A 253,142-nucleotide genomic window follows, 5' to 3' on the forward strand; every position below is an offset into this window, starting at 1 on the left:
GTTCCTCTGGGCGGGGGGAGGGGTGTGCAGGTTCAGTTTAAGTTTACTGCACGAAACAACAAAATGGCTATTTAACCTAGATGGAGTTGCTCTGGCTAAGTAGGCCCTTACAGAGTTTCCCATTTTACTAGCATTACACCTGAGGGCAAGCCACAAGCCAGAGGTTTGTGGTGTCACTAAAACCTAGAAAACCTGTAGTCTTACTTTAAGAACAAGAGGACAGAGTTCAAAACAACCTCACAGCTGGAAAAGTATGAAAATTTCAAAAAAGACCTAGAGAGAAATGGCAGTAAAATCTGCATATATCTACTCTGCCCAAATCTCTGACTGACCTCTGTAATATGCATGTATGAAGCATACTCCAAGCAGCCGAGCCCCCCCCAAAAAGAGTGCCCCCCCCCAAAAATAATAATTAAGCCCTGAAAATTTTAGCTGCCTCTTACCGAAGAGGAACCAGAGTTTGAGGCTTGGGTACAGCCAAGTTATACTATCTGCTAAAACAAACAAAATCAATACTTTTCAAAGGTTCAAAATAGAGTCGAGTCTCTACAAATCAATCACAATGTCCAGGATACAAATCCAAAACCACCAGACATACAAAGAAACAAGAAAATATGACCCACACTCAAAAGAAACCTAATCAACAGATAGTCCCCGAGATGACTTGGTTGCTGAAATTATTGGACGAGGACTTTAAAGCCGCTTTACAGCTATGCTCAGAGACATAAAGATGACTCTGCACATGATAAATAGGAAATCTCAGGAAAGACACAGAAAGGGGCGCCTGGGTGGCTCAGTGGATTAAGCCTCTGCCTTCGGCTCAGGTCATGATCTCAGGGTCCTGGGATCCAGCCCTGCATCGGGCTCTCTGCTCGGAAGGAAGCCTGCTTCTCCCTCCCTCTCTCTGCCTGCCTCTCTGCCTACTTAAGATCTCTGTCAAATAAATAAATAATCTTAAAAAAAAAAAAAAAGGAAAGACACAGAAACTTTAAAAATAATCAAATGAAGAGTTCAGAACTTTAAAAAATAATATCAAAGCAAAGGGGGCAGGGGTTGCCTGGGTGGCTTAGTCGTTAAGCATCTGCCTTCAGCTCAGGTCATAATCCCAGGGTCCTGGGATCAAGTCTCCCATCCAGCTCCCTGCTTCTCCCTCTCCCACTCCCCCTGCTGGTGTTCCTGCTCTCGCTGTCTCCCTGTCTGTCAAATAAATAAAATCTTTTTTAAAAAGAAGATAATACCACCAAAATGAAAAAAGTCACTGGACAGGCATAACAGCAGTCTGGAAATGAGATGGGAGAAAGTATCAGTGAAATATGAAGACAGACCAACAGAAATATTCCAAACCTGAGAAAAAGAAAATAGATATTGGGGGAAAAATGAACTGAACATTAGAGACCTATCAAACAGTATCAGTCTTTGGAGACTCACAAAGAGAATGGGTCAGAATATATGCCTGAAGAAACAGGGGAAATTCCCCCCAAACTTGATAAAAGATAAATTTACAGATTGAAAAAGGTCAAAACCTAAGCAGGATAATACAAAGGATGTACATTTAAATACATCATAATCAAATCACTGAAAAGCAACTAAAAAGAAAAAAAAATCTTGAAAAAAGAGCCAGAAATGGGGCAGTTGGGTTGCTCAGTCAGTTAACTGTCTGCATTTGGCTCTGGTCATGATCCCAGGGTCCTGGGGTCAAGCCCCATGTAGGCTCTCCACTCAGCACAGAATCTGCTTTTCCCTCTTTCTCTGCCTGACGTTCCTTTCCTGCTTGTGCTCTCATTTTATCTCAAATAAATAAACTGAAGGAAGGGATGAAGGAATAAAGAGAGAAAGGAAATGTTAGAAAGTAAAGAAAGGAAGAAAAGAGCCAGGAAAAAAAAATAACATACTACATACACAGGAAAAAATGGAGGTGAGAAGACAACTTATGAAATACAAGTATTGAGGGGTAAATGAGATTCATGTGTGCAGACTTCTCTCAAATAATTCATGAAAAGAAATAAAGAGAAAATGATAAATATTGAGGGAGTTTCAATAAGGATATATGGCAGTGCACTGAACTATTCTTGAGACTTTTCTGTAAATCTTAAATGATTTCAACATAAAGTCATAAAAGCAGATGGATAAAGAAATATAGATGCATGGGTGTGTTATTTTAGATATATATACATATATCACATATATATATAATTTCCTGATTCTGTCAGCTGACAGAATATAGAAGCAGTAACACCCCAGCAAGAATGAGCACACCTGACACCCAGATCTTGGTTTCTAAATCTCATTCTCTATAAAGTCAGGGCTCCTTGGAGAAATAATTGAATTGAGGGTTGGGGAAGAGAAGTTACAAGACTAGCCTGGAAAGCCATATGTTGCCAGAAAAGGAAATGCTCAAGAAACGATATGAGCATATTGAAAGGTTACAGCAAACAACTTAGAGGAGCTCTCAATTACCAAACTGGAACAAATTGAGCAACAAAATGACTGTAATATATTAGAGCCTATAGAATTAAGTATCCTTGTGTTCTGATATAGCTGAATAAAATAAGTAAATTGGAGGAAAATAACTCTTCCTACAGTAAAATTCCAATTTTAGAATTAAAAGTAGAAGAGAGAAATAGCATATGAGCAACAGCCAAACATCACAATAACTGCTGCAGGCAAAAACTGATGATGGATGCTAAAATAGCATAAAATCGCATAGTTTGAGTATCTCCTCTCACAAGATGCTTAATTAAAAGTAGAAAATGGGTGGGGCACCTCGGTGGCTCAGTTGATTTAAGCATCTGCCTTCAGCTCAAGTTATGATCCTGAAGGCCTGAGATGAGCCCCCATTCGGCTCCCTGCTCAGCAGGAAGTCTGCTTCTCTCTCTCCCTCTCCCTCTGCCCCCTCCCCTCCCCTCCCCTCTCCGCCCTTATGCTCAAGCTCGCACACAGGGACACTAATAAATAAAATCCTAAAAAAAATAAAATGGGGAGACACTTGGCAGACACCACTTTAATCAAATGACTATGGTTAAAACCACTATGACTAGTTAACTATATTAACATTTCATACCTCATGTGATAAAATGAATGAAAAGGGCACATAGACTCTATAGTATTCTTAACAAAATATATATAATCAGAGTAAAGAAAAGGGAGAACAAATACGAAATGGGAGAGGCAAGGAAGAACTCTGAAATTGGATTAAAAACTGAAGTGTCAGTATGTACTTAACAATTTATAAAATGTAGTATTTACATATAAATGTTTCCTTGGTCTGCCAGCTAAAAGGGCCTAGGATGTGGTATCGCAGAATTAATAAGTATACCCACTTACCAAATTTAAGTTTCTAAGGACCATTAAAAAAAAAAGTTCCTTGGAAAAAGGGCTGATTCTATGGCTCTGGAAGGATTTACTATAAAGTAAGAAAGTGCTCAAAACATATTCTGGTACATCTGAAGGAGCTAGATCTGATGGGGCTCCCCTAAGCCAAATCTCAGACATTTTAACATCAACGTACATAAGTATAGTAACAGATTATAATCCAATAAATAAATCTGAGAGTCTATACTTAAAATACTGCCACATGAATGATAGATGACATAAAGATATACAGAGGATTCCTTACAATAAAATGGTGATATACGGGGGTGCCTGGGTGGCTCAGTGGGTTGAGACTCTGCCTTCGCCTCAGGTCATGATCTTAGGGTCCTGGGATTGAGCCCTGCATCAGGCTCTCTGCTCAGCAGGGAGCCTGCTTCTCGCCGCCCCCCCCCCCCCCGCCTGTCTGCCTCTCTACTTGTGATCTGTCAAATGAAAAAAAAAATTTTTTTAAATGGTGAAATATGTGTATCATGTAACAGAACTGAAAAATGAGTATTTTGTAGCCATCATAATAAAAATTGGTTTAGACAAATATCAAGTGTTGCAAAGTCGGGAGGGAAATGGGATGTTTGACAACAAGCAAGATACTTACACGATCTTAAAGTTTCTCTCCACAGATTGCTTATTTCCCCACAAGGGAAAAAACAAACACTACAAGGTAAAGCCACAGAATACTACTTCGACCAACTGATCAAAATCAACAATGAGTTCCTCAGATGTGATCTCCTCAAAAAGACATCACTTTTGTAGTATTTTGACTGGCAATACATAACCTTATTCTAATATAAATTTATCTAGAAAACACGAGATAAACCCAAACTGGAAAACATTTTATCACACACACACAAGGCTGACTATTTTTGTTATGGAGAACTGATTTTCATGATATCTGACAGTAGTCTTTCACATTACCTGATAATTAAAGTTTAATAAACACTGGATGGCTACTCCCTGCATAGACTAAGATGCTAAGTCCCAAAGAGTATCTTTATTTATCTGTTTTTGGCCCTAATTCACAGTGAAGACACAAAGCTGAGTGGTTGGAAGAATAATGAATTTTTAAACTAAGTAACTAGAATTTGTTGGGACACCTGGGTGGCTCAGTTGATTAAGTGGCCGCCTTCAGCTTTGGTTGTGATCCCAGGGTCCTGGGATCAAGTCCCGCATTGGGCTCCTTCCTAGTGGGGAACCTGCTTCTCCCTCTCCCTCTTGCCTACTGCTCCACCTACTTCTGCTCTCTGTTAAATAAATTTAAAAATATTAAAAAAAAAAAGTAAATAGAATTTGTTTACTAAGTTACATAACATTTCACACTCTCAACTAAGTTTCTGAAAGCAAACATTTTTCAAAACTTTTTTTTTTTTTAAGATTTTATTTATTTGACAGAGAGAGATCACAAGTAGGCAGAGAGGCAAGCAGAGAGAGGGGAAGGAGGAAGCAGGCTCCCTGCCGAGCAGAGAGCCTGATGCGGGACTCGATCCCAGAACCCTGAGATCATGACCTGAGCCGAAAGCAGAGGCTCAACCCACTGAGCCACCCAGGTGCCCACATTTTTCAAAACTTTTTAACACTCTATAAAACCAGAGAATTAGAGAAATTTAAATGATCACTTCAAATACATAGTATACACTATGAAAAGCCTTGTTTTCTGGCCCCCCAAAAAGAAAAACCACCAACAAAGTAAGTTGCAATAACAAGATTTATAGTACACTGCAGTTAGAACCCAACTTTATTGTTACAACCAATTTTTATTTACAGAATATAAATCTCTTCAAAAAGATACATTCCTTCATTTAATCAATGGTAAAAGGCCTTATTAAATGGAAATAAAGCCTAAACATCACTCATATTCAAACAGAAATACAAACAACTTCATTAAAAGTTTCTGAACATACAGCAAAAATGTATTTTTACTTAAGCAGTTACATGAATGAGGCTGTTTTTAATTTTCTTCACCGGCAACCCCATTTTTATCCACGGAACAAATTTTACACTTAAATTAACAGTAGTAAAAATGTAAAAATTAAATTTTAAACATGAAAATATGCAACAAAAAACAGGAAGTATCTCCATTACCAAACAGATTAACAAGTTCTCAGACACTCAGATACTTTCTGAGGCATATCAAAACACCTACATCAAAATTTGCATTCATTTGAGAGGTATCAATACATTTTCAGTGCTGAGACTATTTGTAGCACTTACAGTATATACAAAGCAGCATTATACTACTATGGTTCACATTTGATAAACACAAATTTAAGCTTTATGCCACAATTTTTCAATTCAACACACAGCTAACGCAGTGACAATTATTCATTTTGGTTGTTTTTTTTTTCTTCTGAAACTCAATCAAGGAAATTATCACTTGAGAACATGGAATAACGCCATGTGCTATTTCTTAAGACAACAGTATTATTTTAAAAGTCAAATACTTCATATCATGGAAACTTCACCTAGCTGTAAAAAAGATTCCTCAATACAGTACAAAGTTTCCTCTTAGCGGATTCTACCAATTTATAGTTAGTTTTAATACACATAAACAACAGGAAACTTCTTCAGATTACTGGATAAAAAAATTTCAGTGTGTCACTACCTAAACTGAAGTAGCAGCACACCACAACCATGCCAAGTAAATCCTCTTGGCTCCTCCACTGTTTTGGGGGGGGTTTTCTCCAGGTCACAAAAGCTAGTTTACATGGACACTACCAGGTCTCAACCTATCTCTGAAAATTCCTTTAGTAAAGAGTTTTGAAATTTAATTAATGAAACAATTCAAACCAGCCAGCTTCTTACCCTTCACTAACTAGTTGCAATACAACATGTAATGTCTTCAATTTTTATAAACATCGTGTGTTTTATAAAATGATTAATGGTATTTATACCATTAATGGGTAAGATGTAAACAAAAATATGACTATATTTAGGGATTAAGAGTATTTTACAGAGTAATTTTTCATAACTAGGAAAGCTGAAAGATTCATAATGAACACAGATTTTACTTTAACCACTTGTTTGATAACATCTATAGAATAGCAAGTGCATTAAGTACAGGAGAAAAGAGAAAGCAGATTTTAGGACAGAAACCTACAAAAAGTTTAATTTGGGATGCCTGAAACACAAAAGGATATTTTTCTGTAAGCCTGTCATTTTTGCTCATTCAAAGAGTTGAAACCTTCTATTTCAAACTATGATCCAGAAATGAAAGTTGTTTGTATAAAAACTGTGCTCAGAAAAATCTAATTCATTATTTAAGACACCTTACTGATTTCAGTTTTCAAGTGTTCAAGTAATGCAAACCCAAGTATTTTCTTTTATATCAACATAGTTACAGACTAAGCTTCAAAGATGAGGGGAAAAAATCATTTAAAATAACTGATAGGCTTTTCTGTCCAAAGACATCAAACCCAAAACATAACACTGTAATCACACAAGTGATATGTAACTGGAAAAAAAGTGGTTCTATTTAACTGACGTCTTTTTTTTTTTTTAAAGAAAATAAAAGCAAAACAGATTGCCTTAATATGTAGCTAAGTTTCCAGTCAAAGGACATTCTAAAATCTAGTAAACTAAGGAAGAAAAATCAAAGTAAATCAATTCTGAAATGAAGCGAAAGCTGCTTTACCACATATTTAAAATTCATTTCCTTCTTGCATAATAATTACTTGTGTTTGCCTTTTGAGGAAAGTAGTGTAAGTTGCTGCCAGTAACAAAATTCTCTTCCTAGCATAAAGCATTGGTACCTTTGTCTATCAACTGAATGACTGATTAATATTAGAAGCTTAAGTCTCTATCACTTTGGAATCCAACTAAAATGCTTATTAAAAGCAATTTAAAGCAGAAAATCAAACAGAGTATTCACAGTCTTATTATGTGTAATGATAGAGAAATGTAATGATACAGAAATCTTCATATAATATATAAAAAATAAAAATCTATATAATTTTTAAAGTGAAGGTTTTTAATTTTTTAATTGAGAGTGCTTGGGGAAACTTTTTTCCTTTAAATCTGGAAGCTTAGTAACATATTTATAAGCTAAAACAAATATTTGTAGTTCAGCAAAGATGAAAATAGCAGTCGTTAAAAGATTAGTCATGACTTACATCTTTTTTGTCTTTTACAATCCCCTAATGAACAACTTTATATTTAGAGAAGCCAAATGAGAAGTTGAACCAAGAGAAGCCAAATGAGAAGTTGAACCAAGAGCTATTATATCTCTCATATATGGGATTTTGATTCACACAGAGTTATGCAAAATTTCAAGGGTTTTTTATTTTTTGTTTTTTTTAGAAAAAGGTTAACAACCTTGAAAATAGGAAAGGATAATACTTCAGTCTGCAATCATCACATTATATTTTTAATTTGCTTTAGCTTAGAATCGTGACTCAAAAAAGTAGCTCTAGCCGTTTATCAATTTACTGCTCATAGGAATCTAATCTCACAAAACCTAATGGCCAACTAAAGAATGAAGAAAAGTCGTATTAGGCACTGAGAGGCTAAATAAATAAGTACTGACATTAACAAAAACTGATAAACCCTATTTTTCCAGTTCCCCTTGTTATCCCACTATGCAGCCAGAACTTTTGGCTATTTCCAGTCTAAAACCAAAGAGCTGAATCATTTCCTTACCAAAAAAAGAAAAAAAAAATCTACAAAAGAGAATGGAAAACAATACACAATCTCATATGCAAGATACAATTCACACTAGTTTACAATCTTTATTTACACTGTTTTATATACATTCCAGGCAGACCTAGTTGAGTTTTGTGCTCATGTTGATCTCAAATGACCATGTGAACAGTATGATTCACTACCACATCTCTCTGACTTCCAGATAATCAGGTGGTAGCATGGGGTCAAGAGGGGGAAAAAAAAATATTACTGGTCAGGTAAGATCATATAAGTACATAAGGAACAAAAGGAAAAATTGAGGAATTTTGCTTGTTAAAGCATCCAGGCCACTATGGTCTATTGACTAACAACAATGAGTACACATGAATGCCACTCCTCTAACAACCATTTTCATATTTACAAAATGAACTTACTACCAGCTGAGTTATTAGGTAAGGCATTCAAGTTCCTTAGCGTAACATAAAAAGGCAACAGACATCTCAGCAAGCCAAAGGACAAATTTTAGAGGGATGTTTTTCCTTTAGAATCCTTAAATGGTGGATAAAAAGAAAAGCAATTTTGAACCCACTTATTAGTCTGCAGCATGATACCAAAGACCTGTACAGGATGTGGTAGCATCATGACACCCAGTATCTAGCCAAGAGTGGGGAAAATATCTTACATGTCTCATTTTGTTTCCACTTCCACTGCATACTCCCAGGGCTAAAGTGAAAGCCTCTATTCCCCTTTACATTCAGTTCTATATGAATCTCTCTGAAAAACAAGAGTATCACAGCTAGCAGCTACGCACAGTCTACCAGCAAAGGCTCAGTGAATCTCTACTCAAGATAGTTGAAGACTATGGAATAAGGTAGAAAACTGATCTTCTCTCCTCCCATAGTTTTCCAAGATATATATTGTTGCACTTTAAGAAGTCAGAAAGAAAAAAAAAAAAGAAAGAAAGAAAACAAGGGTTTTTTAATATATTATTCATTGTCCTAAGAAAATGTTCCAATTGCAGATGAAAATTCCACCAAAAACAATTCTTCAAGCTCACTCTAACATTATGTAAAAAGCTATCAATTAATTGGTTCCATTCATTTAGTCAATTAGGTAAAATTCTACTGATCCTATAGTAATATGATTTATAAAAACAGAAGTGAACATTTTAACATTGGGGAGGTAGAAAACAAATTTTAGTCTAACACTGTTATAGACACAAGCAGATTTTAAGATTCTATTTATGTAACTAGAATTTACCATTTAAAATGGCCTTCAAGTGTTTCTACTTACTTTATTAGCTTTAAACATCTTGAGATAATCCAAGTATTTTAAAGCACTTATCTGAGAATATAAGTCATTTGGAATAATACATCAAACTCCCCAGAAGATTTCTCAGAGGATATATTTGTAGTTGCATATTCTGAATATGCAGATTCATTAAGTCAACTTTGTACATGGGCACTTATGTGACCAAAGTGCAAAGCCTGTCAGACTAATTTTCTAAGTTAACCATGACTGCTCAACTCCACAAACCATCAGTCCTCAAAACTTGAAGACTACTGATTGCAAAGATCTAACTTCCTTCCATATAGTAACTGCCACCCTCTTACTCTCAAAGAAAAAAATACAAACAAAACCAAGAAAACTAAAACAGAAGCCCGCCTACCATGAATATTTCTGTTTAATTCACATTTTGTTAGATTTTAAGTGTATTAGATCAATGTGCTAAATGTTATTTCTTTTAACTGCTTTTAATTTATTTCTCTGAAGCTATATATATCACGTAATCATTTGCTATCATTCTAAAGACACGGAGCCAAACTGAAACATGAAACAAAGTGTTAAGGAATGAATCTGGAAAGGTAAAGAAGAATCTAAATGCTATTTTCTTGTTCCCAAATATGATAACCTTTCTATCTTTGTTTCAGAAATTAGCATTCATTCTACTAGCTAAACAGAAACAAAGAATATTTCAATAGTAAATTTTTGGTAAAAAAAAAAAATGTGATATTATCAAATTTTAAGAACAAACTAGCAACTTAAATGACTGTATTTTGTATGTGAAAACATTATTTAATGCAGATTTTGGTAACCTAAAATCGTATCTATTCCAGGATTATAGGTAAATATTAATATTTATACTGCCAGACTATGTATGAAAGGATAATTTAATTTTAAGATATATTCCCCCCCAAAAAACATTTTCCAATATTCAATTCAAAAAGAAGTACCACTAAAAGTAGACAGTAAATGTAATTTACCCTCATATACAGGTATTTTTCTATGACCACCCTAAGTTATCTATACTAGTATCTGGCATTTTAAGAGTGAATGATTCATATTTCTTATAGTGTATCAAGATAAAAAGGTTACAATGAACACCTAAATTGTTTGCTAAAATTAAAATTACTAAATTAAAACTTTAAAAAATTTTTCTCTGGAATATTTCATTGCTTACACTCAAACCAACAGATGAAACAGATGAAAGCAGTCACAGAATTATGTTAAATTTATAATAAATAATTCACATATAACATAGATTAAATTATCAAAGAAAGGATTAAACTGACATATTTATACCTTTTTGCAAATTTAACAAACTTCTAATCCACCACATACTGATAGCAGTAGGTACACTTCTTGACATCATTCAGTCATTTAAAAAATAGATTGGTTGTTTGGAGGCATAATTTGTAAAGCAAGATAACCAAATTAAACAACAGAATTTTAACAAACATTGGCTTTTCAAAATTTCTTAAGAAAAGATACACAAGCATTGTTCAACCACTTGAGAATAATCAAATCTCTTCTTTACTCAGGCACTTTTAATGCAGTAACTTCAGGCTTCATTTTAAAGTACTGGTTAAAACGAACAATTGCATACCTAGTGAGAAAAGAGTAACAACAGAATTAATAAAAAAATGAAAAACTTAATCCTTCCTTCATTTTCCACTCACTCTTCTAAGCTGATTTTTTTTTTTTTTTTTAAGTTTTAGGATTTTTCAAAGGATGTATTTTTAGTTTATTGCACCATCTACTGGACACTTTTCTAATATAGTATTTAATCTGTATTTAAATCTGGTATTTATACCAGATTTCCTTGCAGACCAATTATTTAAATGTATGCAACCCTTGTAACATTTGACTGAGAATAATAACTATGGTATGTATACTCTATGAGTCCTATGTGTACATCAAAAAAAAAAAAAAAAAAAGTAAAGACAAATGTAATACATACAGCACAATTAAACTTACCCAAGGAAATCAAAATCAATAGTCGAGTATTTGGCTTGAATCAAAGCCCACAATCCCCAAAAGAAATGAGAAGCCTAAAAAGGAGAAAAGGAAAATCAAGAATTATAATACACTTCTCTATTAAACAATAATCAAATAATGTTTCCCTTTTTTATCAACTCAATGCAGAATACTGTCTTGATGCTTTTTTTACACAAAATACTTAAAATACAGGTAATACTGAAGAGTACAGTAACCTAGATGGCTACAGATCACTTCTGTCCACACCAAAAGAGGTTAGACTGTATTATAACTTCTTAAAACACAGAGCCCAGGGGCGCCTGGGTGGCTCAGTGGGTTAAAGCCTCTGTCTTCACCTTGGGCGTGATCCCTAGTCCTGGGATCGAGCCCCACAACAGGCTCGCTGCTCAGCAGGGAGCCTGCTTCCTCCTCTCTCTGCCTACTTGTGATCTCTGTCTGTCAAATAAATAAAATCTTTAAAAACAAAAAAACACAGAGCCCAATTCCTGTAACTGTTTTGTGAAGACAGAGTTCAGCATAAGCCCTAATAGATATTGATTATAATTGCTAACAGGCTTTCCTATAAAATACATAATTACCAAAAGACTTTGTTTTTTGACATAAAAATAAAAACAAAAAGGGAAATCCAAATCTCAAAAACAAAAATTATTTAAATATTTAATTTCATATTTAAATGTGAAAAATGTTCTAGACATGACAAACACCTGAAAACAATTTTTATTAGCCCAACAATTCTGCATAAACAACCATGTTACATAAAGTAACGTGATTTTACTTATGTCAGAGAAAAATGCGTCTTAATACTTTAAGAGAAAAACAGATGACTGTGTAGGAGCTGTAAAATAACTACTTGTGTGTGTGTGCTGTACAATCTATTTCCAGTTAAACATGAAAATATTTTAAGATTCTGATAATAACTAATAAACCTTCACTTCCCTCAAAGCAGTCTACTCCAACTAGAAAAATTCCAACTAGGAAAAAAGTCTTAAAGATAAGGGTTTTATTTCAGCTAAATTCCCTCTAGTAACAACAAAAGGTATCTAAGAAGAAACTTGCTCCACAGCTGTGATCTTAGTATTAAAACAACCAAACAACCCAATTTGACAGGCGAACCAACAAGGTGTTATGAGAAAGGATTCTTAATTTGAATTGAGAACTGTGGGGGTTCAAGTCCAGGTCCTGCCACTAACTCCTTTTTTCAACTTTCAATAAGTCACAAATTTTTAAAGACCAAATCATCACTTTAAAAATATGAGAAACTACATATTAGCCATTCTGTATTCCACACAGGATTGTTTTAATGATTAATGGAAATTACAGATTGATGGATAGATAGATATAAATTTTTACCCTCTAAAGAGCTCTTTAAAGTATGTTGTAAAAATATCTATTTAAAAATTAATAATGCGCTTTGTGTTTAACTTCCTCAAAAAACCACTATCAGGATATATAACTTCCCATCAAATACAGATACAGAAAAGAATAAACAATGCAGTAAAGAGTAAACAGAAAGTACACGCACATGAAGCCTAATGGTTAACTTAAGGGGAAAAAAAAAAAAAAAAAAAGCTGATCTCTGGAGTCAAGCTGCAAAAATTACTAGCCGAATGGCTTTGAGCAATTTAATTAACCCACCTATACCTCTCTTTCCCCATCTGTAAAACGAAGAAGTGATACTATGCTTTATAGTAAGAATTATGTATTGGTCTTCAACTACTGTTTCTGGCTCATAGTTCCCCAAATCCTTAGAATTTCATATTAAGAGCAACGGGAACATATTTTTGTTATAATATTTGATCTTGTATCTTAAGTTTCTGGAACAGTTCCAGAGCAATAAAAGTAAAAGGAAGTATCTTGTTATTCTTAACAAGCCCCTTTCAACTACACCTGTTTATGTTAATGAGGTGACTTTTGGAAACCCCCTCCAGAGGAAGACTGGTTGCCAGGGGAACCAACCATATGATCAGAGAGATGATCTTCCAGCCCCACCATCTCACCACCTTCAGGGAGGGGAGAAGTGAGACTGAGTTCAGTCTTTCAATGGCCAATGTTTTAATCAGTCTTGCCTAGGTAATTAAGTCTCTATATAACCCAAAAGGAAGGGGTTCAGAGAGCTTCCAGGCCCAGTGAACCAGAACACATCTACAAGCTAGAGGGTGGTTACACCTTAAGCTCTTAGAGAACAGCAGTTTCTGTGCTTAGAACGCTTCTGGACCTCGCCCTATATACGTCTTCATCTGACTGTTCTCCTGCATCCTTTATGATAAACTGATAAACATAAATAAATGCCTGAGTTTTGTGAGCCACTCTAGCAAATTATTTCCACCCACAGACGAAGTTTTGGAAACCTCCACTTTATAACCAGTGGGTAGGAAGGATAAGGAACAAGTGAGACTTGAGACTGACATCTGAAAAGGAAGATAGTGGGCTTGTTGAGTCTGAATTCTTAACCTGTGGGATCTGACACTTACACAGAATTGTGGGACACACAGTCATGGCTGAGAATTGGAGAACTACTCGGTGGTGTGGAAAAAACACACACTGGAACCTAGTCTTTATATCCAGTATGTAACAAACATTCAATAAAATGCTAATTAATATTATATAAAATAAAAATGATAAAAATTTTCAAAAATGGTCTTCTACCTGAGGAAGTCTCAGGTATCGAGAAGTGAATTACGAGAAAAAATGAACCTTCCTTCTTTTTAAAGTATAGAACAGTGGTTCTCAACCATGGGAAATTCCTGAGGACCAAAACTATTTTTTATAGTATTATTAATGTGTTACTTGCCTTTCTGACTATTTTAACATCTGCACCGATGGTTTAAAAGCAATGGTGGGTGAAGCTAATGGTACCATACAGTATGTCAAGGCAGTGGCACCAAACATACACACACAAACACACACATACATCATCACAACACACAGTAAATAAAAGGCCAGTCTCACTGAAGAATGTCTTTTATGAAGCCATTGAAACTATTAATTTTATTATATTTCTACCCAAAGGAGGAAGATTCTTTCAAGGAAAAACATTTATAACTGAGCTATGAGCTGAACTTGCTCCTGTTTAATGGAACATCATTTTTACTTGAAAGAATAACTGATATTCGAACTAGTTATTAGACTTGGGCATTTGGCAGATACTTCTCAAAGAATTTGTCATTTCAGTGAAACTAATTGACAGTGGCTGTTGCCAATCACAGTCTTTATGTATTCAACCTAAAATTAGAACTTTGGAAAACCTATATTTGACTCTGTGAGTTTCACGGCTTCTCAGTACAGTACTCAATACAGTACTTTTTCTAATGATACTAATTGTGATACCAATGGATGTGATATTTTTATATCCCATAAGGAGATGTATCAACATTTGTAAGATCTGTACAACTCAAATCCATATTTTCCAAATAATGCTTACTAATTACAAAATCACACACTGCTAAAAGAGCCATTGGAAGTACATATAAAGCAATGGTTTATAATGTACTGAAGTACAAAAAGTTAACTGATGTTTTCAGACTGCACATTAAAACTAACCTTTAAGAAATGATTACTTGCTGAGTTTTGGTGAAGTATCAAAAAGAATATCCACAATTATCTGAAAAGCCAAAATATTCATCTCTTCCAACAACACATATGTGAAACAGAACTTTCTTTATATACTTTAACCAAACCAGTATGTTGCAACAGATGAAATCTAAAAGTAGATATAAGAATCTAGCTTTTATTAAGCCAGACATTACAGAGCTTTGTAAAAGTCTAAATAATGCCATTCTTCTGTTTTCGAAAACAGTCATTTTTCACTTAAAATGCATTTTTTTTTTAACTCATTTCTTTTTGGGGGAAAGAAGCAGGAGGGGTAAACGGAGAGGAAGAGAGTATCTCAGGTAGACTTCACGCTGAGCATAGAGCCCAAATGCAGGGCTCAATTCCACAATCCTGAGATCAGAACCTGGGCCAAAACCAAAAGTCAAATGCTTAACAGGCTGTGCCACTCAGGCATGCTTCTAAGTTTATTATTTTTAAAAATATTTATTTAATATATATTTTCAATTTGTTTTAACTTTCAATGTGATAAATTTTGATAACTAACCTAAATAAACAAAAGCTCAGAGGTCTTCAAAAAAATCTGGATGTCTAAAGGGGGAATCCTGAAACCAAAAAGTTTGAGATCCACTAGTCTAAATCACCTAGACATACTTTAAGTGATACAAAAATATTCTGTGGATGCTACTGTAATCTCTTCCTCTTGGGCTAGTTCTGTAAGTAGAAAAGACTGAAAGTGGGAAATTCTAAACCTAAAAATAATATCAAACCAGCTCTTCCCACCATCTCAAGCAACATTCATTCATATAAATAAGTGATTCTACACTAGAGGGGGATTATGTATAAAACTTCACAAAAATATCATTTTGGCAGAGAACACCTTTTATAGGGTGAAAAATGAAAAGTTTATGTGTAACATTACAGTCTTAAATGGATGAAAAAGAAATGCAGGAAACAGTCCGTTAATTATTTGTACTCCCCAAAGAGAATATTTAAGTCCAAATAAAATAATGTAATAATGTTGTGTGATTTACCTACTTCCTTCAGATTTGGAAACTAGAGATATTTACGTCTATCAAAGGGCATTTTCATTTCTAGGTTACTCATCTCTGCAGCAAATAAAAACTCAAGGATTTTTATGATGAAAAAATAACTAAAATGTATCCTTTCTTAAAAATCCCTAAACACTTAGAAATTATCCAAATTCTAAAATTTCCAAAGTCTAAAAACAATGTATTTAAAGACTCTGGGGAAAAAAAAAAAAAAAAAGGGCGCCTGGGTGGCTCAGTGGTTAAGCTGCTGCCTTCGGCTCAGGTCATGATCTCAGGGTCCTGGGATCGAGTCCTGCATCGGGCTCTCTGCTCGGCAGGGAGCCTGCTTCCTCCTCTCTCTCTCTCTCTGCCTGCCTCTCTGCCTACTTGTGATTTCTCTCTGTCAAATAAATAAATAAAATCTTTAAAAAAAAAAAAAAATTTTTAAAAAAAAAAAAAAAGAAAGAAAAAAAAAATAAAGACTCTGAATAGCTTTAAAAACCTGTATGTATACTCCAGTTGATTTTATAGTGCAAATACCTTGTTTGCCATCTTACATTAGTTACAGTAAACAATCAGTGAGACGTGAAGTATTCGGCAATAAACATTTAATCAGCCATTTTCAAGGGCACCTGTGTGGCTCAGTCGGTTGAGCATCCCATTTGGCTCAAGTCATGATCTCGGGGTCATGGGATGGAGCTCTACACTGGGTTCCATGCTCACTAGGGGTGAAGTCTACCTGGGATTCTCTCCTCTTCCCTCTCTCCCCCTTTCCCTGCTTCTGTGTGCATGTGTTTGTGTACATGCATGTGAACAAACACATGTACTCTCTCTTTCTCTAAAAATAAATAAAACCTTTAAAAAAAAAAAAACAAAACTCTTTTCCCCACTTATCAAATCAGTTTTGTAATATATGTATATGCTGTCTTCGTGACAAGTCATCAAGGAAGGAAGAGTCCCCAAAGAGGAAAGAGTATTTAAGACATGTCCAAATAGACCAAGAGGAACTTGCTAGAGGATGCAGGGAAAGGGCATTCTAGGTAGGAAGAAATAACTATAAAAAAGGATACAGGCTTCAAACATGGAGTGTACAGAAAACAACATGACTCTGCTAAAGCAGAAATGGGAGGTAAAAAATGGGAAATAAGAATTTGAAGAACGTTATCATTTGGATTTCACTCTGAAGATCACAGGGGACCATAAAGATTGAAAGTGATACAATTAGATTCATGAATTAGATCTAGTTATTAAAAAGATATCTTTTTAGGTGTATAGGATGAAATAAAGACCGAAAAAAACCTGGAGGCAAAGAGACTGGCAAAGGCTAACACAGGTGAGAGATTAAGAGCTTAATCGAAGGTTATACAACTAAGGAGAAAGGGTTAGAATTGAGAGAATTTTAGGAACTGGGAGTAACAAAACTTGGAAATAAGAAAAAATATGAGAATGAAGAGGAACAAAAGACATAAAAGAAAATTCCTTCTTCCCTGGTTTCAGAAAACAGAATTCAGATAGTATTTTAATTTCATCAAGATGGAATAAAGAATAAATAATGGGACAGAGGACAAGGTGCATGAAATAAAATTCAAGTTTGGACATACTCCACTCAATTACTAAAGGAACACCAGACAGAGACAGATAGATACTGATTGGGAGATTGACATAGGAAAGAAATTCTACTTGGGCTCATTAACAGAAAGGACAGTAAAAGTCATGGAATTAGGGGTGCCTGAGTGGCTCAGCTGGTTAAGCATCTACCCTTGACTCAGGTCATGATCCCAGGGTCCTGGGATCAAGCCCCAAGTTAGGCTCCCTGCTCAGGGGGGAATATGCTTCTCTCTCTCCCAATGACTCTACCCCTGCTCCTGCCCTCACTTGTGCCGGCTCTAATGAATTTTTAAAATCTTAAAAAAAAAAAAAAAGCCACATAATAATTAGATTACCCAATGAAAGTACATGAAGTGAAAGGAGAGGGGAGAGGAGCCCAAATTCAGGACACCAGAAAACACCAGTATTATAAGAGGATCAGGAGAAGAGGAAGAAAAGGAAGAGTCAGGGAAGGAAACTGAGCAGAAAAACACAAATGAGAAGAACCAAGGAAGAATAGTTATCACAAAAAGTAATGAAAGAAAAAACTGTAAACATCAATGGTAAATACTGTTAAATGATATGGGCAGAGCAAGTAAGATAAATTAAAAAAAAAAAAAGACAAAGTTTAAACTGGACTTAGTAATTATGTCATTAACTGGCAACCCTGACATGAACTTTTTTTTTTTTTAAATAATGATGGGAGAAGACAAGACAGCAGTGGTATGAGGAGGAATGCATAAAAGATGAAAAAAAAAAAAAAAAAGATTGAGGGTTTGCTTTTACTTCCCCCTACCTTCCCAATTATTTACTCATTCAAACACCTGAGAATGTGACAGACATTTACTAAATGATTATGGGATGAAATTAAGAGTTGGTAAGAGAATTACATAAACTGGCTAGCTTAAAAAACAAAAAAAACCTATAAAAACAATCTTGAAAAAGAAAGGCAGATACGGGGCGCCTGGGTGGCTCAGTGGGTTAAGCCGCTGCCTTCGGCTCAGGTCATGATCTCAGGGTCCTGGGATCGAGTCCCGCATCGGGCTCTCTGCTCAGCGGGGAGCCTGCTTCCCTCTCTCTCTCTGCCTGCCTTTCCGTCTACTTGTGATTTCTCTCTGTCAAATAAATAAATAAAATCTTTGAAGAAAAAAAAAAAAAGAAAGGCAGATACATCAAATCTCAGGAGAATTAGTAATCTCAATAAGAGGTGCTGATGAAGCCAAATGTGAGCATTCATCTAAATTCTGCTATATTGTTTCTATTCTGAAGATGGCAAAAGAGCCCCTGACACAAGAAAGTAACGCACCTCAAAAGAGAGAGGACTCCAGCACAATTTAAACTAGAAGAGGAACTCAAACCAAAGTTGGCTTCAGAACTGGTTCTCAATGGTTTCTTAATGAGGAAAAACTGGAAAATGGTATGAGAATCTCAGAGCATAATACACTTACTATATAATGATTATATAAAACTAAAGATTGTGTAAATTGACATGCTAAATGAGAAGTATTATTTAAAAAGTATTAAAGTTTTGTATCTCATTAACAACCCTCTAATTCTTTTTCTGTAAGATCTTCTACTGAACATGTGACGTTTCATGAATGTTTGCTGTACATTTCATACATTCTTTTTTTTTTTTTTTTAAAGATTTTATTTATTTATTTGACAGAGAGAGAGGCCACAAGTAGGCAGAGAGGCAGGCAGAGACAGAGAGGGGAAGCAGCTCCCTGCTGAGCAGAGAGCCTGATGCGGGCCTCGATTCCAGGACCCTGAGTTCATGAACTGAGCCGAAGGCAGAGGCTTAACCCACGGAACCACCCAGGCGCCCTTTCTTTTTTAAAAAATCAGGTTAAATACTGGTTTTTTTTTAATCAAGTTAAATAAATTTCCTTCGAATTCTAATCTGCTAAGAATTTCAAATAGCGATGGGTGTTAAATGTTACCCAAAAAGAAGTATTTTGTACAAATTATTTGCCCTTCCAAATTATTAATACATTGAAGAGATGCACTGTTTTCTTCTTCTTTTAAGCCTCAAATATATATGAACCAAAGTAATAATAATTAGTAGATATCTGATTAATGGATATGTATAAAAAACTTGATAATCAAACCAGAAGTAATTATTTTTCAATACCATGTATATTTAACAACTACAGTACCCAATGCTACTAATTTTTTTTTTTTTAAAGATTTTATTTATTTATTTGACAGAGAGAAATCACAAGTAGATGGAGAGGCAGGCAGAGAGAGAGAGAGAGAGAGGGAAGCAGGCTCCCTGCCGAGCAGAGAGCCCGATGCGGGACTCGATCCCAGGACCCTGAGATCATGACCTGAGCCGAAGGCAGCGGCTTAACCCACTGAGCCACCCAGGCGCCCCTAAATTTTTTTTTTAAAGATTTTATTTATTTGTTTGACAGACAGAGATTACAAGTAGGCAAGAGAGGCAGACAGGCAGAGAGAGGAGGAAGCAGGCTTTCTGCTCTGCAGAGAGCCCGATGCAGGGCTCGATCCCAGGACCCTGGATCATGACCTGAGCCGAAAGCAGAGGCTTTAACCCACTGAGTCACCCAGACGCCCCCAAAGCTACTAAATTTTTATCATCAAAAGTTTATAAGGGAACCCCAGTTAGCTCTCTTAATAGTCAGCAGTGGTTCTGTTTGACTAAGAATTTATAAGCTATGTGGACTTTTTGTGGAAATTAATAAACTAATGCATTAGAAACAATTTATGTTAATGGGTACATTAAAAAAATGTAAATTATAGCAACAATAATATTCCTCCTGTTAATACAGAAATTGGCTAAACAGAACTATTACAGGGATTCTCAAGTTCATTAAATGACCTTGTGAGAATAAAAACCTTACATTCCCTGCTTTAAGATCATCCTTAAATAGAATATATAGAAGCAGCAGGCATCCTAGTACCAGCTGGAGAGCATGCCATTAATTTAGTCAACAGTTCTACTGAAAGTAGATCCCAGAACAGAAGATGAGTCAAGTGTCAGCACACCCTCTTACCTGAGATGTATTCTGAATGGCTCTGGGAAAATGCCGCTCTTAAGACAATGCAAACAGTAACCCATGAGCCATCAACAGAGTCTATTTGTAAAGACAATACAGCAAATATTCCCCATGTCAACTGTACCAAATTATATTAAAACTAAAAATAAATAATTAAAATATCTTCAATCTAGTATTCACTTGTGTAACACCTTAGCTGAAAGCTCATTCTAATTCATCACATCAATCTCCAAAGGTGATTTAAATGAACTATTATTTAAAAAATAAATGTGCTTGAGAGTACAGAGAAGTAGGTCTAGAAATAACTGCTCATCAAAAGAAAATGAAGACAAAATACCGGTTACGTTATGAAACCATAATTCTACTGGCTCTTCCAATCTACTTTAAAGATCTAAAGATGTGATGATTAAACATACTGTGGAAAATCTCATTTCCCATAAATCTGTTTTTGATTATATGCTTTTTGTAACATAAAGAGAATAGATATAATATAAAGAACTGTTTCACAATTAACCTTAACTCCTACTAGAATCAATTCATTAAATAATTATTGGGCACTTACCATGTGGATATGCACTATTATTCTAGAGGTTAGGGATACATCAGTGAATGAAACAAAATCTCTGTCCTCAAAAGCATTACAACAGAGAACTATAAACAATAGTGTTTTGTTTTGTTTTTAAGATTTTATTTGTTTATTTGACAGACAGAGATCACAAGGAGGCAGAGAGGCAGGCGGGGAGAGAGAGAAGGAAGCAGGCTCCCGCTGAGCAGAGAGCTGGATGCAGGGCTCAATCCCAGGACCCTGGGATCATTACCTGAGCCGAACTGAGCCACCCAATCGCCCCAACAATAGTGTTTTGTCCTTATTTGAACAAAAATGTTCAGAACTCAAAAAGGGAAACTTTTAGAAGATGATGAAAATTAATTTAAAAGCTTTTTAAAAGTGTATTAAGAATCTTAGCAAAAAAAAAAAAAAATCTCTCATTGTTTATATTTAAACTTACCAATGCAAACTGATTGACCTGAATGAAGAGTACTTCCACCTCCTTTTCAGTAACTTCAGTCCCAAAGCCCTTAAATTCTTTGTATGCTTCAAGGTAAGAACGCAGCCACTGGCCCTGTAGTTGTCTGTCTGGATAGAGACTATAGTCTACATCACTCACACCTGAAATGGAAAAAAAGTAGACTAAAGATTTTAAAAACACATTATCTCTTATATACTTTAATAATCCCTAAAGGAATCCTAAAATAACTAGATGTTAATCACATTTACTAAAATAATAAACCAAAAAATCATAACGTATTCCAACTTAAATTCTAACGCACAATACATTTCATCATCATAATCAATTCTTACTGCTTCAATTTCTCCTTAAAGTGTGAAACCTTCAACCACCCACAGAAGCCCCAAATCTTCATTTTAAGAAGCAATTCAGGAAATTCTTTTGCACACTAATAATATTTAGAGCATTTCCTAGAACTGCAGCTCTAAAAACATTTTTACCATTACTCACAGAGTAAGAAATACATTTTATATTGAAACTTGATACACTCCCTTACCATTAAGTTCTACAAAAAATATGTACCCTAACTATACCTTCAACTCTGATATTTTCTAATTCTTTCCTTCTCCATTCCCTGCTTTAAAATAATTACCCCACAAATTTGGTTTTAAGATGTGCAGTTTGAGGAGCACCTGGGTGACTCAGTGGGTTAAGCTACTGCCTCTGGCTCAGGTCATGATCTCAGGGTCCTGGGATCGAGTCCCGCATCGGGCCCTCTGCTCAGCAGGGAGCCTGCTTCCTCCTCTCTCTCTCTCTCTGCCTGCCTCTCTGCCTACTTGTGATCTCTCTCTGTCAAATAAATGAATAAAATCTTAAAAAAAAAAAAAAAAGATATGCAGTTTGAAAAATGCTAACTTAAAAAATAAAGTTCATAGTATTTTGCCTAACACTCAACGTTCTTCATAAGTTGATCGAAACTTTACTTACTTGGTCTTATAACCCAACCCCTAAATTCTCCTTCATGAGTTTATATCCTACAAGCAGGCACATTCACCCTGACATTTTCTTCCTCCTTCCTGCAGTGCCTTCCTTTTGTTCTACCTGCACATCTCAAATTCTACCTAACTTGAAAGCTTTAGCTTGATTTTTTTCCTACAGAAAATCATACTAGGATCACCGTAGTTTCCTCTTTCAGATCCACAGCAGTGACTACCCATCATACTAACAAGGATATGGTGGTATCTCATACACGCACAGCTCTCTTCCCTCCCTACAGATACATGAAAATATATACAGCACATGAGTGGAGATATTAGCATGCGTATGAAAAGTCTGGTATAGGGAAATAACTGAAAACGTGTCCAATTTTTTCCTAGTCATCTCATATACACACAGCTCTCTCCCTCCCTACAGATATGTGAAAATATATACAGCACATGTGTGGGGATATTAGCATGTATATGAAAAGTTTGGTATAGGGAAATAACTGAAAACATGTAAATTAAAACCCCTTCTAATTTTTTCCTAGTCATAACTTAAAGTATATGAAAATATAGAAATGCATGAATATATACAAATACAAATTCAGCAATGAAAAGTTCCTACTAAGTATAAACCATATAGGAGAATTTCCTAATCTTTAGTTTTAGAACATTTTGTGTGTTTCCAAATATACTCATAAAATGTATTTTAAATTAATTCTCTTTAAAATAAACCTGAAACTTCTATACTTGAGAGTGATAAAAGACTAATTTTCAGGGGTAAAATGGAAAGCTTTACAATTATTCATAGCCAAAGACAAAAAAAAAAAAAAAATTATTGAGCTTCTTATTCCTAAAGTTCAGGTATACCATGAAAATAACAAAGTCTTTGAAATAATTTTGTAATTTTAATTCCTAGTTCTCTGTATTTTACTGTGATCTTGGTAAATTACTTTCTCCATTTGTAAACTGGGAATAACCCAACTTACAGGAATGTGAAGGAAAAAACCAGATGAGATTTATGAAGCACCTTATACTACATCAGGTCTTACTCTAAGCCACAAGTATTATTTCTTTTCTTATTTTCCTTAAGGAATTAAGGAAAGAGTCATCTCTTCTCCTTCCCCCAATAATAAAGAAAAACAAAGAACAAGGTCAGAAAAAGGTTAAAAAATATTGTTCCTACTCCCAGGTGAACTTCTCTAAGGAAAAACTTCAAACCAAAAAAACAATTCTAAAGGTATCATTTCAAAGTTATATATGTTGCTCCACTAGTTAAGCTTGGATTTTACCTGCAAATTCATTGAAATGATTTCCGATATCATATGCCAAGTAGTTGTATCCAGAATATTCATAATCAATGAACTGTACATCACCTATGTGAGACACAAAAACAAAGACATAAGAAATCATATATAAGATGAGAAAATCCCTATGCTATTTGTAATTAAACAGCTTCCAAAATTTTGTCTCATTGTATGTGCTTGGTTACATGCACTTCTGAGACAATACAGGGTAAGGCTGTGAATTTTATGGCAATGAGCTTTACAAAATTCAAATTATATATTGTCAACAGCTTCTCTGTGAACATTAATGTCCACTATATTAAAGAAAAGTCAAAATAATCATTCTCCAAATTCAAACAAAACCAAAATATCTCTTTCACCACAAGGGGGCATCAGTCACTTAAAAATTCAAGTTTAATTAGAAATGAACAGTTAATCTTTGAAAACTGTTAATAAGCTATCGCAATTTTAACAAAGTATGATACTCTGAAAGTAAACTGACAAGCTACTTTACATATATAAATCAAATATAAACTTTAAAAGACTTAAATTCTGTGAACCCTGCAATTACACTATCATACTTGATTACAAACTTAACAATATACCTAATTTAAGAAATTAGTTGCTATAAATTCTGATTTTCCTGCAATGCTACGTAAATAAGATTTCTAATAGCATACCTGAGCAGCATTAAGGTGGTTGTTTTATCTTTTAAAAAAAACAAAGGTACAGTCATTTATAATAAACTTTTTTTAATTTGAGAAATTTTTACATAAGCTAGATTCCTATTCTAAATTAATGCTAAATATATATGCATATTTCATTATATTTCTCCAAAGACAATCCTGTTCCACCAGCCCAAGAGACAGACTCCTGCTCAGGAACATTCATTTTTGAGTACTAAGTATTATAGAGGGTTTGTCTCAACAAAGATGTAGGTCCTTCTTAAAGAGAGATAAGAGAAAAAGTTTGAGAGAGAGAGAGAGAAAGTTAGAGACGTTAAAAAAATAAAAATAAAAATGGGTCACTGTCAACACCAGGCATCACAAACTCAAAGGCTTACAGGGTCATACAGTTAAAATGGATACACGAACAGAGATGGCTGTAAGAACAGTTTCTAAGCAGCTTATATTGAGAAAATGCGTAGCAAATGCCTAGTTACACTGTCTTTTAAATATCAAACTAAAGGAATGAAACAAACTCCTGGTCTGCACGAAATGGCATTTCCTAAATAAAAGAACTCTTGAACTATATCATCTTGATACAGATATATATGTTTAATTTAGGGGTATATGTTGATCATATCCAAACTCAGAAAAAGAGAATTACATAACACAAAAATATCATGGCAAATGGAGTATTTTACATAAGCAAAAAAGTTTTTAATGTAATTGCATTAGTATGTAATTCTGAATTTGTATAAATAACAGTCAAGTCTAGAGTAAATTAAGTGAGCATCTCCAGAGTATCAAAACCGTTATCAAAATCTACACACTGACAAAATAAATATAAAGTTTTAAAATGTTGGTGACTATAATAAATCACTGCTATTCAACCATCACAAGTATTATAGTCTTGAATTCGAAAAACTATCCCACAGAAAGTCTTAAAGTTAACCAACTCACTTTACTAAATTGCAGAATAGAAGTGAGAACATGTTTTAGAGTTTGTTCTAGATACCACTGGGAATAAGAGGGTGAAGACCACCATCGTGATTAAATACTCTGCACCCATGAAAAAAAGTTTCATTTTCAAACTTAATCTTAGCCAAAAGGCCGAGAAGTGATAAAAGTTTCATTTTCAAAAATTATTTGGTGACCAGGAAAATTACAAATGTTATATGAAAAAAAGATACAAAAGAGTAAACACAGTGATCCAAATTATTAAAATATTATGCCTGGAGAGAGAGAAAAGAACACATAATGCATAGGGGGGAAAAGATGAATGGAAATTAACCAAAACAATACGTTTCAACTGGTTTCTTTACAGGTGAGAGACAAGTGACCTTTTTTCCCTTGTATTTTAAACTACTTACAATAAACATTACTTTCAGAAGGAAAAAAATGACAGTTTAAAAAGATTATGAATTTCCTAAACAAAATTGTCAATAGATAAGAGACTAATAATAAACAGTGATCTGGGATATACCTATCCAGCCAGCCTTAAGAAATCAGGATTCAAGAAGATTCAACAGGTTGCACAGCTGAGCCAACCAAACAGTTTTAATACACAGGTTTTTTTAAATTGCAGCTGTTGATTGCTTTAACTCTTTAAACACAAATTCTTGTAGAGCTCATATTAACTGTTACATGCCAATAAAAATACACAGCCCAGTCCTGAAGCTTACTTTTGCCACATAAAGAGAAGCTTCAATTTCAATTTTCAAAATTATATTTAGAGTTTGGCAAATACAGTTAAAATGGCAGGTAAAAATGCCTGCTTGTAAATACAATTTAAATAAAGCATAGATCATTTTAACAAAAGCTAAAAATCTGTTTCAGTATGAAAATTTTAGCAATGACTTTTTGTAGTAGCATTAATTCATTAAAACTAGCCTTTATTTTTAAATGCAATGTTGAGTTTATAAATAATGAAATTTAAAAAATAAGAAAATGAAGCTAACAAGATACAGATGAGGCTGTTACCAGGCTCCGTGCATGTGAACAAGTGATGCGATAAACCTCCAGTCAGTGCGTTTAAGAAGCACGGGGTGCGCCGCCACATGGCAGCAACAATGGCATACCTAATCTGTAGCAGATGAAGAAAATTTGGCAAACTCACATTTTACAAGACACAAAGCTTAAAAGGAAAATTGTTTTTTAAAAAAATCTGTATTAACTATTCTTTTTTCAAACTATTGCAAACAAAGTGGAACTCAACCTTAAATTTAATCTTCTGCAACAAAATAAAATTAAAGAGGCCTACTTCACTTATTTTGGGTGCCAGAAAAATCAAATTACTGGAAAATGGTTTCCTACTAACAGAAAACTTTTTTCCTTGCATAAATTTAACTTCTGATTTCTTAAATTTCCAATTGTTTAAAGGAACATCTACATCACCATTAATAATTAATTGCTCATATGAGACAACTACCTTGTTAAATTCTTTAAGACATGAATTTTTAATTGAGGTTTCAAGGATGGAAAAAAATGAGACTCCCTAAATTTTTTTTTACAAAATTTTATATGTATGTTCATTTTCTGAGGGCCTTCTCAAATTTCTAGATAACTCAAGGGATCCCTGACCTCTAAAAAAGTAAAGAAGCATTGCTTTAAGGGTTAAGACTATGTATTATTTATATTTATATAATTAGCACACTGAATGCACATAATGGGTAAATCGTAAGATTAAAGAATAACATTATATCCCAATTTTTCAAAAGCTACATTTTTCTTTTCATTACTTTATTTCCTGTGTATCTTCACAGAAATGAAATCCACACATTACTGAGTTTAGTTGTTCAAATCTTAGTACAGCTGAAAACAGCCAATTTTTAAAGTACTTCAAAACCCCCAACATTAATTTATTAATTAAGGCTATAAAATTCACATGCTACATTTGTTTGGATTCCCTTATTTTGTTAAGGAGAAAGGGATAAAAATAAAAACTAAAATAACCAATATGAGAACTTGAAAACCTTTTCGACTCACTCTACTTACTCTGCAGTGTTAGGTAAGGCAGAAAGAGAACAAAGAGAAAAAATAACCAATTACAGTACTGTTAGCAAAATGCTTTTTCCCTCATACAAAGAAAGGGAATATTCTGCTCTGAGAAACTTTCCCTTCCCTCACTCTGGTGGTCCAGTAGTACCTGTGTATACCTTCACCACAATGCTCATCATTCTGAACATAAATATCTGTTTCATGATCTGACTCCTCCACTACATGGAATATGGCTTCCTGGAAGGACACTAGGTCCCTTTCATTGTTCATCATGCAGTCCACACAGTAATCTCTAGCAGACAGTAAGTATTTAAATGCTTATAAATGGAGGGTTTTGCACAGAATGCTAGACACAATCATAACACACATATTTAAATGGGTAGTGGCAAAGAAGGAATAAGCATTAAGAAGGAATAAGCATTAAACACTAAGAACAAAGTATGGCATTTCTGACATTCTTATCCACGTATATGCTTGGACATATAGTGGGATGAATGAATGAAAGAACACTGAGCTAGTAACTATTTTAGGCAGCTCTTCCTTTATAGTTCAGGTTTTTATAGTCCATTTAAGCTTTCGATAACTTGATTTTAAGGGTATTTTATTTGATGGTAAACAGTAACCAGAATACACGTTAAACAAGGTTAAGACTATCCTTCATAAAAACTTCACCTTGGAAAGTACAGGTTACCAAATACAAAAATAAATTTGTATTTACTTAAATTTAAAAACAAAACCAACAACAAAAAACCTGTCATTAAAGTATCAATGAGACAAGCAAACCACAATATCTTTCATGAATACTAACTAGAGTGGGAAGATTTAGAGCCAATCAAGTGACTGAGAATGGTGCCTCACACATTTTTTATTTATAATGTGTAAATGTGTAAACTCTAAAGAAAAACCTGATTTACATTATAATTCCCAGAAAAAGCTTTCTTTTTCTTCCACTCATGTATATTTCTTTAAAATAGCTGTAAATCAGCATCTTGTATTTCATTGATAGTGAGAGAAAAAAAATCAATGACTACCATTACTAAAATTTAAATTTCCGTATTAGATCTTTATATGACCTTTTAATGAAGAAATGAGGAGAGGGAGAGAAATGAAACAGCTACCAATAAACATTCAGACAGAGCACCAAGACATGAGAAAACATACTCAAAAGCTTTAGCAATTAACTTCTAACATGGCAGCAGTTAAAAGGGTTAGTTGAAATTAAAATATTAGAATTGAAGTCAGTTAGTCTAAGTTGAAATTAAAATATTAGAATTGAAGTCAGTCTATAAGCAATACTACAATTCATTCTACTTAATAAATTCTTTTTAAAAATAATGATTAATTTAAAACATGACTGACAGTTCTGGAAGCAAGAACACTGCTTCCGGTTCTCTTACTATGTAATAAATTCTATCATCATATCATTAAGTATTCTTTCCTTACCTTTTTAAGATGTCATTTCACTGAAGGCAAGGAATGGGCCGTTGTTTACCAACCACCTAATTCCTGGCACTAACTTTTCAAAAATCTTGACAGCTACCATCACCTTCAGAAAGGAAGCTCACTCTTCTCCCACATTCCTGTGTCCTGTCAACTGACATGGTGAGAACAGGTAGAGGCAGTATTTCTTCCTGTGATGCCTACCATCTCCTGTAACATTCACAGGTGCAGAAGCCTATATAAACTGCAGGTGCTCACAGTCTTTGTGTATGTGTGTGTGTATAAATATGTACTTACACATTCATACACACAAACATATATACATATTTAAACTTTAGTCACTCAAGTTAGACTTAAGATAAAATCTGGAAGCTGCACTTGAAGACAAACTGAATTGTCATCTCATACCTGTAAGCCATAATTGCCCTAGTTATGAGACACAGTCAACCACTGGCTTTTAACTATTTTCACTTTTTCAGAATCAAGTACATTTTGTAAAATGCATCCTATAAACATAATAAAGAGGTTGGCAAACTATGTACGCTCAGGCTAAACCCAGCCCACTGTGTGGTTTTGTAAATAGTGTAGAACACAGTCACATGCATTTATTAATGTATTATCTGTGGCTGTGTTTGTGCTACAATGGAGTTGAACAGTTTCAAAAGAGGCTGTAATATGGTACACAAAGACTAAAATATGTACTATCTTCACCTTAGAGAAAAAGTTTGCCAACCCCTATTATAATAACAGCAGCTGTGAGCTACCAAGTACCTACTCCAATGCTACATACTTTATATACATGATCTAAAATTTTGTCAGCAACCATTTTAAGTAGGTATTACCTCTAAATTAGAAATAAAGCAAATTAAAAGTTCTAAATTATTAAAAAGTATAAAAACTGCATGGAAACCTGTTAAATATGCAGATTCCTAAAACCATCTATAGAAATTCTTGTTCTTAGATGGAATCCAGAAACCTCCATTTTTTCCAACTACCTTGGGTGATTCTGGTGCAGAAAGTCAAGAATCAAATATAAGCACTTAATAAAGAGATACAAAGCAGGTGCCTGGCTGGCTCAATCAGTGAAGCATGTAGCATGCTAGACCTCGCAGTTCTAAATCCAAGCCCCACATCAGGTGTAAGAGATAACAATAACATCTTACAAAAAAAATAATAATTTGTCTAGTATCACCTAGTTCTGTATGTGATTGAGCAAGAATGTGAACCTAAGTGCACCAGTTCCAACATCTACATTCTTTCCAACTTCTCTTAATTGTAACTAAGCTCTAAGACATCTGCTTTTAAGAGTTACTTAGAAATGTTTAATCTGGTGACAATATAAAAAATCTAAGTTATTATGGTTGAAAGTTACAGTGGAGACTACAAGTTGATCCAGTATGAATTCATGAAGTTTAACTAAAATCTGCACTTCTGAGAAATGAAGGGTCTGAAACATACTACAGAGAGATACTGAGCTTGATGATGTTAAAAAGCCCATCTCTCGGCTTTCATCTTATTATATTTATATATTTTTAATTCAAGTGGGTACAAAATAGTGAAGTGCTGAACTCAAACCACATGAATGACTTAACAAGTGATAACAAATTAAACACATCTGTGAATATAATATGCAACTTACTTATTCAACGTAAAAATTATTTTAATCTCAAAACACTTCACCCTTAGCTTATAGATACTGTAACAAGTTAACCAGTTAAGGTAAAGAATTTTTGCGGTTCCTAGTTCTAATTATAATTAACCTCGTTGAGACTGCAGCTGTAAGTACTAAATCTATAGTCTAAACTTTGTTCATTAATAACTAAATTTATAGAGTTTATAATTTCTTAAGCACAAGGAATGCTATCTTCTCCTTATAACTAAAGGCAAATATGTCATAGTTTTATTATTTTAAACAATTAGCTCCTAATTTGAAACACATAATAATACACGGAACAAAGCTTCTGCCACACTCTCATGAGTTTTAGATTCTACTTGAACATTCCAACTGTATTTTCTTAATGCTATGTATCAACTAATCACATAGCAATTGATTCTTTTTTTTAATGGATGCCATAAAGTCCAAACTTGCCTTCCTAAAAGACACTATAAAACCACTGGTAAGGAAAAATAACAGAAACATATCCATAACTAACACACAAATATAACCACAAAGACAAGAAGAAACAAATGGTACACAATAGACTCTTGAAGAAAGGAAAACTCTAAAAAAAAATACACAAAATAGTTACATTTGTTGAACTGTGAAATTCATTCTTCTGTGTAGGGAAGAAAAATTAGGCACAAAAATATGATTTAGGTAACTCCTGGTAAAATAAGCAAATGACAATCTTAAAATCTTAGCGTCAAACTGAAACAGAAAGATTCTGTCTGAAAATATGAGAACTTTTCATATCACTGATCAATAGTTTAGATAGGCAACTGATTGAAAGTAAAAATGCATTTTTTTAATACCTAAGACAAAGTAATCTGATTTTTTTGGTCCCTTATATTTTAGTTTTATAAATAAGTTTGCTCTGTGAAATGAATATGCAAAAGAAACTTATAAAATAAAAATATGAAAAGTTAAAATATATTCCAAAGGAAATAACAGATTCTCTTTGATTAACTTGCAGTTAAAAATAAAGCTGAGTGTCCACTTCAACAAGATGAAGTCCCTCACTTGAAATTCCATTATATAGGATGTGTTATTTGGTCTTGCACTGAGCTTAAAAGCTAATACATCGTTTTAATGTATAACTAATACCTTTCTCTGTCTCACAAATGGCATTGAGATTTGGTTACTAGTATATAACATATTCTATACATAACAATTATATATAATTTATGGACAATAAATAATAAAGAACACTGTCAAGTACACCATGGTTTAGGGTACACCGGAAGATTTTTTTTTTTTTAAGTTTCCATACAAAGACTTCACAACATTCAAAATAAAGATGTCAGCTCAATGTATTTTTAAAAAATAGAATCTCTAATCCACACTAAAATATAAAATGTATTCAAACATATTTTTAAGAATAGGTGCTTCAATCTACCATCCTTGACAGTGCTCTTTGGTTGATTTCTTCAAGTTAAAGTTAGTTATAAATATAAGCCACCTTTGCATTAGAACAGTAACAACTTAAAATCTATTAAGAATGGTCACAATAGTAATTTCATAGTATTATGACCACTTAATCAAACTGTTTGACTTTAGTATCCTTACAAAAGCACAATTTTGAATGAAAATAGTCTTCCAACTATAATGCCTATTCTCAAAACTGGTTTCCTTTAAAATGCAAGTTTCACAGTTTCAGACTTTTTGAATTAATACTAATAATCCTTCAACCAAAACTGTATTTTCAAATTTCAATTCAGCATTGAAGGGGCATCTACATTTTAGCAACCAAACCTCAAACCACTTTATCCAATAATATAATACAACCAGTGTCTCTTAAATACGGAAACAGAGAATTTGAATACAACAAGATATGAACAATCACAGAAAACATTTCACCAAAAACTATCACTATCTGTATCTCAAAATTACTAAAACTATTTCCAAAGCTTCTTGATTACTTCTTTAACAGATATAAATTTCAATAAGTACAAATAACATTTCCTCCATATGTGGCTCTCTCCTTAGCATCAAAATATCTAACAAATCAGAATCAACAGGTAATAGAAAATCTGGAGACATATTTGCTTCTAATACTGTTGTCCTTCCCAATACTGAGAAAATTCTGTATTTATTAAGAGCAGTGCAATGTCAGTTGGTTTTTCAATAACCCCCATTACAAGCAGGTACATTTTCAAACCACGAATTACCAAATAGGTTTCACAGTTAAATTTAAAAACAAAGTCATTTCATCATTTTTCATTTAAAACTCTTAACAAGAACCACAAATTTTCTAAGAAACAATTTATACAAATATATAGAGAATATATATTCCTAATTTAACAGTTACCATGACTTTACAACCTAAAAGAAAATCTTTTAGACTTCATGTTTTTAATCCTTACATCTGAATTAAATTTAGCAGTATAAAGATCAAAGGACCATTAAGAACATCAAAGAAATCAACTTTACTTACTGCTAAGGTCAGATACCTACCTTGTTTCTCATTGTAGATTATATTCTTACACAATAGGTCATTATGGCAAAGCACAACAGGTGAGCCCAGGTTGGAAAGAATCTCCTTCATCCAAGTCATTTCTTCCTGAAGAATCTGAGAGCTTGGGATATCACTTAAAAACCTTTTAGTTAAAAAAAAAAAAAAAAAAAAAAGTTATATATTGCTTATATTAATGACTTTTTTCACGTTTAAAGACTAACATCTATTTTTAATGAATTCTTTCCATTCAATTACATAGACTCCTGAATTAAACCAAGCCAATTATTACAAAAGCTGGAATAAAGGAAAATCTTTACTTAATGAACTTAATACGAATAAAACAAACTAAGCAAGTTAAAATGCAGGGCAGTAAAGTAAAAAATCTGTTATTACAAAATTGGAGGAGAAAAGTAATATATATACTTAATAGATAACATTTAGTAAGCACTATTCTAAATGTTTTACATTTGTCTCCAAGACAAAAAAAGTTCAATAAAAAGAAGTTTAAGTATATTATTTAAAGCTACAAGACAGTTTATTAAAGAACTAAAACATCTATTTCAAGCTTTGAAGGGTGAATGCAGTACAAATCAGCTAAATTTACCTATCACAGTCAACAGACAACTACTATTGATAAACCTTATCAATTCTATGACAATCATAGACATTATCTATGATAATCATATCATAGAATACTCCATGATCTATTATAGAAACTGTCTCAGAATAGTGAGCCTGGGAAGTATGGTAGGTAGAGTGGCAAACAGGACTGGAAATCATGGCTTTTTAATTCTTCGGTCTTCTGAACTCTTCATTACACCACATGTATATTCATTTGATAAAAGTAAAATGAAACAAAAATATGGTGCTACCACTCATTCCTCAATAGCACCATCTGGCTTTAAAAATTGCTGTTAATTTATTCTTTCTCTCCCTTTAGCACTGTTTTCTTCATTCTCAACAGTCTCTCAAATTGCAGCCTTTTCCATTTTACAATATAATAAAGATTCTCTATCAGTGAACTTAACTTTAATGAATTTGCCTATTGAGGTGGTTGCTGCCTGTTATTATTCCACTACTGTATTCTTCTTTACATACAGCTACCAAAAATAACCCTTATATACTTTTTTCAAGATGGTGCAATGGTTCAAGAAATCTATCTGAAAGGTACAGAGTTGACTAGAAGTAACAGAACTGAAAGGACTGAACATGATAATTACAATCATATACAAACAAAAAGGAACAGAATGTGAACAGATTTTTTAATGTTTTAATTGTTTTTAAACTTTTAGTTTTAGATTATCTATTAGGGCAGGATGCTTTTTGCATGCTGTTCTACTATGTTGTATATACTAACTCAATTAACCCTCATAAAAACTCTAAAAGGTAAATATACTACTCTTATTATTTCCATTTGAATTTTGCCTAAGATAACACAGCAGAACTATTTTCTTTTTTAAAAGATTTTATTAATTTATTTGACAGACAGAGATCACAAGTAGGCAGAGAGGCAGGCAGAGACAGAGGGGTAAGCAGGCTCCCTGCTGAGCAGAGAGCCTGATGCGGGGCTTGATCCCAGGACCTGGAATCATGACCTGAGCCAAAGGCAGAGGCTTTATTAACCCACTGAGCCACCCAGGCGCCCCATCACAGCAGAACTATTCAGTGGCAGAATTACGGCTTCATCCTAGGCAGTCTGGTTCACAGTCTTGTACTCTTAACCTACACAATACTATACTGATATATCTCAAAAAGTTGAGAAAACCATACATTCACTACTGTCACCTACTTCTTCATGATTTTTAAATTTTTCAATAAAATAGTTACTTCAAAAGAGAATTTTGTCACTTCCTGGGTATCTAGCACAACTGACACATTTGCAGATGTCTGCCTATCTCAGTTTTAAAAGGGTATACTATTCCTAACAAATTCAGAGTTTGATAAACTACCTACAAATAAAAACATATTCACTGAGTGAATCAAACTAAACTCTGAAATAATAACTCAACAGAGCAATGAATTATAAGAAGTAAAAAGAATTATGAATTGTAAGAAATAAGAAAAACTCTATAGGTCCTGCCTGTCTCTATTATTCTTAAAATGAAAAATTCCTCAATACAAGAGTTGGGAGTATGTTTTGGATATAAAGGAGAAAACAGAATTCCTAATTTTTGTACCAATAATAATCACACTATAAAAACATGTTCATATAATTTAGATTCTAAATGCTAATTTATAAATTTTTTAATAAAAAATAATGAATTACCTTACTTGGAACCTGGGGAGTGAGATTTACAAAAGCTGAGTAGGACTCCAGTAATTGAATTTTCAACCTCATAATCTAGGACTTGAATAGTCTCAGTAAACTAAGACAACCTAAACTTTTTCACTCTCTAATATTACTATACTGCCCCAAAGCAAATCTCTAGGTCTATTTAAAACAGCTTTGAAAAAAAAGAATTCTTATAAAAAGGGCTCCATGGCCAACTCATTCTATGCAAAAAGTACCATTCATAGCAATCACTGTATTTACTTCCAAATAAATGTTCTATATTTGTTTCTTGGCTGGTCACCTCTACCCACTCCCCACCTCTATCCCACGCTTTTGTAGAGTTTTGTTGTTGTTGTCCTGTTTTGTTTTTGAGTTGGCTGAGGTAGACAGTCATATTAACGCAGTGCCACCTGAGAGTCAAATGAAATCAGTGCAAACTTAATCAAATGCAAAGACAGCAACCTAACCAGATTATATATACAAAAACCTGTAAGCATTCTCGAAAACTTCATAGCAAAACAAGGTAAAACAATTTCAAATGTAATAGTAAATTTACCTTTTATTAAGGTCTTCATCTGCAAATCCTGTGGGAATGAGAGAGAAATATTTTCCCATCTTTAGCCATAGATTAGATTTGGGAATCCAGCCATTGTGTGCATGGATAGCATGGATTTTAGCAAGCTGACGTGCTATTAGCCTGTTTTAAAACAAAGCAGCATAAAAAGAAAATGTTAAGCATCATAGAGTTCGTGTCTATTCATGAGTAAACTAACTTAGTGTGCATTCATTTTATAACATGATTGCATTTTTACCTAATATAAGAGTCAAAATAATTTGTCAAGTCAACTCTCACAAAGGCAAGGCAAGGAAATGTTTAAAGCATTAGTAGGAAGAAACACCTACAATTAATTTAGTGAATAAATACTGTGTCCAAAAGAGGTTGAATGTCTGCAAGTAGGTGGTCTATTCTGATTACATAAACAATGGTTAGGACCAAAACACAATTACAAATAATTTCAAAGCCCATATTAGACATTAATCTGAGATACATTTAAAGTTTGAGCCTCGTCAATGAGATTAAAGGACAAAGGGGACTAAAGTAAAAAGGTAACTGGGAAGAAAAATGGGTTACAGAAGTTCATTCTTATAACTGTGTTAAAGACAAATTTCCTGAACAAACATTAAGATTCTATGATGTCAGAATTAATCTTCTTTATTCAACAATAAAATAATTTGAAGCTGTATGTACATATATCCATGCTATCTTTGTATCTGTAGAACCAGCAACAGCAAACATTAACATAAGAATAAGCACACAAAACAGAAATAAGGTGGATCACGAGGGGGGAATAAAAGATCAATGATATCATAGGTGAAATAATATTTGAATAATTGGGATCCAAGAAGAAGAAAGAGAGAGGGGGGCAGAAGGTATACTGCAGCAAATTATGGCAGAGAACTTCCCTAATTTGGGGAAGAAAACAGGCATCAAAATCCAGGAAGCCCAGGGAACCCCCTCAAAATCAATAAAAATAAGTCAACACCCCAACATCTAATAGGAAATCTTAACAAATCTCAAAGTAAAGAGAAAATCCTGAAAGCACATTGGGAAAAGAGGTCTGTAACCTACAAGGGTAGAAACATTAGATTGTCAGCAGACCTCTGCACAGGGACCTGACAAGCCAGAAAGAATTGGCATGATATATTCAGGGTACTAAATGAGAAAAATATGCTAAGAATACTTTCTTCAGTTAGGCTGTCACTGAAAATAGAAGGAGGGATAAAAAGCTTCCAGGACAAAACAGAAACTAAAAGAATTTGCAATCACCAAACCAGCTCTACAGGAAATATTGAAAGGTATCCTTCTAAGCAGAGAGAAAGCCCAAAAGTAACATAGACCAGAAAAGAACAGACAATATACAGTAACAGTCACCTTATAGGCAATACAATGGCATTAAATTAGTATCTTTCAATAGTTACCCTGAATGTAAATGGACTAAATGCCACAATCAAGACACAGGGTGTCAGGTCGGTTAAAAAGAAAAGCAAAGACCCACTGATATGCTGTCTGCAAGACACTAATTTTAGATGCAAAGACAGCTCCAGATTTAAAGTGAGGTGTTGAAAAAACATTTATCATGCTAACAGACATCCAAAGAAAGCTGGGGTGGCAATCCTCATATCAAATTAGATTTTAAACCAAAGACTGTAAGAGACGAGGAAGGACACTGTATCATACTTAATGGGTCTATCCATTAAAAAGATCTAACAATTATAAATATTTATGCCCCTAACATGGGAGCAGCCAATTATATAAGCCAATAAATAAAAAATCAAAGAAACATATGGACAATAATACAATAATAGAAGGGGACTTCAACACCAAACCCTCATTGAAATGGACAGATCATTTAAGCAAAAGATCAGCAAGGAAATAAGGGCTTTAAATGACACACTGGCCCAGACAGACATCACAAATATATTTAGAACATTCCATTCCCAAGCAACAGAATACACATTCTTCTCTAGTGCAAATGGAACATTCTCCAGAACAGATTACAACCTGGGTCATAAATCAGGTCTCAACCGGTACCAAAAGTCTAGGTCCCTGCATATTTTCAGACCACAATGCTTTGAAACTGGAACTAAATCACAAGAGAGAAGTTGGAAAGAACTCAAATGCATGGACGCTAAGAGCATCCTACTAAAGAATGAATGGGTCAAACATAAAATTAAAGAAAGAACAATTTTAAAAATTCATGGAAACAAATGAAAATAAGAACACAACTGTTCAAACTCTTTTGGTTTCAGCAAATGCAATCCTAAGAGGAAAATACAGAGCAATACAAGTCTTTCTCAAGAAACAAGAAAGGTCTCAAACACAGAACCTAACCCTACACCTAAAGGAACTGAAGAATAGCAATTAAAGCCTAAACCCAGCAGTTAAAGAGAAATAATAAAGATCAGAGCAGAAGTCAATGAACCAGAAACCAAAACAACAGTAGGACATCAATGAAACTAGGAGGAGGTTCTTTGAAAGAATTAGTGAGACTGATAAACCCCTGGCCAGGCTTATCAGAAAGAAAAAAGGAAGGACCCAAAGTAATAAAATCATGAATGAAAGAGGAGCGATCACAACCAACACCAAAGAAATACAAACAATTACAAAAACATATTATGAGCAACTATACACCAGCAAATTAGACAATCTGGAAGAAATGGATGCATTCCTAGAGACATATAAACTACCAAAACTGAACCAGGAAGAAAAAGAAAACCTAAACAGACCCATAACCAGCAAAGAAATTGAAGCAGTAATCAAAAATCCCCACAAACAAGAGCCCAGGGCCAGATGGCTCCCCAGGGGATTTCTACCAAACATTTAAAGAAATAATACCTATTTTTCTGAAACTGTTCCAAAAAATAGAAATGGAAGGAACACTTCCAAACTCATTTTATGAAGCCAGCATTACCTTGATCCCAAAACCAAAGGCCCCACCAAAAAGGAGAATTACAGACCAATTACAGAGAATTACAAAATTACAGACCAATTACAGACCCATGCTAATGAACATGGATGCAAAAATTCTCACCAAAATACCAGCCAATAGGATCCAACAGTACATTAAAAGGAATATTCACCAGAGCGAATGGGATTTATTCCTGGTCTGCAAGATTGGTTCAATATCCACAAATCAATCAATGTGATACACTACATTAATAAAAGAAAGGACAAGAAAGTGCAGAAAAAGCACCTGACAAAGTACAGCATCCTTTCTTGATTAAAACTCTTCACACTCTAAGGATAGAGAGTATACACCTCAATATCAAAAAAAAGCCATCTAAGAAAAACCCAGAGCAAATATTATTCTCAATAGAGAAAAACTGAGAGATATTCCCCTAAGTTCAGGAACATGGCAGAGATGACTACTATCACCACTGCTATTCAACATTGTACTAGAAGTGCTAGCCTTAGCAATCAGACAAAAAAAAAAATAAAAGGCACACAAATCAGCAAAGTAGTCATCACACTCTCACTCTTTGCAGATGATATGATACTTTACGTAGAAAACCCAAAAGACTCCACCCCAAAACTGCTAGAACTTATACAGGAATTCAGTAAAGAGGCAGGATATAAAATCAATGCATAGAAGTCAGGCTCTCTGCTCAGCAGGAAGCCTGCTTCCCCCTCTCTCTCTGCCTGCCTCTCTGCCTACTTGTGGTCTCTGTCTGTCAAATAAATAAATAAAATCTTTAGAAATCAGTTGCATGGGGCGCCTGGGTGGCTCAGTGGGTTAAAGCCTCTGCCTTCGGCTCAGGTCATGGTCTCAGGGTCCTGGGATCAAGCCCCGCATCAGGCTCTCTGCTCAGCAGGGAGCCTGCTTCCTCCTCTCTCTCTCTCTGCCTGCCTCTCTGACTACTTTTGATCTGTCAAATAAATAAGTATCTTTAAAAAAAAAAAAAAAGAGAAATCAGTTGCATTTCTATAAATCAACAAAAAGACAGAAGAAAAAGAAATAAGGAGTCAATACCATTTACAATTGCACCCAAAACCATAAGATACCTAGGACTAAATCTAAACAAAGAGGCAAAGGATCTGTACGCAGAAAACTACAGTGTACTCATGAAAGAAACCAAGGAACACAGAGAAATGGAAAAATATTCCATGCTCATGGACTAGAAGAACAAATATTGTGAAAATGTCTACGCTACCTGGAGCAATCTACATATTCAACACAATCCCTATCAAAATACCATCTTTTTTTTTTTTCCCCCACAGAAATGGAACAAATAATCCTAAAATTTGTATGGAACCAGAACAGACCCTGAATAGCTAGAGGAATGTTGAAAAAGAAAACCAAAGTTGGTGGCATCACAATTTGGAACTTCAAGCTTTATTACAAAGCTATAATCAACAAGACAGCATGGTACTGGCCCAAAAACAGACACATAAATCAATGGAACAGAACAGAGAACTCAGAAATGAACTCTCAACTCTATGATCAACTACTGCTCGACAAAGCAGGAAAGAATGTCTAACAGAAAAAAGATAGTCTCTTCCACAAATGGTGTCAGGAAAACTGGACAGCCACATGTAGAAGAATGAAACTGAACCATTTCCTTATACCACACACAAAAATAGATTCAAAATGGATGAAAGACCTCAATGTGAGAAAGGAATCCATCAAAATCCTTGAGGAGAACACAAGCAGCAACCTCTTTGACCTCGGCCGCAGCAACTTTTTCCTAGGAACACTACCAAAGACAAGGGAAGCAAGTGCAAAAATGAACTATTGGGACTTCATCAAGATGTAAAGCTTTTGCACAGCAAAGGAAATAGTCAACAAAACAAAACAACAAGTGACAGAATAGGAGAAGGTATTTGCAAATGACATATCAGATAAATGGCCAGTATCCAAAATCCATAAAGAATTTATCAAACTCAACACCCGAAGAACAAATAATCCAATCAAGAAATAGGCAGAAGACATGAACACACATTTCTGTAAAGAAGACATCCAAATGGCCAACAGACGCATGAAAAAGTGCTCAACTCGGCATCAGGGAAACACAAATCAAAACCGCAATGACATACCACCTCACACCAGTCAGAATGACTAAAATTAACAAGTCAGGAAACAGACAGGTGTTGGCAAGGATGCAAAGAAAGGGAAACCCTCCTACACTGTTGGTGGGAATGCAAGCTGGCACAGCCACTCTGGACACCATATGGAGGTTCCACAAAAAGATAAAAACAGAGCTACCCTAACAACAGAGCAATTGCACTACTGGGTATTTACCCTAAAGATATAAATGTAGTGACCCAAAGAAGCACATGCATCCCAATGTTTATATACCAGCAATGTCTAGAACAGCCAAACTATGGAAAAAAGCCCATATGCCCATCAACAGATCAATGGATAAAGAAGATGTGGCATATATATACAATGGACTACTTCTCAGCCATCCAAATAAATAAATAAATAAATAAATAAACCTTGCCATTTGCAACAATGTAAATGGAACTGTAGGGTATTGTGCTAAGCGAAAAACGTCAATCAGAGAAAGACAACAGAGAAAGACAATTACATGATCACACTCATATGTATAACTTAAAAGGAGCATAAGAAAAGAGAGGAAAAATGAAAACAAAAGAAATCAAAGAGTGAGACAAACCATAAGAGATTCTTTTTTTTTTTTTTAAGATTTTATTTATTTATTTGACAGAGAACACAAGTAGGCAGAGAGGCAGGCAGAGAGAGAGAGAAGCAGGCTCTGCACTGAGCACAGCCCAATGCGGGGCTCGATCCCAGGACCCTGAGATCATGACCTGGGCCGAAGGCAGAGGCTTTAACCCGCTGAGCCACCCAGGCGCCCCCATAAGAGATTCTTAATCATAGGAAACAAACTGAAGGTTGCTGGGGAGGAGGGGGAAAGGGGGATTGGATCACTGAGTGATGGGCATTAAGGAGGGCACATGATGTAAAGAGCACTGGGTACTACTTATGAGTGATGTATCACTGACCTCTACCTCAGAAACCAGTAACACATTATATGTTAGTTAACTGAATCTAAATTTTAAAAAACTTGCCCCCCTAAAAAAATAATAAATAAGGCTTCACTGCACTAACATCCAAGGCAAATGCTACTTTAAAATCCCATCAAAGCAAAATCCCATCAGTAAAGTAAAACATTTAAAAATTTCAACACTTCAGAGAATTTTCTTAAATATCCAGTAATACTAACTGTCCCCACTCTTGGAGGCTTTTAAAAAATTAAGAGCAAGAGGCACCTTGGTGACTCAGTTGGTTAAGCAGCTGCCTTCGGCTCAAGTCATGATCCCAGGATTCTGGGATCAAGCCCCATGCTGGACTCCCTGCTCCCCACACATCCCCTGTGTTATCTCTCTTCCCCAGATAAATAAAATCTTTAAAAAAAATTAAGAGCATTATAACAATAAAAGGAATTTTTTAATTGAAAAATAATCCCTAATCCTACCACTCCAATAGTTTACTTCATTTTTAAATACACCCTTTGGATTTTCATATAAGCCAATTATTGTGATTATAGCCACAGTTCAGCAATTAAGCTGGTTTCTTCCATATTAATCCCACATCAGCCATTCTGCGTACTTTAGACAATAATCAAAATTATCATTTCAACAAGTAGCATAGTATTTGTGCTGATATGCCTTGGTTATATCTGAATATGAGCACTGTCATGACATAAACATATAACTTCTATGAATTATTATATATTGCCCTATTAATTTCTAAGAGAACATTACCAGTATTACTTGTAACTCACAATGTACCAGTTACACTACAATACAATCCAGCACTGGAAGTCAGTATTTTCTACTTATGCTTTTTGATAAATGTGCAATAATTAATTTTAAACTGCATTTTGTCCCATTATATCTGTTGCTGGGTGGTTTTTAATTAAACTGCAGACAGGATTCCTAGCAAAAGGTTTAAAAAAAAAAAAAAAAAGTTTCAAAGAAATACCAGATGAGAAAATTCCTAAACTGTGAATTTTGAAAAATTTTCTGAATATCTCTGTGGAGCTTGATTGCCACAGAAAGTTCAAATAAAACAAGTCATGATAAATTTCCTTAAGCTGAATTACTCGCTAATCGTTAACCTGGTAGTCTTTATCATAGCATTCCCTCACTGCCTCTTCCATATGCTCTGCCTCTTCCTTTAAACTCCAGTTCAAATGTGATCTCAGTGGAACACTGCCTAAATTCCCACAGTTATTTTTTTTTGAAAACCTTTTCTGTTCTTCTGTGTATACTATTTGCTTACTTTTTTCCAAAGATTATTGTCTGTCACACACTGCAAATTACTTGGAAGAAGGGTAGGGACTACCTGAATTCTTTTTCTTTCCCTAGACTAAACATAAATACATGTCAGATTTTTAATAGTCAAAGCAGATACTCTAGAATAATCTAACACAGGCAAGTAGCTATGTCTGAATAAACCATAGCAAGAGAGCACTGTGGACTTTGATCTAAGGCTCAATCAACATTTACTGTTGGCTGTGTATCAGTTCATCTAATAACAATGGCTCAAAATGTGATACCTAACTAATCCAAAATTAGTAATAAGCCCTATAAATTGATAAATGAAAGATCCTTTTTATCATAAATATATGAAATTCATTTTTTAAATTTTTAAAAAATTTTAAAGATTTTATTTATTTATTTGACAGAGATCACAGTAGGCAGAGAGGCAGGCAGAGAGGGCAGGGTGGGGGGAAGCAGCTCCCTGCTGAACAGAAAGCACTATGCAGGGCTCCATCCCAGGACCCTGGGATCATGACCTGAGCCGAAAGCAGAGGCTTTAACCCACTGAGCCACCCTGGCACCCCAAAATTCATTTTTTAAAGGAGAAAAGCTAAATATATAAAGCACATTATCCTATTATTTACATCCCTAACCTCTTCTTGGAGCTCTAGAATTGCCATTCATTCAATTGCTTACTTGGTATTTCTTTAAAAAATACTTCACTGTACATACTCAAAAATAATAAAACATTCCTTTTGAAATCATTTATTATTTACCTATTTTATTAATATGCCCTTCCATCAATTAGTTCCTTCTGTATTTTGTTTTACAGTAATTAGCAAAACTGTATGAACATTTAACTATCCCATGGGAATTATATTACCTGAAATAAATTTAATTGCAAAATAAATAGGCAGTATTAACTACTCAGTGTCAACTAACTATATCCTTACTGTCATCTTTTTTTCCTTCCTTTCTCAAACTCTATTCTGCTTTTTTTCCAAAATTGTGAGTCAACTCAGTGCATCATTCATTTCAAGTCAATTATAACAGAACTTAATTAGTATTGCTATTTGATCTCAGCATTTTTTTTTAATGAAAGGTGTATATGCCTGTATTAGTATCATATACTCTAAACAAGTAGATCTAACAAAGTATAGGAAAAGGCTACTTGTAGTAGACTTTTTAAAGCAGTTTAGGCTCACAGCAAAATTGAGGGGAAGATTCAGAGTTTTCCCAAATTCCCCCTATCCAACACTAGCATCACCTCCTCCATTATCAACACCAGAGTAGTGCATTTGTTGCAACTGAAGCACACACACTGACACCCAAAGTTCATAGTTTACATCAGGGTACACACTTAGCGGTGTACATTCTATGGGTCTGAACAAATTTATGACAGGTATCCACTATAAAGTATCATACAGACATTTTCACTGCCCTAAAAATCCTGTTTCACCTATTCTCCTATTCACCTCCTTCACCACTAACCCTTAGCAATCACTGATCTTTTTAGTGTCTCCACAGTTTTATCTTTTTCTGAATATCATATAGTTAATTTAATGCAAACAAGTTTATGACATGGTATCAAATACCTAAGTGAGCCTTACCTAAAGTGCACTGTTCTTGATCAAACACTGTTAATTATTCGGGCATCTGGGTGGCTCAGTCAGTTAAGCACCCAACTCTTGAGGTTATGATCTCAGGGTTGAGATGGGAGTCCTGTGTGGGGCTCCACGCTCAGCAGCAAGTCTGCTTGAGATTCTGTCTTTCCCGCTCCCTCTCCACTGTCCCTTCCCCATCTCGCGCTCTCTCTCCCCCTCTCTAAAATAAATAAACCTTTAAAAAATTTTTCAAAAAATACTATAATTATTCTTTGTACTTAAGATTATTTAAAATCAATTATGCAAAGCTTTCCTTTTAAAACAGAAATTCTATAGTAAGCTTAATAACAATTATTTAATTATATAAAATAATCAGAAGTCAATAAATGGGAGAAAGTCTACATTATTTTCTTCTTGAGTCTTTTCACTTCAATCCTACAAATTTTCATAATATTTTTTTTTATGTGATTAACAAAGGCCTTACTATTTTTCTTTATATTTTATGAGCTTTTCTCAAGTAAAAAGATACTCATTAGTATCTTTAGGATATACTTTTCCTAGCCATGTGACCTTCAGCAAATTACTTAAAATCTTTGTACCTTATTTTTCTCATCTATTAAAATAGGATCTTAATATTACCTATACCCTGGGATTATTGTGAGTTGAATTTATTAATACACAACAGGTAAGTTTTGAAGCACCTGGCTGGCTCAGTTGTGTAGCATGCAACTCTTGATATAAGGGTTATGAGTTCAAGCCCCACACTGAGCACAGTTTACTTAATAAGAAAATATTAAAAAACATATATAGAAGGGGCGCCTGGGTGGCTCAGTGGGTTAAGCCTCTGCCTTCGGGTCAGGTCAGGATCTCAGGGTCCTGGGATCGAGCCCCGAATCAGGGTCTCAGCGGGGAGCCTGCTTCCCCCCACCCTGTCTCTCTGCCTGCCTCTCTGCCTACTTGTGGTCTCTCTCTCTGTCAAATAAATAAATAAAATCTTTAAAAATATATATATATATAGAAATGCCTGGGTGGCTCAGTCAGTTGAGTGTCTGACTCTTGGTTTTGGCTCAGGTCACAATCTCAGGATTGTGAGATGGAGCTCTGCTTCAGGCTCCATGCTCAGTAGGGAGTCTACTCGGGATTCTCTCTCTCCCTCTCCCTTTGCCCCTCCCCTCCAATTCCTCTCTCTAAAATAAATCTTTAAAAACAAATACACACATACACACACACAAAGAGGTATTTAGAAGAGTGTCCAGTTCATATTTAGTGCTGAATAAATATTAGCCTCCATCACTTTAATATATTATTTCTCTAATAAGAATTGTAAATATACCTATTACTACTTTTTTAGTATCAATTAAAAATAAAATCTTGACTTTTTCAATTTTTTAATAAACATATGCACCTTTTTTTTTTTTTTAAAGATTTTACTTATTTATTTGAGAGAGGTGGGGTGGGGGGAACAGGCATGCGCGAGCATAAGCCAGGGAGAAAGGCAGCCGGATAGGGAGAAGCAGACTTCCTGCTAAGCAGGAAACTCAATGCCAGACTTGATCCCAGAACCCTGGGATCATGACCTGAGCTGGAAGCAACCACATAACTAACTGAGCCACCCAGGAACCCCAGCTTTCTTTTCTTAAGATTTATTTATTTGAGAGACAGCAAGCACATGAGTTCAGGGGAGGAGCAGACGGAGAAAGTCTTCAAGCAGACTCCCCGGAGTGTGAAGCCCAATGCAGGGCTAGATCCCATGACTTAATGAGATTATTACCTTAGCTGAAACCAAAAGTCAGACGCTTAACCAACTGAGCAATCCAGGTGCTCCTAAAATCTTGACTTTTTAACATAAAATGGTTTCTCAGAAGAAGTTAAAATAAAAACCAAATCAAGGGACAACTCATGGGTAGTAATTACCCAAAATCACTTAGTTAAGAAATATTCCGAAATCTCATCTATGTTCAGAGGTAAAGAGCTTCAAGACTGGTTAGTTTTGTCTGTCACAAACAAGAAGGGGGGTTTAGTGATGGCAATAATTACTTGCTATGTCACATCTATATGCTGCTAAGGTTCACCTTAAGGAATACTACAGAATATGTTATAATAAACAGTACATAATAGCAAAAAAGTCTATGAATTTTAAAGTTCAGAAAATATGCTTCTACAAGCACAATAAAGGATGCCCAGGTGGCTCAGTGGGGTTTAAACGTCTGCCTTTGGCTCACGTCATGATCCCAGGGTCCTGGGATGGAGCCCCACATCAGACTTCCTGCTCAGTGGAGTCTGCTTCTCCCTCTCTCCATGCCTGTGCTTGCACACACACTCTCCCTCACTCAAACAAATAAAATCTTTAAATAAATAATAAAAGCATAATAAAGTCAACTGATTAGTAATATCCTAGTAATATCTATAATTTGCCTAAGTACTTTAATACCTTAATGTCCAAGTTATTGTAAGATCTGCCCAAGTCAAATAAAATGTGAAAAGTCTTTAGGAAAAAAAAAATTATAATAATTATAAAAGCTAACATTTACATAGTGTTTAACATATGTCAGGCCTTGTTCTAAACATTTTACATATATTAACAACGTTAATCCTTACAACAGCCCTAGAAGTAGGTACTATTATTATTCTCATTTTTTAGATAAGGAAACTGAGGCACAAAATATTTAAGGGCTATACCCAAATTCACATAGCCTGTAAATCTGAAGCAGTCTGGTTCCACTGTGTGTCCTTTGTGATGAAGATATAATGCCATATATAAAATTTCACAAGGCTTTAGATTCCATAACATTCCACAATCACTCAAAGAGAAAAAAACCTGCCCTAGGCATCCAGTTTCCATCATGAGACTACAGAGTAAACAGAAGGGAGAAATCTGAATGCGAAACTCTGACCAACAAATAGTAACACTGGATAGTTCATTCAACTGAAAGCTGAAATTCGGTGTGTTAAAGACAGTTTAGGAATATCAACGTCAAATCCATGGAAGTATGGGTTTTACAAAGGCAGTTAAGACTGCTACACCAGTAAAGGTGGTATCACCCTTAAGCAACTTTCTTCTTACATCTTTTGGACACTGACTCTTAAAAACTAGTATTCTTCTTCCTGCTTTAGTTTCCAAGAAGCTAATATGGCCCTTCTCTAACAACCTTATGGAATATACTTCTTGTATCTGAATCTAACTCCAGCTTTTCCTTTGGCCTAATTTCACCTAATCTCTTTTAATCCTGTTATATATATGTATCTCAAACTCTGACCAACAAATAGTAACATTGGATAGTTCAAACATCTGCCTACCACTAAGGTCATGATCCCAGGGTCCTGGGATTGAACCCCATGTGGGGCTCCCTGCTCAGCTGAGGAGTCTGCTGCTCCCTCCCCCTCTGTCTCTGCTCATGTGCTCGCTCGCTCTCTCCCTGTCATTCTCTCTCTCAAATAAGTAAAATATTTTTTAAAAAAAGGCTGAAGATTTATAAATGTATCTGATATACACAAAACTGAAGACCACAAAAAATTGTGACACAAAAGAAAAAAAACTATCTATTAATCGGAGTTCTTCAATAAATTCTAAACTACACTCACATAAGGGAAGAGATTCTTATCTCATCAAAAACTGGGGTTTGGGGGCACCTGGGTGGCTCAGTGGGTTAAAGCCTCTGCCTTTGGCTCAAGTCATGATCCCAGGGTCCGGGGATTGAGGCCCGCATTGGGCTCTCTGCTCAGTGGGGAGCCTGCTTCCTCCCCTCTCTCTCTGCCTGCCTCTCTGCCTACTTGTGATCGGTCTGTCAAATAAATAAATAAATAAATAAATAAATAAAACCTATGGCTTGAGTAGACAGAATTCTATGCCAAAATATTTTTAAATATTATTTGAAGTCAGTTTAAAATAGGCAAATAACTGTGGCACCTGGGTGGCTCAGTGGGTTAGGCCTCTGCCTTTGGCCCAGGTCTGGTCTCAAGGTCCTGGGATTGAGCCCCGCATCGGGCTCTCTGCTCAGTGGGGAGCCTGCTTCCCCCCACTCTCTTTCTGCCTGCTGCTCTACCTACTTGTGATCTCTGTCAAATAAATAAAATCTTAAAAAAAAAAAAAATAGGTAAATACTGGGCCATTTCATTTTCATCAGTTAATGAAGCAACTCTTAAAATATGGTCCAGGCTCTCTCTAATAAATAAACATATTTAAAAAAAAGAAAGAAAGAAAGAAAGAAAAGAGAAGGGGGGGTGTCTGGGGCCTTGGTGGCTTAGTCCTTAAGCAACTGCCTTCGGCTCAGGTCCTGATCCCAGGGCCCCGGGATGGACCCCTCCATCAGGCTCCCTGCTCTGTGGGGAGTCTGCTTCTCTCTCCCTAACCCTCTGCCCCTCCCCCTGCTCATGCTCACACTTGCTCTCTTTCTCAAGTAAATAAATAAAATTTTAAAAAATATATATGAGCCAGGAACCCAAGAGATTCACTTTGTTTAAGTTTAACTCAAAACCTTCAGGTTTATGAAGTTAAAACTACTTTCTTAAGATATTATTTACCTTTTTCACTCTAATTCTCTCATGAGTAAATGCTGTAGTTTTCAAGAAGCTACATGAAGTGGTGTGATAACATTATCACCCTGACAGCTAACAATGTGTGCTTGTACTACTCTTGTACTCAAAAAAAGTTGTTTTCATTTCTAACATGGTAAATACTGATAGATAAAACTCACAGAAACTCTTTCAGTCTTCAATAACCTTTAAGAGTTATAAAGGGGTCTTAAGAAAAAAATATTTAAGAATTTTTGCAGTTTTCAAATTAAGCTCATACACTAATTTTTAAGAGCAGAAAAAGAACTGTAAAAGACAATAATTTTGAACAAATGATCTAGCATATTCAAGAAATTATTCTTATAGGAAATATAATGTACTGAATTAAAGTTTAATAAAAAGACATAACACACTAAATTAAATAACAAGTTTAAAAAGTAACAGTGTTAAGAGAATTTAAAGAATCTTAGTAAGCAGAAACTCTGAAAATACGAGCAACTGGCTTATAAAAGTTAGCAATAAGAAATGTGTAATTCTTTAGTCTAAGTACTACTTTAAAAAATTAAGGGGACCACTTCACAGCAGTCAGAATGGCTAAAATTAACAAGTCATGGAAACAACAATTGCTGGAAAGGATGTGGAGAGAATGGTACTTTCTCACAGTGCTGGTGGAAATGCAAACTGGTGCAGCTACTCTGGAAAACAATGTAAGATACTTCAAAAAGGTAAAATGAGAGCTACCCTATGACCCAGAAATTGCACTACTGGGTATTTACCCCACAGGTAAAATGTAGGTGATCTGAAGAGGAATCTGCACCCCAATGTTTATAGTAGCAATGTCCACAATAGCCAAACTATGGAAAGAGCCCCGATGTCCATCGACAGATAAAAGGATAAAGAAGATGTGGTACACACACACACACACACACACACACACACACACACACACACAGGAATATTACTCAGCCATTAAAAAAGCAGAGGGGGCGCCCAGGTGGCTCAGTCGGTTAAGCTACTGCTTTCCGCGAGGGTCATGATCCCGGGTTCCTGGGATCAAGCCCCACATCAGGATCCTTGCTCAGTGGGAGCCTGCTTCTCCCTCCCTCTCTCTGCCTGCTGCTCCCCCTGTTGTGCGCTCACACATGTGCATGCTCTCTGTCAAATAAATAAGTAAATAATTTTTTTTTAAATGAAATCTTGCCATCTGCAAAGACATGGATGGAACTAGAGGATATTAGGCTAAGCAGAACAAGTCAATCAGAACAAGATAATTTTATGATCTCACTCATTTGTGGAATTAAGAAACAAAGAGAGGAACATAGGGGAACGGAGCAAAAAATAAAACAAGATGAAACCAGAGAGGGAGACAAACCATAAGAGACATCTTAATTACAGGAAACAAACTGAGGCTGGCTGGAGAGGAGGGAGTAAGAAACAGGGTCACTGGGTGATAGGCATTAAGGAAGGCATTACAATGTAATGAGCATTACAATGTAATGGGTGTTATATACAACTGATGAACCACTGAACTCTACCTCTGAAATTAATAATATACCATATGTTAATTAATGGAATTAAAATTTAAAAAAACAAAATAAAGTAAAATAAATAATTAAGGGGAAGCCTTGACACTCTGCAGACTAATCCAAAACCATATCTCACAGTCTTTTTTTTTTTTTTTGCAATCAACGATGAACAGTAAACAGGATTTTTTCCTTCAACAAAAATAAACAGAACCCTAACTAAACAAAGTTTCTAAGATAACCAAATAGTTGCTTAAAGAAAGAAAAGGCAGTTTTAAAAAATAATTTCTTTAGCATACTTAACACACATACTTAAGAAAAAGAAAAATTATTTAGAAAAAGAAATGTACCTGAAAATGGCAGGGTTGCAGACATGCTTTGGATCCAATGCTTCTCCCTGTATAAATTCATAGCATAGTCCATTATTGAAGGTACAGTAGAGTTGTGGTGCACAGCCATGAGCCTGCAACACTCGGAAACTCTTCACTTCCTCATCTCGATCAACTAACAACTCAGTCTTATTGCCATAAATTCGCACCAGGACTACATCCTCCATTGTATTACTCACATAACAGCCAATAAGTTTATTTGTGATTCCATCTGTGAAAAGCTGCCAAAAAAAAAAAAAAAAAAAAAAGAAAAGAAAAGGAAAGAAAAAATGAGGGGAAAAAGCAATTATTTAATGAATGAAACAGCAGATAGGTTAAAATAATTAATTACTAATTAAAAGTATCTACTTTTTAACATAAAAAACTTTAAAATATAATTTTATCTAACATGTCTATAATTTTAATTCTAGATATAAAGATAAAGGAATGCTGTAATTCCTATAACATTATATCTTTCTTGATCCAAAAGTGTTAATTATTCAATCTCCAGTGCTTCCACACAATGTTTTGATACCTACTATATCACCAAGTACGCTTGTACTGCAATCACTGCAAATGTGTACATATACACACACACACAATTTCTCCTATGTCTAATAAACTCGAAAGTCTCTGAAGACAGAGACACTGCTCTCCTCCAGCATGGCATATAACATATAAAAGGTATTTAATAATGTTTACAAGTGTAATATACAAATATAAATCTACCATAAGTTACATATTGTGGTAAATCTCCAACTTCTAAAATTTAATTTTAAATGTTAATTTTAAGAGTTACTTAATACAACATGCATTAGAAATTGTTTTTAAGCATTCAGGTTCTAATTCAAACTTGAATGCTATGGCTAAAAATGCACAACCCTAATTAGAGGAAGTGAGAGGTTAAGTAGACATTTCTACATTATTTTCTAAAAGGGACTTTTGGGACTTTTCAAGAGCTAAAGTCAAAAATTTCAAGTTCTTTTTTTTATCTGAGCACAAATGGTACCTTTAAAAAGCAAACAGATGATCAGCAGTATTAGTTCAAATACACTAAAAAATTGAAACTTTCATTTTCCTCTGATACCAAAATTAATTTTTCTATTTGCTCAATTATAATCTAAAGCTTTTGGAGGCTCTCGGGTAGAATGAAGGGACAAGAGATAAAAGTGTAACCAAGACTTAACAACATTTTTTCCCCAAGAAAATTGGCAAAAAGCAAAAGGAAAAAGGGCCAAATGAATACATATTTACCTAATGCCTGAGAAAGAATATAAATGTTTCTCTTTCAAAAAGACTATTGTAATGATAAATGACACCGGAAAAGGCTTTACATCTTCAGATGAAAATTTTAAAGGTATTTCTTAAGGTAATACTAGTTACTAGTTACTAGTTTTTATATAAATTTTTTTATTGTATACAAGACTTGTACAAGTATCCCTTTCAACCCAGATTTCACAAAAATAGTATATAGCATTGACAAGAAGCATATTCACTTAAATTAAATGTTAATCAATTTATTAAAAACTGTGTTGAAAAGCATGTTGTTTATTACAAAGCCGTATCAATTTACACAAGTTATTCTGTAACTTTTTCAGATGTCATGTACAGATAAAATATTTCAATTTACTGTAACAAAGATTGAGAAACTAATCCTAATATTCTCTATTGTACAACAGTCACATACTTCCAGTGAAATGACAGTCACAATAAATTCTTTAGAGTAAAAAACAAATACATGAACACTAAAACTTCGCATCTATAAAAATATTTTATGTATAAATAAGAGATAAAAACTCCTGCAAAGATATTCAACAAAACTTTAGGAAAATTAAATCTTGTTTTTTTTGTTTTCTTGTTTCTCTAATTTAAACTTTTTTTTTTTTTTTTGGCTTATGTATGTTTTCTCACTTTCTTTTTCCTGCAACGAAGCCCAAAAGTGAGGAACTGACCAGGCCTACACAGTATGGCCTTGTGGTTCTGCTGAACATAAATAATTTTATACAACACCAACATCAGATGAGGCCACTCTGACCACAATGGACCAAGACAAAAACAAAGCCACTTTGTAATCATGTCTGAACACAGACAAAATTTTAAAAATTTTCAAGACACAAAAATGACTAAATATCCCCCTATTGGCGTTAATATGAATGACTGCTGTTCCTTTTCCAGCCACAGCTTTGGCCCTGCTTCATTCCTTCAGTCTTCTAGGTAAGATTAAGATATCGGTCACAGACTCGGCCCACTTCCTGACAGCTCCAATCCAGAGGAAAGCCTGCTTCCTTGAACACTCTCTCAAATCAGCAAACCCAAATTCTATATTAAGTCCCTTCTAACACCTACTTACTAAGAGCCCTACCATTCTGAGTGATACACATTCTCTCTTATACCCAACTTGTTCACCTATCAGTGTGTTCCTGATGGTCCGTCACTGGCTTTAGAGATGTATGGATAAATGATTTTTGCCCTTGGATGGTTCCCACCTCATATATACACCTATAAGAAATTCAGTGTGCTGAACCTTCTGAAACATACAACAAAATACACTCGGTATTTATTAGATACATACAGTGTACTAGATATATACTAAAAATATAGAGTTTAGGGGAGCCTGGGTGACTGAGTCGGTTAAGCATCTGCCTTTAGCTCAGGTCATGATCTCAGGGTCCTGGGATAGAGCCCCAAGTCAGGTTCTCTGCTCAGTGGAGCATCTGCTACTCCTGCTGTCCTCCCCCACTTTACCCTGCTCATGCTCTCTCTCTCTCTCTCCCCCAAATAAATAAAATCTTATGGAAAAAAAATGTAAAATTTCATCTCAATGGAGGTGGAACAAAACTAACACAAATTTCACAGAGCTCTTTTTCTCAAGGATTATCCTATACTGTTTATCATGTATTTAGGATAGTACTAGCTCAGAGGAGGAGCTACAAAGCAAGACAGGAGTCTGAATTCTAGCTGTGTTATCTATAAGCTGAGTAACCCTGGGCAAGTCACTTACCCCCTATGTGCTTCATTCTTACATATAATATTAACATACTGGAATCTATTTCACAGCATTATTTGGATTAATGAATTAATTAATATATATAAAAGCATTTAGAACAGTGACTGGCACACACTAAGATCTTAACATGTATGTAGAGAACTACATTTTTCACATTTTAACAAAAAACAGCAAAATAATTCACAATAAAAGAATGAATTAAGATAAAACCTATGTTACAGATTTATAGATTAGCCCTAGACTCTTAAGCTACACTGGTCCCACATAGCATACCTTAAAAGCAAGACCCAAGAGTCTCAAACTATTCCCAAATAACTACAAAAACTATTCAGTGCCTAAGAAGGTAAAAATTCACAATGTCTGACATTCAATTAAAGATTACCAGGCATATAAAAAAGGAAGAAAAATATAATCCATAATGAGGGGGAAAATCAATTAACTGAAACCAACCAGAACTGATGTTAGGATCAGCAGATGCTAGGATCAGCAGACATTAAAACAAGTATGTTCTGCATTCTATAACAAAAACTTATGCAGAAACACTGAATATAAAAAGACAAAAGTCAAGCTTCTCAAGAAGCCTAAGGAGAAAAATACACTAGATGTATTATTTTTTTTTTCCACTAGATGTATTTAACAGTAAGTTAGATACTGGCCCCCAAAAAAGCAAACTTGGAAAGAGAGCAATAGAAACTATCCAAAACAAAACACAGGCGGAAAATTAGCTAAATGAGAGAACAAGTGAGCATGAGTGAATAAGCAAAGTATCCATGAGCAGAGAGAATCTGTATCCCCTAGAAGAGGAAAAGAGAAACAGTATTTTTTTAAATGGCCAAAATTTACCCAAATTTGATGAAAAACTATAAACTCAAAGATCCTAGAAACTCAATAAGCCTGAACCCAAGAAATATAAAGAAAATGATACCAACACATCTCACAATGAAACTGTTTAAAAACCAAAGATGAATCATCTAATGGTGACAGTACCCATTCATCTTACTTTCCATCTACTCAGGCAAATTTCAGAGAGCCATCCTTGAACCCTCTCCCTCCATCCCCCACATAAATAGATAATTCTTGAAACCTAGATGTAATTCTTAAAACCTCTGTTTCTGGGGTGCCTGGGTGGCTCTCCCTGCTCAGCGGGGAGTCTGCTTCTCCCTCTACCTCTGTGCACATGCACACGCGCTCTCTCTCTCTCAAACAGATAAAATTAAAAAAAAAAAAAACAAAAAAAAAAAACTTCTGTTTCTTGGGATGGCTGGGTTAAGAGTCTGCCTTTGCCTCAGGTCATGATCTCAGTATCGGGTTCCCTGCTCAGTGAGGAGTCTGCTTCCTCTCTGCCCTTTCCCCCTACTTGTGCACACACCTCTCCCTCTCTTCCTCACTCTGCTCTCTCTCTCAAATAAATTTTTAACAAAATAAATAAATAAATAAAATACAAATATGAACATGATAAATCGGAATCTTCAAATGGCCCCACACTGCTCCGAGGATAATTTCAAGCTCCTTAGGGCACACAAGTTCCTTGATACCTCTGCCCTCAAGTTATCTAGCAATCTACCCCACAATTTCACTCTTCTTTATTCTTCACTTCACCAACGTCTAACCTCTTCTAAAGTTCTAACATGAGGAGCATTTGGGTGACTCAGTTAAGTGTCTGCCTTCAGCTCAGGTCATGATTTCCTACACTGGGCTCCCTGATCAGTGGGGAGACTGCTTCTCCCTCTCCCTGCTCCCCCAACTCATCTCTCTTTCACTCTCTCTCTCTCCCTCTCTCAGAATCTTAAAAAAATAAAACAAAACAAAATAAAATTCCAACACAAAAGAGGCACCTGGGTAACCCAGGTGGTTAAGCATCTTACTCTTGATTTTGGCTTAGGTCATAATCTCGGGGTCAAGTATAGAGTCTGCTTGTCCCTCTCCCTCTGCTCCTCCCCATGCCCATGCTTGCTCGCGTGCGCGCTCGCTCTCTCTCTAATAAATAAATAAATAAATAAATAATCTTCAAGAAAAACATCCAACACAAGAGTTCTCTTTTCTAGGACAGAGTCCCTAAACTCAGGTAAGGCATAAATACTTCTCAGTGGTTAACTGGTACCCTATACATAGCATTTACTAAAATGCACTGAAATTGCTTAATTATATTTGCCACTCCATGTTCTACTATAAGCTCCTCTGAGATTTGGAACAAACTGAAAGAAGGAAAAACGAAAGTTAAAAACAAGAATATTTGACAAATAGGTCAAACAAAAAAAAAAATGATTATTTTGTGAGAAAACTCTGTAAGTAGTTACACTAAATGTGAAAGAACTAAATCCAATTAAAACACTATGTGTGAAAAATATATATTTATATATGCTTCTTTTACAAAAGACATGCAAAAGAAAGTTGATGTAGTTATACCATATTAAACAAAATAGATCTTAGCAATATGTTCTGAGAGATAAAGGGACATTTTATAATAATGAAAGAACGGATCATTAAGAAGATGTAACAATTCTAGATGTGTATCCATCCAATAACACAGCTTCAAATATATTTAGTAAAACTGACAAATTATTTCATAACTGCTTGAATCTTCTTTTTAAAAAGATTTTATTTATTTATTTGACAGACAGAGATCACAAGTAGGCAGAGAAAGTGGGGGGTGGGGAGCAGGCTCCCTGCTGAGCAGAAAGCCTGATGCGGGGCTTGATCCCAGAACCTTGGGATCACGACCTGAGCCGAAGGCAGAGGCTTTAACCCACTGAGCCACCCAGGCGCCCCGTAACTGTTTGAATCTTGGGCACAGTTCTCAAGAGCTGATTTTTTAAAAACAGGAAAAAAATCATTATGTACACAAGTGATCTCAACAATAGAATTAAAAATCTAACTTACCTGACATACACAGAATGATGTATCCAACTATACACATACTTTTCAAGCCTACACTAAATATTACCAAAATTGACTACAGGCTTGATTATAAACAAAACACCAAAGATTAAATCATTCAGAGTACTTTCTCAAACTACAAGAGAATATGTACTGGACATCAATAACACAAACTGCACATAAACTTATACACCCCAAATAGATTAAGATAGTAAATTTTATGTTGTTTTTCACCACCATAAAGAAAAAGACTTTAAAATTCTCCCACTCATCTGAAATGAAGCCATAATGGATGTAAGCAATCTATGGAATGAAGGAGAAAAAGATAATTAGAAAACATTCTGAACTGAATGATAATAAAGACATTTCAAAACTTGTGGGTACCTGAAGGGTCACGTAAAAGAAAATATAAAAATAAAAAAGGCAGAAAATTAGTGATCTAAGCTTCCAGCTCAAGAAACTAGAAAAAGAACAGGCAATTAATCTTAAAAAGATAAAAGAAAAAGTTAGAAAGAAAACAAAGGGGAAAATTATCAATAAAACAGAAAAACTCAACAATCAAAAATTGTTCTTTTTAAAGATGATGTTGATTACTTCTGAGCAAAACTATCAAGGAAAAAAAAAAAGACCACAAACTATCAGTAAGATACCAAAACATGCCAAGGGCATTACAAGAAAATTATAAAGACCACTCTTCTCATGAACATAGTTGCAAAATCTTAATCAAAATATTATTTACGGGGGCACGGGGCTGGCTCAGTCAGAAGTGCATGAGACTCTTGATCTCCAAGGTGGTGAGTTTAAGCCCCAAGGCAGGTGTAGAGATTACTTAAATAAAAACTTAAAAATATATATTAATAACTAATACAATATTTTAAAAAAGAACATCAGAACCAAATAGGACTTACTCTATGAAAGCAAAGGTTTTTAACATTCTAATTTTTTTTTAAAATCTATGTTATTCTGCTGAATAACAAAAAGTGGAGGCAAATCATGCAACCATCATTAGATGCAAAAGAAGCACATGATAAAACTCAATGCTCATCTATGATGAAAACATTTGCAAACTAAGAATAAAATGAAAACTCAGAATCCCTAGCTGGCTCAGTCCATAGAGCATGGGACTCTTGATCTGGGGGTTCTGAGTTCGAGCCCTACACTGGGTACAAAGGTCACTTAAAAAATGCATACATACCTAAGTTAAAAGAGGCAACTTCCTTAATCTGACAGAGTAGCCAAAGAAAACCTACACACATCATACCTCATAATAAATTATTGTAAGTGTTCTCCCTGAGACTGGGAACCAGATAAAGATGCCCACTATCACCTTGTATTTCAACACTGTGCTGGACATCCTGGCCAGTGCAGTAAGGCAAAAATAATAATAATGATAATAATAATAATAATAGAATAGGAATAGGAAAGGGAAAAACAAAACTGTCATTATTTGCAGAGAGAAAAAATGCAAAAAGCATACATATTAAACATTAGTTAATGTCTGAAAAATTCAATACAGGAGCGCCTGGGTGGCTCAGTGGGTTAAAGCCTCTGCCTTTGGCTTGGGTCATGATTCCAGCGTCCTGGGATCAAGTCCCACATCAGGCTCTCCGCTTAGCAGGGAGCCTGCTTCCTCCTCGCTCTTTCTGCCTGCCTCTCTGCCTACTTGTGATCTGTCTTGTCAAATAAAAAAATAAAATTTTTAAAAAAAGAAAAATTCAATACAGAACAATCAACTGAATTTCTATATACCGACAATCCATTTTTTTTTAAATTAACCTTTTATAATATCAAAAAAACATCAAATTCCTGGGCAGGAGATCAAATGAAACATGCAATATCACTACACTGAAAACTTCAAAAGTCTGAGAGAAGGGTGCCTGGCTGGCTCAGCCTGTAAGACATACAACTCTTGATCTTGAGGACATGAGTTCGAGTCCCACAATGGGAGTAGAGTTTACTTTAAGAAAAAGTTTGAGAGACATAAAAGGACTAAATAAATGGAATATACTTTGTTTATGGATTTTAAGACAATATTATTAATGATTTTACTTCTCAAATATCTATAGATTCCACAAAGTATCAAACTGTCATCCAGTTTCTTTCGTGAAAACTGAAAAGCTAAGTGTGCAATTTATATGGCAATTTAAAAAGTCAAGAACAGGGGTGCCTGGGTGGCTCAGTGCATTAAAGCCTCTGCCTTCAGCTCAGGTCATGATCCCAGGGTACTGGGATTGAACCCCACGTCGAGCTCTCTGCTCTCTGCTTGGCAGGGAGCCTGTTTCCCTTCCTCTCTCCCCGCCTGCCTCTTTGCCTACTTGTGATCTCTGTCTGTCAAATTAATAAATAAAATCTTAAAAAAAAAAAAAAAAGTCAAGAACAGTCACAGCAATTTTAAAGAACAAAGTCAGAATCCTATACCAAGGACTATGGTAATTATATCACATACCAATACCCATAGTATTTCATCAGGTTCTATGCTTAATGATGTATGCTTTTTATTATCACTTATCAACAAACAGATTTTTATTAGAAAACATTAATGTAATATTCAGATCAGGAAGAACATACTTTCATAGTAATCTTCTCATAGTATTCTCAGAGAAAATTCCCCAAAGCTTTATGGTTTTTAAAGCTAAAAAGAATTATACAGGTCCTCTGGCACTTCTCTAACTTCTACCTTAGTATTTTTTTCCATTTTTTTTTTTAAAGATTTTATTTATTTTTGCGAGAGAGAGAATGAGAGAGAGAGCGAGCATTCACATGAGTCAGGGGGAGGGGCAGCGGGAGAGGCCAGCTCCTCACTGAGTGGGGAACCTGACTGGAGACTCCATCCCAGGATCCTGGGATCATGACCAAGCCAAAAGCAGACACTTAACCAGCTGAATCATCCACCTTAGTAATTTAGAGAGGAGATACAGATATGAATATATACAGATGGTTCCCAACTTACAATGGATGGTCCAATTTACAATTTTCCAACTTTACAATGCTGTAAAAGCAATATACATTCAGTAGAAACCATACTTTGAATCTGAATTTAGGGCTGGCAACATGCAATATGATCCTCTCCCATGATGATGGGCAGCAGTAGCTGCAACTCTCAATCAACATGATCATGAGAGTAAACAACTGATACACTTACAGCCATTCTGTACCCATACAACCATTCTATTTTTCACTTACAGTATTCAATAAATTACATAGAATTTTCAACACTATTATAAAATAGTCTTTGTATTAGATGATTTTGCCCAACTGTAGGCAAGTATCACTGTTTGGGCACATTTAAGATAGGCTAGGTAGGCTAGGCTAGGGAAACCCTGGTGGCTCAGTGGGTTAAGCCTCTGCCTTCGGTTCAGGTCATGGTCTCAGGGTCCTGGGATCCAGCCCTACATCGGGCTCTCTGCTCAGCACGGAGCCTGCTTCCCCCTCTCCCTGTGCCTGCCTCTCCACTTACTTGTGATCTCTGTCAAATAAATAAATAAAATCTTAAAAAAAAAAAAAAAAGATAAGCCAGGCTATACTAACGATGTGCAGTAGGTCATGTGTGTAAAATGCATTTTTGATTTAGGATATTTTTTACTTACACTGGTATTAGGATGTAACTACAACCTAAGCCAAAGGATATGAAATGAAATTAAATTTCTCAGCCTAATGCATGTATTCTCAACACAGATCACCACCAAAGGAGCAAAAAAAAAATCTTAGGTATTAAAATAGTTTGTGGATCACCAAAACTCAACCCTGACAAAATCCTATTCTTTGGTACATAATTTCTGCTAGGTAGAAAAAAAATTTTTTTAATTAATTTAAACTTTCTGTTTAGAGAATAATTATTAAAAGGGTTGAGAAACAATGGCCTAGAACATAGACATATTCAATAAATGTTTGCTTATGCAGAGACTGATTGTAAAATACCTTGGAAATGATCAATTTATGGAATGAGAACACTATGGCCTAGATAAGTTCCCTTATTTTTTTTTTTTAAAGATTTTATTTATTTATTCAACAGACAGAGATCACAAGTAGGCAGAGAGGCAGGCAGAGAGAGAGGTGGAAGCAGGCGCCCTGCTGAGCAGAGAGCCCGATGTCAGGGCTCAATCTCAGCTCCATCTCAGGACCCTGGGATCATAACCTGAGCTGAAGGCAGAGGCATTGACCCACTGAGCCACCCAGGTGCCCAGTAAGTTCCCTTATTTATCCAAAGTTATACAATGGCAGAACAGGTTAAAAAGCTGGTATCGTGACTCTTATCTGCTTCAAGGATATCAATCAAGTTCACTACCATGATCCTAGACTCACTGTAATATTGCTAAGACATTATTTGGGGAAAAATATAAAGAAGCGATTAGAGGATGATAAATTCCTGATGCCAGCTGTTTGCCAAATCACCCACAGTATTAAACAGTAGGCATGCTGCCATCTGTTACAGGAGGTAAAAGTAAATGAAACCTAGCAATGACAGACCTAACCCCAGGAGTTTAGTCACTGAATCCACAGTAAGATGCAAAATGAGAAATTGGCTAAATACACAATTCCCTGGCTATTGTTAGCACAGTACCTAGACAGAAAACTAAAGATATGGGGTGCCTGGGTGGCTCAGTGGGTTAAGCCTCTGCCTTCAGCTCAGATCATGATCCCAGGGTCCTGGGATCAAGTCCCGCATCGAGCTCTCTGCTCTGCAAGGAGCATGCCTCTGCCTCTCTCTCTCTGCCTGCCTCTCTGCCTACTTGTGATCTCTGTCTATTAAATAAATAAATAAAATATTTTTAAAAAAAGAAAACTAAAGACACTTTTACGGTGGATTGTGACGTTACACAGACCCAGATTCCAACTGGTCCAATGTAACATCAAGATGCTAACCTCAAAACCAACACAAAAGAGAAAAATCATGCTGAATAGTAGAATTTAGAGCTGCTTACCAAAATGATTCAGGTGGCAAGGAGACAAAATCAGGAAACTTCTGAAACCACGGCATATAGTGTAAAAGTCTCATTCAGTGGCTCAAGCTAGCTTCCTAAAAAAACTGTATTAATATGGCCCATAAAGATTGTTAAGTAAGAAGGAGTCTATGGTTTGAAGACCCTGGCATGTTTGCATTAATGCAGGACCCACACCTCACTAATGATCGTTCTTAATGGCAGTGACTAACCCAAACAAGAGTGCTAGTCCGGTACAATGAATCAAAGTGGCTAGAAAGTTTGTTTATCCTGAGAAGAGGAACAGTCCTGTCCTTTTTTTGTCCATGCAAAGTGGAATAGTCCAGATAAAGTAGCTGATATGTTAAACATGCAGGCCACACTAGAAACTTGCTTTATTAGGTTTATTCCTAGGTATCTTATGGTTTTGGGTGCAATTGTAAATGGGATTGACTCCTTAATTTCTCTTTCTTCTGTCTTGTTGTTGGTGTAGAGAAATGCAACTGATTTCTGTGCATTGATTTTATATCCTGACACTTTACTGAATTCCTGAACAAGTTCTAGCAGTTTTGGAGTGGAGTCTTTTGGGTTTTCCACATATAGTATCATATCATCTGCGAAGAGTGATAGTTTGACTTCTTCTTTGCCGATCTGGATGCCTTTAATTTCCTTTTGTTGTCTGATTGCTGAGGACTAGACTTGCTTTATAGTGACCAAGATATTCAACCACTTAATATGTCCCACCCCAAGTCTTGGTGAATGAATACTGTGATAAAGTTTGCTCCTACTACATGGGTCCCCCATATACCTTTACTGTTACCAACACAAGAAACTATTCAGGATATTGGATCAGATTTGCTGTCTCAAGCTCTCTGTCATGGATCTTAGGAATTAATACCAAGAAAATTAGAATGCCTCACTAGCAAGTGGAAAAGATAAGGGAGCTGGCAAATCTTCTTGTCCCAACAGAATGTCAGTTTTCCGTGGTATCAAAAAAGCAGATAAAGGGGCGCCTGGGTGGCTCAGTGAGTTGAGCCGCTGCCTTCGGCTCAGGTCATGATCTCAGGGTCCTGGGATCGAGTCCCGCATCGGGCTCTCTGCTCAGCAGGGAGCCTGCTTCCCTCTCTCTCTCTCTCTCTACCTGCCTCTCCATCTACTTGTGATTCCTCTCTGTCAAATAAATAAATAAAACCTTTAAAAAAAAAAAAGGCAGATAAATAAAGCAGATATCGATGAGGTTGAAGCAAAAGTTTTTAATCAAACATTATCAGAGACTTGGTGGACTGACAGGAGCTGCTACTAGTCTCCCAGCATTGAAGGGCCCCTAACAAATTCACTCTATTTACTCTAGTTTGGGAGACCTCAAAAAACCAGAACACAAAGAAAATACAAAGATGATAATAAGAGTGTGCCATCAATGTGGGGCACACTCTTATTCAAGATCTTAATCAAGATGAAAAAAGACTATGAAGGTAGGATCCTGACCCTCAGTAGCCAGGGATCCAAGACCAATGCACCTATGTGGGTAAAATGGCCTAGAGTTGGAGAGAAGAAATCTTTTTGAGATTCCTTAATATGGAAGCCGAGTGCATTGAATCTAACACCTACATGAGAGATTCTAAAAGGACCAACAATTAAAACTAGAGATATGGGGATGCTACTGTTGATGGGAACCTTTGGACGCAAATTAAGTGTTGGTATTATATGAGGTAGTTTTGTCTCCTCTGCCAGAATGTATTACTAAATAGATTATTTTTATACGAATGCTTCCGTTATTTACTATTGTAAAACAGAAGACACATAAATTCACCCTTCAGTCTGGACTTATTGACCATATCAATTAGAAACTTACAGAATTGCCCAAACCTACCATGGATGATATTTACAGCAATACAGAATACCTGGTGGGCAAAAAGAGTTGATAGCTTTAATGATACCTTAGAAGCTAAATAAATATCAATAAACTTGAAGATCATCTTAAGACCCCCAAAAGATTAATCCACTCCTTTCAGTATGTGGCACTGTCCTGCAACTACAAACCCTGAGATGATAAAAATATTAAACTCTACTGAGCCACTATGAAACTTCTTTAGTCCTAAGGATGATTTAAGATACCAAGGAGGGAACCTGTTTTGACATGTATTTATGGCCTAGAATTTAAATGAATAAACTCTCAGGCCAATTAAATAATAAAGATAACCTACAATTAAGATAATGATTACTAAACAAACCATAAAGCCTAGAAAGGTAAAAATTAATACATATCAGTTAGAAGAAACCACCGGATTCCATCATCTTCCAAAACAACAAAATTAAAAAGAATCTAATAAACAATACCATTTTCGTGTCTCCCATTGGCAAAAATTTTTTAATTTGGTTATCAGGGATTGGATAAGGTATAAGGAAAAAGATACTCTCCAACACTGTGTTAAGGAGTATAAATTAACACACCTTTCATGACAATTAGCAATATTAAAGTGAGAAACAGCCTGATAGTTTTATGTGTCAACTTGGATTGGCTATAATACCCAGTTACTCAAACACTAATTTAGATGCAGCTGTTAAAGTATTTTGTAGATGCGCTTAACATCCACTATTAGTTACATGGGTGGGCCTCATCCAATCACTTTAAGGAATGTAAAGGTAAAACAAGTTTTAAGTGTCCCTGAAGAAATTCTGCCTTAAGGGGGCCTGGGTGGCTCAGTGGGTTAAGCCTCTGCCTTCTGCCCAGGTCATGATCTCAAGGTCCTGGGATGAGCCCCGCCATCAGCCTCTCTGCTCAGCAGGGAGCCTGCTACGCCCTCTCTCTCTGCCTGCCTCTCTGCCTACTTGTGATCTCTCTGTTAAACAAATAAACAAAATCCTAAAAAAAAAAAAAAAAAAAAAAGGAAAGAAAGAAAGAAATTCTTTGTAGCCTTAAGACTACAACCATGGGGGGGTGCCTGTGTGGTTCAGTCAATTAAGCATCTGACTCTTGGTTTTGGCTCAGGTAACAGTCTCATGGGTGGTGGGGCTGAGCCCCACATCAGGCTCTGCACTGGACCTCCATGCCCAGCAGGGAGTCTGCTTGAAGATTCTCTCCCTCTGACCCTCCCCTGACTTAAGTTCCCCCCCTTCCTCCCCACCGCACCCCCCCTCACCCCTGCGCACGTATGCGCACACACACAGGCTTTCCCTCTCTCTCAAATAAATAAATCTTAAAAAAAAAAAAGACTACAGAATCAACTTCTAAGTTTTTAGCCTATTACCCTGCACTACAATTCAGACTTAATCAGCCTCTACAACTGGTATAAGCCAATTCTTTGAAATAAAGCCCAGATACCACAACCATAACTGGCAGCTTTCACCCTTTTAATTCCACTAATAAGGTTTAAGGGTGCCTAGAAGGTTCCATCAGAGGAGCATGTGACTCTTGATCTTAGGAATGTGATTTCCAGTCCCATATTGGGTATAGAAATTACTTTAAATAAATAAACTTAAAAAAAAAGAATTTACTCTGAGGACACATTTAGAAAAGCTTTCCAAAATATACATATAAAAGCAGTTTATGCAATACTGTTTTTAATCTGCAAAAAATAAAGACAATTCAGTTGTTTTGAAAATATGGGTGGGGGCACCTGGATGGCTCAGCGGTTAGGCCTCTGCCTTCAGCTCAGGTTATGATCCCAGGGTCCTGGGATCAAGCCCTGCATCTCTGAGCCCTGGGATCAAGCCCTGCATCTCTGCTGAGCAGAGAGCCTGTTTCCCCCACTTCTCTCTCTGCCTGCCTCTCTGCCTACCTGTGATTTCTCTCTGTCAAATAAATAAATAAAAATCTTAAAAAAAAAAAAAAATATGGGTGGCTCAGTCAGTTGAGCCTCTAACTCTCAGTTTCCACTCAGGTCATGATCTCAGGATCATGAGATCGAGCCCCACATCAGGCTCCATGCCCAGAAGAGAGTCTGCTTGAGATTCTCCCTCTCCCTCTGCCCCTCCCCCGACTTGAGCAAGCATGCGTGCAATGTGTGCACAGGCTCTCTCTTTCAAATAAATAAGCCCTTAAAAAAATATATGGGTGGGGCGCCTGGGTAGCTCAGTCGGTTAAGCATCTATCTTCGGCTCAGGTCATGATCTCAGGGTCCTTGGATGGAGTCCCGCACCAGGATCCCCGATCAGCCGGGAGTCCGCTTCCTCTCTCTCTCTGCCCCTCCTCCTCACTTATGCTCACTCTCTCTCAAATAAATAAATAAAATCTTTTAAAAAAAAAATACACATGGGGCAGACTACATATACTGACAAAAGAGAATGGCTAAGATACATTATTTTAAAACGCAAAATACAGAATAACTTTGTTGTGTATACAAAAGGAATATAATTATATTTACTGATATTTATTAACACATGTAGGTATGTGCTGTAATAAATCTCTATCTGCTAATTTTTTAGAAATTCAAAAACTGTTCACCAAATTGCTGTGAGGAGAATGAGTGACTTGGAAGTTGAAAGAGTTAAACTTTTTACCTTTCATCTTATAGCCTTGTATATGTTTTAAATATTCTGTTCAAAAGAGCATATACTATTTATGGGTTTTTTAAATGTTTTTTAAATAAAGTCAACAGGTTTAGATAGGCTATGAACCTTTCTAATTTTCGACTTAACACTCTCCAGAATTTTTTAAATTTTAATAATTAATTCACATGATGTTTAACATAACCAAATACTATGTTTACAGCTATCAAACACTAAAGTCAGTAACACACCAACACAGGAAAGTGAAAGAAAGGCAGCATGAAAAAAAGGAATACAAAACTGTACATATGGTGTGATAATAACTATGTAAAATATATATGGAAAAAATAGATAATAAAAGAACAGTTGATTTTTTAAATGAAAAATGGATAGGAAATGGTTTTTCTTCCTAGTCAGTTTCAATATTATGATATCTTTTTTAGTAAAACTAAATTATTTCATGTTCATGTCCCTTGTGAAAGGAAATACCCTTAATATATTATTTTCTCATACTACTGACTTGCAAAAAAAATGACTAATTCAAAATAGTCTATTAGTTTTAAAAAAAAAAACAAAAAAACTGCTATTGTTACTACCACTAGAGGGAGGGAGAGATTAGGACCAGGAAGGAAAATGGGAAATATTCTGGGTTGCTGATATTTTCTTTGCTAGGGTTTGGGTTACACAGTATTTATTTTACAAAAAAAAAAATTTATGTTTCATGTATTTTCCTGTATGTTTGTTCTATCTAACAATTTTTTAAAGTGTGATAAAAATGTATTTATGGCTCATCTGTTATATCAAAGGGCAAAGTAACTCCTGAGAAGACAAAATCATGAAAAATAACCTGATTCCTTAAACATGGGTCTTCCATTATTTCACCATCAGAAAAAAAAAAAACAGAAAACAATAACAACAACAACAACAAAAAGCTTGGGCTTCCCTTTTCCCTCACCTGCAAGCAATTAACTCCTGCATATTTATATTCTAAAATATCAAATCTGTCCTTTATTTTCAACTCCAAAGCCACCGTCCTAATTTGGATCGCAGCACCTCTTGTCTGGACTAATATAACAGTCTCTCCTAGGCAAACATTTTTTAATGTGATATTCAGACCAAAATATATATTTATCATCTAATTCAGTACATACTTTCATATGAAACTAAAACAAGCTTCACCAATCAGTCCTTACCTTATTATATGCAAGACTCTCAGATCTATCCTATCACATCCTATTTTAACTCATCTTTTTAAACTGTAGTGGTTTCAACCTACTATATTGATTTTAAGGGCGCCTGGGTGGCTCAGTGGGTTAAGCCGCTGCCTTCGGCTCAGGTCATGATCTCAGGGTCCTGGGATCGAGTCCCACATCGGGCTCTCCGCTCAGCGGGGAGCCTGCTTCCTCCGCTCTCTCTCTCTCTGCCTGCCTCTCTGCCTACTTGTGATCTGTCTGTCAAATAAATAAATATATTGATTTTAACATCCTATTAGTGTGGGGTAACCACCAGTTCAAAACCAATGTCCTAAGCAATCACATTCAAAACATCTCATTCAAAACATTCAACTACTGCTGCCTGCAATACAGCCTGCCACTGCTCTAAAAAATACACAATATAACTCATCTGCTTAAAAATATTAACTGGCTTCCCATTATATCCTAGATAATAAAATATCACCTCCTTAATGAAGCACAAAACCTTCATATGTAACACCTCAGTTTCTCAAAAATCAGTCCCACTTCTTTTCTGGTTTATACTCCATTCTGCCCAAAATACTTATGGCCTCGCTGTGTTTTTTTTCCCCTCACAATCTAACTTTGTGAACGTATTTTTCATTGACCAGAAATGCTCCCCCACTCCATCTGACCATATCTTTCCTTCAAAACTCCGCTCAGGTATCCCCTCCTCTATGAAGCCTCCCCTCCTACATCTTCCCATGCCTACCTTCTGTTATGGTTAGTTGTACAGAAGAATGCTACTTAAAATAAGCATCATACCTGCTACAAAAAATATGTATCAGGGGCACCTGGGTGGCTCAGTAAGTTAAGTATCAGGCTCTTGACTGTGGCTCAGGTCAAGGTCTCAGGGTGTGACATCAAGCCCTGCATCCAGCTCCTTGCTCATCCAGAGTCTGCTTTTCTCTCTCTCCCCCCCCACCCCCTCTTCACTTGCCCTTGCTCATGCTCTCCCTCTCTAAAATAAAAAATAAATCTTTTAAAATAAATAAATACATATATGTCAGAATTACTGAATTTTAGGAGTTTACAACTGCTTCTGATCAATTATTTCACTTACAAATGGAGGGGTTTGCTGAGGGAGATGGGAGGCGGCAGGAGGCACATAATACTAAAATATACTACATATAACTTTATGTATTTCATTTCTCAGGATATTCTACTATTAGTAGTAAAATAGTAAAAACTGATGCTGATAGTAAAATTACTATTAGCAGTAAAGCAATATTAGAGTAGTAGCAAAATCCTATTATTTCCTGCTAGTCTACTATTTCCAAGATTTAAAACTTGCCAAAGGTTACAAATAGCTGGTATCAGGATTCAAAAACCATCTTCTTTCCACCACATTGTGCTGAAGCCCCAAAAAGCTCAAGTTATTTGCTTAGACCAAGTCACACAGCCATTAATACTTAAAAATGAACTAGTGTGTGAGGCTTATAACTTTTTAGTCACATCTCAGTAAAAGACACAGGAGCTTATTATATCTTTGGGGAGCCTACCTAGCTCAATTGGTAGAGCATCAACTGTTGCTGTCAAGGTCATGAGTTCAAGTCCCACACTGGGTATAGAGATTACTTAAAAAATATGTATTTATATATGTGTATGTATACATCTTTGATAGCAACCTATCAAACATACACCTCTCTTAGCTATATTCAACAAAGTTTTAGGGGCTACCACCCATCAAATATTTTATTATTATAAAACACTGAAATCAAAAAGAAGAGGAATAACAAATGGAAAACTGGACATAAGCGCTAATATTAAAAGCTGTGTTGAATAAAAACTATGACCCCTTATATTTATCTACAGGATTCAAGATTCCTATAAATATCATATCCTTTTGGCACACTTAATACATTACTTAAACCTACGTAAGACTTTTCAGAGACTTCTATCACTTAAAGTAAGGAACAAACTGTTTTTGTTTTGTTTTTGAAAGATTTATTTATTTATATATTTGAGAGACTGTGTGCCACAAGCCAGGGTAGGTGGGGGAGCAGGCACAAGAGGGAAGCAGTGTGTGCAGAGGGAGAGTAAGAGAATCTCAAGCAGACTCCACATGGAATGGAGCCTGGAGCCGGAGATCATGACCCAAGCTGAAATCAAGAGTCAGACGCTCAACCTACTGAGCAACCCAGGCACCCACAAACTCCTATTTCTTAAAACAGGGAAAAAGGGTACCTGGGTGACTCAGTTGTTAGGCATCTGCCCTTGGCTCGGGTCATGATCCCAAGGTCCTGAGACTGAGCCCCACATCCGGCTCCCTGCTCCTCAGGAAGCCTGCTTCTCCCTCTCCCACTTCCCCTGCTTGTGTTCCTGCTCTCTGCCTGTCAAATAAATAAATAAAATCTTTAAAAAAAAAAAAAAAAAACCTCACCTGAAACTAAGGTAACCTTGTGGGCCAACTATACTTTAAAAAGGGGGGTGAGGGGATTATTAAGTTACAACACTAAAGGAGATATAGTTTAAAAAGAACTATATATATTTTGGGTTTGATTCTTCATTTAAAATATTATTAAAAAGAGCTACCTGGGTGGGTCAGTTGCTTGAACCTCTGCCTTTGGCTCTGGTCATAATCTCAGGGTCCTGGGATTAAGCCCCTCATCAGGTTCCTTACTCTTCAGGGAGCCTACTTCTTCCTCTATCCCTGCTTGCGTGTGTGCATGCACACTCTCTCATCAAATAAAATCTTTTTTAATAAATAAAATATTATCAAATATCAAATATCAATATTAAAATAAGAGGGATTCTAGATTTATTAATAGGATATTTTAGTGACTATCTCCAACACAGCTGAATAAAGAGAAGGTAGAGGGTATGAAAACTGCTATGCAGCTACATAACCAAACACAAATACTGGTTTCCGAGATAGCATATGTATGCTTAAAAAATAAAGGAATATCAAAGCTATGCATCCAGAAACATGAAGAAACTTGTAGTACAGCAAAAATAGTAATGATTTTTTAACATTCTTCTGTAGTCTCTGCACATGAATATGAATGTTCATTCCAAAAACACTACATTGTGATTGTTTTCTCTTCCCTATTATACTAGGAATTTCAATAAATTATGAAACAAAAAGCACTGTGACTGGTACAGTTGTTTCTGATCTAGTCTGCCTACTCTAAGTAGGATACACTCCAAAAAGCTTACCACCCCTTTTATACTTTATTTTTTCAATCTTGTGTGAATAGGAAAACCAAAAAATTAACTTGTTAAAATCCCATCTAAAAAGAGATACAGCATTCCATGTGTCTGTAAGTTTTGAGCAAAGATTGGGCCCTGTATCATTCTGACTGCATCAAAGTCTTTTTTGCTTGCTTCTGGATTTTCCAGTATGTTCTGAATAGTTCAGCTCAGACATAATCACCAGGTAAAATAAGTACTACTACACTAAGCTTCTAAGGTATGTTTAAAGCAAATTTTAAGTACATAATCTCTGAAAAAAATGGCTACATACCAGTATTAATCTGTTGAATATATGATACATACTTCCCCTTCTGAAATGTTAAGTATTATCTTTATACTTCAAAGGAAATAAAAGCAAATCTCAAAAGAAATATTCCCACTGAGAATTACAAAAGAAATGCTGAAGCATCATAAAGAAGAGTATGAATGACAGATTATGGGAGTCAGATTTTCTCAAGTTGAGAAACCACCAATGAATGACCCCCAATTCAGAATAACAGCTGTCAGCTTCTAGATCAAAAGCATTGTTTGCATAGGGAAGGATTATATTTCTAACCTATAATCATCCTTAGAGCAAAATAAATGGTAGTATTTACCTTCACTGAAAAATAAGTATATTACAAATTTGGATTTGTATGAGTCCAAAGGCCTTCAAGTCAAAAGCTGCTGCATAATAAAAGGTAAGACTCAATCACAAATACTTTCTGACAATCAAAAAGTTTGACATTACCAAATTTTGTCCCTTTTTTACCTATATCATGGCTTTATTTCACTGAGTTTCACTTCTAAATAAATAAATAAATATCTACCTAATACAGTTGTTTGTAGAATTAAATGATAAAATATATACATGACCTAACTCACAACCTGGAACACTGGTACCTAAGGGTAGCTATTATTCCTGTTCTACAGACAAATACACCATCAATGGAAACACAAGTCTTCAAAGCTTCAAATTTTAAAGTCTCTACTTAGAAAAAAGTAGCATAGTCTGCCAGGACCAAAGTTTCCCAGGAAGCAGCACTGCCTTTAGTTAGCATCTGTTTAATTTTAATTGACTTCCAGAATATAAATCATTTTAATAAATACAAAACTCTTCTGTAGTAAGAGTTAATGAATAATAAACCAAAGCTCAGAGTTTCAATTGGGAAGTTTCAAGTAATTTAACTTTCTTAGCCATACTATTTTTTCAAATTACACATGAGAATCATTCTGGATTCACTATGTCCTGTTTAGCTAGCTAATACTCCCTTAAAACTTCAAAATTTTTGTCTAACAATTTTTTTTCCTAGAACATGTGAGTCCTTTCAATATGCTCAAAATTCTTCTAGGCAACAAGAACCGAAACTAACACTTCTGAAAGCCGAAGTGTCAGGAACTGTTCTGGGCCCTAGAGCACTACTCATGTTTTATTCATCTTTGTATAGGTGACTACTTTAGCAAAGAATCTGAGATACTGTTAATTCAGTAACACTGCTGAATAAATTAGTCAACAAAATAAAGCAGATAATTTGGCTACTTCTTACATTACTGCTCAGATGTGAAACAAACCCCGAATATCTCAGCCTTCAAAATTACTGACTTTATTTAGAGTATGCAAGGAAAATGGAGGTTCACTGTCGTACACCCTGAAACTCTGAAAGTTAAAATATTCAAAATAAATATCATCTATACTAAATCATAACTTATTAGAAATAAGGTATTAGAAAACACCTAGATCCGTAAGGATTTTTTTCGCCCAATTTTTATTCTACGAATACAAAGGCACACTGATTGACCTAACATCAAATAGGGTTAATTTTACTAATACGAATTTAAAAATTCAGAAATATCGATTCAAATAAAAGATGTGGAATGCCACACAAGAAGCCAATCGAGTGAAGCATGGCCATGGTTAGGACTTTGAAATCGAGTACTCTCACCCATCCGAGGATTTAGGATACAACGCAGGGTGAGACATCAATGGGAGTAAACCGCCGGGGAGGGGGAGGGGCGGGAAGGGAAAGGAAAGGATCACAAGGATTCATTCCTACATTATGTGTGGCAGGCGAGAAGGTACCTAGGGCCGACTGAAGAGGACCCCTTGCAGGGGGGAATGGAAAAGGTTCCTCTGCAGTTAGAAGGAACCGGAGAGTGGGAGGAGGGGCAACCATCAACAGGAATTTTCCCGGGGTGAATGGATGCGTCACTTACGTAGCTGCTTGCAGAAAGAAAATCTGCCCTAGGGACAACCTCTATCAGCAATTGTGAAGGAAGGGGGGAGTGACCTTCGCAGGTCTGACGAAGGAAGCACAGGGCCCCTTGCTCAAGGGCTCCCGTCGGGTCTGCCCCATCATCCGGGAACTGAAGGGACTGAGCGCCCCCGCCCCCCCCCCCCACCGGCCGAGTCCAGGTTGGGAGAGACCCCGGGCGAATATGAGGGCGTTACCTGCAGGGTCACCTCCTGAGGGTCCCAGTGCGGCCGCAGGTGCTGCAGGAGGCTGAGGGCGCCCTCCCGGCAGCGCTGCTCCTCCTGATCCTGAACCGTGACGTCCAACTTGGGCACCTCCGGGGAGCCGTGCGGAACGTGGATGTAATTGGCCATGGCCCAGGCGACGGCAGAGACTACCACCACGACGACGGCGACGGCGACCACGAGCACGGCGGGCGCCGACAGGCTGGTGGACCCTTCCGTCCCGGGGCGCCCTCGCAGGAGGGCTAGGGGCGCTCCAACGGACGGCCGAGCGGTAGGAGAACGGGGGGACACGGCACTCTCGCCGACCCGGGTCTGGACAGCGGCTGAGCTGAGCAGAGCAGAGGATGTTCACGGGAAGAATTCCGCTCGTCTGCGCTCCACCGCCAGCCACCGCGGAGCATGCCGGGACTGGCCTGACGCTGGCGTCATACGCGGGGCGGGGCCTCCTTCTGCGTCACCGGCTGACGCCGGCTCTCCAACGCCAGCACAATGGGCTGGCTGCCGGGAGTCTGGGGGCTGTTGGTCCTAACAACAGCCCGCGGGGCGTGCTGCTAGTCTGAGAACGCAGGCTCCCCATGAGGCACGAGCCTGAGCTCCGATAGGACCCGCAGGGCAGTGAAGCTTTAGCTCGGCTGATCAGGAGCGTTTGGGGGCTAGGTCGTTTTGGGAAGCGAGGGGCCTGTCCTGAGATAACCCCCGGAAAAGTCTCTGAATTTGGCCTGAGGATGGACGAGGGGGGAGGCACTGGACGGAGCTGCCCTGTACTGGCGACTGCACAGCTGAGTGGGCAACCACATTCCCATCAGCTGTATACTGAGATCACGGTATTTGGGGCAAATGTAATTCAGATAACTTGTGTAACACAACGACAGCACTTCAGGATTTATTTTTAAGGCCAAATGTTTGACCATACTGAGAATTATTCAGAGCCAGGAAAAACAGGTTGTAGTCTAGAATGAAGATGAAAGGGAAGGAAAGAAAAATAGTTTGGAGACTCAGCACTGCAGTGGCTCCCTGCCTGTTTCAGGGTATCCCTACATGGACCTTAAAATAGCTACCTTAAAGATTTGTAGCTTACAAGTTTTATAACAGCTATTTCCACTGCTAACATAATACTGGAAACTGGATAATCCACAAGGAATGTACTGGGGCCTCCTAATTTTCTTTAAGATTTAGGAAAATGGTTTGAGATGTGCCTTACTAATCTGTCTTCCCTGAAATACTTAGGACATGGTGAATATCTTTATTAGTGGCAAATTAAATCACTAACTCAGCGTAACTAACATTCAAATGCTTAAATGCCTCCTGAACATGGCGTTCTGATTATTCAAAATGAACATAGTTTGGTAAATCATAAAATAAACCGCTCACTATCAATGAGAGTAAACTCATAAACTAAAAAGAGCATGAAGGGCACCTGCCTGGCTCCGTTGGTTAAGCTTCCAACTCCTGATTTTGGATAAGGTCAAGAATTCAGGGTGGTAAGATGCAGCCCCGCAGGGAATCTGCTTGAAATTCTCTCCCTCTCCCCATCCTGCCCACCACATGTAGGTGCGCTCGCTCTCTCGCTCTCTCGCTCTCTCTCAAATAAATCAATTTCGGGGCCCCTGGGTGGCTCAGTCAGTTAAGTGCCTCCTTTGACTCAGGTCATGATTTCAGAGTCCTAGGACTGAGCCCCACCTTCAGCTCCCTGCTAAGCAGGGAGTCAGCTTCTCCCTCTCCCTGTGCCCCTGTCTCTGCTCATGCTCTCTCACTCTCTGTCTCCTCTCAAATGAATAAAATCTTTTAAAAAGGAAGAAGAAGAAATAGAGTTATATTACAGCAAGGAACTTGAATCAACATTTTCTAGACTTTGGCTTTTTTTTAAAAATCATGTACTTTAAAAAACATACATTCCTTCCAATTTGGAGAGAAATAATACACTAATGCTTTCACATTTCAGATACTATCTCTTGTATTTTTGTACAATTTGTATTTTATACTAAACAAACAGTTGATGTTTCAAAAATTTAAAAATTATATTTTGAATTGTGAAATAATTTAATAGCAAATTATTAAAAAATATATATTTTGAGGGGCATCTGGCTGGCTGAGTCAGTAGAGCATGTGACTCTTGATCCGGGGCTTTTGATTTGACCCCCTTGTAGAATATAGAGATTACTTAAAATTAATTCTGGAAGATTAAAAAGATTAATGTTATAAGCAAACCTTTACATAAAAGGGGTGTCTGGGTAGCTTAGTTGGTTGGGGGTCCAATCCTTGATTTAGGTTCAGGTCATGATTTTGGCGGCAGCAGATTGAGCCCTGGGTCAGCGTCCACAGTCAGCGGGAAGTCTGCTTCTCTCCTTCTCCCTCTCCCTCTGCCCCTGCCCCAGCTATACAAATGCAAGAACTTGCATTCTCTCTCTCTCTCAAATAAATACATTAATCTTTAAATACATAAGAAATGTCTATTCTTATCAACTTGATCTATATGTTCAATGCAGTTCCAGTCCAAATCCCAACAAGTTATTTTTGTGCATATTGACAAACTGTAAAGTTTATGTGGAGAGAAAGGGACCCAGATTGGCCAATGAAATACTGAAGAAGAACAAAGTCAGAAGACAGACACTACCCATGTTCAAGACTTACTATAAAGCCACAGTGATTAAGACAGTGAAGTATTAGCAAAGAATAGACAAATCCGTGTAACACAATAGGCAGTGCAAAAAAAGATTCATATAAATATAGTTAACTAATCTTTGAAAAAGCATGAGGCAATTCAATGGAGAAAGGATGATTTTTTCAATAAATAGTGCTGGAAGGACTTGATGTCCACATACACAAAAAGAGGAATCTAGACATAAACTTTATATCTTTCCCGAAATTAACTCAAAATGGATTATATACCTAAGTGCAAAAAAAACCTATTAAATTCTTAAGACAAAACATAGGGGAAAATCTAAGTGACCTTGGGTTTGGCAATGACTTTTTAGATACAACATCAAAAACATAACCCATGAAAGGAAAAATGGTGAGTGGGACTTCATTAAAATTGAAAACTTCTGCTCTGTGAAGAACAGTTAAGAAAATTTGAAAAGCGGGGCGCCTGGGTGACTCAGTGGGTTAAAGCCTCTGCCTTCAGCTCAGGTCATGATCCCAGGGTCCTGGGATAGAACCCCGCATTGGGTTCTCTGCTCAGTGGGGAGCCTGCTTCCCTTCCTCCCCCCCCATTCCTCTGCCTGCCTCTCTATAAAAAAAAAAAAAAGAAAGAAAAGAAAAGCCAAACTACATGACTGGGAGAAAATATTTTCAAAACACATATATGATAAAAGACTTGTGCCCCAAATACACAAAGAACTCTTAACAATAGGGAAAAAAAAAACAATTTCAAAATGGGCAAAGGAGGCGGTGTCTGGGTGGCTCAGTCGACTAACCATCAGACTCTCAGTTTTGGCTCAGATCATGATCTCAGGGTTGTGAGACTGAGCCCCATGTTGAGCCTACTTAAGATTCTCTCTCTCCCTCTCCCTCTGCCCCACTCCCCAAGTACTCTCTCTCCCTCCCTCTTTCTCTCAAATAAATAAATAAATCTTTAAAAAAAAAAAAGAAAGAAAGAAAGAAAGAAAAGAAAAGAAAAGAAAAAGACCTGAGCTGAGATCAAGAGTCAGAAGCTTAATTGATTGAGCCACCCAGTTAACACAGGACAGATACTTTTTTTGTAATATAATAGTCTATGTAATATAATCAAAAAAGAACTATTACTCAGAATACTGCTAATAAGAAAGCCAAACTACTCAATAGAAAAATGGGCAGAGAATATCAATTCTCAGATGAAATCCAAACAGTCAATAAGCTTATGAAAATAAAGTAACTCCAAACAATAATGAGATACCATTTTATATCCTTTAGATTAGAAAAAAAAATGAATTCCTATAATCCTAATTTTACATTATTATTTTCTTTCCAATTGTACATTATTGATGGGAAAGTAAATTTATTTGGGAAAAAAGCTCTGGAGAGCAATATTGCAATATTTAATAAAGATGAAGATAGGTGTTCTTTACCACCCACAAATTTCAATTCCAAAATTATACAAAAGTCCCACATATACACATGAAAAAGTATGTAAGAATGTATTCTGCAGTATTGTTCAAAATAGCTAAAACTATCGACAACCTAGCTATCTTTCATTAGGGAAATGACTGGATGAAGATAAGTAGGTAGGTGAGAATATCCTACAAAAAAATAAAGATGGCAGGTGAAATAAATGCATGTATATATGCATATATTTAGGAGATAACAGTGACCCTAGAAGTCAGAAATCAAGCAGAAGCTCTGGGAATCCAACAGCACCTCTGTTTAGTTTGCAAACAGTTGGCTTCTCTGTCTTTTCTCTCTCCACCTGTTTTTATCTGTATTTTGCTTCTAATTATCTGTTTGTGCTTCCTTGTGATTTCTTCCTACTGGGTTTTCTCCATATATGTCCCTATCATTCAGATCTTACCCAAAAATTGTTCCCAGGGAGGCCTTCCCACTGCTTCCTTTATCACAACAAGCTTTTAAATTTTTTTTCTTGAGATTTTATTTATTTGAGAAAGAGAATGTGTGTGTGAATCAATGCGGGGAGGGGCAGAGGAAGAGACAGAAGCAGACTCCCTCCTAAGCAGGCCTGGATCCCAGGACCCTGAGATCATGACCTGAGCTGAAGTCAGACACTTAGACAACTGAGCAACCCAGGCACCCCCAAGCTGTTTTATTTTTTAGGTATCACTTATTACCATGTAAGTTGTCTTGAAATCAACATATTTACTTTTTTAGAATCTATCTTTTGTACTACAGTGTTACCCCCAGGAGAGCAAAGCCACAGTCTATCTTGTCTGTTGCCATACTGACTGGCATAGTGCCTAGAGCATAAAAGGTACCCAATAAATAAATGTTTAAGCCCACCTAGTTAGCTCCTGAAATTCTGCCAGTCTCACATAAGAATAGCCCTCAGTCAAGGGTTGTATTTTCTCATCCCCATAGAGTACTCTGATTATGTTGAGCTGTTCTACCTGATTACTTCCTAGACCACAGGCCAGCCCATAAATTATCTTTGGCTTTGGAACAAATTCTTTGCTGCAGGGTAAAATATAACATCGAAGCGCACCTGGGTGGCTCAGTTGGTTAAGCATGTGCCTTCAACTCAGGTCATGATCCCAGGGTATGGGGATCAAGTCCCACATCAGGGTCCCTGCTCAGCAGGGAGTATGCTTCTCTCCCTCTGCCTGCTGCTTCCCCCTGCTTGTGCATGCTCTCTCTCTCTCTCTCTGGCAAATACATACATACATGCATACTTCACTGATATAAAATGTCAGACATGTTTTAATCCCCTTCCCACATTTAGCATGACATTGGGGTCTCCAATACCTGCCTCCTATCTCTGATTCTTAAAGTCCCACTCATTTTTCAGAGTTTAACTGTCCAATGATCAGGTTGATTGAGCTGAAGGGGAGCAGAATTTACCATCTCAAAACATGTCACTTTGGCATAAGGATTATTTTGAGCTAAAGGCAATCAAAACCCAGCAGATTCAGGAAAAGCTCTTTACCTCCCCCTCAACTGCCTAAATTTACATTGGAAGGGGGGCTGGAAAAAGAGCTATTCCAGAGGTACCTTTTTCCCTAGGAAACTTATCTGCATAGCAGGGCAAACTTTGTTTTCTAAACATCTCCTCTGACTACCTACAGACGGTCTTCCTCCCCTTCATATTCCCAAACCATTACCCCTTTTCTTAGCTCAGAATGTTTCATGAGCTTCAGTTACCTGGCTGTCCTTTGAGTATCCCCATCTTTATAGGACTTCCACATACATAATTTTGTTTGTTTTTCTTCGGTTAACCTGATTTATGTCAATTTAATTTAGACCAACCGAAAAAAACATAGAATGGATGAAGGGAAAATTTTTCTATCCCTATAAAAACCTATCTGGATTTCCCTAGTCCAAATTTACTTTTCCCTTTTATACCTCTTTTAGAACACCTAACAAATTCTGTCATATGCCACCCACATTGTAGATGTAAGTCATAAAGATTGTGTTACACATAAAAGACTAGTAAAACATTTATAACCTGTTACATAATGAGCATTTTGTATAAGGGAATGAAAGGATCGTTGAATATAATTCCAGAGGCTCTGGTCATAAATTTTTTAATAACAGTGGAATTAACTTCACAAAGAATTTGCAGAAGAAAATATTCTGTGACAAGATTATATGGTGACATCTAATAGCTAAATCAGACATCAAATTGAAAACATATTTAGGGGCGCTTTGGTGGCTCAGTGAGTTAAAGCCTCTGCCTTTGGCTCAGTTCATGATCCTCGGGTCCTGGGATCGAGCCCCACATCAGGCTCTCTGCTCAGTGGGGCACCTGCTTCCCACTCTCTCTCTGCCTGCCTCTCTGCCTACCTGTGATCTCTCTCTCTCTCTCTGAAATAAATAAATAAATAAAATCTTTAAAATGACTCATTTTTGGGGCACCTGGGTGGCTCAGTGGATTAAACAGCTCGCTCTTGATTTCGACTTAGGTCATGAACTTAGGGTGGTGGAATCAAGCCCACATTGGCCTCTCATTCAGTGCAGTCCACTTAAGAGTCTCTCTCTCCCCTCTCTCTCTGCTCCTTCCACTTCCTTCCTCTGAAATAAATAAATAAAAATCTTAAAAAAAAAAAATCACTCTTGTGTGCCCAACAGAGAATCAGAGTTATTTAATGTCATTGTAAAGTGAATTGAAAATTCAGAAGTCAAAAACTTCTGTGGTACTTGACATTAAAGGATGTGGTAGTGGGGCATGGCTGGCTCAGAAGAGCATATGACTCTTGATCTGGGAGTGTGAGTTTAAGCTCCACATTGGGTATAGTGATTACTTAAATTAATAAATAAATAGGGGTGCCTGGTGGGCTCAATGGATCAAGTGTCTGCCTTCAGCTCAAGTCATGATCCCAGGGTCCTGGGACCCACCCCGTGTGGGTTCTTTGCTCAGCTGGGAGTCTCCTTCTACATCTCATTCTGCCTGCCGTGCTGCCTGCTTCTATCCTCTCTCACTCTCTATGTCAAATAAATGAAATCTTTTTTAAAAATTAAACTTTTTTAAAAATGTAAAAGATATGAATACTCTGTTCTTCTATTCCCCCACCAAAATGAAAAAGGAAGACCTTCTACATGCTTAGATTTTCAGAGATGCTGCATAAAAATGAGGCTACACCTGTTCTGCACTTCACAATTTTAAGACAGCCTAAGGGGTCTGGGCATGTTTAAAACTACAACAGCCACATTAAGCATCGGAGAAAGGCTGTGCTACTTACACATGTTATACACAGTTATAAGAGCTAATTAATATTTAATTCTATAAAACACGTCTATTAGTGCTTGTTCTAGCTTGCTTCTCTTTCATATTCCTAGAATCAGATTATTACTCCATTATTTCACACAACAGATGAAGTCCTTGAGAGCAAGAATTCTATCATTTTCCTCTTTACATCATCCTCCATGATTTCAAAGCAATGTCTTGCATATTGTAAATTCAATTATAGATTTAATTGAACAGAGAAAGTTTCATTGTAATTTTTACCATCTAGGGACACCTGGTTGGCTCAGTCAGTTAGGCGTCTGTCTGCCTTCAACTCTGCTCATGATCCCAGAGTTCTGGGATTGAGTCCCACATTGGGCTCCTTGCTCAGACGGGAGCCTGCTTCTCCCTCTGCCTGCTGTTCCCTTGCTTGTGCTCTCTCTGTGTCTCTGACAAATAAATAAAATCTTTTTAAAAAAATTTTTTTAACCATCTGAAATACATAAGTGGAAAACTTTTAAAAATCTGCATAAGAATGAAGCACTTCACTGGCTCAGCTGGTAGAGCACGTGACTCTTGATCTTGGGGTTGTGGGTTTAAGCCCCATGTTGGGCAAAGAGATTATTTAAAAAAAAAAAAAAAAAAAAAAACCAGGAGCACCTGGGTGGGTCAGTTGGTTGAGTGTCTGCCTTCAGCTCAGGTCATGATCTCAGGGTCCTGGGATCAAGCTCCTCCATGTCGGGCTCCCAGTTTAGCAGGGAGTTTGTTTCTCCCTCTCCTTCCTTTCCCCTTGCTCGTGTTCTCTATCTCTCTCTCTCTTTCTCTCCCTCTCTCAAAATAAAATATTTTAAAAATTAAATAAAAGACTATTTGTTTAAAAAAATCTTTATAGGAGTAATGAAAGGGGATGCACCTTACCGAATGTTGAGTCATTTCATAAAGCCATAAATTGTGAGGTCAACACAGGAACAAATAGATCATTCATGGACTAGACCTAAGGAAAAAAGAAGAGAAAGAAAAAAACCAAAGTATATATGGGTAGTTAATTGCAATAAAGGTAATATTCTCAATCAGTGGGAAAACAATAATTTAAAAATCATATTGAGATCATATTTTTCATGGAATTTGATGAAGTGGGTTTAGCAGTGATTATTATTGTTCTTCAAGTGGTATTAATTAAAAGTTCACAAGTGTTGATCAATACTTAATCGTAATTCTATATAAATCAGTGGCAAAAAACATCACCTTACAGGTAAAAGAACAAATATTTTGCCTATTTAAACCCTGTGTTTTCTTTTTAAATTCATTTTTCCGAGGATTTAGCTGATGATTGGCATTTACTAGGCACTTAATAATCATTTGTCAAATGATGAAATGGGTGATAAGATAAATATGTTCTACATTATAGTTTGAAACAATTTTTTAGGGACGCCTAGGTGGCTCAGTCCGTTAGGTGTCTGTCTTCGGCTCAGGTCAAGATCCCAGGGTCCTGGGATAGAGTCCCCATCGTGTTCCTTGCTCAGCAGGGAGCCTGCTTCTCCCTCTGACTGCTGCTCCCCCTGTTTGTGCATTCTCTCTCTCTCTCTCTCAATCTGACAAATAAATAAATAAGATCTAAAGAAAAAAATTTTTTTTCAGACTCCTAAGGCATACTGATTTGAATAATCACTCTATATTATTTTACTACCATTCTAACTTTACCAGATGTACCTAATTGCTTTAACATTGATTCCGAAGTTAAACATTTAATATCTCTCTTCTTACGCCTATTCCATATCACTTAAGGAGTGTTTGAAACAATATTTTGATAGTCGTAGGTAAGGGTTTCAGAGCAACTTTGTGTGCACACAAATTACAAAAGGCCATTGTCTACTACCTGTGTAACCGCCACATATGAAAAACACACATCAAGTAATGACCACTTACTGCAGCTTCAGATTTTATTCTATCTTGTCCAAAACATAGTTTTGCTTTCTAGCTCTTTAAAACATATTACACAGAGATTAGAGAGGTAATGAAGGAGTTTAAAAGGATTTGAGATTTGTAGTTAGAATTCCTGCTATAGAATTTGAGAAACTTATGTAATCTTTTTGAACCTCAGTTTCCTTATCTGCAAAATAGTGATAATAACAGGGATGTCAAGAAGATTTAAGTAGATGGTTGTCGGATATTCAGAATAATCGCTGGTCCTAATAAGGGCTCAAATCTCAAATTTTATGAGTCCTTATTACTAAATGTTTATCCAAACTAAATGAAATGGTACATAATAAATAGTTATTATTAGTTGAGATTGTTCTGGGCACCTAGGTGGCTCAGTTGGTTAAATGTCTGCCTTCAGCTCAGGTCATGATCCCAGGGTCCTCGGATAGAGTTCCACAGGGGGCTCCCTGCTCAGCGGAGAGTCTGCTTCTGCATCTCCCTCTGCCTGCCATTTCCCCTGCGCGTACCCTACCCTCTCTCTCTCTGTCAAGTACATAAATAAAATCTTTTAAAAATTTTTTTAAATGAGATGGTTTTATTATTAATAAACCATGGAAGAAAAAAGGCTTTCTTAACTTAACCCAGGGAATTGTTCCAATGTTTTGACATTAGTTCAGTAAATGAGTTTCAAAACCCAGAACTGAGTCACAGCTTTGGGGTCTGCCTATCCCAAGGATATTTCTTTCTTCTTTTCTAGGGATAGATTTAATGAAGCTTAAAGGAGAATATTCTGGAAGAACAGTGAGGGGAATATCAAGGACCTGCTTTCACTGGCCCTTTGTAATCCACTACTTCTGCTCATGTTACTCTCCTTTTCTTCCCATGGTGTATTTTAAACCTGCCCTGAGTAACATGACCTGGAAAGAGAGAACAATAGCAAGGAATGAGGACTGACACAGTGTCTGCAAGTCACCTAAACTCAAAGCAGATGCAGAGAGATTGGCAATTGTTTTGTTGGAGGATTTATGGATATGAAAATTCTGAAGATTACTGCTGAAGAGTTAAGTGAAATACCAGTTGTTTTTTTTGGTTTTGGTGTGTTTTTTAAGTGAAGATGGGTAGTATGAGCCCTCTTCATTATAAACTGGCAAGATAAACCAGGATGCCTAGGTAACCACTAGATAAGACCTTATCAGGCAAAGCAGTAATATAACAATCCCGCAGAGCTTTAAGCATAGCAAGGCTAAATCCTGATGGCTTAAAAAGGACAAAGCCTACTGAACTAATTAATTAACTTTTATGATGGTGTCAGGCCATTAGTGACAATGAGGAAACACTGGATTTCATGTATTTGGACTTTGTTAAAATGTAATTCTTCTTGTCAACATGTTAGGACCAAAAGGTCTAGAATCTGGTATTATGCAGTAGAGAGAATTATATAGTAAAGAGAAAATTGACTGGATATCTTGTCCAAATGGTTTGCAGTACCATAGCTGACGAAATGTGCCAAATGGGACTGCTAAAGGATCAGTCCCAGGGATTTTCAATCTGTGACAAGTATGAGACATTTTTTTAAAAAACAGTAATAGTTTCTACCTACTCCTACAACTTTGAGTCAGTGTCCAGAAATAATAGTAGTCAAACCAAATTATACCTTCTTGACCCAAAGCCATATGTCTGAAATAAACATATAAGAGGTGACAGATACACAGAAAACAGATGGAAATAAAATTAAAAGTTGGGTTGGGGGGAGAAGAAGAGGCAGAATGGAAGAAAAATCCAATTAATATAAAGTGTCCTAGCTACTCATAAAAGAAATTTAAAACGTATGTATTATATAGATACAAATTGATTCTTTTAATATAATTGTACTTTGTGTTGATCATAAAATAATCAACATTAAAATAGGACACATGTTAAGTCATACAAAATCAAAATTATTAATCTATGGTTGAAAAGAAGGGTCAGAAATTAAGAAACAAAGAAACATTCCTCTAAATAAAAACTGAGTGGAAAAGGAAATTTAAATTCATTAACATTATTTGGGAAATAATTGATATGAAAACAATATATACAAGATGGGCTGCTGCCAAATCAGAACTTATACTTGTGGGTTAATTTATGACTGTTTTGTCATCAAAATAGGAAAAGAATTAGTAAGCACTGTGTTTATAATTTTAAAACACCCTGGGGGGGGGGGCATCTGGGTGGCTTAGTTTGTTCAGCAACCGACTTTTGAATTCAGCTCAGGTCTTGATCTCAGGGTCATGAGTTTGAGTCTAGAGTCGGGCTCCACATTGGGCATGGAGCCTACTTAAATAGATGAATAAATAAAATTAAAACACCCTAGGGAAGGAAAGGTGGGGACATGATGAGACCCATAAAATCAATCTCTTTTTGAACTCAGCCACGGCTACCTTAGTTATAATAGAATATAAAATGTATGGGCTGGGGCGCCTGGGTGGCTCAGTGAGTTAAAGCTTCTGCATCGGGCTCTCTGCTCAGCAGAGAGCCTGCTTTCTCCTGTCTCTCTCTGCCTGCCTCTCTGCCTACTTGTGATCTCTGTCTGTCAAATAAATAAATAAAATCTTAAAAAAAAAAATGTATGGGCACCTTGGTGGCTAAGTCAGTTAAGAGTGTGACTCTTTCTTTTTAAATTATTTTATTTTATTTTTTAAAGATTTTATTTATTCATTTGACAGAGAGAGAGAAAGAGAGATAGTGAAAGAGAGAGCACAAGCAGGGGGGGCGGCAGGCAGAGGGAGTGGGAGAAGCAGGCTTTCTGCTGAGCAAAGAGCCTGATGTGGGGTTTGATCCCAGGAACCTGGGATCATTACCTGAGCTGAAGGCATCCGCTTAACTGACTAAGCCACCCAGGCTCCCCTTAAATTTTCTTATTAGAGATTTCATTTATTCACTTGAGAAAGAAAGAAAGAGCACGAGTTGGAGGGAGGTGCAGAAGGAGAGCAGGCTCCCGACTGAACAGGGAGCCCAGCATGGGGTTTGATGCCAGGACCTTGGGATCATGACCTGAGTTGAGGCCACACTTAACCTACTGAGCCACCCAGGTGCCCCTAGAGTCCGACTCTTGATTTTGGATCAGGTCCATGATCTCAGGGTCGTGAGATTCTGCCCTGCATCAGACTCTGTGTTGGGTATAAAACCTGCCTAAGTTTTTCTCTCTCAGGGCACCTGGGTGGCTTAGTTGTTAAGCAGCTGCCCTCAGCCCAGGTCATGGTCCTAAAGTCCTGCAATCAAGTCCCGCATCAGGCTCCCTGCTCTGCTGGAAGCCTGCTTCTCCCTCTCCCACTCCCCCTGCTTGTGTTCCCTCTCTTGCTCTGTCTCTGTCAAATAAATAAATAAAATCTAAAAAAAAGATTCTCTCTCTCTCTCCCTCTTCCTCTGCTCCTCCCTGCTTCCCTCAACCCCCCACAACTCACACATGCTCTCTCTTTCATGCTCTCTCTCTCAAAAAAAAAAAAAAAAAGTAAATGGGATCTATACACCTCCAATAACTAATGTGGAAGAAAAAATATTTTCTAAAAGATTATATTGGCAATTGCAGCAAAAAGAATAAATTACCCAGAACTAAAAATGTGCAAGGATTTTTTTCCTATAGTACATACTAATTTTTTTAAAAACTATAAAATATTAATATATATAAAGAAAAAAATCCTGTATTTTTTTTCTGCTCAGCAATAATTATCAGTAACATTAGCATCAGATGATTTGGTTAAAATTATTTAATCAAAATGGCAATTGACCAAGACATATTCCCAGCAATTTTAATTTTCTTTTTTTTTATTAACATATAATATCATTTGCCCAGGGGTACAGGTCTGTGAATCATCAGGCTTACACACTTCACAGCACTCACCATAGCACATACCCTCCCAAATGTTCATAACCCAGCCACCCTCTCCATACCCCACCCCACCCTCAGTTTGTTTTGTGAGATTAAGAGTCTCTTATGGTTTGTCTCCCTCCCGATCCCATCTTGTTTCATTTTTTTTCCTTCCCTACCCCTCAAAGCAATTTTAATTTTCAAACATAATGTCCCATTTAACAATTTGTCAGTATTTATTTATATTTTTTTCCTTTTTTTTTTTAATTTAAAGACTTTATTTGACAGAGATCACAAGTAGGCAGAGAGGCAGGCAGAGAGAGGAAGGGAAGCAGGCTCCCTGCTGAGCAGAGAGCCAGATGTGGGGCTCAATCCTCTGGGATCATGACCTGAACTGAAGGTAGAGGCTTTAACCCACTGAACCACCCAGGCACCCCTATGTATATTATTTTTATTTATTGTTTAAACCATGGTGATTTGGGAAACTATATGTTAACTGCAATAAAACCCAGTCTATTCTGAATGATAGTTGTGACTTAAGTTTTCAGATTATTGCACCAAAATGATTAAGGTTTAGGAAGTATTAAAATGGTATTTGAGACTTCATGGCACAATATAAAATCTAAATATGAATCAAATTCTTTGTATTGGGGGAGCTAGTCAAAATTTTACAATGATTTAAAATGTCTTGGAATCTCTGAAATGGAAACACAATTAAGACCTTTTATGAAGCAGATAAAATGAAATTGGTTGTCAAACAATATCACTGTTTTGAATTCTGCCAAGTACTGGTAGAATTTACATGGGAAATGTTCCTTTGAATTCCATTTGAAATTCTAAAGCCTAAAGTAAAAATGATTCTGACCAGGGACGCCTGGGTGGCTCAGTTGGTTGGACAACTCTGCTCAGGTCATGATCTCGGAGTCTCGGGATGGAGTCCTACATCGGGCTCCCAGCTCCACAGGGAGTCTGCTTCTCTCTCTCCCCCTCTCCTCACTCATGCTCTCTCTCCCTGTCTCTCTCTCAAATAAATAAATAAAATCTTTAAAAAAAATGATTCTGACCATTATGGATAAGGCTATATAATTTAGTTATTAATAATAGGCACTTTACCAAAATTCTCAAATCCTAAAAGCTCTAAAAACCAAAAGTTCTTTTTGACATTTGCCATAGACTAATTAACAATTCAGAGCTAACTGAAACCAAATTACTTATTGTCCTCATTCATTCCACTTTGTGTGAATTCATAAGTTTAAATCAGTTATATTCATTTCTTTGCTTATAGGTAGATTCCCAGACTCTGCTGGAAATGTTATACAAATTTGCTGTATGCTCTGTTTTATCTTTCTAAAAGTTGAAAAATTCTGAGTTCCAAAACACATCAAACCTCGTGGGTTTTGCTAAGGGGTATGGGCTTGTAATATTTAAGGTTTTTTTCCTAATGTATAGTCCGTACCAGACTACTCCAAATGCTTTATTTATCTTAACTTAACTCATCTCACAATACTTAGAAGAAGAGAGGTACAGTGGTTATTTCTATTTTATAGGTCGGGAAACTGACACAGAGAAAGGTGAAATAATTCACAAAGCTAGTAAGGAGTGAAACCTAGATTCATATCACCGCTATATTCAGACAGCGGGCTCTTGAATCAGAGGTCAAGCCTTGCTTAGCAGGGAGGTAAAACAAAGCTAGTTTAATGACTATTCATATTTAGTTTTCTCATTGTAAAATGTGAATGATATTACTAATTAGCTCATCAGATTATTACCTCGATTAAATAAGTCATATAAACTGTTTAACACAATGGCATATAGTATCTACTCAATATGTTTGCTATTGTTAACAGAGTAGTCAGCTAATGTCAACCTAAAATACTTATCACAACGCGGACCTTGAAATACTTAAAGGCAACGAAGATTTTGCATCAGTAAGAAGAAAATATCTGGGGTGCCTGGGTGGCTCAGTCAGTGTGTCTGCCTTCAGCTCAGGTCATGATCTCAGGGTCCTGGGATAGAGCCCTGAGTCAGGCTCCCTCCTCAGCAGGGAGTCCGCTTCTCCCTCTACCTCTGCCCCTTTCCCCTCTCCCCCATTCATGCCTGCTCATGCTCTCTCTATCTCTCTCTCAAATAAATAAGTAAATAAATAATATCTCTTTTTAAAAAGAAGGAAAATATCTGTCTGGAGTACATAGGACTGTATTTATAACTTTAAAAAAATAATATATCCGAATGAAACCCATTTTTTTCTTGTGCTGTGGTTTCCATAACATGGTGACATGAGTAGGTAATCAATAAATGTTTCTTGAATGAACAGTGTTGAAAAGTTATAAAGAGGCAACCACATGCTTCAAACTGTGAAATGTTGATTCTAAGTCCATACAAGATATATATCACTGAAAGCCTTGGTTGGTAATGGTAGATAATAAAATGTTAATGAGTTCATTGACTTCACATAAACAAACAATAGAGTCCACAGTACATATTTCATTAGGGTTGTACTGAAGAACATCTTACCATGCTTACCTGTCAAGATGTGCAATAAAGAGCAAAAGGAACAGAGCTTTCCTTCCCATTCTAAATCCCTCAGGCCACAAACTGGCTGACGTAGAAGAAGGGAGACACTCTGGTGAGCTGAACGCAGACCCTAGCAGGTCTAAAACTAAGTTGAACTTTAAGTAACTGAATACCACTGGAAAGCTCTGGGATCTGACTGAGATGTCAGTAAGAGATGAATCAGGGGATTTTGATAGAAGAAGAAGTCATTTAGAAAAATATAAGTTTTATGTTTATACCATACTAAGGGGAGACTGCTTATTAATTTAATTATTGTATATTTTTCTGGTAAAAGGGCTTTGAAAACCTTTCAGAGCCCTTAAAAATTTTAAGAGCCCAGAAGATACTTCAGAATAACTTATAATACATATGAATCACGTGATACCAACATTCTTTTTTTTTTTTAGATTTTATTTATTTATTTGAGAGAGAATGAGTGAGAGAGAGCATGAGAGAGGAGAAGGTCAGAGGGAGAAGCAGATTCCCCAAATAGCTGGGAGTCCGATGCAGGACTCGATCCTGGAAGTCCGGGATCATGACCTGAGCTGAAGGCAGCCACCCAACCAACTGAGCCACTCAGGCACCCAATATTCTTAACAAATAACTTATATACCAAAACTGTTACATCATTTATTTCACTTAATTTTATCATGCTAGAATGCCACTTGTGAGTTGTGATTAATAATTTTTCATAAAAGTAGTGGAACACCTAAAACATGTCCTTCCTTTGGTTTGTACCCCCCAAACTCCTACTCATATTTCAAGATCAGTTCAGACTAGTAAAATGAAAAGGCACAGGTGTCTGGTTGTTTCAGTCAGTAAAGCATAAGACTCTTGATCTTGAATTGTGAGTTGAGCTCTACATTGGGTGTAGAGCTTACTGAAAAATAACATCTTAAAAAAATTAAAATAAAATGAAAAGGCAACCTTTCGAAGGGTAGAAAATACTTGCAAACTATGTATCTTGTAGAGGGTTAATATCCAAAGAGCAGATTGGTCAGTTCTTGGAAGGAGGGGGGATGGGGAAAGAATAAGTGAAGATGATCAAAGACCACAAACTTGTAGTTTTAAGATGAACAAGTTCTGGAGATCTTATGAATAACAAGGTGACTATAACTAACAATACTGTTTTATATACCTGAAAATTGCTAAGAGTAAATCTTGAAGTTTCTTATTACACAAAAAAGTAACTTTATGAGGTGATGTGTGTGTTAACTAATCCTATGTATGTTAACTAGCCTCCTCTCATATACCTACACCGAATCATCACATTGTGCACCTTAAACTTACATAATATTATATGTCAATTTATATCTCAATAAAGCTATGAAAAAAGAAAAGAAACTTTGGAAATAGATAGAGATGGTCAATGCATAACATTGTGAATGGGCTAAATGTCACTGAATTGTTCAGTTGTTTGTTTTTTTTTAAGATTTTATTTATTATTTATTTGACAGACAGAGATCACAAGTAGGCAGAGAGGCAGGCAGAGAGAGAAGGGGAAGCAGGCTCCCTGCTGAGCAGAGAGCCCAATGCGGGGCTCGATCCCAGGACCCTGAGATCATGACCTGAGCCAAAGGCAGAGGCTTTAACCCACTGAGCCACCCAGGCACCCCTGAATTGTTCAGTTTTAAATGGTTACTTTTGTTATGTCAATTTCATTTTAATGAAAACAGAAAGTAAAAGACCAGTAGAAATGTCGTCTTTAGTAAAGTCACAGGTAATACACTTCCATTTCATCCTATGTGATAATTATCTGTCCATGCTTCTTTTCCCCTAACTGGATGTATGCTCTGTAAAGATAGAAACTACGTTTATCTGTTTTTGTATTCCCTACCTAGCACAATGCCTACCACATAGCAGGCACTTAGAAAATCACTGAGTTAAAAAGTAAGTTGTAATTGTGATAGAAATAATCTACAAGAGGCATTTTTAAACAAAATTTTATATTGGTGGCAAAATAGTACCCAATTATATGTCCTGTACTGTTTCCATTTTAGACCTATGACAGATGAAAACGTCTTTTCTAGATGAGATAATAAACTGTGTTCTGTGGTTAACAAGATTGGAGGAATAAACAAATCAATTTGGTTTTAATTGTAAAAAAAAAAAAAAACCTTCCTTTTATGTATTTCTTATCAAGAAAGTTGAAGTTAAGTTTTGGATGGCTAGCACATTTTGGAAAAGTCACCGATGCTCCTGAGCATGACATGCTGAAGGTGCCAGGTTATTCAGACCTTTCTCATAAGATTACAGGAGATTTCCTTGACAGAGCTGATAATTGAGTTCATTTCTCACCAAATTGCTGACACTAATATACCTATTAAAATCATGAAGAACATCTAACATTTGTTGGCTTTTTAAAGATCACTTTGTTTACTTCAGGCTGTGACGAATTTATTACCATGAAGTCAGTGAAACAGTTCTAAGAGATCTTAATTTCCCGGTAACGTGAGAGCGAGTTTGATGGTGGAATATGACCTAAGGCTTGCAATTCTACACGATTGCTTAACTTCTTCAAGTAACTCATTAACTATTTGTACTGTGAATAGGAAATGCATGATGATTTTGAAGTAACTAAATAGACTAAAAAATGTTTATGGAAATAGAAAATTCTTCATAATTTTATGCTCTCAGAGGGCTCCATTGCTTGTGAGTTGTCTTTCATTCACTGGTATATTCCCTCAAATATTTCCTTTGTATGTAACTATTACAGCCTCAAATGTGGTGTGATTAGGGTTGTAAAGCCCTCATTTGAACTTTGTTTTGTGATTCATTTCTCGTAACAATGGAACTTTCAATTTGGCACATGCTTAAATATGTGCTTGGAAATAGTCTTCAAAGAAATAAACATAGTGATGCAGTGATGAATGAAAAAACATTCTAGTAAGAAGCAAAGTTAATATTGTTTAGTTTAGGATCTTATACATGATGGTGTACCTTTAAAGTAACATCGGTTTTAATATGGCTATTTTCTCAGCTTTACAAGTCTGGCTACACATCTCCTATCTGTTGACTTAGATAAATTGTCTAATGTAGACATAAAATTTCCTCAAATAATTTGGAATATTTCCATCTTTTGTTTCCTGACAAAGAAGGGAACCTGACTAATTATTTTACAATTTAAGAGTATTTGAGGGGCTCCTGGGTGGCTCAGTGGGCTAAGGCCTCTGCCTTCGGCTTGGGTCATGGTCCCGAGGTCCTGGGATGGAGCCCTGCATTGGGCTCTCTGCTCGGCGGGGGGCCTGCTTCTTCCTTTCTCTCTGCCTGCCTCTCTGCCTACTTGTGATCTCTGTCTGCGAAATAATTAAATAAAATCTTTAAAAAAAAAAAGAGTATTTGAACTGAACTGCAATTAAAGAATCTTCTTTGTTTCTGATACATAACTGTTTTCCACATGGATGAGTATCTCAATGAAAGAAAGTAATAGTTCCCCTGAACTGAGTTAAAATCAGACCCTTATAGGATTGTTAGTAATTTATAATGCCATTAAAATAAAGACAAAAGAATAAGTACTCTTAGAGAGGATGTGGATAAATATAACCAGAAAATCTAGGCTGATTATATGTGTGCCTCCTGGGAGTTAAAGTAATAGGTCAGGTACTAGTATACAACTAACGTTTATTGAACATGATTCTATGCCAGCCAGTGCTCTGCACATTTTATGAACATCACTGATCTTCACAAGCACTCTGTGAGAGAGAAACATGATGAGATACATAGCTCTCTTCAAGGAGAGAAAAACTTTTCACTAAAACTTCACAATATTAGGCAACTGAATCTATTCTTAAAAGATACCTCCAATTCTTTTTTTTTTTTTTTTTTAAGATTTGGTTTATTTATTTGTCACAAAGTCAGACAGACAAAGAGCACAAGCAGGGGGTGCACCAGGCAGAGGGAGAAGCAGGCTCCCTGCTAAGCAAGGAGCCCCAGGTGGGGCTCAATTCTACAACCCTGGGATCATGACCTGAGCTGGCCAGGCATCCCTCCAGTTATTTTCAGTTGTAGTTTTTGTAGAACCTGCTTTTAGGCAACAGGTTTGAGCAATGGATGTTTGAGCAGGGCCTAAGGGCCCACAGGGACTGCCAAGCTGAATGCAAACGAGCTCATTAAGTAACCTAACCAATGTAACTACTTAAAACCAAGCACAGTTGCCAGAAAAGGGAAAATTACATATGTCCCCATACTTCCTCACTCTGCCCTATAACTGGGGCCCCTCACCACCGTCTTGGGGCAACAGTCTCTCTTTGGCTGTCCTGCCTGCCAATTGTTTGTGGTATATTTGATAAACTTCTATGTTCTTCATTCTGCGTTTGGTGAAGACTTCCACCGACCGTGCCACCAGCCCCCATCCGATCAGAGCACCCCACAGTTTTACAAATGATGTGTAATGTTGCATCTGAAATCCGGCTGTCAGTTCGGGAAAAGAATGATGAAGAGCATGGTTGAGAAGAAGAGAAGTTTGAGCGGGTTAATGAAACATTTCCAAACGCTGTTCCTTATGGAAAAGTTAACGTCACTGTAGCTCCGGGGCCCAGGGAAGAGATAACTTCTATAGCTATCTTTAGATATTTGAAGGGCATTTTGTACAAAACAAATCAGATCTCATTTTTGTGTTGCTCTGAGGCACAAACAAGTTAAATGAGATGAGGAAGGTAAAGGGAGAGTGTGTGGATGAATGGGCTCCCTTTACACGCCTGAAAGCACTCAAGATTAACATGGAGGGGAGAGTTTGTTTTTGTTCTTTTCTTTTCTTTTTTATTTTTTTTTTAAAGATTTTATTTATTTATTTGACAGACAGAGATCAGAAGTAGGCAGAGAGGCAGGCAGAGAGAGAGGAGGAAGCAGGCTCCCTGCTGAGCTGAGAGCCGGATGTGGGACTCAATCCGAGGACCCTGAGATTACGACCTGAGCGGAAGGCAGCGGCTTAACCCACTGAGCCACCCAGGCGCCCCTGGATTGCCGTTTTAAATGCTACAATTGTTTTTGTATAATTTGTGATCTTTGACTTTGGAGATTTACAGAGACATTTTGAGGAAAAAAGAACAAAGTGGGTCTAAAAGCAGAGTTAACAGGGCCAAAGAGGCATAAGGGGTCACTAGGGGTTCTATAGTCCTTCACGGAGTCAGTACTGAAGATTCCCCCACCCCGCAAATCAATAGGCCCAGCTTCCTGCCTCTGGGTCATATTGCCAATATCAGTGGTCACATCAGCTCTCATCAAGATAAGTGTACTCTTAATCCCTTTCACTTCTTTCACTCATTCCCTCACCCACCTCCATGCTGGGCAGGGGGTCTGCTTAAGATTCTTTCTCTCCCTTTCCATCTGCCCCTCCCTGCTTATGCTCACTCTCTTAAACAAAAAAAGACAGTAAGCCACTAAGCAATAAAATACATGGGAACTGCTATCTTCCAGTAACTCGCAAAATAAACAACACAGAGGGAAAGAGGAGCCCCCCACCCCCCATTCCCTAGGCCTTTTAGAAAACATGGAGTGGTACCTTTGGCCACATATATGCAAATCTACAAGAAAGGTGATATTGTGAACATCAAGGGAACAGGCACTGTTTAAAAAGGAACACCCACACATGTTCCTGTGGCAAAGCTGGAAGAGTCTACAATGTTACCCAGCATGCTGTTGGCAATGTTGTAAACAAACAAGGGTAAGACTGTTGCCAAGAGGATTAATGCATATTAAGCACTCAAGGAGCAGAGAGAGTTGCCTGCAAGGTATGAAGGAAAATGATCAAAAAAAGAAGGAAGCAAAAGAGAAAGGTACTTGGGTTCAATGGAAGCTCCAGCCTGTTCTACCCAGAGAAACACACTTTGTGAGAACCAATGGAAGGGAGCCTGAGCTCCTGGAACCCATTCCCTATGAACTCACAGCATGATAAGTATAAAAAACAAACAAACAAAAAACCCTCAAGACAGTAAAAAAAAAAAAAAAAAAAAAAAAAAAAGAAAGAAAAAAGAAAAAAAAACTGACAATATAAAACATTTATAACTTTCATTCTATAATTTCTGTGCATCTATCCTAGTGAAATATTTAAAACAAGAAAGAAACCATGATTACAAATATATTCATAGCAAGGGTTTGTAAGTAGTAGAAGAATGGAAATAATATAAATCCAATAATAGAACAATGTTACATTAACTACAATATATGCACTTGGTAGAAGCTTAAGCTATTAATGAAGGATTGTCGGAAGAAAGGCAAGCAGGGTCAAGGGGCCCCCGTTCTAAGAGGAAAACTGCCCTTAAAAGGAAAAGAGCCCATCTGTTATTCTAGGCTCTTTACTCAGTGCCCAGCTTTGAGACATCCTCTTGGGGGGACTTACAACTTGAATGTGACAGAAAGGAAGGGAATGGTCTTGAGTGTCCTAACCCAGGCCCAGGGTCAGTTCAATAGCCAATGGGATATTTAAACAAAGAGCTTGATCTGGTGGCCTGTGCCTGAGGGCAGTGGTAGCCACTTTCCACTTGATTCCTGAGGCTACAAAATACCACACTGGAAAGAGCCCTCCACCCTTTCCCACAAGACTGGTAGAGAAAAAATACCTGATTAGGTGTGACAGGTGCATGAAGGGTTAATCAGATTAAAACAGCCCACACCAAAGAAAGCCCATAAAACCCCCATAGATTTAAACAACAAACTGGCAACCCCCTGGCGTCCCCTCCCTCTACCGGATCTTTGTACTATCGCTTAATAAGCTTTGCTTTGCTGCCCACCACTCTTCATCTGGTCTACCTCTTCATTCTTCAGTGTAACCAAGAACAGGGAATGCTAAAGAAAAAGAAATCCTGCAACCCAATCATCCAAAAGGTGTTTTCAATAATATGTACCAGCATAGAAAAATATTTGTTGATAAATGGAGACATTCTCAGAGATGTGTAGTTCAAATAGCCAAAATATTTTTAAAGGAATTCTAATAATTTACTTGGCTCTCTTCTAAAGTTGTTAATAAACTCAATTCATAAACCCCACCAGAGCTTCCCACATTTCTTTTTCTTTCCTTTCGATTTTCTGTAACACCATGTTATTCTGGAGCCACTTCTGGAGAGTATTTTGCAATATTCTCTTCCCCTTTTTTGTAGCTGCTTTCCTTTTCTCTTTATCACCTCTGTTTTATTTATTTATTTTTTTAAAGATTTTATTGATTTATTTGACATGGGGGGTGGGTAGAGAGCAAGCACAAGCAGGGAGAGCAGCAGATAGAGAGAGAGAAGCAGGCGCCCAGATGAACAGGGAGCCCAATGTGGGACTTGATCTCTGGGACCCTGGGATTATGACCTGAGCCAAAGGCAGCCACCCAACCAACTGAGCCACCCAGGCATCCCTCTAGCGCCTCTATTTGTAAATGACCCTGATCAATTAGCTTTTTCTTTTCTTCCCACCCTTCACAATCTTGAATTTTACATTTCAAAGGTCCTTCAATCCAGTCTGACAGAGTGACCTTTTCTCTGGAGGAAAAATGTGGGAAGCTGGAATGAGGTGGAGGAGAAAAAGCAGTCAGCATTTGCATTCTATCTTTCAGCAGGGGAGGGTCGTTTCCACATTAAGACTTTTTCATCCTGTTCAATTATGAACAGGGTAACAGAACTATAGATGCCAAATATTGAAACTTGGTTTTCAGGTATTATTATCAAACTAGGTTTGGGTTTCAATGTATCAACTTAATTGTACTCCCACCAAAAATTCATCATCTACCTTCCCCTACCTTCATCAACATTGGGTATTTCTTCATCACTTTCTTCATGTGAAACGAAGTAAAATTGTTTTAAGTTACTGTTATACACTTAAATTAATAGTAACCTAAATGGAAGTGTTAAAATGAAAAGGACTACAAAGTTCTCACAGACAGAAGGGCCGGGATTTTGCTATAAAAATAAAGACTTCTATTTGAACTGTGTCCTAGGATCCTGCCAATTCCCTGATGGTTTACATAAGTATGATTACGTACATCTTAGTTACACTGAGGAGCAGAGTGCCAAGAAGTAGCCAGTTAACAGGGAATAGGTCAAGAGGAAGGAAAACAAGTAAAGGCTTAATATTGCTTCCTTGTTTTTGATCTTTTAAAAAATTTCCATTTCTAAATATAATGATATTACTAGAGCCCTGCTGCTCTCTTTGATTAAATGAGAAAAGATTAATTGCTACACTTGGCACCTCACTAGATACTTCCTGTAATATCCTGTTTTCTGTTAACTACTTGATAATTCAATTAAAAGTCAGTAGAATTATAAGTAGGTGAGATGAAGTCTCATGAGGTCTTGAATTTACTTTAAAATATTTTAGCAACAAAAAGAAAGAAAAGGATGGTAGATGAATCTAATATGGCAAAATATTTATAACTTTTAAATCTAGGTGTAACATGTATTAATAAGCATTCAGTGTACCAGCCTCTTCACTTTTGTGGTGTTAAAAATTTTCATAAGATTAAAATCTATGGTTACATTGAAGGCAATCAAGCTCTTAGTTTTAAAGAGTAAAGGTTCATGTTCAACCAATGAAGAATTTGATTGGTTGCATCTTAATTTATCCAGAATACTATTGAAAATTTCTGATACCTGAAAATTTTCTAACTTTCTAAAGATGAAAAAAAAAAAAAACCTGTTCAATGATAAATATCAGACTCAAGACATTTTGACATTCAGCGTGCTTAACAGTAACACCAATTTATACTTGTCACAAGTAAAAATCCAAATGCTCCCAATACCCAGATTCTTCCATGTTTCCCACCTCCCACCCCACCCCTCTTCTTGTATTTTAGTCTTGGATTTAGCCCTAAACACACTTTTATTTTACTTTATTGATCTTATTGACTTACTTGAATAAAAAATAAGCTACATAACATCCAAGAGAAAAAGACTCTTGGATCAAAAAGAATTTTAGAAGAACTAGGACTAATGATAAGAGTGGTGGTAAATAAAGAGAGAGGGTTTCAAGTCCTCTACTATGGACCAAGGCAGTATTATGGATATTTTACATACAGCAGAGTAAGACACTTTCTGATATTGTTTGCGAGAAATATTTGTTTTTTATTTCTTGAGAGTCACTAGAATGGCCCTATTGGTTATTCAAATGTCAGGCAGATAGAGACCTTTAGAGGTGTAATGCTCTTGTGATAAGAGTAGAGCAAATATCTTTCATTGTTTCGTCAAGTCTGTCACTAACTGTGACTCCTCAAATGTAAATCTGGTTATGTAGGGCAGAAGTAGATGAATTTACATAAAGAGTTTAGGACTTTCTGGGAGGAAATAAATCCTAAATATTCTCTCTGGGGATATCCTACGTTCTCCTCCCTGACTTACAAAATTAGAGAATGCTACTGGAATGGAGAAGACAGACTTCATTCAACCAGGCGCCAGTAGTAGGAAAAGGCAGCATGTCTCCTAAAATACAATGAATGTAGAGAAAGGAGTTTATCTGTACTAGCAGGTCTAACTCAAGATGCATAAATAATACAAAAGTAAGTAGAGAAAGGGGCATCTGACTGGCTCAGTCAGTGGAGCATGTGACTCTTAATCTCTGGGTGTTGGGTGTAGAGCTCACTTTAAAAAAGGAAAGAAGCAGAGTAATAAACATATTTATACTGTTTTACACATTAACCATTAATTGTTACTTAACATCCTTTCCTTGAATAAGACAAAACTTTTACCTCTCTTTGAATTTTCCCATCCTTCCCCATCTACTGCGTTAAAATCATCTGGAAATTCAGCTCTAAATTACCTTTTTCACCATATCTCTATTTTCTTGGAAAAATTACCTATATATAAACTAATGTTGCTTTTATTTTAAAATTAAAGGAAAATAATTTGGAGTCCGTTGTAGTGGACAAAGCAAGAGGTATTCAAATTTCATCCAATCTGCTCTATGGTCCCCAGCTTCTTCATCTTAAACCCTGACTTGGTTCCCAACTTGCTTCCTTATCCGAATAGTTCTCACCCTTGATTTCCCATGCAAGGCCCCATTTTCCCCTTGAAAGCTCACCAAGCATCTCACTTCACAAAGATACTTTTCTGCCTCTGAATTCCTATTTCCTTTACCATTCATTTTCATACTCTTCTCTATTACTACATTTTAAGTATATATGTGTGTGTGTGTGTGTATGTGTGTGTATACACTAAAATTGAGCTTATTTGAGAGCAATGACTGCATTCTAGATCTCTCTGCACTCTTCAAGGGCTTACTGTGGTATTTTAGATACGGGCTAAACATTAGACTACAACTCTAATTCAGTCAGAACACACAAGTTCTTCCCCTACCTCTCCATGGTTCTTTTTAGCTTAGTAACAGTCACGGACAACTGATTGTGAGTCTTAGGGCTTTTATTAGTCTACCTAGCAACCAGGAGGGTTCCCAAGGATACAAACCCTGAAGATACATGCTTTTGAAATGGTAACTAATGGAACTAAGGAGGTAGTATTAAAACAGAGTACATTTCCATATAAACTGAAATCATATGTCAATATTAGAACTACTGTATAATTAACTGTGGCTTTATGGTCTCGGTAGGAGCTATTATTGCCCTCTTTATAATCAAACATTTTTTTTTAGTCACATCAAGCAAACGTCTCTAACTTTCACAAAATGAAGTAATGAAGACTGACTAGAGGAATACCAAGAACAATGTTACAACCAACCATGTGCACATAAGGCAGATTTAACAAATGCTAACATTCAGCCATCTTTCCTAAGAAATAAAACAGAGACAAAGCCCTCCTGCCTTGTCTTTTCTCTTTCCCCAGAAGAACAGCTATCTCAAAGGTGATATGTATATATGTATATATGTATATTTTTCCTCCCCATGTTTGTATATGTTTTACCATACATGTATATACCCATTAACACTATATAAGATTATTCTCCACGTTTACAAATATTACACAAATGTTATAGCATACACAGTGTTCTGCAAACTTTCCTCATTAGAAATTATCTGTTTGAGATTTAAGCATACAAATATATATAGTGGATTCCCTTAAACTGCTGCATATGATTCCACAAGATATTTCATAATATACGATTTGTTTATCTATTCTCTTATTGAAACGCATTTAGTTTATTTCCAGTTGAGGGGGGCACTAGACTGACTCAGTAGGTAAAGCATAGGACTCTTGATCTTGAGGCTGTGAGTTTGAGCCCCATGTTGGACATAGAGCTTACTTAAAAAAGAAAAAAAGATTGGGGTGCCTGGATGATGTAGTTGGTTAAGTGTCTGACTCTTGGTTTCATCTCAGGTCTTGATCTCACGGGTTATGGGAGCAAGCCGCTTTGGGCTCTGTGCTCAGCGGGGAGTCTGCTTGAAGATTATCTCTCTCTACCCCTCCCCCCTCACGTGCATGTGCTCTTTCTCTCTCTTTCTCTCATTTAAATAAATAAATATTTAAGAAAAAAAGATTATTTCCAGTTTTGTAAATTAAACTAAAAGAGCTGCAGTAAATATCTTTGTACCTGACTTGACATGTATGCAAATCCCTTTAGTGTAAATATTAGAACATGAAATAATGTTAATATGATAAAACATTACTGATTTTCTGATGTTAGATAAACCATGCTTATGTTCATGAAATAAGCCTTATTTGGTCATGACTTTTTCAGTTTGTTTTTTTTTTTAAGATTTTATTTATTTGCCAGAGATAGAGAGAGAGAGAGTACACACAAGCAGGCAGAGAGGCAGGCAGAGGCAGCGAGAGAAGCAGGCTCCCTGCCAAGCAAGGAGCCCGATGCGGGACTCGATCCCAGGATCTTGGGATCATGACCTGAGCCAAAGGCAGCAGCTTAACCAACTGAGCCACCCAGACGTCCCGTTTTTTTTTTTGTTTTTTTTTTTTTAATGACTTTGACGCTGCATTCATAAGTGAGGTTTGTCAGCAGGAAAGAATGTCCAATGAAAAAAAGACAGTCTCTTCAACAAATGGTGTTGGGAATATTGGACATCCACATGCAGAAGAATGAAACTGGACCATTTCCTTACATCACACACAAAAATACACTCAAAATGGACATAAGACCTCAATGTGAGACAGGAATCCATCAAAATCCTTGAGGAAAACACAGGCAGCGACCTCTTCGACCTCAGCCACAGGAACTTCTTCCTAGAAACATCACCAAAGGCAAGGGAAGCAAGGGCAAAAATGAACTGCTAGGACTTCATGAAGATCAAAAGCTTTTGCACAGCAAAAGAAACAGTCAACAAAACCCAAAGACAACTGACAGAATGGGAGAAGATACTTGCAAATGACATATCAGATAAAGGGCTAGTATCCAAAATCGATAATTTATCAAACTCAACACCCAAAGAACAAATAATCCAATCAAGAAATGAGCAAAAGACATGAACACACATTTCTGCAAAGAAGACATCCAAATGGCCAACAGACACAGAAAAAGTGCTTAATATCACTGGGCATCAGGGAAACACAAATCAAAACCTCAATGAGATAACCACCCCACACCAGTCAGAATGGCTAAAATTAACCAGTCAGGAAATGACAGGTGTTGACAAGGCTCTGGAGAAAGGGGAACCCTCCTACACTGTTGGTGGGAATGCAAGCTGGTATAGCCACTCTGGACACCAAATGGAGGTTCCTCAAAAAGTTGAAAATAGAACTCCCTTATGACCCAGCAATTGCACTATTGGGTATTTACCCCAAAGGTACAAATGTAGTGATCCGAAGGGGCACAGGCACCCAAATGTTTATAGCAGCAATGTCCACAATATCAAACTATGGAAAGAGCCTAGATGTCCATTGACAGATGAATGGATAAAGAAGATGGTGTGTGTGTGTGTGTGTGTGTGTGTGTACATACACATAATGGAATATTATGCAGCCATCAAAAAGAAATATTGCCATTTGCAATGAAGTGGATGGAACTAGAGGCTATTATGCTAAGAAAAAAAAAAAAAAAAAAAAAAAAAGAAATCAATCAGAGAAAGACAATTATCCTGTGATCTCACTGACATGCAGAATTTGGGAAAAAAGACAGAGGATCACAGGGGAAGGGAGGGAAAATGAAATAAGACTAAACCAGAGAGGGAAACAAACCATAAGAGACTCTTAATCTCAAAAAAACAGAGGGTTGCTGGAGTGGAGGGAGGTAGGTGGGGGGGCTGGTTGATGGACACTGGGGAGGATATGTGCTATGGTGAGTATTGTGAGTTGCCCAAGACTGATGAACTACAGACCTGTACCCCTGAAACAAATGATATATTATATGTTAATTAAAAATTTTTAAAAAATAAGTGAGGTTTGCCTATGATGTTATTTTCTTTTTTTTATGATGTTATTTTCTTATAATGTCCTCGATTTATTACCAAGGTTATAGAGCCTTCTAAAATAATTTGGGGAGCTTTCCCTCTCTTTCTATTTCTAAAACAATTTGATTACAACAGAATTTATCTCACATTTTAAAAACCCTGAAGTATTCTTTGTTTTGTTGATATTTAATATTTTTCAAGTATTTTTTCAATAAATATTGGAAAGTTTTAATTTTTTAGAACATTATCCATTTCATCATATGTTTATATTATTTGATATAAGTGGAACATATTTCCCTTATGATTTTAACAATCTAAACTGTATCTATAATTATACTCTCTTTTCACCCAAATATTATTTTATATCTTTATTTTTCATTTTCACTAAATGAAAAACTATTTTATTAATTTCTTCAAACATTCAGCTTCTCAACTTGTCTTTTTTTTCTCCTTTTTCATTATTTTCTACTCTTATTAGTTCTTTCTATTCTCTTTGGCATGCTTTATTATTCTTTTCATAAGCATTCCATGTGTGCTTAAAATATATACATATTCTCTGATGGTTGTATATGGGTATATTTAAAAACATGTTCAATTGTACTACTCAAATGTTCTATATTGTTTCAAATCATTAGTCTGATTCTTGAGTTTCTGGTAGAGTTATCAGAGATGTAAGTTTTTCTTGAAACTATATTGTTAGGAATATTCCAATTCATCATTATTGTAACTCCATGAGTTGATCCTTTCTCATTATGCAGCATTCATTTTTAACTGTGCTGATATTTTTGCCTTACACTTTTATTTGCTGTTAATATTTCTATATTATTCATCTTTTGTGTAGTATTTTTCTTTACTTGACGTATCCTTGTTTAATTTTTTTCACTCTTTTATTTTCAGCCTTGTCATGTTGCTTTGCTTTTGAGATGTCTCTTTTAAAGCAGCATATATTTGTATTTTAGGAATTTCTATTTTGAAATAATTTTAGACTTGCAAGTAGTTGCAAAAATAGTACAAATTATTCTTATATACCTTTCACATAGCTTCCCTCAAGTGTTTACATTTTAAATAGGTACAATACAATGGTCAAAATCAGGAACTCAACACCAATACCATATTATTAATTAATATGATATATTTAAATTTTTCCAATTGCCCACTCATGTCATTTTTTTTAGGCTCAGATTCAATCCAGGACATTGTCAAATCTCCTTTCTTCAATCCTGACAAATTTTCAGTCTGTCTTTGTATTTCATGAGCTTGACAGTTTTGAAGAGTACTGCACAGTTATTTTACAGAATGCCCTCAATTTGGGTTTATCTAGTTTTTCCTTATGATGACACTCAAGTTATTATTTTTTTTTAAGATTGTATTTATTTGTGAGAGATAGAGAGAGAGAGCCCGCACAAGCAGAGGGACCTTCGGGCAGAGGGAGAAACAGTCTCCTTGCCCAGCAAGGAGCCCAATGTGGAGCTTGATCCCAGATCCTGGGATCATGACCTGAGTAAAAGGCAGACGCTTAACCAACTGAGCCACCCAGGCATCCTAAGGGTATTTTTTTTCCATTGAGGTAAAATTGGTATATAATCTTAAATAAGTTTCAGGTGTAAAATGCTATAATTCAATATTTGTATAAACTACAAAGTGATCACCACCCTAAGTGTAGTTACAATCCATCACCATACAGTTAAGCCCCTCACCCACTATGCTTACCCCCAATCCCCTTCCCATCTGGTAACCACCAGTATCTAGGAGTTTGTTTTGTTATATTTTGTTTGTTTATTTTGTTTTATGATTCCACATATAAGTAAAATCATATATTTGTCTTTTTCCATCTGGCTTATTTCACATAGCATAGTGTCTGCAAGGTCCATTTATGTTGTCACAAATGGCAAGATTTTCTTCTTTCTTATGGCTGAGTAGTATCCCTTTGTATATATACCACATCTTCTTTATTCATTCATCCATTGATAAACACTTAGGTTGTTTCCTTATCTCAGCTCTTATAAATAACACTGGAATAACCTAGGAGTGCATATCGCTTTTCAAATTAGTGTTTTCACATTTTTTTTTTATAAATAACTGGAAATGGAAGAGCTGTACCTGGTGGTTCTCTTTTTAATTTTTTAAAACATTTTAAAAGATTTTATTTATTTATTTGACTGAGAGAGAGAGATCACAAGTAGGCAGAAAGGCAGGCAGAGATGGGGGGGAGAGGCAGGCTCCTGCCGAGCAGAGTCTAATGCGGATCTCGATCCCAGGACCCTGAGACCATGACCCGAGCCGAAGGCAGAGGCTTTAACCCACAGAGCCACGCAGGCACCCTTTTTTAAAATTTTTTGAGGAATCTTCATACTGTTTTACATTGTGACTGCACCAGTTTACATTCCCAATAGTGTACAAGTCTTTGAGCCAAAGGCAGTTGCTTAACCAACTGAGCCACCTGTGCACCCTGATAATAACCATTCTAACAGATGTGATCAAATTTTGTACTTTTGGGGCACCTGGGTGGCTCAGTGGGTTAAAGCCTCTGCCTTCAGCTCAGGTCATGATCCCAGAGTCCTGGGATCAAGCCCCAAGTCAGGCTCTCTGCTCAGTGGGGAGCCTGCTTCTCCTTCTCCCTCTGCCTACCTCTCTGCCTGCTTGTGATCTCTGTCTGTCAAATAAATTTAAAAAATCTTTAAAAAAAATTTGTACTTTTGAGAAGGATATGATATAAACGATGTTTTGTCCACCTCAGTGCATCATATCAGAAAAAGCACAATGTTGATATCACTCTAGTTTCTAGGTTAAGATAATGTCCACTATGTTTCTCCACCATAAAATTATTTTTCCCTTCATAATTACTAAGTATCTTATTGGGAGATCCTTTATGGCTATGTAAATATCCTGTTTCTCATCATATATTTGCCTACTAATTTTAATATCCATTGATGACGGTTGTGTAAAACAATTATTACTATAGTGTTTGCCAAGTGGTTTTTTTATTTTTTTCTTTTTTTTATTTTATTTATTCATTCAGGCAGAGAGAGAGGAAGGGAAACAGGCTCCCCGCTGAGCAGAGAGCCCAATGCGGGGCTTGATTTCAGGACCCTGGGATCATGACCTGAGCCCAAGGCAGAGGCTTTAATCCACTGAGCCACCCAGGTGCCCCTGCCAAGTGGTTTTCTATTTGCATAATTCTTTGTATATTTATTAATTAGACTTCTACTGTAAAGAAAAGCTTTCCCTCTCTACCCATGGGATAAGAAAGATACTTGGTCTTTGTTCCCGGTTCCTGGCGCAGAGCTCCTAGGAAGAAGAAGGCTATTTGGTCTTTGTCTCCAGTTCCTGGCACAGAGCTCCTAAAGCCTCTGGAAGTTCCTGAGTGATAAAAGCAATAGGAGTGTCTTTTCTAGATAGCTTCAAGATGGGACTTGGGCACCAGAAAGACCAAACCTTGATTAGAAGCTTGGTACTTTCAGACCCACCCCTCACCAACTGAAGAGAGAAGAGCTGAAGATTGAATTAAGCACAATTGACTATAATCATGCATATGTAATGAAACTCCCATAAAATCCTGTACATGATGAGGTTTGGGGGACTTCCAAGTTGGTGAATACACCCATGTGCTAGGACCATGGTGCACCCAAGCTCCACAGGCTCCTGGGCTCGGGACTCTTTGGAACCTTGCTCTTGTACTTCATTTGGCTCTTCATTGATATACCACTTTATAACAAACTGTCATAGCAATTAAAGCATTTTCTTGGGTTGGGGGGTGGGCTTGAGGAAACCCCTGAATCTGTAGCCAAGTCAGACAGAAGTGTGGATGACCTGGCACCGGAACCTTCTGCCTGGCGTATGAAGTGAGGTCAGTTTTGCGAGGCTGAGCCCTTAAATCTGTGGTGTTTGACATTAGTACTGGGTACTTACTGTCCACATTGAATGGAATTGTAGCACTTAGCAACTTTAGAGTTGGAGAAATTGTATTAGGAAAGACACATTTGGTGTCTGGAGGAAAAAAATCTCTTGCCAGCATTGTGGAATTGTATTTTATTTTAGTTACAATCAGTGTTGTCCTGGAGCCAGATTATACTGACTCAGAAGAGTCATTTGTTAACTTTCATGAAATTTGTGGGATTTTTTTTTTTAAAGATTTTATTTCTTTATTTGACAGACAGAGATCACAAGTAGGCAGAGAGGCAGGCAGAGAGAGAAGGGGAAGCAGGCTCCCTGCTGAGCAGAGAGCCCAATGAGATCCCAGGACCCTGGGATCATGACCTGAGCCACCTAGGTGCCCCTGTGGGCTGGAGACACACACAACATACACCACCAATGGTAGCAGATTTTGTTCTTTATTTTGACCTTGCTTTTTTCTTTTGTTTTCTTTTTTTAAAGATTTATTTATTTGAAAGAGACAGAGAGAGAGGGAGGGAACATGGGGGTGAGGGGCAGAGGGAGAGAGATAATCTCAGGCAGACTCCCCAGTGAGCAAGGAGCCTGACATGGGATTTGCTCCGACCCTGAGATCATGACCGAGCTGAAATCAAGAGTTGAATGCTTAACCGACTGAACCACCAGGCACCCCCATTTAATGCTCTTCTATGTATCAGCCCTGAGGTGAGGCCAAGTTTTCTGGCTGGTTCTGCTCTAGACAGTCATTAAATGGATTTTATACTTTCCATCTAGTGTCCTCACCATTGCCTAAGGCAAGAGGTGGTTTTGTTTGTCTGTTTGTTTAACTGAAGAATAATTGGCATACAATATTATATTAGTTCCCAGTTAGGACAAGAGTTCTTAACCATTTTTGTGCCATAAACCCCTTTGGCACTCTATTCAAGCATATATACTCTCTCTCTCTCAATATTATATATAAAATAAAATACATTTTAATGCATAAAATGAAATACATTTGGATTTAAAAGAAACAGATTATACTGGATTATAGTTATAAAATAGTTTTCTAAGTAATTATATAATAATAAATACTACTTAATTCATTAAACAACCTAACAGTGGGTCTAGTTACAACCATAACTTTGAAATATGTTTGAGCATAAATGACATTTAGAGAGATCTGAAAAAACTGTAATATAATTTTTTTAAAGATTTATTTATTTGACAGATAGATCACAAGTAGGCAGAGAGGCAGGCAGAGACAGGAAGGGAAGCATGCTCCCTGCTGAGCAGAGAGCCCAATGTGGGCTTGATCCCAGGATCCTGGGATCAGGATCTGAGCCAAAGGCAGAAGCTTTAACCCACTGAGCTACCCAGGCACCCCTCTAATATGATATATATATTTTTTTAATTTGACAGACAGAGATCACAAGTAGGCAGAGAGGCAGGCAGAGAGAGAGGAGGAAGCAGGCTCCCTGCTGAGCAGAGAGCCCGATGTGGGACTTGATCCCAGGACCCTGAGATCATGACCTGAGCCAAAGGCAGAGGCTTTAACCCACTGAGCCACCCAGACACCCCTCTAATATGATAATTTTTTAAGACTTTATTTATTTGATAGAAAGGGAGAGAGAGCAAGAGAGAGAGCACACAAGCAGGGGAGAGGGGCAGAGGAGAGGCAGAAGCAAGCTCCCCACTGAGCAGGGAGCCTGATGCAGGGCTTGATTCCAGTATCCTGGGATCATGACCTGAGCCTAAGGCAGACGCTTAACTAACTGAGACACCCAGGTGCCCCATGAAAATATTTTTTTGAGTGGCAAATTCATAGATATTACTAATACCACGGTGTGGCTTGTTGTCTACATTCATAATTGATGAAAATATTAATTTCAGCTAGAGACTAATGAAGACAAGGATGTACTATTTTCCTACCCAAATTTATGAATCTAAGATTAAGAACCCCTGCCCTTGGGTGTGTCTTTCATTTGAAGCTGAGTCCTAGGCAGTGTTCTCATTTACAAAAAGGGGAAGAACATGAAAAAGTGTACACTTAGGGTTTTATTATTTTTTAAATGTTTTTTTATTCACTCCGTGGTTTGTTTTTTTGGTTTTTTGGGGTTTTTTTAAAGATTTTATTTATTTATTTGACAGGCAGAGATCACAAGTAGGCAGAGAGGCAGGCAGAGAGAGAGGGAAAAGCAGGTTCCCTGCTCAGCAAAGAACCCAATGCAGGACTCAATCCTGGGACCCTGGTATCATGACTGGAGCTGAAGGCAGAGGTTTTAACACACTGAGCCACCTAGGCGCCCCTACACTCAAGTGTTTTAAAGTTCTCTTCTGAAAGTGGCATATGTTAGTCTGTTCACTAGAGACTTAGTCAGTGGTCACTGCTAGCTATAACATAAGCTGGGAAACATAGTCTTTGACTGGGAGCCACATGTCCAAATATAACCATATTACCTAGTAAATTAACAACTGGCAATCTCCTTCATGCTCTTGCAAGAAAAAATAATTTTTATAAGTCTTAACTTATAAATAGATATATGGGAGGGTGGGTTTCCTCGAGCATTTCTCTTTTTCTAAAATTAAATTAAATTAATTTGTGAGAGCAAGAGAGAGCACAAGCAGTGGGAGTGGCAGGCAGAGGGAGAAGCAGACCCCCCACCAATCAAGGAGCCTGATGTGGGGCTTGATCCCAAGACGCTGGGATCATGACTTGAGCCAAAGCCAGACACTTAACCAACTGAGCCACCCAGGTGTCCCTCTCTGAGCATTTCTTAATATGTAAACTTCATAAGCATTTTAAGCATTTTTACATGTTTTAGTTAGATGAAATATATATGTTAGATGAAAGATATATATATATTTTTTTTATCTAACTAAAACATGTATATATATTTATTTATTTTAAGGATTTTATTTATTTATTTGACACAGAGAGAGAGAAAGAGAGTGAGAGATGGAACACAAGCAGGGGGAGTGGGAGAGGGAGAAACAGGTTTCCCACTGAGCAAAGGGTCTGATGTGGGGCTTTATCCCAGGACCCTGGGATCATGACCTGAACCAAAGGCAGCCACTTAACCTTCTAGGCCATACAGGTGCCCAGATGAAAAATATTTTTAAATTGCAAACCTAAAGCACATAACCTAAACTAGGGTGGAAATAGGGAATTAGCTCACCACAAAGTTGTGAATTAGGAAAACTATTTCTGTCTTTATAGTATTTTCATTTCTACCCACTTTTTTTTAAATAGCCTCTCCTCTCCTCTCCCATTTTAGCCTTTATTTCCATTTTATTTTGAACATTTTCAAACATACAGAAAAGGTTTTAAAAATAGTATAATATCTATATGTCCTCCACCTAGATTCAAAAGTTGTTAATTGTTGGGGCACCTGGGTGGCGCAGTTGTTAAGTATCTGCCTTCTACTCATGTCAGGATCTCTGGGTCCTGGGATCGAGCCCTGCAGCTGGCTCTCTGCTCAGCAGGGAGCCTGTGACTCCCTTTCCCTCTGCTTGCAGCTTGGCCTACTTGTGCTCTCTCTTTCTGTCACTGAATAAATAAAATCTTTTTAAAAAACTGCAAATTGTTAACATTTGCTTTATCTCTCTTTAATTTCTATCTATATGTACATTTGTGACAAGTACACTATGAATGTGCAGATACGAGTTGTGTCTTTCCACAATGTCAGTTTCATTAAGTCATAAAGCAAGGCTAACAATTATAAAGCAGGTTCAGGATTCCCAATTCAATGACATTTTGTTACACATTTAACTTGGTTTCATACACATTAAACAAAGCAAAGCACAACACAAAGTCCTACAACAAAGGGGGAGAAGTTAAGAAACCAAACATGAGGTCAGTCCCTGAGCACACAGTTGAGATGAAGCCTCGGTCCAGTGCGGGTCAGCTCTCAGTGTATGCTGTGTATTATGTCCTAGCAGTGGAGGATCTCTATTATGTTCAGAGATCAATCAGGCAGAGCCTTTGCCACCAGTTGTCTCTTCAATGTGGTGAGATGTTAAAGGGTCAGTATCTGGAGAGTCTGACGGTTTGCTGCAAAAGCCTTCCCTTTTTAAACGAGTTTAATCAGTCTTGGGCCTTTGGTGGCCTCTTCAGTTTCTGCTGGTTATCAGTTCTGGGCATGATATGGGCATCTGTGCTGGTTTCAGCAATATCCGGTCTTAAACACTATGCCCTTGGCTGCTTGTCATGCTGATGTGACTGACTCCATCTTGCTCTCTACAATATTTTTAAGCAATTTGAATGTAAGTTACAGATATTATGAAACATCACCCCTAGATACTTTAGCATGTATGTTCAAAGAAATAAGGACATCCCTCACATAATTACATTATCACAGGAAAATTAATAATTCTCTAATATCTAATATACTTTCCATATTTAAATTTCCTAATCATTTTTTAAAGATTTTATTTATCCTTTTGAAAGAAAGAGAGAGAGAGAGAGAGAGCATGAGTAGGGGGAAGGTGAGAACCAGACTCCCACGCCAAGCAGGGAGACCTACTTGGCGCTCAATGTGGGGCTTGATCCCAGGACCCTTGGATCATGACCTGAGTGAAGGCAGTTGCTTAACCCACTGAGCCACCCAGATGCCCCAATTACCTAATCACTTCAAAATGTTTTTCATAGGGGTGCCTGGCTGGCTCAGTTAGTAGAGCATGTGACTTGATCTCCTGATCTTAAGGTTATGAATTCAAGTCCCAAACTGGGTGTGGGGCCAACTTAATTTTTTTTTTTTTAATGTTCTGTATAACTAACTTTTCCTCTAATAAACATCTTTTAGTTTGGCAATAGACCTTTTCAACTTTGAACGACACTTTTTCTCTTTAAGATTTTATTTGTTTGTCAGAAATACAAAGAGAGCACAGGCAGTAGGAGCAGCAGGCAGAGCAGGCAGAGAGAGAAGCAGACTCCCTGGCTGAACATGGAGCCCGATGCAGGACCCTGGAATCACAACCCGAGCTGAAGACAGACACTTAACCGACTGAGCCACCCAGGAATCCCTTGAATTCAACTCCTTAACATCTAAGTAATATCTGCGTTTATCCAGACTTTTTATTTGTACTTGTGTAATTAAAGATTTTGTGTCCAATTAAATGAAGACAGGAGGGGAGAAGACTTGGGTTTTTCCATTCTATTAAGTGGATATTTTGCTTGTACCTAATATAAATCAGACCTAATGCTGTTGCTAAAGGGATATAGGTCTTAGTGACTTTAAATAGGAAGGCATGGGGGCGCCTGGGTGATTAGTGGGTTAAGCGTCTGCATTCAGCTTAGGTCATGATCTCAGGGTCCTGGGATCGAGCCCTGTATCAGGCTCTCTGCTCGGCAGGGAGCCTGCTTCCCCCTCTCTCTGCCTGCTGCTCTGCCTACTTGTGATCTCTCTCTCTCTCTCTCTCTCTGTGTCAAATAAATAAATCTTAAAAAAAAAAAAAAAAAAAGGAAGGAGTGGATAATGGGATATCCTGGGACCGTCCCTGTCCATTTCAGGCCACATTTGACCTCTTAGCTTTCTTTTTAGTTTCTCAAGATTTTCAAGATTCTACCTATGTTTACTGATTAGTCAATATGTTCTAGGGACGTATAATTAAGATAGATATGTTCTCTGTGCCCAAGGGAGAAAGATCACTTAACAGTTTCAGTTAGAAGGAAACCATCATGTTTATTTATTGAGAGTGTACTGTGCAAGAGCTCAGAACTGGTATTCCCTTTAATCCCAGCCTGTAATCTTTTTGCCTTCTCTGGCCCTGAGGTCTCCCACATGACACACCTGGGTGTCATTATTCGACACCATCTCCTCCTCTGCAGTGCTTTAGCCTGGAGCTCCAACTCTCCAATCTTGCAGCACCGTCGTCATGTTTTCATCCCTAAAGCACCAATATACAAGTTCAAGGGAAAGAACTCTAGGGAAAAAGCCTCAAGCCCTTTGCTGCCAAGACTCCTGAATTATGACCAGGGAAAGAGGAGTAACTGTCCAAATATCCTACTCAGCCACTGATGCAATAATGTTGCAGAATACACTACTCCAAGATCAGTGGATTAAACTGTAAGCATTCCGAAATAAATAAATAGGAGTGCCTGGCTGGCTCAGTTTAAGAGCAGGAGACTCTTGATCTCAGGCTCAAAAGCTACACCTTATTGGTATAGAGATCACTTAAAAATAAAATCTTTAAAAAATAAAAATATTGGTTTATGGACATTGGGGAAGGTATGTGCTATGGTGAGTGCTGTAAAGTGTGTAAGCCTAACAATTCACAGACCTGTACGCCTGGTGCTAATAATACATTATATGTTAATAAAACATTTAAAAAATAAAAAAAATATGAAACTACAAGCATTAATTTTTATTTTATAGTTCTATGGGTTGCTAGCTCCTTGGTTACTCCAGGCAAGATACTTTTTTTTTTTTTAAAGATTTTTTAGTCTCTAGTCTCTGGGTTCCAAGTTCTAGGTGGAATGTTGGGTTTACATGTGTTCCATGTGTTTCCATAGCAACCACCCTGGTCAAATCACCACAGTACAAGAAGACAAGTTTCCTGTGTTCACATAATTTTGTATTACATCATCATATACTGTTAATTAAAGCAAGTCACATAGCCAATCCCCAAGTCAGTAGGGCAGGGAAATAGAGTTCATGCCATGTCAGAAGGGGGAGTGGAGTGAATTTTTGTGGAACACTAATGTATTAGACCAAGATGTCCAGAAAAAAAGCACAGAAGGGAGTAGAAAGGATAGATTCTCAAGGGTAGGACACAGAAAAGCTAAATATGGCCATGATTAGAGATGGAAAATCCTTCCAAAACACTACCTACCAGGAAGTAATATGGAGGACACATCCTAGTGTGTGTAATGATAATAGTGATGAAATGCTACAAGATACCATAAAAAAATTCACCGCCATCCAAAAAAAAAAAAAAAAAAAAGAAATCTCGTTATTTGCAATGACATGGATGGAACTAGAGGGTATTAGACTAAATGAAATAAATCAATCAGAGAAAGACAATTATCATATGATCTCACTAATATGCATAATTTAAGAAACGAGGCAGAGGATCATAGGGGAAGGAAGGAAAAAATGAAATAAGAAACCAGAAAGGGAGAGAAACCAGAAGAGACTCTTAATCTTAGAAAACAAAATACGGGTTGCTGGAGGAGAGGGGGGTGGGAAGGATGGGGTGGTTGCGTGATGGACATTGGGGAGGACATGTGTTGTGGTGAGCCCTATGTGTTGTGTAAGACTGATGAATCACAGACCAGTAGCCCTGAAACAAATAATATATTATTCGTTAATTAAACAAAAAAAGCCCCAAACATTGGTACTGCTGAGAGATGAAGAATCAACTAATGAAGAAAATACCATAATTTTATTTTTGATTGTGTATGATAAATTATATTTCCTTGCATGGGCTCCTTACCGTTAATAATTTTTCATCTTTATATAAGAACCATCACATATATCATTAAATATGTCAAATTGTGTTATTTTAGTTATAGTAGAAAATTTTCTGTGCCATTTATAGATTTTTGTTATGCAATTTGATTTTTTTGCTCATAACTAGAGGGACCCATGATCTAAACCAGAGTGGAAGCTAAGATAATAAAAACAAGAGAATATAATAGCTATTTTGCAGAAATTAACAGAAAAAAATTGGTTGAACAATTGGATTACATTTAAGAGATAGATAAATCCAAGATATTTTTGTATACAAGCCTATTTGACTTCTTGAATAATACACTCAAAAAAATAATACAATCAACAAAAGCCAGAGAGTTGTGAGGGGTCTGAGAAATAATCTATGATATTGTGATTTCATTTAAAAAATATATATTTGGTTTTTAACTCATTCCTGGCACAGAGCTCCCCAAACCCTTGTAAATTCCTAAGAGATAAGAGCACTGGGAGAATCTTTTGTTCTAACGAGACAACTCTAGGTGGGCTCCCGGATGGCTTCTGGATGCAGACTGGTAACCTGAAAGACTAAACCGTGATTAGAAATTTGGAATTTTCAGCCTCACACCAGGGGGAGAGGAGCTGGAAATGGAGTTAATAATCGATCATCAGTATATAAGGAAGCCTCCCTAAAATCCCACTAGTATGGAGTTCAGAGGGCTTCCAGGGTTGATGAACACATCCACATACCCCAATTCCACAGAGACAGAAGCTCCTGTGCACCAGACTCTCCCATACCATGCCTTAGGTATCTCTTCATTGATCTTGTCATCTCTATCTTTCACCATACTACTTAATAAACTAGTAAACGTGTTTCTCTGTGTTCTGTGAGCTACTTTATCAAATTAATTGAACCTGAGAAGGGGATCATGGGAACCTCAGACTTATTGCTGGTCAGAAGCACAGGTGACAGCCTGGACTTGTGGTTGGCCTCTGAAGTGGGGTGGGAGTAGTTTTGTGGGACTGAGACCTATAGCTGTGGGATCCAATGCTATTTCCAGGGAGATAGGTTCAGAATTGAACTGAGTTAAGTTGTTGGACACCACCCTGGGGTTGGAGAATTGCTTGGAGTGGAGAGAAAACTCCCACATATTGAAATTGGGTACAGAATCTTAATCTCCAAAAATGACTCTCAACTATTCTTCTCAATCCTATGCAACATAAGCTGCTTCTCTCATCCCGATTGCTTTGTTACTTGTTTTGATTGGTGAACTATGGCAAAAGTTATATTGTGCAGTTATGCTGTGCAGTTATGGACCTTTTTGTTAAGGGGTCATCTTGAACATTTCAGCCTCAGTTGAGCTCCCAGCTGAATGTAGCCAGAAGAGTAATCCTTAGTCAATACCATGTTAACAGGGTTGTCTGGGCGGCTCAGTAGATAAAGTGTGTGCCTTTGTCATGGTTCCAGGGTCCTGGGATCGAGCCCCACATTGGGCTCTCTGCTCAGTGGGGAACTTGCTTCTCCATCTCCCTCTGATGCCCCCTCTGCTTGTGCTCTCTTACTCTATCTCTGCCAAACAAATAAAACCTTAAAAATAAATCTTTTAGAAAAAACAAACAAACAAACAAACAGATAAAGTTAAGCATACATTTACAGTGCAACCCAGAAATTCTACTCTTTGGTATTTATCCAAAGGAATTGAAAACATATACCTACAAAAAGACTTGTTCCTGAATATTTCTAGCAATTTTATTCTTAATAACTCTAAACTGGACCCAATTCAAATGTCCATCAAGAGGTGAACGAAGGGGTGCCTGAGTGACTCAGTTGGTTGGGTGTCAGTTGTGGTGAGCACACACTAGTGTCACACTACTAACACACTAGGGTCAGACTCTTGATTTCGGCTCAGGTCATGACCTCAAGGTCCTGAGATCAAGCTCCAGACTGGGCTCCACCTGGGCATGGAGCCTGCATCTCTTTCCCTCTCTCTCTGCCCTCCCCTCACCCACACTTCTCTCTCTCTCTTAAAAAAAAAAAAAAAAAAAAAAAAAAAGAGGTGGATGAATAAACAAATAGATTTCCTTTTATTGCTAAATAGCATTTCATTGTGTGGATGTACCATCCAAAGTACCATATTGTTTTCTATTCTCTCTCTCTCTCTTTCCCTCTCTCTTTGTCTAAAATAAATAAATCTTTAAAATGGGTATACAGGGGTGTCAGGCTGGCTCTGTTGGTAGAGCATGTGCCTCTTTCTTTTTTTTAGAGCTTAATTTATTTTACTCATTTATTGGGAGCATGAGTGGGGTGAGGGGCAAAGGGAGAAGAAAGAATCTAAAGCAGTCTCTGCACCCAGTGCCAAGTCCAACGTGGGGCTTGATCTTATCATCCTGAGATCATGACATGAGTTGAAATCAAGAGTCAGATGCTTAATCAACTGAGCCACCAGGTGCCCTAGGCATGTGACTCTTGATCTCAGGGTTGTGAGTTTGAGCCCCACATGGCATGTAGAAATTACTTTAAAGCAAGCAAACAAACAAACTTCAATAAATAAATAAATTGGCTATACAGTTTGCACTTCCACCTGCAACTCCCAATTTTAATGACCTGAATTGTGTCCTCCCACCTAAATTTATCTGTTGAAGCCCTAACCCCCAATGTGACTATATTTGGTGACAGATGCTTTAAAGATATTATAAAGGTTAAATGAGTTCATGAGGGTGAGGACCTAATCCAACGGGACTAGTGTCCTTACAAGGCGAGAAGAGACACCAGAAATCCACACACACAAGGAAAGGTCTAGAGAGGACACAGTAACATGGCGGTGATGTGGTGACCATCTGGAAGTCAAAAATAGAGGCTTCACCAGAAACCAACCCTGTCAGCACCTGGATTTTTGACTTCCAGATTCCAGAACTGTGAAAAAAATTTTCTGTTGATTATGCCTCCAAAAGATACTCTGTGACAGCAATCAGAGAAGACTAATACAGGTATGTAGCAGTATTTCACTGTGGTTTTAGTTTTCATTTCCCTAGTGATTAATAATCTTAAAGCTCTGTTTGTGTACTTAGGTGATTAATAATCTTAAAGCTCTGTTTGTGTACTTAGATGACATCTCTAGTTCTTCTTGTGATGTATGTGTTTGTATATAATTATGAATATTGGTGCATCAAAGTCAATTTTTGCCCTACAAATTTCTTAATTTGTTAGGATTGTTGTTTTTACCAGGATGCTGTGATTCATCAGCATTTGTATTTGCATAATCTTTGTAAAACTATGTTTCAGTGCTGAAATTTTAAAATGAAATTACAATAACCTTCACAATGTTAGGTGTTCAGATATTTCACTTTAGACAGAATGACCTTCCAAAAACTCTATATTGATTTCATGAATTCGATGAAAAAAGAACTACTATTGAATGGATTTTTTTGTTTGAAGCATCCAATAACATGGACATAAAAGTAGGTATCATTTAACTGTAAAATCTTATTTGTAATGGAGTTATTAACACATTAACAGCTATTCCTCCACTTTTCATAAATGCATAAGAACACAGACAATAAAAAATGAGTAAAATTAATTGAAACAGTCATTTTTCTAATGCATCACATAGTGGTAAGTAAGTGGGCTTTTGACACCTGCTTGTGTTAAATTTTTGTCTTTCAGCATAGTCTTTTTAAAATAAAGTGTTCACTTTTGAAATAGGTGCCAATGCTTCTTCAACTGAGTTGTCTTCTGGATTTTCAGTAGTTGGTACTATCACTATGGCCCCTGTGGTGCATGTAAATAGTGGCAAACACATTGTGCAAGTTACACTTCCATCATCAGTGGAAATACAGTACTTCATTTTTCATTACATATCCATGTTATGGTTGAATTCTGTTGTGTTCTTCAAAATTCATATATTTTAAAGTCCTAGACTCCAATACCACAGAATATGTTCTTATTTGAGTCTAGGGTTTTGCAGATATAGTTAGTTAAGATGAAGTCATACCTCATATGAGGAATAGGGTGGGCCCCAATACAATATGATTGGTATCCTTATCAAAAAACCAAATCTGGAAACAGGCATATACAGAGAATATCATGTGATGATAAGGAGAGAGATTGGGGTGATGTTTCTAAATACCAAAGATATAGATGTAGTGAAAAGAAGGGCCATATATACCTCAATGTTCATAGCAGCAGTGTCCACAAGAGCCAACCTGTGGAAGGGCCGAGATGCCCTTCGACAGACAAATAGATAAAGAAGATATGGTCCATATATACACTGGAATATTACTCAGCCATCAGAAAGGATGAATACCCAATATCAACATGGATGGGACTGGAGGAGATTGTGCTGAGTGAAATAAGTCAAGCAGAGAAAGTCAGTTATTTTATGGTTTCACTTACTTGTGGAGCATAATATCATGGAGGACATTAGGAGAAGGAAGGGAAAAATGAAGGGGGGGCAATCGGAGTGGGAGATGAACCTCTAGAGACTACAGGGGAGGGGATGGGGGGATGGGTGAGCCCAATGATGGGTATTAAGGAGGGCATGGATTGCATGGAGCACTGGGTGTTATATGCAAACAGTGAATCATGGAACACTGCAATAAAAACTGATGTGTACTGTATGGTGACTAACATAACACAATAAAAAAAAATAAATGGCAAAGATTGCCAAGAAACCACCAAAACATAGGGAACAGTTATGGAATAGATTCTCCTAAACAGCCCTCAGAAAAAACCTACCCCCCTCGATACTTCTTTTCAGACTTCGAGCCTCCAGAACTGTGAGACAACAAACTTCCGTTCTTCAAGCCATCCCTTTTGTGGTTACTTGTTGTATGGAAGCCCTAGAAAACTAAGCCTTGCCTTCGTATGTTGGAGGTAACCACATAACGAGATGTTCTCTTAATTTACTGTCATGAGGAAGAAAATGCTAATATAAAAAAAAATAAAAGTCTGATACTTGAAGCTTATATATGTATTATTAATGCACCAATAGTATTGGAGCGCCTAGGTGGCTCAGTCAATCGAGTGTCTGACTCTTGATTTCAGCTCGGGTTGTGATCTCAGGGTTGTGAGATCAGGACTCACGTGAGGCTCTGTGCTCAGTGCTGGGTCTGCTTAACATTCTCTCTCTTTCCCTCTGCCCCTGCCTGCTCATGCTCTTTCTCTCTCTCTCTCTCTAAAATAAATAAATCTTAAAAAAAAAAAAAAACAAAAACTCAATAGTATCCGTAAAAATTATTTAAAACTGGAAACAATCAGAATTTTTCAGGGAGGAGTTTTTTTCTATCATTGCTACAGTCATGGTGTTAAAAAAAAAAAATCAAACTAACTTTTAATAAGTTTTAGCATTTTTAAAAATTCCCCTGGCATGTGGAGAAAGGGGAACCCTCCTACATTGTTGGTGGAAATGCAAGCTGGTGCAGCCCCTCTGGAAAACAGCATGGAGGCTCCTCAACAAGTTTAAAATAGAGCTACCCTATGACCCAGCAATTGCACTACTGGGTATTTACCCTAAAGATACAAATGTAGTGATCTGAAGGGGCACATGCACCCAGATGTTTATAGCAGCAATGTCCACAATAGCCAAACTATGGAAAGAACCTAGATGTCCATCAACAGATGAATGGATAAAGAAGATGTGGTATATATATATATATATATATATATATGTATATATATATATATATATATATATAATGGAATACTATGCAGCCATCAAAAGAAATGAAATCTTGCCATTTGCAATGACATGGATGGAACTAGAGGGTATTATGCTTAGCAAAATAAGTCAATCGGAGAAAGATAACTATCATATGATCTCCCTGATATGAGGAAGTCGAGAAGCAACATGGGGGGTTTGGAGGATAGGAAAATAATAAATGAAACAAGATGGGATCAGGAGGGAGACAACTGTAAGAGAATCTTAATCTCACAAAACAAACTGAAGGTTGCCAGCGGTAGGGGGGTAGGGAGAGGGTGGTGGGGTTATGGATATTGGGGAGGGTATGTGCTACGGTGAGTGCTGTGAAGTGTGTAAACCTGGTGATTCACAGACCTGTACCCCTGGGGCTAATAATACATTATATGCTAATAAAAGATAAAAAATAAATAAAGAAAAATAAATAAAATTCCCCTGGCAATGTTTCAGAAGCAATCTGGATAAAAGAGTGTTAAGATAGTCGTGCTACTAGGTCTTTACTATAGAAAACATTTCAAGTTTACACCTTCTGTTTTGATTTTTGTAGCAGTATATTCACACTGGGTATTACCATGTAAACAATCTGTGAGTGAAAGTTGCCATTATTCTATATAGTGGTTTTAGGATACTCAACAAATACATTCAATTCTTGCATTATTATTAATTTGATTAGGTATGTTTGTAACTTTTTACATTACAAAATATGATGAGAATGTGCCATGTATAATTTTTCTTATAATAAGAACACTCCTATATTGACTCTAAGCTTGACCTTGTGATTTGCTTTGGCCAATGCTATATTAGTAATCAAGACAAAAACAGAAGCTTGGGGCTAGCTCTTTCTTACAGTCTTGAGATTGCCATGTGAAGAAGTCTGGACTAGTCTGCTACATGGGGGATCACATGGCCCTACCAACAGTAGCACTTACCACAAGAAATGTGAGTGAGGTCTTTTTTATAGTCCAGCCCTGATCAGGCTACCAAATGATTGCAGACACGTGAGTAACCCTAGGTCCCACTTAAACACAGATTGCTCCAATCCATGGAATTATGAACAAATAAAATGGATGTTATTCTAAGCCACCAAATTTTGGGATTGATTTTATGCAGCAATAGATAATTAAAGCATCATCATAGGGTTTTGGCTTTTACTCTGAGTGAAATGATTCCATGAACTGAATTGTGTCTCCTTCCTGTCCCTCCATTCACATGTTAACCTTCACCATGTGCCTGTATAGAGGTATACAAGAGCCTTTATAAAGGTAAGTAACGTTAAATGAGGTCATAAATGTAGGGCTGTGATCCAATAGTATTAGTATCCTTATAAGAAAACCACTAGAGAGCTTCTTCACATTTTCTCTGATATGAGAGGGCAAGACGAGAAGACAGTCTTCAAGCCAGGAAGGGAACTTTCACCAGAACCCAACCAGGTTAGCACCTCGATCTTGGATTTCTGATCTCTAGAACTGTGAGAAAACAAAGATCTGTTGGTTGGCCCACTCAGTTTATGGTATTTTGTTATGGTGGCCCAGGCTGACTGATACATATAGGAAGATAATCGTTTTTGAGCCAAGGAGTAACATGATCTGGTCTTTCAAAAAAATTATTCTGGCTGCTATGTTGAAAAAACAAAGCAAAACAAAACAGAAAACTCATATGTAGTCATGGGAAGAAACAAGACCAGTTAGAAAGGTGGTGAAATGACCTAGATAAGATATAATAGCGGCTTGGACTACTTTGCTAGTAGTTGTGCAGAGGATGAGAAAGGGTTAAAAATCTGATTCCTAAGGGGAACCCTCCTATAATGTTGGTGGGAATGCAAGCTGGTGCAACCACTTTGGAAAACAGCATGGAGGTTCCTCAAAAAGTTGAAAATAGAGCTACCTTATGATTCAGCAATTGCACTACTGGGTATTTACCCTAAAGATACAAATGTAGTGATCCAAAAGGGCATGTGCACCCAAATGTTTATAGCAGCAGTGTCCACAATAGCCAAATTACGGAAAGAACCAAGATGTCCATCAACAGATGAATGGATAAAGAAGATGTGGGGTGTGTGTGTGTGTGTGCGTGTGTGTGTGTGTATATATATATATATATATATATATATAGCACTACTATGCAGCCATCAAAAGAATTGAAATCTTGCCATTTGTGATGACGTGGATGGAACTAGAGGGTATTATGCTTAGTGAAATAAGCCAATCAGAGAAAGACAACTATCATATGATCTCCCTGATATGAGGAAGTGTAGATGCATCATGGGGAGTTTGGGGGGTAGGAAAGAACAAATGAAACAGATGGGATCAGGAGGGAGACAAACCATAAGAGACTCTTAATGTCACAAAACAAACTGAGTGTGGCAGGGGGTAGGGGGGTAGGGAGAGGGTAGTGAGGTTATGGACATTGGGGAGGGTATGTGCTATGGTGAGTGCTGTGAAGCGTGTAAACCTGGCAATTCACAGACCTGTACCCCTGGGGCTAATAATACATTATATGTTAAAAATAAAAAAATTTAAAAAAATCTAAATCTACAAACAAGGCTGCTAACAAATTGAATGTGAGGTACGAAACAAAGATAGTCAGGATGGCTCAAAGATTTTTTTTTTGTCTGGGGAGGTAGACAGATGAGATCATTTTATGAGATTGGGAAGAATGCAAATAGTTTGGGGAGGACTGATTAGTGAGATCAGAAATTCTATTTGAGAATACTACATTTGAAATACCTATTACAATTCTGCACCCAATATCGATGTGTGGGTTTTTCCCCTACAATTCTCTAACACTAGCTGCGTATCCTACAATTTAACTTATTTCTGACACTGTCTACCCGATAGTAGTGTGAGATTCCATGGGATAAGGGCTCAGACCTACAAGACTGCCCTCCCCCCACCTCAGATGGCAGGGCAAATTCATGTTGACACTAAGGTTTCTGACCAAATGACTATGGGTTGGAGACTCCAACATAACTCCCTCCTTGGGTTTGATTACTTGTCAGGCAACTCATATGATTTAGAGAACCATTTACTTGCTAGATTACCAGTTTATTATGAAAGGATAATTCAGGAGCAGCCAGATGGAAGAGATGCATAGGACAAGATATATAGGAAAGGACATGGGAGCCCCCGTGTCCTCTCCAGGAGGGCCATTGTCTCCCAAATTTTCCTGTGTTCACAAACCTGGGGGCTGTCTGACCCTGGCCTTCTGAATTTTTATGAAGTCTCCAATTCTGTAGGCATGAATGATTAAACCACTAGCCATAGATTCAACTTCCAGCCTCCCTTCCCCAGAAGTCGGGGGGGTAGGACTGATAATTCCAGCCGCCCAATCACCAGGTTGGTTCCCCTTGCAGGCAGCCCCCATTCTTGGTGCCTTTCAAAAGTCTCCTCATTAACATAAACTTTGAGAGGGTTGAAAGAGGTTAGTTTTGAATATCAAGACACATTTATCACTCTTATTACCCAGAAAATTCCAAGGGTTTTAGGTGCTCTACACCAGAAGTAAGATGAAGATCAAATATGTATTTCTTAAAAAACACAGTATTGGGGCGCCTGGGTGGCTCAGTGGGTTAAGCCGCTGCTTTCGGCTCAGGTCATGATCTCGGAGTCCTGGGATCGAGTCCCGCATCGGGCTCTCTGCTCAGCAGGGAGCCTGCTTCCCTCTCTCTCTCTCTCTGCCTGCCTCTCCGTCTACTTGTGATTTAAAAAAAAAAAACAAAACCACACACAGTATTATATCTATACACATCCATTCTACAGGAGAAATAGTCAGGCTGAAGACATGAATTTAGGAGTTGTGAGAATACATCATTTAAAGCCAAGGGAATAAGAATTATCTAGGAACTGAGAATAAACTGAGAAGGGGAAATACAAAGGTTAAGTCCTGGGACACTTGAATGTTCAGAGCAAGTACCCTCAAATTATGGTTTGTGGTTCAATGGGGTTCTCTGAGATTTTTACATGGAGGCCTGGAACTATTTTTGTAATAATACACAAACAATATCTGCCTTTAAAAAAAACAAAAACGATTAACAACTGCACTGAAAATACAGAAACAATGGTGGGTAAATCTGCTGCCACTTCAGCACAAATCAAGACAGTATCACTGAACTCTATTAGAAACCATTGTACTTTTCATCATTGCTCTTGTAGTTAAAATAAAGGTGCCAGTTTCACTGAAAATGTTCTTGAGGACAGAGTAAACATTACTCATTGAATCTCAACCCTTCAGTGAATATTTATTTAACATTCTATCAACATGGAAAGTCCTTTTATAGCACTTTTAGTACAAGCCAAAAAACTAGCCTTGTCTTAAAGAAAGACACTTGTGCCTCTGTTTGAATTTCAAGTTGAACTAACTGATATTTTTCATGGAACACAATTTTTACTTGAAAAAAATGACAAACAGAAAAAAATATGCTTTTTCAGACTTGTGTTTTAACAGACATCTCCTTGAAAATGAACCAAGTGACCTTGCCACTTCGAGGAAAACAACTAATAGCATTAGTTGCCAGTGATAAAATTTGAACTTTCAGGCAAAACTTAGAATTTTGGAAGACTGATAGCTGCCCCTATGAAGCATGAGAGGTTTCCAATACTTGTTTGATTAGATGGGTAGTAATAATAGCAAATCTAATTTTTTTGGATATCATATAATGAGATGTGCAGACACTTGGAAGATCTGCATAATTCAGAGAAACAATATTTTCTCTTTTTTAAGATTTTTTTTTAAAGATTTTATTTATTTATTTGACAGAGAGATACACAGCAAGAGAGGGAACACAAGCAAGGGAGCAGCAGAGGGAGAGGGAGAAGCAGGCTCCCCTCCAAGCAGAGAGCTTGATGTAGGGCTCGATCCCAGGACCCTGGGATCATGACCTGAGCTGAAGGCAGATGCTTAATGACTGAGCCACCCAGGCACCCCCAAGATCTTATTTTTTACAGTAATCTCTACACCTAACGTGAGGCTCAAACTCATGACCCCAAGATCAAGAGTAGCATGCTGTTGGGGCACCTGGGTGGCTTGGTTGGTTAAGTGTCCGATTCTTGGTTTTGGCTCAGGTTATGATCTCAGGGTCCTGAGATGGAGTCCCACATAGGGGCTTCACGTTCAGTGGGGAGTCTGCTTGAGATTCTCTCCCTCTGTCTCTGCCCCTCACACCCCCTCAAGCTCTGGCTCTGTGTCTCTCTCTCAGATAAACAAATAAATCTTTAAAAAGAAACACTCTTCCATATACATTTCTGTGTGAGGTCAGATGTTCTTCATATGTTTCAACCCCAATAACCTATTACAATAGATTAGCTGTTAAAACTGGATTAGGAATAGGCAATTTTTTTTCTATAAAAGTCCATGTACTAAAAAAGCCCATATTTTAAGATTTGTGGGCCATATGATCTCTGTCACAAATATGCAACTCTTCACTTGTAGAGAGAAAGCTGCCATAAATAATACAGAAGCGAATGAGTATGGCTGTGTTCTGGTAAATCCAGTAAAATAGGCAATGGGCAGCATTTGGTCTGTAGGCTGTAGTTTGTGGATCCCTAGACCTCTAAGCTGGACATTAAAGACATTTTTAAAACTATAAAGCAAATGCCAGTCTTATCACCAATTTGTTTTGGAAAAGACAGTTTTCTTTTTCATAAAATGGTATTTATGTTAATATGCAATTGATTATAATTATTATTTTAAATGAATCAATAGATAATTATTGTAAAAGTCTCAGTTTAATTTCCAGTGGAGTAAGTATTAATAGATATAAGCCAAGTAACCCAAAGCTTTTTGAGGTTCTCAATAATTTTTAAGATATTGTAAAGGGGGTCCTGGGACTAAAATGTTTGAGTACTACTGGTTTAAAAGTTGGGGACATGAGAAGGAACTAGCAAATGAGATAGGAGGACCAACTCACGAGGAAGTAGGAACACTGGAAATGTAAATTCTTGGAAGCCAAGTCAAGAAATTCTTTCACGGAAGATGGCATAAGGTTAACTATGTCCATTGATAATAACCTTGTCAAAATGCTAATGAAGAAGCCAATAGACAGGGAAGTGTTAAGCTTCAAGGGAGGGAAGGACTCATCACTTTCTGTAGGACACTGGAGAAGAAGGAGATGGTATCCAGAGCACTGCTTGAAGCCTTTGTTTTAAATGAGTGAAAAGTCCCACTTCTATTAAAACAAGAGGTAGTAAATAAAGGATAAGGGCAACTGCAGACACATTTGTAGGTACAGAAGCAGGAGACTGGGGGAATGCCAATCTGATGGCTTCTATTTTCATATAGAAGTAGGAGGTGAGGCATCTGTTGGGATGAGGGGGTGAAATGTTTGGAGGCTTAGAGGAGTGAAAAAACGTGAAAGGCTAAAGAAAAGAGAGCTGACTAGGAAAATTAGAAGGAAAACCAAGCAATGTTGAATTTCCAGGTGGGGTTTAGGATTATGAATATATCATTCAGTGCACCAATCTGTATAATTGTTGGTTTTTCTCCAGCAAATATTTAATAGTCCAAGCGTTAGTACAGAGATTATAGGCAACAGACCTGCTGCACAGGGATAGGTAAGTTTTTTCTGTAAAGGGACAGAGTCCATATTTTAGCATTTGTAGGCCAGATGGCTTCTATCACAGCTATTCAGCTTGGCCTCTGTAGTATGAAATCAGCCATAGACAATATGTAAACGAATGAGCATGACTACATATTCAAATAGAACTATTTATGGACACTAGAATTTGAATTTAATACAATTTTCTTGTGTCATAAGATATCCTTATTTTGAATGTTTTAACTGGTTAAAATGTAAAAATAATTACTAGCTTGTGAACTATACAAAAATAGGCAGCAGGTAGATTTGGTCTGCAGTGCCCAGTTTGTGTACCTCTGCACTGGACTGTGGCAGATTTTTTTTTTTTTTTTAGATTTTATTTATTTACTTATTTGTCAGAGAGCAAGAGAGCGAGTACAAGCAGGGGGAGTGGCAGGCAGAGGGAGAAGCAGGCTCTCTGCTGAGCCAGGATCCCCATGTGGGACTTGATCCTAAGACCCTGGGATCATAACCTGAGCCTCAGGCAGATGCTTAACCTACTGAACCACCCAGGCATCCCTAGACTGTGGCAGATTAGAAAAAGTTGCACTGTCAGGGAAGAACTACCCCAGGACTTTGAATAGAGTCTGGGTTGGTTTCCACTTGTTCCCTTTGTAGGGTACTGTTGTGTAATACATAACTGCTATCTCTTTTTTATTTTATTTTTAAGTAAGCTCCATGTCCAACATAGGGCTTAAACTCACGACCCTGAGATTAAGTGTTGCGTGCTATTCTGACTGAGCCAGCCAGGCACCCCAACATGCATCCTGCAGAGTTAGTCTATCAGGTAATATGACAACAGGATACAAAGCATGGGAATTGAGAATATCGATACAAAATGTCTGAAGTGATGCACCACTGCAATATAAACAGGATGGAAAAAGAAGTGAAAAGTGGAAAGCAGCCAATAGACACCGATGTCAGAAGGTCAAGGGTAACTAAGTCTTGATGAGCTCAAGGAAATGATGGTTAACAGAAGTGACGAAGGGAAGAATTGGAAGGAAGATCAAAGTCCTAGAGTAGTACGTTTGCATGTAAGATTTTAGAGTGAAAGGGCTCCAGGTTAATAACAGGATATGGATGGCTCACCCAGGGGTCAAAGTCTTTGATGAGAAAGTGATAATGACCAGGTTGCCAATAAATGTACCAACAAAGGTTAGAGGTTGATGTCATGAATCACAAAGGAACAAAAAGAGTGAAGATGTAATCTGAAAATGGTTCGGGGACAAAGTGAAGATCTGTCAGTTGCTCTAACACATGCCTGACCCTTCCTGGTCATCTCCCTTCCAAAAATTAGCTCCCAACCTTTGGCTACTGTACTTCAAGGAATTAGGTCCTTTAAGATCCTTTTCTTTCCTCCTATAGAACTGGTCTGGCAAGACGATAATAGAGAAGAACCTAAGAGGCTAACAGGCGAGGGAGCAGAAAAACTTGGTGTAATAAATTTTGCCTTGAAAAAATTCATTGTTTTTAAATTTTCTTTTGGAATCTCCAAGTTGAATGTATTACAGTCTTCTTAAACTCAATATGTCCAAAATAGATTTTAATTTCCTCCTTGACACACCCTACACACACCTTAAACTTTTGCATCCTCTCTAAACTTTTGCATCCCCTTACGTATATTCTCTTAAAACCAACCTTTGCTACCACAATTCCTTTCATAGCCATCCTTAATCCATCCAGTTGTCTTTATAGTCACTGTTACTTTGCTGCTTCAGGCTCTCATCATCTCTCACATAATAATCTCTCTCCCTAATAATCCTGACTTTATTTACGATTTTCATAAATTTTTCATCATGGATTTTTTGCATTGATTTATTATATATATTTTTTAAAGATTTTATTTATTTGACAGAGAGAGAGGCAGCGAGAGAGGGAACACAAGCAGGGAAAGCAGGAGAGGAAGAAGCAGACTTCCCGCTGAGCAGCGAGCCTGATGCAGGGCTCCATCCCAGAACTGTGACCTGAGCCCTGAGCTGAAAGCATCCGCTTAAGGATCGAGCCACCCAGGGGCCCCAACATTAATTTTTATTTTTAAAAAATATTTCACTGGGGTGCCTGGCTGTCTCAGTCAGTAGAGTGTATGAGTCTTGATCTCAGGGCTGAGTCTGAGCCCCATGTTGGGGGTAGAGATTACTTTAAAAAATATATTGCATGAAAATGTCATTTATCTTGTTTACTGAGTTTTCTGGTTCCTCCTTAAGTTGTGCATACAAAGCCAGTGCTTCACTCAATTCACCCTTGTTCCAGCTCTACTTACTACCTCTATCTTGTCTCTTGCAGTCTGTTTTCCATTCAGCAAGGACAGTCAACTAAAATACGTGTGAAGTCATGCCACATTTCTGCTTAAAATTCTTCAGTGAATACATTTCAGGTTAATTCAATGAGACCTGGGGGTCCTTGATTACTATTTAAGCCTCTTTTGTAGATTTCCATCTCCTTTCCTCATCATCACCATGACTAACATTATACAAGAGCACAGAATGAACATATTGTGTTTAGAGTCTTAATGTATTATCTCATCCTATATGATGAGGTGGGAGTAAATACTATTATTTTATAGCCAAGATACTTACCTATAAAGTTCTGTAATTCCCCAACATCTAAGTCCCTTTAATGCTTTTCCCCATGTTTCCACTTTCTGGAAGACTCTTTATTCTCCTTCTCTAGTTATTTCCTGTGGCAGGCTAAAAAAAGCCCCCTTCTCCCACAGAGGCATCCACATCCAAATCCTGAGCACCTCTTACCTTACATGGTAAAACAGAATTTGTAGATATGATTTGGTTAAGAATTTTGAAATGGGGTGATTATCCTGGATTATTTGGGTGGGTCCAGTATAATCACAAAGGCCCTCATAAGAGGGAGGCAGGAGGATCAGAGTAAGAGAGAAGATGAGATATGGAAGTTGAGGTCAAAGTGATACCATTGCTGAAAGGGGGCCGTGATCCAAGGAATGTATGTGGTATGTAGAAGTAGGAAAGGGTAAGGAACAGATTCTTCTCTAGAGCATCCAGAAGGAATACAGCCCTGTGGACACCTTGATTTTGGACTTCCAATATCCAGAGCCCAGAACTGTAAGAAACTAAATTTGTGCTGTTTTTTTTTAATTGATATATAATTGACACATAACATTGTATTAGTTTCAGGTATAAAATGTAATTATTTGATATTTGTATATATTGTGAAATGATCACCATGGTAAGTTTAATTAACATCCATCACTGCACATAGTTACATTTTTTTTCTTGTGATGAGAACTTTTAAAGATCTACTCTTTAAATAACTTTCATTAAGTATAGTCACCATGCTGTACAAATACATGTTGTTTTATGTTGCTAAGTTTGTGGCGGTTTGTTACAGCAGCAATAGGAAACACTTCACAGGGAAGCCTTTTTTTTTTTTTTTTAAATTTATTTATTTGACAGACAGAGATCACAAGTAGGCAGAGAGAGAGGGAGAGAGAGAGGGAAGCAGGCTTCCTGCGGAGCAGAGAGCCCGATGCGGGGCTCGATCCCAGGACCCTGAGATCATGACCCGAGCCGAAGGCAGCAGCCTAAACCACTGAGCCACCCAGGCGCCCCCAGGGAAGCCTTTTTTGATTTCTGTCCCCACCACCCCCTGCTCTGGCCCCAACTGGATTAGCCACCCCTCCTCAGTGCGTGCTCAACTCCCTGTCTTGCCTCTCCCATAGCATTTGCCTTGCTGCATTGCATTTCCCTGTTAGGACCCCACCTCTACCTCTACACTTTATGTTCCTCCAACAGGGATCATGTTGTTCCTCTTTATCCCCGGAGCCTAACTTAAAGATACATACCTGCAGCTGAATAGGTGTTTGTTAGCCCTCCCATTCTCGAAGAGGGCTAAGATTATGTATTTATATTAAAACCCTATGTAGTGTCTATTTAGTTTAAATGCAACTGTATTTGTCTTCCTAGCAAGAAAAATTAAAAAAAAATGCACAGACTGGACTTTTTCTTAAACGTGCCACGAACATAAAAGGAAGAAGGGGTTACCTCAACGACAATGAGAAATCTACTTTCCTTAGAGATACGAAGTAACAAAGCAAGAGAGAGTGAAAAAATTAAGAACTTTTGAGGTTTAGCAGGGGCTTCTAAGTTTTTTACACAGTGAGGCATATGCTTAGATATGACGTAAGTGTCCTCTACCAGAAGTTTTTATTCATGACAGTAGTAAATTACACGTGGCTGTGCTGGGCTTGCTACCACCATATATGACTCCAACGTGAGTCAGGGCCACATGACATTTTATTTATTCTTATCTTCCTTTTGCTGTAAATCTTTGTTACATCCGAGTTTCACAATGTAATTTTAATATGCTGACTCTCAAAGGCAGAGGTCATTAGAGAATTTTGAGGGGCCATTACAGCGTCCTCTGAGTTTCTCTCCCATCCTCTACCTTACCACCTGTTCGGAGGTGTGGCATGGTGGCTGTATTCTCCGCTCAGGGTACTACAAGTCTGAAACCAAGGAGACAGCCGGACTGAGTTTTTGTCTGGAGGCTCTGGGGAAAAATTCACTTCTAAGCTCTTTGGTGTTTTAGTTCCTTGTGATTGTAGGACCAAAGTTCCATTTACTTGCTGGCTGTCAGCCAGGCCCTGCTCTGAGCAATGAAAGGCTGCTGTTAGATCTTTTCCCCATGGCCACCATTGTTACTTCACAACATGGTATGTTTGCTCTCTTCCAGGCCAGCCAGAGCACAGTTCTCGAAGTTTGTCTTCTGCAACCAGCCAGCGAAAACTCCCTACCTTTTAAAGAGTTCATATATTTAGGTTAGGCCCATCTAGATTAATCTCCATATCTCAAGCTCCCTTCTGCCATAGAAGAACGTAATCATAAGAGGAAAAGTCATTTTAGTCATAGTCCCAGGAATTATTAGGGCATGCACAACAGATGGGTGGAAAATTAGGTGCTATTTTGCCCATCACAGCACTGCACATGAAAGCCTATCAGAATGGGAAAAGAAAGTGTATTTTGAAAACAATGCAACCAGTAAGTAAACAAAAACACCTAAGATTTTTCTTAGTACCTTTCCCCACCTTCCCATAGAGAACTAATTTTTAATGGCATTAAACTTGAACAACTCATAATTACATAATTAGTTTCATTCAGTGCGATTAATATGACTAATGCAGTTCTTCCAGCATGTCTCTTGACTTCAACTGGTCACACAGCTTGTGCAGGCTACCCCTGTTGGCCAGTGAATGCCCATGGGTAGCTAATCCATAAAACAATAAAACATTCTTTTGGAGAGCTAACAATAACAGGTGGTGGTTATGTTATACTAGAGTTTTGCTACTACTAGGGGAAACTGGATAAATGGTACTTGGGATTCCTTTATTACTTCTCATAATTGCACGTGAACCTAAAAGTTTCATCTCAAACTTAGAAGTTTAATTTTAAAAATTTTAGTTTTAATGTGGTGGCAAATTAGATCTAGGTGCCACATGTCAAATATCTGTATTGGTTTTGCTCTTTGCAGAATAAAAAAGCATGACCAGAAGTAGGATAGAACTGGAAGCTTGAGGAGTGGGAAGGGCATTTGGAATTCCCTAAGTAAGGAATCTGGTAAGAGCTCAATGCATGATGAGCTAAAGCTCCAGAAGAGCAAAGGCTCTTCTTCAGCTGAATTAGCAGTTTCTAAATTTTACAGAGTGGCCATTCATTTAAATTGGCCATTCATATTTTGGAACTTGTGCATTGTTTAGAAGGTTAGAAACCCAAAGCTTTTGTTAAGTTTTCTTTCTGTTACTCGGAGTGCCAGATGTCTTGAGCAACAACTGTCTGTTTTGTAACCACTTAATAGAGAGTGATTTTAAAAAAAAAAAAAAGCCTTGTTATACACAACTGATGAATTTTTGAACTCTACATCTGAAACTAGTGATGTACTATATCTTGGCTAATTGAATTAATTTAAAAAAGAGGGGCACCTGGGTGGCTCAGTGGGGTAAGTGTCTGCCTTTGGCTCAGGTCGTGATCTCAGAGTCCTGGGATTGAGCCCTGCATTGGGTTCCCTGCTCAGCAGGGAGTCTATTTCTCCCCTCCCCCTGCTTGTGCTTTCCCTATCAAATGAATAAAAAATAAAATCCTTTAAAAATTAATTAATTCAAAAAAAGAAAAAAGATGTTAGTTGATAAATAGTTATATAGATAAAAATAAAAGCCCCCAAGGAGCAAGGTGCTTATTTTCTCCTAGACACCATTTCTGTAATTTCAGTTACCATCACCATGTGCCAAGGAAGGCACATCAAGTGTTTTCTCTGTGGATAGGTTACATCCTGGCAAGGTAAGGAGAAGATGGAAATGTGCCTTTGATTCAGTCAGTTATGATGCTGACTATAAAAAGTATTTTAAGAGATACAAGGCTGGCTCAGTTAGAGTATGTAACTCTTGATCTCAGGGTTTTTCTTTCTCTCTCTTTTTTTAAAATTAACACATAATGTATTATTTGCCCCAGGGGTACAGGTCTGTGAATCATCAGTCTTACACAATTCACAGCACTCACCATAGCACATACCCTCCCCAGTGTCTATAACCCAACCACCTTATCCCTCTCCCCGCCCTCCAGCAACCCTCAGTTTGTTTCCTGAGATTAAGAGTCTCTTATGGTTTGTCTCCCTCCTGATCCCAACTTGTTTCATTTTTTTCTCTCCTTACTCCCCATGACCCCACTCCCTGCCTCTCAAATTCCTCATATCAGAGAGATCATATGCTAATTGTCTTTCTCTGATTGACTTATTTTGCTTAGCATTTTATATACATAATTATATGTATTATATATATATTTTATATATTATATATAAAATATATATAATATATAAATATATAATATATATAATTATATATGACTAAGTTTATATATAAAATATATAAAATATTATATATATTATATATGTAATATATATAATTATATATATAAAATGCTAAGCAAAATGTGTATATATATATATATATGCCATATCTTCTTTATCCATTCATCTGTTGAAGGACATATTGGCTCTTTCCATAGTTTGGCTATTGTAGACATTGCTGCTATAAACCACTTGGGTGCATGCCCCCCTTCGGATCATTACATTTGTATCTTTATTAATCTCAGAGTTTTGGTTTTTTTTTAAGATTTTATTTATTTATTTGACAGAGAGACAGAGAGAGAAAGAGAGAGAGAGATCACAGTAGGCAGAGAAGCAGGCGGGGGCGGGGGGACTCCCCGCTGAGCAGAGAGCCCGATGCAGGGCTCGATTCCAGGACCCTGAGATCGTGACCTGAGCTGAAGGCAGAGGTTTAACCCACTGAGCCATCCAGGCACCCCTGATCTCAGGGTTTTAAGTTTGAGCCCCATGTTCGGTGTAGAGACTACTTAAAAACATATTTTTAAAAAGTATTTTAAAATAATTATTAAATTTATATTTTATCTTATTACATAATGAAACATCAAAGTACTATATCCTATGATCAAGTTTATTCTTCAATTTATCTGTTCTTTTAACCCCAAGCAAAAAATTTCCAGGCAACTTTCAAATGCTATCCATCAGCTATTTTTTCTTTACCTCTTAGTTATTAAATCTTCATGTGTTGTTACTCCAAGCCTGTTTAATTGAGGAAATGGACTAAGGTATCTTCATTCTGCTAATCCCTGCTTATTTTTCTCAAACTTATTAATCTTCAGGGAACACCGTAAACCATCATTTCTATTTCTGAGTCAGAATAACAAAAAGTGGGGAAAGTTGTGGATGACAAGGACTCTTGGAACATTAGACAATCTGTCTTTTATCTGGAAAGAGAAGGATTTGATATACTGTCATTATACGTTCAAGGTGCCCCAAGGCTAGGATTATTTGATTCGAAATACAAACTTTTAAAAAACTAAGACAAAGTCAAAGGAAAAAAGTATAAAGGATGTTTTTGCCTTTGTATCTTACTCTATGTCATGAGAATTTTTGTATTTATGCAACACTTCAATTAAAGGAAGCCCACCTTTCAAGGCCCTAAACATAAAAAAACAAAACATTTTAGTTTGATGTCATTTTAGGCATCAAGGTCACTTTGCAGGGGAAGACCTGACTAAGTCATGACAGTGGGTCCTGGCCACAGATGTATTTTTCTTTTTCTTTTCTTTTCTTTTTTTAAAGATTTTATTTATTTATTTGACAGACAGAGATCACAAGTAGGCAGAGAGGCAGGCAGAGCCTGATGCAGAGAGCCTGAGCCTGAGCAGAGAGCCTGATGCGGGGCTGGATCCCAAGACCCTGAGATCATGACCTGAGCAGAAGGCAGAGGCTTAACCCAGGCGCCCCTCACAGATGTATTTTTCAAACGTTGGAAACAGTGAAGGCAATGCATTTCACCAGCAGATAGCTTTTGCCCTATTGGAATGCTGCTTGAGGCCATCATGTTAGAGCCAATCCATCCTGCCTGACAGGCAGTGCTGAACACAGATTTGTAAGACCACATTCCAGTGAAGTCAGACTATATGCCGTTATACGAATGGGTCCAGTAAAACCTACGGAACTGATGTAAGCAGGCCAAGTCAGAGGACCCAGAGGGATGTCCCACAGGACCAGCCAAGAGGGTCCTTCCTTGGCTTCACACAGGATAGAAATCAAATTCAAGCCAGGAGGAAGTGAAAGCAGAGTTTACTGAGTAGTCTAAGTGATTGAGTATAGCAGATGGAGTGTCTGGGAGACTTGGAAAGGAAAGGAGAGTAAGCCTCTTTACTGCTTGGGGTGAGAGGTTTATACTGCAAAGGGGTCCAGGGTATGTGTTTCTTCAGGAATCCAGGGCAGAGTCTGATCAAAGGTGAGTGACAGGTGAACAATAGGTGTTATTTCATAAATCACTGAAGGTAGGGGGTATTGATATCAGCGTCAGCTGAGGTTTGTCCAAAGCTAATGTCCTGGAACACATTTGGGATCCAGTTCTTAAGATGTCATCAGGTGTTTGGGGGCTTACGATGAAATTTAAAAAATGACTAACTTTCTTGCTTCCCCATTGGAGTGGGAATATAGCTTTTTTGACTTATTCAGGTGCAAAGTAAAATATAGAACATGAGGAAATGGGACCGAGCAGGAAAACAGCAGAGATGGAGCCTTTCCAAAAAGGAAGTCCCTTTAGTTTTCCCTCCAGAACTATCCAACTAACCCACAGAGCAGTGAACATAATGAATTCTTGGGAAGTCACCAAGTTTTAGGGAGGTCAAAACAGATTAGAATGGTTGAGGAAGACATCAAGGAACTCAACACGAACAAAACTAGACCCGTTTTTCTTGACCTTCAGACTTCATTTTTTCTAATAATGATGCCACCATTTCTTTTACTCTGTTTTGAAACAGATGCATTTTTTTCTTCCTGTCTTTCTCTCCCTGATATATAGTGTCTAATGGTTGTCAATTTTTCCTTAATGATTTCCTTCTCAACTCTCTTTTCTATTACCACTTTCATGCCAATTTAATAATTGGCATGCCACCATTTTCATGCCAATTTCATAATGAAAGTACAATAAAGATTTTTTTTCTTCTGGTCTTCAGCAATTCAATTTAAACTGAGTCCTCGTGTAACTGTCGTTGTACCAAAATATTGTTCCACTTATGCTTCTTTCCACCAAAAAAATTCTTCAATGGCTTCCTTTGCCTACACAAGAATGTTCTTGATCATCAGCTTTGTCTGTTGAATCGCCCCTTTCCTAATTGTGATTGCTACGTATATTTCCAGGCATAGCCTATCTGCCTCTCAAATTATCGTTTTTCTACAAAAAAAAAAAAGAAAAAAAATCCCAATTCTAGCCAAACTAGCTTACTCACAGTTTCCGGACTATGCCATAAACATTTTTTAAAATCATTTTTGCTCTTGATTTTTTTTTTCTAAATGAATTCCCATGCATCTAGAAATGTCCCATTCAAATTCTACCTTCTATGTGAGGCTTCCTCCTTAATTATGCCCAAATAATTTTTATAAGCTACTTTAATATTTTATTGTCCAAACCATTGTTAATACCCAATGGTATACAGTCACTTACTATAGTTACATTTCTTATATATATACATGTTTTATCTACAACACACCTAAATTGTAATCTTCTGGAGATAAAGGTCTACATTTAATGTCTTTATATATAAAGTGTTGTTAGAAAATATTAATTGATGTTGAGATAGGCAGTAAGATTTGAGTAGGTGGGGAGAGAAGGTACATTCTAGAGGAATAGGAGCAACAAGTGAGAATATGTATGGTTTATTCCAGAGATGGGAAAGAGAGTATCAAATCAGGGGTCAATTTAATTACCTAACAACAACAACAACAACAACAATTCAGCACTCAGCTATCATTCTTCACCTCATTTACTTTTTTCCAAGGCACAGTGATGTTCATTTATGCCTCAGGACTTTTACACACTTGTGGAAAATAGGATCACAGAAATAGAATTTTAAAAATACTTTGTTGTTTGCAAATACTGTGTTACAGGAAGGAAAAAGGGGGAGTGTTCACTAACCGGAGGCAAATTACCACCATTTGCCAGTGTCAGGATCTATTTTACACCTAAATTCTCCTCCCCATCCCCCAGTTGCCTAGTGGTTAGCAGGGGAGGAAATATCTCAAAATACCCAGCAGGGTGGGGGGAAGGGTGAGTCGAGTAGTCAAAAGGAGATCAATGCAGATGGCACAAGTCATCTTATGTGGAAAAGTCATGAAGATAAAGCTAGTATCATTGGTAGGGGCCAGATTACATAATCTAGCAGAGTTTTATAGTCTAGATTTTAAATCTTGATTTTTGACTAAATAGAAGTAAACAGGCACTCAAGAGTAGCATGAATCAGTGTACGTTTGAACAAACCTCCCTTAGCTGGGGGAGGTGGTGGTCAGTTTCTTTATCCAAATGGGAAGCACTACACAGATTATCTACCTGGTTGTCAAGACACAAGAGGAGCAGCAGTGGGTAAGGTCCCAGGGTATGCAGCTGGATTTAAATTTAAATTTGTTCAGGGGCACCTGGGTGGCTCAGTGGGTTAAAGCCTCTGCCTTTGGCTCAGGTCATGATCCCAGAGTCCTGGGATCAAGCCCTGCATTGGGCTCTCTGCTCCGCGGAGAGCCTGCTTCCCCCTTTCTCTGTCTGCCTGCCTCTCTGCCTACTTGTGATCTCTCTCTGTCAAATAAATAAATAAAATCTTTAAAAAAATTTAAATTTGTTCAAGTCCCAACATCTTTATTTATTTCCTTTCTAAGTCCCACCATCTTTAGTATTAAAAGATATGTAACTGACTTATCTTATTCCAATATGGTTTCCACAGTATTGTTAAAATTTCAACTTCACTTCATTTGAATTGCAGTAGCCTTCTGCAAGTATGGCACCAGTAGTATGTGAAACTACTCCCTCCTGTGGGAATCAACCCAACTTATAGCCGGTTTAAAAATCCCTTACCCAGCTATCTAGAACAGACCAAATAGGGTTCATATCACAGTAGGCTATCCAGGGTACTAGCCATGAACTCAGCTCACTTTTGTTCTTGCCATCAATTGTAATAATTAGTAACCACTCTACTAGTCAGCACTCTTCTATTGAGTAACACTTATCCACTTTGGGAACTGAATCTTGTTCATGACAATTTAGTAAATATATAGCTCTAGTTTTGCTTTCCAAGGTACACTGGATATATTACTGGACTCCTCTTCCAAAAGCAGGAGACGATTTGAAGTTAACAAAGGGGTTAGGAAATTATGTATCGTGTAATTAATCCAATTAATGTGTTAGTATCTCTGTGAAGATAATGGCTTACTGGATCATAAAAACTCTATTAGTGCCACCTAATTGGCAAAGAAAAAATGATATGCATAAGAGGAAATACTGTGTTAACTTTAAAGGGTCAGGCATATAATTTGGATCCTACGATCTGAGGTGAATTGCGATCTATTTCAATTTGTAGATACAGAAATGGAACAATGCATTTGAACAACAATTCAGTTGAAAGGGCATAATCTCTAGGCGATTAATTAACACAAGGGGGAGAAGACATTGTTTGACTTTAAAAAACCCAAGAATGCGAAAATAAATTAAAAACCCACTTCTGATGTCCTGCTCTTGAATTTCTGGACATTTTTACTTTCTTATAAAGAAAAAGGCCTGCCAAGAATATCTTTGGCAAGCAGTTTCCCTAATACAAAGTGATACGAATATTTGTTATTTAAAAAGATCACTCGCACTACTTTATGCTGACTGGATTAGATGAAAGCAAGAGTGGAAGTGGGGATAGCAGTCTTCCATGTGAGAAATAATAGTGGAAAGTAGATGGATTTGAGAAATCTTTGGGAGTTATTAACAATAACACTTGGTGATATAAGTAGAAAACCTCCAGGCTTTGCAGTACAGAAACAGATAAGAAGAGCTTGTCCTGGGTGCTGGCTTGATCAGAAAGTCAAGGCCTATAAGCTTTCCATTACACCTAGGTGACGTGGCTCACTGAGAGCATTGATGGGTACTGATACAAAGCAATGTGTTCTACTTCAGTAATCTTCCAATCTAGAGAAGATTTTACTTAATGAGGTCACTGTGCCTACTATACATGAGACACACCTTCATGGGAAATAAGGGAACTACTGGGAAGATGAGCTGACCTAGCTATTTAACTCATTTTTACCCCTTTATTCAGCTGATCTGCTGCTTCAGAAGTAAATCAAAGTAAAAGTACCTGAAAGTTCAAGTTGCCATTTGTATCCAACTTAAACTGGTGAGTTTCTGGCTTGAGCACTTGACTAGGTAGCTGGTGTTCTGCGATTTGAGACAGGTAACAGAGTAGACAAGGACCAGGCTTTTTATTTTGTCGCTGTTGTAACTGTTGCTGCTGTCCTTGTGGGAGAGAGAAAGAAAATAACATCAGTTTTGGATATTGACTTTAAGGTCACTTTGGTACTCCAATTGGAAATAGGAACCTGGCATTTTGAATATATGGGTCCAGATACCAGAAGAAAGCTGTGGGATAAAGATAACAACATCATCAGAATCCTGCTAAATAGATAGAAATTGAAATTACAGGTATGAATGAGATCACCTAAGGAGACAGTATAGTTAGAAGAGAAGAGGGTCAAGAACTGAAACCCTGAGGAAAACTCATACTTTTGTTAAGACCAGTGAGGAAGCTGAGAAGGCAAATATTTATATGGTGCAACATACAAGAGAAGCATGGTATCTGAATATAAAGTGGAAAACCATTTCAAGTGGAACATGATTAACAGTGTCAAATGCTACTGGGAATCCTGTAGAACAAAAGCTATCCAATGGATTTAGCAATGGATTTAGGTCATTGATGGCCTTAGAGAAAGTTGTTTTGGTAGAGTGGCTGTAGCTAATGTCAGAAATAGTTTTTGTTTTGTTTTTATTGTTATTTTATTGTTATTTTTGAATTTAGAGAGAGAGAGAGAGAGAGAGTGTGTGTGTGTGTGTGTGTGTATGTGAGTTGGGGGAGGGCAGAGGGAGAGAATCTCAAGCAGACTCCATGCTGAGGGCAGAGCCCACAGTGGGGCTTGATCACATGACCCTGAGATCATGACCTGAGCCAAAATCAAGAGTTTGTCGCTCAACCAGCTGAGCCACCCAGGTGCCCCAAAGTCAGAAATAGTTTTAGGACTATTTGTGAAGTGAGGAGAGGGCACCGATTATAGATAACCCTTGAGAAATTTAACCTTGGGGATGGAGAGGGAGTCAAAGGAACATTTTAGGAAGCCAGAAAAGAGAGAGCAAAACAGTATACGTATATGTGTTATTAACATTTAATTGCACAAGAATTTGTGGATTACATGAAGGGTACAGGGAGGGAACTGAGAATTGAGAGATGGACAGGAAATAGTCCTTCCCTTCAAAGTGTTCAACGTTTAATAGGGGAGAGGGAAAGATAAAGAATTATCTATTGTGCAACAATAGATGCATTAAATTTAGTGGTAGCATAGTAGTGAAAGTGAAGAGTACGTTTATCAGGAAGGAGATAAGGGAAGACATTAGAAATAACATTCTGAGTTATGAATTCTTAAGTGTTTGCTAGGAAGAGTATGAGAAAAAGAAAAAAAAAGCATAGTTTATAGGAAACTATACACAGCCTTTAAAGAGGGGTTCTTGGAATCAAATTGTTTAGATATAAAGCCTGTCTCCAACATTACTAGCTCTGTGACTTTGGGTCATTATCAAGTAAGCATTGCAAAGTCTCAAATTCTTCACTTATAGAATGAAGGCTGATAATTCCTATTGTATAAGATTCTAGGGACCTTTAAAAGCTGGGAAGCACTGAATTCAGTAGCTAGTACTCAATACATGTTATTATTATGGGATCTAAGATGCAAAAAGAGCGGTGAAGTATGAAGCTACAGAAGCTAATTAGGAACCAGATCATGATAGATTTTTCAGGAAAGTTAACACTGCTCCCAGCATTAATTGAAAGAAACTAGTACCATTATTAGAAAACAAACTGAAGTCAGGCTTAATTCTACTAAAAAAAGTCTTCAGGAAACATCTTAATTATAATCTCCTGTTAATGAAGCCTAAGGCAACAGGTATGTATGTGCAAGTACCTTACAGGATACTAATTAGGAGGCTGAGATTGCTAACCTCTAATTGTCCAATTTGCAAATATATTTTTATATTACAACATCTTATAATACAAAGCATTGTTTTCCATTAAGATTGTTACAAAACTTCAGTTTTCCAATTTTTTTCCTTCTATGTTTGAGGACTTTTCAAATTCTTATTTAAATTCTAGTTAGTTAACATACAGTGCATTATTGGTTTCAGGAGTAGAACTCATTGATTCATTACTTACACACAACACCCAGTGCTCACCATAACAAAAACCCTCCTTCATGTCCATCACCTATGCAGCCCATCCCCCCAACCCACCTTCTTTCAACAACCCTCAGTTTGTTCTCTGCCCTTAAGAGTCTGTTCCGATTGGGTACCTGGGTGGCTCAGTTGTTAGGCCTCTGCCTTCCGCGCAGGTCATGATCCCAGGATTCTGGGATCAGGGTCCCTGCTGTGTGGGAAGCCCGTGTCTCCCTCTGTGTCTCCCTCTCCCACTCCCCCTGCTTCTGTTCCCTCTTTTGCTGTGTCTCTCTCTGTCAAATAAATAAATAAATAAATAAATAAATAAAATATTTTTTAATAGTCTCTTTTGGTTTGTTTCCTTCTCTTCCCCCCAATCTGTTCATCTGTTTATTTCATAAATTCCACATATAAGTGAAATCATATAGTATTTGTCTTTCTTTGATTTGTTTTGCTTAGTAGAATATACTCTGGCTCCAACCACATCATTGCAAGTGGCAAGATTTCATTCTTTTTGATGACTGAGTAATATTCCATTACATACCCCACCCCCCACATCTTCTTTATCCATTCATCACTCGATGGACATTTGGGCTTTTTCCATAGTTTGGCTTTTGTTGATACTCAGGGTTTTTTTTTTTTTTTTAAATGAATTGGTAGTGTGGTATTACTTTGATTTCAGTAAAAAGGCTATTTCGGGGTGCCTGGGTAGCTCAGTTGGTTAAGCATCTGCCTTTGGCTCAGGTCATGATCTCAGGGTCCTGGGATTAAGCCCTGCATTGGTCTCCCTGCTCAGTGGGGTGTTTGCTTCTCCCTTGCCCTCTCTCTGTGTTCTCTCTCTCACCTCTCTCAAATAAATAAAATCTTAAAAAAAAAAAAAAAGGCTATTTCAACTCTACCACCAAAACAAAACACACCAAAATTAACTTATCACATAGTGTTGCTCTCCGTGAGTGTTTGGTAAAGGCATTTTACGAGTAGAGTTAGACTCCACAAAAAGCTGCAGTAGGATGCAAGGAAATCCTCATGTGAGCTGTACTCTTCTACTCTTTTTTTCATAGTTTGAGTGGATGAAGTTTTCTTTGGTCTGAAAAGTCAGTGATTTATCTTACAGATTTTTATTTTGAGGAAGACTTTTTCTTTTCTCTTTGTAAGATTTTAACTTCTCACGTGAATAATATTCCCTCTATAGAAGGAACTTTTGCCTTCAAAAGAGAATTCTGGGTCACCACTGCCTAGAGTTAGTTTAATCTGTTCAGTATTTTCTTTAAAATATTCGATTTTAAGTAATCTTCACACTCAATGTGGGGCTTGAACTCACAACCTCAAGATTAAGAGTCACTTGTTCCAACCATTGAGCCATCCTGATGCCCCAACCTGTTCAGTATTTTTAAGGTTAAAAAGATTTATCAGTTTGGGGCACATGGATGACTCGGGGTTAAGCATCCCACTCTTGGTTTCAACTCAGGTCATGATCTCGGAGTCCTGAGATCCACCCCTGCAAAGGGCTCCCGGCTCAGTGCAGAATCTGCTCTGGGTTCCCTCTCTCCCTTAGCCCACACCCATCCCCACGGTCTCCCTTTCTCAAATACATCTTAACAAGAAAAAAGAAAAAAGAAAAAAGAAAAAGAAAAGAAAAGAAAAGAAAAGGTGTATCAATTAAAAAAAAAAATCTTCGTTTGGGAATTTTCCATTCCTAATGAATCCTGTGGTAAAATCTTTCTACCTGAATTGTTAATGGCGATTTTGTTATTTGATATGGCGTGTACTGTTGATACTCGGTATACGGTGACTTAGGTTACATCGTGTGCGTGTGCCTCAATTTCCCTAATTTTTTTCCCGATGGTTTGAGCCTACAGATTTCGCCTCTTTTTTGCATGTTTATTTACATATATTATTGGGTCGATTGTCCCAGGTGTTTCATTAAGAGCACCAGGTTTGTTTTTTGCAGTTGTCTAGAAATTTCATAGCGAAGGAGGTCCTGAACTCCTGCCTGCAATGTAGGTCTTTGGCTTGTTGATCCTTAGTAAACACACCACGTCCATCTGGGCGTGCAGGGGAAACTCTCTAACCAGAGGCTTTGGATTTCAAAGTTTTGTTTTTCCCCAAGACACACAGTAACATCTACAGCCCAGCACACGTGTACATGACTGAATAAAAAATGTTGCTATAGAATATTTACGACTACCAGAGATGTCCCTAAAATTTCATACTCTAATTCATATAAAACCCAAACTGCATTCATTCCAGGTAAACTTATTTTACAAACGCGGTTAAAGCCCGACTGACATCGCTCCTCTAACAGTCTCCGCCTCTTCTCCTTCTATCGCAGCCCTCGACAGTGCGACGTTTGCAGCGGGGAAGGGAGAGACCCGCGATGCCCCCGAGCCCTACGCCAGCTTTGCTCGGGAAGCAGCGAGCCCGCTCCCAAACAGCTGCGCACCCACCCACTGCCCCGGCTCGGTGGATGATGCAGGGCTCGACCCATTTCCCTGCCCTCCGGCTTCCTGGAAGTCCGCCCCGCCCCCTCCAACTGCTCTCCGTCGATTTAATCTCGCCGCTGTAAAGTGGGCCGAGCGCCGAATGATCGATGTTCCCTCCACGCCCCGAGAGCCGCCATTTTGGGGGGAGGAAAACAGAAGTAGGGGTGGCAGGTCGTCCACAGGATGTTGGCTGGCTTTTGCTTCTCTTGCCAACGCTGTGGGACCGGGGTGGAAGAACCCACCGGGGCCACTCCTCCGGCTGCCTTCCCGGAATGAGGCCTCAGCGCCCGCGCTGGACGGCCCCCTCATTCATCCGAGAGTGAGTGGCGATCGGCGGCGCGGCGCGCCCTCGCGCGCCCTCGGCTGTCAGTTACCCCGCGCGCTCCCGCCGAGGCGCAGCTCCCCGCGCGCTCCCGCCCCTCCCCCGCCCGGCTGGGAGCTCGGCGCAGACTCGCTTGTTTGTTTCTGCAGGAGCCCAAGGAGAGGCCGAAGCCGAGAAGATGCCTGGCAAGCTCAAGGTGAAAATCGTGGCCGGGCGCCATTTGCCAGTGATGGACCGAGCTAGTGACCTGACTGATGCCTTCGTGGAGGTTGGTGCCAGGTCCTGCCCCTCAAAACGCAGGGAGCACCCAGCCCCGCCTCGCCCCCAGCTCTGCAGCCCTTTCTCCTGTCGGCCGCTGTCCTTTGTGGGGGTGCTCGTCCAAGCCCTCCTTTGAGGGCTTGAGCGCCGGGACTGCAGCCCGTCTGATGGGTGCCCCGCTCTAGGGCGTCTGCGGCGCCCTCCCCGCGTGGGGAGGCTCTTACTGCTCTGCATGCTGGGGTGACCCTAATGTCAGGACTCGGAGCGGGCCACCTGCCAGGCAGGAGGCGATCCCGAGGCGTGGCCGCGCAGCCGGCGGAGCTCAGGCGCACACACACACACGCGCGCGCACACACACACGCACACGCACGTGGGTACCGCCATCGACTCAAGGAGAGGCGGTTCCTCCAGCCAGAGTAATGGAGACCACGTGAAGAAGGTAGATACAGTCCGTTATGGGCACTTGGAGACCTAGAGGGCCCAATAATCCATTCTTGAACGCAGCATTGTCTGAATCATCAGTGTAAACACAACCATAACGCCCTCTGCTCTTGTACAGACTGGTAGGTATGATGAACTGTTTTAGGGTAATTTAGTGCCTTGAGGTAGGAAGCCAATTAAGTGCCATGGATTTAAATTGCAAAATTGCTTTTTAAGCCAGATGATTAGTTTAAAACTCATGCAAATTAGCACAAGCCTAGGGCTCGGAAAGTAATAACCCTGAGTCTGAAAGAAGCCAAGTAAAAATTGTAATAAAAACTGACTTGATGAGCCAGAGCATTAGAATAACAATCATTAGGGCTAGTAATGCTTAAGAGTTGACAGCTACAGGATAATATACAACCTGATTTCATCGCAATATACACTATTCTTGATGTTCTGTAAAGGTTCTCTGACTTAATAACTGCAGTCCCCCCCCCCCCCCCCAACATTGCCGTGGTCATTCTTAATCCCAACTTGAGAAACAGATGCTGAGTGTGCTCTTGGGCCAGATGTTGGGTAATGGGGATACACAGATGGCCAGAGCATAGTTTTTGCTTTCAAGTAGCTCAGGGACTGACGCATACAGTTTAGGTTAATAACTGATAGCTAACATGTTGAGTCTCATTGCCAGATCTTTGCTAACTACTTTTTAATTCTTATTCCTCATAACAGTCCTATTATATTGTTATCCCATATTACAGTTAAGGTGTTGGAGGTCTAGGAACAGTAAATAATTTCCCAAGGTTTCTTAACCTTGTAAATAGGCTTGTGGTCTGTTCTCTTAACCACTGTGCTAACGTTGACTCTCTAGACAAGGTGATGAATGTAGTAGAATATGGAAACTTCATTCTGTCTCTGAAAGTTTAGGAAGTTTTCCTAAGAAAATGACATTTGAGCTGAATCTTGAAGGACACTCAGGATTTTACTAGGCAGAGGGAACATCAAAGGCACAGAATGGGATACATGGTATGTTCAGGGAACTAGGTTTGAGATGTGTCTGGAGTAAAAGGGAATATGCGGGTAGTGGAGGCTGGAAAAGTAGGTTGCTGCCAAATCTCACTTTCTGTACTAAATAATTTTCCTATTCTATAAGCAGGGGCAAACAAAGAGAACTTTTTAAGGAGAAATGGAATAGGATATTTATTGGTTGTTTATAGGATGACTATATGATGGACTGGGCAGATGAAAGATGAGACAGGGAGATCAGTTAAGAAGGTGGTAAAATTATCCACACAATATGTGCATGTTGAGAATGACTGTGGAAACTGATTAGAGGTGGAAGACTTGAGAGGGACATTTCCCATTTTTTTTCCCCCCTTAAGATTTTATTTATTTATTTGACAGAGAGAAAGCATGAGCAGGGGCAGGGGAGAGGGAGAGGCAGGCTCCCGTCTGAGCAGGGAGCCCAATGTAGGGCTGGATCCCAGGACCCCTGAGATCATGACCTGAGACAAAGGCAGATGCTTAACTGACTGAGCCATCCAGGAACCCTTTGAGGGACATTTTTTAGGTACAATTGTCATGCCTTGGTAATAAATGGTTTTGCTGGTGAGAGAATGGTTGGATTCGAGAGTGACTTTTAATTCCTTCTTTTTAGCAAATAGTTATTGAATGCTGTTTGCCAGGCCAGTGCTAGTCACTGGTATAACTGATGCCTATGTGATAGTAAAGAAACTAGACTTGGTTCCCAGTTTTATGGAGTTTATATTTTGGTGGAAGAGACAGACATTAAAAAGTAAAGAAATGATTAAATAGATAATTGTGATGGGTGTCATGGTAGAAAACAATAGAGATTAACAGGAACATTTACTTTGGGTTGGGTGAGCAGGAGACCTCTGAGGAAGTGTCAATCAAAGACCTACTGGATGAGGAGGAGCCAGCTGCTCAGGGAGTGTGTTAGGAAGGGAAGGAAGATGGGTGTGGCTGGGATCTGGCGCAAGATAAAGTTGGAGAGTTAAGGAGCCAATCATGCAGGATCTTAGAGGCCATGATTAGGAATATGGATTTTTTTTTTTAAAGATTTTATTTATTTATTTGACAGAGAGAAATCACAAGTAGATGGAGAGGAAGGCAGAGAGAGAGAGAGAGGGAAGCAGGCTCCCTGCTGAGCAGAGAGCCCGATGCGGGACTCGATCCCAGGACCCCGAGATCACGACCCGAGCTGAAGGCAGCGGCCCAACCCACTGAGCCACCCAGGCGCCCCAGGAATATGGATTTTATTCAAGTTCTGTGGGAAGTGGTTGTTGAGTTTGGTACTTTTTTTTTTTCTTTTCCTGTCTGGAGTATAAACTGAAGAGAGAAAGAGCTGAAGGAGACAACTAATTAAGAGATTCTATAATAATTCATAAAAAGAGAAGGTGGGGCCCAAGGTGTTGGTTTGGTAATGGAGAGAAGTGGGTGGATTCCACATAAACCTTGAAGATAGATTCTAGAGGATTTGTTGGTTGACTAGAAGAGGGAACCAGAGAAAGGGAAGCTAAAAGATGACTCAGGGCTTTCTGAAATCTTTGGGGTAATTTTCTGAGGCTCCATAGGATTTGTAGAGGTTGTTTGAGTAGGTGGAGGATCAGTTTCTGTTTAGGTGTCTTAGGTTTGAGATGTTAATTGGAGTTGTCCATGAGGGAGTTAGATTTGTGAGTATGGTGTTCAGAAGAAAGATCTAGGGTGGCGGAAAAAAAGAAGAGAGATGTGAATTAGAAATGAGCTCATACAGGCCATTGCTTTTCCACTCTGTGAGACCCAGTGCCCCCTTTATATAGCAGGTATTTTGAAATCCACTCTTTACTATGCTGTCATAATATTTATGGTCAATGTAACCTAGCCTCACAATTAAAAAAAAAATCAATACATTGTTCTAACTAGTAGTTTGACAAATTAGAGAATTTTTTTAGTATGTATTTCAATATAGAAGTACTTGTTCATGATCACAGTAGAAGATACGAAGTAATCAGATTAAGTCCGTGAATATTTATTAAGTCTTTGTATATGTCCGTCACTGTACTGGGTATAGTATAGTGTTCTGGAGATATAGTAATGACTAAGACAGAAATTTCTTTAATCATAGAACTCACATTTTACTGGGAGGATGAAGTTCATAAAGAAGGTAATTATAAGATAAACTGATAGATGGTAAGAATATGGAGAAAATAAAGCAAGGATACAAGATAGGGAGCGTCTCACCTATGTGTAAAAATCATGTGAATTTGACTCCATATAGTGAGATAGTCACGCAGTTTTGACATCTTAGACCTTCATTGCTATCTGATTTTTCAAAATAATCAACTAATGGGGAAAAGCAGAATTTTCCCTTAATTTACATGATGGTTATATTTCTTGACAATTATGTCTATGAAAACTGCATTATAACCTCCCCTTTCTTCCCGCATTACAACATTTTTATCTGTAAAATGAGTTAGGTTTTTAATCCTATGTGATTATCTGGTAGGACATTTGAAAGTCCTGACATGAGACAAGTCTTCATTGTTGGGAACTATTTCTTGCATTGCAGGATACGTGCCTCCTCTGGCCCTGCTTCTAAATATTAGAACTGTTCTCCACAAATATAGAAATATCTAAAATTCCCTTAGGAGTTGGTCTGTCCCTTTTGTAAACCTCTGACTTAGTGGAGGAGAGAAGAGGTATGGATCCTTGAAAAAACTTGACATTAAGCTATTAGAGGAGGAAGATTAGGGGAAGAAAACAGATTATCAGCCAATGGGGAGAGAGAAACATCAGGAAAGTAATGTCTCAGAAGGCAAGAGGAAGTTTCTGGAAAGAGGAAACCCTCAACCATTAAATGGCATGGAGAGGTCAAGTAAAGAGAACAGAAAAATCACTGAATTGTACAGTGTGGGGGTTGTTACTGATTCTGATAAGGAGAGTCAAGAAAGCCCATACTGTAGTAAGTTAACAAGGGTTAAAATACAAGGGAGGTGAGGAAGAGGTGAGGCATGAATAGGCAGCTGTTTCAAGAAACAGGGCTGTGAAGGGGAGAGGAGAAATTGTGTGGTATTTGGGGAGTATGTAGCTTTTAGTATTAAAAAAAATAAATGAGAAGATACTAGAACATATTTCTGTTGTAATAGGAAAAATCCTGCAGGAAGGGAAAGATTAATGCAGGAAAAGGGGGATAATGAAGGATTACTATATAATAAAGGGATAAATTGTGTGATGTAGCCTCTTGTACTATTTAAGCTTACAGGAAAGGGAGATAATGATGCCAGAACTGGTCACGAGAAGTCTTTTTGCTGGGCTTGAAGGATGGCAAAATTTCTATAGGCAGAGAGGAAAAGGGGCTTTTTTAGATGAATAGGACAAACTCAGTAAAAGCAAAAGGAGAGAGAGAGAACATCTGTAATTGCTGGGAGGGTTCTTTTGTGGAATAAAATTTGCTATATAGGGGGATGCAGGTTATTGAATGATCCAAAAACTATAGGGGGGAGAAGTCTGTACAGTAGAAGCTCTCTTAAACAACTTCTATTAGCTCACTTACCACAGTCCTCAGTGCTCTGCATTCCTTCCATGAGGGTATTCTTGAATACCCCACATTGCTAGATTATTCTCTCATGTTCCTGCTTCTCTCATCAGTTGGCTGATAATACTTTACTAAGAGGTAATTATGTTTTTTCCCCAAACCTGTTTATGCCAACTCTATTTGTTATTGTAATTTACTTAAACCTTATGTAAATTGGTGAAATAAGAGTGAAAATGAAGTTGATAATGCTATGTAAAGACATATGGATACAGTCACTAAACATTACTCTAGAATTAGATGGAGAAAAGACTAAAAAAATCTAGGATTCTGCGTTCATATATTTTTACAAGCAATTTTAAGTTCTACCACCACATAAAAAAACCCAAACTGGAAATCACAGATGGTACATTATGGGTGTGGTTTATGCAAAAAAAAAAAAAAAATGCAGAACTCTAAAATAGTGGACCCTTGCTTAAAGAAGAGGCCTTTGCCTTACATTCAAATATAGGGGAATGAATATTTTATTTATATGTCTTATCTTAAAATGTTTACCATTTGAATCATTTTTAATGATTCTTTGATTTAACCAGATTACCAGATTATTTGATTAACCAATCAAATACTGGTCCTGATTGCATTGGTTGAGGGAATTTCTACTGTGTGTGATGTGAGTAGTTTACGAAGCCAGTGAAGACCAAATAGTATGCATACATGTATGTATGTATTTAAGGACTAATTTATTTATTTTAGAGAGAGAGGATAATTGGGGGAAGGACCAGAGGGAGAGAGAGAGAGAGAGAGAGAGAGAATCACAAGCAGACTCCCTGCTTAGTACAGAGCCCAATGTGGGGCTCAACCTCAGGACCTTAACCAACTGCATCGCCTAGGCACCCCACCAAGTAGTAGTTAAAGATGATTATTCTTACAGGAATCCCCAGATGAATGAGATGGAATTCTATATAATAAAAGTATTAATGGAAATTTATCCCAGTATTAATGAGCATGTTACAAACTGACAAGCTATATTATCATTTTGTGTTTATCCAGGAGCCTTCGAGGGAATAGGGAGAGGAAAAGAAATTAATATTTAATGATGTACCAGACATTTTGCTAGTCTCTACATGCGTTTTCTCCTGTAATAAAACAGTCCCCCTTTCAGAGGAGGAAGCAGCTTTAAATAGCAGGTTAAATAACTTTCTCAAGGTAATTTAGCTAATGAGTAGGGAAAGAGAATGCTTTTCTTTACTAGGGAATCTCATTAAAATCCCTGATGTTCTTTAACAAAGTTGTAAGGTATTCATTTAATTGCTGGGTAATAAAAGCTCCTCCGAATTAAATAAGACCAAATGAACTGTGATCCTTCTTTAGTAGAAGGGGAATCATCACAATTTGGCAAAGTACGCATTCTGGCCTTTTTCTTTTCCTGAAATCTTGGTTTTTGTTTGTGTGTTCGTTTAATACAGTTGGGGGCTATCAGATCTTTACTATATCTAGAATAGACAGTTGACCAAAAGAATAAAAGTCACGATATAGCAGTACAGTATAGTGGAGCAAACCTGAAGATGGCTGAGCTCATAATTTATTTATTTATTTTTTAAAGATTTTATTTGTCAGAAAGACAGAGAGAGAGTGGGAGCACAAGTAGGGGGAGTGTCAGGCAGAGGGAAAGAGGCCACCCGTTGAGCAAGGAGCCCGATGTGGGACTCCTTATGGGGGCTGAGGTGTTTGATATTTGTGTTGTTGAGGTTATAGAAATAATTATTGAATATATTTCATTTTTAAAAAAGATTTGTCAGAGAGAGAGAGTATGCAAACGGGGAGCAGCAGACAGAGGGAGAAGCAGGCTTCCTGCTGAGCAAGGAGCCCATGCAGGACTCAATCTCAGGACCCTGCGATCATAACCGAGCCAAAGGCAGACATTTAACCGACTGAGCCACCCAGGCACCCTAAATTCATAATTTAAAGAATGATATGGTAGTTTTGGTGCTTGAACCTAAGCTTTTAGCTTTTGAAAGGTTTTGAATGATTTCATAATCCTAACAATCCTTACTTCAAATGAAGCTGGTATTAGGTAAATTAGAAGTATTTCCTTGACGTTTTAGATATTAAAATGTACTGAAAATTAAATTAGCAACTGAACAGTAACTTCTATTCTTCCCAGGCTCTCCGTCCCCCATATCCCCATTAAGTTTCATTTCTTACTGTTCGTGATTTAAAAAAAAATTATGGAAGTAATACATGAATGGCTCCCATTACAAAAGATTCAAATAACTCAAAAGTGGAACTTGAAAGCCCTTTACTTGGTAATTTACTACACTGTATTGTATTCCCTATACCATGTCAGTCCTTTCTTCAGAGATAATTACTCTCAGTTTTTTGGCATGTGTTCATTTACTCCGCCACCTTTCCTTTAAAAAAAAAAAAAGAAGTCTTACTTACATTTTAAAAAACGTAATCATGCTTTATAGATTCTGCAGCTTTTTTTTTTTTCAGTTATTATGTCATTGACATTTCCACATGGCAGTACTTAAAATCAGCTCCATTCTTTAAGTAGCAAACATGTGATTTATTCAATCATTTTCCTGTTGAATGATTACTTAGGTTTTTTTAGTGTGTTGTAGGAAGGAGACTCATGTGAAAATGCTTCTTTAGGATAAATTCCTGGAAGTGGATCCAGAATTCTATAATTTCAAACAAAATAATTTTAATTTGAATTTTTTAAGTTTTTGAGTTTTAAAATAATACAATTTACAAATAGGAAAAATATATGCGCTCAGAATTCAGAAGGTTCAAAGTGGCTTAACCTCTCTCACATTGTGTTTCTTTTAACCAACCAGTTCTGTTGTTGGTAGTGGCCACTGTTAACATTTGTTGTATAACCTACTAGAAATAACCTATGCTATACATAGGCATATATTATATGACTTACAACATTTTGCCATTTTTTTCTCCCAAAGTATGCCATACATGCTGTTCCACAGAAGATCTGTCTTGGTGGTTGTTCTGTACCAGTGTGGAGGGAACTGCTTCATTCTTCTATTTAGCACTATACTGTGTGGCTTTACCATACTTCATCCAACCAGTTCCAAATTGGTGGATATCTCGGTTCTTTCCAATCTTTTTCACTCTAATGCTGCTTGTACATGTCATTGTGTACTTCTATATAAAGTTAAAGGGTGTAGTCATTGAACATTTTGATATTTGTCAAACTGCAGTCCTTAGAGATTGTTTTATTTTATACTCCCATCAACAAATTATTAGAAGATCTCATCAATACTGTTTTCAAACATAAGTAAAAATGTTGGTTTAGTTTGCATTTCTGTTGTGGTTGATCATCTTTTGATATATAGTTGACCCATGAGCCATTTGGGGCCTTGTCAGGGCAGTTGACATCCCCCTCTCAATCCAGCATGGTTGAAAATCACATATGACTTTTGATTCCACCCCCCAAATTAACTACAAATGGCCTGCTGTTGACCATCAGCCTTACTGATAATATAAAGTTCGTTAACACATAGTTGAAATGTTATATGTATTTTATATTATATTCTTACAGTAAAGTAAACTAGAGAAAAAATGTTTTTAAGAAAATAGTAAGGAAGAGAAAACATATTTATAGTACTGTGCTGTATTTGTAGATACAGTAAGTTTACGCTGTATGTTTATAGGATGAATCATCTGTCAGTAACAATATCAGTATTGTCTTAAATGATACAAAACATAGTAGATGTTATACATATTACTAACACTAGACATTAGAAATGAAAAGATAATGTGAAAAAGAAATTCATGTTTATTTACAAATATAATGATTTATGCATTGATAACAAAGAAGCAGCAGTATGACTGCTTTATGGCAGCTCAGTATAATTGATAGGATTGCTTCACAGTAGCCTAACCTATATACTAACAAGTGAATCGTTACAAAAATATTTTATGGCATACAGTATTGCAGTCATATTTATAATATAGCACTAGAAATATAACTTGTGATTATAGGCTGATAACAGTTTCCCCAATTATCAAAGAGAGGCATACAATAGCTACATAACACTTTGAAAGCAAAGTTATAAAACAATAAGAAAACTAACTTCTGGGACACCTGGGTGGCTTAATTGGTTAAGCATCTGCCTTTGGCTCAGGTCATGTTCTTGGGGTCCTGGGTTGGAGCCCCACGTTGGGCGCCCTGCTCAGTAGGAAACCTGCTTTTCCCTCTCCTGCCCGTCCGTCCTGCTTGAGCACGCATCTCTTTCTCAAATAAGTAAATAAATCTTAGGAAAAAAGCTAACATCTGATTAATTTTGTGTTAAATATTGCTCACCTATGACTATATAAGCCTAGGCTAAGCACTTCTATATAGTCTTACATAGGACGACTACTTAGGCAATGATGATGACAGAGAAGTGCTTCAGACAGATCTTGCCATGCAGTTACTAGATTTTCACATGGAGACATTCACATATACACAATATATAAGTTTATTATCTGTACGGCTTGATGATTATATTCATGAAGTGGAAGTGGATTGTCATAAAGGTCTTCACCTTGTCTTCATGTTGAGTAAGTGGAGGAAGAGAAGGAATCGGTCTTGCTGTCTTGGGTGGCAGAACAGGTGAAGGAGTTGGAAGGGGAGGCAGGAAAGACAGGCACATGTGGAATAAGTTTACTGAAATATGTTGTAACTTCTGACATTTTTTGCTTTTTCATTTTTTTAAAGACTATTTCTATATAGTACCACTGTTTGCTTTAGTTTCAGTGCTAGTATGCTAGAAAGGTCCATGTTGTAAAAGAAATCAATAGCAGTCTTAAATAGTCAGATCCTTTCTGTCAGGTTGTCTAATATCAATTTGTTCTAGGGCATTGCTTCTTCTGTAGCTTCTTTCTTGTCATCTGGCACTGGTTTGGAAGCATTCATCTTCATCAAGTTGTCTTCTGTTAATTCTTCTGGTGTGATGTTTATTAGTTCTTACATTTCTCCAAGATTCAAATGTTGAAACCCTTCACCTTTTACCTTTTTTGTCATGTACGTAAACTCTTCCCTTATTCCCTTGATTGGCTCTGTTGTAAATCCTGTGAAGTCATGTACAACATCTGGACATACTTTTCTCCCCCAGGAATTTATTTAATACAGATGGCTGTCATGGCTTACTACAATGGCATCCTTAGTGGTGTAATCCTTCTAGACTTTCATGATGTGTTCTCATCAGGGTTCTCTTCCATAGTGTTGACATGGTATTCTTTTCAAAGAATACCATGTAATGAGTTGTAAAGGTTCTTATGACCGGTTGATCTAGAAGTTGATTATAGAAAGGTTGTGTTTGGGGGTAAGTAGACCATTTGATGCCCTTAGTGTTGAGCTCATGGGGTTCTGGGTAGCTAGAGGCATTGTCCAGTATCAAAGGAACTTTAAAAGGCAGTCCCTTGGGAGCCTGTGTGGCTCAGTCAGTTAAGCGACTACCTTCGGCTCAGGTCATGATCTCAGAGTCATGGATGGAGTCCCACATTGGGCTCCCTGCTCAGCGAGGAGTCTGCTTCTCCCTCTGCTGCTCCCCCTGCTTGTACTCTCTCGCTCTGTCTCCCTCTCTCTGTCTCTCTGTGTCAAATAAATAAATAAAATCTTAAAAAAATAAAAAAGGCAGTCCTTTAGTGGGAAGGTATTTCCTGACTTCAGGGACAAATCATCAATGGAACCAATCCAGAAAAAGGATTCTTGTTATCCATACCTTTTTGTTGTACAACCCAAAGACTGGCAGCTGGTATCTGTCTTTTCTCTTCAAGCCTTGGGGGTTAACAGCTTTATAGATAAAGACAGTTCTTACCATACACCTGACTGCATTCGCACAAAATGGTAGAGTTAGCCTATCCCTTCTTGCCTTAAATGCTGGAGTTTATTTTTTTCTCTTCCTGACTAATACACTTCGTGGCATTTCCCCCCCCCCCCCGCCCCCGTCCCCCAGCATAGGGTCCTTTTGTCTGAATTAAAAATCTGTTCAGGCAGATATCCTTTCTTCTCAGTGATTCTCTTGATCATGTTTGGGAACTTGTTTGCTTCCTCTTGGTCAGCGTAAGCTGCTTTTCCTGTTATCTTGACATTTTTTAAGCCAGTCCTCTTTCTAAAATTATCATACCATCCTTTGCTGGCATGAAATTATCCAGCTTTAGATCTTTCACCTTCCTTTTGCTTTAACTTGTTATATAATGACTTCACTTTTCTCTTGAATCATATTAGGCTCTATAAATATACCTGCCTTATAGCAACCCTGCATTTTCAATATGAGATAAAAAGGTATTTTGCAAAAAGTATAAGGGTTTCGCACCTGTTAGCATGGCTGCAGCATTGGCTTCACGAATTTTCTTTTATTGCAGTGGTTCTTTATGCTGGATTCATTTATCTTGAAGTAACAGTCAAATGTGGCTTCAGAATTCAAACTACAGTGCATGTCAGGCAGTTCAGCTTTTTCTTGTAACATAATGACTTTTCTTTCATTCTTGGGAGCACTTTGTATGGGTCCGATGATGTCACTTAAGATTTACGGTGTTGCCTAAACAATGAAAAATACGCAAGAACTGTAAAAGGTCACTTTGTAGTGCAACATGCTATTTACTGGAGAGATGGACTGCTTACACAGAGATAGGTAGTATCACACAGTGTTTTAAGCAGATACTAGCAACACTTGGGCTCATGTTAGTTGCAACAGAAGGTGGTTTGGAATTATTGTACAGTAGTACAGTACATACTACAATTCATCTTGTGCAGTTATAATTTGATACTGCATCTTTCCATTCATTTATATTTCCCTCAACTGCTAATGGTGTCATGTGTGGTCTGTTATGTATTTCTGCGCATGTTTTGATCAAGTCTAACTTTTTATCCTTAGTGTGTATTTTATGGTAGTAAATGATAAAATAGACTAGTATTTACATATATTTTATGCATTCATGACATAATTGTTTCTTAGTTTTTTTGCTATTTCTTGGATACATGGTTTGTCTATGAGTTTTTTCAATTTGTCACAAATCTCCAAAAGATTTTCCAGTATATATTGAAAAAAATCTGCCTATACATGGATGCGTGCTTTTCAAATCCATGTTGTTCAACGTTTAGCTGTGTTTTAAAAGCATCTGTGTTAAAATAAATAAAAACATCTATATTTTCATTTCTTTGAATTGTCTGTTCATGTCCTTTGCCCTTTTTTTTGTTGGACTATTGATCTTTTTCATATTGCTTTATAGGAACTCATTAGAAATAGAGGAAAGTTGCCCTTTAGTATATATTTAGCAAACATTTTTTTCTCTCTTACTTTTTTTTTTTTTTTAAAGATTTTATTTATTTATTTGACAGACAGAGATCACAAGTAGGCAGAGAGGCAGGCAGAGAGAGAGAGGAGGAAGCAGGCTCCCTCCTGAGCAGAGAGCCCGATGTGGGGCTCTATCCCAGGACTCTGGGATCATGACCTGAGCCGAAGGCAGAGGCTTTAACCCACTGAGCCACCCAGGCGCCCCTCTCTCTTACTTATCTTTGACTTTCTTATATTCTTTATTGTGCCAGAAGTTACTATTTTCACATAATTTTTTTAACTTTTTCTACTCTCTAACCTGCCTAAACACCAGAATGGTTGGTACCATGCCTAAGAATTCAAATTAAATGAGATCATGACCTAAGCCGAAGGCTGCGGCTTGGATCTCAGGGTCCTGGGATCGAGTCCCGCATGGGGCTCTCTGCTCAGCAGGGAGCCTGCTTCCTCCTCTCTCTCTCTGCCTGCCTCTCCAACTACTTGTGATTTCTTTCTGTCAAATAAATAAATAAAATCTTAAAAAAAAAAGGAATTCAAATTAAATGATAAAACACCTAGGAAAATATACAGAAGATAAAAACAATAATTCTTTTGGATATTCTGCTTTTAGAAAATTCCCTGGACTGATAAAACAGGAAAATCAGCAAATATCATAATACCAAAGGAGAAGGAGGTTTCTTTCAAAAAGGAAAGGAGGTTTCATAGTTTATCTGCTTGAACTAGCATTTCTTAGGAATCTACAGTGTGTTTGTGATGGATATTGTCTTTTTAAAAAAAATTTAAATCAATTAATTAACATATACTCCATTATTCATTTCAGATGTAGGGTTTAGTGATTCATCAGTATTTCTTAATACCCACTGCTCATTATATCATGTGCCCTCCTTAATGTCCATCACCCAGTTTCCCCATTCTCCCATTCCTCTCCCCTCCAGCAACCCTCAGTTTGTTTCCCATGAGTAAAAGTCTCTTACTGCTGGAAATTGTCTTAAAGGGGATAAGCTTTAGTTAATTTAGAGGTTAGGAAAGATAATGGTAATAACTAGTAGAATTAGGGAAGAGATCAAATTTAGGAAAGGCGAGGCCATCTAGGAAGTATTTCCCTAGCTATTTTGCTCTTAAGCTTCCTGACCACTTCTCAAGTTGAGTCAGATTTCATAATCTCCATTCCTTGTTGGAAGCAAGTCCCAGGGATTTAGCCTGATTTCTGCTTCATTCCCTTCTTATTTATTTTTGGATCTTTGTGATTTAGTGTCTGCCAAGACTGGCTGTGAAATAAGATAGTTTCCCCATCCAATCCCTTTCATTGTCCTTGAAGATAAAACCTTTGAAGATAATGGTTCGTTGCTGATCACAATATGTGCACCGATAAGGGATTAAAAAAATAACAAAAATGGGGAAGCTGAAAAATACAAGGATCTATTTCTAAGTTCTTGCCATAATGGGCTGGAGTTTTGGATTCCCAAACTGAGATGGTGAAAGGATGGTCAGCTGATATGTTTTACCTTCTGATTTTATTCTCACTGGTCCTCTGCCATTGAGATTCCTCTTCGGTCTGAGCTTTTGTTCCCTGAAGGCTATATTAACTTCTTCTTTCATGTTGACAAAATAGTCTGTTTTTAATTTCTGTGTAGAGCTAGTCAGCCAGAGCAGGAGGTAATCTCTTATTTCAGATGTAGCCTATAAACTTACTGGATTGTACTTTCTTCCCTTTTGTTTCAAGGAATAGTTGTCCTTTTTTTCCCCTTCCATGGTTCTTCCCACTGCTTGGCTGACATCAGAATTTACTTTTATTCATATCTTTGATGTTTATATTTGGATTGTTTATTTGTTTTTAGGTAAAATTTGGAAATACCACCTTTAAAACAGACGTGTATCTCAAGTCTCTCAACCCTCAGTGGAACTCAGAATGGTTTAAATTTGAGGTAAGTTTTTAATTTTTTATATTTTTAAAATATTTTATTTATTTGAGAGAGAGCACAAGTGGTTGGGGGGGGGACAGACAGGGATAAGTAGACTCCCTGCTGAGCAGTGACCTGAGCCCCAAGCCCCTCCCCTGTCCCCCTTCCCCGGTTTGGTGCTTGATCCCAGGGTCCTGGGATTATGATTTGAACTGAAGGCAGATGCTTCTCTGATTGAACCACTCAGCTGCCTCTTAAGAAAAGTTTTTAAATAAAACTAAATAAAAAAAGTTTTTTAAATAAAACTAAACACAAAGAGTTTTTTTTTTTTTTTTTTGACATGACCCCTTCCCCCCAGGAATGATAGGAGGACCTTTTATTTCAGGTATAGTAGTTTTCCTACACCATAAAAGATGACTTTCCTTTTTGCTTAACTAGGATTATTAAGTTCTTAAAAAAATAACATTATAGTTAAGAAACTACAGTGTATGAATCCAAGAACACAGATTTGAAAAAAAAACCCCAGAATCCATTGAAGTATATTATTGCTGTCATATTCTCTGGATTTTAGTATATACCAAAAACCACTTACGAATAGTGTACAGATTCAGTTCTTTAAAAAATTACAGTCAAAAGTATACATTAAAAAAATGCCATTTTAACCAATTTTAAGTGTAATTCAGTAACATTGATTACGTTTACAATGTTGTATAGGCATCACTACTATTTCCAAAACTTTTTAATTACTCCAAACAGAAACTACTCATTCAGTAGTAACTGCTCCCTCTTCTAGTGCCTGATAGTGTCTAATCTACTTCCTGTCTCTTTGAATTTGCCTGTGTTAGACACAAGTGAAATCATTGTGATATTTGTCTTTTTGTGTCTGGCTTTCACTTAGCATAATGTTTTCAAGGTTTATCCGTGTTGTTATCATGTATCAGAATTTCTTTACTTGTTATGGCTGAATAATATTCCTGTGAGTGTGTGTGTGTGTGTGTGTGTGTGTGTGTGTATGTATCACATTCTGTTTATCCATTTATCTGCTGATGGACAGATTGGGTTTTCACTTTTTGCCTACTGTGAATAATACTGCAGTAAACGTTAGTGTACAAGGATCTGTTTAAGTCCCTGTTTTCAGTTGTTTTGAGTATGTGCCCAGAAACAGAATTGCTGGGTCATATGATAAATTGTATGTTTAGCTTTTTGAGGAACTGCCAAACTGTTTTCCGTAGTAGCTATACCATTATCTATTTCCACGAGCATATATGAGAAAAATCTAATTTTTCCACATCTTTGTCAAGCTTTGTTATTTTCTGTTTTTTAAAAAAATCATGCCATCTTAGTAGGTGTGAAGTGATGTTTATAGTGTAATTTTTGTCATGGATGAGGTGATGTATGGTTTTTTTATGGTTAAGGACCATTTACATTTCTTTTACTTTGAACTACCATCTCATATTTTAACTCCCCAAAGAAGATACTTAGAGATGACATTATGGAGGTAGACTTCACAGGTCTTGGTGACCAGCTTACTGTGGAAAATGTAAATGTGATGTGGTATGTCATTGGTTTTGATTTGCATTTCCCTAATGACTAATAATGTTGAACCTTTATTCATGTGTTTATTGCCTGTTTGTTTGTCTTTGGAAAACTGTTCAAGTTCCTTGCTCATTTTTAAGTTGGGTTTTTTATCGTATTAATAATTTTCATGATAGTAGGACATTAGTATTTAAGAACATTAATTTCATTTTATTGATGATGCAGTACCATAATTTTTAAAGCTGCAAAGTACTCAAATAGCTTAGGTAACTTTAAAAGATATTTGTACTTTCCTGAAATAAGGGATTTTTATAAATGTTAATGAGATTTAGCAACTAAAGTTACCAGCCATTTCCCTTAAAAATTTACTAAGTTTACTATTTTGGCTAGTACTTCTAATAACAGTGTATATTGTGTGAAAGATGTTCTTAAACTTTGTTTTGTAGTTAACATTAATTATATACTTTTTTAACCTTGTCATTTGCGATTGGCATTAATTTATATCTTGTGAACTCTCAAATATCATGAACAAATGGATGTTTAGTTTTCTTTTATCTAAAAGAAATACTGGGCCAGGTAGTATAATGATCTTTTGGAAGCTCCATGTGATCATTTGGGACCCAGGATCCGTTTGTCTTTGTTCTTCGTCATCCATAGTCTGTGGCTTCCATATTCATGATCACATTAGCCTCCAAGTTAGCAGCTGGAGTTCCGGTGGTCACATCAATGTTCTAGGCCTGTAAGAAAGAGCAGGAGAGGAGGTGGGGAGTTAATACATATTTTTCAGCTGAGCGAGCACTGTTTGAGAAGTTTTTCCCTATCCTATCTAGCTCTATATAATGATTTATGCTTATATCTCAGTAGTTACGAAGGAGGGTGGGAAATTTAGTCTTTTATCTGGACATATTGCTGTGTAATTAACATTTTTAAGCACTTAAAACATTTATGAGAAAGCCTTACTTTATAATTTTTCATGATTTGATATTGGCTCAATTAAATCTATGAAATATCCTTAATTACCTTATTAAAATTAATTTCTGAATTTCTCTCTTCAGATTATTTATATTATTAGCTATCTATATATATCATAAACAATTCTAGTCATTTAGTTCTAATGGAGCCCTATAGTGTCAGGGAAGGAATACCTTAATTTACAAGTACATAAGATAAAGGTTCTCATAGGTAAATGTATAGGTGGTTAAATAAATGTACACAAAAAATGTTATTAATGGAGGTGAAAATTGGAGGGATGTGTTTGGGGCAGTGGTTAATGGCTTAGTTTATGACTCTTTCCCTTTTACTATATATATAGGGAATACCGTAATATGGAATGCCGTTGATGACATATGGTTCAGAATGGATTGGAAATAAGAACTATTATTTTAACATTACACTATCGAAATTTTCAAATATGCATAAAAGTAGGCAGAATGCCTATCCATCATCTACATTTACTTTTACCTATACATTGTGCTGTTCTTGTTTTACCTGTTACATCACCCCCTACTTGGAGGGTGGGGTGACAGGAATATATATATATTTTTAAGGTTTTTAGTTATTTGATAGAGAGAGAGCACAAGTAGGCAGAGTGGCAGCATAAGGAGAGGGAGAAGTGGGCTCCCTGCACATGGGGCTCTATCCCAGGACCCTGGGATCATGACCTGAGCCGAAGGTAGACACTTAACTGACTGAGCCCCGACAGGAATATTTTAAGGCAAATTCAAAATATTATGCAATTTTATCCATAAATTTTTAATTATGTCTCTCTTATTGAGAGGTATCCCCTTTTTGAAAGCAAATCATCCAGTCACATTATTATATCAGTGATATCAACAATAATTCCTTCTTGTACTTTAATTCTTAAAATAATCTTCAGTGGTTAGATTGTTAGTCTAAAATCAACAAGAAATTAAATGGAATGGGGAAAGGCATAATATTTCATAATTAAGTTTAAAAAATTAACCAGAGTATATGGTTTGTAGAGATACCACTTGACCAGAGCATATGTAAGGAAAATAGAGATTTTAGTGTACTACAAACTCTGTCTTAATGAACAATGTGGTATATGTGCTGTAACAACAAACATTCGTAGACTGCATTCAAAAAGTATAGTATTTTAGTTGCAGGAAACAATAATCCCTTTGTATTCCATCCTTACAGATACCTGTAATATTGTGTTCCATCTAGCCACCACATTTGATGAGGAGTACTGGCAAATTAGAGGATGGTATGGTATCCAGAGGATGGCAGCCAAAATAATGAATATGTCTTCCAAAGGGAGAAATCTTTTTTTGCCTCATTCTTTGCCTTAGTCAGTTTGGCTTGCTGTAACAGAATACCATAGAGTGGGTGGCTTAAACAATAGCCTTTTATTCTGACATTTCTGGATGCTGGGAACTCTGAGACAGAGTACCATCATGGTTTTATTTTGCTGAGGTCCCTCTATCTGGCTTGTAGATAGTGATCTTTTTGCTGTGTCCTTACATAACAGGGAGAGAGATCCTCTCTCCCCATCTTCACTTGTAAGGATCCCAATCCCGTTCGTAAGGACTCCACCTTTATGACCTAATTACCTCCCAAAGACTTCATCTCCAAATATCATCGTATTGGGGTTTGGGACTTCCATATACAGATCTTCAGGGGACAGAAACATTTAGTTCACTGCATTCTCCATTGTAGATCATTTTTAGCCAGTGCTTGGCATGTGATAAGTAATTGATAGTAAGTAAAAGGAGAGAGTACATTTATTTCACTTACTTAGTTCATGAGCTTTAGTTGTTTTTTTGTTTGTTTGTTTGTTTTGTTTTGTTTTTACCAATAATATGTTAGTTTTCCTACAGTTTTATTCTGGGAAATTGTCTTTAGAAATAAATGATGGTATCATGGTGCTCATTAGCATCTTTGCTCTCCTGTAGATATTGTATGGACCCTGTTATGACGTTCTTTAAGCATTTTTGCTGGATATTATATGTAGAGTAGTAAAACACAGGATTGTATGTAGAAACAGAAATTAAGCACGGGCCTGGCGCAGAATAAAATGTAGAAAAAGAACTTAAACATGCAGCCCAACACGGCCTGAACTCATGGTGCTGAGATCAAGACCTGAGCTAAGATCAAGAGTTGGATACCAACCAACTGAGCCCCCAGGTGCCCCAAACAATACTTTTTTTCCTTAGAAATTTGGCATCTTTTATAGAAAAAGGGATTATAACTTTTGTGTGTGTGTGTGTGTGTGTTAATTCCTTTACCTTTGTGCTTAGAGATAAATCTGTGTTGTTTTTCTATAAGTAAGTCATCATTTACATTTGGTATATATGTATATTTATGGTAATGAAGATTGAAAAATAAAAAGATTTAATTTTAAGGTATACTTTCAGGTGGACGATGAAGATTTACAGGATGAGCCTCTACAGATCACAGTTCTTGACCATGATACTTATAGTGCAAATGATGCCATTGGTAAAGTGTACATTGATATTGATCCCTTACTGTACAGTGAGGCTGCAACAGTCATCTCAGGATGGTTTCCAATATATGATACCATACATGGTAAGGAGTATATTTTAAGAAAATATATCATGATTATTAAAAATTATCCATAGAGACTTCTGCGCTACATTTGTGGTTTTAAAAGATGTATATGTAAGAGATATATATATATTTTTAAAGATTTTATTTATTTATTTGTCAGAGAGAGAGAACGCGAGCACAGGCAGACAGAGTGGCAGGCAGAGTCAGAGGGAGAAGCGGGCTCCCTGCCGAGCAAGGAGACCGATGTGGGACTCGATCCCAGGATGCTGGGATCATGACCTGAGCTGAAGGCAGCTGCCTAACCAACTGAGCCACCCAGGCGTCCCAAGATATTTTCCTTTTAATAGAGAGTCACAAAGTATTGTTGGTGAAATTGTTATTTTTCTGAACATAATTTGAAGTAATCCCTGCTAAATTTGTACAATAAAGAAAATAAATGCATGATTTAAAAATCATCTTACAAAGGTACAGTGGAATTTTCTGGAGTTTTTATGATATATGATATCACTGCACATTGAATACAGACCAGAAATAGAATCTAACTGTATTCCATGAAGCTAAACATTATAGAGAACTAAAAAAATGTAAGTGCTATTCTCAGTACTAGTTTTTTGTTTTTCAAAATTAGTTATTTTTATAAAAATGTTTATAGTATTAAGTAATTACTTTTTAAAATCCCCAGCTTTCATTTTCATTTTCAATTTAATTTTTAATCTTTAATTTAATTTGATTTAATTTTTTAAAAAAAGATTTTATTTATTTATTTGACAGACAGAGATCACAAGTAGGCAGAGAGACAGGCAGAGAGAGAGGAAGGGAAGCAGGCTCCCCGCTGAGCAGAGAGCCCAATACGGGACTCCATCCTAAGACGCTGGAATCATGACCTGAGCCAGAGGCAGAGGTTTTATCCCACTGAGCCAATCAGGCACCCGTAATCTTTAATTTTAAAATTTTTAAAAAGATTTTATTTATTTGAGAGAGAGAGGGAGAGGGAGAGAATGAGCAGGGGGTGGAGCAAAGGGAGGAGAAACAGACTCCCCACTGAGTGGGGAATATGATCCCAGGACCCTGATATCATGACCTGAGCTGAAGTCAGAGGTCCAACCGACTGAGCCATCAAAGTGTCCCTCTCACTTTTAATTTTAATTATAACATGGTAAATACTGACATATGATGCATATAAACAAAAACTCCTTGAAGTTCTCAATAATTTTTGAGATTATAAAGTGGTTCTGACATCAAAGTTTGAGAACTGTCAGCCTGAAAATGTGCCATCTTTTTAGAATGGCAAATGGACCCATAAGGAACTGGCAAATGTTTCTCTCTATAGTCTAGCATCTTTCTGCCAATTTTTCATATTTGACCTGGCAATTCTGTTGATAGTAGTTTTATTATAATAAACAGATTTATGGCAAAGTATATTTATTGTGGTACATTCTATTATTATTTATTAATATTTATAATGCTAAAATAAATTGGAAAAGAAGATTTACTTAGATAAGTTAGAGCATATATAGATCATGAATTGTTCAGCCTGATCAAAATGCATTTTTTAGAGTAGAATGGCATAGCAAAATTGTAAAATTTTGTAAAATTCAGATTATAAAACATTACTACTATAGGATGATTACATATTTGTTTAGAAAGAAAAGAATTGCATATGTGTGATATCATATGATAAATTGGCAGAATACATGATAAAATGTTTGTTCTTTTTTAAAAAAGATTTTTTTTTTTAAATTAAAAAATAGAGGAGGGAGAGAGAGAGTATGAGGAGGGGCAGAGGGAGAGTATGGGGCTCCATCTCAGGACCCCGAGGTGATGACCTGAGCTAAAACCAAGAATTGGACGCTTAACTAACTGAGCACGCAGGTATCCCACTAAAATGTTTATTCTTGGATAGATTTATTTCTGAACTACAATCCTGTTTTTGCTCTTTTGCTTTATTCTGTATTTTTTATAATATAAGTGTATTATTCTTGTAGTCAGAAAATAAAATCCAGTAGTGTATTACCAATAAAACACACCACTGGAGAAATAATCAGAGTTAGCTTAGCTTAGATTAAAGGCAATAGCAGTATGAATGAATGAATTATATTTATATATTTTATATATATATATAAAATATATATTTATATATTACATATATATAAATATTTTATATTAAATGCTGTTTATATTTGGTTTAATGTTTATAGACCCTTTGTTAAGAACATCATCTCATTATTTTAGTAGGTCACTCTTCTTAGAAGGCCTTCAATAACAATTTGATTGACATGCAGTCAGGACAGTCCAGTAAAAATATTTAGTAATTGTTAGAAATAGAGACCGGGTCATTTTTATTTATTAGGGCATATTCTGAAAAACCCTTATTTTTGGAATTTATTAGCTCATTTTAACTTAATATATTCATTGAAAAGAATAAAGTTTTTGTGTTAAATCAGATTCTTCGCATTTGTTGTTAAGACCATTTAAGATCAGACTTCTGATCTTAGCTGTACTACTTAACTAGTTATTGACACTATGCAAATTATTTAACTTTCATTAAACTTTAATGTTTTCCTCTATAACATGAGGATGGTATACTACAGAAATTACCTTACTGGGTTGGTGTGAGATCTATGAGATACTACACGTAAGGCATTTAGAACATTATCTGTGCTCAGATGTTACCGTCATTATTGTCATCAATTCAAATGTGGCTCCTTTGATTCAAATAAGTAGAGACTTATTCATTTTCTAGTGTGTATATGTACTTCAGAATATGTAATAAACTACTTAGAGTAAAAATAATTAGGAAAGTATTAGCATTGCTATTATGATTGATGTTATTTTAAAATCACAAGTTGGCATTCATTTGCTGGATTATTTAATTGTGCTTTATTTTGTTAAGGTAAAAACTTGGTTTTCCTTTTGAAATTTTAGGTATCCGTGGGGAAATCAATGTAATTGTCAAAGTAGACCTCTTCAATGATTTAAATCGATTTAGGCAATCGTCGTGTGGAGTCAAATTCTTTTGCAGTAAGTAAATGCATTTTATTTCACATTTAACAGGGAATTTAATTGTCAAATATAGTTAATCAAATTAATACTTCAGAAAGTTAATGGAAAACCTATTATACTTTGGTTTTAATACCTAAGAGAGAATTGTCCATTTTTCAGAAACAATTACTGTAGCTCTGGGGACTATTTATTTGATTTTAAAGTGAATGAAATCTTTCTTACAAGTTCTTAGAAATTTTTGTTAGAATAGTCCATTGGGGCACGAGGTGTACATGGTTATCATGACTACGAGGTTGGAGGAGTTTGTGGAGCAGCAGGAAGGAGACCACCCTTCCTGACCTTACTCTGGCTTATACTCTAGCCCCTACTCCAGACTCTGGAAGAAATCACAGTAAACATTGCTGGTAACAGTTGCTTACTGCTGGTAGAATGACTGGTGAAGATTTTGGGTTTTTTCCAGAATTTCAACAAAGAATCCATGTATTAATGAAACAACTTAATCTTTTTTACTTAAATCTTATGTTAGTAATATTGGGCCTGAAGGTGAGAATTGATTGCAAAAGAACTGCGTAATAATACAACTCTGAAGTATCTAAGAATGACTGGAAACAAGTTTGAAAATGAGGGTGGGATCTGTTTTACAGGAATGCTAAAAATTAATTCATCCTTACAGAAATGAGATCGGAGTGACTGTGGTCTGGAAATGCAAAATGTGATAGCATTTGCTACAGTCCTAACTGAAAACCAAAAAACTAAGGGAATATACCCAAACTTACCTATACCATATGGTGATTAGGAGGAGTCTTCAGTTCATCTAGGCCACATGCTGAAGGAAAATCACTGCCTTGTTGCATTGTGTATATGTAAGCATGATATTATAAAGAGTTAAGTGATGCACTATATCTGAACAGTAGCCTGTGCTACCTTGATGTCAGCTGGTTATCAGTAGTCAGCAACAACGTAGGGGGAGATGGACTTGTACTTTCACAATCAATGAAAACAAATCCCATGCTCTCTAATATCTACAGTTGGGAAAACAAACTTGATGAGGCTACGTGTGTTAAGTTATATAATCAGATTAATTCAGATAGACCATGTAATACCATCTGTACTAGGTAATACAGATATGGAGCCATTTGTGGTGGGTGGACAGGTATATTTTGTAGAAGTCTGCAGTAGTCTTAAAAAGCATTATTATCAGACATCAACTTATGGAGAGGCTTACAGCTTTTTTTTTTTTTTTTAAGATTTATTTTTTTGAGAGAGAGGGGAACATGCAGATGGGGGTAGGGGCAGAGGGAGAAAATCTTCAAGCAGAGTCCACACTAAGCAAGGAGCCTGATTTGGGGCTTGATCCCAGGACCCATGAGGTCATGATCTGAGCAGAAACCAAGAGTTGGACCCTTAACTGAAGCGAACACCCAGGTACCCCATAGGTTTTCCTCTTCTACCAGTAGGTCAATCTCTGTGAAAAACAAGCTCTAAAGTAATTTCCCATATTTATCTTAGTAATTTCACAGTGATGAATATTGCCAATTAAAGTTTTCTTTTACAAATTAGAACAAGTTGCTTTGTTAATATGTAGAAGATATGACTATATATATATATTTTTAAAGATTTTATTTATTTATTTGACAGACAGAGATCACAAGTAGACAGAGGGGCAGGCAGAGAGAGAGGAGGAAGCAGGCTCCCCACTGAGCAGAGAGCCCGATGCGGGACTTGATCCCAGGACCCTGGGATCATGACCTGAGCCGAAGGCAGAGGCATTAACCCACTGAACCACCCAGGCACCCCTAGAAGATATGACTATATTAAACTTTGTGTAACTGTCAAAAAAGAAAAATCCAGTGGTATTTTATTTTTTTACCTTTATTTTTATTTATTTATTTTTAAGATTTTGTTTTTAAGTAATCTCTACATCCAATGTGGGGCTCAAACCCACAGTCCTGAGATCCAAGTGTCGTACGCTCTACTGACTGAGCCAGTCATGCTCTCCTCCAGTGGTATTATAGTATAAGACATTGTTAAGGTAAGAGCTGAGCACTGTAACCAAACATTGTGATGCTATCCAAAATTAAATAGGTATCATCTACAGATATAATCCCTCAAGTGCCATGAAATATGGGCTGGCATTGGGCAGATGTAGGCAGTCACAGCCAGCCTGGATTAACTGGGTTGAAAACTCCTAAGTAGTTGAGTTAGCTTTAAGGCATGGATATCTATTTTAGGAGACTAATTTGGGATAGGTGTTCTTAGGTTCTCCCTTTTTTTAAAAAAATTGTTTTGCTTGTTTTTCTTTAGGTTATCCCTTTTTTGGATCTAATTAGATCTTATTTTAAATCTAACGACATTTGGTATTATTTATATTAAATGAGTTTGTTAAATAGTATAGTGACTACTGAACCAGTTGGCCATATGGCCATAGATTATTGGAGGGGCACCTGGGTGGCTCAGTTGTTGAGCGTCTGCCTTCGGCTTGAGTCGCTGTCCCGGGGTCCTGGGATCGAGGCCTGTGTCAGGCTCCCTGTTTGGTGGGAAGCCTGCTTCTCCCTCTCCCACGCCCTCTACTTGTATTCCCCCTCTTGCTGTGTCTCTGTCAAATAAATAAATAAAATCTTTAAAAAAAAAAGATTATTGGCAATTGCAGGGCTGTATGACTCCTCAGATTGTCAGAAAGGTGATGGTTTTGACTTTTGAGGCTGCACTGTATGCTGTAAGGAAGAACTTTTTCAGAGGGCTTTGAATAAAGTTTTTTGTATTTATTACCCACTCTGTACTTATTTATACAATGATTACCTAGCTGACATTCATTTTGGTTTTTTAAACTTTGTATTGAATGCTATCTAAGGTTGTCTCTGGCTGTTTTCCAAATTATAAAAATATAACTTGTATCTGCTGTTTTTACTATGTGAAAAACAAGAGGTCTTAATTAAAGAAAATGATTATTTCTAAGAACAATATGGAATTTAGAAGACTGATTGGAAGTATGACTATTATAATTACATTGAAATTAACACAGTAAATGTGTTCTTGTATTATGTATCCAAAAGGTAAGAATTTAATTGTACATTTTTTAAAAAATTGAATTTAACGTTGTTATAAATAGAAGCATAATAGACAATTTCTTTCAACAGCAACATCTATTCCAAAGTGCTATAGAGCTGTAATAATTCATGGTTTTGTAGAAGAGCTTGTGGTCAATGAAGACCCAGAATATCAATGGATTGATCGAATTCGTACACCAAGGGCATCAAATGAGGCCAGACAGAGACTCATTTCTTTAATGTCAGGTATTTAAAAGAAATAACTTCATTACTGATACACTTAATACTGTTAGATTTTTATTTCCTTTTGACATGCTATGTGGAATTTTACAGTGAAGGCTATGAATTGCATATGACTGATTCTCTACCCTTGCCCAATCTTTCTGAATGTACCACGTTGACATCTTATAAGAGGAAATCTGAACCAGGAGCTTATATTTCCTTCTTAACTAGGCTGTAAAAGGAATTTGTGCTCACGAAGTGGCATAGTGGAAAGAACCCTGAGCAAGGAAGTAGGAAACTGGGTTCTGGTTTTCCTTTCTCTAGCATTTATTTATAGTCAGAGTTTAGGTAATCTCTCTAATGTTTTTTGTTTCCTTTTCATAGTTCTTCTCTGACAACATGTTTTAGCTCCGTGTACTTCTTCCTGCCATTCTTACCCCATTACTTTTCTTTTTTTCTTTGAAGAACTTGTTTTTCATTTAAAATGTATATGTACATATGTGTGTATATATATGTATGTATGTATATTCACATATGTATATCAGACAATAAATGAGTATAAATGTTATATTTAATAAATATAAATGTTATATTTATATGTAATAAATTTATGTTTTTAAATATAAAATATAAAAACATTTATATCATATTAAAAATATATCAATTATACTTTAATATTTATAAATCACTATAAATATATTTATACTTACTATAATATATAATGTCATTTAATCTATTAAATAATATATCTTTTTTGTTTACCTCTGTATTTCTAGCACTTAGAAGAAAGAAAGAATGCCAGGCACATAGTACACAACCAGAAATTATTTGGTAAATGAATGCATGAATGAGTGAATCTTAATTTTGCTGCATCTGTAAAATGCAACTAGTTAATGTCTTACCTCCCTGAAATTAGGAGGCTAGAGCAGATAATCTTTTAGGTTCTTTTCAAGTTCTAAAAATCTATGATTTTTTGACTTTTTTTATTGCTACTGTATCCAGCTTTATATTATGTAATGTGAAGATCTAAAGCAGAATGCATTTTCTTCCCTTTTTTTGCAGGTGAACTGCAGAGGAAGATCGGCTTGAAAGTGCTTGAAATGAGAGGAAATGCAGTCGTTGGGTACTTACAGTGTTTTGATCTGGAAGGTGAATCTGGGTTAGTGGTACGAGCCATAGGAACAGCATGTACACTGGATAAACTAAGTAGCCCAGCAGCATTCCTTCCTGCATGTAATTCCCCGTCCAAAGAAATGAAGGAGTAAGTATGAATCAATGAGTCGTTCTTATGGAGCTTTTTCTCTTTTACTCTTATGTTTTCATTTGATTTGAAATACTCTAGTAGGGTTGTTTAACATACATTTTTTAATATGGTGATTTTTTTTCCTATGGTAATTTTTATTATCAGAGATGACTATGAAAATCTGAAGCTTTAATCTATTTAGCTATTCCTAATAATTTATTTATACTTTCTTAATATGAAATTCAAGTTAAATAATATAAAGCTAAACTTATTTCAGATCTTTAGGCACTATATATTCAGAACATTTTTACTTATTCTTTGGGGAATGCTTAAAACCCAGTATTATACCTTATAATCCAATTTTGCTTATTATTAGCAACATAGTATAGAAAAGAGAAGTATAGCAGGAAAGATTGACCCATGCAGGGGTCTCATGCAAATGTCTACAGAGGATCGTTTATGTAAATAAAATAATTGAGTATAATTAAATAGGGAGTACTGAGGATTGTGTAAAGCAGATGTTGGCAAACTTTTTCTGTAAAAGGCCGGATAGTAAATATTTCATGCACTAGCCATATAGTTCCTGTCTTTGTTTATCAAAAAAAGGAGTTTGCTGTTCCTGAGCTAAAGGAATTTAGGCTCATACATTTTATAAAAACTGAATGTGATTCAACAAAACATTTTGGTTGGCTGGATTTGGCTTATGTGATACCATTTTTGTCTAAGTCAGAAGATATTCAATGTGGTGGGATGGTGCTGTCTACAGGAATGTTTAAAATGAAAATTTTCTGTCATGTTGCTTGGGGTGTGGGGGCAGATCCTGGTTGGGAACTAGAAATGCTCACTGTTGTACACTGCAAAGGGCGACTCTGTACAATGAAGACTTGTTCCATCCTAAATGCCAGTAGTACTTCCATTGAGACCCACTGATTTAGAGATTCTTCTAGATCAAGGGTCAACAATTTTTTTTTGTAAATCACCAGAAGATACAGGTAAATAATAATTTATTTAGTCTTTGCTCATGACTGTTCAGCTTTGCCATTCTAACATGAAAACAGCCATTGACTATGCAAATAAATGAGTGTGGCTGTGTTCCAATAAAACCTGATGATTTACAAACCAGGTGCAGGATGGATTTGACCTGTGTAGATGTCCTGTATCATCAAGGAGTCAGGATTCTGTAATCAGAAAACCTGAAATGCTTCCCGGATTAACAATAGTCAAGAAAGGTTGACTAGAAAACAATCACAGTCTTTTTAAAAAAAATTTAATTCCAGTGTAATATATAGTGTTCTATTAGTTTCACATGTACAATATGGTGACTCAACTTTTTTTTAAACAGTATTTTTAAAAATGAGATTTTCCTCTTAAGCTTATTCTGTTTAACTGTTTCCTTTCTGTTGGCCTTTAGTCATGCAGATTAAATTCTAGTCATGAGAGAGCACAGTATTATATATATGTTGCCTGATTTTATTGGAAAGTACCTTGGCAAGTGAAATGACTTGTTTTAAATAAATCGAAGAGTGAATTTGCTCTATATTCCATTTAAGATATGTTTTAAAACGATATGAACTGCCTTCTGCCACAGGTAGAGTCAGATTGCAGGTGTAACTTCTTGAGGGATTCACTTTTTATTTTCTTTTTCCACACCAAATTTAAGTAAAGACTTGAGTACCTCCTTCTCATGCCGTCCTCCAGCTTTATCTAAGTTGCCTGAAGGGGCCTTGCTTTTGCAGCTGTGATGTCTGAGGGTTTCCTCTTTTCACTAAATTATTTAGTAGAAAGAGAATATTATATTGTCTGTTGATGTCTTAAAATGATATAGTGATAGTAATGGAATATGTTTTGGCTACATTTAAGAATAATTCTGTTAATGTAAATCTTCTGGGATTGTGTAAATATTCTGCTTTTCAAATTTTGCTGTAGCCTGTTTGCCCCAAGTTGTCAAATAGTCACATCTTGAAGAATTTAAGTTGCTTCATTAAGATTTTCTGAAAGACATCTTACTACCTCAGTCATGCTATTGAAAAAACAACAACTCAGTACTTGGGCTGCTTTATCTCAGCCAGTTTCTTTGTATTTTTGATAATGAATCAATTTTGGTTGCTAGTTTAAATTGTTTTATAATTCACTGATTATGATTATTTTGACATTTAGTTACAATATTGATTCTGGACAGGAATTTGATAAAAGGTAGTTTGGATTATGTTCCTGTCTGAATGAATTTAATATTAGAAATGCCACTGGTGTATTACTGCAAGGTAATCTTTCATGCAAGAAGACTGATAAGAATTAGAACTCCAAGAATACATATGATGATGGTCCATTATATTTGGATTTTAACTAGATGTCATAATTTGAGGCTTTTACAATGTTCATTTTATTTTATTCATTTTATTTTACCTTTATTAATACTATGTTCTACTTCATTTTTTTTTTTCCACTTTCAGATATTTAGTATAATGAATGATTTAAATCTCTTTGGTATTTCCTTGCTGAATTATCTCGATGGTAGAAAGTGCATTTAAATAAGACGTACTGCTTCTCTACTTTGAAAAAAAAGTACTGTTTAAGAGATGTTAGCTCTAATTTCTCCTCTGTACAGTACTGATTCTTAGAATTTTTAACTACATTAGTCACTTCAACAGAGAAAGAGAAAACAAAAACGAAACCTCACTCTGTTGTTTGTATGCAAATAGGTCACCAATAAGGTGTTTAATTTTTAATCAGTTGTATTAAACACATTTTTATTTTAAACTAGCAACAAAAACAGAAATATTGCCCTATCATAAAACCAGTGATATTTTCAGAAAATAGTCTGTAGATTCTGTGAAGGACCGTTATTGCCCGTCAATGATAGCTCATGTTTGAACTTTGACAAATTGTGATTGCTGGGAATGTTCACTGGCCAGTAAAAAAGAAGAGGCCAGGAAAAGTTGAACTCTTGATCTGCTTTAAAAAAAATGGAGATACGGTAGTTTCTCAGTGTTTTCACATATGATTCTTTTTCCCTCATTCTTTTTCCCTCAAAGGCACTGCTTAGTGAGATAATTGCTAATATGAAGTACAGGATTCTTAGTTGTCTAATATGCTGTTTTTCCCTACCCAGTGTAACTGTGCCCTTTTAGCAGAATTTTTCATGAAAATTTAAATATTATATGTGAATATATATCTATGTGTATGTGATGAAAATATGTCTATACATCCACATAGATATAATCTATTGCAGGGTGTCAGTTGATAAAAAAATTTCAATTCAGAATGTGTTTAATAGACTCTTTAAATTTAAATAATATATTCTATTTGAGAGCCACACAAAAATTATCTACATTGTTTTTTATTAATGTGTTTTGAAAAGCAGTGTCCCCTTGTTTTTTGTGTGTGTGTGTGTTTTTTTTTCCCAGTGTAATCTGGAAAGCAATATACTTGGAGTGCTGAAATACTGGAATGTTTATATTTGCTTGGATCCATTTAGTTTATTTTTCTTTATGCTGTCATTTTCATATTCTTTAGTACCACTATCTTGCTATTATAGACAGAAACAGCTCTGTTAAACTTTCTTTATAGAAAAATATAATTACATGAATTCAGTTTCAGAAGCAGCATAAGAGCTTTATATTTGACTATTCATTTTTATGAGTGTTTTGTCCCCGTGTAGTAAACTTTATGGTGATCAAAAATATTTTAAAGCAACTCAGAATCCAAATCTTAGTCTTTCTTATTTAATGCCACTATTCCTGTTTTTCTTATTCACAGTCCTAATTATTAATCTGATCCCTTAAAACTATACCTGTATCCTAACAAGTTAGTATTTAGCTATTCTTTTTAAATTTCAGTCTGTTTTTTTGCATGTTGGGGGTTAAAAATTCCTTTCCCCTAACTAAAGCTCCTTTGAAATTATTTTAACATAACTTTGCTATCTGTTGTATGTATTGTTTTCTTTTCTTCCACTTTGACTACAAATTCCCTCAGGTCTCCGCTGGTTCATCCTCCAAGCCATGGATGCCGCTCGACTCACAACAGCCCAATTCACACTGCTACTGGCTCACGACTTACTCAGAACTTCTCTGTGTCTGTTCCCACTCTCATCTATACTGGTACGAGACTGCTCAGACTCCAGAGCTGGGGAAGGCAGGCCACAGGCAGAGTGGCTGTAAAGGGCAGGCAGGCAGGTAGCATAGTGTAGGCAGGTGCCACAAGTCTTTGCTTCCTCCTTTTCTTACTTGAAGTCCAGCTGCAGTGAAGAAATCCAGTATGTAGCCACCACAGAGGCTCTCACTACTCTGAAGTGAAAGTGTTCTAGCTTCCAAAGTCTCTTCCATAGATCCTGTAAGAACCCTATCTTATGTATGCATCCTGTAAGATTTAGGAGTATCCTCCAGTATGTGTTTTGCCATTATTTCTGCATTTGGTTAGAAATAAAATTGATGATTGGATTCTAAATGAAATAGCTGTCAAAGCTTCTGATTTTCTTATTTTATTTATGTACAAAACCTGTTACATAGTAGGGTCTGTTTTATTCTGTGGAAGAGAGCTGTTGGAAAACAGGTAAGCAACTCTTCTGCATAAAATGCAATGGTTCTGTGTAGCTATATTCATTTTTCTCTCTGCTGTGTTTTTAGCTGTGGCACTCTTGATGCTATAGGATAAGGAAACATTTTTCTTTTGAAGATATCTGTGTGTGCAAATATAAAAACTATTCTGAATATTTGCACACACCATTTGCAGCATCATTTTTTCTTTGTAACTTAAAAAAGCATTGTTTATTTGAAAGTATTTTCAGTCATGTATTTATTTTTTTTGTTTACTTTTCCTTTTAATATTTTTTACTCCCTTAATCTGTCATTTCATGCTTCTTTGCTTATTTACTTGGCTTATTAACTGTTTCAGTGCAGATAATTATTTATCTGGAGAATGATGAATGGTTAAACAGCAATTGGTTGTCTTTGGCCTCATACCCAGCTCCACACTTAAGAAATGACTGCTGGCCCTGCCCAATACTTTCCTGGTGTTTGGATCATGCTGCCTTCCGTCAGGTCCTTTGGCACATGATTGCTTAATATTTCTCCACCTTCTTCTGGCAGGATTCCCTTCAATGAAGATCCCAATCCCAATACTCACTCATCAGGACCCTCAACCCCTCTGAAAAACCAAACTTATTCCTTTTCACCTTCCAAGTCCTACAGTCGACAGTCCTCTTCTTCTGACACAGATTTGAGTTTGACACCCAAAACTGGTAAGGCGCTTCCACCCACCTTTTTCTTTTTCTTTCTTTCTTTCTTTTTTTTTTTTTCCAGATTTGTTTCTGTTCTTTATTAGCTTTCCATCCAAGGCTTTCCTCCTATTTTTGGCATTTAAGTTAAAAGATAATATGAATACTGATCATTTTCAGTTACTACCATTAAAATATGAAAATTTCATATAGCTCAGAAATTATCTTGTTCAAAGATCTGTATTTATTGATTTAATCATAGTGTAGATATGAAGTCCAGAATTTATTTTTGCATGTAGACATTTTTTCATTTCATGCTCATATTATGAGGAATAATATCTTAAAGCTTTTGAATAGAAGATAACATTAGTAGCTTGCAATCCAATTCCTCATGTAGTAGAAACATTTTCAAATTCATTTTTCTTTCTATTTCTGAATTTAATTCTAAGATTTTATTATGAAAAAGTTTTTAGAATTGAAATGGTTATATTGGAGTACATATATCTATTAACTTCTTGCTATTTCAAATGTTTGGTTTTGCTAGTCTTGTTCTCTAGGTTAGAAAGTAGCATTTTTGCTTTACTTATTCTTACATATTTCTCAATGTATGCAATTTATAGTTTTTCCCTCTCCTATTTGTATTTTTGATGAATAATTTCTGTGAGTTTTTATGAATGTTTTATGATAAAAATTGTTTAAAAAATCAAATTATTTCATTACTTCTTAAAGTAGAATTAAGTTATTCAGATCATTAAGAAGAGTAAAATGTAAAAAGTTAAAAAGTTAGTAGTTAACAATTTTTATAAATATTGTTTTTGTCTATCAGTTTTCTCTCCAGATTGATGAAAACATTTTGCATACCTCCTGTGTCATTTTATTATCTTTAATATCTTTTGTGTGTTACACAAGAAATTTATAAAATGATCCCAGATTTTATGAAAACAATGAAAAGAAATCAACTCTGAAAAACCAGTGCTAATTCTAAAGAAAGGGAATTAAAAAGAAAGCCTGTAGATTTAGTATCTATTTTTATAAATGTAGTCACAGAGTGAGAGGAAGATAATTATGGATACCTAATTTTTTGAAGACAGTAGCTTTATTCTTTATTTACGTATACATAATATGCGTAACGTTTAAAAATCATGAGATTTTTTTTTAAAGATATATTTATTTTATTTTATTTTATTTTATTTTTATTTTTTTTTTTAAAGATTTTATTTATTTATTTGATAGAGAGAGATCACAAGTAGGCATAGAGGCAGGCAGAGAGAGAGAGAGGAGGAAGCAGGCTCCCTGCTGAGCAGAGAGCCCGATGCGGGACTCGATCCCAGGACCCTGAGATCATGACCTGAGCCGAAGGCAGCGGCTTAACCCACTGAGCCACCCAGGCGCCCCTAAAGATATATTTATTTTAGAGAGAGAGCACGTGCAAGCCCGCAAGCGAGTGTGCGCACATGATCATGGGATGTGACTGTAGGGAGATCAGGGAGAGAATTCCAAGCGACTCCCCGCTGACCACAGAGCCCCACGTGGGGCCAGTCTCCTGACCCGAGATCATGTCCTGAGCTAAAATCAAGAGTCGGACACTCACCGACTGAGCCACCCAGGTGCCCCAAATCATGAGATACTTGATAGTAATTGATGCTATTTAATGTGGCATCTTAACCATATTTATACCATAAAAACTGAACCATTCCAACCATAGTGAAGTGTGTGTTTGTTTGTTTATTTATTTATTTAAATAAAGGTTGAGATTCTGGCCTCCAAATTCATGCCTATCAAAACAAGAAAGACTTAGAATAGTATTAAAGAACAAGTTTTCTTTCTTTCTTTTTTTTTTTTTTTTAAGATTTTATTTATTTGACAGAGAAATCACAAGCAGGCAGAGGCAGACTGAGAGAGAAGGGGAAGCAGGCTCGCCGCTGAGCAAAGAGCCCGATGTGGGGCTCGATTCCAGGACCCTGGGATCATGACGTGAGCCAAAGGCAGAGGCTTTAACCCACTGAGCCACCCAGGCGCCCCATAAAGAACAAGTTTTCTTAAAATATTTTTTTCAGGCTTTGAGCATTGGTTATTTGTGTATTCTAGGCTGCTTTTCAATATTTTTATCTATATTTTATTCTTTGTCACATCACAGACAAATTTTTGGAAGTATTTTCTTGGTCTTTCTGTTTCCTTTTCTTTAATTCACCAAATGGCCAAATCTGAAAAAATTGTCAAGTAATAAGTTAACTGAATCAGATTTGTGTTCCCTTATCTTTCTCGTAGGCAATCAATTGTATTTTCAATGAAAGCATTTTTACATTTTATTTTCTAGTTCCAAAATTTTAGTTTTTAAAGATTTATTTATGATAGTTACTGATTCTCATGTATTTCTGTATTTATCAGATGCTTCTAAATAATTTTGTATTTCTACTATCATATGCTATTCATTATCTTTAATAGCATACTTATAGAACATTAACAGTTTTTTAATATTTTCACTTATCGTGAATCCCTAAATATCTTTGAATATTCCAGAAGAGATTTGAAATGACAAAATTATGACTGTTTTAAAATTTCTAAAACTATAATTGAGTATGTGTTTCATAATTCTTTGCCTTCAAATTTACCTATATACAAAATCAGTCTTTTGAGGAATAGTGGGGGTAAGCTGATTATGATTGATTATATGCAACCAGGGAACCAAAAATAAAGTTAACAAAGCTTTAGACTAAGAAAGTTGGTTTTCTGTTTGTAGTTAAAGCTATTGTCTTTTTTTAAAGATAGGTCTCATTAAAAAAAAAATTCATATTGATTTATTTCTATAAATTCTAATTTTTGACATTTTACAAGGCTTTATTTTCATATTTTTTTCAAGTACTCAACTTGTAGGAGTGGAATTTTAGAATGCTAGTGTTAGGATATTGATTTGACACGTGACTTAAGCTTAAAAAAAAAAAAAAAAGTCAAGCTTTTAACCATGTATAGTTTTGGTGATTTGAGAGCATTTGCCCCTTACATACTCAAATCCTTGTAGATACAAACAGTGTTACGATCAAACTCGAATATTAAAATTTTAGAGGAAAAAGAATAGGAGTAATATATATCTCAAAGATGCACAGAATGAAGTTAATATTTATTTCAAATTAGTGATGGCAACCATTTAATGTGGTGCTGTTTATTTTTTATGGGTATTAAATTAAAATACTCATAAGTGATATGTTTTAGTAACATTTGAAGAACTGTACTTTGCCACTTTAGATAATGTTTATATTTGAGGCAGTAAGTTTCTGGCTTTAAAAATTTACAAAATATACCTTTTAACTTTAACATTAACTTTAACTTTAACATTAACTTTAACATTCTTAACCCAAAAAAGGCAGGTTATTTAAGTGTTTTTGAGAAATCCGCTCCAAGTGATTAGAATGGCACAAAATCCCATGTTAGTGATTTAAAAAATTTTAACAAATGCAAAGTTCTATGAAGGTTTTACTACGTTTTAGACTATGCCTTTAATTTATATTGTGTTGGGTAGATGGTCTTGCTAATGACTTTATATGCTTAGTGTAATTTATGTAGCATTTTAAAATCCATTTTTACTGTTACGTTTTGTTTCATCATTGCTTTCCTTATTCTGCATTTTCTGGTCATCTTCTGAATCTGCATCTTTTCTCTGCTACTTTCCTCCACAGCACCTTACTCACAGGGGCCTAGGATTTACCTGTGTCCCAGCTCCCCCTTTCTCTCTTGTGGTTCCCTTCATCTTAAAAAGTCCTGTCTCCTACTCTCGGAATCTAGCCTTCCCCCTCATCATTCTAGCCCTGTCAGCCCAGTTCTGAGGAAAAGTGTTTCTTTCAGTGAAGAGCTGTTCCTGGCTGCTTCTGGTAGGATCACATTATGTCAGCTTTTTAATCCCTTTATTTTAACTCACCTTTGAAAACAAGTAATTATTTCATACTATTAAAGAAGTATTGGGTGTCTTGCACAGGGCATACTTCTTATTTTTCTTATTGGTGGACAGAATTAAATGATTACAATGATGGTTGAGGATTATTGGTTGGATAATTATGAATATTCTGCTGAAGTAATTTTGTTTACAAAAAAAATTATATGTCTGAGGACATAGATCTGCATATTTCCAAGGATTATTGGGTTTTTATTTCTAGAGTTTCTGTTTTAGATGCTTTACTTTCTTTCCCTTCACACCAACTCCATTCACTTCGGACCTGCACCATCATGTTGCTAAGCCATATGGTTACATTAGTAAATTATTCTGTTCGAATTGGTTTAAGTCTCATTTTGGTGGTATTCTTTCTTTATCCATTTTTTTTTTCTGTCCATTGCATTGATTTTCAAATTATTCTGCTGTATTTTCTGATGTTTTATTTACTTCTACAAAATTACATTTTATTTTATGGCTTTCAATATGCTTCATACAAAGATATTAGTTTCATTTCTATGTTTAGTATTGTATAGTCTCTAAAACCCATATTTAGGTTCCTACAAGAAAAATATGTTCCTTTTTTATTTTTAAAGAAGAGAATGGGACTATACACATGCTAACCTTTGTTTCCTTATCCAAGAACAGCTAAAAATGTGAAAGTGAATTAGTTCCTTTTTTAAGTCATTGCAGTAAATTTGTATGTATCTTCAGTTTCAAAAGGGTGGGATTGAACTGTTAACTCTAGCCTCTAGAGCACTGGCTTCTCACCTGTCCCCTACTTTCTATAATTCTTTGATCATAATTGGTCTATTGGTACTATCAAAAGAATAAAATAAAGTAGGGAAAGAAATTAAAACTTAAGCCTTTAAAAAATACATCTTAGAGCTTGGGAATATAATTTCTTCTCATCCATAACTATGTACATTTGTGATGTGTCTATTACATGTCTGTGATTTTTAGTTTTTAAAAATATTTTATGTTGATTTTTGCAAATGAGTATTGAAAACTATGAATGTTAATAGTGTTTTGTCACAAATGTTATATTTAGGAATGGAAAGTTACCAGAAAATACATTGGACTATATTTCAAAATTGCCTAAAATTCACACTCTTTAGAGAATTTTGGAATATTTTAAATAAGCACAATTAAACGTGCTTCTCTCTATAGTTACTTTTAAACAAACATTTGATGTTTCTAGATTTCTTTTAGTAAGTATTCTTAAATTGTGAGCACAGTAAGTACAGTTGACCCTTGAACAACACACCCCTGCGCAAATTGAAAATGGGCATATAACTTCTGATTCCCCAAAAGCTTGAATATTAATAGTCTAGTCTTGACCACAAACCTTACTGATAACATAGTCAATTAAAACAGTTATATTACATGTATTCTATACTGTATTCTTGCAATGAAGTAAAGCTGAGGGAAGAAAATGTTACTAAGAAAATCATAAGGAAGAGAAAGTGCATTTATAGTACTGTCCTGTACTTATTGAAAAAAATTAATGTATAAGTGGACTGTGCAGTTGAAACCCATGTTGTTCCAGGGTCAATTGTAATTGGTAGTATCTTGATTATTTTGTATTAGAAGACTCACTCAACACTTAAAAAATTGAATATTATACAAAAATTCATACATTAACAAAATTTTAAAAATAAGTTTTAGAACAGATTGAATCTGAAACTCACTGTGATCACAGTTTTAACATCTAAAATCTTTGTGAATAAAATAGTAAAATATGTGCCTAATTGCATGTCAAGTACTTTAAATGTTTATATCATTTTAAGAAATTTGACTCATGATATTTATAAAGATGAATGCAGTTAACTTTCTGTTTCTATAGTTGTTTTTTGGTTGTTATTTATGTACTGATGTTCTGTAGGAATGGGAAGTGGTAGTGCTGGAAAAGAAGGGGGGCCGTTTAAAGCTCTTTTAAGACAACAGACTCAGTCAGCACTGGAACAAAGGGTAAGAGACACTCAATATTCTCTATTCTTACACTGTTAATATGATTTTATTATTATGCTTCTATATATTTATAACTTATTTCCATAAACTGGTTTGATCATGTATATGTAATATAATTTCAGAGTCCCAAAATTTATTTAAGGTCTTAAAGAAATTTGTTTATGAATAATTTTAATTTGGAATTCTGTAACTTTTTTTTTTTTGTCTTCTAATCTTTCATTAGAAGTAATCTATTTGGAAATATCCATTGGGTGATGAAATCATTTGTCATTTTACCTTAAAATTATAATATACAAAAGGAAATAGTGGACATTTTTCAGAAAAAAATATTTCAGTTGTACTATATTAAATATCTTTCTTGGGGTGCATGGGTGGCACAGTTGGTTAAGCATCAGACTCTGGATTTCAGCTGAGGTTTTAATCTTAGGGTTGTGAGATTGAGCCCGTGTTGGGCTCCATGGTGGGCATGGAGACTACGTAAAAAAAAAAAAAAAAAAAGGTAATTCTTCAATATATTAATATATTTATATGCTGAGATTATTTTTATGGTTGGCCAATCTCAGGGGTAAGAAATGCAGAGATTCATTATTTCTACAGATTAACATAAACAGTGTGGTTATTTGGTATGTGAATATATCTCTTTTAATTATTATAAGTTTAATGTTTACTTAACTTTGTTAATTGGGAAAATAAAGAGTCACAATTTTTGGATGATTTTTCTCTTTTTTTTTTTGTATAAACTTCATTGCTAAGGGAGGATCGCCTCATAGGTTCTGTAGAAGGCGGGTATGTTTCTGAACATGTGTGAGAGCCTTTTTCTTGTATTGGTAGCTGTTCTAGTTTTAATCTTGGTCATTTAAGTTTTATTTAAGCTTTAACAAATGTTGCCAGCTTTATTTCTTTTCGTAATGCATTTTTAAAAAATTTATTAGCACTATGAGGCTCATTTTTTTTCTACTCAACTAACACAGTGCATGATTATTTATATGTTATGTCAGTTATTAAGGCACAGTCCCATAGCTTTCATTGTGTCTGATTTGGAAGTTTATAAGCATTTACAGAATTTTCTTTTACATGTTCCCATTTTACACGAGCATTAAAAAAAAAGATCAAACAATAAATACCTTTAGAAGAATGCATTTTTTAAAAAAGGTATTTCATCTCTAGAGGTTAGCTTTTTGAGAATAGGGTTTTCAGGGTCTGTTACTACAAACAATATACACAGTTTACTTTTTTAGACTTTCTTTACTGTGCAGAAGTATCTGTATGTACCCTTTGCCTTGCAGACAAGGTTGGGGGGAGCAGAGCAGAGCTGAGCTAATCAATCAGCGTGATGAGACATTAGAGGTACAAGGTGGTTTGCTTTACCCCTCAGCAGGCAGCATTTGCACTTGAGCTGCTTTCACAACTTGCAGGCATACCAGCTACTATTGTGCAAAAAAGCCCACTTAAACATTGGGACCATTTATTGAAACCAAATATAGAAAGAGACTGGAAACACAGAGAAGAGGGTCAGGGGGAAGGTATGTGTGACTGTTTCTTAGGCCAGAATGCTCTTACCTCCTCCCCACTCCCACTTTTACATTCTCTACAGAGTTCCTTACATTAGGAATATTCCTTGTAATTGTGCTAGAATTCATAGGAACAGAAAAACTCGTATGAGATACGAGATTTTGCCTGTATCTTGTGCCTGTGACTTTATTATTGATATTAAGAGCTTTTGTAAACATCTAGCTTTAAGAGAAGAAAAATACTAATCAATAAAAATTGTTTTAAATTTAGTTTGGATAAAATTTATGTTTTCAAATATGATTTTAAACATTCTTCAAGTTTTGGACACATTATTACATTGGGTATACATTTCTAGATAATCTTTATGGACTTAACAGTAAAGATGTGGGAGAACTATAGTTTTCATTTACAACCTTGTAAAATCCGAGTTGGCAATATGTTTATGTTACCTAACTCTGCAGTAGTTACTTGAGTTTATGAGACTACCTCACTATCCTGGGTACACAGTAAATAGAACAAGCTTCGTCTTTAGCTTTCCCATTCACCTGTGGTGGCTGTTAGTATATCTTTGTTTTGGGAAAAAATTTGTACAGAAGTATGAAGAGTTTTTCCCATATGTGTTCAGATATGCCTTAACTCTGTCAAGTTGAATATTAGATCGAGGTGAACATATGATATACTTAATACCATTTTTATATTCATTTTTAAAATATTAATTTCTATTCATTGCCATCCTTTATAAAGTGTATGGCTTCCCCCCACCTTAGGAGAAGAGAACCTTTGTCCAGCATGTTTTATTTAAAGGGTTCAAGTAACAGTTCTCAAAAATAAAAGTGTTACAAAATCAGCGAAAAATAAGTTGACAGGATCTTGGTAATAGGTGTCAAGTGATTAGGAGATAAGATGTAGAGATATAAATTTGATTAGATTTAGGGTCTACCTATGAATGATTTGATGTAAAGCAAATAGGTTTACTTTTCAATATGACTCTTCTTTCACTTGTAAGAAAAATGAAGTTACTTTTCAGATGCTGGGAGATATATTTTTCTTCAGTAAAGAAACCTAGTTGACTTGGTTTAACTTAGTATTTCCCAAATATATTTTACAATGGAATCTGCCATGCAAAATACCTGTTAGTGAGGACCACACTTTGGGAAACACTTATACAAAGCAAACTCTTTTAATAATTGTGATGTTTTCGATAGTGGGGTAAAATTATATAATAAAATCATAGTAGGAATCTGGCACAGAGTTCTTTTTATCTAGAAAGTTGACTCTCATTTCTTGGGAAAATAAAAAGAATACTTGGTTGAAAAATAAACTATTTAAATATATTCTAAGAAAAATTCTATTTAAATGTTAAAAAATTACTTCCATTGTGTCCCCAGATTTTCCAACTAGCCTGTCCTTGAACACATGGTATTAAATAGATTTATGCTGTATGCATTTGGCTTATTGTCAAAATGTCAACATACAAATTTCCTCCTAGTTGTACCACAAGGCAAGGCACTTTATTTTTTTTTCTAACTTTTTTATTTTTAAGATTTTACTTATTTATTTGATAAAGAGGTCACAAGTAGGCAGAGAAAGAGGGGGAAGCAGGCTCCCTGCTGAGCAAGGAGCCCTGTGGGGGCCTGGATCCCAGGACCCTGAGATCATGACCTGAGAAGGCAAGGCACTTTAAATATTAGGGGTTTACAGAGAAAATATCTTCTGTGGTCCTGAAATTCTCATCTAGGCATTGAAAACGGGTTGGGCTTGGCTGATCTTAAGGAAGCTGTTCTTTTCAGTGGAAAAGAACCTACAAATTCATCAGGTATAATGATAAACTAGAGATTAAAACCAGCACCTTGTCTCACTGTTTTAATCAGAAATTTCAAGAAGCCAGATGATAAGGCTTGTTGCTCACATAGAGCCGAGGCCTCCTTGACTCACGTTAGCGTATGGGAAAGATTATAAAGTATAGTTTTAAGATACTTTGCCAAGGTCTGGCACTCTGTAAGTACTTCACAGTAGTCACTATGTAGTGGTGGTGGAAATGAGTGCTATTTAACAGTCACTGGTAGTCCCTGGCTACTGGTGAGAGGGGTGGAAGTGATAGGTGTTTAAAGGTAGGTATCCGCCATAGTGTTTCTGGGAGAGTTATCTGAAGATGTAGTTGTGGTTGAATAAACCATGCCATTTTTATGTACTTCAGGTTAAATTTTGTGTGTTAAATTAGGTGTGTTGATTGGACATGTAGGACAGAGTTTAAGTTTGCAGAGTGATCGTCTGCCTCTTTGGGCAGCCATTCCCCTACTTTTTCTGCTTATGATCACCAACTCTACTATGCTGCTTTTCCTCTTGTCTCTTTTTATCCCATCTTCTGGAATTTAGGAAAAAGAATCAGAATCTCAAGTAGAGAAATCATTTAGGTTAATTTTTATACCTACCTAAATTCTTATATTCAGATGTTTTCCAATATGTGAATTTACCTATCTTATTTCTCACTTTCAGAAGAAAGTACAGCTTTCCATTTAGCTGTTTTATTTTCAGTGTCTCTTGTCCAGAATATTTAAAATGTTTAAGTATAAAGATTAAATGTAAAGTGCTTTTTTCTACTATACTTCAGTATTTTGAGAAAATTTAAAAACTGTCTACTTAAAATTGAAAAAAATCATGAAGGCCTAACTTAGGTAAGATATTTAAGTTTCTAATAGCATAAACTTGGATGTGAGGGCGATCTGGCTGCGACATCTGTCACCCCATTGATCACCAGGGTTGATTCAGCTGATCTGGCTGGCTAGGCGGGTGTCCCCTTCCTCCCTCACAGCTCCATGTGCATCCCTCCCGAAGCTGCGTGCTCGGTCGAAGAGGACGACCTTCCCCAGTAGAGGAGAGGACTGTTCTTCGGTTAAGGGTATACGAGTAGCTGCGCTACCCTGCTAGAACCTCCAGACAAGCTCTAATAGCATAAACTTATTTGTATATTTCTCACTTAAAACTTATATTTAAAAAACTCAGGTAGAAATAAGGAGGCATTTTTGACTAAATTTTTTATAATACATGTAAGTGAAATTCCCTTCCTATCCTCCCCCTTTTTTCTTTTTGCCTGTCAGCTGTGCCAAACCTATCCATTTCCATAGATAGGTTTTTACTTTTTTTTTTTTTAATGTAGCCTAGGTTTTTCTTACCCTTGTTAATTTAAATATTTTAAATTCTAACTGAATTTATTTCTAAATTCTCTCTATATTTTATACTATGTCTTCATGGGTTATTGAAGTGTGCAGGACTGTTTGCCTTTGTGTTAAATGACTCCAAGTTGCTATGCTTTGTGAATTATGCTTTGGTGAGTTTGTATTCTCCATGCTTAGTAGCCAGTCAGTAATCTTGCTGCTTTTAATGTGCCTGCTTTTAGTAGTATTCTGTATGTCTTTATCTCTCAGCTTTCATTTGCTGCATTTAAATTATTGTGGTCAGAAAAAAAGATAATTGCTAGACTTTAAAATATGTTCCTAAAATTATGTATTTATAATTGCTGAATGGCATAGTATGGATATGATCTGTAGGGATTTCTTATGAATCAAGTACATAAATTTTAGCGCTTGGAAGTATGACAGTTCTTTGGACTGTTGAGAGCTCTGTTTTGCTTATTTTCCAGCTCTCAGTTATATTCTGAATAGCTGAGGCTACTGGTAAGTGACTTCTGGATAAGTGAGCTATGGTAATCTTAAAGCCGTATGAGGCAGATATTAAATTTCCCTTGCTTGCATCCAATTTTGTGTAATGTGGGAGCCCTCTATACTTGGAGAGCCACAGGAGCTCTGCTTTCTTCTTGGGTGCTATCTCAATGAATTTCCTTTCTCTCTTTCCCATTTCTGCCTTACCTCTAAATTGATGAGATTGATGTTCTTGAGAGAGAAGGGGAGAATGAAACTTAGAAGAACTTGGGGAATTTTATTTCCTCGCTTGCTGTCATCTATTTTCTTCTCCCTTTTCCTTAATATGCATCTATGTACTTAGAATTTTTTCCAGCTGCCCTGGTGTTGATAGAGTAAATTATCTTACACAGCAATTCTGTACCCTCTTGACCTTGGTATTTGCCCTTCGCTTATTCCTGAATCTCTTAACCCACACTGCTCATTCTCTCACTCCTTCCTTAGTTCCACATTCTTGTAGATCTCTTGCACCAGGCCTTCAGAGTCTTTACCAGTAGCCTGGAATTGGGTGTGTGTATGTGAGGAGGATTCTGCCCCACTGAGAAGTAGACTCAGGCTCGAAGGGCAGGGGAATTCCCACATCTCACTGTGAATTTGCATAAAGAGTAGGAGATTGAAAGGAAGGAAGAATGTGTCCAAATATCTTAAATCAAAACTCTGAGAACCTTTTTTTCTCATTGAGAATTGATAAAAAGAGTGTTTGGATTCTGTATAACATGATATATGTGGGAAAATGGATTAGGAACTCTAAACATCTAAGAAGACATTTAATTACAAAGCATGTGTAATGTATAACTGGTAGCCTTTTGTTAAGAGATAGGATTCATATCATAGTATGAATATAATCTATGGGGATCAGGCTTCTTAACAAGCAATTTTTTTGTACTTTACACATGGTCAGTTATATTTTCCCCCCTTTCTTTCTACTAGGAATTTCCATTTTTTACCTTGACGGCATTTCCTCCTGGATTTCTCATGCATGTTGGGGGTGTTGTTAGTGCACGCTCTGTGAAGCTTTTGGATCGTATCCACAATCCTGGTATGTTCTTTAAAAGTTTGTTTTCAGCGTTTCATTTACTTAAACTGGGATTATTAAAATTGATTTTTATACTAAAAAAAATCAAGTCTATCCGTATAGAGAAATGAAAAAGAAAGTATAAACTGGCATGTTGCTTTAAGTATTTGCTATAATTCTGATTAAAAATAATCAAATAAGTAGAAGTATATTTTAGTTAGCTTTTTTATATAAAACAAATATTGATTCATTTTCCTGGCCAGGCATCACTTTGAAGAAGTTCCTAGGTAACTTTTCAGTCAGCTTTTTTCTTTGACCCAGGCAGACAACAAATTTTGTAATTTGACCGTTGTGGCCATTATCTTAAGATGTTAATTCTTTTCATTAGCAATAACTCTTCATAGATTATTTTAGTAATTTCCTTATTCCTAAAAGAAGTATTCCTTTGAAATGTAATTATAAACATTGTGTAGTGTCTAAGAATTAAGAAAAGTAGTGCTGTCTGTGCATTCCTGGTTTCTTTTCTAAAACTATTTGTTCTACATAAGCAAACAAGTAAGAATAGTAGCTCACTCCTTTAAAACATGGGGCCATGATCATAAAAGAAGAAAGGCATCAAATCAATCTCAATTTCAGGCCCTTGGATTAGGAATGCTTTGATGGTTTTTCTAAATCCAAAATAAGCGTGATAAGTGGTAGAAACTTTCTGTGTGCAGTGTGTTCTTGCATCTCTTGACTGGATTCCCAGTAATTTGCTCAAGTCACTTATTATTTTGATGACATACTTAAAAAGCTGAAGTTATGTTAGTGTTCTTATTTGGCATATATACATACATATTTTTGAAAAATTTAAACTGTCACTTCCAATAACCTCTTCCTGAGGCTTGTACTGACAGCTACAAAAAGAGTAAAACACTGAAATTATTTTATGCAAAACACTGCAGATAGTGATTTTGAGGATACAGAGCATTACCATTCTTCTAAGTTAAAAAAAAATTTAATCTGTGCCTTGCAGTTTGATGTCTTTTCAGTTAATAATTCCAGAGGAGCAGAATGGAATTTTTTCCAGAGCTTGAACGAGATTTCAAAAGAGGAATAGTAGCTAGGATTATTTAACTCTTAAAGCTAAACAAATACATCTTTTAAGCCTTAGTCTTCTCTTTTTTTCTTCTCTGGTTTATTTTTTTTCTGCTCTTCCTTATTTTTTCAAATCAATTTAAGATCTTTTCTTCATGTAGTTTTTGTGAATTCTGTAGTAATTAAAGGCACATTTAGACTGATGCTACCTAATGTATTGAGACATTGGGGACTCTGCAATTTCCATATCTTTGTGTTTAGGAACTTAAATTATTTGGAAAGCACAAGGAAATACTGAGTTAATATACCTGACATTAACTTGGGTGTGACCCAAGGCTTGTTAACTGCCGTTTCTTTGGACCATTGACTTAAATATTTTGCTAGATGGTGCCCACTGATAAGCTCCAAAATGGTTTCAGCAATATATTTAACTGTTCCGTTTACTGAAAACATTCTGATTTTATTGTGGCTTCCAGGTACTCTGAGTAAGCTATAGAGTCTGGGAGAACAAACAAGTCTTACTTAAATAAGTTTAAGTAGAAAGCTGTATTTAAAATCCTATTATTTTTTACAAAAAACTTGTTTTTAGGGTTTATCATGCTTGCCAGTTTGTTCTAGCGGTGTGAGAAATATAAGAACCCAGGCCGAGGGAAGAACACAGGAATCTTTAATACAGAATACATTTTGTGTATTATAATTATCAAGTTATCCATTCTCTTCCTTTCCTCCCCATATCAGAATATATTTTTTTCAATTCACATGTAGGAAATCCTAGTTACTAATGTACTTATTTCCTAAAAGATTATGGGCATATAAATATAAATGCTTTTAATGATGTACAAGTTATATTTTAATTTTGTTTTATTTTCAGTTAATTTTAATCAACTATGTATTCTAATGGTTTCACTATTACATGATTTTGATATAAAAATCACATTTTGGGGGGTGGTTTTATATATGTATTATGCATTAAAAAAGGAAGATTTTCTTAAGAACATTTTATTGATGTTCTTAATATTTCATAAATAGTTATTTATGAAAAAGATTTAATTTGTTGAAAAAAGCTGAATGTTAAAACCAAAAAACCCCTCTAGATTAGCATCTACCATGATAATGATATATTGATTTTATGATGCTGAGTTACTCTGCTGAGAGAAACTTAAGATGGATTGAGATGCCTGTGCTGTTAAAATGCTGTATTTGCACTCTCAAATGAATCTTGCAGCTATTTTTTTTCTAGTGAATATGGGAACTTTTCATTTTACACTGGAGTGTAGAAGGAATAAAATCTTATTTTTAAACCACTACCGTCTGCTACGTATAGATTATTATTCTGGAGTTAGTTCCTTTAGCATATCCTCCTTTGTTAAATATTAAGCAACACGGACAAGAATGGGGTGGTTTTAAAAATCAAGGTCATTATCTTAAACAACTAGACTTTAGTTAATGTTAGATTATGATAGCATGCTCCTTCTTCTCTTTCTATTTCTACTTCTTATTAACTCTGCTGTCTGTGTCTTTCCAGTTGCTGTCGAGTGGTATTGTCAATTGTGTTCTTGTTTGTAGTGTTTTTTTGTTTTTTTTTTCCTACTATTCTGCACCTAAAACTGATCTACTAATTTGCTGTTTTGAACTCAGCCTTTGTCGGAATTATGGGTAACACAAGATCTTACAAACTGCTAGACTGGAATAGTTTCAATTCAGGTATTTTGATGGTCATTCAGTACTACATATGCTGACAAAAATTATGGCAGCTCAGTGAAGTTTTTAGAAATGTTCTAGATTAAATAGGTTTAATGGAAATTCAGTTATACAGATACATTCTGCAGTACATATGTTGTAACTCTTAAAGTTTCCACAGAATTGCAAATATAAAAATGTGTTAACTAAAATGAATTAACCAAAACCATAGAAATACCATAAATTACAAATGGCTTTTGTCAGGTGATTAACTTTCAGAAACCTAAATTTAAATTATATTTATTATATTTTGGACAGTTTTTTCATGTCAGTTAATTGTCATAGGCATTAGCTTTATAATTAAAGCGATGTTAATTGTTAAATGTAAGTATTAAATGGCTAGTTTGATAAGCTTAAAGTCTGCTTAAACATTAATTTAGACTTGAGTATAATATATTTAGTATTCTATAAATACTATAAAAGTGTGACTATTACCATTTTTTTTTATAATTCCAGAAGTGTTTCAAAATTTGGTAAGTAAGAGCAGATTTTGGGGGGATTAACAGCTTTCATAAGCTCCCTTCCTTCCCCGTTCATGTGAGAATTTAATTTTTCTTTTTAGGTAATTTTACATATGGATATAATTTGTAAAATATAGTTTGTAGCTTTTAGAGAAACTAAACTAACTTTACAGCTGATGATGTGGTTTAGAGTCAAAGCCAGTTTTTCTTTTTGATAAAAGCATATTCTTCTAATATAAATATGTAAATTTTTATGTTCTTTATTTTTGAAATTAAATAATAGAACCATTTTGATTCGGTATTAGAGGCTGGTATTTTGCCTGAAGGATTTTACCAGTTCTTTGTGTCAGAAAGTATATATCTATTTATAGAAAAACAAAATCACCAAGAGGCTTAACATTTTAGATAATATTTCATAATCTTTTCAATATTGTAAGCTTTTTTTTGTTCTTAGGGGTCCAGGATGTAAGTTCTGATGTAAGTAATGCATGTTTGACTATGAAGTATCTCATGTTCATCATGCAGGTTTACCTAAGTTCAGTCTAGTAAACAATCTGATCAGGTACAACCTTTGCAGATTTAGACTGACATCAGTTGGTAAGTCTTCAGGGAAATTACCTCTCCTACTCCGGTTTTTGCCAGCATGTTACCATATTGATGAAAATTAAAATAATCGTTTTTAAATGTTATGTGTTATACTTGGTTTTTAGTGAGGAAAATACCCTGCTGGATTCATTTAATAAAAATAATGTTATTTTAAAGTGTAGGCAGATTAGTGTATAAGAAGTAAAAAAGCCTAATTATGTAAGAAAAGGACATTGGGAATAGACTGATCATTAATAATTTAAGGAACTTAAACGTTGTCAGGGCAAAGATGTTTAGGGTGAGATGAGTGTTAGATGAATGAACAGTCTTGGAAAGTAGAAAAGTAGTTAAATCTTATAATACTTTGTCCCCCATAAGCAGAACTACAGAATTTGGCAAGGAAAAACATGGTTGAGGAAGCGGTATATCTTGCCATCATTTAAAATAAAGTCAGGTAGTGAGTGTATGAAAAAAGATGGATAGAAGTTACAGAATAGTAAAAGAATTTCAAAGATGACACTTTCAGTTTAATGTTCTAATAGCTCTGTGCTTTTGACTGAGATATTAGAATCTCCTAACAGTGTATATCAGGCTGATTTTGATATTAGGTTAAGAAAAATAATGTGATAATTCTGAAATACAAAAATGTAATATTTATAAATATATTTGAATCATTTATGTATTCTTTTCTGTGATTGGGGAATAGATTAGCCATTGCTGTCCTGTATTACCATAGAAAATCAGGAGTTGGCCACATCAGTAAGAAAAATAATTGTGGTTATAATTTTTATTAATGTTAGAAATTGTTCATCAATACTGTACTTCCTGGATTCTGACACCATTTATTTTGTGAGGTATCACCATTTTAATAATAGCTTTCCAAGAGAAAAGAGAAAGAAACATTACTATATTAAGTATATTGATTAATTACTAGACATGTTTATTTCAGAAACATTAAAATGTGGAAAGATATAAGAAACATCTTTATCACATAGTAGTATTTCATGAAATACGATCTATCGTGCAAGCATTTATTAGAACTTATTTTGTACCATACAGTTTGCTAGATGGTAGGTGTGCGAAGATGTCAGTCACCCCGTTTTCATGAAAGTCATATTCTGGACAGTTAAAAAAATATGTTAATGGTTTACTGTGTGGTGTGGTGTGATATAAGGTAGAGAAGTAAAGAGGAAGGCATGATTAACTATGTGGCAGGGAAGCTTGGAGAGGTAATTCTTGAGTTCAGTTTGAAGGATATATATGACCTTAATGTAGATTTTATATTTCTGACAGTGTATTTGGAGGCATATTGTTCACTCCTTTGAATGTAGTTCTGAAACTTTAGTAGTGCATTGCAGAACAGTCCCCTAGTCATTACTTGTTTGATGATGTTTACCCAGTTATTTTATACCTATTGCTTGCCATTGAATACAAAATGTCTTTGTTGCTTCAGCTTTTTATTGTGTTTCCCTTTTTCTTCTGCTTTGCTGTCTCAGGTTTTGTTAAGTACAGTGATAGGAAATATTTTTATATAGCAGGAAGAAGGAAACTCAATTATCTGAGAATTTATTTTAAAATCACGGTATTCCCTTTTCTTATCTTACTTCTTATGTTTCTGGCCTGGTTAATGGACTTTGAGAAAGACAAGCTGAATCTTGCTGCTTGAAAGGAGGAAGCAGCATTTGCAGATCTTGTGTGTGACATGCCTGGAATGGGCTGCATAGGAGTAAGACAGGGTATCCCACGGTCACATGTATGTTAGATCATTGGCTGTATAATGGAGAATGCATTTAAAGGCAGCAAGCCTATACACTGCAGTACTCCTGGCCTGGTAAGTGACCTAGGATTTGGTGGTGATAAGAGAGCTGAAGTTCACAGAGCACTTAACTATGTGCTAGGCACTCTTCCAAGTGCTGTATGATAGCAGGTCACTTAATTCTCAAAACACAGCTCTGAGATAGGCATTTTTCCTCTTTTGTGAATGAGAGAAATGAAGCATAACAATTTGCCTTAAGTGAAATAGAAAGTTGTTGAGCTACAATGTGAACTTAACTACTCTGGCTTCAGGGCTTACACTCTTAAGATAAATTTAGAAAATATTTAAAACGTAAAATCATCAGGACTTGGTAATTAGTGGAATGTGGCAAATCAAACAGTCTCTTAGCAACTTTGAGCTGAGAGAAGGAGAAAGATGGATTAGAATGATCCCACATGGCTACAAGTCTAAAATCCCAGTGAGCAGTTGAATCCTATCTTTTGGAAACCCAACTCTATTTGAAAATTGAGTTATAAAAATATTTTAAGAGTAGATTTTAAAAGGCATAGCTCTTTCCTTCTTAAATGGCTATGCTATTTATTTTTCTTTCTTCTGAGTTTACCACTGAAAGTTATTTCTGGGTAGCAAACTGATACAATTTTTAATTAGGAATAGTCTCAGTATAGTTGAGAAAAAATTGTTATTCTTTCTTCATGTAGGGTACTTGTGAGCTTAGATATTTTTTTCAGGAAGTCCCAAGAGGAAACAATAAAGTAGATATATAATGTGGTTTGAAAAAATGCTAGTCTGAAATAGCTTCCAAACTTAGACAGTATTTTTAAGAGCAAATGTTTTAAGTACTGAGTTAATAAAATAGCTAGATAACTTTCGTTTTTGAGAATATTTTAAAAAGTTATTATTTTAGATTATAGGTTTAGGACATATGTTTGAGATTTTCTGTCTTCTAATAAATGAACCCTTGCTAGTGCTAAGGGAAGCTTTATATTAGTGGTCTGAATTCAGAAAATGTTACTCTTTTTTTGGTCATCTGAATTATAGTTGTTTTACTTTGGGGTCAAAAATTAATCATCAAAACCAAGAAAAATAGGTATAATTATTACTTTAAACATATTTTAACAAAATGAGTCAACAGATGTGTAAGGAACTATTAATAGAATACACATATCAGTCTGATAATCTAAATTTTTTTTTTCAGTTTTAAGTAAAAATCTTTTATTCAGTGGATGTTTGTGGTTTGCCTACTGTGTCTTGAGCATGATGTTGGGGATTGGGAACATGTTTGTTCAGCCAGGCAGACAACATGATTATACACCCAGTCTAGGCTATTTCTTAAACTATTTTGCTGTGTGTGTGTAGTAGTAGTAGTAGTAGTAGTAGTACTAGTAATAGTTGTTGTTAAATGGAGAGAGGCTTTCTTGGAACTTGAATTCTACTGATGACCCCAGCAGTTATTTTTACTACTTCTGAGAGGTACTCATGAGCAGATATGCAAAACTAAGCTTAAAGTAGTTAAGCAGCTTTTGGTTTTAAGAATTTTAATAAGGTTTTAAGAAGTAGGTATATGGAGTTCAGGAGGGCATAAATATAGCCATGTATGATGTGTGAGCTTCTCTTTATACGTAATGCAACATATAACTGTAATAAATAATTTTCTGTTTGTGTATAATGTAACTGCATATTGACTACTGTCAATTCCTTATTATCTGTAAAAAAAAGTCAGGTTTATAATTTCCTTAATTTATAAATTTTACTCTTTATATATATCTAATATAACTGGATATTAATTACACTATTATAAGGTGACATGTAAATTAATATATAACTTTATATATATAAAAAGGGAAATCTCACAGGTCAGGAGTGATTATATATCTGACTTATTTTATAAATAGTGAAGACTCCAGTTTGATCTAATATGGATTATATCCCAGCTACCATCCTAACATCCTAAATTACCACAAGTTGGTGTTTGCTCTGAATTTGCACATCATTTCCTGTATGATGGAACTGTTCTTCCTAGGTTGGTACTGAATCCCCATCTGGTTTGAGATTGTATATACACTTAAATCTGAACTCTGTAATTCCTGTTTCATTAGGGGAAATTTATCTTCTTCAAAAAGTTGTTTTGTGTTGGAATAATATTTTAAGGTATTTAAGAATGTGGCTTTCTTATGCTGTCCATTGACAAGATAGATTATCATTGTATTAAAAATGTTTACTTGAGCCCACCTAACCTTTGATCTTGTTTAAAATCTCTTCTTGTTTATTTAAAAATTAGATTGAATAATTGTCCATTTCCTTTTTTTCTTTAAGTCAGATGTAAAGATCCTCAGTGGCAGAATTCTCTTCCAGAGTTATGTAACAACAGAATTAAATTGAACACTTTAGATAGTCATTATTTCTTAGTTGCAAGTGTGAGATTGCCTAAAATCTCAAAGGGATTCAGTTTTATAAAGGCCTATTATGTTGAGTTGTTCACTTCTTTACTTTCTGAGATATAAACATTTATTTTCATTATAGGAATACTTACCAGTTTCACCTGCATTTCAGAAATAAGATAAAATGTTAAAAAGATGGCACGATATCAAGCTATGGCCATGCTCTAGAGAAGTGACAGTAGTAAAATAAATTAATTGTGATGCCAACCAAGTGTGCAGACATTACCTCTAAATGAAGCATCACTGAAGTATTGACCTACAGCCCAGTTCATGACTATAAATAAAAGGATATAGTAAAAGATTGTGGGGCACCTGGCTGGCTCACTCAGTGGGGCATACGAGTCTTGGGATTGTGAGTTTGAGCCCCATGTTGGCTGTAGAGATTATTTAAAAATAGAATCTTAATTAAAAAAAAAGATTTGTGGTATTATCTATGAAAAGTTTTGACCCATAGTAGAAAAAAGTAATAGTTTTAAATATAATTTATTTAATAAATAAATTTTAATTTCTCCTAAAATGAGGTCTTTTTAAAATTATAAATAATTGTATGGATTATTAGGAGGAGCATGGTATTTAAAGTGAAGATATTTTTTTCTTGACATCTGTGAATTGTTGATTAATTGCGACCTTCACATCTCAGCTGTATTTCCTTCAAGTGACTAAATTGTATCCAGTTTCATGAGTGGCATGTATAATTGCCATAAATTTTTAAGCCAGATTCTTTGTTTTTGCCTTTATGTAAGTATAGTAGATCCTCAGTTTTGACTTTTGGAGAGTGTAAAACAATTCAAATTCAACTAGTGTGTTTCTCATAAGAATACAGTTAATAGCTTTTAGGCTTTAAAAATTCTATTATAGGATTAAATATGGTGATATTTCTGAATCTTCAGTGATATAAGTTAGGCTGAATCATTACTATATGAATATTCTCTGGCTCATCTCTGCCATAAATATATAGACTTTGAAGATTAATTTTTTAATATTAATTAAATTGATTATTCTTAATTTTATTTTAATTAAATAACCCCTAAATTTAATAGCCAACAAATTCATCCTTTGGCTTCTTGCTTACAGTTGTAGATAATTATTGTTAATTCAATTCCTAGTTTGTGATGAAGTGCTCCCTACTGTATGCTTGCCTTGCTTTCACCTAGAATCTAGGGCCATTACTTTCTGTAACCATTTCAGTGAGCTGCCATAGTTTTCAGTCTGTACTGTCACCTGATCCAAGCATGCGCCAAAATATCCACTGTTTCTGGCTCCTGTCTGCTGAATCTGCTTTGCAAAACCCTTTGTTCTCTGAGCTTTTGCTTAAGCCAAAAACAAAATTTAACAAATTCTTTGGAGTGTGGACATATGCCATTTGCTTCCTTAGCTCCCCTGTTATGTAACTCTTTAGCTTTTATTAAACTTGTAAATATTGTATTAAATACAACAATGGCATCCCCATGTGCAGTTGCGTGGCTCATGTGTCAAAATAAAGGCTGCTTGTGAACCTGCCAGAAGAATATGAATGCTCCACTTGTGCTGCATTCAGCTTTTTGTTTTGTTTATTATTTTTTTTTAAATCAGCCACTTACTCTTTCATAGTGTTTGGTTTAATTATCTGATTATTTTGTGTGTTATACCAAGGTAAGTTTGATGTAAATAAACTTTGTATTCTATGTGGTTATATGTATTTCATAGTAATTATTACCTACTTTCCCATTTAGACATGCTGGCCATTTCTAAATAAATATATCCTGAACTTAAAAAAGTAACTTCCTCCATTTTTTTAAAAATTAATTTAAAAAATAATGTTATGGATTACTTTCTGTAAAATTCAATTTAAAACAGAAAGGCTACCATGTATTACTTGTGGCACAGATGTAGGCAAACCTAATGTGAGAAAATCTGCTTTTATAGAAACATAGTATACAGTTATTTGCTTTAGCAAATAATATTTTAAATTCCCAGAAAGGTTTAAAAAGTAAATAGCAGGTTCTACTAGTTTTTTTTAAAAAAAGTTAAACTTTATTTTACTTAGCTTTTCAGGGAAAATTGTTGTTTTCCAAACTGAGATATATTTCTATTATATCTATGATACTTACTTTTAGAGAATCATAAATAAGTTGATAGATTGAGCAACTGCTTGAGTAAATTTTTGTCTTATGATAAAAATTCCCTTATTAAGAAAGGAAGACGTTAAATAGATACCCAAATTGGTCTGGGAACATGTATACCTAAAATAGAGAATGGATTTGAGAGTGTATTTGTGCTGTTAATGTCTGTATTTCAGGGGGAATATGAAGAAATTCTTTAACATAATAATGTATGTGCTACCTAATTGCCTTACACATTTCTTACACAAAATAGGGCTACTTAATTGCCTTACACTTTTCTTAATTCATAATATTGATTGCTAGTACCATATTGTAGTCTTTTCTATTTTTCTTCTTTCTTTATTTTATCTTGTCCTTGGATCTCTTCCTCAGTTTCCTGGAGTCTGGATTTCTTTTTTTTTTTTTTTTTTTTTTCTGAAAGAAAGTTTTAGTGTAGCTCTGTCTTGGATCCAAAACTTTAATACGAGAACTGGCTGGCATCATTTGTAGCTCTGGCTTTTATCTCATTTCTCTATTCTGCTGATCCTCCTCCCTGTGGAGGAAACAAAATTACATCCTAGGAATGTCAGCTATAACAAGACTTTTAACCTTTCTTTATTTTGCTGTCATCAGTATTTTACTAGTGAGTATAATTCTACTTATTCTGCTTATTTAAAAAACATTTTGAAAACTGAATATGTACTGAAATTCAAAAAAGAAAGCTTTTGGATTGTTTGATTTTCAGTTTTAATAGTGCCTTTTATATGGAAAATTTACAACAGGAGGTTAGCATCCTATTTTGAGTTAGATTAAGTTTTTTCTATCCCAAATTGTTCCCAAATGGAATGGGTTCCAAAAAGAAACACATTAGGATATGCTCATTATAGACTGTTTCTGTTTTTAACATCTTTGCACATGAAATGTTACTATAATTTGCAGCTGCTCTTCACCAGTACTTTGCAGCTAAATGCAAGTGATTAGGAAGGATGTGTGCCAGATGCTCCATTTATAATGCTTTATTACAAGCAGTATTGGACTCCTCTGTGGTAATAAAATGCAGTGCTGTGATTCTGAGGCATTTTCTTAATTACAGAACCATATATGAAGTTACAATGTACTAACTGAAATTTGTCCTTATATACATTAACCAAATTATTTGTAATAATCTTTAAATGTATTTGCTTTCTTTATTTTTAAATTGGCTAGTCCCTTCATTTCTTGTTACTTTGCTTTAGGACCCACAAGGATGGCTACATGGCTTTCTCTTTTTTAACATTGACAAACCTTTGCCTTGGAAAGAACCTAGAATATAGTGGGTTATAAAAAAAAAAAAATAGGTACCAGGAAATGAAATCAGAATTTAAATTAAATTTGTGGATATGACTCAAAATGTTCACTGAGCAAGGTGAGTGAGACACAGAATATCCTCTCAGTTTAGGATTAGAATCTGGAAACTCTGGGTCTACATTTTAAGTTGTAGGTAATAAAATACCTCTCTATAGTATAGATGTCCTCTGAAGTAATAAAGCAATAGAACTAGCTGGTTTATTTTCTATCAATCAAGTTTAAAATGTTAAACTTTTTTGGAAGTAACATTGAATTAAAATGTTAATAAGCCTTTTGAGAAATAACATTTTAAACATGTGAAGTTAGTTTTAAAATCTGTTATAGACCAGTATGTCTTTGCCTTCCAAAGTATGTTCATTTTAAACATTTCTTTATCATATAGACAATGTGCTATTGAGTAGTGAACTGATTTAAAATTTATTTTTCAGATGAACCAGAAACTCGAGATGCGTGGTGGGCAGAAATCAGACAAGAAATAAAATCACATGCTAAAGCATTAGGCTGTCATGCTGTAGTGGGCTACAGTGAATCAACTAGCATCTGGTAAATGATAACTTGATTTCCTAGATGCTGTAATTTACCGATTGCCATCTGAAAGGGTAAAAGTTTTATGCAAGTATAAAGAAAAGAATTGTGGCATGATCTAGGAGCACGGGCCTTGGGAGTACATCAGACTGAGGTCCATGTGCCACGTTTGCCACTAAATTGCTGTAAAACTTTGGGAAAGTAACTACTCCTCTGAGCCTCAATTTATAGATTGAAATGGAGATAAAGACCACCTATCAATTAAGGTTATTGAAGAATTAAATGAGAATTGATACTGGCACACAGCAAGTATTAATTCTAGGCTGACTTTACTCCATTTTGTGGCCCTGCTGATTCCTTCCTCTGGAATATTGGGACCCTTGATCTATTGTAAATGAACTGCCACTTGTCTCTTAAGTTTGTCTGTAATCTCTTTCTGCCTTCTTTCACTAATCCTACCGACACATCATCCTTCTTGTCTCTGTCAAGTTAGGAAGGGACTTCCATACCCTTACTCTCCATTCCTTTTTCTCCTACCTTTCCTCTCAGCAAACTCTGTTACTTTCAAGTCCTTGCCATTCCACAGTTCAGACTTTTCTGCCTCCAAAATATTCTTCCACCTTTCTTAATTCTCTGCTGTCTCCACCAGTTGAACATGGTTACCCTCCTTTCAACAGCTTGACCTTGTGCTTTCTCATTCACAAGTCCTCCTCTATCCCCACTTAACTTTCAACCACATTTTGGACTTCATTATTGCTCAAAACTGTTTACCTTTAAAAATCTGAAACTATAAAATTTCACTTTTGGATCACAGCTTGATATTTTCCATCCATCTCATTTGCTCATTTACATCTGGCTTATTTTGACTCTTACCTTGACCAAGACTTTGCCCAGTTCCTTACTCAGGTTCTGATTTAACTTTATGACTGCCATTGATGAACCCTGTTTTTAGCCACTCAAAAAGTTTATAACAGGGACTCCTGGGTGGCTCAGGTCATGATCCCAGGGTCCTGGGATTGAGCCCCACATTGGGCTCCCTACTCAGTGGGGAGTCTGCTTCTCCCTCTACCTCTGCCTGCTGCTCTGCATACTTGTACTCTCTCTCTGTCAAATAGATAAATAAAATCTTTAAAAAAAAGTTTATAACAGATATCATCTAGAAATTGCTTGACCTTCTGCTATCTTATTTTCCCACCTATTCTTGAATAATTCTTAACTGTCCCGCTGTTACACCAGTAGTTCTCTTGTGCCTATGGTGGTCTTTATTGTTAGGAGAAAAATGATTAGACTCCAGTAAATGTGGACATTACAGAGACATGCTGTTTTATCTTCTGAGGGTCCTTTCTTTTCTTCTGCTGACTATGTATGATGTTCTTGCACCTTCTTGTCCTCAGTGTAGCTGTTCTACTTGTGTTAAAATAATAATTTTTTATGCTTAACCTGCCTTACTTCCCAGTAGATAGTCTTGGCTCATTCATAGTTTTAGTGTCATATGCTTTCAGTTCCTAGGGTTATAGTTTTTTGTTTTTAGTTTTTTTTAAATTTTTTAAAAAGATTTTATTTATTTATTTGACAGAGAGAGATCACAAGCAGGCAGAGAGACTGGCAGAGGCTGGGGTGGGAGGAAGCAGGCTCCCCGCGGAGCAGGGAGCCCGATGAGGGACTCGATCCCAGGACCCTGGGATCATGACCTGAGCTGAAGGCAGAGGCTTAACCCACTGAACCACCCAGGTGGCCCCTAGGGTTATAATTTTAAAAGATTTAGTGGTGGGTTTTTTTGTTTTGTTTTGTTTTGTTTAAGATTTTGTTTATTAGAGAGTGCAGGGGGAGGGGCAGAGGAAGAGAGAGACTCCTAAGCACAGAGCCCGACTCAGGGCTTAATCCCATGACCCAGAGATCATGATGTGAACTGAAATCAAGAGTGGGACACTTAACCAACTGAGCCACCCAGGAGCCCTTAAAAGATGGTTCTTGCCATCAGATTCATTTCTCCTGGAGTATTATGACAAGTATAACACATTTTATGATAGAGATGCTGTGGGATCCAGAGGATTGGAGTTTAGAAGTAAGATTGGAAGAAAGTGTTAATGAAAAAAAAAAAAGTTGGGGCGCCTGGGTGGCTCAGTGGCTTAAGCCGCTGCCTTCGGCTCAGGTCATGATCTCAGGGTCCTGGGATCGAGTCCCGCATCGGGCTCTCTGCTCAGCAGGGAGCCTGCTTCCTTCTCTCTCTCTCTCTGCCTGCCTCTCAGTGTACTTGTAATTTCTCTCTGTCCAATAAATAAATAAAATCTTAAAAAAAAAAAAAAGAAAAAAAAAGTGTTAATGAAGTAACTGAAACTTCAAACTAAATCTCAGGGAATGAGTTTGAATTATGTGAATGAAGAGAGGAGGCATGAGGGGAGTGTTCCAGGGCAGAAGAATAGCATACAGAGAAGTCCAGAGGTGTAGATTCAGTGTGGCAGGGGTTAGGTCACAGATAGATCCAGGGATCTACAGAAAGGAGTCAATTTACCTAGACATTTGAATTCACCTGATTCAAGCTTCTTTTTTCCCTCCGAACCTCAAAACAAATCTTTGTGTTTAAATCCTATCTACAAATTTTGTTTCTGTTCTAATCCATCCGATTTACTATTACTGGATTAACTCTCTGAAATGTACTTCTGCTTTCATAGCTCCTTCTTACTTAATCCAGTACTCTCCGTGGCTCCACGTTATTCTTTGACATTTCCAGTGAGCACTTAAACATTTTAAGCCTGGCCTCTCTCTACTCAGTTACCGATCAAGTGACCATTTCTTTCATGTCCTTTCAGGGTTCTGGTCTGTTTATCCTTTGTTTTCATCATTTTGTCCCTTGACTGCTACTTTTGTCATTTGCTTTAGGTGATCTCATTCAATAATTTTATTGATTATGTAATAAATTGATATTATGTAATAAATGATATTGATTATGTAATAAAGAAAGAATTCTTTAGAAAATAACTTTTTAATCATACATATAATGATGTAGTTTAAGCTCCATTTAGTGTATTTTGGATACTGTTTGTTTCAAATACCTTTTGTTATTAAGTTTAAAGGTATAGCAATAATGATATTGATTATTACATATTAAGCTTTTAAAGTAACTAATGAACTTCAATGTCATTTAAAGAGTGCTTTAATATAGTTTTATGGATTATTGCTGAATTCAGCAATATAATCTGTTACTACTTTGATTTTGAAACATTTCAGTATTTGTCCGTTTTACCATATTTAAAGGAATTTATTGTCATTAATATTATACTTTATCTTTTATACTTCTAAAGTAATAACTCTTGCCCTTTTCATTTTAATAATTATTTCTATTTTTTATTCTAGGGTAGGAGATAATCCTATGATATGATTAATATTTAGTAGAGTCTAACTTGAATTTAAATTGTCACCCTTATAATCACTTTGATATTGAACACTTTCCAAAGCTAGGCTGCCTGGAGATAATAACTATTTAATATTTTTTTCTCTTATAGTGAAGAGGTCTGTATTTTATCTGCATCCGGCACGGCAGCTGTACTCAACCCTAGATTTCTGCAGGATGGCACCGTGGAGGGCTGTTTGGAACAGAGGTTGTCATGGCAGCCTGGCTTCTTTTCTATAAGGGCAAGGAAGGGAGAAGTTGACTTTTAACTTTAGAGCCAGGATAGTTCTGTATGAGGGTGGGTTTCAGCGGTACACTGTAGGGATCAGGACCAGCACACTTTACTGCTTTTTACCTAAAGAAGTACTGTTCTATACTACATGACACACCTTATTATAATTTTCCTAGTATCTTGATAAATTACATATGTGACTATCAGAGAATTTCAAGTATATATTTTTTGTTTGTTACAGTATAGAAATAATTTTTTATTTTTTCCTTTCCCTTAGTCTTACTTCTGAAACAGAAAAAGGTTGTAAAACAATTTGCATAAAGAAAATTTATAATTTATAAAACAAAACACTATTTTACCAGAATTATATATAAAAGCTCTTAGAAAGTGAAATATAACTTTAATGTTTGTGAAAGTGAAATTAAATGAGATTACTTTTTAGTTTATTTATTCATCCCTTAATCTGTAGACTTCCATAAATGTCAAAAATGCTTCCCATAAACAGATGAGATTATCAAATACACATACAGAAAACTGTTTGTTTGGTGCCAGAGTATACCTGGATAATGTAAATTTTAATTACCTCTTACTCCACTGTTTGCATACTTGCTTTATTTTTAGTGTAAATTTGCCAGTCTCTGTATAACAAAAATATTCTAGCTCAGGCAGGCAAACAGAAGACCTTGGTCGGTTTCTTCTTTAGCTTGTATTAAAAATGGATTTTGACTATAATATATTACTGAGCATTGAAAGTCATCATAAATAGGAAAATAGAGATGTGGAACATTGTGAAGTATATTAAAGATCAGAGTGTTCTGTTGAGAAAACTGCCTGCTGGTGAGTTGTCCCAGTGATGCTCCATAGTTCTGACACATGTCAGTTGATTTTCATTCTTGAGTGGTTAGAAGTCCAATTGAGCAAATGACCTTTCCCATGCAGCTTGATTATTTTGATATTCTGGCTTGGGTGGATACAGTGAATTCTAATTCTCTTTTATGGCATTCTAGTGCAACAGATACCATCACAATCTGCAAAAGAGGAAAATGCCCTTCTTTCTTGCTATACAATTATTTCTGCTTACTAGAGAAAATTTGAAAAATATAGGAGAGTAGAAGGAAGAAAACATCCCCCATGATCTCAATATTCAGAGATAGTCCCTTTTCTAGATTTCATATTTCAAATGTTTTCCTAAATTTAAATACTTCTATTTTTATGCCTATAATATTAAATCATTTAAGTTCAACTTTCTGTGAGGTGTTTAGTTAAAAATTGCCCCAGTTTTCATCCTTTTATGTCTTTTTGTAACTCATGGGCTTTGGTTCAAACAACCTGACATTAGAATCTGAGGTCTGCTACTTAGTATTTAGTGTGACTGAATAAGTTACTTAGTATCTCCAGTTAGTTTTAGGCCAAGAAGAATTAGTTTTTGTTACTGTTTGCTGCACATTATATTGGGTGTATGCTATGCTTATTAGCCTTTCTGGGTAAGTATTATTATTCTAGTTTTATAGATGAGGCTCTGAGAGGTTAAAAGATTTGTGTGAGGTCGCACAACTCCACTTAGAATCTGTTTTATTTCTCTATTACTTCTAATATACCAGAATGCCATCTCAACAATGAAAGAAGAATATCTGGGAGTGATTAGATTTAGAGGGTTATTGTGGATATTTAATGAAATAATATATACAAGGAACTTGCAAGAAGCCTGACTCATAATAGATACAGTACAGCATTCCTTTCTCTTTAATTTGTCCACTTGCCAAATTTCAACTTCTAACAGGTCGCTTTAGCTTGGAGTGAATTGAGAACCCATGTCTTTCCGGAGCCCTAGAAGGTGTGGCTTTGTGAAAGTCTGGAGTTCTCCATGAACTTCCTTTTGCTTTCATTTCTGTTGTTCCCTGAATTTCCTGAGATTTGATGAGTGAAAAAAATACTTAATCATTCTAAAATGAATTCATAAACATTATTACAGCAAACATTTTACAGTGATTGGGAAGGTTGTGTATGGTCCTTTGTGGTTTATATATGATATATATGTTGCTTGTGAAACGGTTCTCAGAAATCTTAAAGCAGTCACTAGAAATTAGAAATATAAGATTATGCCTATTTTTGACTTTTTAAATTTTTAAATAGGTTTGTTTTTGATCATAATTTTTTTTTTCAAATTATTAGATTGTCTGGTTAAAGAGATTTTTCTTCCTTGGGAATTCGTGTGTGTGTGTGTATGTGTGTGTGTGTGTGTGTGAGAGAGATTCTATTTGAGTTATATTGGTATTTAACCGTGTTTTTTTATGTTGTATCACAAAGAGCAACCTTTGGGATAATAGTGGTTTTTGTCAGGTGGGACGTCCTCAAACGTATGAATTGATGCAAATCAGTGGCTACTTATGTAAGTCTTTTCTCATACAAAAGAGTATGGTTCTGATTTCATGGTCATTTTTAATTCTAGTAGTCATAGTGGTACTCTTGTAACCTATGGTGGTAGAAGTTGCCGTGTAGTGTGTATATAAGTACTGTATATGAAAAATATGTTTTTGAAAAAAATGCATAGAATTTTAAAGAAGTCTTCATTTGTTTTCTTTGTGTATTCATACAGGCTAGAAGAAAATTTGCCTGCTGGCTGTGGATTTTGCCACATACCATATGATGAACTAAATATGCCATTCCCAGCTCATCTCACGTACTGCTATAACTGCAGGAAACAAAAAGTTCCTGATGTTCTCTTTACAACTATAGACCTCCCAATAGATGCAACCGTTATTGGAAAAGGTTGTCTTATTCAAGCAAGGTATATTTACGCAAACACTACTTAGGGTCCTTGAAAGAGTTATGGAGTATGAAGTCAAATAGACATGTTTCAAATGTCAGCTGTACTCCTTCCTACCTGTGTGGTCCTGGGCAGGCTGGGCAATGCTTTCCAAATCTTGTGTTTAATCACATACAAAATTGGGAGGAAGAATACGCTCTTTATAAAACTCAAAAAAGTTCATATACAAAAGCAGTTTTAAACACTTAAATTCTGTACAGACATTTATTATTATGAAGATTACTAATTAACCTGTTGTGGGCTAGTAATGTGTCTCTATTTTAAGGACATTATGTAATACATTTTAGAAATTAATTTTTTTCTTTTAAAGAACAATGCCATCTAGTGTTTCTTTTATTAATTCATTTAGCTGTTGACAGTTCCTTTTAAAATGTCCTGGAGTAGGACATGATAAATTGTGGTTGTCATGCAGGAAGTAGCTGTTATTGTCATGCAGGAAGTAGCTGTTACTGTCTAGGTCACTAACTACTGCCAGGTTGCCAAATCCATTGAGCAGTTCTGTCTTCCTCTTACTTGACATCTCAGCAGTATCACACAGTTGATCATTTTCTCCTTCATACTTCTTGACTTCATAGTGCCTCCTGCCACAACCTGCCCCAGGTTTTTCCTACCTTTATGCATAATCCTTAGTCTCCTTGTTGATTCCTCCTCCTTTTATTGATCCTAGAAAGGCCATGGTTCTGTACCCTCTTCTCAAAGCTCTCTCCCCAGTTGAACTCATCAACTCCTATAGGTCTGTGTGCTTTTTGTATGTTTGTGACTCTCACATTTACAACTCTAGTCCAGAACTTTCTTCTGAGCTTCAGACTCATATAATTTCATACCCAACTTTGAAGTCTTGTAGGTGTCATTTACTTTTTGAACCACTGATTTTTCTCCACTTCTTTCATATTAGCCTTCTTTATTTTATTTTATATTGTTTTATTTTATTTTGTTATTTATTTTTAAAAGATTTTGTTTACTTATTTATTTATTATTTATTTATCAGAGAGAGAGAGAACACAAGCTGGGGGAGCAGCAGGCAGAGGGAGAAGCAGGGTCCCCTCTGAGCAAGGAGCCTGATATGGGACTCGATCCCAGGACGCTGGGATCATGACCCGAGTCAAAGGCAGACTCTTAACTGACTGAACCACTCAGGCGCCTCTAGCCTTCTTTATTTTAACTAATGATCTCCTTGCTGTGTCTAATTCTTCATGCCAAATGTGGTATTTTTTGACACTGTCCTCCTGACTAACCTCTCTGCATCAGTTATTTTACAAAGTCATGTTGAGTTTTCTTTTCTTTTTTAAGATTTTATTTATTTATTTGACAGACAGAGATCATAAGTAGGCAGAGAGGCAGAGAGAGGGGGAAGCAGTCTCCGTGGTGAGCAGAAAGCCCGATGCAGGGCTTGATCTCAGGACCCTGGGATCATGAACTGAGCTGAAGGCAGAGGCTTTAACCCACTGAGCCACCCAGGCACCCCAAGTTTTATTTTCAAATGTATTTCTCATCTATTTACATTTGCTTTCATCTTGGACCTTCTATTTGGGATTGTTTTTCTTTTGCTAATACCCTTTAGTATTTATTTTGGTGGGTCTGCTGCTGGTGAACTGTCTATTTTGCTTGTCTGAAAATACTGACTTACCTTGAAAAGGTTTTGGGCTGCCATTTATTTTCTTGCAGCACATTGAAATACTCTTCCATTGCCTTCTGGTTTTCATTACTACTATTAAGAAATAACCTATTAGATTAACTTTTATTATTTGTCCCCCTCCCCCACAACCAGGCTATGTGTGAGTTATTCTGTTTGTCTTTGGTTTTCTGCAATTTCCCTGTGAAATGTTAGGTATGGAATTCTTTTATCTTAATTGCTTTATATTGGGATTCTTCAATCTGTAGATTCTTTCATGTGCTTTAGACAATTTTTAGATATTAGTTCTATGTTTCATCTCTTTCTTCTTGATACTGGAATTAAAAATGTTAGACTTTCTCGCTACCTCTTTTGTGTTATTCTCTTGTCTGTATTTTCTGTCATTTTGTCTATGTCACATTTTGGATACTTTCTTATCTATATTAAATTCTCTCATCAGCTGTCTCTAATATTCCAGTAAGCCCAATAATTGGGGTTTTAAATTTTTGATAATCTTTTTTTATTCTGTAAGTTTCATTTTGTTCTTTTTCAAATCTTTTATTATATGCTATAACCTGTGACTGACTCTTTAATGGATAGTTTTAATATCTGAAAATTTTTTTTTTTTTTTTTAAAGATTTTATTTATTTATTTGACAGAGAGAGAGATCTCAAGTAGGCAGAGAGGCAGAAGAGAGAGAGGAGGGAGCAGGCTCCCTGCTGAGCAGAGAGCCCGATGCGGGGCTTGATCCCAGGACCTTGGGATCATGACCTGAGCCAAAGGCAGAGGCTTTAACCCACTGAGCCACCCAGGTGCCCCTATCTGAAAAATTTTTTTATTCTGTTACTTCTTTTCATTATTATTCATTGTGTTTTGTTTCCTTAGACTGTGATAGGCTCACAGAAAGTTGCAAAAGTGGTACAAAGAATCCCGCGTAGTCTTCACCCAGCTTCCTTCATTGGTGGCATTTTATACAGCTATAGTAGAATATCAACTAGGAAATTAACATTATTAATTGTTAACAATTAATTAACATTGTGAACTGTTAACCATACTACAGACCTTACTCAGTTTTTACACTTTTTAAAATTTGCATTCATTTGTGTATTTGTGTATATATGTATAATTCTATGCAACTTTATCCCACAAGTAGATTTGTGTAACCACCACCATAGTTAAGACACTAAACTGTGTTCCCTTACCACAAAAGAACCTCCTTGTGCTGTCTCCTTATGTTTATACTCTCCACTAATCCCTTGCCCTCGTCCTGTGATGCTTTTAAGAAGATTCTTAGAAATACATAATTTATCCAGTGTTTTGTTTGTTTTAGGTAGGAGGGAGTTAATAATGTCCACCAGTCTTCAGAGTGTCATCCCTAGATTAGTAGGATCACCATCCTTGAGAGAACTTATAGAAATGACGATTCTCAGGCTCTACTCCAGACCTATCGAATGAGAATCTCTGGGGATGGGTCCTAGTGATTGTTTTTTAATGAACTCTCAAGCTGAAGATTGGTAACTACTAACATTAATACCCTTTGTTAGTTTGGGGATCTTTCCTTCATCTTTACTGCTACCTTTTTAGTCTAAGCTCTCATTGTCTGTCACCTCTATTGCTTCTTGTTACCATTTCCTCATCAGTTCTGTCATCCTTATTCCATGTTCTGTGTAGGAATATAAGTGATATCTTAAAACATAAATTGGATCATGTTACTACTTAAAAACCTACCTGAATTTCTCATTGCTGGTAGAATAAATCAGATTGCTTAGCATGACCTGTGAGCCCCTAACATGATCATGTCCCTGTTTAACTGCACCCCCATCCATGCTGCTCTCACCCTTACTCACTTCACTTTAGCACAGTAGTTTCCTTTTGGTTCTGCTAATACATCCGCCCCATTCTGTAATTGTGTTTCTCTAGCTTTCTTGGTTCCATCTTGTTTTTAAGATCCCAAGTCAGGTATCCTCTCTCCTGTGAGGCCTTCTCTCTAGTTATTCCAATTCACGTCACCTGGTTCATTTTCTTCAGACACCTGAGTCTTCAACATAATCCAACCTTACCTTGTTTCTTTGTTTATTCCCATCCCCCTCCACTGGAATATAACCATGAGAACGGGGGCTCTGTGTTTTGTTTGTTGATTAGTGCTCACTATCTAGAACAGGGCCTAGCACATGGTAGATGCTCAGGAAAGTTTTGTGTTCTTTGAATGAGTAAATTAACTTTTTTCCTTTGCTGTCCATTCATCATATGACCACATGGAGTTATGAAACCTAAGATTTTAAATTATATTCTCTAGTGATTTTGACTGGTAATTTTTTCATTTCTAGAGATTTTTGAGATTTTTCTTTTTCATTTATTAAGATAGGACTTTTAGCGAAAGCATACACAATGAAAAAACTGACAGAAAAGATTATTGATATAACTTAATAAGCCCATTTGAAACAAGTAAATGTTTTAATTAAGTACACTTATAGAAAGTTTTAAAAATTGGACATTTCTTGAGATAGTACCAGGAATACTGTCTAGTGACTGAATTATTTTCCTTAACAGGTTATGTCGCTTGAAAAAGAAAGCACAGGCAGAAGCAAATGCCACAGCTATCAGTAATCTGTTGCCGTTTATGGAATATGAAGTGCATACTCAGCTAATGAATAAACTAAAACTCAAAGGAATGAATGCTTTATTTGGACTGAGAATTCAGATCACAGTGGGTGAAAATATGTTGATGGGCTTAGCGGTAAGTTTAGATGTTTTGGTTTTGTTTTGTGATTCCTGTGGTTGTAATAGATTCTGTTTCAGGTGATTCAAAGAGTCTTTTAAAGGGACTTATTTAAAGAAACTGGCATTAAGATCTTTAAGGGTTGGGACATTAGAGGAAGTAAAAAATAGGGTTATAGGCTTTTAAACATTTTATTTTTATAATTATGAATTATTTAAAATTCAACTAATGAAATTATATAGAATTTATTTATATTATTATATTTTTATATTCTGACAATCTCAATAGTGAGATTTCTTTTATTTTTTTTTTTAAGATTTTATTTATTTATTTGACAGACAGAGATCACAAGCAGGCAGACAGGCAGGCAGAGAGAGGGAGAGGAGGAAGCAGGCTCCCTGCAGAGCAGAGAGCCTGATGCGGGACTCAATCCCAGGACCCTGAGATCATGACCTGAGCCGAAGGCAGCGGCTTAACCCACTGAGCCACCCAGGCGCCCCAATAGTGAGATTTCTAAAAATTATCACGTGTAGCTTGTTTAGGAAGTGGGTCATCATTTTTCTGGATGTTATTATTTTTTATGCATTGCTAAGACAAGATTTCTCCTCAGCGCAGTTGATATTCGGGACTGGAACCCTCTTCATTGTAGGAGGCTGTTGTGGTCACTGTAGAATGTTTAGCAGGCACCCTGGCCTCCGCCCACTAAATGCTTCCCTTCAGTGTGATGAACAAAAATGTTTCCACACATTACCAGATGTCCCTGCAGGGGCACAATCACTCCTGAGGGGGAGGACCACTATGCTAAAATAATCTTTAGTTGTAGGAAGAAAATAAAGCAATACATATGAAACAGCCTACGGCTGGATATGGAATTAAGTTTCATCGTAAATGTGCTCCTGTGGTCAACAGTGGAATGTGCAATGAAGTATGTGTTTCTTTTTCTTTTTCTTAAGTATGTTTTTCTTAAGTGTTGATATATTGTGAAGCAGTAGAGGGGTGCTGGGTGTTTCAGTGGGTTGAACATCTGACTCTTCACCCCAGCTCAGGTCCTGATCTCAGGGTCATGAGTCTGAGCCTGCACTGGGCTCCATGCCCAGCATGGAACCTACTTAAAAAAATAGAAAAAGAAACGTTATGAGGGAGTGGGAAGGTCTTTATCTCAGCTTTATGTTCACCTTGTCTTATTAGAAAAGAAGTTCTGACTAGAAAGTCATCATGGGGAAAGCGAGAGTTGTCTTTATAAGTTGTTTGAGACCCAGAGAACTAGGTGCCTGCACAATATATACTGACCAGGTAGAAACTGATTAACAGTATTTATGGAAATCCTCTCCTATTTTAGACACTTGGCTAGCTACAATCTTTATCTGTGACACTGGCACTTTCCAAATTGGAATTCTCTGCCATCTTTCTGAGATGCATAGAAATTTAATTTAAAGAAATTTATAGAACTTGAATTTTTTTTCTCAGTATGCATTTGTAGATTAAATGCTAAACTATTTCCTGTTCATGCATTTACAAATATGTAAATTGCTGTATGTAGGGGATAATTGTGTGATAATGATAAACTAATCAGGTAATCATGATTTCTATAGCAAGAGAAATTTGCAGTGATTAATGAAAGTAATCTGATTTATATTAAAATATTTGATATCTAGATTAACTTGTGAAGAAAGTGTTCATTGTAATTCATTCATCTAAAAACTTTCATGCTTAGCAATTATTATACATGTATAATTTGGCTGAACACAAAACTGTCATTATTGGTGGGTGTTTGTGAAACTAAGACTTGATTCAGATCCAAAGATTTAAAAAGCATTGTGCCAGCTGTATCAAATACTTCTGGTGGTTGAGCCCCAGAAAACTAGTTTGTGTAATTTTTCAGTGTCTGCCTAAAATACTGCCTTTTCTGATTCTTGCTAGACTTTTCCTTCTTGACTACTAGTGACACTCATTATAATTGTTTGAGATTTTGGTCTTTGTGCTGTGGTTTACCTTGTGCACTTAAGTCTCAAGGCCCCAGGAGTAGCTTCCGTGGTAATTGATCTCTGATGAATGTCTACTGCGTGTCTGGCTCTGTGCTACTCCAAAAGGAATGCAAGGTTACTTTATTAGAGGGGAAAATGGATGCTGTGATAGATTGAGACTTGTCCAGAGTGGTATGATTACATATACTGGAACTGAATTTCAAACCTAGGCCTGTCTTATTCCAGAGTCTGTGTTCTCAAGCTTTCTGGACTGTTGCCTTGTTAGTGAGCACAGTTAGAATGTGTTAGAGGTGGTGTGCTAAAGTTTCATATGGCAGGAGGGTTCTGAGCTTGAGTATTAGAGACTGGGTCATAGACACAGTCATGGGCACTGACAAACCAGGAGAGAGAGCTTCTGAGGATCAGTTTCATCTACTGCACAGACATCATCATAGAGTATCATACCCTTTTTAGGATGAACTTTCACAAAATTGGCATTTGATTAGAAAGAATAATAATAACCCACACAGGAGTGCCTGACTCTTGATTTCAGCTCAGATCATGATTTCAGGGTCAGGAGATTGAGCCCTTGCATTGGCTCAACAGGGCATGGAGCCTGCTGAAGATTCTCTCTCTCCTTCTCTGCTCCTCTCCGCCCCCCCCCCCCAACTCACTTGCATACACTTTCTTTAAAAAAAAAAAAATAAAATAAAATTTCACAGTTCAAAATACACAAGTGTCCAGAGTTAAAAGAAATGTCTTTTCTTGTCTGCATTCTACTCCTTCGATGTTAACAATTTGATATTTATACTTGTATATATATATATATTTGTTGCTTTGCTTATGTAAGCATGTTTAAATGTAAATGCACATAAGGGTATGTGTGTGTGTGTGTGTGTGTGTGTGTGTGAAAATACTGTGTTTCATATTTCCTTTAATAGTTTTCTAATACTGCTGGCATGTGGTACCATTACAGAGTCAGAGATTAATAGTGATTTAATTAACTATTTAAAATAAATCTATATTAAGTAGTTTCCTTTCTTGGTAATTATGAAGTGGGGTGGTGTCATGAAAAGTTCTCGGGCTTTAGATTTTTTTTTTTTTTTAAACTTGAGACAGAAAGAGCCCACAAGCAAGAGGGAGAGGGAGAAAGAGAGGGAGAAGCAGGCTCCCTGCTGAGTACGGAGCCTGAGGCGGGGCTTCTTTCCTGCAGCCCAGGATTGTGACCTGGGCTGAAGGCAGATACGTAACCAACTGATCCACCCAGGTGTCCCAGGTTCTTGGATTTTAGAATGAGAAACATATTCAAATCTCTTCTGGACGTTTATTGACAGTATGATCTTGAGTAAGTTTCCTGTGCTTTTTGAAGTTCAGTTTCTTCACTGGCTTTGCAAAATTTTCCCTTTTACTTTGTCACTTTAAAGGGACATTATTTAATCAATCATGAAACATTTACTTTTCAACAACTTTTAAACTTTTTTTTTCTACACTATTTTTCAATGCAGTTTATTTTTTACAATCATAAGGTAGAAATTGAAAAGTGCTGTTGGGTATGCAGTGAAAAGTGCTGTTGGGTATGCAGTGAAAAGCAAATCCTTCTTTCAATGCTGGCCCACCTGCCTACCCAGGATTCTCGCCAGAAGCAACCAATTCCTGTTACCAGTTACGTGTTTCTGCACTCTTCCAATGTACGTCCAATACATGCACTGATGCTAATTATATTTTTCCTCTAAGGCAAAGACCTCTTTCATAAATGTGAAAACTTAAGGACTATTATTCTTTAGATAGTTTTTTCTGATTATTTCCCCCATTATTTTTACAAGTCGGCCACAGGTGTATATTTAGCAGCTTTACCAACGCCTGGTGGCATTCAGATTGCTGGGAAGACTCCTAATGATGGCTCCTACGAACAGCATATATCGCATATGCAAAAGAAGATAAATGACACAATTGCCAAGAATAAAGAATTATATGAAATCAATCCTCCGGTAAGTGAAATAAATCCACATTGTGACTATGTAAGTTATTGTTTAGGGGTTAGCTTGTTTTGGCGTGATTTTATTTTGGACATAAAATATTTTTTTTTGCTGTCCTCATTATTCATTCTTTTCACCTTCCTTTACATTCATGCTCAAATGTCTCCTTTTAGGGAGCTGACTCTGACTGCCTTATTTGAAAATTGTTTTCTTCCATCAATTTTTGATAACCCCCATCCCCCTTTTTGTTTGTTTTTTATTTCTTTTGTCTGTGTGTGTCAGTGTGTGTAAACCCAAAGAAATACGTTTTTTCTATTTGTCATTGCTTGTTATTCCTAGTAGAATAAAACTCCCTTGGGGGACTGTATTTCTGAGGCCTGGAACAGTTCTTTCTAGTAGTATCCTCTTGATGAAATAAATGGTTTGAATGTTCATTTTTAGTTAAAAGAAAGATTTCTTATTTATATGCTTAAAATGGGAAAGAATACACCATTTTTCAGTTTTAGCTTCTTTCTCAGGATTTTCCTACCTGCCACTTTCATAGGCAGTCTTTGATACTAAGTGTGTAGGAGGTGTCACAGTGTCTCTTACTCTGAGGGTGTCTCATAGCCAGAGTCTGAATTGAAGGAAAGAAGTGTTGGAGTTAGAAGGAATCTATTTGTTTTCTTATGAGTGTCCAATCATGAAATACTTCAGTACAAAGAAAGTGTTTGGATAACATTATTATGGTGATTATTTGATTTTATACACACTATTGAATTTTGGTTGATTATCTGGGACAGTGCATCTGCATTCTAACTTCAGACTTGCAGCTTTCTCACAGAGTTCAGCTGAGAGGAATTTCAAAGATACAGTGGTGGTAGATAGCGGTCACATGTGACTATAGAGCACTTGGTATGTTTCTGGTCTGAACTGAGGGGTGCTATCAGCATAAAATACACACTGGATTTTGAAGACTTAATAGAAAAAGAATATAAGTTATATCAAGTATCTTTTTATATTAATTACATGTTGAAAGTGTAATCTTTTGGATATAGTGAATTAAGTATTTTATTAAAATTGACTTTGTTTCTTTTTGATTTTATTACCTACAAGGTGTGCTTTGTATTTCTGTTGAACAGCACTGATACAGAGCTTCTTTAAATTCACTAAGGAAGTTGGTGTGTTAATATATGTTTAAATAGCCATTGTAAAAGTTTTCCACACAACACTACTGACTGCTTGTTGGCAGTACATTATTTTTCTTTTATAATTATGTTTTGATATTTGACAAATAGTGTTTATGCCTCTTGGGGAGAATAATTTGCAAAGCTTTATGTTAGGGCTTCATGAAAGAACCTGAACTCTTGCTTACCAGTGTTCATCAACTATGTACTTACCATGCTGACCTCCCACAGGAAGAATTGACCCCCTCCTTCGTTACCTTCCTGGTGTTTCTGTATGTGCTTCTTTCATAGGGCTTGTTCCATATTACTGCACTTAGCTTTTACATGTCTGTCTGGCTTTATGAGCCTTTTAAAGTCCAACATATTTAGAGAACGTGAATTAAATGATTTCATCTAGTCAATAAATATTTATTGAGCTTTTGTATTAGCAGTACATTTTAGAGGGGGGAATAAATCTGTCACGATTCTTAAAATTTCAGCGTATCTAGATTTAATGTATTGAATACGACTGTATTTCCACAAAAAGACTAGCTTATGAATTTTCTAATATGTCTCTCCTTATTTCAGCATAACATCTCAGAATTTGTTTGACAAAGTCAGTGTAGTAGGTCACTAGTCATATTACAGTTTCGTCTTTTCTTCTTCTGAGAGAATGTATGCCCACCCTGAAAATGTAGATCAGTGTGTTTCTTGTCTTAGGAAGGTAGCTCCAGCTGAAGTGAATGTCCTTGTTTGATTTTTTTTTTTCCTCAGCACTGAAAATTCTTTCAAATGCAGAGATGTAGTACCACTTAACTGGAGATAATTCAGGCAAACAAAGGTATCAAAAGGTGCAAAACTTTCAGAATAACAAACAGGACCAGTGGTGAAATTTCATTATGAATCTGAGATATATTAAATCCTGGATAGTTGCTTTCATGAGGTCAATAATATAATGACAGAAGCATAACCAAATCTTAAACTACTAAAAATTATAAAAAGGAAGGTGTTATCTAGTGGGAAGAGCATTGCACTGGGTAGGTTTATCACTTAAAGTAGTTTTCAAGCCCAGGCAAACTGCTTTACCTCTGAAGTAAAGCTCTTTCTCATTTTATAGTCGTTATAATAGGCACCCTGTCAGAATTATACAGGGCAAGTTAATTTGGGGTATAAATAAGAGAAATGAATGTAGAATTGCTTTATAGATCACTATTCTGAAATTGTGATAGTCTCTTTTTTTTTTTAATACTTTATTTATTTGACAGAGATCACAAGTAGGCAGAGAGGCAGGCAGAGAGAGTGAGGAGGAAGCAGGCTCCCTGCTAAGTAGAGAGCCCGATGCGGGGCTCATTCCCAGGACCCTAGGATCATGACCAGAGCCGAAGGCAGAGGCTTTAACCTACTGAGCCACCCAGGTGCCCCCAAATTGTGGTAGTCTTATGTAAGGTATGCACTAGTGATGAACATTTAAAGCTTCATTTTGAAAAGAGATTCTTATACTCTCTCTTTTTTTTTTTTTAAACATAGCTTTGTTATGCCAACAATAGGCTATGTTTTTTGCATTTGTGCTCACGTATTCACATTCTGATAGTCCTTGTAGCCAACAGATATTTAGAATCTCTGGTTGGCTCTGATCTTTGACTGTGTAGTAGTAGGTAAAATCTTGCAAACCCATATGGGGTCACACCATACACTGACCTCAATAAGATCATTGTTGTAGCTACCAAAGTTTATTTACCTTAATTAGTTATACAGCAAATACCTGCATAATATATGTATTATGTATACATGCACACATTTATCATAGTCCTCATTTTATTATGTAGAGCTTTGAAAAATTACCACTGGATAAGAAAAGATAAAAAAGGTGAGAATCCTTTTCGGAGACTACATTTTTAATTTTTTCTGGGCTTTTCGGTCTTTTAAATGCTGAGTAGAAAATACCTTTTGATTTGAAAGGACTGCCAGTTCCCTACTCATTGTGGTGTCCTCTCTGTACACTAGATGTCAGTATTGCCTTGCTAGTTGGCAGTCCCATATGTTTATGGATAGGTGTAGCCAGGCTGCTATTATTGATAAAAGGAAATATCCATGTACTCTATAAAAGGCTAATTAGTTATGAAAGTTAAAATTAAATATAGGCTGTGAATATATTTTATAGACTTCTTCTCTACAGATATTTATTAATATAAAAATTTAAAATCAAACTGAAGTGTATAAGTATGAAATCATGTTATATATCTGAAACTAATATAATGTTATATGTCCATTATACTTGAGTAAAAAGAAAAAAAGTCTACAGTTTACAAAATAACGCCAAAACTGAAAAAGACTATCTCATATGACATAAAGCAAATGTATTTCTTTTAGGATATATCTGAAGAGATTATAGGATCACCCATCCCGGAACCTAGACAGCGCTCAAGGCTTTTAAGATCTCAGTCAGAAAGCTCTGATGAAGTTACAGAATTGGACCTTTCACATGGGAAAAAAGATGCTTTTGTATTGGAGGTATTACTGCTTTAGATTAATTTCTCAAAGTTTTTGGAAGATAAGATGTGTATTGTTACAATCAGATCCTAAATTGATGTGACGTGATTTTGTATTATTGCAACTGCTGTAAATATACAAAAGGTTTATTATAGAAATTATAGCAAATTTGAAAATATTAGAAGTTGGTAATATATTTTTTGATTAAGCCCAGGTACAATAATGCAGGTGGTTTTAGAAAAATTAATGTATGGGTTGAAATAAAATTAAGATAATGCCTAAACTAAAAAAATAATGCTTAATTCTTAGAGCTATTTTTGTAAACTTGAATGAATTTAAAGTGCTGTTTTTTGATTTACTATATCTACTTGCTTCATGTGTTATATAACATGTTAGCATAATTGTATCCTTTCACATGTGTATAATAGCACTACAAATTCTGAGTATAGTGTTTTCTTACTGAATTCAGAAGGTAGGGTTGAGCTTCCATTATAAAAATACACTCAGACCTTTCCTGGAGAATAAATGTGGCATGGAAGATCTATGGAGCCTCCTGCCTCGCAAGTTCTGCTCCCTTTGCCCTGCCCGATAAACAGTTAGCTTCAATGGAGATAAATGATCTTCCTTAGGTATTAAGGAAAGGAAATTATTGAGGATACTCAGAAATGTTCTGGTAAGGTTCCAGTTGAGAGAAGAACATCAGATGCCTTTACTTTAGTAAAGCAGGAAGCTCATGGTAGAATTTTTTGGGGATGGGGTTAGACATTTGAAGAATCTAGAACAGTGCCTATGGACGTGATCAGGATGTCAGCCATGGGAGATGCACAAGACTGAACTGAGGTGAGAGTGTTGACTTGTAGAAAACTCAGACTATATGGATGTTTGCCTGTTTCTCATATTTTTCTACAGTCTGAGAATGAACAAAAATTGGAGGTTGGTAAAAGAAAATGTCAGACTGAGGAGGTAAAAGGTGCTAGGGTACTTTTTGGGGTAGTGCTACTCAAAATGTGCTGTGACTGCCTATATAGCATCAGCACCATCTGGAATCTTGTAAGAAATGCAGATTCTGGAGCCCGTACTTCAGACCTAGTAAATGAAAATTAACTAAATGAAAATTTCAAAGTAGGCCCCAGGAATCTGTTTAACATTCTAGAGCATTATTGCTCTTTGTGGTCCTAGATGCTGGCTAAGTAGAGAGTGAAAGTGCTTCAGATCTGGGTAGAAGGCTGAGAGGAAGGTGCAGATTCAGTACGAGAGGGAACAGACAGGACATTGTAGTTGGAACTGGGTGTGGAATGTTTTTGGGAATAGTGGGCCGAGATATGGCCGTGACTGTGGGTAGCTACGGTAAAGTTAAAAATGGTTCTTCAAGTCTCAACGGTAATGTGAAGGGACACTTGAAGTGTGTGAGAGTCAGTCAGATTCCTGCTGTATAGATGAATGTCAGCATATGTCTAGTTGGATGGTTTCACTATTTATTATTCACAATGGAATATTGTGAATTGTGAATAAGAAAAATAGGATTTGGATTTATTTTTCTTAGCTATGCCTTTAATTATCCCTATGTAATTCAGTTTTAAAGCAGTTTTGTATGTAAGTCAAAAGATCTTTTTAAATTGCCTTTATTAACTTATACAAGTAGAGATAATTGTTTATATCTGTATAAGCCTTTTGAAACGTGTACTTATAAAGGCTTGAGAAAAGGCTCTCTCCTTTTTTTTTTAACTGAATATACTTTATAATGTGAAATGTGTACTTAGAAGTATTTATAATAAGTAATGTGGAGAAATTTACAGATATTAGAACTTTTTTCTTTTTTAAGATTCTATTTATTTATTTGAGAGAGAGAGAGAGAGAGCAGAAGGTCAGAGACTCAGACTCCCTGTGGAGCTGGGAGCCTTATGTGGGACTCAATCCTGGTACTCCAGGATCATGATCTGAGCTGAAGGCAATTGCTTAACCAGCTGAGCCACCCAGGCACCCAGAACTTTTTTTTTCAAGTTTTGTATTTTAATTTAGGGGAAAATGGCTCCACTTTTTCTAGACTCTTATGTTTTCTATTTAGTAAATAATAAAAACAATGCTTTTTTAAAAATTTGAAGTTATTATACATTTAGTACTTACACAATAGTTCTAACCCTTTTATTTTTAGATTGATGACACAGATGCTATGGAAGATGTACATTCTCTGCTTACTGATGTTCCTCCTCCTTCAGGTGAACAGAAAAAACATACTTTTGAGATGAGATTCGTTTTATATGTCAGTATTTTAGTTCATAAATTATTATAGTAATACTAAATTTATTTTAAAAGCTTTATCAGTGTCACATCCTGTCATGTACTTTGCTGCTCCAAGGCTAATAAAACATAGTTTACAATTACTTATGTTAGAACTTAGGTGAACTGAGGGGGTGCCTGACTGGCTCACTCAATAGAGCATGTGACTCTTGATCTTGGGTTTGTAATTTTGAGCCCAATGTTAGAGATGGCTAAAAACTAAAATCTTAAAAAAAAAAAATGCAGGTGAACTAGATTTTTATCTTTATTTTTTATTAACTTATTTAATTTGTTTTTCAAAGATTTTATTTATTTGACGGGGACACAGTGAGAGAGGGAACACAAGCAGGGGACATGGGAGAGGGAGAAGCGGGCTTCCCGCTGAGCAGGGAGCCTCGATGCCAGGCTCAAACCCAGAAGAGAGCTCATCTACATAAGCAGGGGAAGGAGCAGAGAGGGAAAGGGAGAGGATATCAAGCAGACTCCTCACTGAGCACAGAGCTTGTGAGGCTTGATCTCAGGGCTGTGAGAGTCAGATGCTTAACTGACTTGAACCACCCAGGTACTTCTAGGTAGACTGATTTTTAATCCTTTCATGTTAATACATTAAAAAAAAAAACCAAACTCATAATTTATTAAGATGGTCTAAAGTTTACTGAAAGTGTAGTGTTTTAGAAAAAAGAATAAATGGATCTTATAGTTAGAATTCCATGTAATAAGTGAAAAATGTTATTCTTTAACATAAAAATAGATAAAATAATATCATATAGTTTAACTGTGATTTATTTTGACAGGCTTTTATAGTTGTAATACAGAGATTATGCCTGGTATAAATAACTGGACATCTGAAATACAGGTAAACCTTTCATAATTTTAAGCAACTACAACATTTATGATTTTAGCAAGTTCCTTCTTAATATGTTTTCTCTTTGACCACCTTATTGCAACTAAAATGTTAGCCTTTTTCATACCACATTATTTGTTATTACTCATTATTTGTCAGTTTTATCAACTGTCACAGTATTTAGATAAAAATAATAAAATGTCATGCTATTATATCTCCCCATATTTAGATGTTCACATCAGTAAGAGTAATCCGATTAAGCAGCCTTAACCTGACTAATCAAGCCCTTAATAAGAACTTTAATGATCTCTGTGAAAATTTGCTCAAGGTAGGAACATTTTGACTATATTTTAATTAAATCTCCTAAGAATTATGTAGTTAAAAAAGAAAAGTATATATTATCTGGAATATCTTACACAGTTGTGGGCTGAATGATTTTTATTTACATATTATATTAATCTTAACTCTCTCATCTGGTAAAATGCTAAAGTTGTGCTCTCCATCTTCATATGCCACATGATTAAATATATTTTAAGTTATTTTATAACTTTAAGCTTCAAAGAAATGTATTGCATATGTGTAAATTTAAAAAAATCTTTTGTCTTATATTTTTATGACTTAGTGATAATATGATTAAATCTTTTATTATTATTTAAAATAATCTAAGAGTACACAAAATAGAAATGGACCAGCTTTGCTTTAATCTTTTAAAACTTTTCTTTTGCCATGATATAATGTACAGTGGAAAATCAGTTTAAAAAAATTTTTAAATGGAAAGAAGTGATATTACTAATATATTCTATTATGTAGAGCCTGTATTTTAAACTGCGGTCTATGATCCCCTGCTGCCTTTGCCACGTAAATTTTACAGTATCTCTGCCTGAAGATGAACTAATACAGGTAATTAAGATTCGGTTTATTGTTAAAGAAGATTTCTGACTTTTATCTGATATGTTTTAATATTATAAATCTGCCATAACTGAATAAATATAAAGGATTTTACTTCAAAATATTTTTAAACAAACATACTAGAATGAATCAGACCACATATGTTTTATTTTTCTAAATTCTGAATTATCAAAGGTAGAATCTCATTTCTGGCATATATGTAATAGGATGCGTACTTACACGGGATTTCTTCAGTCCCTATGTTTTAGAGAAGGTACTTCAGTTCTTTCTGGAATATTTAGGTTTAGGTATATATGGCAGACTCAGTTGTAGTCTAAATATCTGAGGTTTTCTGTAATTTTGGCTGAGAATCTTAACCGGAAAACCAAATTAGTTAGTTAATATAAATTGTTCCATTACTGAAGAAGATTACTGAGGAAGATCTGCGAGAAACTTATTTTGTCAATGATTATTTTGCTAATCATATTGTTTCTGTAATTCTAGGTAACAGTCACAGCAGTTGCAATAACTTTTGATAAAAATCAGGCTTTACAGACCACAAAAACACATGTTGAAAAGTCATTGCAAAGAGGTAAACCTGTGATGGATGGGAGCATAGTTCATGTTTGTCTACAGTTATAGTTCAGTGAAAAAGGTAGATTAAATAAATGACTTGTTACTTGAAGAAGAGTTACTGTCACTTTTTCTGTTTATCAAGGTAACTTTGTGGTTGACTTGATATTTTTCACATGTGAATAGGTGTTTGACTGGTGTTTATTTTATTTACATAGAGAGTGCTGCCTTTTTTTAGATTTTGGTTATAGCATATTCTGCAGTAATTTAGAGGTTTCTGTCCCAGGACCTTGAGGGAGGTCCCCAAGGCATCTGAGAACCTACTGATGTAGTTAGCACCATGTGTTTTTCTTAGGAAAGGTCCTTGGAGTTGTCCTTTATCCAGTAAAATCTAGGAAGTACCATTCTTAATATATCCCGAAGAAACTCCAATTTAAAAACTGCTAATGTGTTCTGAAAAAAAGGAGAGGGAAATAGTATGCTTTCTAATATTTAAGGACTTAAACCAGCTAAATAAAATACTCGTGATTAGTCTAAAATTTTTATAGTTGATTACATTCTACATGTATAGCATTGAATTAATGTCAAATAGAGATGTATTAAACGATTGCATTCAGATATTTATAAAGGAAGATAGAAAATAGCTGGTTTACGTATCATAGAACCAGTATGGTACAAAGAATAGGATAATAATGGTTGTTATTGAATTCTTACTGTTTGGAAGGCATTGTGCTAAGAGATTTATACGTAATATTTTTCCGAGGCTTCACAACAGTCCTAGCAGGGAAGATAGCATCTCTCAACATTGTGCAGGTGAAGGAAGGGTCTCCAGGGGAGTAACAAAGAGGAAAATAACCAGAATAAATTGGATTGGAAGAAATACATATTTTATCCCAGATTCTTAATTTAAAAAAATTAATTCTAGATCATTACTAAATAACCGGTGTTTTTCTTGCCTCTCAAGCCTCTACAGATAATGAAGAACTTCTACAGTTTCCGCTGGAGCTCTGTTCAGATTCACTTCCTTCTCATCCTTTTCCACCAGCTAAAGGTTGGTTAAGTGAGGGAAATGCAAACACAAATAAATCCTAGTTTCTAGTTCCTTTTACTTCTTCATTGTAGGCAGTCTTACTTAATGTTGAGATGAAGATTTACTCTTCATTCCCTCATTGTCTGTTTCTTCATGTTCATGCAGGGGAGAGAGTAATATTCCTCTTATTTTAATTTCTCAAGTAATCTCATCATAAATTATTAAGGTAATGCTTCTTGTGATATTCCTTTCTTATACTTCAAATGCATTCAAGTTTTATTTTCAGAACTCTGGATTTCCCTCGTGATATATTGGTATTTATATCTGGTAAGGTTTTTTCCAGCCACAATCAAAATTTTACAAAAATTTTTAAATTTTTTAGACAACAAAATACTGATTTTCTTCAGAAGAGATGTGGAGAGGGGCGCCTGGGTGGCTCAGTGGGTTAAGCCTCTGCCTTCTACTTGGGTCATGGTCTCAGGGTTCTGGGATTGAACCCTGCATCGGGCTCTCAGCTCAGCTGGGAGCCTGTTTCCCCCTCTCTGCCTGCCTCTCTACCTACTTGTGATCTTTTTCTCCCTGTCAAATAAATAAATAAAATCTTTTAAAAAAGATGTGGAGAGAGGTTTGGGTTGGGGATAGTACAAGTGAAAAAGGGATGAGCTGTCTTTAGAGCGTCTTGCTTATTATTGAGGAACATTGTTGTGTACTTAAAAGATACTGCCATATTTTCAAATGCAGAATGATAGTCTCAGCTTAATAGCAACAAATCTACTTAGATCTGTATAGTTTTTGGTGAAAAATGGGAAGTAGTATTTTCTATTTCTTTTCTGATTTCAGGACAATTTGTATTATAAGAATTACTTATAATTATGAATTATAATTGAATTATTCAGAATTACTGTACCTTATTTTGTAGCATTACGTATATAATACATGTGGTTTGTGTTTTTTCATAATTTTTTAATTCTGAGAAATGATGCATTTGTTATTTCAAACCAAATTGGCTTTTCTAGCATTTCATAATATAAGGAAAATTTTTTTATGATTTATACTTCTCAGTTTGGTACCAAATTTGTTATGATACAGAATAGTTTTATAGTCACATTGTATATTAGTAGAGTCTTTACTAAATCAGTGCAAGCCCTGTTTATCTAGGTAAATAGATCTTGTCTCATATTTTGAAGATGAAATATAAGCTACTTTTAGATTCTGAACTTTCTAACATGGTAACTGTGGTCCACTTTCTTTTTTAATCTATATTAAAATTCTAATTTAGAACTCCATAGAGAATTTTAGCATAGTTGAACTCCTTGAAAAAACAGAGAGGAAAAAATTAAATCCAAAGATAATATGAGTTCAATTTGTAAATTAAATCTAGCTTCCAGAACAAAAAAAAAATGTGTAGAATCTTCCTTAGAACTGACTAGACAGAATATTTTTAAAAAACTTCTACTTTATATAGAAACTTGTATTTTTTTTTTTCAGAAACTTATAGTTAACACAGGGTTAATTCCAGATCACTTTTAAGATCATTTCATTTATCCTTATCCTGCAGAGCAAGGGGTGGGATATGAACAGAATCAAAACCAAAAATCTAATCAATAATAGCAAAAAGATTTGATCAGTTGCTAATATATAGGTATATACATTTATGGATATTGGGCCCCTGTTACCTCAGCTTTACCTTGTTAATCATTACTGATTTCTGCAGAAGATTAGATTTAAGTTCTATAAATTTACCATATCTATATTGATACCTTGCAATTTCTGCATTAGCTTTCAAAATGTTTTCAAAGTTAATTAGAATTAGTGCTTGTTGAGGTCATTAGTCTATTTTGTACAAATTATACTCTGAACTGAAAAACAATGAAAGAAGAATTTGTGTAGAATAAGGCCTATCTGAACAATGCTTAAAATATTGCAACTTACTTTATAATGTGGAGAGGGGCCATAATGTGGACTAATAAAGTAGCAAACCTCGATTCTCTTCTCAGTTCTGCTACTGATAGTGTGAGAACTTGGGCCAGTTAACTTCTAATAAGCCAACTAAGCCTCAGTTCCTCATATGAGGTAAATATGAAAAGATTAAGATTAAGACTCTCTCTACCCTTTAAAATTCTCTGCTTCCTTGGGTTTCTATGGTTTATGGTTCTTCTAAAATGAACATGTTTCTATTATTAAGAACAAATCAAAAGCCAATTAATCAAAATCAAAAGGTAGTGTTTAAGTTACATTAAAAATTTCCAAATAGCTTCAAATCTGTTAAACCAGTAATTTTTAAGCTCTGCTTCTCCAGACCATGGGGTTTCTTCAGAGGTTCCTCGTGGCCTTCTAAAAAGGCAGGGTGAGAAGGGAGCTGAGGGGCGAGTAGAGAGAGATTAGATCTCTGGACCCCCTTCCTACCTCTGAAGTAGAACAGCTTTGATTCAGTATGCTTTTATTTATTCATTTTCTATATGTGATTTTGTTGTGCGAGTTTCAAAAAGTCTGAAAACCACTGAATCAGATGTCATTATCATCATTTTCATAGTATTACATCTAATACTAATATATAGAAACCTTTTATACTAAGTACTTAACTGCAAAATCTATGTGCTTTTTTTGAATATTACATTTTAAAATTATCAGTAAACACTAAATAGTTTACCTGTATCTTTTTATAAATAGTTGTATAAATTGTAGTTTATGCTGCATGCCTGTTTATTATCTTTGCTTTCTCAAGTCTTCTCAGGAGGACATGGGCTATACTAAATATACGTGAAAATGTTATCAACAAAATATTTTGGAAGATTGGGGATAGGATGGGTTTTGCAATATTTTAAGATTTGAAGATAGGATGGGTTCTGAAAAATGTCATAGAATGTAGTACATGAATGTAGTAATTGAGCATTATAACATGGAATGTTTTGAATAGAGAATAGAAGTATGTGGCAAAAGTTAAGCGTAGCAATTTAGAAGTAATAGGCAAGAGAGGAAGGTAAAAGTGCTAGGAATAAATGCTAGGAATAAGTGCTTGGAATAAAGAGAAATACAACCACAAGAGGCTTAAAAGTTAACTACTAATATTGATAAGTAAATAATTGTATAGTTTTTAAGTTTTGTTAGGTCAGTTAGCTAAGCTGATGGAGCTTTTCTCTTTTTTTTTTTAATTTTGAAAACTTTGAATCCTATTTTTCATGTTATTACAAATATGGCAATTTATTAAAAATTTTTTAATTTTATGTTGACAGAGTAGTTTCAAGAGGTATGCACAGTAATTTATTAATACTTCCATCTTTTAACTTGTAGATAAACCTTTCTGATAATTCTCTTTTTATGTTACTGAAAATGAATGAATATTATGTGAAAAAAGATGCTTCAATTACATGTATCCTAATTCACTGAGTAGAGTAAGCCTGGGCCTGAATTGTCCATCCATGTTCAAATCTTTCCTTTCATCTTTTGTTAAACTTAGTTTTGTTTCTCAAGGTAACAAAATATTTGTTTGATATATGGTTGGTTTGGTTACCTTGCTCTAAGTATTTGATTTTTCTGACTTGAATATTAAAAGATGCTGAGCCTGAATAATTTCTTCCAGGAAATTATGTGAAGGTCATCAAAATTCTTGATGAATACTATGAGGAACATAGATGATTGGCATCAATGTAAATACTTATATGAAGCTGTATTAAGAAAAAAAGGATGGTATAACAAGTTTTTTATATCACTCCCATGATGTTTTTTCCTCATCAATAGGGTGTATACTTTAGTTCTCTGAGTATTTACTACTTTACTCTGAAATGGCTTTAAGAGACTTTAAAAATGTTATAAAGGGATGGAACACATTCAGTAAAAATGGAGAATCTGAGGGACAGTAATTGGGGTGAAAAGTAAAAAAAAAATAAGATTTGTTTTACAGATTGTAATTGATCTCAAAAATTTTATACATGTAGTTTTTATAGAAGGTTAGCATATTATTTTTGATACATGTCTAAAGACCTAAATCTCAATATCTTAAATACCATGCTGTGAGGCTTAAGATCTTAGGGAAATGTATGTGAATCATGTGCCACTAGAAATATATCTCAAGTACTTAATAAGTTTATAATAGGGTAATAGTTTTCATTCAAATTCTGAGAGGTTAAGCCTTTAAAAAGATTAGGTCAGTTTAGTTTTTATTTACTTTTGGATGAAATTTTATGGAAGAAAAATCTTTTATACCTACCTTGTTCCTGCTTTCATTTTGCTTTATGCTGAAGTGATAGCCTCATGTTTAATGGCATAAGCTATAGGCTGGCAGGAGTACTCTTTTCATTAAGCAGCTGCCAATTAATGTGACAAGCATAGGTCACATTCTGGATTTCAGTATAAAAATAAAATCCTCAATACATTATATTCCATAATTAGGTATCACATTCGAAGTTTTTTAAATTTTTATTTTTATTGAGGCTATAAGGGTTATTTTTGTTAAGCCAAATTTGATTCTAAAAGGTAGTTTAATTTTTTACTTTTAATGACTTGCCTTACATTTTTTTAAAACTAGTGATTAGAAATATAAACCTATGAAAACTACAAAAGTTAGCTTTTATTTTATCCTGCCAATGAATGGTTCTAAATTCTTAAAACTATTACACAATTCTTTGCACTAACTAAAAATATCTTTATGTATTAACAATTCATTGCATGTCTGTTATTTCTCTCTTTTTAAAATGTATTATATCATTATGACCAACTGGTAGCAAAAATAAAAAATATTGAAGTTCTCCATGTTATTGATGGCCCCAACAATTAGTGGGAAGTCCTGAAAGGAGAGAGAGATTGAGCGGAAGGAGATTGAAGGGAAAGTAGAAAGCAAAGAGTGGAAAACTTATGAGAAACTTATCTGAGACACGGGAGGAAGGAAAGAGAGAACTGATGGAGAAGTGTAGGGATAAGGATCTTTGCTTCTTCGAGGCAGCTTAAGTTCAGTGAAATCCAGAGTCTGAGGAAAAGGGAGTAAGGAGCAAAGAAAATTGAATTGGGTTACTAATGAAAATAGGTGTTATTTGGAAGAGAAGATCTGAAGGGTGGGGGAGAGGGGAGAACTGAATGCCTGGAAACAAAGGCAGGAAAACAGAAGATGGGGTTTGAAGAATAGTGGTGTAGGCTGTTGTACACCTTTAGCTGGAAGCTTTAATGATGTGAATAGAGAAGCTATTTGTGTTTGTCGTCTCATGTATGTATTGTAATGGTGGTTGAGTTTTTCCTCTTAGTGGACTATCTACTTTGAAGCTATTTACGTTTTTTTCTATGCTTTAATAATTTTTAGCTCTCATATGGCAATTATCACTCCACCAATATTTGAATACCATTATGGACAAGATTTATACATAGTGTTTATACACATAACTACATATACACATAACTCCGTTGTTAGGCCAGATTTTATAGTTACAGGACATAGCTAATCAGTGCATCATAGATTGATGGAAATGCCAAAGGAGATATAAAACAAATTTTGATCATAATAACGTAAAACTGAGAATGTTTAGGGACACGTGGGTGGCTCAGTCTGTTAAGCGTCTGACTCTTGGTTTCAACTCAGGTCATGATCTCAGGGTCCTGGGATCCTTCTTCATGTTGGGCTCCATGCTCAATGAGGCTGCTTGAGATTCTTTCCCTCTCCTGCCCCATTCCCCCCATGCATGAGCATGTACTCTCTCTCTTTTGAAAATAAATAAAATCTTTTTCAAAAGTTTAAAATAAAAAACCCAAGAATGTTTTTTTAAAAAATTTTAAAAGATTTTGTTTATTTGAGAGAGACCATGCTTAACCCAGGAGCCCCTGTCTATTTTTTTTTAACATTTTATTTTATTTTATTTTTTTAAAGATTTATTTATTTATTTGAGAAAGAGCGAGCAAGAGAGAGCATGAGCAGGGGACATAGGGAGAGAGAAGCGGACTGTCTACTGAGCGGGGAGCCTGGCTTTTGGCTGAATCCCAGGACCCCTGAAATCACTACCGGAGCAGAAGGCAGGCACTTAACCAGCTGAGCAACCCAAGCACCCCCACCCCCCACCCTGAGAATGTTTGAATAGCTAAATAAAACATACATTTTTTTAAGACTTTAGATTGTATATATTTTCTTTTAAGTAGGCTCCATGCACATTGTGGAGCTTGAACTCAAACCCGAGATTAAGAGTTGTATACTCTAGCCATTGAGCCAGCCAGGCACCCCTGATTGCATATATTTTAATATTTTTATCTGCCACAGAATCTTCAGAAGTTTCAGGAACTTTTTTTAGTTTTAGTAATATTCTTAAGGTGACCAGATAAGATTATCTCAGATACTTTTTAATTATTCAGAGCAAAGATGATCTGTAAATCCTAATGACATAAAGTGAACAAGTTGTCTGAGGAGTTAGTGATTGGCATAGAGCTTTATCATAGCCAGCTGATACCTTTGTCATTGGTTATGACTGTTTAGAAGAATGGAGAGGCCTCAAACTTCAGAAGCACTGGAGCATATATAATTGTAGGAGAAAGAATCCTTGCCACATTGTTTTCTTTTGGTCATCAGTATGCTCATTTCCACTCAACTGCTTTTAACCTAGGCTAGTCCCCCTCCCCACACTGATAGAGCTTGTTAAATATTGTTAGAAGGTACTAAGAGAATAAGAAAACCTTATGTTCTGTTTGCCTTTCTCACTTTCTAGGGTTGTTCATTTATGGATAACAGGGTTATCACTTACGGGGGACAGTTTAATGAGGCAAAATAATAATTTTCTTGTATCCAGTGGGAAAGGAGATTATAAGTGAAGTAGGCTGCTGTGTGGCTTGAATGAGACTTTCTGCAGCAGGAATGGGGGGAACCTAACATAAGAAGGGTTTGTCTCAAACTCTTCTATACAGGTATGGCTGACAGTGGGCATTAGCTCTTCAACAAAGCCCAAAAGATTTTAATAAGATTTCTAATCCTGAATATGAAATATGCTTTTTTAAAAAAAGTATTGACTTAGAGATTACATATGGGTTTATTTCTTTTTCACCTTAATTACTAGTTTACCACTGAACCAGATAGCTAATACCTGCAGTACCTTCTCTTTTGAGAAGACTTTTATCCTGGAAGCCAAACTGTAATTGGAAGAGCAGAGTAACTGAGAATCTGAGGTTATTAGACACCTGCAGTATTCAAATATCTGAAGTGCTGATGTTCGTCTGTTTCCAGGACCATCTCATCTTGGGCCTTTTCTCTGAGAGAAAAATTAAGATCCTAGCAAACACGTTGGATGAACCTGCTCTCCTTGAATGAGATTAAAAAATGATGTATTTTAATCTTTCCCTTAAGAATATCTGTAATTTTGGGGTGCCTGGGTGGCTCAGTGGGTTAAGCCGCTGCTTTCGGCTCAGGTCATGATCTCAGGGTCCTGGGATCGAGTCCCACATCGGGCTCTCTGCTCAGCAGGGAGCCTGCTTCCCTCTCTCTCTCTGCCTGCCTCTCCGTCTACTTGTGATTTCTCTCTGTCAAATAAATAAATAAAAAATCTTAAAAAAAAAAAAGAATATCTGTAATTTAAAAGTTTTTTTTTTTCCCCCAGATTTTAATTCAAATACATTTACATGTGGAGGCAGGGAAAAGACGTTTTCCCATGTTGCCCCCCACTTTTTTTTGGAAAAAAAAAAGTTCCCATTTTTGTGGGGAAGTAATAAATGTACATGGTAAAAAATTCCCATCTTACCAAAAAATCCTATAGTCCAAAATGAAGCTCCCTTCTCCATTCATTTGCCTTTTCAAGAGGCAGCTACCCTCAACCAGCTTTATTGTCTGTCTTTGCAAAGATATTTTATTTTTTCCTTTTTTAAAAAGCAAGTATTTAACAGATCACTATGTCCCTTAATTTTTTTTTTCACTTGATATTTAGAGTTGAGAACAGATAACTTTCTACATGTTTAAGTTCTTTGTGGACATTTGTCATTAAGTTATATACAGTTGCTACTGAGGAGTTTCATATTACCCAGATAATACTGAGATATAGAAGATAGTTTCATTTTAGTAATTTTCATATTTTTTAAGCTTTTTGCCCCCTGTTTTTTCACTTTAAAAACTTGCACAGAATTCCTGATGCCAGCTATATTTTTCTGTAAGTCTGTGCTCCCTGAGTCTGTACTGCATAGGACATAGGAGAGCCCTGGGATTCTCCTGGCATATGTAAGCTTGGGTAGGCATTTGCTGTCCCAGCTTCCACACTACAGCCTTTTTCAGTACTGAACTAGCTGCCCGTTAGAGATGTGGTAAGCTTCTGAATGTCAGTTTTGTTCTGGTCTCCTTCCTATTGGTTCCATCTCCTTCTGGGCTTCCAAAACTCCTCAGGATCCCGAATCAGGGAGGATGTTTTCTTGCCTAGATCTGCAGTGTGAGGGCATGATGGTCAGGCACTTCCACAGCATGGGACCCTCACAGTCATTTTGTGGATCCTACCTAGTAATCCCTTTTATTCAGTGGCTCTGTATTATAAGAGAAATGTCAGTCACTGTACACTTTCCAGTATTAGTTAGTGGTCACTTGCTTGGTAAAAATGGGAAGAGGAGGGAATATGGAGAGATACTCCCATTGCACCCAATTAGCAGGAACCTGTACAAATCTTATTTTTAAAAGGCATATCTTTTGTTAATATAAGAATATTACCAAAAGATTAACACACTAATAAGCAGGGATAAAAATATGTATTTACTTAATTTATAGATTCTTTTTAAAAACTGCATGATTGCAGTTATTTTTGGTGTTTTTTTTATGAGTTATTTCTAACTTGGCAACGCTATTCTTTCAGTTATAAAATTCTTTGAAACAAAAATTCAAATATGCTAACGTAGAGTCTGAACTTAAGAAATAGATTATGAAGGTTTTTCTAATAGTGCTGTTCAAATTTGTATAATACTTTAAACAGGTATAATAAAAATACAAAATACTAGGGAAAATTCTGGATGCTCCTTTTATAAGGTTAGTGTTAGTGGAAAGGGAGCGATTCCAGTTTGGAATCTAGCTCTGTCTGTGGGGAACACTTTTTAGTTCTATGATGTGTTGATGCCACCAGAGGGAGCTGTTGATAGCAAAGTCCTTGAATGAAAGGGAGTTGGAGAGGGGGAGGGTTATAGCTAGTAAGCAAGCAGTTTGTTTATCTTTGAGACATAGGTTATTGCCTGGTCTATAATTTTTAATCTTACTGACCCCCTCACCCCCACCTCCCACACACAAACATTTCCCCTCTCCATGTTTCATTTCAGATTTTCTTCCTAATACATTGATGCTTTTCTGTGCTCAGTTTTTTTGCCCTGTTTTCATCCTACTAACATTTGTTACTATGTTTATATTTTCTCATGTCTATAATGTTTCTGAAACTCTTCTTGTGTTAGAGTAACAAGTAGACTTCCTTGGCATGATATTTATTAACTGAGCTAGTTTTCATAAATCAATAGAAACTGCATTTAAAACCTAAATACTTCTATTTGGTTTGCTTTTATAATGAAGCCATAAAGATTTCCTTGTATTCATCTGGCTCATAGAGGTTTTGACAAACAGCAAAGAAGAGATACTGGCTTGTACTTAGCATTCAAGCTAATGTTGTTCATATTGTCTTATTAGAACACCTGGAGAGTGCAAGTTCTAACTCAGGTATACCAGCTGCACAGAGAGGTGAGTTTGTCTAATTAAGCAAGTAGTCACCAAAGGTGTGAAATTCTAGTGTGGTGGTGCATAAACATACAGACATTGGAGAAATGCACTGGACAGTGGAATAGACACCAAAACGTGACTTTATTGTAGTTAGAATGTATCTTTTAAAATACTAATTAAACTAATATTTACGTTTTTAGCATTTTAATAGTTTCCCTGTTTCTAAAAATAAAATCTTAGCTCTTTAACATTTTTTTAGCTCAGTAATAGCAAAAGCTATTCTTTTGAAAAAGGAGAACTTGTTAGACTCCTACTTGCCTCCCCAGTCAGTGTCATCAGAAGCTTTGTTGCCAAAATCAGTTGTGAAAACAGAATATTGACCAAAGTGACCTTTTGGCTTTCCTGTTACTGATGGTAGAAAGAATGTGTTTTAATAAAAGATAAGTCAACTAGTGATTTTTAAAAAATGTATTCTTCAGCATTTGATTCTTATTATTTTTTTGATTTTCAGGGTAAAAACAGGGAAGTGAATTATTCACCAAGTTTGAATTATAAATTAAAGTCATAAAATATAAACAGTTAACACATTATAAAGTACAAAGAATGGGAAATAAAATTAGTTAAAGCAGTATATGGTCCTTTCACTGATATTCTGTTAGACTTTGCTTCTGTTTTCCCTAAGCAACCACACAACTATGACATCACCAAAAGCGCTCAGCCAGCTAACTGAGAACTTGGTTTTGGACAAATCAGTGTCTAAAGCTTGACTCTTTACTCTCTCTCATATCTGACTTGAAAAGGACCATTCTTTTTCTAAGTTACAGTTAAATTACATCATCAGAAGGAGTGTTATGACGAGTAAGAGACGTCACCCATATTTTTTCTTTGTTTTTTCTTTTGTTTTCTGTCTGTGTTTTCAGCAACGTCAGTTGATTACAGTTCCTTTGCAGACAGATGCAGCAGCTGGATAGAGCTCATTAAACTGAAAGCTCAGACCATAAGGCGCGGATCAATTAAGACAAGTAGGCGGATGTTTCTACCACATTATGATCTGAGAAGCATATCCCTGATTTCCCAGTGGTGAAGGCTAGACCTTACGAACCAGCAATAACATTGCCAATCAATCACGTACTGGAGTGTGAAAGCTGCAGATACTAATGGTCACTTAGCCAAAGTTATTAAAGGGCCTTTAGATTTGTTCATTTTAACTGTACAATTGTGTTTTCAAAATTTTACTTTTTGTGACGGTATTCTTCCAAGTGTATAGAGACTATGTCCCTTGAATGGAAGGAAATTGTGAGCTCTCTTATTGAAGAGATGGTCTTCCAGGACCCAAGCTACCATGTAGTGATGGCATCTGCTAGTTTACTGACAATGATACCCAGAGGGCTAAAAGAATGAGGTATTTCTGAGTAGAAAATAGCTAACTCTTATCTCACTGCTACAATCAGCATCATTACCTACATGTTCTTTATACTCCATGTGTTCTGGTAGAATCTGAGGTAAATGTATTTGAGTGAAGGAATTGACATTAAAAAGGAGGAAACGATGTTTTGGAGGAAAGATCACAGGATATGAAACCAGACAGATCTGGTTTGGGATCCTGTAAGTGTTGTTTTAATAGCTGTGTGACCTTGGACAAACTATTTAACTTCTCTGAGACTTAGTTTCCTCATGTGTAAAATGGGGATAATAATACCTATATTGCTGGATTGTTGTAAGGATTAGATATATATACATATATACATATGTATGTCTGGCTTATGGTAGTTACTTATTAAGTGGTAGCTATTATGTTACTTTATAAACAATCAATTTTTAGACAGCCAAGGTCATTGTTAAGTTTTTAAAATTGTGAGTTTGATCAAAATGGTTTGAAGAAGAAACCAATTACAACTAGTTAATGTAAGGTTTATCTACAAGTTGACAATGATGAAGTCGTCTGAAAAAGATGGAAAAAACTGCACTGGGAAATATAACAACTTTCACACTCTCTTTGTAATAATTTGTTCCTACAGCAGATAATTTTTAATGCTCTACCGCTTTTTCTTTTTCTTCACTTTATAACGATCATTGTGTGTGTAGCTGCACCGCATCAACATTTTCTTTTGCAGGAATGCCATTTTTCTTCCAAAAGAATTCCATTCCAGCATTTCCTCTTAAGTTTTTCTTTCTCTCTCTTTTTAATTGCATGCAGTGCATGATAATTTCTTTACTTTCATGACATTGCTTAGCCTCACAGACAGCTGAATGTTGTCACCACTTACTTGGAAACCTTAGGGAATAATTGAGTTACCAACACCCGATCTTAATGTTTTTTCTTCTTTCTCCAAATTTAGCTGTGACAGTTGAAAAAGCAAGTCCTATGGGTGAAGGAAATTTCCGGAACCGTTCAACTCCACCTTGTGCAAATTCTACAGTTGGGGTTGTTAAGATGACACCTCTTTCTTTTATTCCTGGAGCGAAAATAACTAAATATCTTGGGATAATTAACATGTTTTTTATTCGGGAAACCACTTCTCTTCGTGAGGTAATTTTACAACATTGTTTTTGTGAATTTTCTGATTAAAGACAGTAGTAACAAACTGTCTTCAGATTGTTATTTCAGATTGTTACTATAATTTCGATTTATTATTTTTTGCCAAAGTAATCACAACACTCATGCACATACATACAACTTTTTTTTTCCCCAATAACCTGTATGGATTGATTCTAGATTAGACTTGCCAAATTTCATATAGCACTTAGTATTATCACAAGAGTTATGTTGGATTTAATTTCATTTATTATTAGAAATCCCAGATCCTCATTATATGATAAATAAAACAAGTAAATTTATCAATGTATGATTAGATTTTTAAAACAGCCTGAAATTTCAGCTTAGTTTTCTTAAGTAGTTATTTGTCTGAGATATATTTAAATAATAGCTTTTAAGGACTTATATTTAGAAATCATAGGGGACTAAATTATAGATAGATGTCTATGGGGATAGTTTATAATTTTTTCCCCCTGAAAAAGAATTAAGCTGCTTGTTTTCTTTCCACCTCTCCAAAAGTACATGAGAATGCCGTTTATTCAAATTCTTACCTCTTACTGGGTAACAGTAGTTACAGTGTTTTGATGTGGTCAAATTTAAGAATCACGGTCAGCCTATTATATTTGTAATTACACAGGAATTTAAACTCGAGAAAAAAATTGTATTTATATTGTATCTTATGTTATGAAATAAGACTAGAGCAAATACTGTGAATAGGGAAATTTTTTATTGAATAGGTATGAAACCCAATAAACTCTTCAGCAGTTTGTATTTTTTTAGAGTGTGTGCATTATAAAGATGACTTAACTCTGCTTTTTTCCCATTTTCTCTCCATTAACGTTTCTACACTTCCTTAGAAATAATAGCCATCATACTATTTTTTTTTTTTTCAAGTAGGCTCCATGCTGGGTGTGGAGCCCAACACGGGGCTTGAACTCATGACCCTGAGATCAAGACCTGAGCTGGGATCAAAAATCAGACTCTTAACCCCCTAGCCACCCAGGCACCTCGGCCCTCATACTGTTTTTTTTTAATATCATGCTCACCTGCTTGGGACAGTGCCTGGCAGAGTAGACATAGGTATTTTTGTGTCAATGAGGGAATGACTTCTGACAGAATGATTAGGTAGATGTTTCCTTTACGATAAATTAGTTTTAAATCATATTCTAATTGTGTTGAGATGGAGAAGACAGTATCTTAATATAGTCTCAAAATCCTTTGAGACTTTAATATAGAATTAAATTAGGTGACACTTAAGCCCATTTAAGTCTGACAAGGGAAGTTGAGTGTGAGAAGCTGGTATAGATTGGTGAATTAACTTTTCAGTTGCTCTTAATAGTACATGGATATTGCATTATTTTAGTCCATAAAATTTTATCCCTTAAGTGCCTTCTCTACTATTTGAGCAGCCGTACCCCAACATGTTGCTTCATAGTAGATTTCCCTTCAACAGAAATTTGTAATATTAACTGGATGGCATAATATCCCAAATGTATTCATTGCTTGCTAAGTTGTTACTTGCTTTCAATTATGTAATCTTTTAAGAATGACCCCTCCGTAGTTTCTGTTACTCTGCCATCAGAATTTTGAAGTTTAAAAGACAGGAGTAAACCAAATCCAAGTAAAAGAAAAAAAAAAAAATGTACTGAGCTGTGAACTGAGTAGGAGGTAGGCTGAAATACTCACTTCCTTAACTACAAAGAGAGCTACCTTTAGATAGCTACCTCTCTCTGGCTTTTTAATAAGGTGTGTTCTGGTCAAATGTTTTTTCTAACAGTGCATTAAATTTTGCCCTTAACTTCCAATTTAAAGTTTGAAATTTATTCCTAGACTGTGTAAAAGCTGCAGTAGAATTTGCGGAAAACTTAGGTTCTAAAGTATTTTAGGCTCTCAGTTAGACTTTGGTTTCTGTTTTATTTTTGAACACTGAAAACCTTCCATAACCTACTGGATTTCATTCCCTCACAAATATGTATGGAATGCTCAGTGTGTGCACCTGTTGAACTAGGTGTTAGCAAAGAGTTACGAGCAAAACAGATGGCGGTCTCTGACCTGATGGAATTTACAGTCTAGAGGAATGGAGCCTGGTGAACATTCAACAAGTAATCATTAACTAATGTATAATTACTAGTGATAATAAGTAATATAAAGAAATACAACAGAGGCTATCAGAGGATATAACAGGGGGAACTTAATTTAGGTCTGAGAGTTAGGGAATGTTTCCCTGAGGAAATTACATATAAACAGGGACCTGAGGAATTGAGTAAGAATTATCCTGGAAAATTGGGTGAGGATCCATCAGGGACTTACCCTGCACAAAGAATCTGAGGCAGGAAAAGTGCTTGATAGGTTTGAGAAACTGGTAAAAAGGCAAGTGTAGTTGGAACATGCTTCAGAATGGGAGATACAGCAAGCAGACAAGTTTAAGTTTATTGGTTATATTTACCATCAGTTTCTGTGAGTGATAGGAATGATTTGATGGAGATACTGGAATTGGAGAAAGTTTGAATTCTTGCTCTGCCATTTTTTATTAGCTATGTGGTCATAGTCATGGGCATGTGACACATTTTCTGACATCACTTTCATCATCTGTAAAGTAAAGGGATAATCCCTATCACAGACAGGTTCAGTGAAGGTTTGTTTGTTCATTCATGCAACAAATCCTGTTGCAAGGGAAATTAAAATGATCACCCATTATATTAAGATCATTTAAGATGTTTTAGTATAATTTGGCATTTTGTATAAATTCATGCATACAGTTAGATTTTCTTGTGTATTACTTGCTAGGAAGGAGGAGTCAGTGGTTTTCTCCATGCTTTTATTGCTGAAGTGTTTGCAATGGTGAGAGCTCATGTTGCTGCGTTAGGAGGGAATGCTGTTGTCTCCTACATAATGAAGCAGTGTGTCTTCATGGAGAATCCAAATAAAAACCAGGTGAGATGCAGTTACAAACTTCTATAAGTGAGGATTTCCCCGTGGCTTTCCCATCTCCCACTGTCTCCCCACCCGCCACCAAAGAGAACTGGTCTTCAGAACTTTTTGATTCTAGATGCTTAAAACATGTTTTAACAAATGTATTGATAAGTACGGTCATATATAGATCAGATGCTGTTTTCATATCCTGGGTATTCTTTTTTTTTTAAAGATTTTTATTTTTTTATTTTTTTATTTGACAGACAGAGATCACAAATAGGCAGAGAGGCAGGCAGAGAGAGAGAGGAGGAAGCAGGCTCCCTGCTGAGCAGAGAGCCCAATGCGGGGCCCGACCTCAGGACCCTGGGATCATGACCTGAGCCAAAGACAGAGGCTTTAACCCACTGAACCACCCAGGCGCTCCCATATCCTGGGTATTCTTAAATACCTTTGGAAGTTTTGCTCCTAAGTTACTGTGGAAGACACCCTTTAGTTTGGACTGTGATCTGTCCAGTTCTAACTACCATAGTGGTGAAGAGTATGTCCCAATTATTATTCCTCAAAAATAATTCTGTTAGTGGGGGCAAAGAATTGTTGCTTAGGATTAATTTTAGAATAAATTTCTTTTATCAGTATTTTTCATATAATAGCTTACTTTGAATTGTTAAAGTTTCCTTTAAAAAATTAAAATTATCAATGGGGTTTTTTTGAGTTTCCTTTCTTATGAATTACCTTCTTTTTTTTCCCCTTTGTTCATTTTTCTATTGTCTACCTTTTCCAAGTGACTTAAAAGCTTGTGCTTTTTCAGCTATGTAGCACTACCCCTAAAATAGCCTAAAACCATGAGCATATCTGTGAGTTGGTGATTGGACATTTCCTGTTGTTTGTATAGGCACAGTGTCTTATAAATGTAAGTGGTGATGCAGTGGTTTTTGTTCGTGAATCCGAATTAGAAGTGCTGTCAACTCAGCAGCCTACTGCCAACTGCCAGCCATCATGTCCTGGAGGAGAAGTTACAACCTGAAGTAAAGCAGAAAGGAAGAACTCAACTAAATGAAATTCATCTGTCACCATTGTTTTTTCCTTAATTATCTTACTGGATTTTTAAAAGTGAACTTAATTTGAGATAATTAAGAAAGGAATGGTACATTATGAGTAGATTTGATTTGTCTGGAATTTCTAGGAGGCATGAGAATTTTAAAATCTTGATGTTTTGTTTGCCAGTCCTTGTCAGGCCCCATGGGATCTCAGCTCCTCATTAAGTTTGGGTAGATTTCTCAGAGAACTTAGCAGAGATGGAAGTTACTTGTAGTTTATGTTGACTTTAATAAAATCATACTTTGAAACAAAATGGTGAGATTATCAAGAAATTGTAATAGCTATCCTAATGTAATTGAGAGAAACTAAGCAAGAAATTTACAAATTGTCAATGCATTAAAAATCTGATTTGAGGAATGTGTGAGAAAATGGAGAAAAGTTTTAAAAACACTATGTGGGTTTCCTAATGTGTTTTATTTTGAGAACAACTGAATTTGGAATTCGGTAACAACTGAAAGGAAGCCATCTTTTAAAAACAAGTTAAAATTCTGCAGCTTGTATCCATACTCTGTCCTAACTGCTGTAAAAAAAAAATATATATATATATATATATATAATTTATTAGAGCCAGTGCCCTTCCATTGAAAGTTTTATTAATGTCTGTAAGGAGGGCGGAAAAATCTATGTAATCTTGTAACTGGCCAAATTTCGTTAGTGTTTAATTTGTCTAGAAGAGGCTTGGCTTCAACTGGAAAGAACTTTTGTTGACATAGTGAAAGTATGATTGATCTAGTAGGAGCATAAAATTATTTCTAATAGAATCATACTGCACTCCTACCAAATAAACAGAGTTACATCTTAGGGATTTTTGATGGTTAGTTAGATTGTATTTGGCATAGAATTTGGAAATGTAACTTGAATGTAAATATGCTGCAAAGTGTTGAATGTATACATAGAAATACTTTTTCTGTCAATGCCAAATACCTATTATAAATGAACCTTAAAAAGTACATTCCTCCTTTGCACAATAAAATTTCTTTATAAGACTTATGATTTTGCTCTTTCAGGATAACAAACCACCGTAAAGATTTGGAGTCATTTCCTTGTTATCACAGGTGTCAATATTTTTCTGTATTCTGTTTATAATTTTATTTTTTAAATAAAAAGTTTATAAACTGGAATATTCCCGAATCTCTTCTTTGCCTACTTTGTGTGGTGTAGTACTGCCATCTGATCACCTCCATTCATTCCTGCAGGCAGCAAACATCTGTTGGGCAGCTCCTAATCCTTGCGGCACTTTCATTGTCTTTGGTAGGTAGGTATTCACATTGTGAATTCACATTGAATGTATTCACATTCAACAACTACTGTATGCCTACTAGATATTAGATCCCAGGGCACAGTTTTAGGCAGTGAACAAAACACACAAGTTCCTATGATCATGGAGCTCGTTTTCAGTGGCTACACAAGTAAGTTGTAAACTGTGCTCTGTGTGTGTGTGTGTGTGTGTGTGTGTACACACTACATATATGTGTGGTGTATATATATATATGTTTATATATGTATATATATGTTTATGTCTTGTGTGTGTGTATATACATATATACGTTCGTGTGTATACAGATATACGTATGTATATATGTATATACCTGCACACACACACTATAACAATTGCTAATGCTTACTGAATGCTTACTATATACCAGGTAGTATAATAAATAAGTATGTATATATTTTAATGATTTTATTTTTTTGTCAGCACAAGCAGGGGCAGCAGCAGGCAGAGGGCGGAGACTGACTCCTTGCTGAGCAAGGAGCCTGATCCAGGACTGGATCCAAGGATCCTGAAATGATGACTGAGCCAAAGTCAGATGCTTAGCAGACTGAGTCACCCAGGCACCCCAAACATTATTACTAATTCTTGAACATTAAAGTAGCTGGGTGGCATTAGCTCCATTTGGTATGAACAATTGTATACTTAACAGAAGCCTGGGCTGATTTCTAAAAAAAGCTGGAGTTTCCTTAATTACTCAGGCTTGCTCTGTTGGCTCACATGAGCCATTTGCTCATGTGCTCTACCTTTGAAGCATAATTAGCCCAGGCCAAGAGGGGCTCCTTCCAGAAAAGTTCATGTTGCCCTATACCCCAAGTGCTACTGCTTTTTCCTTTGTGTGGATTCCCTCAAAAAACGATCATTTTTACAGATGTGCTGGGACTTAGTACTCACTCTTTTGGAAGCACTGAGGCCAGTTTTAGTATTTATAACATGCCTCATATGTATCTCTTTCATTCGTTATTGCTGCTCGAAGGGTCAGCTACAAAACTTAACCAATGTTAGATTTGTTAACTGCACCATCCCACTTCTACCTCCTCCTCTTTCTGAATCCATTGCTGTCTGGCTTTCAACTCCTCTGCCCTTTTTATGCCAATGACACAAGTACTGGATTGCAGTATTACATTGCAATTTTGATTAATGTATAGATGGGATCATATACACAATTTTAAAAAGAGTGGCTTTATTTTTTTTATCTTTTGGCCTGGCTTTCTTCTCTTTTCCATCACATCTCCATTAATCTTCTAAAGAGTTCTAATTTACAATTGATAAAATTAATCTCGATGTACAGTTCAAGGGGCTATGACAAATGGGTTCAGTTGTGTAACCAAGGTAAAGAACATTCCCATCACACAAGAGAACATTTATCTCTCTCTCTGTCTCACACACACATACACACATGGACATACATTAAAACACATTTCCATCACCCCAGGAGGTTTCCCTTCTGTCCTGTAAATGGGATCTTGTGGTGGTTTTTTGTTGTTGTTGTTGTTGTTGTTTTGTTTTGTTTTTTACAGATTTTATTTGAGGGACACCCAGGTGGCTCAGTTGGTTGAGGGCCTGCCTTTGGCTCAGATCATAATCTCAAAATCCTGGGTTTGAGTCCTCATCAGACTCCTGGCTCAGTGGGGAGTCTGCTTCTCCCTCTGCCATTCCCCCTATGTATGCTCTCGTTCTATAAATAAAATCTTTTTTTAAGATTCTTAAAAAAATCTTAAAAAAAGATTTTATTTATTTGAGAGAGAGACAGCACAAAAGAGAGAACATGAGAAGGTCGGGGGTGGGGGGTGGGAGAAGCAGGGGCCCTGTGTGGAACTTGATTCCAGGATCCTGGGATCACGATCTGAGCCAAAGGCAGCCACTTAACTGACTGAGCCACCTGGGTGCTCCAGGATCTTGTGCTTGACAACTTTCACTGAGTGTAATGATTTCGGTGCAACTACATGTGGACAACACTTTTGTCTGTTATGACTAGAGTGATTTTTTAAATTCAGTTAGCACTTTTCTGTGAAAACTGAATTTCTATTCTTTGGAGTTTACCTTTTCTTGTTGATAATTTGCCATGTGTGTGACAAAGTTTCCCCTTATTTTGTTGTCCACCAACATAGTTTATTTTACCTTTTTATCATATCCAAACATTTAATTTTATTATGAACAATATGACTATGACTATCTTTTCTTTCTTAGATTCCCTTAATTAAGATGATCTCCCCTTGATCTTTTGGTTACCTTGAAGGTTCACCAAACATGTCCTGAATTGCTCTCATCTCAATGGCTCCTCACCAAACTTATTTCTTACCAGATAAATGCCAGTCTTAGCTTGAGTCAGATACCTGAGGGAGATCCAAAGCCTAAACCTTTCTACTACACCACCCAATTTCATGGAACAAGATGCATAAAAGTGAGGAGGCATGAAAATGTATGTGATACGAAAGTAACACATTTATTTACAAACAGTTTAATAGTTTCTTTTTCCCCAGGGGAGGATTTTTCACAGAGTACTTTGAGAATCTGATCTAAACTCTGGAACTTTTCCCCAGAGAAATAAGCAAATCCTTGATATTCTGCATACTAATTCAGAAAGTTTATTGAAACGTTGAAATCCCTTCACTGACCCCGACTTGAATCAATGGAGGAGAATAAAGAACCAGGCTGAAGTAGAGGTTAGGAATGATCAGGTAAATGCTATCCTAAAAATTTGCCTTTTCCGCAGTAGGAAAGTCAAATTTTTAAGATTAGATTTTTAAATATTAAAAAACCCAGGGGTGTCTGGCTGGTTCAGTTGGTGGAGCGTATGAGTCTTGATCTTGGGGTTGTGGGTTTGGGCCCCACGTTGAGTGTGATTACTTAAAAATAAAAAATCTTTGAAACAAAAACCCCACCAATGTATCTATGGTAGGCAGAATAATCCCACCCCCTCGAAGAAGTCCGCAGCCTAATTTTTAGAACCTGTGACTATATCACCTTACAGGACAAAAGGGACTTTGCAGATGTGATCAGAGTTAAAGACCTGGAGATGAGGAAATTATCTATGGTTATCTTCAAGGGTCCTAGAATCTAATCTTCCTTGAAAGTGGAAGAGAAAGGTTTCAAAGAGTAGGTTAGAGAGATTCTATGAGAGATGGACTTAACCTGCTTTTGAGGGCTTTGAAGAAGGAAGAAGGGAGCAGTTGAGAAACGTGGGTAGCCTTATACTCCAGGAACAGCCCTCAGCTGACAGCTAGCAAGAAAACAGGACTCTCCATTCTATAACTGAGTTTTAACAACTCAAACGGGCAAGGAGATTGATTCTCCCTTAGACTCCAGAAAAGACCAGAGCCCTACTTATGGCTTGATTTTAGCCTTGTGAGACCCATATCAGGTTTCTGACTTACGCAACTGTAAGATAATAAACTTGTTGAAGCCACTAAGCTGGCAATAGTTTGTCATGGGAGCAATAGAAAATGAATACAAAGTTCTTATAAATTTAAACTACGCCCATATCTAAAGTTGCAATATTTATGGTAATATGAAATCCTTCACAAACTCAGGATATAAGTACAGTCCTTTTATTTTTCTAATGAGTTTTTTTTTTTGAATACCCAGCCTATTAGGATAAATCCAGAATGTCCCACCTTTGAGGTCGTCTCCACTTCTAATACTGTTCAAGAACTGTAGGGGCTCAATGCAGTCCCCAGGACTTCAAGGCGGCTTCCCCACCCAAGCTCTGCGGAACACTCTTACCTTTGCTTCTCACTGCCACAAGATGTCGCTGTTGGAATGGACTCCGCACAAACGGACCGCGCGGGTCTCCCGCAGTGATGACGCCAATTTAGCCAAGACTCCTGCAAAGGTTTGCTTGATTCCTGCAAAGGTTTGCTTGATTCTTTAGCAGATTGTCCTATTTCCTCCATGCCTACGTACACCATCTAAGGAAGCCTGCCAAGTTTCAGTTCCTAGTGCTCAAGCCAGCTGCCAATGGAGTCGTGAGAGTTTCCTATAAATTCTAGATATCAGAGGTTGGTTTGTTTTTTTAATACGTATTTTGCAGACATTTTCTCTCAGTCTGTGACTTATTTTTCATTTTTCAAACACTGTCTTTGGGGGAACAGAAATTTCTAATTTTTAAAAAAAGATTTTATGTGTTTATTTGAGACAGAGAGAGCACCAGCACGGGGAGTGAGTGAGAGAGAGAGAGGCAGGCTCCTCCCGGAGAAGGAAGGCCCAGGCAACGCAGGGCCAGATTCCAGGACCCCAGTATCATGACCTGAGCGGAGGGCTGATGCTTAACCAACTGAGCCACCCGAGCCCCATATATTTTTTAATTTTGAAAAAGTCTACGTTTTTTTTTCTTTTGTGGTTTGCGCTTTCTGTCTTCTAAGAAATTTATGCCTAACCTAACGTTGTGAAGATTTTCTAGAAATTTCAGATTTTTGGCTTTACTTTTTTAGGTACATGATCATTTCAAGTTACATTTTGTATATGATGTGAGGTTTGGGTTAAAACTCTTCCCCTTTCTGCGCATGGATGTCCATGTGCAAATTGCTCCAACACAATTTGTTGAAAAGACAAACTTTAATACATTTGATTGAATTGACATTTTTGTTGAAAATCGATTAATTGATTGCCCATATACACAGATGAGCCATTTTATTGGTTTATTTATGGATCTGTCATGTGTTCCACATATCTATCCTTTTTCTGACATTACATGATCTTGATTCTTCTAATTTTATAGGTCTGGAAATCAAGGAATGTGAATCTTAAAACTTTGTTCACATTCTTGAAAGATATTTCTGATAATTTTAGTTCCTCTGTTTCTTCCATATAAATTTTAGGGTAGCTTTATATTGAAGAAAATTCCTGCTTTTTAAAATTGGGATTGTGTTGAATCTATAGATCAGGTTAGGGAGAATTGACAATTTAATCCATGAACGTGCTATTTCTTTTACTTTTTTTCATTAATATTTTGTTGTTTTCAATATACAAGCCTCACACAAATCTTGCATGTTTCTTGAGGGGAGAGTTATATCTAAGTACTCCTTGTTTTTTGGTCCTATTATAAGTGGTACTGTTTTAATTTTTTTTCTCTTTGCTGCTGCAAAAAGCTTTATTGTTTCCATTTGTCCCACAGCTTGGGAGGGGGCTCCATGGTCGTTAGAATGCTGCCCAATGACTGCGTGTAGGGAGGGGGCCAGGTGCAAGCACTGGCACCAGAGGGATGCCCGCGGGGCCCCTCAGAGGCCGCTTGGCTCCGGAGGTTTTCCAAGAGGAAGCGATACCCACCCAGCCCGGTCCGGAGGCAGCCTGCAGAGGAGAGGCAGGTGGTCGCCACCTCGTCAATGAGTTTCCCCTCCTCCCCCGGGAAGTGCGAGATGCACGTCTGCGCAGACAGAACCGCGCACACGGAGCAAGAGGGCCGGCCTCGGGGCTTCGCCAGGACCTGGCCCTCACGTCCATGTCTTTGTTACTCATCTTGGCACAGTTTGTGCAAGTCCTAGAAGAGAGCCGGCTTCCGCGCCGGTTTGGCGTCTTCTAGAGGAGTTCAGGGCCCTCGTGCTTCTCAGCCAGCTCGCGCTAACCCTCTCCAGAGCCACGTCGTCGCTGCAGTGGAAAGACAAGCCAACAGGCAGTGCTAGGTGTTGGAGACCCGCAGGTGCATGTTGACCAGGCGGTTGGCGGTGGTCTCCAGCTCGGTGGAATAGTTCTGAGGACTCTGGGAGCTCCTGGGTTGATGGGACACAGGGAGCTAAGCTCAGAATAGGCTGCTGGCTGGTCCCAGAGGCAGAGGGTGGCCAAGGAGGTGCCTCTGAAGGTTGCCCCTGGGAACCAATGTTGCTGGGTGGTGTTGAAGCAAGAGACAGATCCGGGGGGCCGCGCGGGGCAAGCATGGCCTTAGTTTTCAGCGGTTATTTATTTTTAGTGTATACAAGAAGAAGTGATCGTGTGTCCTGCAGTTGGGTATTGCTTCTAGTAGTTTTTTGGGTTATGAATTTTTTTTTAAAGATTTTATTTATTTATTTGACAGACAGAGATTACAAGAGAAGCAGGCAGAGAGAGAGGAAGGGAAGCAGGCCCCCTGCTGAGCAGAGAGCCCGATGCGGGGCTCCATCCCAGGACCCTGAGATCATGACCTGAGCCGAAGGCAGCGGCTTAACCCACTGAGCCACCCAGGCGCCCATGAATTTTTTTTTAAAATGTAGACAGACATTGTCATAATCGTGCCTCAGGACTCCGAATGAATTTTATTTATTTTTCTTGTTCCTTACTAAATTGGCCTAATTAGTGATCACCTTATTAAGATATTAAGTAACATGTAGAGTGGATTAAGGATTAGGTATGACGTATGATGGCAAAAATGGGCATCCTGACCTTTTTCCAGATCTGTGGGGGAGCCATTCAGTCTTTCACTGTTAAGTATGATATTGTCCCTGGGTTTTCCCAAGACCTTCTTTGAATTTTGTCAAATGCCTTTTCTCCTACTGAGAAGATCGTATTAATCTTCTTTGGTTTGTTGATATGCTGGATTACACTTGCTGATTTTCAAATGTTAAACCAAATGTTCCCTTCTTTTCTATTTTCCTGAAGAGTTTGTCTATAATTGATGCTATTTATTCCATAAATGTGTGATAGGCTTTGCCATAAAGAGTTTTCTTTGTTGGAATGTCTGTAACTATATTACAGACATGTTGATTTTGTTAATAGATAGGGGGCTATTCAGGTTTTCTTCTTCTTGTTGTGTAACCTTTGGTAGTTTGTGTCTAAGGTACTGTTCCATTTCTTCTAAATTGTCAAATTTATTGGTAAAAAAATTTTTGGTACTGTTTCCTAATTATCTTTTTAATACCCGTGGTTCTATAGTGTTGTGGCTTCTCACTTTATTTCTTGATCAGTTTAGCAAAAAGTTCATCTCATTTATTGATCTTTTCAAAGAACCATCTTTCAGCTTCATTGATTTCTTGTGTTGGTTTTTCCTCTGTTTTCATTTTATTTGATTCTGCTTTTATCTTTATATTTCCTTTATGCGTGCTTTTGATTTAATTTGCCCTTATTTTTTTAGTTTCTTAAGGTGGAAACAGATTATTGATTTGAGGCCTGTCTTCTTTTCTAATATAAGCATTTAAACTGATGCATTTCCCTCTATACAGTACTTTAATAGTATCTCCAAATTTTGATGCATTTTAAAAAATTTACCTTAAATTAAAAATATTTTATCATTTCCTTTTAACTTCCTCTTTGACTAATGGTTTATTTAAAAAGAATGTAGTTTAATTTCCAAGTGTTTTGGACTTTCCAGATGTATCATTTGTGGTGAGAACAATGAGCTCCAGGGCTTATTAATCTACTGTTTGCAAGTTTGTGCCCTGAAGTAACATCTCCCCCAATTCCCCAGTGTCCAGCCCATGGTAACCACCATTCTACTGTTTTTATGAGTTCAGCGTTTTATTTTTTAAATTTCATTATTAATTTTACTAATATAATTGACATGTAACATTGTATAAGTTTAAGGTGTTCAACATGTTGATATATTCATATATTACAAGTTTTAAAGAAGATTTTACTTATTTATTTGAGAGAGAGAGCCTGGGGAGTACAGAGGCAGAGAGAGAAGCAGACTCCTCACCAAGCAAGAAACTAGACAGAGGTCTCAATCCCAGGTCCCTGGGATCATGACCAGAGCCGAAGGCAAGTGCTTAACCTACTGAGCCACCCAGATGCCCCTATATATTGCAATTTGATTACCACTGTGGTGTTATCCAATACCTCTCACCTCACATTATTATAATTTCATTTTTGTGGTGGGAATAATTAAGATCTAGTTCCTTAGCAAGTTTAATGTTCATAATAAAGTATTGCCTATAATCAATTATACACTAAAACTTTGATTTTTTGAAAGTCAGAATTTTATTAAAAAATTCCAGTATAGTTAACATACAGTGTCAACAATTCTGTACATTACTCAGTACATTACTCGGGTAAGTGTACTCTTAATCCCCTTCAGTTATTTCACCCAACCCCCACCCCACCCCACCCCGCCGCCACCTCCCCACTGGTAACCACCTGTTTGTTCTCTATAAGAGTCTGTTTTTTGGTTTGCCCCCCCACTTTTTTCCTTTGTTCACTTGTTTTGTTTCTTAAAAACAAGAAAGAACAAGTGTTGGCGAGGATGTGGAGAAAAAGGGACCCTTGTGAACTGTTGGTGGAATGCAAATTAGTCTAATCACTGTGGGAAACACTCTGGAGGGTCCTCAAAAAATTAAAAATGGAACTGCCTTATGATCCAGTAATCACACTACTCAGTATTTACCCAAAGAATATGAAAATACTAACTTGAAAAGATACATGCATCTCAGTGTTTACTGCAGCATTACTTACAAAAGCCAAATGATGGAAGCAACCCGTGTCCATCGACAGATGAATCGATAAAGAAGATGTGGTATAGATCTAGATCTATATCTGTGCACACAATGGAATACTTTTCAGCCATAAAAAAAGAATGAAATCTTGCCATTTGCAATCACAGGGATGGAGCTTGAAAGTATAATGTTAACCAAAGTAAGTCAGAGAAGGACAAATACCATATGATTTCACTCATATGTGGAATTTAAGAAGCAAGTTTGATTTTTAAATACTTCACATGTGAGTAATGTTATACAGTATTTGTCTTTCTCTGTCTGACTTAATTTCATTTAGCATAATGCCCTCAAGTTCTTACTGATTTCATTGTATCTTCACTATTGGCATGTAAGTTATGTTTCTTTTTTAAAACGTTTTAGTGTTTTTTCTATACTTTTCAGTCTATACTTTTAATTTATCATAGTCTGTCTTCAAAGTAGATCGGTATGAGACCCTCCCCACAGACACACACAAAAGTACAGATTTGTATACTGGAAATACATGAAGTACTTAGGTATAAGTTATAGTATTTCTTACTTCCAATAAACTAGCATAACTACTTTGTGGTTGGAGTATAGTCTCTGAATGATTGTAATCATGTTTATTATTTTTTTTTAATTCCTCTTTTCTTTAGGCTTCATCAGCTTCCTGAGGTGAATGCTTAAACTTGTTTACTGTCAGTCTTTCTTAATTCATCATAAATGTATCTAAAGTTACAAATTTCCCTGCTCTTTTATCATTCCACAAGTTTTATGCAGTATTTTTATTTCTTTTAAATCTGAATTTTTATAGTAACTATTGTGATTTCTTCATGAGTCTATAGATTATTTAGGAGTGCATTTCTAGTCGCCCAGTGTATGGGTTTCTTTCACTTTGTTGTTTTCTAATAAAGTTGCATTGCGATAAAATATTGTGATCTGATTGACAAATTCTTTGGAAATTTTTGAAAATTTTTTGTTGCTTTTCTTTCAATTTTCATAACTGTTTCATATGTATTTGGAAAGAAAATATGTTATTTGTTGCATACAAGGTTATATATATCTCTCTATCAACAATCATCTATTATCAAGTATCTATAAAATCGAGCTTGTTAACTAATTATTAACTCTTCTACACCCTTAACAATGACTGCAGCTCCTCCCATCAAGAGGGGGAATCTTTTTCTCCATGTCTTAAGTTTGGGCTGGCCTTCTGCCTTGCGCTGGCCAGGAGGATACAGCAGAGGTATTGATCTGCCTACCGGGAGCCTAGATCACAGGTGTAGTGTGTCCATTTGCTTTCTCTCTGGAACCTCTACCATGACATGCAAACAAGCCTTGGCTAACCTGCTAGAAGAGGAGAAACTTCATGGAGCCAAGATCAGTCATCTTAACTGTTCATCTTGCAGTTGAATTAATTAGCTAATGAGAAGATTCATGAGTAATAATGACAGTTATCTTAAGCCAGAGAATTTGGGGGTAATTTCTATGGAGCAATAACTAACCAACATACAGCATTAACATTTTACACGGTTGTAGATTCGTCTTTATAATTTTGGTACTTTTACTTTTTTGATGCTATGAATTTAGGTTTATATAATTTTGTGATTTCCTATCACCTTTGTTGTTTACATCTTTTATCAATGTAAATGTGTTTTTTATTAACGTGAAATATATTCCCACAGGTGTATTTCTTAAAATCATCTATTTTGAGCAATGTGAACATTGGTGTGCCAGTTTTCTTTGGGTTAATTTTTGCCTGGTCTGCTTTTTTCCCAACCCATTATATTTAAATTCTCTGTGGATTTTTGTTCTCATTGTGTCTTCTTATGTATGGCCCACCATTCCTTTACTTTTTTTTTTTTCTCTTTCTGTGTTTTCAGTTGGATTCAAGTCCTCCCACTTTTTTCTCTCATTCCAGTATGAAAATTCAGATTTGAAAAAACTAATGGGTGATATTTTATTTTTCCCCATGTGTGTTCTGAAGCAACCGAGAGATAGACAAGAGAGTGAGGCAGACAGAGGTCAAATGCCACTTTTATTAGTTATGAAGGTCTTGGACCACGTGACTCTAAGTCTGTTGTCTCTGAATTAGGCAGAACTACCTGCTCCCTAGTAGTGTTGCATAACCACAGAACTCCTTCCTCAGGGACAAGCACAGTTGAGCAGAACAGAGTGTTTATGTTCTCTCCTGGTAAACAGATCACAAGAGAGGAAAGGGATTAGAAGGGGCAGAGCTAAGCATTCAGTTTTGTTGGAGGAGGTCACTGAGAGGATGTGACCACTGGTTGGACTCATGAGCTGGACCCAGGGAAGTCAGAGGCTCTTCACCCTCTCCTGTGTCCTGGGAATGTATGTTCTACCCACCGTTCCCTGAGTAGGAGCTGTTCAGAGATAGAGCTTTGAGAGAGTGAGAGGTTGTTGAGACCATCTGGACAGTATACATGCCTGAATCCAGCTAAGTCCTTCATATAAACCTCTTTAAGAGTCCGGCAGGGAGGGGCAGGGATTTTCTTGTCTTGCAGCAAGACTCCTATGCAAGTTTCCTTGCTTTTTAAAACTGTCACCTCCCAGTCTGGAGTGGGCTGCCTCTTTCTTCAGTCTCTCCTTGCCCTCTGTGTACAGTGGCCAGTTTGCAAACCAGCAAATTGCCTTTCCTGAACTGTCATTCTGAGAAGTAATTTGTCTACCAAACAAAAGTGAGGAGGAGTGGCCTGAGTGCTCAAGAACATTATTTTAATAAAAATCACCCTTAGAAACACAAGTGGAAGCATACATATTCTTAGAAAATAAATAATATATTCCACAGCTGTTCTTTTAGTTACTATGCCCCAATTTTTAATCTATTAGTTTTCTATGGCTGCTGTAACAATTACAACAAATTTGGTGGTTTCAAACAACACACATTTATTCTTTTTTTTTTTTTTAAGATTTTATTTATTTATTTGATAGCACGAGAGCGAGCGAGCACGAGCACACAAGCAGGGGAAGTGGCAGGCAGAGGGAGAGGGGGAAGCAGGCTCCCTGCTGACCAGGGAGTCCAATGTGGGGCTCGATCCCAGGACGCTGAGATCATGACCTGAGCTGAAGACAGATGCTTAACTCACTGAGCCACCCACGCGCCCCCACACGTTTATTCTTTTACAGTTCTGGAGGCGGGAAGTCTGAAAGCAGTATCCCTGGGCAGAGACCCGGGTGACAGCAGGGCCCTCTTCCTTCCAGGTGCTCTAGGACTTGAATCTCCTTCCTTCCTTTTCTGCCTTCGGGTCCTTCATCTTCAAAACCAGACCTTCAGCATCTTTGTTCAATCATTACGTTGCCTCTGTCTCTATGCTCATCAACTTTCTTATGTGGACACTTTTGATTACATTTAAGACCCACTTGGACAGTCCAGTGTTGTCCCAATTCAAGATCCTTAAGCCCATCTGCAGTGTCCCTTTGTCACATAAAACACTTTCAAAGGTTCTGGAGAGTAGGACACGGCTATCTCTGGGGGCCAGTGTTCAGCCTAGCACACATATATATGTAATATTTTAGTTCTCTAACAAGTCTAAACTTAGAGCCTTTCTAGCCTTCTCTCAAATAAGGACTTAATGTTGTTGTCTATGATTTTTGATTCTAAGATTTTAAAACACATACAAATGATAGTTGTTTTTATATTCTAAATATTTACTGAGATTACCAATGTGCTTTTTTGATGTCTACTTATTAGTTTCTTCTGGGTTCATTTTCCTTCTTGCATCTCGAGTTTATTTTTTAGGTGTTGGTTTATTCAAATTCTTACCTTT

The 253,142-nt window shown here is 36.4% G+C and overlaps 2 protein-coding genes, 1 long non-coding RNA gene and 1 pseudogene across 24 annotated transcripts; 2 read left to right on the top strand and 2 right to left on the bottom strand.

Annotated features, from left to right (window-relative positions):
- Positions 1-8,065: 8,065 nt before the first annotated feature.
- ETNK1 (ethanolamine kinase 1) lies at positions 8,066-73,603 on the bottom strand. Of its 2 annotated transcripts, XM_032347670.1 has the most exons (9): positions 73,151-73,531; positions 50,987-51,246; positions 35,765-35,905; positions 32,936-33,078; positions 23,726-23,809; positions 21,454-21,614; positions 11,242-11,315; positions 10,756-10,870; positions 8,066-9,807 (listed from the first exon to the last, which is right to left on the bottom strand). In XM_032347670.1, exons 1-8 carry the CDS (start codon positions 73,304-73,306, stop codon positions 10,798-10,800), a joined length of 1,092 nt encoding a protein of 363 aa, XP_032203561.1. In that variant the 5' UTR covers positions 73,307-73,531; the 3' UTR covers positions 8,066-9,807; positions 10,756-10,797. The 2 variants fall into 2 exon arrangements, with proteins under 2 accessions (XP_032203561.1, XP_032203562.1); XM_032347671.1 differs by having other exon boundaries at positions 8,066-10,870; positions 73,151-73,603.
- Positions 73,604-109,536: 35,933 nt separating this feature from the next.
- LOC116593416 lies at positions 109,537-143,026 on the bottom strand. Of its 2 annotated transcripts, none has more exons than XR_004286895.1 (3): positions 142,709-143,026; positions 138,303-138,455; positions 109,537-110,174 (listed from the first exon to the last, which is right to left on the bottom strand). It is a non-coding gene; the product is annotated as an uncharacterized LOC116593416 (long non-coding RNA). The 2 variants fall into 2 exon arrangements; XR_004286894.1 differs by having other exon boundaries at positions 138,303-138,460.
- Positions 143,027-143,031: 5 nt separating this feature from the next.
- C2CD5 (C2 calcium dependent domain containing 5) lies at positions 143,032-240,258 on the top strand. 20 transcript variants are annotated; one of them, XM_032347674.1, is made up of 29 exons: positions 143,032-143,221; positions 143,374-143,492; positions 157,573-157,659; positions 162,549-162,720; positions 165,628-165,723; positions 168,843-168,998; positions 170,037-170,235; positions 174,190-174,314; positions 181,237-181,322; positions 182,076-182,108; positions 187,463-187,571; positions 190,263-190,328; positions 199,482-199,596; positions 203,082-203,177; positions 205,798-205,989; positions 210,191-210,377; positions 214,147-214,311; positions 217,815-217,955; positions 220,087-220,150; positions 221,006-221,067; positions 221,285-221,383; positions 221,866-221,955; positions 222,448-222,535; positions 223,481-223,567; positions 233,148-233,198; positions 234,098-234,199; positions 235,517-235,707; positions 238,501-238,647; positions 239,519-240,258. In XM_032347674.1, exons 2-29 carry the CDS (start codon positions 143,403-143,405, stop codon positions 239,648-239,650), a joined length of 3,228 nt encoding a protein of 1,075 aa, XP_032203565.1. In that variant the 5' UTR covers positions 143,032-143,221; positions 143,374-143,402; the 3' UTR covers positions 239,651-240,258. The 20 variants fall into 20 exon arrangements, 18 of the variants coding, with proteins under 18 accessions (XP_032203565.1, XP_032203576.1, XP_032203580.1 ...); XM_032347672.1 differs by lacking the exon at positions 174,190-174,314 and adding an exon at positions 175,302-175,453 and having other exon boundaries at positions 143,033-143,221; XM_032347679.1 differs by lacking the exon at positions 190,263-190,328 and having other exon boundaries at positions 143,033-143,221.
- Positions 165,730-166,970, top strand: LOC116593415 (annotated as a pseudogene).
- Positions 240,259-253,142: the final 12,884 nt, after the last annotated feature.

The sequence above is a fragment of the Mustela erminea genome, chromosome 6 (genome assembly GCF_009829155.1).
Source record: "Mustela erminea isolate mMusErm1 chromosome 6, mMusErm1.Pri, whole genome shotgun sequence".
Classification (NCBI taxonomy): Eukaryota; Metazoa; Chordata; class Mammalia; order Carnivora; family Mustelidae; genus Mustela; species Mustela erminea.

Coding starts and splice junctions, on each gene's coding strand:
- ETNK1 (XM_032347671.1), bottom strand. CDS start 73,306: ATGGCCAATTACATCCACGTTCCGCACGGCTCCCCGGAGGTGCCCAAG. Junction 35,906..50,986: donor TGCAACCCTGCCATTTTCAG/GTACATTTCTTT, acceptor GTTTTAAAACAG/GCTAATAGCACGTCAGCTTG. Junction 21,615..23,725: donor TCATTTCAATGAATTTGCAG/GTAAAATCCAAG, acceptor TTTCCATTTCAG/GTGTGAGTGATGTAGACTAT.
- C2CD5 (XM_032347672.1), top strand. CDS start 143,403: ATGCCTGGCAAGCTCAAGGTGAAAATCGTGGCCGGGCGCCATTTGCCA. Junction 223,568..233,147: donor TCCTTTTCCACCAGCTAAAG/GTTGGTTAAGTG, acceptor TTGTCTTATTAG/AACACCTGGAGAGTGCAAGT. Junction 235,708..238,500: donor AAACCACTTCTCTTCGTGAG/GTAATTTTACAA, acceptor ATTACTTGCTAG/GAAGGAGGAGTCAGTGGTTT.